The following is a 288,358-nucleotide window of genomic DNA, read 5'->3' on the forward strand; positions in this document are numbered from 1 at the left end:
GTCGTAAAAAGTATGTCCCCCCCCCCTCTATTTTTATAACTACGGGGTATAAAATTCTAAAAAAAATAGAGGTGATGCATGCTAATTAACTCTTTCAACGATTTTTGGTTTGATCAAAGTATCTCTTATAGTTTTTGAGATAGGTTGATTTAACTGTAATTTTGGCAGGTGTATAAATTGACATAATAAGTTTATTATATTTGCTGCTACGGAACCCTTTGTGCGCGAGCCCGACTCGCACTTGGCCGGTTTTCTATTTATAAGGCAAGACCGTCATATGTCCCGTAAATGAGGTTGATAATGATAACCTTCTTTTTCATGTCCAGACAAAAGCAAAGCCAAAACTTATAATTAAAATTAACCTACAACACCCGTTTAAACTAGACTTATTTCCCATAAAGCCAAAAAGGTCATATATGCGTCTTTCCTACTAGGCACAATTTCGAAGTTACATATTTCAGAACATAAAACAATAACACACAAGTTCTCGCGCTTTGTACACATATTTAAAGTCACATACAGCCACATACAGTCACATACAACCTGGCCGAAACGTTGGGAAAAAAGGTAAAATAATGTTAATTAATCGCGTTCGACCTGTATGTGACTTTAAATATAAAACAATAAATTGAACGCGTATTAAGAGCATTAATTGGACAGTCAGCCAAAAAAGTGGTTTACCACTTTTCGACCTTATCTGTTTAAAAATAGAGTCAAAAAGTGGTAAACCACTTTCTTGGCCGACAGTACTAGACAGGATAAGAACGATTATTAAATTATTACGTTACATACATAATGCACAAATATTCCAACTGCTTCTATTTTATTTTAATTTTTTGCGTAACCTTGTTGAACTGATGTTGACATGATGGTCGAGTTCGAAACACGAATCAAGTTTTTTGTTAACTAGTGTTCGTCCTGGGGATATCTATTTAAGACCAATGGATTAAGGATGAAAAACTGGTATACCTTCGGAGGTGTAAGAAGTGATAAATATATAAATACAAAAGTTATATTCAGTGGACGGTCTTTCTGGGTAGACGGTTTTCCCGACACTTACCTTAATTACGATAAAGTGTTAAAGTTTTTTGACGATCGGTCTGGCCTAGCGCGTAGTGACCCTGCCTGCTAAGCCGCGGTCCTAGGTTCGAATCCCAGTAAGCGCATTTATTTGTGTGATGAATACAGATATTTATTTGTTCCTGAGAATTTGTATATTAATATTATGTCATTTATGTATGTATATCGTTGTCTGAGTACCCACAACACAAGCCTTCTTGAGCTTCCCGTGGAACTCGGTCAATCTGTGTAAGAATGTCCTATAATATTTATTTATTTTCCAATTGGCTACGTAACGTAATAACTTAATAAGGCAGCACGCAACTCACGCAAGCAACATTTTTTATTACAATCTTTTACGACCGTAACTACAAGTACAAACGAAATATTATATGATTATTTTTTCTAGCAATAGAATAGAAAGAGCTCGTGATACAACGTTAGATACGACAACAAAATATCCTCATAATGTAACGCTGGACGGACGTCAATAGGCTACTAGGTTCATATCGAATTTTGCCCAATAAATGATTGTCTTCTGTAGTATTTGACATATAAGAATAATTTTTATAGATTTTGGGTATTAAAAGCGTATGATGACTACGTATTTTCGATTAAAACTGAGTGTAATTTTTTATTTATTTTGGCCAAAACGCTGTCAGCGATATAGTGACGTCATCGAATTCGAACCTTACTTGTCAAAACAATCACTGACATATTAAACTTTATGCCTTCATACTCAAAAAGTCAGAAAATGTTGTTTTCGAATCGAATGACCTGATACACAGATAATCTTAAGATTAACAGGACTGTGTTGTTTTCGCCTGATTAAGTAAAAGTATACTTTAAAAATATTTTTTGCTGTTTTTAAGTCATAATAAAATACGATAATATTTTATTTCGGTTGATTGGACAACTTACTTAATCATATAAGACAGACTTTAAAAAAGGGTGAAGTAGCCTATTACACTTATATTGACCGGGATATGATTACTTTTTTATTTTTGCCGAGCTTCCGATATTTCGACGCAGTTGCGTCATTAGGGTTGCAAAAAAACAGATTTTTATCTGGCTTGAAAAAAAAACAGATTTTTTTTCTGGAGTATGTTTTTTTCTAAAGTACGAAATCTCAAAATTTACAAAGCAGTTAATACTTTTATACGATTTTTTAGACTTTATGTTAACTATTAAACGAATTTCATGAAATAACTTAGTTTCTGCTCTTATAAAAGTAACATTTTACGAAATCTGTAATTGGTAGTTATCGCTATTTTGTCACTATTTTAAAAAAAACTTATATCTTCGTCTGTCAATGAAAAGAAAATTTTAGTAAGTATGTATGGAATGCATATAGACTTACTGCGTTTTAACTTTGAGGAGATACGAGATTTTTTAAAAGTAGTGACGATTTACTATTGGCAACACCACCGCCTCTCCACGCTGCACGCTGCATTGGGGATTCCCCAATAAACGTTTGTGTACTGAATGTTAATCGAATTAAAATTTTATGTTGTTGTTGTTGTTATGGGGAGTGTGCTCAAGAGCTACACGAGCTTATTCCACCGTCCCCATTCTACCATCGGACTCTTAGACGCACGGCCGGTCTCCATCCTTACTTGGTGGATATTCCACGAATCCGCACGAAGCGCTTTGCTTCTTCTTTTCTTATGCGCACTGCCAAGGAGTGGAATTCCTTGCCGGCGGCTATATTTCCGAGCTCATATAACCCGGCAACCTTCAAATCAAGAGTGAACAGGCATCTTCTGGGCGAGCTCACTCCATCGTAGGCCACGTCTTTGCCTTTGGCTAGTCTGTGGTCAAGAGTAAGCCCATTTATAATTAAAAAAAAAAAATGTTATTGTTAGTTGAAAAAAAAAAACAGTTGGGTTCGTTTTTTTTCTATTTGCTATTTTATCATGATCACATTGACCACGAAAAACTGAGGATGCGCGCTAGCGCTTTTCCAAGCCAGATTGCATTTCATAATTTACTAGTACAATCGTAAACCTAACAGTATTTGTTGGAGTGAGTTAGCCAAACCAAGATTGTTAAAATCGTGCTTATAAGGTACTAGTTAAAAAAATGTGCAATAAGGTAGAAAGATATATTATATTGTTATTACTTAGATACTTAATAATTGTCCGTACTGCATTAACTAATTATTTATAAAATAAATACCTACCTATTCGTAATTGTTTTAATAATATATTTCACATGAAAACTAGGAAGAATTTTAACAGTAACAACACGCGATGTTATCTCTAAAAGTAAAAAGCCGTGTCTTCTATACAACCAATTGCAATAAGGGAGGAAGGTACCTACAAATTGTTATTAATATAATGTTTTCACCACCCTTGCAATAATTTTAATTAGCAATACATATAAAGAAAATATATTGACCTATCATGTTTTTAGTTCTGATTGCGAATATTGTAAAAGGCATGCATCGGTAAAGTACAGATGTAATGCGACAAGATTTGCCTTCGTTTTGTTACGGAAACATACGAACATGTCATGCTATTTCAGTCAGTCTCAGTACAAGATGTACTGACATTGACTGAACTAGCACGACAAATACGAACATTACCGGAGCAATACGAAGGAAACCCTTTTCGCACTACATCTGTACCTACTTGTATGCCGTGTTATTAGATAAAAAAAATTGACACAATCTTATTTCTAAGAGATTTAAAACGCAACAGGAGGGGTCAATTCTCCATACAAACGCTCTCGACTATTTCCTCCCTGTTTTTTTCTTCTTCAATTCTCACTACTGGATCGTGGTATACCTACATATGTAAACGTTATTAGAATAAGTATATTTCTTTATTACTAGACGAACTCCGCTGCATAGCGGGTAGTACCTTTACCTCACCTCATCGAATAATGCAAGCTGACCCGTACATTAAAATTTTCATTATTTTTTATATCGCGTTTCGTAATATATTTATATAACAAATTATATATTTTATAAACTGCATAAATGTGGCTTTTCATTGATATTATTGCTTCTAGATATATATTGTGTAGAAAGAACAAAATAGGATAATGTTATAAAAAAAGTTATCACATTTTTAATAATGTATTTTTATTTTATGTACATTAATCACTAAAATAGCCATAAACTACAATGATTACGGCTTTCGTGTGTTAAAAATAGTGATTATATCTAAAATCATTGACAAAACTTATTGAAACATGCACTCAAATCACCCTATCGGGCGATTTAAATTATTTTTTATCACTTGTCCTATAATATATTTCTGTAACAAATTATACATTCTCTAAAACTAGATAAATGTAGCTATTAAATAATATTTTTTATTTTAAAATAACAATTACAGTTTTTATAAAATACTTAATAGTTTTTGTAAAAAAAAATCTCGTTAAGATTTTCCCATTTTATTTTGTATTTTTGTTCTAAGTTCTAAAGTACATTTTTTTGTTCCAAAAATGAATTCTTCGTCCTTAATTTATCCGAAAATGATGTATCGCATGCCCTATTTTGTATAGTTTTAGAGAAATATGGTTTCAAAGGAAGCGCGGCGGCGCTAGCCTTCCCCCCCTCCTCCCTCCTAAATCAAGGGGGACTCTCGATGCCTCCCGGTCTTTATCTACTCAGGGCCGCCCAAGGAACAACTGTGCCAAGTCTCAGTGCTTAATCATAAAATGCAGGGTTCCCATACTAACATAGCAATAGCCTCCCCTGTATTCAGTTTTGAAGGAGGGAACAATCGAGAGCAGAACCTCGATTTTAAAGATTTTTTTGCAATATTTTATTTTAACTGAGTTGTTCTTAATGGACAATTTTTTTTTGATAAATGTATTTTAGAACACTGGTATATTTAATTAAAATTCCCAAATTGAAAGGGGGCTTCTTTCCATTTTAGCATTTTCGCTCCTGTTGCGTCTTAAGTGCTTGTCAGATATTTATGCAGCTTTCTTTTTGCTGGCGACTGTACTTGCTATGTGACGTTGGCTAGAAATTATTCAGCAAGTACAGATACAGTGTGTTAACATGGAGAAAAGTGTCACACATAGAGAAGATTTAAAATTATTTTTTGTTATTAAATTTGTGTTTAACTAGTAAAAGAGCAGCCAGCAGTGCAACTCAGGCTTTTCTTGCATTTTACCAAATACCTGAGTGCTCGAAAAGATACTGAACCAACTTAGATCGAAAAACATTAGACTGTGATAGTATGTGATTTTTGATACTTACTTTATTACCAATGTAGTTTAGAAAATTAGACATATTTATTTTTACCAGAATTGAATTTGACTGTATCATAATAAATTATATTCTCTATTTTTTTTTTACTATGTTTAGCGTAGAGCGCACGAACCGCTGTTCAAGTATGATGTAACAAACTCTATACAAGTACTTATAAGTACTTTTATAAGTATGGTGTTAGTGTTCGTGTGAAAAATGTAACAGTTACCTATTCATATATTTTAGTAGTTGGTTGCGCTGTTTAAGTATTTACTTTTTATTTGTATTAGGTTATTTAGTTTAATTAACATAATAGATACATTTGTTTTATCGCCGTTGATGGGTACTTGGATTAAGAAATATAGCTATTATTTAAAATTGTATTTTTTTTACTGCCTATGAATGGTGTCTATTAGGTACATACTCGTAATGTTAATGAGTGAAAAACGATTCTGCCCCACTTTGCACATCATAAGTAGGTTTATTATGCACTTAGAATAGGTATAGTTATGTTATTTGCACGACGCCTTGTTAGCGCCTGCACAGCGTTTTTGTCCTGACTAGGTAGCGCGCCGCCACACTGAATTAAAATTTTATCGCCGTTTTTGTAAGAAAAGCGGCACAACTAGTCAAGGAACTTTGATAACTTCTTCAAAGCATGCATTTTTGGGTGCACTATACGTTATTATTGTTAAGTATTATATACCTATAAACCATATAGGTATCAAGTTTGAATCCCGAAAGCCGAGCTGGGCATCTAGAAAAGACCGTCAGTTAGAAAACCGTCGTTTAAAATTAGATATCTTAGAATAAATTATTCTGATGGGCATTTGGGCAATTGTTTTTCATAACTAACATTTTTTGCGAATATTGGTATCATAGCATTCATCTAAGTAGTCTACATCTACAAGTAGAGCAAAAGATAGTGTCCAAAAATGACCCCAATGGTCCAAAATATGCCCATTTTACAAAAACTACATATCTACATTGCGGATGTGAGGATTAAAATAAAGCCACTAGTTAACGAAGATAAAGTCTCTCATATAATACAAAACATAATTTCTATAGAAACTTGTTTTATTTTCTTACACTAAAAGGACATAATTAACAAAATTTTACAAAAAACAGCTACGTGACGAACTTATTTTGCAATTTTCTTCCAAAAATATTGGTCTTTAAATGTGTAATCGTATATTTCGGAACGATTGGCCTCTCAATACAATCACCTATACAATGTTTATCTCCAATAACTAAAACATATATAAGAAGACATGTAGTTTTTTTCGTTTCCTGTAAATTCATATCTAGTGTAGTAATGTTGCATTTGTAATTGTGTGTTATTGCAAAATTCAAATATAGTTATTTGTTATACAAGGGGGCAAAGTTGTATTTTAACGCCGAGTGTGGAATTGAAAAACGAGCAAGCGAAAGGATTCTATAGTTGAACCACGAGCGAAGCGAGTGGTTCGAGAATAGAATCCTGAACTTGCGAGTTTTTTAACACACGAGAAGTAAAATACATTTGCACCCGAGTGTAACACAAAACTTTTCCCCTCACTATAGCGAGGAAACTACAACACAAAAAATGCGTTTATCACTGCTTCCAGTAGTTCCACAGGTGGTAAATCATCTTTATTACTAGATTCACCTACTTTTATCAATTTAAAAGCAGTTAATTTGACTTTATTTAAGGTCAAATTACTTTACCCACTAGTGGATAAAATGCGTTTTTACCCGCTGATATTAAAGGACAAAACACGTGTTTCCGAACTAGTGAGGGGAAAAAGCTTTTATCTATCTATCTAATGTTGTTTTTGTAAACATGTCTTCAATTTGTAGGTAGTCTAAATAAAACTAAACCTAAATTCTCAGAAAATATATTTGCATTTACATAATATCAAAAACATTTCATTTGATATACAAATTTATAATTTTATTATAGGAATGTTTTAAATATGGAAGGAACAAGATTTTAAATTACTTCACTTCATTAAAATACCTACTATGGATCGCTTTACTCACAACCTGGCAGGTGCCAAATAAAACTCTAGTATGTATATTAATACTAAAACTCAACATTAGTGCTAATGACAAAATCTGTCATCTTATTAAACAGACAAACCACATCATATTCTAAATAATAAAAGTTGACATTTCACATTCCTATCCTTACAAATGAGGATATAGAGATGCATAATTACATATTGCCTAAAACCAATTCTAGCATAGTATTGGGAATTCATGCAGTAAGAAATCTACAGACATCCCCATGCCTCACCAGGTTCATAATTTATACTTTTTGACAATAATAAATCAAAATATGTTTATTGAGACATCTGTTACACATAAGTAGGTAATTGGCAAAATGTGATACATGATTAATTATTAACTTGAATATTAAACATGTAAAATCGGGTAACTCACGTAAAATTGTCGAAGGTCGCTCGACATGTTTTGCTCCGTAACGAGGAGCATTTTCATTGAGCACGCGCGATGCCAATGTTACCTGATTTTACATGTTTAATATGTCAGTGTTTCACGGTAGTTTTATTATTAAAACATCAATATTCATAGTATATAAATGCAGTGGTAATCATGCATGTTTTAGTTATTGAGAAATTGGATCATAAAATAGTAACAATTGCAACTTATTAATATTAGGCATACTGCATGGATGCAGGCCTGGTTTTGAAGTAAACATATGTACAGATTAAAATGAAGATTATCGCAAATGTAGGCAAAACAACTGTGTTCAACTGTTGTCTTGTTTTGGCGAAATCCTGCTTCCTCTCGCGTTTTTGTTTGGCTGTCTCTTTTACTGCACCTTTCAGCTTCCTCATGTTAAATCTGATAATAAATAGAATTGTAAAGTTTAACTACCATTTCACAATTAAATAGGGAACATTCACCATAAGATTTGACTGTTTCTAGAAATGATAAATAATACAATGTATTGCGCTTTCAATGCTGTGTCGATTATGAGGTGCACCTTAGCTGAAGTTAGAAAATTTGCCAATAAATATACCTTCTTCAAAGAGCAAATCCAGAAATTTGATTGAGTAAATTATTACTTTTAAAAGTTCTCCTTCGTTTGTAATGAATGTAAAGAATTAGCCACGTAGATGCTGTGTGTACATTTTTGTTATGACTTATGACATTGACAGCTGCCTAAGCTGACTGACAGGAAAGTGAGCGACCCGAATACCAAAGACTCAAGCTAGGAACATACTACGCGGACGTCCGTCGTAAAACGACCGCGACCGCGATCTATCAGTGTGCACGGAACAAAACATCCAGAGAGCCAGATTTCGATCGGACGTCCGTGCGCTCAAGGCCACGTCCGCGTCCGTCGACCGATAGTTTGCACGGCTATGTGTATTTCCATTGTCCAGATTCCCGTCCGCGGTCGATTCACGACGGACGTCCGCGTAGTGTGTTCCTAGCTTAAAGCTCGGAACACACTACGCGGACGTCCGTCGTAAAACGACCGCGACCGCGACCTATCAGTGTGCACGGAACAAAACATCCAGAGAGCCAGATTTCGATCGGACGTCCGTGCGCTCAAGGCCACGTCCGCGTCCGTCGACCGATAGTTTGCACGGTTGTGTGTATTTCCATTGTCCAGATTGCCGTCCGCGGTCGATTCACGACGGACGTCCGCGTAGTGTGTTCCTAGCTTAAAGACGAGAGCCTGATCAAGAGCAGGTATAGCCTGAAGCTGGGAACCAACTGGGAACATACTACGCGGACGTCCGTCGGCTAGGAACAATAGGAACATACTACGCGGACGTCTGTCGCGAATCGACCGCGGACGGGAATTTGGACAATGGAAATACACATAGCCGTGCAAACTATCGGTCGACGGACGTGGACGTGGCCTTGAGCGCATGGACGTCCGATCGAAATCTGGCTCGCTGGATGTTTTGTTCCGTGCACACTGATAGGTCGCGGTCGCGGTCGTTTTACGACGGACGTCCGCGTAGTATGTTCCTAGCTTTACGACGGACGTCCGCGTAGTATGTTCTTAGCTTCAGAATTGGTGTGAAAAATTCAGAAACTGAAATAAAAAACTGTAAAGCGTCCTCCACACTTGCGCGTGTATATTAAAATAATAGCGTTAAAATAAATATCCCAAATACTATTTAAAAAAAAATCATGACGTCTGACAGCCACTGATCGACGATTCATTTTATTTATACAAATTTTCAGTCCGAGTACAGAATTTGCTTTCGGTTCTTTTCTTCTAGACCGTAGGTATTTAATACCAAAGAAGCTATCTCACTGTGCGTTGCTTTATAGTATATTAACTAAACAACTACTGAGGTTTGCAGACTTAAGTAGTGTGACAAATTGCACCACATTTTACTCAGATCCTTGATAATGCTATGTTAAACTAATACACATCATCTTTCAACCCCATTGTTTGCTTAGGTGTTTTTAATAGCGAAGGTTTGCCGTTCATTTTGCGTCATCAACATGGTAAGATAATTATTTTCACCGCTACATACAAAATGTATTGGGTAATAGATGACTCATTCCAGCGAAAACGACACTATAGTTGAAAAAATCGTTAACTGTGTTATTATGGTCAAGAAATTTAAAGTCGAAATCGATTTTTATTAGTTCATTTTATTCATTTTTGCATGTCTCTATAAAAGTAGCATTGATTATGCCATCACGAGATGCAGTACCATTTTTTATTATTTTTTCCATACAAGCTTTGCATAAATTGAGCATCTAATTCGGACAATCTCAAAACAGCTTATCATTCAAAGATTTTAGTATCTTTGAAGGTTTCAGAGGTGCTAGTGAGTGAAAACCATACATTTCTAAAAATTATCAAAATTTCAAAGGTCATCATTATACTGAATACAAGTATTGCATTTGTTATTAAAGCTCTATTGAAGAGGGGGGGGGGCAGGCCCCTTTGGTGACAAGACGGGAAATAAGAGGGGGATTACAAATCAAAATAAAACCTACATAACTATGTAAATACAGTGTTTTTAATCAATTTTTTAGCTGGGAGTGACAGAAGAAAAACGTCAAGTACCAAAGATGTTGCAAAAATTTTTGCAGTATGATATTCAGATCACTAAAAAGTTTGTAGATGGTGCACTACAAAATACAGCTTTAAGATCACTACGCAACCATGCCAAATTTCTTGAGGTAATACAAATAACATAGCAAATTCTTATTTTTTCCAATCTATAATGGTCTTAACATATTAATAAAGTAACATGTTTTATTGATATTTATTGTTTAATCGTCTTGTAAAAAGTCACACTCAATTTTTAATTTTGCTATACATTGATTTCATTTCTTGCTTTTTTAATTGGCAATATCAAAAACACACGTTTTCTTATGAGGTCCGAGTCCTTTAACTAGGTTAAAAAGAAATAAAGTGTGTTAAAACTTGCTTATTCAAGCATCTGAAATAACTTAGTCACAGCAGCAATTTCTGCCTAACAAAATACGTGCATACAGGTCAAACGGAGAACTACCTTTATTGAAGTTGGTTAGAAACACAAACTGGTTTTGGGAAGTTGCATATACAAGAAGGCTATCTTTTAAATAATTATAATAATCTATGTTTTATTTACAGGTCTCCTGCCATGGCATAGTGTGGCTTGCTGGCTGGCTTAGTTTTATATGGTTATTTAATAATAAAGACCTGTATCAACTGCAAGTGAATATGTTAATAGGTAATCAAAAATCTAATGTTGTGTAGGTAAATTACATATTTAATGATATTGAGATTCATATTATCTTTTTCTTCTATGACAATTTGATATGTTTTCTCTGAAGAAGAACGACGTATTATTAAGCAATAATATAATTTATTGAAATTGATTTCCATAGAGTACCTAGTCTGTTCATATTCTTTGATGAATACTTTTGCATGTTAAATTGTATGTTGTTATTTAATGCATGTTAATTATAAGATGTAATGTTTTGAAAAGAAGTTGCCCGCCGAGTTTCTTGCCGGTCCCATAGTGGATACCCCCCTCCCAACTGAGGGGGGACTGAAATCTTCTCGAGGCTGAGGCGTAGGGTTAGAGCCGGCGTAGCTTTATTTGACGTTCATATGCGCATTGTAATATGCCTACTTGAAAAATAGATATTTCATTTTCATTTCATTTAATATACCTACCCAGAAATTATTTTCTTACATTCCATCAACCTGAACCAGAGAAGTCCTAGTAAGAGAGATAATACAAAATAAATCTTTAATTAAAGACTGTATTGTTAAGTTTAAACACAACTTTGAGTAGCCATATTTTTTTTCTATTATATTTTTTTCTTATAACAAGACATGGGCTTAATAATTCACATAATAAGGTGCGCATTTTGTCCTAGAAACTCGACGTAAAGCATGTGGTTTAGACAGTATTGACTTAATCTTCCCGAGTACCAATTACGATTTCGGACAAATGCTACCAGAAAATTCACAAACTGCGTACAAGACGATACCATTGCGAAAAAAAATTGTACGGTGCGAACCTCAACTACACATGATCCACAAAGCAGAATATCTGGACATAGTCTAGCCACTGTTATATAAAAAAAATAAAGTTTCGGATCTGTGTATGGCGCCATTTAGAGAATGTGGCATGGCGCTTACGCTAACTTCGACTTTGATGTCGAATTTATCTATCATACAGTGTTTATGTCGATCTGTAGGCCTAGCACATGATGGCCGCGGGAGTATGTCGCCGCGAGATAGACTACCCGTCCTTATGTCATTAATACAGTTAGAAGAAGACGTGGCATCTATCTCGCGGCGACATACTCCCGCGGCCATCATGTGCTAGGCCTACTGGTTTAGGGACTGTTCAAACACCATGAATGTCTAGTAGACTTTCTGACTTTGGCCTATGGCTAATTTTTTTATTTGTTTCTCTTATCCTGCTTGCATCAAAAATTGACGGCAATCCGAAACGTTGCTCAAAATGCGTTTTTTTTTTTAATTATATAAATTCACCGCATTTATTCTGCAAGTGTCCTATTGAACAACCATGAAGAGGACTCTTAAAGAATATGTTTTGGCAGCATATTAACCTTTGTTGAAATCGTACTAATGAGTCATTGGAATATTCTCAAATTATGCCAGATAAGGGTTGTCCGAAATGTATTTGCTAGACCTTAATGAAAGTACCATAAACACCCTAAAATAAAATCAATATCAGACCTTCTTATATCAAATAGTGCTTACCAATACCTTCAGATCATACTCTCGGGACATAATAATACAAAATTATGCACATGTCAACATTTAGACCAGGTTTTTTTTTGTCCTTATACTTAACGATACAGTCTTTAAAAACCCAGATATACTGTATATGCTGATTCACTGTAAGGAGGTTTAAAAAAGTACATAGTTTGGTAGCTTCAAAAAACCATGTGTATTTTTCATGAAGTTGTGATTTTAGCATACTGTGTTTGAATTTGGACACAATTAACATCAGTATTATTTGTTTCAGCTCTTATATTGGATATTGTTATAATAGCAGTTGTAAAAGCTTTTGTCCGAAGGCGAAGACCGGTGCCTATGAACAAGCTATCTGCTCTCGGGCCTGACAAGTACTCGTTCCCGTCGGGACACGCCAGCAGGTCCGTGCTAGTTGCCTTCACCCTCATGTACTTGAGCCCCGTGTCCATCATATTCTACCCCCCTCTCCTCGCTTGGGTGACGTCGGTGTGTCTCTCGAGGGTCCTGGCTGAGAGACATTACTTCCTGGATGTGTTTGCCGGCTGTGGCCTTGGAGTTCTAGAAGGGTTGTTAATGGCCTTGGTTTGGTTATCTCAGAGCACCTCTGCAAGCATTTTGTCTTCCCTGTCAGATGAAAAACTTGATGGAGGAGAATATCATGTTTAAAACTTTAAAATGCATTTTACCAAAGCATCACTTATGAAGGCTTCTTACTCGTGTCTTTGAACCCATTGTGGTTGGAAAGTGTTTTTAACCTGTTGATTTTAGTATTCATACATAGAACGAATAAATAAATAACATAACATTAACTTTAACTACTACTTAGATTGTAAAAACCGTTGTGTTACCAAATCGTAACGTAATTTTTTACAGATTATTTGTGTTATACCTACTGTGTTAAATGTTGAAAAACTTAGGTGTAAGTACCTAATACTTAGTAATAAAAATATATAATATTTTCAACATCGATAATTGTATTATTTACAGTGACTACCCACTCATTACCAAAGGTTGCTAATTATTGTAGTCCTTACGCAACGTAAAAAACTATATAGAGCAGGCTCCAAGGGGATGTTCGTTTGCAAAAATAGCGCACCTCATTCTAACTTCAGATATATATTTTATAGATCCCGGACACCATATAAACACATGTTGCCAACCAGTTTTGTGGTCCCCTTCCCCGCACCCCGGCAATCAAAAATCGCATACAAAGAAAAAATTGTCATCAAACCATGCCGTGTGGGGTATCAAATAAAAGGGCTTACTGAGTAGTTCACGAATATATAGCATACTATAACATTTATTACACTTCCTCTAAGAATTTTTTTGAGAGTTTACTAAAATGCTCGATTTTCGAGTTAACTTAAACCACTATTGCTTGAGAAGTTATGAATCTATTTTAATCATTATTATTTTAAATAACTAACAATAGTCCATTGTATACAAAATAATAGTTAATACAGTCAAAAAGTTGCATGGGGGAGCGAGGGGAGCAATCAAAGATAGCGAGTTTCGATATTTCTCTCGTGGCCAAACGTTGTGTATAACTGTCGTTGTCTAAAATAATTAGATATTTTTTCTACTCCTGCTTTCCTCCTCCCACTTTAATCTGTCAATTATATTGTCCCGCAATCAAATTCCACTCAGAAACCGAATTTTAAGAACCATATTGAAACATCGAAACTCGCCATTTTTGATTGCTCCCCCGCCCTCCATGCAACTTTTTCACTGTACGAACTATTGGTTCGCAAACAATAGACTATTGTTAGTTATTTAAAATAATAATGATTAAAATATATTCATAACTTCTCAAGCAATAGTGGTTTAAAGTTAACTGGAAAATCGAGCATTTTAGTAAACTTTCATAAAAATTCTTAGAGGAAGTGTAAGAAATATTATAGTATGCCATATATTCGTAAACTACTCAGTAAGCACTTTCATTCGATACCCCCACACGGCATGGTTTGATGAAAATTTGTTTTTTCTTTGTATGCGATTTTTGATTGCCAGGGTGCGGGAAAGGGAACCACAAAACTAGTTGGCAACATGTGTTTATATGGTGTCCGGGATCTATAAAATATATATCTGAAGTCAGAATGAGGTGCGCTATTTTTGCAAACGAACATCCCCTTGGAGCCTGCTCTAATAAGTTTTGAATGATTCACGGTTATTTTCATTAGACTTAATTACTCGCGAAACAAATTTTTTTGCGCTTTTCAAAGTTAATTTTGGCAAGCGCTTAAAGAGTTACCCTTTTTAACTTGAATTAAGAAAACCGGCCAAGAGCGTGTCGGGCCACGCTCAGTGTAGGGTTCCGTAGTTTTCCGTATTTTTCTTAGAAACTACTAAAAGTACTAAACCTATCAAGTTGAAAGTCTTTATAAAGTTCTACTTTTGTGATTTTTTTCATATTTTTTAAACATATGCTTCAAAAGTTAGAGGGGGGGACACACTTTTTTTTCTTTTAAAAGCGATTATTTCTGAAAATATTAATATTATCAAAAAACGATTTTAGTAAACTCTTATTCAATTTTAAATACCTATCCAACAATATATCACACGTTGGGGTTGGAATATGTAAAAAAAAAATCAGTCACCACTTTACATGTAGGATCGACTTTTTATTTTTGCACTTTGTCGGCGTGATTGATATACATATCTATTGGTACCAAATTTCAGCTTTCTAGTGCTAACGGTCACTGAGATTATCCGCGGATGGACAGACAGACATGAAACTATAAGGGTTCCTAGTTGACTACGGAACCCTAAAAAGTGGAAATCCTAAGGCCTATATTTTTACTGTAATGTGAAAAAGAGTTATTCTTTGGTTCGTTTCAGTATTAATTTTACAAATCCGTGGACTCCAGTAGGTACTCAAAAATATGATATGTAGTCAATTTTTAGCGTCCGGAAAAGAAAAGGTAGCAACTTCCCAATATTTCATACTTACATTTTAAACACCTATAGTTTTCACAAAATAGACTGTATATCTTTTAAAAATCAATAAAACAAAGCTTTGGTTGCGTTGCTATCAAAGGCTGATCAAATTTAAATAAGTTGTCAATAGTTTCCAATATTTGAATAAACATGAATAGGTATTCCTGCAAATGGCCCTTATTTTCTTTTGAGTACCTAGTGATACTTTTTGGTTGGGATATAAAGGTTACGCATTTCGGTGTCAATGTCAAAAGCAATTGGCAAGGCCTATCATTTCGCTTGGCAAACGAGAGTTATTTGTTTACGTTATGATATCTTTCTAGTCAGTTTTATCAAATGCATAGAATTTAGGTTTTTATACGAAACTTTACTATGGAATTTTTTGGATTAACCTTGTATGGTCCACAAAACTATATAGCGGATCTTATAAAGGAAGGATATAAAGAACCAGTGTGTAAAGAACAAGTTGAGCCTCTTATGCAAAGTATAATAAGTAATTCTACTTGCCCTGAGAAGGTAAGTACCTCTATCTAGCTATACAAATATTATACTCAAATTAGTAGGTATCAAGCTCTAACTAAAGTGTGTACGGTAGGTTAAGCTCTGTCTCTGTTAACTATAATATAATAATTGAGCCTATAATTATACGTCCCGCTGCTGGCTACAGCACAGACCTCATGCCTGAGAGGGCTCGGGTCGGGCTAAACGGAAAACACTGACCAAAAAGTAGAAGATTTAGTTTGTTAGCAATTGCAACACCACCTACGGCTTCCCGTTGTAAATCTTATTCGCAAAAGAATGATTTTTACACTCACAAAATTATGATGAGTGTGGGCAGTGTGGCAGATGGCGCTGTAATCGAACAGGAACAGGACCTAATAAGTATATTATATAATGAATATACATACTCTTGGGATTAGTTGTCAAAGCAGACCCCAGGCTCCCATGAGCCGCGGCGAATCCGGGGATAACGCAAGGAGGATGATGATGATAATACATACTCGTATATTACAATTTAAATGGAAGCGTACCTACAATTTTTTAATAGGCAATATAAGAGATTGTGTACCTACAGATGTGGTGCGAAAAGGGTGTCCTTCGTATTTGTCACGCTAGTTCAGTCAATGTCAGTACATCTTGTACTGAGACTGACTGAACTAGCATGACACGTTCGTACGTCTCCGTAACAATACGAAGGCAACTCTTTTCGCACTACATCTGTATAGTATGAATTTTCTGAGATGAACTTTTCGCTTTAGCCGTAATCTGTTAAACAAAGGCCTTTTCCCCTCACTAGCTCTGAAACACGTGTTTTGTCCTTTAATAACAGCGGGTAAAAACGCATTTTATCCACTAGTGGGTAAAGTAATTTGACCTTGAATAAAATCAAATTAACTGCTTTAAAATAGATAAAAGTAGGTGAATCTAGGTAATAAAGATGATTTACCACCTGGAACTACTGGAAGCAGTGATATACGCATTTTTTGCGTTGTAGTTTCCTCGTTATAGTGAGGGGAAAAGTTTTGTGTTACACTCGGGTGCAAATGTTTTTTACTTCTCGTGTGTTAAAACACTCGCAAGTTCAGGATTCTATTCTCGAACCACTCGCTTCGCTCGTGGTTCAACTATAGAATCCTTTCGCTTGCTCGTTTTTCAATTCCACACTCAGCGTTAAAATACAACTTTGCCCCCTTGTATAACAAATAACTATTGTTTCTATTATTCCCGGCGGCTAATTCCCGTTTCCACAGCACGTGCTAAAGTCTCAGTGTAGTTAAAAAGCAACTATCATGATAGCAATAAGGTTCAAATTTATTAAACAGTTTGCAGTATGCAGGTAACTTTATTTGAAGATGACAAACGTGTTATCTCCGAAAGGTCTTTTTATGGATTTGAACCTTATTACTATCATGATAGTTGCTTTTTAACTACACTGAGACTATAGCACGTGCCATTTAAACGGGAGCTAGCCGCCGTGAATAATAGAAACAAAGGCCTTTGTTTAACAGATTACGGCTAAAGCGAAAAGTTCATCTCAGAAAATTCACACTATACCTACTTGTTACTCATTCGCGTACATAACCTTATTAAGCTAGGAACATACTATACGCGGACGTCCGCAGTCGCGCGACCGCGGACTCGGATCTAGACAATTAATATACACTTAACCGTGCAAACTATCGGTCGTGGACGTGGCCTTTAGCGCACGGACGTCCGATCGAAATTTAGCTCGCTGGATGTTTTGGTCAGCCGAAGCCACGTCCCGAAGACCGTGCACACTGATCGGTCGCGGTCGCGGTCGCGCGACAAAAAACAAAAAAATAGGTTTAAATCCAAGCTGTGTTTACAGATTCAGAGACCTGATGTATCCGTCATCAGATTAATCGATTGTTATATTGGCCGAGTCAACGGCTTCGCATACGGTTCTATACAGAGGTTCAATAAAATGAAGCGTAAGGGAGTCATTAAACCAGCGGGTCCAGCGGATATTTACCGACTCCCACCGACGACATCTGTAGAAGTAAGTTTTAAATGTTTTCGGCCGTCAGCAAGATAAGATTAATTAGAATATTGGAGAAACCAGTAATCAAAGCCGTTGAGTCCTTGGAGTACCATACTGGTCAATGGTCAACTCCTTTGCTAGAAACTGAACGTGGCCATAGTGTAGTAGTCCATAGCCTAGGCCACTGTAGAACCTTTTCACAGTAAACGCCGAAGAAGTGACTTCTATGAAAAAAAATCAACACGTTAATAAGACAGGGTTCAAAGTGGCCCAGGATTAAAAAAAATCAAATTGGTTGGCCGTAGGTACATTGTCTAATGTCTTGTTAATGTGTCAAACTGGGAGTTTCTGTTTTGGGTGCATATAAAATATAAGTATTACTGGCCTGGTTGAGTTGAAAATCAAAATCTGAAAGTGCTCAGTGCCTAGTTTTCAACGATTGCGACTAGCGACTCCTGAGTTTAGAAGCACCACTAAATTATAGCTATTTAAAAACTTCGGTGGAAACAGCGCCGTTGTACGATTATCATCTGCCCTCACAACTCACAAGAATGCAAGGCGCTTCCCTGAGTATTTACATATCTCCATGGTTCTTCGAACCGAACCTAGGGCCTAATACTATCGATTGCTCTATTGGACTAAGAGCCCAGGCCCCGTAGCCGAATGACATTTCTGTTACACCAAACGCCGCAGAAATGTAGTCTGGCTCTGTCGCGCCAATATCTACGCGATAGAGATAGATTAGCTACGAAAGAGATATTATCGTGAACGTTTGCGCGCGTGCGCATGAAAAACTCTCTAACTTACCCTAATTTCTCAAGCTACGGCCGCTAACAGTATTTTCTAACACATATATAAAATCAGACTTGAGAATTTAAGGAAAGTTTGTGTTTTTTTTTAAAAACCTTATAGCAAAAAAATGGCCTACGGGCCGAACAAGGTCATATGCAGACATTAAGCTAGGAACATACTACGCGGACGTCCATCGTCGATCGACCGCGGACGGAGATCTGGATCTGGACAATGAATTTATACACTAAAGCTAGGAACATACTACGCGGACGTCCGTCGTAAATCGACCGCGACCGCGACCGATCAGTGTGCACGGAACAAAACATCCAGCAAGCCAGATTTCGATCGGACGTCCATGCGCTCAAGTCCACGTCCGTCGACCGATAGTTTGCACGGTTAAATGTATATTCATTGTCCAGAATCCAGATCCCCGTCCGCGGTCGATTTACGACGGACGTCCGTCGTAAATCGACCGCGGACGGGAATCTGGACAATGAAATACACATAACCGTGCAAACTATCGGTCGACGGACGTGGACGTGACCTTGAGCGCATGGACGTCCGATCTAAATCTGGCTCGCTGGATGTTTTGTGACCGTGCACACTGATCGGTCGCGGTCGATTTACGACGGACGACCGCGTAGTAAATCGACCGCGGACGGGAATCTGGACAATGGAAATACACATAACCGTGCAAACTATCGGTCGACGGACGTGGACGTGGCCTTGAGCGCATGGACGTCCGATCGAAATCAGGATCGCTGGATGTTTTGTTCCGTGCACACTGATCGGTCGCGGTCGCGGTCGGTCGTTTTACGACGGACGTCCGCGTAGTATGTTCCTAGCTTCAAACGTCGATACGAACTCTACATTACCAGAAAATGAGGAAGGTCTTGCGGCAGTGGGCTCAGTCCATATTCTGTGACGTTCTACGTGGTCGCCGGTCACGTTATGTAGGAAAGATTGTCAATTTACATACGGACGCTGCCATACTAATAACAGTAATAACATACCATCAGGAAAGTCAGGAAACCGTCGCGCGTGTCGCCTGCCTTACACTTCCACAAGCTACGTTTCCAGTCACGTGTAAAACATGCAAATTGTATTTGTACATATATAAAAAAACCGGCCAAGAGCGTGTCGGGCCACGCTCAGTGTAGGGTTCCGTAGTTTTCCGTATTTTTCTCAAAAACTACTGAACCTATTAAGTTCAAAACAATTTTCCTAGAAAGTTTTTATAAAGTTCTACTATTGTGATTTTTTTCATATTTTTTGAACATAGGGTTCAAAAGTTAGAGAGGGGGGGACGCACTTTTTTTTCCTTTAGAGGCGATTATTTCCGAAACTATTTATATTATCAAAAAATGATCTTAGTAAACCCTTTTTCATTTTTAAATACCTATCCAACAATATATCACACGTTGGGGTTGAAATGAAAAAAAATATCAGCCCCCACTTTACATGTAGGGGGGGTACCCTAATAAAACATTTTTTTCCATTTATTATTTTTGCACTTTGTTGGCGTGATTGATATACATATTGGTACCAAATTTCAGCTTTCTAGTGCTTACGGTTATGGAGATTATCCGCGGACGGACGGACGGACGGACGGACGGACAGACAGACATGGCGAAACTATAAGGGTTCCTAGTTGACTACGGAACCCTAAAAATGAATTACGACAGTTGCAAATAAAAAGCAAGATGTAATATTTACTTTTAAGAATTGTAGTTTTTAGGTAGGCCTTCTTTAGAAAGCGGCTTAAAAAAATAGAAACAATGATTTACCTATATAAAATAGTATTGTATGATGTTCACAGATCGGTTGGTTTCAATGCGATCCAGCTTTAGCAAATGAAACGTGGTACGAAACTAATCCAAGATTCCCCGCACCGGTATCTCCTACTTCTTTGATCTTCGACGTAGTACGGAAAAATGATAAATATGCAAGACTGTTTTGAGTGAACAATATTGGATTCGAGGAATTATTGACTGCTAAATACTTTAACGATTTATCTTATGTATGATTACATAACTTCATAAATCACTTAAGACGGTAAAGTGACGCTTTAAAGAATATCAGTTCATTAGGTACTATTCCGTCACCGAGGATTACCCGTTTTGCGACTGTAAAAATAAATAGTATCCTGTAACGAACTAAGCCGATGATTGTGCTAGGATACGAAATATCTGATAATTGACGTGGTAGGGCCAATCAAATTAAAGAAGGTTTTTTAAAACACTTTTTTTATTTTAGTCCAAGATACTTGAAACAACCTTAGTTAAATAAACCTTAGCCTTAACCTCCTGAGTCCTGGAAGCATTTGTTTCGTTTTTGAATTTGAAACCCACAGACCAACCCCTATAGACATCTATTACAAGACGACTCGCGGTGGCCAGCCTTCCTAGTATTTGCACTGATATAAGCGCGGGCGCTCGCCGTGCCCGATCAGTATCGACCAAGTAACAGACCCGAAAGCAGCGCGTGTTTTTCGCACAAAAAAATTGGAAAAGGGTATTTTGATGCCTTAAAGATGTCCACCTGTAGTGTGGAAAGGTAAGTGGAAGCTCAAATTTAAAAACAGACGGCATTACATTCCACAAATAAGTCATATTTATAATTTATTCAGAGCCGGCATAGGTCAACTTACATTGGCCACTTACGCGTCAGTAGAGGGACAGTCATACTTCTGTCCCTTTTCATCTGGCGCGACTGCCCGCCGTCCTTGAAACGGCCAATCACAGCGCGCTTAACACATTCCCCGCCCGCTCCTCGCACCCCAAACACTGGTGACTCGTATCGCGAACCAAATATACAAGACTGCCACTCTATAGGAGGTTCTCTGTGTTGAAACCTTTTGTATTCCAATAAAAGTTCATTCAAGTTCGTTCGTTCGTTCAAGTATTGTACATATTCCAAAATAAATTTTGGAATATGTACAATAATCTGTACATATGGACTCAGGAGGCTACTAAGGGACTGTATCAATGTATAAGAAGTCCATTTTATTTTTATAAATATATATAAATAATAAGTAAAATATATTACACAAGAAAAAAAGTCATAATTAAGAAACATAAATCATATATAAACAGTCGCACCATAAGGGTTCCTGTTGTACCTTTTTGGTACGGAACCCTAAAAAGAAGCCGAAGATCACGTAGCTTTAGCCACGAATGCGATGATGATATTGAGAACCCGATCGACCGTTAATTCTTAATTACCTATTATGTTATCGAAAAAGCTAGTGCCGCTAGTGGAGAGTTTTCCGACCTTAAGACGATACAGGAGGGGTCAATTCTCCATACAAACGCTCTCGACTATTTCCTCCTTGGTTTTTAAAGATAGAGCAATGTTTTTTTCAACACAGATTACTTTTTTTTATTTGTGTCGGTCCGTTTTGATATATTTTTTTATATTCTTATTTTTAAAGACGCTAGAGCCCATCAAAAATTTCCAAAAACGGCGTTATTGATTATGGCGTAAAAAAAAGGTGTGGTATTCAAAATTGGTGACAATTAGCCAAAAATACTAAACGGTCCGACACAGATTATTTCATTGTTATTCAGATTCTCAAGTTTCGTTACGATTGATTAAGTAATAAAACTGCCGTGAGACACTGACATAAAACATATAAAATCGGGTAACTCAAATCAGAATCAAAACAATCGGGTATCAAGACGATTTTCCGTCCTTACATAAAACTGGACTGTTACTGCGCTCGCCGAAAGATAAGGAGCCCTTAAGCAATGCAGATGCAGGTGTATAAGATAGGTACCTCGTTCCTGTGGGAAAAGGTACCTACATAGGAGAGACGGGTCGAAACATTGGCACTAGATTATCGGCGCACATTCGTAGAATGAAGAACCGAGATTGCTGGGGCTCAGCGGTGACGAAACACATACTGGATTCGGATTCGACACACTAAAACGTAACCGTACTTGCAAAAGAAAAATTCGTGGTTCAGCGAAAAGTACGGGAGGCCATTGTAATTAGTCGTCATCCGGATTTTAATCGTGATTGTGGTTGGTTAGTCCCCCCTACACTGAGAGAAAATACAACCAGTTTTCATGTTCGTTCAACAAGTTTTTTGGTTAAAATAGCGCCTACGTGCTCTTTGGTTCAAACAACAAGCTACTTGTCATTTGAATCGGCAATATATTTGAATCAACAAGTCGATTTTTTAAAAACAACCTGACACATATTGTTTTAAACATACGTTTGGCTGATTCAAACGGATAAACCGCAACCAGTCGAACTTGTTAAATTCACAATGCAAATTTCTCTCAGTGTAGCTGGAAGACGGTCTTACGTACTACGCCGGTAATGACGTAGTGAAGTGTAGTGTGCAACCCAACCAACAAATGACAATTGTGCCGAAAGTGAGGGCGGTTTTGCACGACCCCCGCGCCGAGTCAACGGTCGTAGCGAGCTGCGGCCCGCAGTTTGCGTCAGGAGTCAGGATACCATTGGCATCGCGCGTGCTCAGTTACGGAGTTACGGAGCGAAACATGTCGAACGATCTTCGACAATTTTACGTGAGTTACTCGATTTTAGATGTTTAAGAGGATTGATTAAGTTTTGAAGGAGGAAACAGTCGAGAGCGGAACGCAGAACCTCGATTTTAAAGATTTTTTCGCAATATCTTTATACTGAGTTGTTCTTAATGGACATTTTTTTTTCGATAAATCTAGTAATAACACTAGTATATTAAACTAGAATTCCCAAATTGAAAGGGAAGCCTTTCCGTTTTAGCATTTTCGCTCCTGTAGCGTCTTAAAATTAGACTGTACTCCCCATATATCAATTTATATGTAAAAATTTCATGATCACAGGCATAATAATTGCGTATGGCAGTGACAATTACCTAATAATTATACATTATATACAGTATGTAAACCAACGAAAACCATTTACTGTAGGCCTAGCACATGATGGCCGCGGGAGTATGTCGCCGCGAGATAGATCACACGTCTTTGTCTAATTGTATTAATGACATAAGGACAGGTAGTCTATCTCGCGGCGACATACTCCCGCGGCCATCATGTGCTAGGCCTGCTGAAGCCTGTTAATATTTAAGTTACACAGAGCAACTTTTACTATGGGACCAACACCCAAAACGCGAAATAAAAATTTACTCTCCCATAGGAAATACTTACTATAAAATAAAACTACCTATGAAACTGTCAGAAGATATTTTCGTGATTTCGGGGTTGATCCCATAGTAAAAGTTTCTCAGTATCACCTGGACATTTACGGGTTACAGTAAATGGTTTTCGTTAGTTTACATACTGTATTATTATTTAATGAATATAAAAGGTAACACCAAGGTCATATAAAAAAAATTAGTCAGCTAAATCACATTGTTCAAAATACCTGGCGACTATGCAAATAAAGAGGTTTGTGGGTGCTGCCTTCATATACGCATCTTCTTCTTCTTGATCAATATTCGACCTGAAAATAGTTATTTGTTTTACAAGGGGGCAAAGTTGTTGTTTAACCGCACGTGTCAATATTGATACCCGAGCAAGCGAAAGATTCCAATATTGAACCGCAAGCGTAGCGAGTGGTTTAAAAAAGTGGAATCTTGAGCGTTGCGAGGGTTTCAAGGCACGAAGGTTAAACAAACTTTGCCACCAAGTGGAACTCAACATTTTTTACCACAACAACATGAACAAAATACTGACTATAAAACATGAAACTAAATCATATCCATCAACTTATTCAATATTAATGATTCAAAATCATCATTTATATCTAAAATCTACCAGCCCGCTTAAGACTTCAAATTCAAATTTGTATGAAATTACTTTGCACTCTTGTGTATAAAATGCAAATTTGCTATCTGTTTTTGAATAGCAAAGAGAGCCCTTACCAGTTGGTGTGATGAAAAAACATAACAACACATACAACATTAAATAAATTATGCAATTACATTCCATTAATAAAATATCATTATATTAGTCCAGAGGGTGCTACTAAATAATAATCTATGCCCTATGGTAATACCCAATAAAGAATTAAGATTAGCCCACACAACCTAGTGGGTGTGGATGGGAATGGGTTAAATGATACAGAATGGTCTAAATCGCGCCCCCTATCATAAAATAGCTGAAATAAACGATGTATTTAGTCATTACTTTCAAAAATCATACATTAATCTCACCCAACAACAACACACAACCCAAAACTAAAGCAGAACTAAATACATAGTTATATTCAACTTTTTGAGGATGCTTTTATTTTCGCTTAAAAATAAAACAAGCATACATGATTAAAAACTATTTATTTATTTCTTGCACTATTGTCTTTATTGAAAATATGAAGTTATCTACTGAGTTTATTGAACAATCAAGATTTCAATGTGAAGAATGCGATTTTGTTAATTTATTTATATCTGGTTGAATTTTCGTTAAAAATAGCCGAAGGTCACCACGTTCAGTAATTTGCAGTTTGCTTCTTTTTTTTTGTAAGCAATGTGAGAACGGCACTAAAACCTCGCTCAGCTAAATACGAAGATGGAAACGCGATTAGAAACTTCTGTGCTATTTCCCATAATCCAGGGTACAGTTGAGGTATTGATTTTTGGAGCCAGAACTCCTGGTATCCCATTTTAAATTTCACTTTAAGTTCTTCATTTGTTGTCAGTTCAATTAGTTCTTCTTCTAAGTTAGGTGACTCTGCTGTATTCAACTGCGAGAATGGATTTAAAAGCCAATCCGGTATGTTCATTTCAAGAATATCTTAGAACCGCTCATTGAAGTCAGCATGAAGAATTTGTAAATGCTGACAATATATTCGCCTCTACCTAAATTACGCTTGAACAGAAGGATTTTTCCCATAAAAGCAGCAATAACACTTTTGGTTTTAATTAAATTCAAGTGATCACCCTGTAATTGAAGATTAACATCCGATAGAGGCGATGCAGGTAGGCACCAATATCTGCACCTGGTTTATGCATCACAGTATTTATAACTTCTTTGACTGCCGGTAAAATCAATTCTTCGCCAATTGTATGTGGTTTACCTGTTTTTGCAATTAACAGCGAAATATTGTAAGAAGCTCTCAGTCCGTCATCATCTTGTTTTAAAGACGACGCGAAGAGGTTCGAAATGGTAGGCCGCGTATGAATTTTTTTTTCTAGCCCTTAAAAATACGACAAATCTTTGTCTTTTTTGTCAGCATGCATTTTAGTCAAATGCTCTTGTAACCGAGAGGGCTTCATTGCCTCATTTGAGAATACTTTCTGGCAGATCACGCACATGGGTAAAGTTTGGTTGGTGGGAGATGAAATAAAGCCATATTTCAAATAGGTATTCAACACTATACTGGCGACATTTTTTCTTAGCCTCCGACATTGTCGCAGCAAATCAAGTCCAACAATATAATTATGTATTCACATTTAACACCAACAAAAGTCGTTATTCGAGTTCACTTGTAATCACAAAAACATTATTCAAAATGTTCAGTCGCTTTGTGGCAAAACTGGACAGTTAAACTTATTACTATAACCACCATTAACACTCCCGATAAATAACTTTATGCGCAGTAAAATTAATCTAGGATCCCCAACGATGAGCTCAACTAGAAAGACGTGGATTTAGGTACTGATTGCAAATAAAGCTGTGCACTACGCGGTCCATGTGTAACGGTCACCCAGATGGCTTCGAGTTCTCGCGCCGATAAGGAGAATAAGGACCCGACAAAAGATATTAGACAAAACAAAAACAAACCTAAGGTAGTAATGTTTGCTAACGGCGGGCGCGGCTTATTGCATAATAATACAAATGCGCCGAGACAAACTACCAGATGGTGTTTAACAATAGGCTTTACAGTTACTATTTTAAGTTTTTTTTCCTCACATATGGGACCGCCCCCCTGTGAGGGACGAACGCCCCCCAATTGCTTTCGAGCCCTCTACCGCCCCCCTGGAACTCCTCAGCGCCCACTGGGGGGCGGTATGGACCACTTTGGGAACCACTGGTCTAAATGGTGACAAAATACAGCCACCTTTGTTACAATTTTATAAATTAAATTGCTCCACCACCCAATTGACAATTCAAGTAACTGAAAGAATATCGATCTAACCTTATTTCAGCACAAGTTCTCGCAAGGTCTCTCAAAAGACTAACAGTTTCTGAGAGTGGCGGATGCCTTAAACAAGCCAAAAATGCATAGATCCATTGACCTGCAAATTAGTAGAATACAAAATAAGGTTTTAGGCATATGAAATGATAGCACAAAAATGGTGAAGGAGGTAACTGATTGCTGGCCCGGATCTAGTGGGGAGCGAGCCGGAGCACTTGCCCCGGGCGCCAAGTCCAAAAGGGGCTCCAGATTCGAACTTTGTTAAGTCCAAGGGGAGCCAAATTTGATTTTTTGTAAGTAGTTTCGGGTACTGACTAATTGTAATGAATAATATAAATAGTTCATCAATTTTAATGTTATTTGTATGTGTGTAGGTGTTTCTATGTATATGTTATCAAATACTATATACTATAATACGTGCAGCTTCTGACGTTTCCCATACAATTGAGCGGCAACAATTTTACTAGCGCCATCTAGCGGTTCGAGTTGATCAAAGTAGTTGTTCAGACTTTTATTTGAGTAAATTAAAATAGAAAATGCTATTACTTGATCTACTTTAACATTTTTAGACGGAATAAAACAAAAAAATAAGAATTTTGTAATTTTTTTTAATTTTATGCTGTATGAAACTAAACTATTTTGATCAACTCATGCCGCTAGGAGCGCTAGTGTGCCTGTTGCCAACTTTGGCACCGAGCTGCACGTATTAACTCGTAGAGTTTACATAGTATTTGATGTTATGGACCAAGTGATAAATCGGGCACTATACATAATGCCCGGGCATTATGAATAATGCCCATTGTGAGTGGGCAGTTTGATAATAACTATTCAAATAATTAAATTGCCCGGGCATTATACACATAGCTGGGCACCGTTAATCAAATAGTTAACTTCGTTAATCGCTAATCCGTTACTAAAAAAGTTAACTTCGTTAATCGTTAAAGCGATACATTTCGACAAATTTAACGTAAGTTAAAGTTAATCGTTAATCCGTTAACACGTGAAGAAAAATGAACTTTTCTTTAAATATTTAGTTGCATCAGTATCCACTATAACGTATTATATTTCTGTAAAAGGCCGAAGTACAGCTAGCCTATTGAACTCTAGGCTGCACATGGAAGGCAGTGATCGCCTGAGCTACTGCCAAGAGCTGTGTCAGGAGAGATGCTGGCAGTGACGGGACTGTTGTGGCACTTTGGGCGGTAGAGGCTAGGGAAGCGAATGTGGTCGTAAATAGGGCTCGAATTTGCTGCCCTATCACTACAACAGTCGCCATGGTAAAGCTTAGGATTCATCGAATCAAAGTTAGTAAAAGCAAATCCACGTGAAGAATACTTTTTAGGTAATATTTCGGACTTTTAGCAATCGACATCGGTAAAACCTAGGATTTACCGGCAAATCATAAGATTTGCCGTACTTCGGGCTTTTATAGTAGCGTTCAGAACGTGTTTTTCGCAGCGCAGATGGCGCCTAGATTAACGATTAACGGACTCGGAGAAATTTAACGGAAGTTAACGAGTCCGTTACATTTTTTCAAGTTAACTTAAAAGTTAATCCGTTAATCGAAATGTTAACTTCGTTAATTAACGATTAACGGATTAACGAGTTAATGCCCAGCTATGATTATACATAATGCCCATCCTCTGTTGGGCAAAGTAATAATAGCACATCGAATTGCTGAATTTTGCCCGGGCATTATACATAATGCCCATCCTCTGTTGGGCAAAGTGATAATAACATATTGAATAGCTGAATTTTGCCCGGGCATTATACATAATGCCCATCCTCTGTTGGGCAAAGTAATAATACCATACTGAATAGCTGAGTTTTGCCCGGGCATTATACATAATGCCCATCCTCTGTTGGGCAAAGTGATAATAACATACCGAATAGCTGAATTTTGCCCGGGCATTATACATAGTGCCCTTCCTCTGTTGGGCAAAGTAATAATAACACACCAAATAACTGAATTTTGCCCAAGAATAGAGATTTTTTATTTTATTTACACAAAGAAAATTACACAGTCTTCTGAGAATCCATACTAATATTGTAAATGGGAAAGTGTCATAACGTCGGCGGCCTGCTGAACGGATCACTGGAATCTGGCTACCGCAGTCTCGTCTCGCCTCTCGACAACCTTTCAGCCACTCTTTAAATGTTGCTCTGTTGTCGCACCGTGTGTGCGGCCGTTTTGCAGGGCCCACTCAATGAGTTGGCAAGTCACTTATTGTCAGGTGCCCGCTAGTTTCCTCCCATAGCCCTCTATCCAGTTCATCCAACTTATAAAACAATAACCCATGACTTTAGCTCCCATAGTAGCACAAAAGTGCTGCACTGCAATAGTCTTTGCACCTGGCGGGGTCCATCTACGGTTGTATCATATCATATTGTGCGCTCGGGGTGGTATCCGCCACGTGTATCCCTTGCCTTTAGATTAAAATGTCTTAAAATGCCTCTGTGCTGTTGGTTTTGGCCCCACGCATGCCTCCCAAAGGTCCACGCATGTCCACGATCCAGAGATATGCAAAAGACACGCCAAATAGCTCAATTTCGCCCGGGAATTATACATAATGCCCGTCCTCTGTTGGGCAGAGTAATAATAAAACATGTAGCAAAGCTAATAGATGGATTGGCGCAGCTTCAGCAGACTTTCGTGCCGATCTGTTCAAGAAACTGTATGCAGTTTCATATCAAACTACAAAAGACACCGTCGCGAGCCGCCTGCAGTGCCGTAGGACCTCTCGATGTCAAGGAAGGCTAAGATAGGACTTATAATCAATGATTTAGAGTTAAACGACAAGTCCGACATATGCCTCAGATCAGAGCTCGCTTTGAGCCTTAGTGAGACATAGATGATGTCGGGGGAGGGCGAGAGCCATAAGGCAGAGCTACCAGTAAGCGCTATCATAAAAGTGTACTTTCACGCATGGCAAAGATGGTGAAACGCCTAGTTTGTTTAGTAGGTATGACCAAGTGTCCCTTTCTCGCTAGAAGAGGGATAAAATAGCACTTTAGGTGTCAAAAAGCAATTGTTAATAAACTTAGATGATGAACTAGCTCTGCAGAATGCGTACGTAAATGCATGCTGTTCCTTTAAAAACATAAAGATCACTATATGTATGCCTTTCAGATTTGAGGAGTTCCCTCGATTTCTCCAGGATCCATCATCAGAACTGGGTTCTGATAAAAATGAGACCAATCTGTATGCATATACATTCAATTAAAAAAAATATTCTAAATCGGTCCAGTAACGGCGGAGATATCGTGGAACAAACATAAAAAAAATACAGACCTTCCTTGAGATTTAAGGGCGGCGGTTAAAAAGTATGCTTATTCAAGAAAGCGCAATTTACATTTCATTATTTGTTAAGAAACACCCAGTATACTTATTAAACTTATTATCAAATTGCCCAACAATCACGTAGCAGTATCATAATGCCCGGGCAATGTGATAAAAAATGGCGTTCAGAAAAACCTGTTAAACTTATTAACAAATTGCCCAACGATTACGTTGCAGTATCATAATGACCGGGCAATGTGATAAAAATGGCGTTCATGCAAACTTGTTAAACTTATTATCAATTTGCCCAACGATCACGTAGCATTATCATAATGACCGGGCAATGTGATAAAAAATGGCGTCTAGACAATGATTAATCACTTTGCCCAATACAGCTAGGCATTATTCATAATGCCCGGGCATTATACATAATGCCCTTATTAATCACTTGGTCCATAACATATATAAGTATTTATATATTATATATATCGTTGTCTGAGTACCCACAACACAAGCCTTCTTGAGCTTACCGTGGGCCTCAGTAAATCTGTGTAAGAATGTCCTATAATATGTATTTATTTATTTATTCTGTAAGTAGGCCTCATGGGCTTTTTTACGGAAACCATTACCTATTAGTCTGTAATTAGGTCTCCAAAACTGCCAAGACACAGCAGCACAGGCTATCTAAATCATGGTAATAACACCATCAAAAATAACCCACCTTTTGCGTTGCCATAATCAGGTAATAACTCTGATCTTATTGTGTATTACTTTGGGTATTGCACCCAAACTTTGCATTGCACATATGCATGTGAAGTATTAAATGTATAGTTTGGCTGCAATATACAGTACTGCAATGAGGCAGATGTAAGTCATTCAGATATTTGAGGCCCCATAGCCGAATGGCACAAACGCTCACGAAACTAACCACTCGTAGATATCTATCTATCTCTATTGCTCTAGCGTTCGGGCGCGACAGAGCCAGACTACCTTTCGCAGCGTTTCGTTTTCGTTTCGCGTCGCAGAAATGCCATTCCGCTACGGGGCCTGATGTGTTATAAACAGAGGGCCTGTAACATAACTTCTAGCAGTTTGGAGCCCCAATAACAAGCATAACAATATAGATCCTGAGGATATAACAGAACAGTTTGGCATTGCAATAAGTTTTTTAAACCCTTAAGTTTTTTTAAGACTAAGACAACATCAATTCACTACCACAAAGCTAATGAACATAACATTAAGGGCCAGTTGCATCAACCACATTTGACAGACACATCATCGTCACACTGCAGATGTCTATGGAACTCCCCATACAATAAAATTTTACGAACGCTTTAATGGTGACAGATGGTTTGGTGCAACCGACCCTAAGTCTGAGATTAACAGAAAATATTTACCTGTTTTATGCTCTATAGTATCTCCAGGTGGGACTTCCTTCAATATTTCTGTAAGCATCTCTAAACCCGTGTGTAGCTGTTCAGGAGTAAAGCCCAGCATACATGTAACGGTTGAATCATGTTCTTGAAAAAATATTTTCCAGCCTTCAAGTGATTGATCATGAATTACTATTGGTTTCACTCTTTTTTTACCAATTCCTTTCTCCAAAAGGTTATTTTTTATCTTAGCCATAGATGTCCGTACCTCTGCAAAGTCTGACATTTGTATTTTTTGCCATTCTATAGTAGTTCTGAGTTTATCTGGTGCAACTTTCGCTCCGGGTGGCTGTAATTTGTTTGAGTGTTATAAAGATAGATGCTGTAGTTGTTTTTGTCCACCTATAGAAGTGTTTCGGTTGATATAAAATAATCATAGGAAGATTTAAAAATATGTAGAAAATAAAGAGAATAATTTCAACATAAGCATAATTTAAGCATAATACATAAATCGAAATGAAAGCTAAAATTGACCTTACCTAATAAAGTGATTGGTAAAATGACCTTACCTCTTTTACAAATAGTGATTGGTTTTTAGCGAACTGTGTAATGTCTTTATCACACACAGTAACTGCAGCTACGTTAGCACGCTCTGTCATAACTTTTAGAAGATATTCTGCACCTGTTATGGGAATTTCTTTCATTTCGACATCGGAACTAATTTCAAAACACTTTGTTATTAAATCGTCATGAACATTTTTTTTCTTTTCATTAGCTTTATAAATTATACTGCTGTTCTCAGTACCCATTTCTGAGAAGATTCAAGTTTATTTACAATTTTTATTTTTGTTATTAAAGATCGTTTTGGATCGTTTAGCCCACGTTTAGCCTTGTACTTCTGATACCACTCTGACACTGACAGTTCTGACATTTCTAACTTCATTCTCCAGTACATCAGTGGCATGTGGTGGCATCAGTATATTTATTGTAAAGCTCCTCATTCACGGTACAATATAACTGTACGATCCGTCGCAACAGATTAATCAGTGAAGCTAGGAACATACTACGCGGACGTCCGTCGTAAAACGACCGCGACCGCGACCTATCAGTGTGCACGGAACAAAACATCCAGAGAGCCAGATTTCGATCGGACGTCCGTGCGCTCAAGGCCACGTCCGCGTCCGTCGACCGATAGTTTGCACGGTTAAGCTAGGAACATACTACGCGGACGTCCGTCGTAAAGCTAGGAACACACTACACGGACGTCCGTCGTGAATCGACCGCGGACGGGAATCTGGACAATGGAAATACACATAACCGTGCAAACTATCGGTCGACGGACGCGGACGTGGCCTTGAGCCCACGGACGTCCGTTCGAAATCTGGCTCGCTGGATGTTTTGTTACGTGCACACTGTTCGGTCGCGGCCGCGGTCGATTTACGACGGACGTCCGCGTAGTGTGTTCCTAGCTTCAGTGTATGTCAAGATCGTTAAAGATTTTTTCTACTCCCATTCGTGAGTTACAAGGTCATGCATAGAACTTAAAAACCCTACATAAGGCTCCCCACAGACAGTCTTAAAAATTCATAATCTTAAAAAAAACTTGTATGCAATCTGACAGTTCAAACTGACACTGACAGATCTGAACTGTCAGATTGCATACAAGTTTTTTTTAAGATTATGAATTTTTAAGACTGTCTGTGGGGAGCCTAAAAGATGTCAGGACAAGTCTATCTAGTCTATACCCTGAAAACATTTAGGCTCCGCGCACACGGGCGACAAAGTTGCTCGGCGACTTTTTTGTCTCTGTCGTCACCCCTTGCGACAGTCTCCGAGGTGCGCACACGGGAACGACAGCGACGTAACCACAGACTACTAAAAAGCTATTACCATAGACTAATTCTATTATCTTTGGATATTTCGGATGCAACTTTTTCTTTTTTGATGAAATCGAGAGCCTATCTAAAATAATTTTTTGGTACTTCAGAATGAGTGTTTAAAAATTTTGATGATTTTACAACCCGGCATCGTTTTTTCTTAATATTGTCGGAATATTCTTTTAAATTCTTGTCATATAAAATCAGTCTTTCCTCTACTTCTTCAATTAAAAGACAGATATCAATGTCGTCTTCAACAATCAATGACAGTGATGACGTGTGGATCACGTCACTGAATAATGTTGACATTGTCAGCAAGTGCGAGAGGGACACCAGCCCAAACAATTACCTCTCATGTGGACACACTTTTTGACCTAACTAAACAATCTAGTTTAATAATTCTAAATCTATTGGGCTAGTATGAAGCTGCGCACACGAGGCGACGCAACTTTTCATACAAATACGAAAGTTGCCGAGCAACTTTGTCGCCCGTGTGCGCGGAGCCTAACGGTGGCGGGGGGGGATCGTTTGCGATCTATCGCACATGTGTACAGCGGCCTTATGGAATGGAAGATGTGAACGAGATGTCGATAGCTCTCTCGCTTGCACATTCACAGGTAAAAAATGACACTTGTGACAGAACATTTTGTTGCTGAGGTTATAAAGTGAAGCATCTTACTTTTAAATCACATTAAATTTTAAAATAAACAATTTGGGTGGAGTTGTATAATATATAAAAACATGAATTTAAATATTTCAAGTCTTGCAAATTTTGTTTGGAAATCACAAGCAGTTGCAGGATGTAATGTAAGTATACATTTAATGTCCATTTCAAATCCTGTACCGAGCACTTGTAATAGGTAAATCTAATTTATGTATCTGTGTTTATATTCAGTATCAACAAGTCAGGAACAAATGGGCGAATTGGCTTATGATAAGAGATGTGAAGCGGCGTCGCCTGAACGCTGAGCATTACCTCGAGAGGACCAGGATCAACGCTCTGAGGAAGAACGACGTGCTGCCTGTGGAGATACGGGAGATGGCTGATAAAGAAATTAACAAATTTGAGCTCAACTCCACACCTCTAAGGATCAACAACAGATGTGTTATTACATCTAGGTAATGTAGATGTTTATTATCAAGTTTCATGAATATTCCTTTATTACCCCCCTCCCCCTGCCGCCATTGCAGTACATGCTAAAATTACAACTGTTCTGGTTGTTAGTACTATACAGTTGTGATGTCCCTATTTAATTTTATTAGCATAAGCAGGGTAGGCGACCCACAAGGCCAGAACAGTTATCTAATAATATTAAAAATGTATCCATGTTTACTTTAATTTGTTTTAATTTTTAGGGTTCCGTACCTCTAAAAGGAAAAACGGAACCCTTAACCGAACCGAACCGTCGTCACAGCCAATTTTCTCCGAAACTACCGAACCCATTAATAATACTTGAAATTTGGCACACATATGTAAACCTGTGACCCAAAGATGGACATGTAATTTAAATTAAAAAAATTCAATTATAGGGGCCACTTTTGGGGGGTAAAAGTGAAAATTTAAAATTAAAGTTTCTAGAACTATATTGTGTTACATATCAAATGAAAGAAAAGTAATTTAAGAAAATAGGCAAAAAGTGACCATCCTCCCCCCCCTTATCTCCGAAACTACTAAGTGTAAAATTAAAAAAAAAAATACACGAGATAGTTTTCAATCTATAGATTACAGGAAAACCTATTAAAAATCTACAGTAAAGCGTAAGTCACTCACTGCCGCTGCAAGGAGTTACCAATTCTCTTGAAATTGTGTGAGCGCGTTTCAATATTACATATAAACTCATTTCTGTTTCGTCTTGTTCAAAATATCGATTATTCGCAAAAATGACTTAAGTTCCTACTAAAAAGGAGGCTCTTAAGTCCTTGTTGTATTGTACGGAACCTTTGCAACGCGAGTACAACTCGCACTTGGCCGGTTTTTATTTTGTATGTTTCGACTAGTTAAGATGATAAATATCTCAGAATTATTTTAGGATTTCTTCTAATTCCGTGAAATAGCCTAGTGGTCAACAATAAAATTGTTTTAATGTTTCCAGGCCCCGTGGAATTGTGAAGGAATGGCGCATGAGTCGTATTGTGTGGAGACACCTTGCAGACTACAATAAGCTTTCTGGAGTACAGAGAGCCATGTGGGGCTAAATTATACATAGTTTGTTCTTTAGTAATCATAGTGTTAGAAATATATGTTATTTAAAATATGAATTGTCTTTTTTTGTAACTTTTTGTCAATATTCCCATTTCTCGTTACAGTCATCCTACAGTATATATGCTGAAGCTCCAACTATTAGGTCTCTACTGATGTCCCATAATCCTTTACCATCATACATTTTCACAGAAACATACTACTTCAATCAATATCATCTTATATTTTAGTTCTTAAATTTGTTCCATATTCAGAGGTCATATTTTTTGTTCGTTTTTTTCTTATTCCAGCACATTCTTCATTATTTTCTTTAGACATGTTCACTGTTTTCCTAGTCTTAGTTCCATAGGAAGGAACTATAAGAGCAAAGATAATGAATGAGCTGGATTAAGAAAAAGACCAAACAACAAATAGATGAAGGACACTGACGAAAGTGATGAATGGAGAATGAGTAGGTAACCAAAGCAAAATATTACGAATTTAATTTAGAAATTCTACATGAAACATTTCAAATAATTAAGGAATACTTAAATGTGATTTTGAATAGCTCTCCATACTGAGCCACGCCTCTCTCTCTTCTCTCTTTAGCCTGTTTCTACCCTTCGGGTGTAGGCCTCCTTCAACATGCGCCACTCGTCACGGTGTTGTGCGATCTGGAGCCACTTTTTCCCAGCTGTCCTTTTGATATCGTCCGCCCAGCGCATTTGCGGTCTTTTTAGGGTTCCGTAGTCAACTAGGAACCCTTATAGTTTCGCCATGTCTGTCTGTCCGTCCGTCCGTCCGTCCGTCCGTCCGTCCGCGGATAATCTCAGTAACCGTTAGCACTAGAAAGCTGAAATTTGGTACCAATATGTATATCAATCACGCCGACAAAGTGCAAAAATAAAAAATGGAAAAATATGTTTTATTAGGGTACCCCCCGTACATGTAAAGTGGAGGCTGATATTTTTTTTCATTCCAACCCCAACGTGTGATATATTGTTGGATAGGTATTTAAAAATGAATACGGGTTTGCAAAGATCGTTTTTTGATAATATTAATATTTTCGGAAATAATCGCTCCTAAAGGAAAAAAACGTGCGTCCCCCCCCTCTAACTTTTGAACCATATGTTTAAAAAATATGAAAAAAATCACAAAAGTAGAACTTTATAAGGACTTTCTAGGAAAATTATTTTGAACTTGATAGGTTCAGTAGTTTTTGAGAAAAATACGGAAAACTACGGAACCCTACACTGAGCGTGGCCCGACACGCTCTTGGCCGGTTTTTAACGACGCTCTTCTCCCACGCCACGGGCCATTAAATATACGATGGAGATATACATCATTATGCATTGGAGGGTTAAACAGGAGATCCAGGCATTGTCCTGCTTATTGATTGGAGTGGCCATTTGACCATATCATGGACAATAAATCATACGGGTCGGTCTTCGTCCAGCTCAAACAAGACAAGTTGAAGTGAGGTGAGTTAAACAAGTTGAAGGTATATTCTATCTGAATAAGAATCGTTTATTGTTTACCGTGTTAAACAAGATGTTAAAAGATACATAATTATGAACAACGGCCACCCTTTTCGGGTATACAATACAATGTTACACATTTACAATTTCGCATTATATACAAGTCACTTAAATTTATTATAAATTATAAATACATAATACATTACTAAAATAAAATTACACTGTCTTAAATAAAAAATATTCATTTAAATTGTAAAATGCATGATCTAGTAGCCAGTGCTTTAGCTGCCGTTTAAATGGTTGACCACTTAACATTTTAATGCTACTGGGCAAATGATTAAAAACTTTGATGGCTGAGATAAATGTACTTTTGCAGGAAGTTGTGTTATTGACCCTGGAGAGCAATATATTATACTGATATTGTGGTCGTAAATTTTCACGACGTGCTGACCAAAAGTTGAAGTAATGTTTATTTGACGAAACAAATGAACATAGTTCAAGAATGTAAATGCCAGTTAAGGTAAGGAACTTGTTAAGTTTAAAAATATGTCATAGATTCCTTGTTATAAAGGCGGTATATGATGCGTATATACACTTTTTTTGTAACTCAAAAGTCGTTTCAACATTGACTGAATTACCCCAATAAATAACACCATAATTTAGGAGAGGGTAAACATTTCCATAATAGGTTTTTTTTACTACGTCTTCTGAGCAAGTACTGGATAAAATAGAGAGAGCGTAACATTCGCTAGAAATCCAATCCTTTTATTTAGCTTTTAAATATGGGATTTCCAGTTTAGGTGTGAGGTGTGAGTCTACAGATACGCCCAAGAAATTTGCACTATCTATGTTTTCTATAATAGTACCCCCGTGTTCTATCATTTAGAGGTATCTGGTTTGTTTTATAGTTTCTAAATTGCAAAATTTTAGTTTTAGTAACATTTACTTTTAAGTTTAAAGCATGTAGCCAATCTAACCACTGTTTTCATAGTGCTATTGATTTTTATTTGAAAGTTCAAATCTAAATTTTCACCTGAGAATAATATGGTCGCATCATCAGCGAACATAACACACACCTCATTTATGATTTTTGGCAACTCATTTACATAGACTAGAAATAATAGGGGTCCAAGAATTCTTCCCTGAGGAACTCCAACCTTAATGGGTTGAAATCTGTTATCCCATCCTCGTCGCCACTGTAATGTATTCAGAGAAGGACTAGGTATACTATCGGTGAGCGACAATAATAGGCACTTTCTAATAGGTCTGAAGTGACACATGTCAATAGGTATTTCTATATCTACCTACATAAGTACATCACACACAGTAGCTTGTTTTCGGTCACTTAAGTAACTTTCAAATAGTTGTAAAGCATTTCCTCGAATACCTACATTGTTAAGTTGGCATAGTAAAATTTCTGGAACTACGCAATCAAACGCCTGCGACATATCTATAAAGAGTGCAACGCATGGTTTTTTTTCATTAATTTCATCCCAAATATTTTTAAATAATTTAAATATAGCGAGTGACGTTGATTTGCCCTTTTGAAAACCGAATTGGTTTTGATCTATGATGTTATTTGAATCGAAAAATTTCACAACTCTGTTATATATGCACCTCTCCACTATTTTTTAGAAGCTCGGTAATAGTGCAATGGGACGATAATTTGATATTTCTGTATACCTATTATTGGGATTCTATAATATAATCCAGAGTATCCAGACCCTAGGGAGGGATTTAAGTAGTAACGCTCGAGAAGGAAACTAGTTGTTTAGTTGGATACCATGTCACGCATGTGACACATTGCACATAGTGCATTTCACATCACCTAGATTCCAGTGGATGCTATGTAAGGTACATGGGGACAATTACGACTGGTGGGTAAATTTCAACTAATTGAAATTGTTTCCATGGTTTACAATGCTGATATTATTAATATTGGAATACTTCTCTGCTTTGGTATCGATTTAGTAGCTCAATATCTTTAAGCTACTTTAAAAATGGCGATGTAAATGTTTAGAAGCTGCATCATGTAGGCAAGGACTAGCTGCGCCACGTCTTTACCCTACTTGCAGGATATTTCATTTTCACCATACAAACTGGTAAAGGTTCTCTTGATACTACAAAATTTTATGATAAAGTTCCATTTTATTCACAAGAGTGCAAAGTCATTTCACACAAATTTTAACGTCACGCCCAAAGGTAGCTAGTTGAATTGACGTTTAAATTGATGAATTTGATTATTTCGATGTTTTACAGTTAATATTTTCCTCGTGTAGGACGGGTGAAAATTTTGTTTAACCTACGTACCTTGAAACCCTAGCGACGATCAAGATTCTACGCTCTGAACCACTCGCTTCGCTCTAAATTGGAATTTTTCGCGTAGGTATCAATATTGGCACGTGCGATTGAAAAACTTTGCCCCACAGAATGGCAAATAATTATAACAAAATAAACTATGGCCAGTGTTGCTTTCCCATTTATTTAAATAGTGAGTCTACCAGTACTACTAAATAAAAAAATAAGATATTTTACTATCCTCCTAAGGCCCAAGGTCCTTCCTATAGTAATAATTAAGTTGGCCATTCAGACCCAGCTTCTTCAACAACTGTATAGTCATAGCGTACCACGGTCCTAGCAGTAGGACTTATTATAAAAGCCTTAATTTTGGTTTAAAATTTCGTGCCAATCTAAACTGACGTATACGATTTTCTAGAGGGGTATTTGAGTTTGAATGTGAACACACTCATAAGCTTGAAAAATAAAAACAAAGTGTCAAACTGACAAGTTACAGACGGCGACATGGGTATTCCGTGAAGGAGAGGTTAGTAAATCCAATTTTATTCATGTAATCTTGAGTAATTTTTTACTAATTTTTAAATTATCTTCTTTTTTATTAGTTATTTTACGGAGTTAAGTAATAATGTCTTTGATTTTGCTATATTTTACGAAATACGGGATGTAAAAATATTAAGTCCTATGAGTAGTACCTCGGGTTTATACAAATACATAATTTAATAATAATGTTTGTGATGGTTGCAAAAACTGACACATATTGCTTTTATTGTTGTAGGATTAAATGACAGAGAAACATAATTCACTCTTATACTGGGGACGCTATTGCTATGTCTTGTATGGGAACCCTGCATTTTATGATTAAGCACTGAGACTTGGCACAGTTGTTCATTGGGTGGCCCTGAGTAGATAAAGATCGGGAGGCATAGAGAGCCCCCCTTAATTTAGGAGGGAGGAGGGGGGGAAGGCTGGCGCCTCCGCGCTTCCTTTGAAACCATATTTCTCTAAAACTATACAAAATAGGGCATGCGATATATCATTTTCGGATAAATGAAGGACGAGGAATTCATTTTTGGAACAAAAAAAAATGTATTTTAGAACAAAAACACAAAATAAAATGGGAAAATCTGAAGACGAGATTTTTTTTTATACATATTATTGCACATTTTATGAAAACTGTAATGGTTTTTTCTAAATAAAAAATATTATTTAATAGCTACATTTATCTAGTTTTAGAAAATGTATAATTTGTTATAGAAATATATTATAGGACGAGTGATAAAAAATAATTTACATCGCCCGATGGGGTGATTTGAATGCTCATTTCAATCAATTTTGTCAATGATTTCAGGTATGATCACTATTTTTAACACACGAAAGCCGTAACCATTGTATTTTATGGCTATTTTAGTGATTAATGTACTTAAAATAAAAAAAATACAAAAATTAAAAAAATTAAATGTGATAACTTTTTTATAACATTATCCTATTTTGTTCTTTCTATACAATATATATCTAAAAGCAATAAATATGAATGAAAAGCCACATTTATGTAGTTTATAAAAATATATAGTTTGTTCTATAAATATATTACGAAACGCGAGATAAAAAATAATGAAAGTGATCTTGATGTACGGTACGGGTCAGCTTGTATGATTCGATGAGGTGAGGTAAAGGTACTCAAAGCTCTCAAAAAATGTAGTTATTTAGAGTACTTCAAATTAAACAACATACTCCTATATAGTCTGAATTTAACTATTTATATTACATGAAATGATCGATTGATATGATAGGTCAGATATATACATCTGATCCTAATACATCTTGTGAAATAGTAGTTATCTATATGATTTGCATAATTTATGGATAATTCTTACTTGACATTTTTATTATTCCAGATCTGCGTCCTGTACTTTGGTTAACGAGTGCCGAAAATAGTTATTAACCAAAAAAGACCGCCAAATTTCACCACCGCATTTGCATTTCACCGACAAAAGCTGCCTTGCACCATTTTTGTAAGGGTTATAGGTATATCAAGGTGTCCATTTATGGGGTCAACTAAACCCAATTCAAAATTTGCCATTATTTGCTACTTGTGGCTGGACGAAAGTCTGTAACAATTGGGATTTGGGAGCCTACTTGCCCGCAACGTTGCCTGTTGCTGCAGAAACATGCCTCGAAATTGTCGGATGCAGGTGTAATAAAAAACAGTGGCGCGTAAGGTGCAACCGTAAAAAAAGACTTTTTAAATTAAATGTTCGGAGCTGATGTGCTTATGCAGTAGATGTTGTGATATATACATAATTAAATTCAGACTATTCAGGTTGTTTTATTTGAAGAACTCAAAATAGCTACACTTTTTGAGAGCCTTGAGTAGGTACTAGCCCCGATACACATGTTTTCGTCTAGTCAGACCATTTTTTGAGGTTCTCCTTTGTACAAAAGCAAGCTAGTTTATTTTTTATGGCACTATTGCGCAATAACTAACTATCATTGATACTGAAAGGAAGAATATGACGATTTTTATTTTATCTTTTATGGATTGGTAAAACCGATTTAAGGGGGCCCAAAGGAAGTAACTAAATTCTGCTAGTAAACTAAAAAATCTTCAAGCCTATGCATGCAGAACTGCTTTAGGAGAGGAGAACGTGATTAAGACATTTTTTTTGCAATATAAGTCACATGCAATTTTACTTTACAATCAAAATAAACTATATTATAGGACTTTTACAATTTTCTGTACTGGGTCGTGATATACCTACGTTTAAACGTTATTAGAATAAGTATATTTCTGTATTACTAGACGAACTCCACTGCATAGCGGGTAGTACCTTTACCTCACCTCATCGAATAATGCAAGCTGACCCGTACATTAAAATTTTTATTTTCATTATTTTTTATCTCGCGTTTCGTAATATATTTATATAACAAACTATATATTTTTATAAACTGTATAAATGTGGCTTTTTATTGATATTTATTGCTTTTAGATATATATTGTGTAGAAAGAACAAAATAGGATAATGTTAAAAAAAATTATCACATTTTTAATATTTTTTAAAATTTTTGTATTTTTTTTTATTTTAAGTACATTAATCACTAAAATAGCCATAAACTACAATGGTTACGGCTTTCGTGTGTTAAAAATAGTGATTATACCTGAAATCATTGACAAAACTTATTGAAATGAGCATTCAAATCACCCTATCGGGCGATGTAAATTATTTTTTATCACTCGTCCTATAATATATTTCTATAACAAATTATACATTTTCTTAAACTACATAAATGTAGCTATTAAATAATATTTTTTATTTAGAAAAAACCATTACAGTTTTCATAAAATGTGCAATAATATGTATAAAAAAAAATCTTGTTTTCAGATTTTCCCATTTTATTTTGTATTTTTGTTCTAAAATACATTTTTTTTGTTCCAAAAATGAATTCCTCGTCCTTCATTTATCCGAAAATGATATATCGCATGCCCTATTTTGTATAGTTTTAGAGAAATATGGTTTCAAAGGAAGCGCGGCGGCGCCAGCCTTCCCCCCCTCTTCCCTCCTAAATTAAGGGGGGCTCTCGATGCCTCCCGATCTTTATCTACTCAGGGCCACCCAAGGAACAACCTGTGCCAAGTCTCAGTGCTTAATCATAAAATGCAGGGTGTTGTGCAATAGCGTCCCCAGTATTAGGGAATCAGAAATAGAAACTGAAGATGAAGAAACAGACTTTTGCGACATAAAACTCATAGAAACAAATTTTGTACAAAAAAGATCCCGGTATGATTCCTCTAGTTCCTATATAGATATTTCTCTGTCAGAACTAATTTCAAAGCCTGACCACGGCAGAACCCGATATTTTGCCGTGCAGCTTCTGGACGTCGTCGAGGAGCGCCTACAAGAGGACTATCTCAGGCTCGCAGTGGAGTAACGTTCGTCCAAGAAGAGCGTAAAATCTTAATTTTTGGGTCTAGTAAACCACTAAAGACTGATTAAAAGTGATTAGTGCATTATATTATTTAAATAAGACTATTATTTTATTGTATTCATTCAATAAAACTAAAAAAGAAACAAATCTTTAAGTGAATTTTTTTATTTTCTTAATATAAATTACGTTTTTTTATAGGCCCATGGTCCTTCCTGTAGGACTTTTTTAATTAAAATCAAATTATCCGAAAAGGCATCATAAACTGATAATAAATATGCCCCAAAGCTGTTGGTGGCATACAAGTACAATAACATTTAAAAATGTGTTCCTAATGTTTGGGCCTCAACGAGTATAAAACAATAGTACTACTGGTAGTACCGTGGTTCGCAATGACTAGGGGCCGAATTTCGCCTTGGGCCTTAGGAGGCTATAACAGGAAGGGGTAATGTAAAAAAAACCAGCCAAGTGCGAGTCGGACTCGCCCACCGAGGGTTCCGTATCGGTACAAACTTTCATCAGTTAAAATAATCTCATGTTTCTTAATATAACTTTAAAAGACGTGACTAGGAAGTATAGGTATAGAGAATAGAATAGAATTCATTTATTTAACGTCACAACATAGTACACACAAAAAACAAATCTGTCGAATTGAGAACCTCCTCCTTTGGGTCCCCCCACATCTAGCGTCTCGCGAACGTCGTCGCCTCTCCAACGCCCGCGCGGCGTCGACGCCGCGCTCCCGCAGCGCCAACGCGGCGTTGCAGCGCCTCTCGAACGTCGACGTCGCAGTGGCGTCCGCGCGGCGTCGACGCCGCGCCAACGCCGCGCCCGCGCAGCGCCTCCGCGATGCCAGCGGCGACCAACGTCCAGCTTAGGGCTTCCAATACCGGGATCCCAGTATCTCGGGATTTTTGGGATAGATTTCAAAACCGGTATTTAATTTAGTAATACCGGAATCTCGGTATTTTTAGTAACTAACAAATTATGCGTATAAACGTAAACTACTCATCAAAAACCTTTAATTTCTGCATCATGACGGTCGCTAGACGCGTAAATATTGATTTTTATTTATTTATTTAAACTTTATTGCACAAAATATACAAAAATGTACAAATGGCGGACTTAATGCCAAAAGGCATTCTCTACCAGTCAACCATAGGGCCAAACAGAGATTCAATACAAATGGTGCAGAGAGAAAACAAAAAGGTGATTTACTAAGAAGAAAAGCAAACTATATATTTTTGCTCTCGTTTCTTCGACACATTCTCTGTTTAGTGTTTTTACAATATTTCTATGAAATGATAGTATTTCCGATGATTACCTAGATAAAGTTACGTGTCAAGAGCATTCATTGAGGAGGGCCTGCCGTGAACCTTTTGACACATTTGTCGCACTTGGGAATCGTAAGTGTGACAGGGAAGCAATACGTCAAACGTAGTTGACACAACACAGGCCACAGACCCTCTGTAAACAAGTCGCCTTGATGCACCTACATTATAGAAATAACTTTTCAAAAAATTGGTTAAGGCATACGATCTAACGTAGGTATAAGCTACTTTTGGTTTACTGCCACTGACGTCGAGGAGGCGCGGCGCTAACGCGTCGTCGACGCCGCGCGGACGTCACTGCGACGTCGACGTTCGAGAGGCGCCGCAACGTCGCGTCGGCGCTGCGGGAGCGCGGCGTCGACGCCGCGCGGGCGTTGGAGAGGCGACGACGTTCGCGAGACGCTAGATGTGGGGGGACCCTTTTTTGAAATCTGTTAAGAACATAGCGCCATCTCTCGGTGAATTTACTAATTTGCGCGACCTGTATGGTAAGTTGGGTTTTCCTTACTCATCATCATCCTCTTTGCGTTATCCCGGCATTTGCCGCGGCTCATGGGAGCCTGGGGTCCGCTTTGACAACTAATCCCAAGATTTGGCGCAGGCACTAGTTTTACGAAAGCAATTGCCATCTGACCTTTCATTCAACCCAAAGGGTAACTAGGCCTTACTGGAATTAGTAATTAGGGATAAACCATACTAATATTATAAATGAGAAAGTGTGTGTCTGTTTAACTATTGAAGTAGAATAGTCTTGATTTTCTTTGGACGTGGTCTAACAATAACATTGTATATTAAAATTTCAAATATTAGATGTTATGTGGGAAATTGAGTCTTGAGGGATTAATCAGATATATAACACATATTTTGTGTGATACTATACAGCACGACCACGGATGATTTTATTAATTCTGATGCGGTACAAATTCACGAAAAAAAATGTACTTTTTTGTACTGACGTTTAAAAAAAAAATGTACCCTTATGATTTTGGAGTTTCGACATAGTCACATAACCATACACCACCTACACTCCTTTCCTTTTAGATCAATGGGTAATAATAGACTGGAGCAGGCAATACATGTGTCCGTCAGGGTCAAAGGTCCAGAACACCATTGATCCACAATGAAAAGCACCATTAGAAAGATTTTGCTAGTTGAAATACCAACAAGGAGGTAGGCAGTAAACTGAATTTGATTGGAAAGTCAAACAACTAACCCCTGGCACGACTTTAAATTTAAACACACTATATTTAATGAGATTTTAAATTTCTGTTGCAGTACAAATTCACGAAAAAAAATGTACTTTTTTGTACTGACGTTTAAAAAAAATGTACCCTTATGATTTTGGAGTTTCGACATATGGCCCGGGGTCGTGCTAGGTAGGTACTCCCTGGCACGACCACACTATATTTAATGAGATTTTAAATTTCTGTTGCAGTACAAATTCACGAAAAAAAATGTACTTTTTTGTACTTACCTTTTAAAAAAAATACCCTCATGGTTTCGGAGTTTTGACATGGGGTGTGGTCGTGCTAGATAGGTGGTACTTCCTGGCACGACCACACTATATTTATGTTTAATTTGATGGTCAAATAAATACTAAACAAGTGTTTTGAAATTGTACTATGTAAATTACTTCAAAAACTTAGTGCGGTCGTGCCAGGGAGTACCTATCTAGCACGACCACAACCCATGTCGAAACTCCGAAACCATGAGGGTACTTTTTATAAAAAGGTAAGTACAGAAAAGTACATTTTTTTTCGTGAATTTGTACCACTACAGAAATTAAAAAATCATTAAATATAGTGTGGTCGTGCCAGGAAGTACCACCTATCTAGCACGACCACACCCCATGTCAAAACTCCGAAACCATGAGGGTATTTTTTTTAAAAAGGTAAGTACAAAAAAGTACATTTTTTTTCGTGAATTTGTACTGCAACAGAAATTTAAAATCTCATTAAATATAGTGTGGTCGTGCCAGGGAGTACCTACCTAGCACGACCACGGGCCCTATGTCGAAACTCTAAAATCATAAGGGTACATTTTTTTTAAACGTCAGTACAAAAAAGTACATTTTTTTTCGTGAATTTGTACTGCATCAGAATTAATAAAATCATCCGTGGTCGTGCTGTATAGTATCACACCATATTTTGATGATTCAACAATTGAAAGTTTGTACGGAACCCTCGGTGGGAGAGGCCGACTCGTACTTGGCTGGTTTTTTTCTACACCAGTGGCCCATTTCTCCAAGTCTCGTTCCATGTCGCTTAACTGCAAACTTGGGTAAATCCATTTAAGGTTGATTATCTTTCAGATTATATTATATTAAAGCAGAATTGATTTACCAAAGTTAAACTAAGCAACACAATTGTAACTTGTAGCTTTGGGAAATGGGTCACAGATTGTACCAGATGAGGCTCACTGTACACCTGGATAATGGAATACAAGAAATAAAAATCATAAGTTTGTTTGAGGTTTTTATGTTATCATTTTGCCTTACAACTATACAAGCTTAGTAAAGCTCTTGATGGAATAAAAAAACTTCACTGTGAAGCTTCTTAGTCGAAGAGACCTGAAACAAAATTAACCAATATTAATGTCACATAACCATACACCACCTACACTCCTTTCCTTTTAGATCAATGAGATTTTAATAATAGACTGGAGCAGGCAATACATGTGTCCGTCAGGTGTCAAAGGTCCAGAACACCATTGATCCACAATGAAAAGCACCATTAGAAAGATTTTATGGGTTGCCTAATATACTATGATTGAAATTTTGGAGGAAAGACCACTTTCTAGCTAGTTGAAATACCAACAAGGAGAAACTAATAAAAATGCTTCACTAAAACTGCTAGAAAACAATGCAGTAAACTGAATTTGATTGGAAAGTCAAACAATCTAACCCTCTTGGCATATCTATTGAAATGTTTAACTTTAAATTTAAACAATTTGTTTTTATATGTCTTGACTGATAGGTTGGTTCCATGCACACATTTGTCTCTTACACATACACATCTTGACGACCGGTCTGGCGCAGTCGGTAGTGACCCTGCCAGCTGCGCCACGGTCCCGGGTTCGAATCCCGGTAAGGGCATTTATTTGTGTGATGAGCACAGATATTTGTTCCTGAGTCATGGATGTTTTCTATGTATATAAGTATTTATATATTATATATATCGTTGTCTGAGTACCCACAACACAAGCCTTATTGAGCTTACCGTGGGCCTCAGTCAATCTGTGTAAGAATGTCCTTACAATATTTATTTATTTATTTATCTGTATCAGTTTTCCTGACAGGGGGATGCATTATGCAACGTGACAGAGAGAAGGCCATGTGCTTCCATGTCTATGTTTTGACATAAAATCAATCAAGGAATAATTATTTAGCTCCGAGGGTTAATGTGTTAAACCACATGGTGCATGTTATTGTAGTCAAGATTATGCTACTATGATGAACTACCAATACTAATCATATAGGAAATACAAATTGGTATCAAAATCATGCAACCATTAATTAACAAAATCGTTATAGCCAAATACTAAGCCTAGGCTGCACTGTTCAAGTTGTAATGAAATGGAATGGCAGACACTTATCACAATGCTAATAACATACATACAAAAAAATAATAAAAAAAAAAAACATTCAGTCGAATTGAGAACCTCCTCCTTTTTTGAAGTCGGTTAAAAATTAAATGTAAAAGTAAGTAACCTATCCATAGTTGAATCTGTACAGTGTACAGTAAATTCTAAATGATATAATCATGATACATCTACAAGGCAAACATGAGGTTGAATTTCTCTACAAAATAAACTCACCGAAGCCCATATCGTCGTCAGACTCTTCAGGCTCCTCCTCCTTCTTCTCTTCCTTGGCGGCCTCAGCGGGCGCCGCGGCACCAGCGGCGGCGGCGGCGGGCGCGCCGGCGGCGGGGGCGGCCCCCACGCCGGAGCCGATGTTGGTGATCAGCTCGCGCACGTTAACGCCTTCCAGGGCCTTGGCGAACAGGCCCGGCCAGTAGGGCTCCACATCCACGCCAGCGGCCTTCAGGATCGTGGAGATCTTCTCGCCCTATAATAATTACACATCATTAATGTAACCACTGATCAAAAGATTCGCACATGGGAAATTAAGACACAAAATAAAGAAATATTAATATTTTGGTACTGTTTGACACGCCAAGCAACAGTTCTAAATAGAATAATTATTAAATTCGCCGCTGATTAACAGATTAAAATGGATAAATGATACGCACATAACCTAACACACCGTGACTTATTTCATAAAAATATATTATTGGTAAACTTACAGTGACAGCGACATCATCATCAACCAAGATGAGAGCGGAGTAAACACAAGCTAATTCAGCCTTTGATGCCATTTTATTTAATTATTTGTGCAAGTCGCCTTATGGCCTTAGCTCGGAGAGAACAAGCACGTTTGACTTCTCGATACAAAGAGAAAAAGAAGGAAGAAAGTTTGCGGCACTATGGCATTGACATTTACTTCAATGTTGCCAGGTTAAAGTCACCCCCACCACACTGTGACACGGTCTTGCGGACCAACAGAGGATCTCTAACATACTACACCGTTAAGAGCTTCATACACGTTTCATAATTATATCAAATATGCTTTCCAATATTCCTTTTGTCGGATAAAAGTCAAGTTAGAGGGTACGCCCAAGGGCGACTTTTCGAAGCGCCGGCAACAGTTGCCCGTGTGCGCGCTCTCTTACCCTGGGCGCACACGAAGGTGACAGCTAGGAACATACTACGCGGACGTCCGTCGTAAAACGACCGCGACCTATCAGTGTGCACGGAACAAAACATCCAGAGAGCCAGATTTCGATCGGACGTCCGTGCGCTCAAGGCCACGTCCGCGTCCGTCGACCGATAGTTTGCACGGTTATGTGTATTTCCATTGTCCAGATTCCCGTCCGCGGTCGATTTACGACGGACGTCCGCGTAGTGTGTTCCTAGCTTACGTGAATCAACCGCGGACGGGAATCTGGGCAATGAAATTACACATAACCGTGCAAACTATCGGTCGACGGACGTGGACGTGGCCTTGAGCGCATGGACGTCCGTTCGAAATCTGGCTCGCTGGATGTTTTGTTCCGTGAAATGAAAATGAAATATTTATTTTTCAAGTAGGCATATTACAATGCGCATATGAACGTCAAATAAAGCTACGCCGGCTCTAACCCTACGCCTCAGCCTCGAGAAGATTTCAGTCCCCCCTCAGTTGGGTGGGGGGTATCCACTATGGGACCGGCAAGAAACTCGGCGGGCAACTTCTTTTCAAAACATTACATCTTATAATTAACATGCATTAAATAACAAGATACAATTTAACATGCAAAAGTATTCATCAAAGAATATGAACAGACTAGGTACTCTATGGAAATTAATTTCAATAAATTATATTATTGCTTAATAATACGTCGTTCTTCTTCAGAGAAAACATATCAAATTGTCACAGAAGAAAAAGATAATATGAATCTCAATATCATTAAATATGTAATTTACCTACACAACATAAAATATAAAATATTTGATGTGCTTTCTTATCTGAACTGTGTCCTCTATACATAATACAATTATTTTAATTGCTATTCGTTTTTTGTAGTTTCTGGTTCGGGCCATGCATGTTTGTCTGTCAAATAGTCCTCGACTCTGTAATAAGCCTTTAACATCAATGTTTTTTTTAAGTAGTTCTTAAGAGCTGGGAGGGGTAATCTCAAAGCAGTGTCAGGTAACTTATTATAAAAATGAATGCATTGCCCAACAAATGACTTCTGTACTTTACGGACACGAAACTTCTTTATGGCAAGCTTATTTTTGTTTCTAGTGTTATAATTATGGATATCAGAATTCTTAGTGAAACAGTCTAAATTCTTAACAACATAAATTATACTATCATAAATGTATTGGGAAGCTACAGTTAAGATATTAATTTCTTTGAAGAGTTCTCTTACTGATTCACGTGTTCCTAAGTTGTAAATAGAACGAATGGCTCTCTTTTGTAATACAAAGATAGTCTGTATGTCAGCTGCTTTGCCCCAAACCAGAATACCGTATGACATTACACTGTGAAAATAACTATGATACACTAGGCGAGCTGTCTCAACATTAGTCAGTTGCCTGATTCTCCTAACGGCGTATGCGGCTGAACTTAATTTGCTTGCTAGTTTCTTTATATGAGGACTCCATTGTAGATTTTTGTCCAATGTTAAACCAAGGAACAGTGTTGTATCTACCATCTCTAAGCATTCATCATTCAAAAGTATTTTTGTATCGATTGGTTTAACATTCGGCAGAGAAAATCGAATACATTTGGTTTTCTTAGAATTAAGAAGTAAATTGTTGACAGTAAACCACTGCAGTACATCAGCTAACGTGCTATTAATTACATTGTAATCCGTAGATTTTCGGTCAACATTAAAAAGCAGTGATGTATCATCAGCAAAAAGTACTATTTCACAAAAGTTTTTTACTATGTGCACACTGTTCGGTCGCGGTCGCGGTCGTTTTACGACGGACGTCCGCGTAGTATGTTCCTAGCTTAAAGCTAGGAACACACTACGCGGACGTCCGTCGTAAATCGACCGCGGACGGGAATCTGGACAATGGAAATACACATAACCGTGCTATCGGTCGACGGACGCGGAGCCTGAGCGCACGGACGTCCGACGAAATCTGGCTCTCTGGATGTTTTGTTCCGTGCACACTGATACGACGGACGTCCGTCTAGCTTCAAGCTAGGAACATATACGCGACGTCCGTCGTAAATCGACCGCGGACGGGAATCTGGACAATGGAAATACACATAGGAACATACTACGCGGACGTCCGTCGTAAATCGACCGCGGACGGGAATCTGGACAATGGAAATACACATAACCGTGCAAACTATCGGTCGACGGACGTGGACGTGGCCTTGAGCGCATGGACGTCCGACCGAAATCTGGCTCGCTGGATGTTTTGTTCCGTGCACACTGATCGGTCGCGGTCGCGGTCGATTTACGACGGACGTCCGCATAGTATGTTCCTAGCTTTAATGGTACGAGTGTCTATAGATCTTTTATTTTTATTTCGCGACGTGTGGACTTCCGATGTAAAATTAGTTGTTGGCCGGGTGGATATGATTGGCGACGTGTGACAGTTCAGACTTCCGATGTAAAAGTAGTTGTTAATCTTAAAAAAAAATTGTATGGTGGTTCAAATATGATTGTCAATTTGCATACAAATTTTTTTTAAGATTATGAATTTTTTATGTAAGCTAATGCAATTATTATGCAATGCTGTCTGCAAAAAAGGCGCGAAACTTCGTTTTTTTAACCGTCGCCTCATATCTCAAGAAGGACGGTTATCAAGTCGTCTGTATGTTTTTTTTTTATTTTTTATGTTTGTTCCTCGATATCTCCGTCGTTACTGGACCGATTTTGAAAATTTTTTTTTGATTGAATGTATATGCATACAGATTGGTCCCATTTTTCTCAGAACCCTGTTCTGATGATGGGATCTTGGAGAAATCGAGGGAACTCCTCAAATCTGAAAGGCATACATATGGTGATTTTTGTGTTTTTAAAGGAACAGCATGCATTTAGGTACGGAACAGTGACATTTGGTGCAGTGGAACTGCTGATGATGGCCAGAACGGAACTCTTCAAATCTGAACGGCACGCTTATAGTGACTTTGGTATTTTTATACGAACAGCATGCACTTTCGTCCAGAACAGTGACATTTGGTGCAGTGGAATTTCTGATGATGGTCAGAACCGAACTCCTCAAATCTGAACGGCACGCTTATAGTGACTTTGGTATTTTTATAAGAACAGCATGCACTTTCGTCCAGAACAGTGACATTTGGTGCAGTGGAACTGCTGATGATGGCCAGAACCAAACTCCTCAAATCTGAACGGCACGCTTATAGTGACTTTGCCATTTTTATAAGAACAGCATGCACTTACGTCTAGAACAGTGACATTTGGTACAGTGGAACTGCTGATGATAGTCAGAACCAAACTCCTCAAACCTGAACGGCACACTCGTAGTGACTTTGGTATTTTTGTAAGAAAAGCATGCATTTAAGTTCAGAACAGTGACATTTATTTAGTTATGTTTGTTAAGCATATTGAGTTTTGAAGTCAAAGTTTGTCAAGCTTCGATTTCTTATAATATAATCGGATTCATGAGGAATTGAGGAAACTCCTCAAACCTTAACGTTATACGTATATTCATTTGTGTTGCCATCTAATAATTAAAGCATTAAAAGCAGTTTTAAAAAATACTTACACATTTCTACATAATCCAACATTCGCAAGTAGCTTTCACCAGAACGAAAGGCCGTTTTTTTTCTTAAATAGCGACGGATTTCCGGCCAAGTTTTTTCGGATAGGGATACGAGGCCGGGAATCCGTTTTCACGCCGAATGTATATTTTTTCAAACATACAATGAAATAAAAAAAATAAAGGACAATATTTTATAAAAAAAAGTTACTTTGCAGGCCTAGGCCTAAAAAATAATATGAAATTTTACAGTCCTCTCGAGTTGTTGCGCCCAAAAAGCGATACTTCCCAGCCCATTTTAAGGAACGTAAAGACAATATTTCATTGCATGTTTGAGAAAAATTATTTTACATGGCATTGATCGGTCCTTTTTTGTCCTTTAACATGCCATTAAGGGTGCGCGCTCACGGGCGACCAAGTTGCTCGATGACTTACGTATTTGCAAAACGTAGTGATTCAATGATCTTTGCGTATTTGTATGAAAAGTTGCATCGCTTCATGAGCTCACTTTCATACTAGCCCATGGTCGCGACAAAAAATTCGCCCGTGGACGCACCCTCTAACAAAGCTGGCTTGCCACTCAGCCTTGGCCAAACATAGGACGTTTTGATAACGTAGCGGAATGTGCGCTGAATGCGAGCATATTCAAAGCTCTGAATACGCTTGCGCGGTCACACATAAGAGGGTGCGCCCACGGGCGACTTGAGCTAGTATTTATGAAAGTGCGCACACGAAGCGACGCAACTTTTCATACAAATACGTAAGTCGCCGAGCAACTTTGTTGCCCGTGGGCTCGCACCCGTTGCAGTGGGCAGCGCGCGTTGTGAAGGGACTTGTCTGAATATGGATTACGTGTTAACCATTTAGCTAATTGTATTACTCCAAAGTTACCATGTGCAGAACATGTGCAGAATGCGCCGCCGATCCGCTTTGAATAGGTACGCTCGCATTCGTTGAGGAAATTTTACCTTTATAACATTGACATAATGTGCCCATGTGGAACACTAGTGCGGCGTCGATTACTAGTACGTTTACCTTAGTACCAACATGTAAAACGCTTTACGATTCGTGAAGCGTTTGTGCATTCGGCTACGCACACTGCTGTTTTCCTTTGTCATGAACTAGTTCATAAGGTACGAAGGTGGATCTACACCATGATGGTGAGACCTATAATCTATAATCCTGTACGGAAGCCTGGCCTGGTGGCCAAGGACATTATTGAGCACATGCAGCGATGTCCTCATGAAGGTACAAAGCACAGCATGCATGGCTATAACGGGCGCGTTTAGAACGACGCTAACAGCAGCATTTTGGAGGTACTATTGGATCTCCCGCCGCTACATCTAGTGTTACAGTCTGAGGCACTGAAATCGCTACACCGGCTGACACACAAGCATGGAATACAACAATTCTGGGAAGGCTGATGAGTATGGGCTGCGACAAAATGCAACCCAAATTAATCTTCCACAAAAACTTCAAAACCAAAGTCCATACCAGAGCCGAATGGAATGAGGGTCTAGAGGCACCCACCGTGACCCACCCCCGATGACAATACCATCATCTGCATATGCAAATTACCACAGGGGTAGTATCAGCATGGGCAATTATGCCACTGTCTTCCAAGCCGAGACATATGCAATAATTGCCTGTGTACATGAGAATTTTTAGACAAACCCAAGGGAAGAATATCTACAAATATACTCAGCGACAGTCAGGCGGCACTCAAAGCCTTTACATCGGCCAGAGTTGAGTATTAAACGGCATCCAAGCTCTTAACAAGCTTGGAAGGCAAAACAAGGTGCAACTGGTATGGATACCGGGGCACGAAGGCTTCATTGGCAATAAAAATGCTGGTGAACTCGCCAAGGCCGGATCGGAAGACAACTTCATAGGTCCGGAACCTTTTGTGGGCCTTTCACAAGGAACCATTAAAACGGCTATGAAAGACCAAACAAAGGCTAATCACCAAAAAGAGTGGGATGCCCTGGTAGGTCTGAAGCATTCAAAGCTCTTTATGCGGAGGGTAGACTCTGGATGGAGCAAAAAGCTAAGAAAGCTAGGCAAAAGACAACTCGAAATTATAACGGGGGTGTTCACAGGCCATTACGGGGTCAACGTAATTTTGGCCAAGAAGGGACGCGCTGACAACACTGATTAAAAGCACGATTAACTGAAAGATCTTACTATAATGTGTCAGACTATTTGAAGGACAAACTTGTTTGGGTGAAAGAGACCGAATCAGACATCTAGTAATAATGTAGTAGTTATTAGTTATTATAAGTAACAGTTGTTTTAGTTGTATGGAAAAACGACGGACATAAGTCGCTTGCAAATAAATAAATATATAAAAAATAATTGTCGCTTTGGCGAAGAGGAAGAGACCGTCAGACATCTGATGTCTGAATGTCACGCCTTCGCCAGACAAATAATGGACTTTTGGAGCAGGCTACCTAGTACCAAAGGACTTCAGAGAGCTACCCATGGTCGAGAAGCTCCTGAATAACTGAAGGATCTTAGGATCGAAGGGGGTAATTGCACAAAAGATCCCGATGGGTCGAAGTGTATCCGGAAGGGACCCCGCAGATGATAAGATAACTAGTTCATAATAATCATAATCTAAATTTACATTCCTCCAAGTAGGTAATTGGCTGCACTCGCTGCGTTTTTTAAATCTTCCACTGTGCAATGGTACTTTGTCAGTGGGCACTCAAGGACAATAAATATGCCGAACAGTTTGCTTTGGGTATCCGCATTCGCAACATTCCCGATCGCTCCATCCCCAATTTTGCGGAGGTAGGCGCTATGTGCGATTAGGTAAATAGGTAATAAAAGGAATAAATCAGTGCGCATAATAATTTATTCTTAATTTGCTTTAAAACTATTACATGATAAGTAGATAACAATTGAACATCTTATACTATTAAACGAGCAATTCTTGTATATTTATTTATTTATTTATTTATATATACCGACGATCTCGGAAACCGCTCTAACGATTTCGCTGAAATTTGTTTTGTGGGGGTTTTCGGGGGTGAAAAATCGATCTAGCGTAGCCTTAGATCCCGGAAAACGCGAATTTTCGAGTTTTCTTGAGTTTTTCTTTCGCATTTGTAAACGTAAAATATGGTCCTTAATTTCGCCGCGCGCGCATCGATTCCGCGTAGCTCAGTCGCACGAGGTCGGTCTAATGTACGCAGATAGATCGTAGGTGTCAGGGTTTCGAATCCCGGCCAGAAATTAAGTTTTTGTTTTTTGTCTTTTTTTTTGTTTTTGTATTTATAAGAGTTTTTTTTTATCTAAAGACGTGATATATTAAAATAGAACCGAGCGAAGCTCGGTCGCCCAGATATTAAGTATATAAGTACCTAATCTCCTATAGATCAATTTATTCTTTACTCATAAAATACCTTCGTCCTTTTACTTTGTGTGGTAGGGCACAGTACAGCAGAAATAATTACCGACAAAGCGCAAAGCCCAGAGAAAAGTACCTCTATCTTACAGAAAACCGCACCCAATAGGGAATATGCACAGCACATGCACGTAACTCGAAAATGGCCAAAATAATTTTATTTGTAATCTTTATTGCTAAAAACATAACTTTACACAAAACTTTTTTTTTATGGGATAGGAGGCAAACGAGCAGACAGGTCGCCTGATGGTAAGTGATCACCGCCGTCCATGGACACCCGAAATACCAGAGGTGTTGGAGGTGCGTTGCCGGCCTTTAAGATGGGTGTACGCTCTTTTCTTGAAGATTTGAAGGTCGATCGGTCCGGAAATACCGCAGGCGACAATTCATTCCACAGTTTAACTTTTGAAATTTATCGTAAATTAAATAATGAAAATAATATTTTCTAAAAGCGTTTTTTTCAATTTTCCGCACAAATTATCAAAAGGCAACGTGACGTCACGTTACACTTGACGTCTGTAAGTGGGAACGAAAAAGAGTTATTCTTTTCTCGCTCCCACTCGAGTGTACGGGCGTACGTGTGACGTCAGATTACACTCGATCGAGCTCGCCAAAATGGCCGCGTTTAAATTGCTTGTCAACTAGGAACTCTTATAGTTTCGCCATGTCTGTCTGTCCGTCCGCAGATAATCTCAGTAACCGTTAGCACTAGAAAGCTGAAATTTGGTACCAATATGTATATCAATCACGCCAACAAAGTGCAAAAATAAAAAATGGAAATAAATGTTTTATTAGGGTACCCCCCCTACATGTAAAGTGGGGGCTGATATTTTTTTTCATTCCAACCACAACGTGTGATATATTGTTGGATAGGTATTTAAAAATCAATAAGGGTTTACGTTTTTTGATATTAATATTTTCGGAAATAATCGCTCCTAAAGGAAAAAAAAGTGCGTCCCGCCCTCTAACTTATGAACCATATGTTTAATAAAAAATATGAAAAAAATTACAAAAATCATAAAGACTTTCTAGGAAAATTGTTTTGAACTTGATAGGTTCAGTAGTTTTTGAGAAAAATACGGAAAACTAGGGAACCCTACACTGAGCGTGGCCAGACACGCTCTTGGCCGGTTTTTTTTTTACTTTCTCAGTTTATATTTTGGATGTGTTATATTTATTTTTAGTAATGTAATAAGTAGTAGAAGCGTATAAAATAATTTAAAATCATGCATATACCAATTTAGATGCGCCTAAACTACGCCGTCTGAAAAGGCATCATCCAGGGGCCCATTTCTCAAAGCTACAAGTTACAATTTACAAGCGGTTGTCAATGTCTAATATGACAAGTTGGAAAGAGACTTCCGCTTGTAACTTGTAACTTTCAGTTTTGAGAAATGGGCCCCTGGGCAACTTTCAGTGAACCCCGCCCGCATATCTCGCTGCCCCCGCGCCTATTTTTGGGACCACTCATGTAACGCCTCTATAGTTGCAGGTTGCAGGCGTCTAGATAGACGAAGACCGCTTTCCATCTGGCGGCTCTGATGCTTTTTTTAAATCAATAATTATAGTATAATATAATTATTGATGCTACAGGCCATGTCGGAAACTTCCCGGTGTTTTTGAGTGATCTTCCTTGAACGCGCCGTATCATTTTGGTCTACTTAACGGCATTTGTCGCAGTTTTAAATACTCACAAAAGATGGATTTCTAGCATGTTACACTACCAGCTTTCGTTATTTACATATGGACAGTTGTTTTTGTAGGGTTCATTTAAGGCTGCTTTCAAAAAAAACGTCAAAATAATGTAAAATTGATAGTTTTAGTCGGTTAAATACTACACTTTCCGTTATCCAATAGATTTATTTAATTCAAATTTCCGTTAGAGCATCTTATTATCTTAATTTTTATAAGACTGGATTTTTGAAAACCAAGTCACTAAATTAATTATGAATTTTTCTCTAAAGCACGTTTAGAAAAACTCACGTATAGAGCTGAATTAGTCGATCTTATTTGTAAAATTTGGACAATTTTGATTACTAAAACAGGTAAATTTATAATTCGTATACCCTGTACTACAAACTTCTCAGACTACATTTTTATTATAAGGTTTTAAAAAAGAGTAAACGAGGCTAAGACGAAATCAATTTTTTTCAGAAATTACCTAAAATTAAGTGACAATTTCTTTGAAAATCTACATCACATCGAAATAATTTTTATATTTAATGAATCTGCAACGTTTACTTAAATTTCTGTTATGCCTTAGTGATTATAAATTGCTATTATTTATTTTTGGCAATTTTTTGAAAACGAGCCTTCACCGGTACAATTATTACCACTTTTGGACATTTTCTCATATTTTGTTAGACCAAGTAGAAAAAGTCCTTTATTGTGATATATATTTGCAAACTACTCACAAAGCCCTTTAATTTGATACCACACACGGTATGATCAAGCGCTCGGTTGCGATTTCAATGTTTTTCACACGAAAGCCCTCTTAACATCTATGCTCAAGTGATTAAAAGATAATAAGATAATATATTTTATAATAACAATAACTTATGTATATAAAATTAAATTTGCTTAGGTATCTAATGCTTCAAATATAAATTATTAAATAGTTATTCATAATTAGAGATCCCATGAAAACAAGTGGTGCTTGACTAACATGTCTCGAACACCTTCTTTTAATGGCTGATTTTGTGTGTCCTTTTTTAGTGGCAACTCCCAATCTGGATTTAAGTTAAAACCAAATTGTGATAAAATTCGAAGTTCGCACTTTATCTGTACCCAACCAGGTGAATTTATGAAAGACCAAGGATGGTACCACTTCTGAACAATATCAACACATGAGCATAGAACTTCAAGCCATAAATGCAATGCTTCCTCATTTAAACCCATACAAATCAATGTACGTAATTTGACATCCATCTGAGCATGAGCATTATCATGAGATAAATTGATGGCCTGAACACATCTATACAATAATTCTTCCGGAGTTAAAACTTTGCCATCTTCATCCAGCCGATATGTTTTACACAAGACTAGCCTACTGTAAACAGAATTAAAATCTTTTTCTACCTCTCGAGATGAGGCTTCCTCAATAAATAACCAGGGATGGCAGGGACCATCTAGAAAACTTGGTCTTTTTATGCCATGTAAAAGAACTCTTTTAAAAGCAGGAGCTAGAACTCCTCGTACCAAGTGTGCTGCCTTTTCAGTAACAGAATCATCTCCTGCTCTACTATACTTCACCCCTTTTTCATCCAGCAGCTTAACAAATCTTGCTGGGAACCACCCTCGCAGGCCATTTAATTCACCAATCCAACAATGCTCATCTCTTGAGCTGATGACTTCAATAACATCATTCTTTCTGAACCCCAACTCGTCTCCATCTCTTCTTTCAAAATCTAAAAGAGCCTTAGCTCTTCTCCTTTTACTTCTAGATACATTAACATATCTTTCCCTGTCTGCTGCATGACTTTGCATGGTATAATCTGCTGTTAGCTGTATTTCAGATGCAAGTTGTGGTTCCAAGGCTAAAAAATGACGAGCAACTTGTAAGATTGCTTCACGAAGGTCCACTAATATTTCAGTTTGCTTCACATTTTTAGAAACTGCATCCTCATTATTGCTGTCATCTCCAAACAAAATGGTTTGTATAACAGATTTGCTCTTTTTAATTTGCCTTCTATGCAGCTGTTGCTTAGGCAGGTTAGGAACTGCACTGGGATTTCCCACTAATGCTCCTTGGTCGGCCATCAAATATGCCAAGTGTCTTCTGCGATGAGTCTCTATCAATGCAGAGCTCAACGTGTCACCACATACTTCATCTATTGTTTTAATGAGCATTTCTACATCATCAATCTCCCCTGGTATATCTGATAGGGCATTAAATATCTGTGCAGAATTTGATATTTCAGTGAATCTATTTTCTTTTATTTTTAACATGGCCAAAGTAACTTTGAAGAGTATTATTGAGCCATCAAGAAAAAACAAATCCCAGATTCTTAATAAAATTCTCATATTCACAACATTAGCATACAATGTTAAAAACCAATGCATAGTAATCAATGAAAGTTCTATGTCATGGGCATTCAAAACCTGGTCAATTCCTGGTAAGTATGTTGAAATAAGACTTCTTAAGACCTTTTGATCTGCCTGTATGCCAATCAATGTTGAAGAATAATATGATGCTGGCAAGAGGTCCTCCACAGTGGTACACATGATCCAAAAAGCATCCTCTTCTTCCATTAGTAGTAGAAGTGAAGCAGCAATCATACCCGTACCCTGACAATATCCAATATCAGGATAAAGCCAAGCCAGAGCTCTCAGTATCCTGCGCAATCTGGGCACTCCAGTACTTGTTGGGTGGGAGAAACAAACATTATTAGGAAGGATTTGAACCAAATCTTTTTCGATTTGTTTACTTGTAACTAATCCATCATCACTTGACGCTCTTACAATTTCATGGTAAGTAATTTCAGTAGAAGACCTTTTTTTATTAGCCCCACATAAGTTCATCCACACCTGTGGCCGGAGGGAGTGAGGGACTCCATCTTTGACCATTCTCTGTAATTTATCTGTCTTTTCCAGTTTTCCACCTTCTGCAAAACTAATTTCTTTGCTGTAGAATTCCCACTGTAGGTGATGTTGATCATCTTCAGCCAAAGTGTTAGGTTGCGCTTTGTTGGAGTTTTGTTCGGTTTCTTCTTCCTCGTCGACACAAAAGCCAAATTCATCAAATCTGTAGTTAGGTAGGCCATGTCCGTGGCCTTCCGACTCCGGTTGGGCTAACTTAGCCATTATATCTTGGGGTACCATACTAGGTGTAAGAGCAGAAAATGCACCTCCTGGTATAGGGAACAACTCTTCAGCGACATTTAAGTCATGGATTGCATTGATAATATCTTCTGGGTCGTCATCTGCTAGGGCCGAACTGATTTTTCTTTCGTGGTCTTCACGACCGACGTAGCCATCATGGTCACGAGAACTGAACAGAGATTTTGCGAGATCCATACTTTAGAATAAGCTGTGAAACCTTTAGTTGACTTCAAATATTGTTAACTTTCTCTTCATCGACGTCAAAGTAAATAAAGGTCATTAGCTCAGCCAACCGACACAATACATTTGTTTCGCAGTCGCACAAGTCACACCAACATTGTGTGCAGCAAACGTCAAAGTTTTAGAGAAGGACGACTTAAAATCGATTTTTATGTGACGTGGTTTAATTCAAGTTTAATCAGATTTAAATAGTAAGGGTGATATTACACTTGCGTAATTTTAATATCAAATTGTATTAGCATCTCACATTTTGCTTGTTGAGAGAGTGAATAAACTAGTTAGGTATGATAAAACCACGATAAAACCAAAAACCATTAACGCTACGTAGGTCTACTTGAACCAGACCATAAGCCTGGCAACATTAGCTTTACTGTCAGAAACGAAAAATGGCGCACCAATTCTTTGTTTAGATGCGTGAAATGGCGTGATAACCACTAATTTTAATCTCGTTTATACAAATAAGAAATGCCGTTTCTCATTAATTAGGTAAGTTGCTAATCTTCACAATTTAGTGCATTGTTTAAAAATAGAGTACACTCATATGTGTCTCTACTATGTATTATTTCCGATTGTGGTGCAATCACTGTTTCGGGATCAAATGCCGCCCGTAGATATTTTGTAATCACATGTCACTGGAAGCGAGTTCATTCAGCATATTGCTACTAATCATCTTGTAATTTACATTTATTCTACTATAACACATACTTTTTATAAATATAAGCATTATCAGAAATTCTATGAGCTACAAATTAAATAGTTAATTACTCGCGCTTAGAGCTAAATTTTACCTATGTGAGTAACTATACCGTTTAAAAATACATACATAGGATCTAATGAGTATATTTTATTTATTTCTCAAGCTGTATGCTAAAGGTGCTGAGCAAGCTTTGCGAATTTCAACAATTTGTCGCCGTCCTGATTTGATCTAAATTTAAATATATTCCTTTAGTTTGATGTTGTAACATACAGGGATGAAAGTTTTAATGTATAAATTAATTTGTATTCAGTGACAACTGGTATTGCCGGTATTGGTAGAAGATTCCATTATTTTGTGTATATATGTGTATTAAGGCTGCTTTCAAAAAAAACGTCAAAAGAATGTAAAATTGATAGTTTTAGTCGGTGAAATACTACACTTTCCGTTATCCAATAGATTTATTTAATTCAAGTTCCAGTTAGAGCATCTTATTATTTTTGAAAACTAACTCACTAAATTAAAAATGAATTTTTCTCTAATGGACGTTTAGAAAAACGCACGTATAGAGCTGAATCAGTCGATCTTATTTGTAAAATTTGGACAATTTTGAATATTAAAACGGGTAAATTTATAATTTGTATATCCTGTACCACAATCATTTCAGACTAGATTTTTATTTTAAGTTTTTGAAAAAGAGTAAACTAGCCTAAGGCGAATTCAATTTTTTTCAGAAATTACCTAAAATTAAGTGACAATTTCTTTGAAAATCTACATCACATCGAAGTAAGTTTTATACTAAATTAATCTGCAACGTTTACTTAAATTGCTGTTATGCCTTAGTGATTATAAATTGCTATTATTGATTTTTGCCAATTTTTTGAAAACGAGCCTTCACCGGTACAATTATTACCACTTTTGGACATTTTCTCATATTTTGTTAGACCAAGTAGAAAAAGTCCTATAATGTGATATATATTTATAAACTACTCGCAAAGCCCTTTAATTTGATACCACACACGGTATGATCGAGCGCTCGGCTGCGATTTCACTATTTTTAACACGAAAGTTCTTTTTCAATTATTGCTACTTTAGGGTGATTCTAAGTTAAGAGGTACTTTCGAAAGCACTGACAATAAAATATATTTTTTCAAGATAAAACTTCATAATAACATATTTATTTTATAAAACTAAATGTTTTCTACATGGACACTCAAAATTATTACAGAAATTTATGTAAATTAGTCACAATGAGCTCTAATGTAGGAAAAATGTCTCTCCCCTGGCCTGTCCCCCAACCGAATTTATTTGTAAACAAGTAATTTTGAACGTTTTCAAAGTTGTGAAGTTGTTCGAATATAGTTCTGAACCAGGTAAACCTTTTAGAAACTCGGGGTTATTTGATGTCCATTTGCGCAAATGAAGTTGCGCAGACGATAATATTTCCACCAACTGTTGGCGTAGCACTAACGCATCCTCAACAGAGTCTGCACCTGAGACAATGTCATCGACATATGCATCCCTAGCCAATACTGCAGCACCTTGGGGAGAGCGAGACGAAAACTCCTTTGCTAGCTTGGATATACACCAAAGCGCCTGATAGGGAGCACAGGACACGCCATAGGTCACTGTGAGCAAACGATAATCTTTCACAGGCTCATCAGATGATGGACGCCATAAAATGCGTTGATAGTCGCAGTCCTGTAAAGCGACAAGAAACTGCCGGTACATCTGCTTGATGTCCCCGGTGAACACTACTGCATGCCATCGAAAACGAACCAGCAAATCAAATATGTTATTTTGCAATTTTGGGCCTGGCAGCAGCGCACTATTCAAGGACTGCCCCGAAGAGTCTTGGGCGCTAGCGTCAAAAACGCAACGCAGAGGCGTAGTGACGGAGTCTGGCCGCAAAATTCCATGGTGAGGTATGTAATAGAACTGACCCTCAGACGCCACTGCGTTGCGTTTTTGACGCTAGCGCCCAAGATTTTTGTTAAAATTCACTTATTATTTTAATAGCCTTAATTTTACAAACATAAATAACTAGGGAACAGTATTTTATGAGTGAAATTTCTTATATTTCTGTATTTTACAACAAATATGAACTCCAAACTTTGTCCTCCTCGTTTCGTGTCTCGTCCCCTGGCTTTTTAGTTTTCCTTCAAAAGTCGGTTTAATTTGTTAATCTGTGGAGGTTTTGTCCTCTAATAAACAGGGTGTTATGTGAAGTTACCGTCAAGAGGCGCGTAAGGCAACTATGCACCCGTTTTGTTGGTTGTTTCGGCCACAGCACTCGCTGGGTACAGAAATGTTGAGTGAATGCAGTCTTTCCTCTGGTCACTTTTATTTCACAATCATTTGTTCAAATACTAATATATATAACAATATCCACTGTAAATGTTGAATATATTGTTAAACTCAGTTCAACCATACTTGTCCAATCATGTAAACAAATACTGCCGGAAAACATTATCTCACTTTTCTCTGGAATTGCACATTAACCATCACTAAAAATGTTATTATACACTTAAATAAACTCACAAAGTATTGAAATCAATCAAAAAACCACTGAAAAATATAATTTCTAAAACGATTTTCATCAATAATTGTAATTACGAACGGATGACATCAAAAACTCCTGACATTACGAAGTCTAGATTGTCTATGACTCGTAATGTTGAGATGACAACTTATCGTTATAAACGATCAATATTAACGTTTGGAAAAAATGCGTTGATATTAAGTAATTACAATAATTTATCAGATTTATTAACCAAATTCTTTACGTTTCATTTCCTACCTCTTTATAATAAATATTTTACTATCAGTATATTTTTTGTTGTATTAATGTTAATGTTAGGTACTAAATATAAAATGAATACTGTACTAGCCTTTTCCATAGGATTGTTGCAAATGCGACGAAACCTAATTAAATTTTGGTTTTTACCTAGATATTGTGTGACGTAAAATTGAAAATCCTGTGATGACGTTAGCAACGTTTATTTACAAATTATCGTTAATACATCCTTTTATCGACATTTCCAATCACTAGTAATTCTCTTTGATCATATTTGACGTTTCGTTTGTTTACATGATAGGACAAGTAAAGATGAACCGACTGTACGTTTGTTTATGAACAAGCTTTCGACAAAGTCTGGCATGATGGACTGCTATATAAACTGAAAATGCTATTGCCATACTCATTTTACATGGTATTAAGGTCATACCTACTAGATAGAAAATTTCAGGTTAAATACAGTGATGAAGTATCCAAGTTGTACAACATCAAAGCCTCCGTCCCACAAGGCTCGGTACTTGGCCCAGTCCTATACTCAATATTTACAGCGGACCTACCATGTAGTGAAGAAGTGGTAACGGCAACATATGCAGATGATACAGCCTGTCTTGCTAGTCACACAAACCCAACAATAGCAACTACAAAATTACAAAGTCACTTGTGCAAGGTAGATGAATGGCTGGAAAGGTGGAGAATAAAGCCAAATGTAGGTAAATCCGTACAAATAACATTCACACTGCGAAGAGGAGATTGTCCCGCAGTGAACCTGCGAGGGGAACAATTACCGCAGGAAACCTGTATAAGATACCTTGGTCTACACATGGATAGAAGACTAACATGGGCTAACCACATCAAAACAAAAAGAAAAGAAGCAGACCTTCATTATAAGCGCCTTTACTGGTTAATAGGCAGACAATCAGCTCTTACACTAACAAATAAAATGCTAATCTATAAATGCATTATAAAACCGATATGGACATACGGCATAGAACTCTGGGGAACGGCCAGTAACTCAAACCTCGAAATCCTACAAAGGTTTCAGAACAATGTCCTGAGGGCTGTGACATGTGCACCGTGGTTTGCAAAGAATACAGAAATACATGAGTACATAAAAATGCCAACTATAAAAGAGGAGGTCAACAGATATTGTATCAAGTACAAAGAACGTCTGAAAAAACATACAAACCAACTTGCGAGGGACCTGGTGAACACTAACGACAACCCGAGCAGGCTTAAAAGATGGGAGATACTGCGTCTGGACCAGAGGCACTAGAAGATAAAATTCTAGGAACATCATGAGAGAGTGTTTAATGGAATACCTCTCCAACTTATAATATATACACAAAAAATCTGATTATGGCTAAGCATAGCCGATGGCAGATAAAAAAAGAAAAAAAAAAAGTTTATGAATTGCGTACGAGAAACACTTTTACAGCTATTTTTGATTTTCATCGAAAATGTATCTCCCCTGACGTATTTCCCCTGGCTTTTTTGATGCCAGGGGAGATACTTCTGTCCAGAGGAGATACTTTTGTACTAGTTTTGATTATTTTTATTTCCGTTATCTCTTAACCTTTGTTTAGCGTTGTACCTATTTTTATTTTAACTTTACGATAGAAGGTTTTCTTTCCAGAAAAATGCAACTATTAAGAAAAAAAGAGGGCACATTCACATTCAACTTCATATGAAATTTTCATGAAGCTGTTTAATAAAAAGGTTTAATGCTGATATTAAAAGGATAGGTTTTTGTTTAATTGTTGCCTATTGATTGTACATTCAAATTATTTTTGTTTAAATGGATAATATGGAGAAGTGAAAAATAAGACAACTCATTAAGGAATTATCACTTTTCTTGCTGTAAGAATGTTATGAAATGTAAAGTTTGAGTATAAATAATCAATACATACATACATACATACAATCACGCCTGTGTCCCATGAAGGGGTAGGCAGAGCACATGAAACTACTCAGGTTTCAGTGCCACTCTTGGCAAATAAGGGGTTGAAAGAAAACGAAACTGTGACATGAAATAATCAATAATTATAATAAAAACGATAAATAAAATTAATTCTTAAAAAATTAAACTAAATTTTTCATACAACTGTCTCTTCCCTGGTCACAAAGTATCCTCCCCTGTGCAACAGTATCTCCCCTGGACTGAGTATTTCCCCTGGTCACTTATAAAACATGATAAAACAAATAATTTACTGGTCCTCTTTGTAAACACTTCAAATTGGCAGTTTTAACTAATACAAATACTAATACAAATAAACAAATAGGTAAAAAACAAAAAAAAAGTCCGCGCCGTCACTCCATACAATGTATTACCTCTTAACTTAGAATCACCCTTTAACAAAGTAAATATTGATTTAGAGTGAATATGTTAAAGAAAAAATAGTTTTAGCGAATTGTTAATATAATTTAAGCGCTAATTTGTACTTATTTACGAATGTATATGATGGTATGTAATTATTATTGAATAAATATGATTTATTATTATTTATTACTTGATCACCAACATAAGTTTCAAAAACACTTATCAATTATTTTGCTTACTTCTTCCCCAGCTAAGAAAAATCTAGTTAAGTTCTATTTTTTATCTACTTTTTAATGACACAAAAGAAAGTTTAAACTATGTCATAATTACTTTTATTGGATTTGGATAATATAATTGCATATAAAATTATGGTCACCAATGGATGACCAATGGGGGTTAATGAATTATTTAGATTTAAATTTAAAATGTTGCGCTACAGATATTTAATAATAAATATGTGTTTCAGATCAAATAATAACTTTGAGGATGTCTGATAAGCAAGTAGTAGAAACAAAGAGGTTAGATGGAAGTAAGGAATCAGAAGTGGAAAATGTTGACGCAATAAAAAGATATATTGAAGAGCAAGAAGTTTTCTTGAGGTGTTCATCTGATAATGAAATAGTAAACAAAAAAATAAAAGATACATATAAAGGAGAAAATCAAAACAACTCAAATTTAGAACTACAACTAACATTTTCCAATAATTGTGATATTGCTTCTAAGGATTGTGAGATGAAACAACAGATGTACAAGACTGGTTCTGAATCTGTTTACAGTGACGAATCAACAATGTCAGCGTCTCCAAACGCACTGTCAAATGATTCCTTGTTAGATCTAGAGAATGAAGAAACTCTTGCTAATCAAGCAGCTGCCAATTTACTGTCTTTAGGTCAAAACTGTCTAAAGATGCAAATAAATATAAAACAACAAAACCGTTCAGATGAAGACATACAATCCAATGCTCATGAATTTACTTTGAAGTCAAATGTAAATATTCAAAATAAAGAGGAATGTCACAGTTTAGAACTGCATCAAGAGAGATGTGAACTAAATGACAAAAGTGAAATTGAGTTAAATAGTACAAATAAAACTTCTAAGACAACTGAAGATGATTTACATCCAAGCAAAGAAGAACTTCAAAAAAACCAAGACTGCAGTAACGAAATCTCTGAACCAGTAAACAAGAATAGTTTTTCTAAAAGTGAGAACTTTCAACCATCCACTTTGCTGCATAAATTACTAACTGCCTCTAACAAGTCAAGTAGTGAAATAAACAATTCAATTTTTTTGGATAAAGACACCAAAACATTACAAGACAGTAGAGAAAATGGTGATGAATCTTTGTCCATAGCAACAAGTGTAATGGACATGATACTTAATGATGCTGAAGTGGCTATAAGTAAGAAAACTGCTGGTGCTTTATCTAAACAATGTTTCAGCCCTGAAAAAGGTTTGTCGTCATGTGTTTGTTTAAGTACGCCATTCATAATTTTTCTATGAACTTAATACCTAATCATAAAATTTATAATCCAATCATTTTGATAGACAATTTGTAACACCATTGACATTGAACACCAGTAACAAGTCACAAAACTCTAATTTTGCATGTCTCACTAGCTAGTAATGGTGTTCAGTGAATGCCTCCATTTTATTGTGAGATATAAAATGTTTGCACTTATTCATTAATTCCACTCTGTTTCACTCTTGTGATTCAATCTGTGTTGTGTTGTGTGTTCTCAGTAATTTGTTCTCTAATAGCATGTGCTCTTAGAGAACAAATCATGATTAGTAAGTACATACATGTCTATATTATACAGTATATTACAATTATATGTAGTTGCATTTATACTTATTAAACATAAGAAATCTTATTTATTTCTTTTTTTTAGACCATTTTACTCTTATATATTTTGCAATTTATTGATGTTTCGTATTTTATAATATAAGGCTAGTGTGACTTATACACAGAAACTGATACATACATTATTATTACAGCCAACTCCAGCGTTTCTCTAGCAATTGGATCTAAAGTAGAGGCCAAAGATTTCTGTGAGCTGTGGCACCCTGCTCAGATAGTTGAAGTGGACTGTGAAGAAATGGAGGTCCTGGTACAATATGACAAGCAACCAAAAATGTCAGTATTTATCCAAACAGTTTCTTATCACACGAAACAACAATAACCCCCTTATTCATAAACATACTCTAAAGTTGTTAAGCCGTAAAGTTTGTTTGTCTCTTTCCGACATATTGGTGTGATAGAAAAGGACAAATAATCTTTATTGGCTTGATAACTTTAGAGTTTGTTTATGAATAAGAGGGTAAGAGTTTAATTTTATTATTTGTACATTATTTGTTTTATATAATTTTTGTAAATATTAATCCCATGCTGATTTAGCTCCTGTTATTGGTTTTGGCTAGCCTGTTGCAAAATTAGTGTAAGTTAATTATTAAAGGCTTATGACTGCTACTTTTTAAGAATGGTCCTAATGTTTACATCATGATTAAATGTTTGATTGTTTACGTCATTAAATTGTTATGTCAGACTATTTTGAATTTAAATTAACTTCTTAATTCTTACTAATAAACACAAATAGTTAGGTTTTAGTATAAAATGCTGATTATTTTATGGAAACAGGTAAATCATTTGACTACAATCTCCTGATTATTTTGCAGGCACAATGAATGGATAAGTATAAGTAGTCCAAGATTACGACCTATAAGCAGTATGGAGACAAAGCCAGCATCACCCTCTTCTGTACCTGTCACAGAAGTGGTCACAGAACCTAAAGCAGAAGACAAACAGAAAGTGACTTTTGCTGTAGGAGAACGATGTTTGGCTCGATGGAGGGACAACCGCCGGTTCATTGCAACAGTTCAAAATGATCTAGAAAATGGTATGTCTATGATGAATTCTATGCTTTTTTTATTATTTTTACCTAAATCGTATTATTTGCTGATTGTCCAAAATATCAAAAATATTAAAATAATTTATTCAGCAAATAGGCCACAGGGGCACTTTTACACGTCACATGTACATTGGTATTTAAAAAATATTTAAAATTGAGTTGAAATTACAATTGATACTATTATATACTAATTCTAAGTTCTAACTAAAGTTAACTCTATACAATTAATTAGAGATGTAGAAGGTCTCTAAATGTCGAATTAAAACCAAGAACTACTAAATTTTAATATAAAAAGTACAAATACAAAAAAAAAGTCTAACATTACTTTCCATTCCCATTGGAAGATTCAAAATTATAGTTACACACAAGCACATGCTATAAGAGAATATTTATTTTGTTAAATGATTAATGTTTGATATTGTTCTATTTTGGAAATTTGGGGTTTAACCTTAGTGCACATTATAAAAGTTGTCCCATAAACAGCCTTTAGCCAAAATTACCAATTTTATTTATTGTTATTTTTGTTATGGAACATAAATATCACATACCTTTTTTTTTTTTTTCTTTTTTTTAACAGGCCAATATGAAGTTATGTTTGATGATGGGTTTCAATGGAAGTGCCCTGTTTCGAGAATGTACAAACTGAAGGAAAATGGGCATCAGGATTACCCTCGGTTCGGAGCGACGGGCGCGGCGCCGGCCGCCGCCGCGCCCCCGCGGCCCCCGCGCCCCCGCGCCCGCCGCGCCCGCCGCGGCCCCGCGCCTGCCGCGCCTGCTCCCCTCCCCTTGTACCACACGCACCTGTTTGACCCCACCCGTGATTACCTAGGTTCCAAAAGCGAAAGGCGTGAGATGAAGCGAAAACTAAACATCAAAGAAATATTTAATATTGGACAGAAACGAAAAAAACTACCTGCTCCAGAAAAAGAATACAAAAGTACTGTTCCTGTGAAAGAAGAAATTAAAACTGAAATAAAATCTGACCCAGACATTTTACCACAAGAAACTGCTCCACTGGCAGAACCTCCCTTAAAGGAAACCATTTCTAAGTTACAAGTAAAAAAAGTCATACCAAAGAAACCATCAGTCAAGAAGAAATCTCTTGGAAAGAAAAAAAATAAATTAAAAAACATTGATGGAAAAGCAGTAGTTTCTTCATCAAATGACATCAAGAAAGAAAAAATACCAGGTATGTCTTTAATTAATGCTGTACTAGTATCTCCTCACCAGGTTACTAATTTTCTCATGATTTCAATATAGGTAATAGGTATAAATGTATACAATGCTAGCTAAACCCATGACCATTTTTTTGATAGTCAAAAACCTTTATAATATACACGAGTTATAATATAGGAAACTTTCCATCACCTAGAGCAGAAATACTTGGTAAAGAATTGAAAATAGTAATCATTGAATTTTTGTCGTATACAGAAGCGGTTGCCTCTATTATTGGTACAATGTGTAATTTGGAGCCTGAAATCGAAGTCAAAAACGAGCCGTCTGAAGAAGCTATGGATTCGAATGCAAATGAAATACACCCTGGAGACCTATCAAATGAATCGGACTTATCTCATTCAGTAAATAAACAGGACCTTGATATTGTAAGTTTAATTATTACTTTTTTGTTGTATTAGTTCTTGGTTTTTTTTTCTTATAGTAAGTAAATACTACATATATTGTACCACAAAAATACAGACAAATAATAGGTATAAAAAAAAGAAGAAGAACTTAAATAAATTAAACTTAATACTATTACACAGTACATATTAAGATAATTATTCGACTGGAGTATTTTTAAACTTAATTTTTTTGCTTTTTATAATAAGGTAATGGAAGAGGAAATAAAGCCATTTGAAGTTCAGGACGGAGTCGAGCACGAGGAAGTCATCGGTAAAATTAAGGAAGTGATCACAAAGTTAGAGGACGGCATTAACCAAGTGGAAAAGAAGGAGATAAAAACTGAAGAAGTTAAAGTGGAAGTACCCGTGGAAGACGCCCCGCCGGCCGCTAAACCGGTCGAAACCAATGATAAAGAGAAGCAAAAGAAGTCGAAAGGTTCATCGAAAGTGAAAAAAGGGAAGAAACTGAGGTTGATGCAAGAGAAAAAGGTTAAAAAGCAAGTGGAGAAGGTGAAGTGTCAGTTGGAGGAGATGAAGAAGCAGGTGGAGGCGATGCGGCAGGAGATAATGCTGAAGACGGAGGAGCTGGCGAGCTCGCGGCGCGGCGAGTGCGCGGCGCCCGAGGCCGCGCTGCTGCCGGGCGAGTGGTGCGCGCGCTGGCTCGACGGCCAGCCCGAGGGCGCCGTCAGCGAGGCGCCCGCCGCCGGCGACTCGCCGCTCCCCAGGCGCAGCGTTCTGGTACCACTCTAACCACATTCTTGATCATCTCATCTCCAACCAGATACAGATCATTTCAGAAAAATATGGATATACTATACCATTATACCTACATGTATGTATGTGCAATAAGGTCGTGTATACATTAACTAGGCACTGTGCTCGTATGGCCTTTAGAAGTTTAGACGTGACAGTACAACAATAATTAGTTTCCAATGATTCACTGTTAGTTTCGTTAGACTTATGTTTTCCGTTATCATGATGCATGTGATTGGAAGCTCAACAAAAATAAAAAAAGTAATCGTGATCCGTATCTCGGTATATGTACATATAAGCCTAATGTAAAACAATTATTATTAGCTGTGAATGATTCCCCCGTGTGGTGACCGGTTTAGAATTTCAACACCCCCTTTCTTCCCATGGGTGTCGTAGAAGTCGACTGTGGGATATGGGTTAAATTGTGGCGTAGGCGAGAGGCTGACAACCTGTCATTGCAATGTCACAATTTAGATTTCTTTCAACCCCTTTTTGACAAGAGTGGCACTGAAACTTGAGTAGTTCATGTGCTCTGCCTACCCCTTTATGGGATATAGGCGTGATTATATGTTTGTTTCTGTCTATATGTTTCTAAAAGGTAGGGCATAGCGAATGATATTCCACTTTGTGGTAGGGCACAGCTCAGCGGATATCATCTCGCTCGAATCTAGAGCAGAGCCCAACTGGGGAAGTACATCCGCCTTACAGAAGACCGCAGCCAAATAGCACTAGACCCTACTCATAGTGTTGTGTTCCTGCCGGTGAGTAAGGTTGCCAGAGCTCAACGAGGGTGCGGTGTGCTGGTGACGGAAGGATCTACGGAACTAATTTATTCCGTCTATTGTCCTTTGAGTCGTCGGCAACCCGAACCCTCCTTGGAACTTGTACACGCTTCTAATGGGTTGGCAACGCACATATGACACTCCTTGAGTTGCAGGCGTTCATAGGTTACGGTGACCGCTTTCTATCAGGCGGACCGTATGAATGTTTGCCACCGACGAAGTATAAAAAAAAAATGATTAGGAACGTCGTGTTTGTGTGTATGTTTGTTAGTTGCGATGGCCGACTGTTGCAGGTGGAGGATAAGCGGCTGCCGCCGGGCTGGACCAAGCACATGGTGCGCCGGAGCCTGGGCAGCTCGGCTGGCAAGTGGGATGTAGTGTTAGTAAGGTCAGTATCTATTAGAGACACAGTTATTATATACTTTTATTCACTTCCAATATTAGTTTAATAATTAATTACAGAGTTAATTCCATTATTTTTGCTCAAACTGTCATGAAACTATTATACTGCTCGTTCTCTTTCGATGCATGGGCATTGCGCGACGGCCATTTGTTGGGGCAAGGCGGCGATGAGACCTCCTCTTATAATATAGAAGTGCGGACAAATAACTTCTAAAGTGGTGACCCGACGTGAATCAGTGGACGATCAGTGAATAATAAAAACAGTTAAAGTGATTAAAAATGAGTCCGGATCCCAATAAATTAACTTCGGGCAGTGAGACTCAACCGGGCGCGGACAATGTACCAGCAGCAGAAACGACCGATGTGGTAGCCATTTCAGTGTCGAGCCGGATACCAGATTTCTGGGTGGACCAGCCCAGAGTTTGGTTCATCCGGACAGAAGCAGTATTAACACCACAGCGGATAGGGGACGACGCCAAATTCGACATGGTGGTGTCGAAGCTGCCAAAGGACGTAATACTGCGGCTGGCGGATTTTCTAACAAACCCGCCCGCCACCAACCGATATCAGGAGCTTAAGGCGAAGCTCTTGAAGATGTTGGAAGATTCCAAAAACAGGCAAGTAGAGAAGGTCCTCGGGGAAATGGACCTGGGCGATCAAAAACCATCCCAGCTATTGGCCAAGATGCGCAACCTGGCTAAGGACAGCTTCCCCGATGCCACACTGAGAATAATGTGGCAGAATCACCTACCTACGGCAGTGCGCGCAGTTTTGGTAGCATCCAGGGAGAGCGATCTTGACACACTGGCCAACATCGCCGATGACGTATCGGAAGCCACTAGAATCCCTAACGTGGCAGCAGCGGCAGTACCACAGAGTCAGGCGCACAGAGCCGCAGCGAACACCTCAGGAACCGCAGATACAGCAGTGATACTCGCTGAGATTGCCAAGTTAAGCGTCAGAATGATGGACTTGGAACGGGCAAGGCCAAGAGGTCGCAGTTACGGAAGGAGAGGACGCGGAGGTCGTTCAGCGTCCAGACCAAGGAGTACGTCACGCCACCGGAACCAAGCCGAGAGGAGACCAGATTGGCTTTGTTACTACCATTTCCGATTCGGTCCCGCCGCCACCAAATGTCGCCAACCCTGCGCATGGGTACTCAACCAACAGGAAAACTAGCGGAGATAGTACAGAGTGCGACTAGGACGGAGATCTGTACTATCAAACCAAGCCGTCGTTTATGCGTAACAGACTTAAACACTGGACTGCATTTTTAGTGGACACAGGTGCTGACATTTCCTTATTACCAGTGCAGAACAAACAACGTGCGGGTGAGTGCTCTGATCTAAAACTGTTTGCAGCAAATGGCTCAGAAATCAAAACATACGGTGTTAAAGTTTTAACGTTAGATTTAAGGTTACGTAGACCGTACAAATGGGAATTTGTTATAGCCGACGTTAAACAGCCAATACTGGGAGCCGATTTTTTGAGTCATCACAAGCTAGTAGTAAATTTAACCGATCGCAAATTGCATGATCTGGTGACTTTTCTTAATATAACCGCACCGACCGTATGTAGCAACCAACCAACTATTAATACTGTCAATGGTAACCACCCGTATCATGATTTGTTATTGCAGTTTCTTAGCATAACAAAGCCACCGACATACAAGGAAACACCCACACACAATGTGGTACACCATATCGAAACGACGGGTGCACCAACATTCGCGCGGGCTAGACCATTACCACCTGACAGGTATAAAAAAGTTAAGGAGGAATTTCGTCGTATGCAGGAGTTAGGCATTTGTAGGCCTAGCAAAAGTCAATGGGCCAGTCCTTTAACGGTTGTAACAAAAAAGAACGGCGAAATTCGCCCTTGCGGTGATTATCGTGCCTTAAATGCACAAACTAAGCCTGATAGATACCCAATACCGAGATTACATGATTTTACGTTCATATTGGCAGGTAAAAAGATATTTTCCAAGTTAGACATAAATAGGGCGTATCATTGCATTCCAGTAGCTAAACAGGATGTTGAAAAAACCGCCATAATTACCCCTTTTGGGTTATTTGAATTTCCAGTAATGTCATTTGGGCTTCGATGTGCTGCTCAAACGTTTCAGCGTTTCATGAACAGTTCAGTTCTGGAAGGTCTCGACTTCTTGTTCAATTACTTAGATGATGTTCTTATCGCGAGCGATAATGAGGCGCAGCATAGGGACCATCTTAGACTGGTTTTCGAGCGTTTCGACAAGTACGGCATAACGATCAATTTAGCCAAGTGTAGCTTTGGACAATCGAAGCTGGAGTTCCTAGGACACGAGGTAACTACCACGGGCATTAGGCCGTTAGAGGAGAAAGTGCAAGCCATAGTCGACTACCCAAAACCACAGAACGTAGAACAATTACGTAGATTTTTAGGAATGCTAAACTTTTATCGCTCTCACGTCCCTGGAGCAGCGAACATGCAGGCTAAACTCGACCGATATTTAGTTAACGCGAAAAAGCGAGACAAGACCCCTATAATTTGGACGAGCGAGACCGAAGAGGCGTTCGAGCAATGTAAAATGGGCCTTAAAAAAGCCGTTACGTTGTCCCACCCTCGGTCCGACGCAGTCTTAGCCTTAATGTCTGACGCGTCAACTACGTCAGTAGGATCAGCTTTGAATCAATTGGTTGACGGGAAATTTTTGCGACTTAAGTTTGATCGCTGACTTTTTGTTACTTATTGCGCAAACACATAGACGAAGTATAATAGCATAAATGAAATATAACAAGATCATACCATTCCATACATTAAAATGCGACCGCCTAAGACCGTGCTTACACATAGATGGCGCCACAAAAAAATGTCTTGTAGCTTTCGATTATACTTGTATGTAGATGGCGTTAAGTGTCACTTTTGACATAGATTTACGGCTCGGAATTGACACTTAATGCCAATCTACCAAGCCTCCCTAATAACAAAACTTGTGAAATGCATATACTCATCCTTGACTTCTTTATGAATTAGATAATGTATTGAAAAGGGATGGATATATGCTAGTTATTTCTCTTTTTGGTAGGTGGTCAGTAGGTTCTTGTTTTTCTAGGGATGTTACTTTGTCGATTTGATTATCGATAAAATACACACTTACTTATGTTTTCACCTTAAAAATAATATAAACTTGATACATATAAAAGTAACGAAATCATACAATACCTATCTATTATAAATATTTCATTAGGAATATTATGGCTTTTTGACCATGAAAGTCACATATTCATACTGTATTCTTGGCTAACCAATCTAACCATACCTACGGATTGCAAATAAATGGTTTGTTTATGTACTTAATACATACATAACCGCTCATTATTCTTCTCTTACTAAGGCCCATATCACATTATAATACATATTTCATCATAGATGTGTATGTCTCCCTTCTTCTTTAACGCGAAGAAAAAGGACGGCATGTTGTCTGTGATCATGTGATTTTTATGATTGTGCAATATCGGCCTAAATAGTATGTGTAAAAAATACGAGTATATGAGAAATCAATACATTCTTCTCTTCTCTTTATGCAAAGACCTAAGTAAAATACTTTTATTTAGCATCTATCTCATGTGAAGTCCACCACTCAGAATCTATACTTACCTCAATAATATCTTCTCTACCACATGGAAAATAAAACAAACGGCAGTGTAGGTGACATAATTTATTATTTCAATAGTTTCAACTATTTTCAGTTTATACAATACAATACAATACAAATCCACTTTATTGCACAACCTCAGAAATGTACATAGGAACACACACATTACAATAAATTTTATTACAGAGGTAAACAACAGGCGGCCTTATCGCTAAAGAGCGATCTCTTCCAGGCAACCTTTGGGTAGTGGAAAAATGGTATTCATAACTTTAACTAATTAGGAGGTGCAAAAAAACTAAATTAAAAGTAATTAATTGTAGCTAAAAAGCATATACCTACATAATACATATAATACCTACACATACATATACATACATACTACTTACATATTATATACCTACATACATATATTATAATACATACAATATTTCGTGCCAAACGTGTAAGTGGAGAATTTACAGAGACACTAATGAAGGGACAAATAATAGTCTTTCAGATGGGATTTAAAAGTAGCAAGGGATTGAGCGCGTCTCAATTCGACAGGAAGAGAGTTCCAGAGCCGTACAGCCCGAAAAGTGAAAGAAGAATTGTAGAATTTGGAAGAGGAAGGAGGAACAGAGAGAAGCAAGTTTTGTGAGGATCTAGTGGAGTTTAAATAACTGAAACGTTCTTTTAGGTAACGAGGTGTGGTGGGATTAAAAAGTATATTATATAAGAGACAAAGAATATGAAAATTTCGTCGAAAGCGGATTGGGAGCCACTTGAGTTGCGCGCGGAAATGAGAGACGTGGTCAAATTTACGCAATCCAAATATAAACCGGATGCAGAGATTTTGTATTCGCTCTAGCTTGCTCAGTTGCTCCTCTGTGAGATCAAGATAGGAGATGTCAGCATAATCGAGTATCGGCAGAAGAAGAGACTGTGCAAGCGCAACTCTGGTGGCGATTGGCAGGAAGTTACGTAATCGCCTAAGAGAGCCAACAGCAGCAAACATTTTCCTACTAACCTCGCCTACTTGAGGCGCCCAAGATAAGGAGCGGTCCATAACAACACCCAGATTTTTCACTTGATGTGATAAAGGAATCTGGACACCGTCGAAGTATATGGGAGGAAGATTCGCAAAGTCTACTCTGGGAATGAGTTTGCTACTGCCAACAATGATGACTTGGGTCTTCTCAGGGTTCACTTTCAGACCATGACTGGTACTCCATTTTAGAATACGCGACAAGTCATCATTGGTACTCTCTATAACAGAAGGAAGATCACCTATTACTCCCTGTCTGTATATCTGGAGATCGTCGGCATAGAGGTGAAATTTGGAAGAAAGATTATGAGTAATAGAATTAATAAACATGGAAAATAATAAAGGCGACAGTACACCGCCCTGCGGAACGCCGGCCGATGTACTGCACCATGACGAACGGAAGTCTTCTACTTTTATTCTTTGCCGACGCCCAACCAAATAACTATGAAACCAGTCAAGTGCTGAGGGAGATACATTAAGAGATCGCAAAACAGCTAGTAAGATGTCAAAATCAACATTATTGAAAGCGTTGCTGAAATCCAGTAGAGTCAAGACTGTTAGCATTCTGTTGTTCATACCCATACGAATGTCATCTGTGATTTTAACTAATGCTGTAGTAGTACTGTGACCCGAACGGAAACCAGATTGGAACGGGTTCAACAATTCATTTCTGTTCAGGTACGAGGTTAGCTGTTGATGTATTAACCGCTCGAAGACCTTAGATAAAAATGGGAGAATGGAAATAGGACGATAATCGGAAAAAGAACAGGGATTGGACTTTTTAGGCAGAGGGATAATATCGGCATCTTTCCATTGGACAGGGAAAACACTAGTAGAAATAGAAGAATTTAGGATGTCAGTAATTACAGGAGCAAGGATATCTAGAAGAGGAAGAATCATGTTGCGGCTTATACAATCAACTCCGACAGCATTAGAAGTGATGCTCATTACATTTTTCCTAACATCATCCTCAGTAAAGCGACGAAAAGAGAATTGAGAAAAGTTCTTGCTGGTAGCACAGGAAAGACAATTAATTGTGTCCTCTTTTATGGAACCACCAAAAGCTGTAGATGCAAGTTTATTTTAATCATCTATGAGAATATCTGGAAAAACTAAAAAATATTAATGGTTGAGTTCGCTAGACCTATTACATTACCAGGTCCGTGATGCCTACCAATAAACATTCATGTCCTTTTTATTGAATGAATGTCGATAGGGTTATTATCCCTGACGTCGATAAAAATTACACAATTTACACATCACTATGATATAAACATAACCTAAAAGTAGTTTGAAAAAATATCGAAAAAACATGAATAAAACTATGCAGAATTTAATACGGCATTAGTTATATATAAACTATCAATGTCGTTTTTTATGTTCCGTTTAGATCCTACAAATAATATTATCGTTAATTGAACGAAATTCACTAATGAAAGGTTACATGTTCTTGGCAGTTTTCTTTTCACCGTGTACGTGAATTACAGCCCTTAATCACACAGGCCACAGTCACATAAGGAACTTGAACACATCACAAATAGTATCATAGCAGGTTAATTAACTATCTATTAGGAATAAACACAATATAATTAAAAATCGGCCAGCTGACCGCCGAGATATTTGACTTAATATAATACGACTATGTACAGTTGTCAAAGGTGGACACTGACTGTGAAAGCTAAACACATATTTAATTTAGCCGTATTGTAACTACTAAAAGGCAACCAAAAGGCAACCACTTGGCAATCGTTTAGTGACCACCTTCGGGAAAACGAAAGAAGTTCCGGATTTTTGTCGCATTCGCTCATAAACAAAACGTAATAATGTGTTGTGAGTAAGATTCATGTCACCATGCTCTTATTTTAGGATGGCTTCCACGCTTTAGTTATACTTCCGTGCAATCTACAAATAATCGGTGGCAACAAGGCATTTTTCGTGGCGCCATCTATGTGTGGTGGAGTGTAAGCGCGTTCGTAGGCGGTCGCATTTTAATGTATGGGATGGTATGATCATGTTATATTTAATTCATGATAATAGTAAGTAAATATGAATATTTCAGCCCAGAAAATCGCAGACTCCACACAAAGAGCGACATGCGGATGTACCTGGAGAACAACCCGCAGCCGGCGCTGAAGCCGTTCGAGGCCGCGCTGATGGACTTCGGCATCCACCTGAAGCTGTCCCGGCGGCTGGGCTGGGTGCGCACGTCGGCCGCCGGCGCGCCGCCGCCGCCGCCGCCCAGCCGCCACCTGCCCGCCTCCTCGCCGCTGCTCAAGCGCTCCAAGCTGTCTCTGCACGGCACCCACAAGCTGCTGCGACACAAGAAACCCAAGCTCAAGATCAAACCTCTGCGCCCGCCACCGGTTCGTTAACAACTCATTTAATATACTCTGTCCAACAAGTCTGTCAGTAAATAAGAACAAAGAAAACTATATGCATCTTTTTCTTTAGGGTGCTAGAGAAAAGGATACCTATAGTTTTCTTTGTTCTTTACTGACAGACTTGTTTGACAGAGTATATATAATACTATCTAACTTCTTAACTCCACATTTTCGTCTGCAATATTTAGCTTACGCCCCATGTTGTACAAATACCTACCTACTATTAAATTGAGTGTTCCATAGGTTTAGAAAATATTGTCATGGCCGCGTACACATGGGGCTAACGGTTGGGCCAACCCTTGGAGCGCCCCTTGGCTAAGATAGGAGTAGCTGTTTACACATTGGTGAACCAATCACTTGGCATTGGCTCTTCATAAATGATGGACGTACAATGGAAAAGGCTAGGTAATTCTAGGTCATTTACGTTATTAGCAAATTTAATTAATAAATAATAACCTTGTAATAAAATGTTATTATCTGAAATATTAACAATTTTTTTAATATTCTGATTAGAACATTTATCTTTTTTAGGCAATACATGAAACATTTGCAGGGGTATTTTATTTCCAAAAATTAACACTATTATTGGCATAGATAAACTTATTCGTAAATCTTTCACTACTGTCCTCTCTGATGGCTGATGACAAACTGAATGAGGCGCCAACGTGTGAACGCAGTTGGCCATGTGCGCCAAGATCCTTTGATGTGTGGACAAAAAACCGACACTAGTCGGTTGGCCGGCCAGCGCTAGCGCCAACTGCCAACATACGGCCAAGTAGGCCTCTACACGCTTGGCCAAGGAGGTGCTCCTAGGGTTGGCCCAACCCTTCAGGCTAATGTTGTGTGGAGAACGAGCCTAATAATTAGATGGGATCTAATCTTTTTATTTCTTAGGGTTCATCGGTGGCCGGCGTGCAGCAGAGCTCTAAAGAAAGCAGTGTGTGTACGGAGCCGACTGTAGCAGAGGAAGCGGTTCTGGATGGCGCCAGTATTAAAGATGGTTTTGGTAAGTAACAATTACAGACTATTGAAATGTATGAGTAAACTGTCCGTACCTATATGGAACCAACAAATGACGTGTTGTATTGGATTCGACGTCTATGATAAAGCTTATTGTTTTAATTTCAGTTGATGTCGGTTCGTTACGGGTTCAAGTTATTTCTACTCTGCTGCGATGTCCCGCCGAAGGGTGTTTTAAAAATTTCCGGAATACTACGCTTTTAAAAATGCATATCAAACATTACCACCGGGAGCTCCGAAAGTCAATGGGCAACACCCCCAAAGTTCTAGATCTAGCTTACGCCAGGACCAGGCCGAGCGAGGCGGAAATGAAACTGATGAAACGTGAAGCGCAACAGAGGGTGATTAAAGTGAAGCTGCCGCGGTTGCACAAGCGAGTGGATGCGCCGGCGCCCGCGCCGGACTCGCCCGCTCCCGCTCCTGCTGTCGCGCCCGCGCCCGCGCCCGCGCCCGCTCCGCCGCCCGCCGAGCCCGCCGCCGACGCGCCGCCGCGCTCCCTCGACTCGCCCAAGCTGCGGGACGCGCTCGCCGTCAAGCCGGCCAAGCGGCCGCGCGTGCTGCTGCCCGTGCGCACGAAAGACCCGGACCCGCCGCTCGACCCCGAGCCAGCCGCCGCCGACACGCCCCCGCCGCTCATCAAACAAGAAAACCTCGACGACGATTTGCTCGAACCGAAACAGGAGATACCCGATTGTGGCACCTTGGACTTTGAAACCGCGATATGCTCGCACACTGTGACGAAAATGATGAACGGCGAAAGGATGAAAAGCGAGAAGAGGCGTAAGACTTTCGCTTGTTTAGGGAAACTGGCCAGCGAGGACGAGGAGTGGGCGGGCGCGTCCTCGGACACGCGCTCCAGCTACCCGAGCTGCGGCACGCCCGACTCGGCGCGCGCCGACGCCGACGACCCCGTGGGGCCCGCCGACGCGCTCGCCGCCGCCGCCGCCGCCGCCGCGCACCACTACATGTACACCGAGAGTGAGTATCGAATTATACTTCTCAATATATCCCATTACCCATACCATACGCTATGATCATCCACGATCCATAAATAATATGAATAAAGTTGTTACGCTTCTCCTTGAAATAATGTATCACGTTTTATACAGACGGTGAGCGCATCAAGCTGGTGCGCATGAAGCGTGAGGAGATCATCAACTGCCACTGCGGGTTCCGCGAGGAGGACGGGCTCATGGTGCAGTGCGAGCTGTGCCTGTGCTGGCAGCACGCGCTGTGCCACAACATACAGCGGGAGGCGGAGGTCAGTGCGGGCGATCACCCACTAGATGCAGACAAACACCGAGGACTTCTCTTGTTAGTTTGTCTAATGGCCGCTGTACACATGTGGCCAACGGTTCCACCAACTTGGCCAAGCGTGTAGTGGGCAACTTGGCCGTATGTTGGCAGTTGGCGCTAGCGCTGGCCGGCCAACCGATTGGTGTCGGTTTTTTGCCCACACATCAAAGGATCTTGGCGCCAATGGCCAACTGCGTTTACACGTTGGCGCTTCATTCAGTTTGTCGTCAGCCGTCAGAGAGGACAGTAGTGAAATATTTACGAAAATAATAAGTTTTTCTTTGCCAATAATAGCAGGGGCGGCTCACTCCGCGATCCTATCGCCGCGCTACAAGTATATCCTGGCGGCCGCGGGTTCGCGGCCTACTCAGGGGTGGCGCGCATTCTCACGGAATGCACGTTCGCATTTTCTATTGTTACTTTACGTCGCGAGGTTTTTTTAAGCGATGTCCGCGGGTGGAATTTCTAATAATATTTAGTTAAATAGACATATTGAATAAAATAAATACCAAAAGACATTCTTATACAGATCTACTACTGATTAAGTCCCACGGAAAAGTTCAATAAGGCTTGTGATGTTGGAACCTTGAACAAAAATATATAAATATAGCGTATATACCTAGAAAGTACTCAAGACTTGAATATAATAGTATAACATTTAATGAGAGTATTAAATCGTTTGGATCCATTGGTAACCCTATCACCGGACGCCGCGCACGTGCGGCTCGTTTCTTTGTAAGAATGTTGTAGGTATTTAAAAAGGCGGCATTTCGGAAACATCAAAGCAGTGGGCCTTCTGTACTTGTACTATTATATATTCTGTGATAATAGTGTTGATTTTAGAAAATAAAATAACCCTGCAAATGTTTAATGTATTGCCTAAAAAAGATAAATGTGCTTATCAGAATATTCAAAAAATTGTTAATATTTCAAATAATTTAATTTTACTACGAGGTTATTATTTTTTAATCAAATTTTGCTGACAACGTAAATGACCTAGAATTTCCTAGCCTTTTCCATTCCACGTCCATCTTTCATGAAGAGCCAATGCCAAGTGATTGATTCGCCAATGTGTAAACAGCGGCTCTTATCTTGGCCAAGGGCTTCCACCAAGGGTTGGTGGAACCGTTGGCCACATGTGTACAGCGGCCATTAGACAGCGGGACAAGGGGCGGTTTATTCCGCACTTGTTTCGTACATCCGGCGGCCGCGCCGGCACGGTCCATACAGTTTGATGACCTTCACGCTGCGCTTTAGAACTCAATGCTGGCTGCTCGCGTGCGGTCCGTTGATAGTGAGCCTTCTGTACTTGTACTATTATATTATTCTGTGCCTAAGAGACGCTGGTCAGCATGTCTTACTAGCAACAAATCGTATGTGTCACTGTCAGTCTTCTTCACTTTGACTTTAAGAACATACCTCACAAGCTTAACAAAATATTGATAAATAGCCGGCTCCACACAGAGCGAGACAAACGTGCTATGTAGACCTGCCTCGGGCGAGGCAGTGCACGCGTTTTGCTCGGCCGAGCAACTTACCTCAGCTGAGGCACTTCTCAATTGGACGTTTGCCACGTGAGCAGATTGTTATAGTTGGCGTTGACATTTGTAGGTGCCGGAGAAGTACACGTGCAGCATCTGCCTGAACCCGCGTCGCGGGCGGCGGCGGCAGCGGTTCATGCACGACCAGGACCGGCTGTACGAGGGCTTGCTGCCGGGCCCGGGCGGCGGGCGCGCCTGCGACGCGCTGCGCCGCTCGCACGAGCTCTCCGGCAACCTGCTGCGCATCGAGGACGCGCTGCACGCCGTGCGAGTTAACACGCGCGTAGCACAGTATGTACACTCACCTTTATTCATTTAACCTTCAATCACTTATAACCGTCATCGGGGTTTTGGAAGCGCCGCTACTTGAAATAGTATCATTTAAAATATCATTTGAAGACCGTTTCGCCTTTGAAACCGCTAGAAAACAATAGGGAACTTGCTTGTTCGATGAGTCCGTACTAATATTATAAATGGGAAAGTGTGTGTGTCTGTTTGTTTGTCCGTCTTTCACGGCAAAACGGAGCAATGAACTGATGTGATTTTTTAAGTGGAGCTAGTTGAAGGGATGGAGAGTGACATAGGCTACTTTTTGTCTCTTTCTAACCCCCCCACTTCCCTAAAATGGGGATGGAAGTTTGTGTGGAGCATTCCGCAATTATCAAAATTAACGCGAACGAAGCCGCGGGCAAAAGCTAGTTATTTATAAATTCAATTTCTAGGTATATAATAAGTGGGATAAAAACTTATTTATAAAGTAAACGAGTTGATCGTGACGCCACTAAACTCGATTTCATATTAATTCCATATTAGCAAACCATTCAAGTTCGATTTTACAGTTTTTTTTTATATACTACGTCGGTGGCAAGCAAGCATCGTTCCGCCTGATGGAAACGTAACCTATGGACGCCTGCAACTCAAGGAGTGTCACGTGCGCATTGCCAACCTAGTTACTAAAAACACAGTTATTAAAAAGAAGCTAATTTGACTAAAAACAGTAGACATTTCTATTTGAGTGTGGGTAATATTCTTATATAATGTAATAAACTATTATATAATAAAATGTAGGTAGGCAATTCTGCCCGAGTTGCAACCAAAACCCCGATGTCTGCTTATGATATGTCATGTAGAATATTATATGTGGTGATTCATACCTAAAACGTCCTTCTGCAGTAAGCATAAGGGCTTTTTTGCTATGGAAAAGCACATAAGTTCAAATTTGAACTTTAACAGCTGTCAGACTAGGATTTAAAAAGGCCTTAATATGGTACAATATGCTATAATATAATGGAATACTTGAACTCTCGCGTTTTGTGCATAATATTAAATGTCACTTACGTAACGTGGTAAAATAATGTGATTTTATCTCCATAGGGTCACGGGAAGTCTTATGACAAAGACGTAAATTTTTAATGCTAAGCAGGCACAGCGAATGGGTTAAGTGTGAGTGGTTGCCTGGCCCCGTAGCCGAATGGCATTTCTCCGACGCCAAACGAAAGCGATACGCCGCTGGCTCTGTCGCGCCAATACGCAAGCGCGATAGAGATAGATATCTACTAGCGCTTCGTTTCGTGAGCGTTTCGTGAGCGATTGTGCCATTCGGCTAGCCACCCAGGACGCTGGACGACATTCGAAAAACTGCGCACATAGGATTAGGTGTATTTCACTAAAAAATCTGGCCAAAATTATTTATACATATACATATCTATATGTAGTTCTATTGTGTCAATCCAAATACCTATGCTATTTTAATTTGCCGATTGATGTACCTAGTGTTGTATCGCTTATGTACCGGTCAATTGTGGAACAAAACATTCTTCAAGTTATGATTCATGATTATTTGATAAACAGCTACTATCTGATCAATCAGACGACCCTTCATCACTGTCATCTCCTGAACCTGATGACAAATCATCTGACTATGTTTGGGCCAAGCATCATATCAGCAGGGCTAAGTGGTTTCGCTGATTTTAGAGGCTTAGGCTACTCAAAAACGGATCTGACGTAAGTAGCAGCCGATTTAAGACGTCTATATTGCACTGTTTCCTCGAGAATTTCCGTGAAAAGCTCCTCCTAAATTCTCGAAGTGCTTATTTCTAGCCGCGGATGCCTCTTCAGACAAATTTCCTATAGGAAGAAGAAGGGCATGTTTTTATTACAACAAGACCATGCATTAAAATTTTGTGCACGGTTGGGGTCATTGGCTTCCAAGGATACAATTGGACATAGAGCTTTGCCGTGTCGTCGCAATTCGTCCCAAATTTATTTAAATATATATTTTTGGCCACTCGATATTACTTCGAATATTGTTGCAAACTTCTGTATCAAGTTAAGATCGATCTCTGTGATGTTGGGAAAATTCCTTTCTGGACGACCAGCAACAGTGTTACGAGCGACCGGTATTTCCAAAATTAACCATTATTTATTGTTCATCAAGAACTTATTTTTTCTTCTCTTTTAGACCTTTGCCACCTAGTCTTAAACTCCCAGGTCACATTCGCAAATTTGAGGAGAAACTTATCTTTCTGGCCTTGTGGGAATGTGGCAGAATTCGTAATTTTAGTCATTACTGTATCAAGTTTTTGTAGAAAATCGGGTTCGTCACAGTCTTTGATCATACAAAAAATATATTCTCTGGTCACTACCCAGAAGGACCTGCGATGATAATAAATCATAAAATATTAATGAACTAAAACTATGGAAACACAAATTGTTATATAGCGTATAATCCGTTTCCATAGTTTTATTTCATGAGTAACTATCTCGGTAACTGAACACAATATTCAGATTTTTTTTTCCGGCCGCAAAACCCCGATGAATGGGTAATACGGCAGTATCGCTTTGTTTGGTAATATGGCTTAGCAAATTAATGGGCACTTCTGGGCACTCTAATTTTATATAAAATTGCTAGAGAATTAAATGTCCTATTGAATAAGAAGAAGAACAACTTTCGGCCTTTTGACTTCCAGTCAAATTCGTAAATTAATAGTGCAAGAGAGTACGAGTAATTACTGAAACTTGATATTAAATGTATATAAGCCATAATAAGAAAATAATATTTAAACTAAATTTAATATACCTGCCATACCTGGTGAATCCTTTTCCTGAACAGACATTTTAAAATATCAACTTATTTGTTGTCTAAACAACGCATTATAATAGGTACTTGTTATCGAATTCTGCTTTCGTAGATGTGTTTAGCAAGAGCGGTTAAATGACACCGATTTAACAAGTACCCACCGCACGCAGCGATAAAAAATATTGTTCTAGTATCTATGAAGTATATGACTAACGAGTTCAGCTACTCTTTTCCTGGGTTCTACGTGTTGATACATTCGACTAATGGCCAGCTTTTTAGTGAAATACCCCTATGTGCTGCGGGGCACCTCTGGGTGAGACTAGCTCAGGACTGGGATAAGTGGCGTACATGAAGGGAGGCCTATGTTCAGCAGTGGGCGGTTAACGGCTAAATGATGATAATGATGAACATAAAATAAAGAAAATACAAATGATTAAAAAGTGAATGTAAGGGTTAAGGGGGAAATACATTACTCATACTACCCAGGGATAATTATGTGGGACTCCCTATCCTGATGAGACCAGTGGTTTACTCGCTAAAACCCCTATGTCGATATATGCTTGCTGTAGGGCGAAGTCCGAGGAATGTCCAAAGTGCTCTACCACTACCTCGCCAGATCAACCTATTGGCTACGTGCACGGCAAGTACGCCATCTACCATGTGAACTTCGAGTGGCAGTTGTCAAAAAATGACATGTAAACAAATATATATTTTAACGATTTTTCGTTAATTTTAAATAAATCGAATAACAAGAGCTACTATTTCAAGTGTAATAGATATATGTAATGGATAGATAGATTATAAAGACATGGATATAATAATAAAAATCAGTTTTCATAGCATTACTCACGGTATAAACTTCCAACCCCAGACCACAGAAAGAGGCAATAAATTGGTGCTGGCAGGGCATATAAGGAATCTTGAAGAACATAGGAGTAATGGTAGAAGTTCTACGAGTGTGTGATATATTCGCTAAACCTCCGTCCCGTTAATGCCATATACAACAAGTCTAAACGTAAGTACCTACTACCTAGTCATGTCCGCGGCCGCAGAAATTTTTGACACGGGCCTATTCCCAGGACAGGCCTGAATCTTTAAGCATAATCTTTTACGGCAGGAAAAATACTAACAGCGTATGAAGCTTAAATATAATTTATTATAATGTTTTGTTTTGACATATCACTTTCGTTTTCTTTTCACGGCAGCTATCCATTTATTTCTTTAATCCAATTTCCAGTGTGCTCTAGGAAACGCATAGAACGTGCAACGACTATTTATGCCATTCTTTTTACAATTAACATCGAAACAACATTGGTGCCCCATTTCAAACATTACACATAGTATTATATTGTTATGAGTTTTGATAGATGACAAGCCATTTTTAGTGTCGATTTTGACGGCGATCGCTTTGCTTACCCCCTCCATGCACTTCGCACGAAGCCAATGATAATTTTAGTTAGGTATATGTATTTGCAGTGCCTCTTCAGGGTTCAAGTTGTGCTATACTGATTACCTAGGCGAGGCCCGCGCGGCATAATATGCTCATAACACATTTAACGTCGTTTTTTAGGTACTGGATATCACTCGTTAGGAAAAAATATACTAACAATAACATTGTGTCATAAATAATAGTTATTTGTTTTACAAGGGGGCAAAGTTGTTGTTTAACTGCGACGCGAAACGCCGCAGAAATGTAGTCTGGCTCCGTCGCGCCAATATGCAAGAGCGATAGAGATAGATAGCCACGAAAGAGATACTATCGTGAGCGTTTGTGTAACCGGCTACGCACACTCTTGTTGTTGTTATATCATATCTGCAAAGGCCGCTGTGTAGCTGTACACATTAGCCCAAGATTGTGGGGCGTGGGCCAGCCCCCTGGGCCAAGATAACGAATCCAAAGTGTCGCTGTTTACACATTGGTGAACCAATCATTTTGCATTGGCTCTTCATAAAAGATGGACGTGGAATGGAATAGCTTAGGTAATTTTCGTTGCCAATAATAAACTCGTATAACTAATAAAATCAAGTCATCTGAAAAATTATGAATTTTCGAAACATATTTAATTAATTACCTAAAAAACACTAACGTGCATAAGTATCACAAAGTATTTGAAAGGATACTTATTTTTTTTTAATCAACCCTATAATTTGCATAGAATAACGTATTATTTTCATAAATCTTTCAATCTTACATTATCTGGCGAATCATGACAAACTAAACAAAGCGCCAACGTGTGAACACAGTTGGTCATGTGCGCCAAGATCCTTTAATGTGTGGAGTGGTGTCCACACATCAAAGAATCTTGGTTTATAAACCGTCACCATTCGGTTGGCCAGCCAAAGTTGGCGCCAACTGTCAACATACGGCCAAGTAGCCTTCTGTAAGTTGGTGTATTAAGGCAAGAAAATAAAAAGCAACTTTTACAATTCATAAATATTTACACGAATAACCAATTATGTACATAAACATTACATAAAAAATACTGGTGCAGGAGCACCATCGTGCTGGTAATACATTTGACGTACAAACTGCAAGGGAACGTCTTCAAGTAAGTCATTGAGGGTGATCGTCAGAAAATCCAGGTAAATTTCTCCGTTCAGACTTCAGACGGGGCAAAAATACCGGACCGAGAATGTATGGCCCTATTATTCCTGCCCATACGTAGAAAATCGGTGTTGGAATGAGTCTTCTTCGGCAAGATGAGGATTTTCGTGTGCCCACATGTGCCTGTTATGCTGGTTAAAAAGGCCTTGCCTCGTGAAGGTACACTCATCGGTCCACAGGATGTTTCTGTTGCAGTCTTCGAGGAACCACTCGCAAAATTCAACACGGGGCGCATAATCTTGGGGGTTTAACTCTTGACACAGACGATAGTGAAAAGGATGTTGATAGTCGTCTCTCAAAATTTTCCAAATAGCCTTGTGACTGCAGTGAAACCGACGACCAGCTTGTCGTGTGCTAGCCGTCGGATTAACGCGAAAATGCTCTAAAACGGCCTCCTCGAAAGCAGGGTCCACTTCAGCTTGTCTTTCTCTGGCATAGGTGGTCGAAAAGAACCGTAGTCTCGAAGCTGTTGAGTAGCTGCGGCCATGGTGGCATTCGACACGGCGACGCCAAACTCCTCATGATAACGCCTTACCGCTAAGTTGTTAGCGTTAAGTGCTAGCGTTCTCACCATTTCACAATATTGCACATTTGTGTATCTAATTGCCATGATAATTGAATTAATTATAAACGCAATGAACAAACTTCAAATGAGTTGAACTGACAAACAACGTCAAGCTTGTAGCGGAAAAAATAATCATCCAAGTAACCAGTCATTATTACCAAAATACTTCTCAATACTGAAAAAGGTATACAACCTCTAGCAATGTGAAATGCACAAAGTTGTATTAAGAATTTGTAGACTGGGCATGCAAAAAATAACTAAAAATGCAAATATAAAAAAAAAATATTACCCCCATCAAGATATAGCTCAATCGATTCTACTCTCGATTCTGAACAAACGATTTTCAGGTTTTTAGTGTTAAGTGAAACACGGTGTATATTCGACATATATAACATTTTTTTTTAATAAAATGTAAAAAGTTTTCTTTAAATACCTGTTAAATGTATTCTCATTTTTTTGTTATCACCCGTTAAAAAACGAATGTTAATGCTAATGAATTCAAAGTGTGTACCACCGTTTTCAACACAAAGATGGATCCTTAAACGGATTTTATTATTTAAGTTTAAAAAATTGTTCTTTATTTCTTCGGAAGCTGTTCGAATTCTTAGTAACAATTAGCACCTTATCTTTTAGAGTTCTCCAAAGAAAATAATCAAGCGGGGTCAAGTCGGGTGACCGACCGGACCAAGCTAGAACGTTGCTTCCGCGGCCAATCCATCATCCAGGGTAGCTTTCATCCAGCCAATCACGAACTCTGAGGCCGAAGTGGGCTGTGCTGAAATCACATATTTCTTCGGGTTTCCAAATCCACGTTTTCTAGCAAGTCATTTAATTCATTCTTCTTCAACCTAGCGTTTTCCCGGCCTAGCGCCAGTCATTTAATTCATTATTAAGAAATAATTAATAATTTTTTGAATTTAGTTTATTTGGAAATATGACGGGACCTATCAATTTATTCCCAATAATCCCAGCCCACAAGTTCATTGAAAATTTGTGTTGGTAGGAATTTTCCCCCTTTGCATGGGGATTTTCTTCTAGCCACTTTCCATGTTGATTATGGGTATTAAAAACTCCGTCCCGCGTAAACAGCGACTCATCTGACATAATATTTTGTTCAAAAATCCTGGGTCTTCTATTAGTTTTTGATTTACTCTCTGGCAAAATGCAACTCTTGCTAGCCCGACATTGTCGGTAAGTTGTGCGGTAAGGATGCAGCCCGTACCGTTTCCACACTTTTAATACAAGCCTGTAGTAAAATTAACATTTACTATTCTCGCCACTGCTCTTGCCGATAAAGTGGGGTCTTCTGTAATCAAATTGATAAATCGATTCTCTATTTCTCGATTCTCATAAATATTTAAAACTCTTTCCTTATGAGCCTTTTCAAGTCCTTTTTCCCGAAGCTGTCGGTGGGTGTCTGTTGTCTGAGAAAGTTTCATGGTGTGGTACGCGACGATTCGGGTATATTCTTTTTCTATACCAGCACTTAAATCTGTCAATTAGATTATTGTCAGCGGTATCCAAATTAACTTCATTTGAGTAATAATAAGAAAGTCTATTTGTCTATAGGTTCATATGATAACTGCTGAGCAGTAATAATAATAATACATGTTTATAATTGCTTAAATATCTAAATTACATTGAATAAATAACTAAAATTTGTTCAACATGTTACTATTGGGTTGGTAAGAAAGTAATGAGCGAATCATAACCAATATTGTAATTTTTATTTAATTTATTATTTTAATCATTTATCAAAAATATAACGGCCTTCGTTATCTACTACTTGTCTCCATCGTTCTGGTAAAGAATGAATAGCATCGGCGAAGAAGTTCTTAGGTTTAGATTCAAAAAACTCAGCTATGTACTGTCGTAGATGGGCTTGATCATCGAACTTTTTTTCATTCAAGGCATTGCTTAGCGATCTGAACAATGCGTAATCCGTAGGTGCCAAGTCTGGAGAGTACGGTGGATGAGGTATCACTTTCCAACCTAGCTCCAATAGCTTTAGCCGAGTCACTTTTGCAATGTGTGGGCGAGCATTGTCGTGTAAGAAAAAAACTTTAGCATGCTGTGGACGATTCTGACAGATTTTTTGGTTTAAATTTTCAAGCTGATTACAGTATACTGATGCGGTAACAGTCATTCCACTTGGTAGGAGTTCCCAGTGAATAATACCATAAATATCCCACCAAACGGACAGCATAACTTTTTTCGGGTGAGGCTCTGTTTTTGGTGCCTCTATTCCTTTTTCGTTTGGAGCTAGCCACTGACGTTTGCGTGTGTGATTTATATATAAGACCCATTTTTCATCTCCAGTGATAAGATGGTCCAACCAGTTAAATGTGCGGCGAAAAGACAGAAGTTGTATGCAGATATCGGCACGGCGGTTTAGTTGATCTCTATCAAGTTCGTGCCGTATCCAAACACTGTATTTGTAGTTTTTTCCCAACTCGTGTAAATGTGTTTCTATGGTGACATGAGAGCAGCCTAACTCGGTAGCAAGAGTACGACTCGTTAGCCTCGGATCTCCTTCAATTAAGGTTTTTAATTTGGCTACATCAATCTTCACCGGTCGACCAGACTTAGGTTGACCTGATAATGAAAAGTCGCCACTACGAAACCGCTGGAACCATCGTTTCGCCGTGGCCTCAGACACAACTTCAGGAGCAACACGCTGACATATATTACGCACTGCTTCGGCGGCTGAATGGCCAGACTGAAATTCATATAGTAAGCAATGCCTTACATGCACTTTTAATTCGTCCATTTTCTTCCTTATATTAGCTCGGCGACAGCTAGTGAATGACTGACGAGAAACTGTGCGACTCGCCCTTTATATACTTTCGACCATAGAAGATTCTAGAACTCTCTCAAAAATTTTATGTGGAATTCAATCGATCGCTCATTACTTTCTTACCAACCAAATACTTTTGACTTGAACTACTTGAATGACAATTCTAGATAGTCATATCTAGAGTGCATTTGATTATTTGGATTAAAATAATATACACTTTGCGTAATGTATTTTTATGACATAATTTGACGTATATTGTTTTAAAAATATATAGTTGATCCGAAAAGGCTTTGTACCGTAGAGGTGTAATCCTAAGAAGTTAAGTATTTATTTTGTACTTAAGAACAAAGTGAATTTTTAAATGTATTTGTTTTTTTTTTGCCAACCGTACCATTTGCCACGAAAAGTGCACCTTGATATAGGTAATTCCACGGAGGTTGAAGTGAATGATAACACACACAGCTAAATGAAGATTAGTACTGATTGCAAAAAAATGAATGAATGAAATGAGTGAGTGAATGTAAAAAAACCAATTAATATATTTTTGAAAAACATTATTATTTATTGATATACTTATCATTAATGGTATTAAAAGCAGTAATGGTATTATCCGGTGAACTTTATAGCTCATTATGAAATTTCACTTCCAAATAAGTATTCAGCTATCGATATATTTTATATCGGAAGGATGTCCCTATGTTATAGGTAATTCCACGGAGGTTGAAGTGAATGATAACACACACAGCTAAATGAAGATTAGTACTGATTGCAAAAAAATGAATGAATGAAATGAGTGAGTGAATGTAAAAAAACCAATTAATATATTTTTGAAAAACATTATTATTTATTGATATACTTATCATTAATGGTATTAAAAGCAGTAATGGTATTATCCGGTGAACTTTATAGCTCATTATGAAATTTCACTTCCAAATAAGTATTCAGCTATCGATATATTTTATATCGGAAGGATGTCCCTATGTTAATTGACGTTATTGCTACCGCGACTTCTATGTCTGCTAATAAGTAATGAAAAAATAGGTAAACACCATTTTAACAGCTACGATGATAAAATAAGGCAATCTATTACATATTATCTTTGATTTCTACGATTAATGTTACAATCATAATCTGACAATTAATTAATCACATACGAGATATTTTATTTTCTGTTTTGTTTGAAAATTGTTCTATAGACGTAATTCTTAACAAAATAGTTAATAGAAACTTTTTGGTATTTCTTGCAATTCACTGTTGAATCTGCAGTCGGTACACGGTAAGAACACTAATTTCAAAATCTCGTTGTCTTTACATGACAGTGTTATAGTGTGCGTGGCCTCAACTGAGTTGAAACTACCTATAATTGACGTTATTGCTACCGCGACTTCTATGTCTGTTAATAAGTAATGAAAAAATAGGTAAACACCATTTTAACAGCTACGATGATAAAATAAGGCAATCTATTACATATTATCTTTGATTTCTACGATTAATGTTACAATCATTGAGGTATATGTACTACGTACTAGAGGCGACGTTGCCAAGCAAAAACACTGCACATGCTGACAAATGCGCGGGGTGCGGGGAGCGGTTATTTACGCGTAGAGTAGGTCTACCACCAGATGTGACACATTATTATATTCTGCCTAACGGGAATTTTACATTATAGTTAAATACGGATATTCTAGTCAAACTTATTTATTTATTTACAACTTAAACAATAAATTAATACAAAATAAATGTGCTGTATTTATCTTCTTCTTTAAAATACACAATGAACATATATATGTGTGGTCAGTTGGTAACCAAGTTTCCTCAGCACGATTTTTTTGGACAAAGCGTATAAATTGTTCCATTTTTTCATGACCAGGCCGAAGAAAACTGCAAAAAGTGAGCGTGCTAAAAATACAATTTTACTCAAAAACTATTAACTATATATATTAAAAAAATATATTTTTTTTAATATTTTAGTAACATAATTATTGAAATAGTAAGTAGTTACTTATTAATTTTCCAAATAGAAATATTTATATTTCGCAACTCTATTAGAGATGAAACACATTACATATGTAGTAGGAACAGTGTAAATGGCACATCTGCGCGGTTAACTTTTTATAGTCTATGATTGCGTCACCAAAATGGCGGCAGTGTCGCGCCCGCTCGCGAGTTTGTAGAATATTCAATCTTAAAATATTATAGACGAGTTTTTTGTTTAATTTACCGATGAAATGTCACACCTTGGCTTTTATTTGATTTCCTCGAGTGATTAGTACAATTTTTAAACACACAAGAAGGCATTATTCACGTGGAAAGTAAATGCATCACGGCACGTCACTGCACCGCAAGGACCCGGTAAGGACTGACAACGTTGCGGTCCAGTGGACCGCAGTGCGTTGTGTAAAAATTCTCTTAGCAACGTCGCCTCTAGTACGTAGTACATATACCTCAATGGTTACAATCATAATCTGACAATTAATTAATCACATACGAGATATTTTATTTTCTGTTTTGTTTGAAAATTGTTCTATAGACGTAATTCTTAACAAAATAGTTAATAGAAACTTTTTGGTCTTTCTTGCAATTCACTGTTGAATCTGCAGTCGGTACACGGTAAGAACACTAATTTCAAAATCTCGTTGTCTTTACATGACAGTGTTATAGTGTGCGTGGCCTCAACTGAGTTGAAACTACCTATAACGATCTTTAGTTATTACAAACAATTGGTTGCTAGGAAATTCGATGTTGATACAACGGTGAACGACGCTATTAACATTAATTTTAAGTTGAATGATGATATTGTTCGTAACTTCGTACATTGATGATGAAGATGATGACTCATAGAAAAAGTATTGTATACTAGGGATATAATTAAGTTTTTCACTCTCGTACCGTACTATTATTTAGGCTACTCAGCAAGCTCCGTGGCCTAAACATGGTACTTGACTGAAAAGCTCTGTATCTATTCATGATTGTTTTAAAATACTATTATACAATTTTATAACTGACTCTACTTTTTCCGTATGTATCAAATAAATATACCAGGGGTACCAAATTTCTCTAACGAGCCTGATTAAAGCCTTAATTTTATTTTCCGAATACATTGTCGGATCCGCTCCATTCTATACCAAATTACAGAACCGGAGAGTGGTTACAATAAAGCCTCCGCCACACATAAAGCGTTTTGATAGCGTAGTGCAATGACAGCGGTGCGCCGTTGGAACGCTGGCGTTCCGCTCGCAATCCGCGCGCATTCCGCTCGCAATCCGCGCTCGTTAGTTCCCGCCGGCGTCCGATGGGCGCAACGCCAGCGTTCGTCCGGGGCACCGCTATCGTTGCGCTCCGCTGACGCTCCGCTACCGCTCCGGCTACGCTATTAAAACGCGCATGTGTGGCCGAGCTTACACGGTTTACAAGGTTTGGATAATAATAACATGAATAATATGTACAGTCATCAACTCGCCACACGGGAAATCGGGAATGTTAGACGGAGAAGCGTGGGTGAGATTACTGTAAGTCACATCAGCATAATCCAAGATGGGTAAAACGAGGGCTATTCGTAGTTTTTTTTCTCTTGAATATTGTAATTTCTACATGGTACATTTTCAGAAACATGAAAATGAATAATTTTATTGGGTTATAAAATTAAACATTTATGTCACTTGAAATATGGAAAATGAAGACGTAAAAATAACACTAAAATTCTTATAAAAATAGTTTAAATTAAATACAAATAAAGCTTATTAGTGGCAAAAAATATATTACTTTTCGACTAACAAGGGGCCTCTACGTGTTGGCTTCGGCCCCACGCACGCCTTCCAAATGCCCGGGACCCCATGGTCCCGAGAATTTGTAACAGACATACAAATAATACTTTGTTTAATGCAGTGTAAAAATTGTAATATTTCGGTATATCCGCTTCATGTTTTATACTCTTATTTGTGTGGCTTAACTTCAAACTTGGGTAAATCCATTCTGCTATAAGGTTTATTATCTTTTAGATCAATATTATATTTTTTATATACCTATTCAACCTTAAAGCAGAATGGATTTACCCATGTTTGAAATTAAGCGACACATTTATACTCGTAGTGCTTTTCAACAATTCCTCGAAATATGCCAATAATATGTTTTCAGATAATGTTGTTGTGTTTATTTATAGTTGCTTTCCAGTCCATGATATTTTTACACCTTCTCATATTGTGTTCGTTATTTTTTGTGGCAGCAAATTATTGGTCTCGATCCTTGCGGAGTCCTGGATCTCTGGCGGTGTATTATTGCACATTTCGATATCACTGTTGTCGTCATTGGTCATTTTTTCATCTGAAATTTTACATAAATAAACTTAAGGTGGCTCGCTTTCCATACAAAAAACATCTACCATTTATTTAGTCACCGCACACTACAACTAAATAAAAATATGCGCATACATCTACTATACATTATCCGTCGTCGCGGTAGTGAATGAAATACATTGTTTCATACAGAAATCATGGACAAATCCTTGTGAATTTTTTATTAATTTTACGTAAATGTGCGTGCCAAATTTTGTGTACAGACACAGAGCCGTCATATTTCGCGCATTTTTAGTTGACATTGTCATCAGTGACATTTGGCTCTTGACAAGTAATTATTTAAAGATATTGGCTTAGTTAACTCAAGCAGACTCAGAAATAATGACGCATTTTGTCAACAAAGATACATATCGTGTATTTCGACACTGCTAATGTAAATCGAAATGGCATCTCGGTCAAACGACTGACTATGATGCAGAGGATCGTGGGTTCGAATCCGAAGTTTTTTTTAATCATTTGAACTTTTATGGATTTATTAAGTATTTTTTATTTTTTTAATGGAATATTTGACTATTACTATATTGCTTTCCTATTTTTTATTTTCATACAAAAATACAATACAATCCTTTATTATGCCTTTGTTGATAAAATAAAATATTACACGTCTGGTATAATACATTATACATAGGTCATAGTGTGGGCATAATATTAGTAAAGTATTGCATTTACTGAGCTGGTTGACCTATGTTATTGTTGTGTGAATGTTTTTCTTCAACAACTAAATGGTTATATACAAGAATATGGGTAGCTTTTGCACATTGTAATTTTTCCTCAGTCACCCGTTGACCACGAACGCTGTAAAGTGTTTGAAACATTGGGATGAATTTTAAACTCATTATACGCGATTCAATCCGTTTTCATAGTTTTTATTTCATGAGTAACTATCGCGGTAACTGAAGACAATATTAACTAAATGGTTACAAATAATAATTATCATCAATATAATCTGGTCCAGGCAGGCAATTATGGTCGCGCGATAAATGATAAAACATCTGGCCGTCCCTATAATCGCACTTACTAATAGTGCGACAGGGACGGCCTGATATTTTATCGTCTATCGCGCGACCATGCTACCCGTGCTGTACTAGCTTTTGCCCGCGGCTTCGCTTGCGTTAGAAAGAGACAAAAGTAGCATATGTCACTCTCCATCCCTTCAACTATCTCCACTTAAAAAACATGTCAATCCGTCGCTCCGTTTGGCCGTGAAAGACGGACAAACAAACAAACACACATTATCTTTGGTGAAACAACGAATTCTTCCACTTCAGATTATAGAGTAACCAGCTTTATACCGCTTTATACAGCTTTATACCGCTTTTGATAAACTAGCTTTTGACCGCGGCTTCGCTCACGTAAGAAAGAGACAAAAAGTAGCCTATGTCACTCTCCATCCCTTCAACTAAATCCCCTTAAATAATCACGTCAATTCGTCGCTCCGGTTTTGCCGTGAAAGACGGACAAACAAACAGACACACACCATTTCCCATTTGTAATATTAGTATGGATTTGACATTATTATTTATATTTAATTAATTAATATATGTATAGCCCAATTTCGTCGGGAACAGCGTGTTATGTAATGGCGTCGTTGGTGTACAGTCGTCTGTCACGCCGTGAAGGTGCGTTCGATTCCCAGGATTCTATTAACTTTTTGTATTTTTTTGGATATAAATTTCGTATTTTTTATTGACCGAGCAAGAATGGAGAGCCGAAGGTATCAATTTTATCTTAGAGAACCTATTGATATTTTTATTGTCATTTTGATTTTCTATTTATTAAGTTGAGATATAAAACACAACTTTTAATACCCTCGCTAAATATAATATTTTATCGAAATGACTCCTTAGATAAAAAAAGTCCACTTGAGTTTTTAAAGCATTACGTTACTCAGTTAAGAGCGTTATAACATTTCGGCGTCGGGCGAAATTAGGTATTTTACCCGCCGCGCGAGCCCAATATGCCGACCCTTTCTAGCACGTCTTATCACTCGCTCGCACTACAATAATGGACAAAACAATCTTGATCCTTTCTATGGAATTTTGATAACAACCACAATCTACTATCTCGATATAAACTTTTGGTTTCTAATAAACATTATTTTGTACGAAAATACGAGAATATAGCGCGAAATAATATCAATTATGTTAAAATTTATTTAAAAAATTAAAGTAATAATTATAAAAGTAGATCCCATCCCAAATATTTGCTTTTGTTATATGATAAGTATTAGAGTAAAGTACTCGTATATATTAATATGATGATAAAATAAGACAAATACAATTCTAATTACTTCAAGATGGTGCTCAGGGTCTGATGATGGAGCCAGATGGTGGTCACCAATACCAATGAACAATATGACTATACAACTTCGTGGTTTACATGTCATTCTAGCATTTTCACTTTCACATTTCAAGTGCATATACCACGAGTATAGGTTTTCGGGTGTGCTGATTTAAAAATTAATGACCGATTTGGAATCTGACATTGCTGACTGTCACTTTGACACAAAAGTCATCATGGGTGTCGTAAAATAGGTTTTAGGGGGTGCTGATTCCAGAATTAATGACCAATGTGGAATCTGACATTGCTGACTGTCACTTTGACACAAAAGTCGTCATGGGTGTCGTCAAATAGGTTTGCGGGGGTACTGATTCCAAAATTAATGAACAATATGGAATCTGACATTGCTGACTGTCACTTTGACACAAAAGTCGTCATGGGTGTCGTAAAATTGGTTTTAGGGGGTGCTGATTCCAAAAATAATGACCAATGTGGAATCTAACATTGCTGACTGCCACTTTGACACAAAAGTCATCATGGGTGTCGTAAAATAGGTTTTAGGGGGTGCTGATTCCAAAAATAATGACCAATGTGGAATCTAACATTGCTGACTGTCACTTTGACACAAAAGTCATCATGGGTGTCGTCAAATAGGTTTCCGGAGGTGCTGATTTGAAAATTAATGACCGATTTGGAATCTTGACATTGCTGACTGTCACTTTGACACAAAAGTCGTCATGGGTGTCGTCAAAAAGGTTTCCGGGGTGCTGATTCCAAAATTAACGACTATTTTGGAATCTCACAGTGCTAATTGTCATTTTGACACAAAAGGAATCATGGGTGTAGTCAAATAGTTTTTAGGGGGTACTGATTCCAAAATTAATGAAATGATTTAAAAAGTAATGACCGATTTGGAACCTGACATTGCACAGTACCCCTGGAAACCTATTTGACGACACCCATAACGACTTTTATGTCAAAGTGACAGTCAGCAATGTCAGATTCCAAATTGATCATTAATATTGAGATCAGTACCCATGAAAACCTATTTGAAGACACCCATGATCACTTTTGTGTCAAAGTGACAGTCAACAGTGTCAGATTCCAAATTGGTCATTAGTTTTCAAACACCTCCGGATACCTATTTGACGACACCCATGACGACTTTTGTGTCAAAGTGACAGTCAGCAATGTCAGATTGAACATTGGTCATTAATTTTGGAATCAGCACCTCCTAAAACCTATTTTACGACACCCATGACGACTTTTGTGTCAAAGTGACAGTCAGCAATGTCAGATTCCACATTGGTCATTAATTTTGGAATCAGCACCCCCTAAAACCTATTTTACGACACCCGTGACGACTTTTGTGTCAAAGTGACAGCAATGTCAGATTCCAAATTGGTCATTCATTTTGTAATCAGCACCCCCTAAAACCTATTTTACGACACCCATGACGACTTTTGTGTCAGAGTGACAGTCAGCAATGTTAGATTGAACATTGGTCATTAATTTTGGAATCAGCACCCCCTAAAACCTATTTTACGACACCCATGACGACTTTTGTGTCAAAGTGACAGTCAGCAATGTCAGATTCCACATTGGTCATAGCAACACTTAATCGTTCTCATATAAAAGTATCAAAAATATCAAAATAGTTGCCACATGCAAAACGATTTACATAGACGGAGGCGCCCCTAATTTTGGAATTGGTCATTAATTTTGGAATCAGCACCCCCTAAAACCTATTTTACGACACCCATGATGACTTTTGTGTCAAAGTGACAGTCATCTGAGGTACTACATATTCGTAATCTGAAAGTAATCAAGTCAATAATTTCAGTTATTTTGAATCGACTATGATTCCGAATTATTGGTAATAGTAATGATTGTATAGATGATTAGTGATTCCTTTACATGTAATGGTAATTTACCGTTTCACTTGATTACATTACAAGTAATCTGACACCCAGTAGTGTCAGATTACAAAGTAAAATCAAGTAATCGTGTAATCCGGAATCGATTACGATTTCCCCATCTCTGGGTTTAGTTATATGGTTCATTGGTACTGGTTACCACCATCTGGCTCCATCATCAGACCCTGAGTACCACCTCTTGTCAAAGGTCTTGTTGAGACGAACCCAACGAGCCTAAACACGAAGTCGTTTACTTACATGGTTCACTGGTACTGGTGACCACCTTCTGGCTCCATCATCAGATCCCGAGTACCATCTTGACGTGTCTTATCATCTTGACCGTATTGTAATTTTCACATTTTTATCATCACAACGTTGTAATACTTTAACATTCAAACATAACAAAGTATTACAAAAGCAAATATTTACGGGTCTAGGATCAAATTCGTTGGTCGCTGTTTACACACACACAATGCGAGGATAGCCCGTGTAGAAACAAGGCGTCCGACCCACACAACAATAAATATTCTCGACGTTTGCGATGAAAACTCGGAGACCAAAGCGACATACGTCTTACCTGCTCGAGCTCCGGCGCGGCACTGAAATCGCAGGCGTCCGTCGCCGGTAAAATAGCGACAGGAAGGCTAGTTTTCAAAAAATTGGCAAAAAATCATGATAAAATATTATAACGACAAATGGATAACAGCAGTTTAAGCACATTGTGCAGATTATTTATATACTAAAATAACTTCGATAACATGTAGATTTTCGGAGAAATGATCACTTGTTTCGATGTATTTTCAAGACAAAATTGAGTTCGTTTTACTTTCAATTTCTCAATTTCAAAGGATTAAATGATAAATATTGTTTAATGGGCCTTAAGTACAAGATATTTGGAACTTAAATTTACCTCATTTATGAGAGTGATCTTATCAAATTGTACATAATAAGAGCTCCGAATTCTGTGCTTCACGCGGTTTTTCCTAAACGAGCATCAGAAAAACAATCATTACTAATTGAAAAAGCTTTTTTTTTTTCATATGTTTTTTATTTAACCGACAGTTAATAAGATGTTCTAACTGAAACAAGTACTTTCACTGTCTTTTAGTATGAGTAAAGTGTACAATTTTGTCGATAAATATTGTGCATTTTACAATATATCGCCTTTTTTTGTCATAGCGCTCATTGCATTTTCATTTACTAATTTAAGATTTCAAAAGCGATTTGAATACCCTTGCTCCATCGAAAATAAACAATTAGAAAAAAAAAATCATTCGAATCGTAGTTTAGAAACTAAAATTTATCTATACTTTTTTGGAATTTTTAAAAATATCAGATTAGGATAATTATGTTAGAAATTCTGAGTTCGACGAACCCAAAAATTATTACCATGTAAGAGAATAGGTTTTTAATTTTTTTTGTGGTTAACGCTCAGTAACTACTGTACGAGTACATATACATTTATGTATAATAATAAAACAAAAAATAGTGTCTCATAGTGTTGTGTTCCTGCCGGTGAGTAAGGCTGCCAGAGCTCAACGAGGGTGTGGGGTGCTGACGACGGGAGGACTTACGGAACTAATTTGTTCCGTCTATTGTCCTTTGAGTCGTCGGCAACCCAAACCCTCCTTTGAACTTGTACACTCCTTTTTGCTGTGCACACGCAGCAAAGGGGAGTGTACAAGTTTCTAATGAGGCGGCAACGCGCATGCGACACTCTTTGAGTTGCAGGCGTCCATAGGTTACGGTGACCGCTTTCCATTAGGCGGACCGTATGCTTATTTGCCACCGACGTAGTATTAAAAAAAAAAAAAGAGAAAAAGTCCTGGATTCGAACCCAGTACTTCCATGCAAATCATGCGATGGCACGTATTTACCGCAAGGCTATTTAAACAAGCTGTCGCCGCGTGAAATTATCGACTAGAAGGAATACAAAAACACTGTTTGTATGTGTGAGTGGTACTTAGAAATATTGTAAAATAGTAAATTTATCTACATTAAGGGGATTAATGTTACAATGAGAAGTTGAATGTTTGTTGTAATACGTCAATTTTAATATTAAATGTTCGCGAAGCATAACTGAAAGTATATAAATGCCTGTACGACTCCACAAAAAAAATAAGACTGGTAATTTGAAGATTAACGCCATCTAACGCAGCCTGAGCTTCGGGTAACCTAAGCGAGCCACCTTAAATTTTTTGTTATCCCTTTTATTTCGAAAGAGTTTGACTTTTGAAGTGAATAAAAAAATTTAGGTACACAATCTAGACTCTTGTCGACATCGATTCTCAATCGCATGTTTATTCGAGTTTAATAAAAATGTACGGAATACGAATAAAATTACAAATCCTTGAATTCGATTATCGCGATATACCTCTAGGTACTGGTCCCACCGCGAGCTAGTAAGCTATGAGCTATCGGCTATAAAAACGAACAAAAGATAGTCGCTCCCGTGCAAATAAAAGAGACACGGCGATGTTTATAGTTACTCGCCCAGCGGTGAGCTATCAAAATCGCCGTGTCTAAATATATATTTTTTATCTTTTTACCAGAATATTCTAAATTTGAATGTAATTAAATTAAGGTATCGCTTGGATCTTCTAACAGATACAGATTTTTTACATAGGCCATTTGATCACCGCTACTATGCATATTATAAAAACTTATGAATTATGATATGGGTGTAGATAAATAATAATTATGCTTATGCTCGTCTACTATTTCAAGTAATTGCTTTACTGTCATAAAAAAATTTAATGGAATTCTGTTACATACTAACCACTCTTGGCTTGCGGCCTTTTTTGTCTTTGTGTTTGGAGCTTTGTAGGCTTTGTGTAAGTGGTAGGGCGCATTATCTAATACAATCACCGAATTCTATTTACTTTTAATCATCAAATCATCAAGATCTAGATAGACTTTCCTGCGTGGTCTACCCAGCTTAATATTGTTTGTGTTGGTGTTTTTATTCTTTCTATATTCTTCTTCCTGGTTCAAAAACTTTTTTATCGTAGGTCTGGATATGCCAGTTGCTTTCGCAATTCACTGTTGAACTTTGTCGAAATACTTAGTTATTGCTATTTTCCGATATATGAAGTACGGATAAATATTAAATCCTGGACCTGGTTTTTTTAGAACTACTTTTGAGGTTTCGTCATGGCAACACAACCTTTTTTCAAAACTGAAACTTATTAAAACTATAGTGAATATTTGAATTGCGTATTACCCATTCAATATATGTATAGATATATTGGTTTGCTGATGCGATTTACCCCTCCCTACGACTGTAAGGTGGAATGAGTAGAAGTAGGCTGTCTTCGCTGTGTGTTTTGCAATAAAGAAACGTCACATTGAAAGATAGACTTGTCATTTGATTGTTGGTAAAACTTTTGTTTCCGGTTCACTTGAACCTAAACTCAAATTACCCTATTGCACAGTACAACATAAGGTCAAAAATACATATACTCGTAAACACCTAAATTCAATATAAACTAACACCAAAACACCTTAGTCCCAAAACACCCTAAAAACAAAACGAACTTATCTTGATTATGTACTACTCCCACATCACCTAAATGTCATAAGAGTTAAAACTCGGATCAAACGAATCCCATAATAGACTAATTCTAAAATACACCATTCTCTAAAATAAAACAGTCTTAAAATACGCTAGTATCAAAATTGGCAGGGTGCAAAGCGGGCGGAGGGGGTAGCTAAAACGATCACAGCGCTCACTATGGCCAAAATTGACATCTTAGTCGCTAACTTACGCTGTCAAATTCATATTGCTGTAAACATTTTCATATCGTTTTTGAGATAAATTTAATATGGGCCTAGTAAAATTTGTTATGGTGAATTGGAATAACTCCAAGAAAAATATCGACTAAATTTTAGCTATTTCCAAGACCGTGGTGGAAACGAAACCACCGTTTAAGTGAATAGTTGCCGTAAGAAGAAAAGTGTCGTCCAACCTCTGAAGTTTTACTTAAAAGTGCGTAATCTTTTGATACAAGTATTGAATTGAATTTACGGTGAATTTATAGTGCAAATTTTATTGGAGGTAGAAAAGCCGATGTGGAAGCCAATCCCAGTTATGTTCCAAAATCATTTTATTTGTTTCCTTAAGTGTGCTCATGTGTACAAATCGAAACGGATTGACGAAAATGCGTAAATATCGACGTTTCAATCGGACGAAGGAGCACGAGAACAAGAAAAGCAAAGTAGTCCATCCGCTGAAGGCTTATCACATTTTAAATAAAATTCCTGAGAACTTATTTCATCGCATTGATGATTACATATTTGATGTGATATCTGCTAAACCTCCAATATTTTCAAGTAAATGAAACAAGTTTTTGTAATGTATATTATAATAAAAGTTATTATAGCTAGTTTGTTTTTATTTTACAATAAACTCTGTACCCTGTAAATGATATTTATAATACCTATAGTTAGCCTATGAAAATGACATAGCATAGCAGTGAACTGATCAACAATTTCAAAAACCAATGATTTATTTTATACTTTATTGCACATAGGTACAAATTGTGGAAAAAAGTCTTCAATCTATAGAAAATACCCAGCTAGCACCAATTTCTTGTCTTTATTCATCGTCTTAGGTTGGAAAATGATTTCGTGAGCGATGGCACGAAACCCCGTTTTAGTCACCAGTTTGTTAATTTCTCACTGAAAACAACAATTTTAATGTTATTGGCGATAATGTTGTAACCACCATCGTCCAAAATTGTCTAATATAGTAAAATAACACAAGATTTCATTAATTTTTTCACAATTTTTACTTAGTTCTCGCTTAACAGCGGCGACAATATTGTCCATAATGGTCACCTGTCACGTGGCGTGTCGTCGCGCACGGTCCCAATACCCTAAATTTTTAAAGCTCATTCCTAATTCTAGAACACTTAGTACAGTCAGTAGCTGAAGTTGACACAACCTTGTTATATATTTACAATAAAGTCGAGTCTAGATAGTTTTCAATATTAGGATATTTTAGGGTATTTTGGGACTAGGTTGTTTTGAAACTATTGTATTTTGAAAATAGTGTAAAACATGAATCGTGTATTACGGGAATAGCTCGTTTGGGCCTTCTGCTTTTATGACAGTAGGCGATCGTGATAATAGTATATAGTAGAGATAAGTTCGTTTTGATTTTAGACTTTTAGGGTGTTTTGGGACTCGGGTATTTCGGGTTTTAGGCTATTTTGAATTTATGTTTATATGAGAATATGTGTTTTTGACTTTATGTCGTACTGTGCAATAGGGTAATTTGAGTTTAGGTTCAAACGAACCGGAAACAAACTTTTTTTGAACAAGTAATAAACAGTAATGTGACAGCAGTGTAATTGAAGAAACATAATGGCATAAAACGGTGTTATTTATTTACATTGTGAATTGAAGGTAATTTGACTGCAGCTTTTATTTATTGCCCGATTTTAACAAGAGCATAACGAAAATTTATGTATCAATCAACGTAACGATTGTTAATTAATGGGCTTTCGTTTACCTGTCTTAAAAGTTTGTCAAAGTCAAATAGTGGGTAAACGTAAAATTGGTGGATTCTGCGTTCGTTTTTGTACTCAGAATACCTTATGCTCATTGGTAAGAACAGTACTTTATTAAATCACATTATTTTAAATCTAAAACACGGACTTACATATTCCAATTTATCAAAATGCCGACAGTGGAATAGTACATTACGAAACAACGGCCTAAAGGAAGTTCGAAACGAGTGGCGATAAATTAAAACACGACCCAAGGGAGTGTTTTAAATCGACACGAGTTTCGCACGACCTTTTCGCACGTTTTTCAGTACAGATCGACCTCCAAAGTTTCGACCTGACATATAATGAACCACTTCTCGTAAAAAAACACCATCTGTACTGAAAATTGTATTTTTACGTAAGTATATGTAAGATTGGAAGTGTTTTCTGATTTCTAATACACATTGTATGTACAGCCATACTTCAAGTTTATAATTATCATGAAAGACTTTTGTTTGTTTTAAAGGTTTTCGAAGTAATTGCCATTCAATTAGAAATATTTTTTTGCTGTATTTCAATAGCATAATAATAGTATGTGTAGCAAATAAAATAAAATAAATAATTTTGTGCCACTTGAAAGAAACAATTTATTTCACAAATTACTTTATATTATACAAAGAAGATCCTCGAAAATTGGAGAAACCGTGAAATCAGATTTACCATCTCAGAAATCAAAAGTTACGAAATGGAATCAAATCAGATTTTAGATCCGTAGGAATCAAAATTTTTAAACTATAAAGAACAGAAATTTTACATGAAACTAATTAAAAAAAAACACTCGTTTCAAAAAAAGACGTCGAAAGTAGGCACAAATAAAAAGATAAGGTCACTTCCGCAGGCCAGAGACAGCGGCGGTGCATGCAACTTCTTTACTTTAATGTAGGTAAGGAGTCAGCCAGCAAAATTGGCCCGTGCTCTCTTTGGACTGATGGCGCGGCTCCGGCGTATCAACCGTTAGCGTTAGTAGATATTATCCGCTTTCCATGTGCTTGGCCAGGACCACAGTCGTCTTTATACTTAATTCCCGAAGGGAAAAACTGAAGACGAGGAAAATTTCCAATGTATACTTTTGATTTTGCATGAAAGAAAAATGTAATTTAGTTAACAAAGAAAACTATTCATATTAGGCAATAGCTTACCCGTGACAAAAAGCGGTTTCTCCGAACAATATTAGTAGAATTCTCCTTTTCACACTCACTTAAAATAACAATGCAAAAACCAAAATGCAAAACCATGGAAATGATTTTCTGTTTTTTTGACATCTGTCTGTGTCACACCTTTTATTTTATTTTCTTCATTTCCTCTCTGTCAACTTAAATAGTCATTGAAGTCGGAAGCATTAAAAAAAACCGGCCAAGAGCGTGTCGGGCCACGCTCAGTGTAGGGTTCCGTAGTTTTCCGTATTTTTCTCAAAAACTACTAAACCTATCAAGTTCAAAACAATTTTCCTAGAAAGTCTTTATAAAGTTCTACTTGTGATTTTTTTCATATTTTTTAAACATATGGTTCAAAAGTTAGAGGGGGGGGGGACGCACTTTTTTTCCTTTAGGAGCGATTATTTCCAAAAATATTAATATTATCAAAAAACGATCTTAGTAAACCCTTATTCATTTTTAAATACCTATCCAACAATATATCACACGTTGGGGTAGGAATGAAAAAAAAATCAGCCCCCACTTTACATGTAGGGGGGGTACCCTAATAAAACATTTTTTTCCATTTTTTATTATTGCACTTTGTTGGCGTGATTGATATACATATTTGTGCCAAATTTCAGCTTTCTAGTGCTTACGGTTACTGAGATTATCCGCGGACGGACGGACGGACGGACGGACGGACGGACGGACGGACGGACGGACGGACGGACGGACGGACAGACGGACATGGCGAAACTATAAGGGTTCCTAGTTGACTACGGAACCCTAAAAAGGTTTCTTACTAAGCATTATGCTGCAAATATCCTCCAACATACGCAAAAAATATGTTATGAAAAGTATCCCGACATATCAAATTAACAAATTGATAGACGTGAATGCCTACAGATATAGGAAACTAACTTCATAAGTAACGGGAACAACTCCAAAGACTAATAAAAAGATGTTGCCTGTAGGCAATAATGAAAACAATACAAATGCTTTCTTGATGCTATAAAACACACAACAGGAATCATGGTACGCAATATAACATACCTAAATTAAAACAAAACACTTGTAAAAGCTATTTTAAGATGTCTTTTACGTGATATAAACCAACATGTGGTGAACCAACGTCTGCCAGTTCATAAACTTGTGGCGAAATACGCGTTACTATTCGACAAGAAATAAACCGCGGAGCGAATTTTTCACCAGTTCCATCACCAACGGGACAACGCTGGAAATTCCTTCGCCATACTATTTCTCCAGGCTGTAAAACAACAGCTTTCCTTCTTTCATTAAAAGTTCTCGCATTCCGTTCGAATGCCATAAACAACGAATCTGCAGCTTTTGCATAAATGTCTTGAAGCGCTATAAGACTCACGGCACGATCACTCCGACTCTGAGCTAACCCTGGACCCGGAGTCTGAGTACGAGCACGTTGTCGCGAAATCTCAATCTCACGCCCATACATTAAAAAATTAGGAGTATACGATGTTGCGAGGCTCACACATGAATTTAAATATAATGCTGCTTTTGGTAAATTCCTTCCCCAAGTGCGACTGTCATTTCCTATCAAAATATTGAGTTGTGATTACGGTTTGGTTATACCGCTCTGCGACGTTCGCCTGAGGCGAATGATAGGGTGTGTAGCATGGACCTGGAATGTCGTATGCCATCTTACGCATGGACTCTGATCAATAGACTAAGACGTGATGGCAAATTGAAACATTTTTTTGATTTGGGTTAAAGTTATCCCCTAGGGCTAATGTAGCCCGCTGTTACGGTACCTATCTAAGTAAGTACGCCTAACTAGTTACACGCGAATTTATTAGAATTAAACCTACATACCACTAAGACATATTACGTTTATTCGAGGTAAAGTAGAGAAATATAAAAAAGGTAGTAATTAAATATTAAGATTATATTATTTTTTAAAAGGAGACAAGCTTGATATCGTCAGAAAAGTTACGAGTTACGCGATAGAAAGAGAGCGCACTTTCTTTTCTTTCAGTCGTCTTCTAACAGTCCATCGGCTGACACAGACATTGGGGGTCTCTCAAAGCTTTTGCTGGACCTGAACAGCGTTCAGTCGACGATTTTTTAGAGAGGTATCAACGATAAATTGGTCATCTATCTCTGAAGTACAGCAAGTTCTGCCTGTTTCGGGTCTTCTGTAGAGCGTATGGCCTGGTTGAAATCTCGTGAACACACGTTGAACTGTTTTCAGTTGGCAAATCCATCGTTCACACTCCTCATTATCTTTTTCACAAAATTGCGAAGTTCTAAAAAAATGATCAACTTGGAAAGGCTCAATCTCGTAAACTGTTGGGTCTACAGTGGCAATTTTAGTATCATATTGTAGCAAATTTAGTCTTCTTTAAAAACGTCCTAAAGGATTTTCAAAAATTAGTCCTTTAGGGTTATAATCGCCAAAATTTGAAAAAGAAACGATTTTTTCGCGGTTTTTCCTATTTTTGACAAACTTGCGTTCGGCGCTCGAGGTCACAAATTTGGATTATTCTTTAGGCTAACATCATAAACAAGTCTGCAAAAAATCAGAACTACCGGATTTGACGCATACTACTGATGTATAAAGTTACTGGATCAGTTAGCAATATCTGATAAGAGAGTTTGATATTTTTTTTATTCTAGGGAGTTTATGCCAAAACATGTTCTAAGTGGTTGTCCTCTTCATGGTTGTTCATTTGAGCACTTGCAGAATAAAAGCGGTGAATTTATATAATTTAAAAAAAAAACGCATTTTTGAGCAACGTTTTGGATTGCCGTCAATTTTTGATGCAACCAGGATGAGAAAAACAGAAAGTCTAATAGACATTCATGATGTTTGATTGGATTATCCTTACAAACAATACTTAAAAGTTTGATAGTCCCATGATCGGTAGATTCATCAACAATAATAAAGAAATGTTGAGTTCTTCCTTTTCAGTTGTTCCCAGTACAGTTTTTACTATTTTTGTAGCTTTAGTGCGACCAAGAGTAATGCCTTTTAGTATTTAAAATCAGGACATGTAACCCTAATCAAATTGGGGAGGTGTTCTGCAGCTAAAATGTCAAGTTATGTTCTGCAATGCAATGTATGAAGAAAGCCTTAATTCTGCTTCTTTTATTTATGTTTCAAAGTTTTTATTGAAGGTTAATAATACTTTATTACAAATCTGTTATACATGTGTTTGTAAAACATAAAATTATCTTACAATAAAACTAAACTATTAAATCTAAAATTAAACTTAAAATAAAATTAAAATTAAATTAAACTAAATAAATCTAAAATTAAACTAAAGTAAATCTAAAAACGGCCCCTGTGGCATAGTACCGAAGACGCTGGCAGCATTTCCTCGCTGGATTGTCAAGCTAATACGCTGAGCGAGGAAGCTGCCAGCTCTTCGGTCGCCGGTGGCGTCTCTTAGTCTCTTCGATAAGTCCTTGAAGAGACTCAGAGCGCCAGGGCCCCACGGACCAAGGGTCTCGACGCCGAATGGAATAAAAATATATTCGGCGCCGAGACCGCTGTATTTTCCTACCTTTATTTTCTCGGCCGCCTCTGCTGCTGCCGCTGCCCTCACAGAGGTTCGGTGGAGATGAGACGGGGCCAGTGTGTCAACGCAAGTTGCGTCCCAAACCAGCACCCGTCCCATATTCCACGGAACCAACGACATCCCATCCGGTCTCTTACCGTCCGTCCTAGATATGCCGGTCGGCTCTAAAAGGGCCGGCACATTGACTGACGCAAGAGACCGGCGGATCACGTCGTTGAGGGCAGCATGCCTCGAGAAGCGGCCAGCGCTTCGTTGGCAGGAAAGCCCGTGGTGCCCAAGTCGGTCAACCTCATGGCCACAGGGGCAGCGATGGGGGCGCAGACCGGGACCCCAAGACGAAGAGAAACTGAAATACGAAGAGTATCGGGGTTAAAAATGTGCCCAAATTTGGTGAAGGGTGTGCATGGAGCCAGAACCCTGCTTCGCTGGTTCCAGCTGCTAGGAGTCTGGCTCGTCCCTCAGTGTCGGATTGGGCTAGGAGGGAACTAACGGTCAATTTACATATAATGTCGTCCCAGCTCCTTTGAGAATTTGGATATTCGGGAAAATTTTGACCGGGGCAAGCAATTGACCAAGCATTTTTGGCGTCAGCCAAGCCCGCAGCCTCACAGTTTGTTCGTAGGATTTTTCCTATGAGACTGGACGAGCTATGAGCTGACGACAAAAAAGCTGGTAATGCCACACTGGAAATTTTGCGGATCCCTAACCCACCGTGCCGGATGGGAAGGGATCCCTGGGTCCAAGACTGCTCGCTGAGTTTTATATTTAGGACGGATTCTAGGTTAATTTTAATTATAATATCTATTTGTGAAAGAAGATTTTGATTTTTCCAAAGGGTGCAGCAGCGAAGCACATAAGTTAATTTCGGGACGAATAGGCAAAACCTTATAACAGTCAAAGCGTAGTGAGGGCTAATTTGGAGCAAACGATGAGAGTGTTCTTCGAATTTGGAAACGCAATTTTGAACATAACTAGGAAAATTTTCTTCGAAGATGGGGGATCCTAGGAGGCAAAGGTTACTCTTGTCGAGTAACTTTATATTAGGCGCGAGAGAGTTGAATTTTTGAACAACGTCATCTTTGTTAATACAGGAATTTTGAATTGTATTGTATATAAGAATCAGGTTACATTGCAGGTCGAAATACATACATATTATACAATTACACTTTTTTCAGTTACACTGAGACTTTACCTTTTCAGGCATATATACATTTATAGTTAAACTTAAATCTTTGACTCTTTTGATGTGGATGGCAATGTTTGTCATATATCTCTTTGATTTTTAATGCTTTAACTTTTTTTTGTATGTTTATCTGCCAGTAGATGTTTAATCACATCAGCTTTTCCGCTAATTGCCCCTTTAAGCCACAAGTTTTACAAAATACATACATTCACTGCTGTTACTCTTAGTGTTTTTAAATTATTCTTCTTCTAACCACTCGTGTTTAAATTTCTGGTCGCATTCCAGTTTTTTAGCAGCACTCATTATTTTGTTTCTTATTTTTTTGTTGTTAGCCTGTAACAAAAAAAACCTAAGTTGTACATGCAAGTGAGGGGTTTTAGAAAAGAGTCATATAATTAGATCAGTAGATTTTTTCAAAAGCAGGTAGATCTACTGCTAAATCAGTACATATGACAAAGCTGTCATCCCCTAACATCTAATCGATATGTCCATAAAACAGCTTGGTGAATCCCTCTGACAGTTGGATTTTTGCTATGAAAAATTCCGGTCCTTGAATAAGTTTCATAATAGAAAGCACGTTGCAAGCAAACGTTGTTAATTACGGGTTGCGGAGATAATGGCACATTGGGAAACGTCTCTTTAAATATAGCCTCGATCGTTGTGACGATTTGAGAAATATCTTTTTGACGTTTGAAACCAAAATGTTAACTTCGTCATACTTAGATTTCATTTCTTATGAAACCCGTTGGAGTGCGTGCTGTGCGTGTGCTAAACACGTCATAAATTTCATATTGTAAAATTTTCTTTTTAATTTGTATTTGCACTATCCGTGCAAAATATCAAAAACGTATTAATGTTCTGTGTATAGGTAGTCGTTTTGCTATAAAAAAAAAGAATTATCTTCTACTAATTTAGCAGTGGAGAATCCATTCACCTTTTTTCTTTTTCTTCTATTATCTTACACTGTTACCAGTCTGGATGGAAGCTCTTGTAATGATTTTACAATTACATTAACGGCACAGTTTCCAGCAACATCCAAAGTTTTATCTACAGAAAGCAACAGGTAGGTACGAATTCTTATTTTTTCCATGACTGGGGTCTAAATTTTTTTTCAATATACCTAGTTAATGTTTTCTTTTAAGATTTTTTTCTGCAAATATACTTTTCCATAAATTTACCAAAGTTAGGATTATTCAGTCTATCTATTCCAAGGGATGTTACACTTGATTAGAAATAAACAAATGTCTATATAGAAGTTAAGCAATCCCAGTTTTTTTATGCTTTTTTTTTGCACCAGCTCGTACAACAGAATCCTTTGAACAAAATTGTTTCTTTCACGCCATCTCTATAAAGAATGACAAATGATAGAATAAAATTATCTTTTCAGTACAGATGGTGCTTTTTTTTACGCACTACTGCGAGAAGTGGTTCATTTCTTGTCAGGTTGAAACTTCGGAGTCAGATCTGTACTGAAAAACGTCGTCCAGATCTGTACTACACGTGCGAAAAGAAAAATCGTAACTCATGTCGATTTAAAACACTCGCTTCGGTCGTGTTTTAATTTATCGCCACTCATTTCGACCTTCCTCTTTTGCGTACTTGTATCGTAATGTATTTTAAATTAAAATGTTCCAAATTAAAAATTAGAAACACTGAAAGCAAGCTCCGGCCACGTTCTTATTTCATATGTAACTTTTTATTTCGTCTCAAAAGTTATGAACACACGACGTAGTTGTTGTTGTTGTTGTTGTTGTTGTTCCGATGGCGCTACAACCCTTTGTGGGTCTTGGCCTCCTCCACTATCTTCCTTCAGTTGTCGCGATCTCTGGCGTTCCTCCAGTTGGTATATTTCCTTATTCTCCTCAGGTCCTCTTCCACACAGTCAAGCCACCTTTTCCGAGGTTTAGCCCTGGGCCTTTTTTGTTGCGGTGTCCACCTGGTCATAATTTTAGGAGCCCTCATGTCTGCCATTCTTTCAAGGTAACCAGCCCATCTCAGCCGCTGAGATTTGCAGAACCGAACAATAGTCTCTTGCTTGACTAGAGCTTCCAATTCATGGTTCATGCGCTGCCGGTAGCTACCGTCAGGCTCCTTTAACGGACCATAAATTCTTCGCAGCACTTTCCTCTCGAATACCTCAAGCTTTACTTCATCAAGCTAGGTGGTGGTCCAGGTTTCACAGGCGTAAGTGACAACGGGTCTAATGATGGTCCGATATATGGCGATCTTTGATTTTACGCTAAGCAGCTTTGAAGAGCAAGTAATTTACCACAAGAGTAGAAGCACTTGTGTCCGATAGCGATCCGTGCCCTTATTTCCTCACCCGTTCTGTTTTGAGAGGTGAGTGTGGATCCTAAATACTTGAAACTTATCACGCCATTAATAGTTTGGTTCCCTACACATATATTCTGAGGGCTTTCAGGCAGTCTTGTAGTTGCAAGATATTCAGTTTTTGACGCGTTCACCTGTGTTTGCCGCAGGAGGTGAATCTGGTCTATTGTTGATCGGTTAGGTCTAAAGCCGCATTGGTACTCTCCTAAGATCTCTTCAGCATAAACAACTAGGCGGTGGTATACAGGTAGCACCGATATACCCCTGTAGTTACCACATACACTCTTTCCTTTTTTGTGTATAGGTACGATAATGCCTAAGTTCCACTCCTCTGGCATTCTCTCTTTATCCCATATCATAGCTACCAGTCTGTGTATTCGGTCTTGCAGAGCAGGTCCTCCTTTTTTTATTAGCTCTGATGTAATAGATGTAATAGTTGTATTGTTGTCCTCTATTTGTTTTACTGTTTTGTTAAAATTCTGAAATAAGTGGCTTACAAAATTTAAATATACTTTTATTTTAATATTCCCTTTTAGCAATAAAATCTTTTCTATATATACCTACAGGATTCTTCTTCCAGATTTTTAAAGTAGTTAAATAAGGCATCCCCGTTCTTAAGAATATTCACTCTATTAACACAACAAAAAAAAAACAGAAATTAGCCTGGGAGACAGTAGTTCGTAGACTTCGTAGTATACATGCCCGGAACTAGGAGGGAAGTGAGCCGGGGCGCCTAGTTTTTGCCCCCCCCCCCTTCCCTCCTCCCTCGAAAAAAGGCTAGATCCGGTCGAATATTACTTACACATGTTTTAATTTACTCGCTGCCTTTTTGGGCAAGACGGCACTAATTGGTCTTCTTTGTTTGAAACCGTTTCTTCTATGTCACCTGGATCAGATGTGACAACTGTATCTTCGACAATATCCTCCCCGCCGTCATCATCAGTGTCTTCCTCTATCCTGGGGGTGCCGTTTAGGTAACTTCCGTTGAAATCGTGGCAAATGGTAGAGCACAGCAACAAATGCTTTAAAAGTTCCTCTCCTGCAAGCGGACGATGAGAAATGGCTGTAAATTTTGTAACACAATATTCTCAACATCACAATTTGAAAAGCCATTAAGCATGCTCAACCTTGTCATGTCATGAACTATGTGAGCATGACAGTTGCCTTTAAGTAAATGAGGGGACAAATTTTCGATGTTTGTGATAAAGGAATGGCGGATTGCAAAATTATGCTTAAGTTGGACTTTTTAATCACCTCAAACATCCCATCTGCTGATTCATTGGGATTCTCATAAAATCTATAAGTTTGTTTACTCCATTTACTGTGTCAAAATATTGAACCACTAAGGGAACCAGTTTTGTTTTGTTGCTAGTATCTGTTTGTACATAATAAAATATATCTGGTGAATTAAGACATTCTAAAATTGATTCTAAGGCATATTATGGTGCCAACACTTCGTTAATAAGGGCTTCCTTTAGTCTGGTCCAATTTAATCTTCAATGTTGATTTGGAATCTACATGGATCACTTTGTTTGCCTTTGCAAGTACCCCAAAATATTGTATTTTTGCGTACTATAATTATATTCCTTATAGGTATACATATTATAATATATGTATGATACGCTGGGCCAAAATACACAGTGTTTTTTTAAGTGGGGTCAGTATGGGGAAATCGGAAACTATAGAAGATACAGGGAAACTGTGTAAGGAAATATTAGGTTTTTTTGCGAGTACAATTTTGTCGGAGTCAAAATTTTGGTCAAGTGTGAGTTGTCCCTAAAAAATGCATAATTTTGATGATTTTTATAAACGTAGGTTTTAAACGACGTCATTTCATACGTAGATCATTTTCTTGTATCGGGTAAAAAAATCTGAATAGCAGTAGTTAAGTCAAATTCAGGAAAATAATTTTTCATATTACGTCCACAGTAAAGTGCCTAACTTCGATAACAGTAACCGCTTACATATACTTAATGGATATTTTAAACGAATATCAGCAAGATTTTGTGTACGTGGGTATGTATTAGTTTGTACTTACGTAAGAATTGGGAACGATTCTACGGTGTTGCCACTTTTTAATTTCTACCTTCTCAGTATCTACAGGTACTTAAAACTTACCCCGTCTGGGCTATCAAATTGCTGCCAACTTATCTTTGTCTCTGCTAATACCTCTTAAGCGCCCTCCATCCACACTCGCGCGCGCATCGCGGCGCAATGCCGCGAAGGCGAGTGTGGATCGCAAAATAGGCACAATGTTTGTCGACTTGTGGAAAAATGTCCATTAACAAACAAAATAGTACTTATTAGGTTGTTTCACTTTAGTATGGCGAAAATAGCTGTGATATTTTTCTTGATTTCAACATTTTCAACCAACCAATAGGCTACTAGACTCATATCAAACTTTGCACAATAAATGATTGTCTTCTAATTTGACTTATAAAACCAATATTTATAGGTTTGAGGTATTAAAAGCAGTAGTAGGTAAGTGAGTTATTACACCGGACTATAAGATGCTATGTGACATATTTTTTAGTACGATGTGTACACCCATATTTTTACACTTGACTTATACACATGATGACTACGTGTTTAGGACTTTAAATGATTATGATTTTTTAAAATTTTGGACCGAAAACGCTGTCGGCCATGTAGTGACGTCATAGTATTCCAACATATCATGTCGATATGTCGAATCATAAATTACATTTGTGCCTCATATTTAAATGAACATTAAAAATATGTGTTCGGCACATATGGTTACACATATGTGCCCAACACATTTTTCCCCCCTATTTTTTGAGGTGACAACCTCATTCTCCTACTTATTTTAATGAGTAGTGGCGTGTTTTCAGCACAGCTATGGACAGGACATATATGCGTTAATGATATACGGTGCTCGTGAGCATTGCGAGAGATTTAAACCACGCACTTCTGAGGCCAAAAGAAAGAAAAAAAATTAAATACATACATACAATCACGCCTGTTTCCCAGAGGGGTAGGCAGAGATCACGGATTTCCATTTACTACGATCCTGACAAACCACTTTCGCTTCACACAGTTTCATAACATAATTGCTTATACACGCTCGTCGGTTTCGAGTACTTCTGACCTGGCCTTTTTTCAATATTTCCCCGATTTGGTCGAGAAAAGTTTGCCTAGGTCTTCCACTTCCAACTGACCCTTCCACTCTTTTTTCATATACTTTCTTCGTTAATCTCCTCTCATTCATCCTCTCTACATGCCCGAACCACCTAACAATACAATAAAGACGAGGAAATTTTGTAAAAAAACAATTTTTTATTTTTTTAAATGTATTTTCACATAAAAAGTAAATGTTCTTCATAAAACTGGCACTTAAAATGAGTTTAAACGTTTTTTTCTAAAAACTACATTTAATAAATGTTTTCTTCTCACCTTTTGACATTTATCAATGAGGTTATGGAGAATAGTGAGACTATTCTCCATAACGGCATCAACGCCGTTTAAAATACTTTTGTACTGAGTAACAATATATTTTTTTTTCAATTGTTAATAACTCTGAAACTAGGCGAAATCCAGAAAAGTATATATGACATTTTAGTCTTAAAATGGGATCCAGGAATATGCTGTTAATATCTCTCGCAATGCTCTTGAGCACCGTGTATAAGAGAGATTTAAAAAAAGGGTCAAGTAGCCTATTGGTGCTCCACTATAATGTATCAATTTACATTAATCGAGGTAAAGTTCTAAGTAAAAGTATATATCCACAACTAGAATATAATTTATTTAATATAGACAAATATAAACGTTCCCATACATTAGTACAGTCAAGGTATTAAGTATAGATACGAACAAAGTGCCGAAAAACTTTATTGCTCATACATTGATATACAGTCGTGGTCCACTAATTAAGAACCAACGAAGTAAGTTAAGAACAGTCACTGTATAACATAAATATGGCATAACACGCCTACATTCATCATTTATGTGCATTGTCATTTATGAGCATATGAGTTATTATTTAACTTGATTATTTTAAAAATAAATTTAAACAAGTATTAGCTGCAAAAACTTTATATATAATTAAATAAAAATGATTGAACTTAACATGTCTCTAGACGTACAAAAATAATCTGGCACACTAATTAAGAACACAACCTAAAAGTACAGAATTCAATTATAAAATTCTTCGGTTACATTAATATTTGGTAGGAAACCCAAGGTTCTGTTCCACCGCATGACATCTGTTTGTCATAGACTCCACTAAAACTCTGCATTCCAGGCTTCGAGTGATGCCTCATAAAGTTCGTTCAAATTTTTTATATTTTTATTGGCGAGACTTTTTTTCATTCGTTCCAGAGTTTTTGATTGCAGGAGGGCCAAGTCATTACAGAAACATGATTAAAACGAAACCATTCTTTTACAGATTTTGCCGTAAGCTTGGGGTCGTTGTCTTGTTGAAATGTCCATACAACTGGTAAATTTTCTTCGGCATATGGCAACATCTTTTTTTCAAGAATATTTCTGTACACATACTGGTTCATAATTCCATCAATCCGGACCAATGGCCCCACACCATACCACGAAAAACAACCCCATAGTTTAATGTTCCCGCCGCCATGTTTTACGGTTACGGTCGTGTACTTGGGGTCGAACGCGGTATTTGCTCGTCGACGAACGTAGACTTGAAACGGTATTCTATTAATTTTAGTGTCATCAGACCCTAACACGTGCTTCCACTGCGATAAAGTTCAATTTTTGTGATTTTTCACAAACTCAATTCGTGCGTCTCTGTTCTTCTTGCTCACTAAAGGCTCATTGCGAGCTATTCTGCCGAATAAATTGGCTTCGTTCAGTCGTTTTCTAATAGTACGAGCCGCCAGACCGGATTGTTCTCCAAAAATTTTACGTTTAATCTCAACGGAAGAAAGTTTAGGATTCTTTTTCGCCATCCTTACGATAAGAGCGTCCGTTCGGGGGGTCGTCTTTCGTGGCCGTTTCTGTCGTTGGCTCTTCTGACATGTTTTATGAGCCTTAAAATATTTTATGGCGTTGAATACTCTAATTTTAGAACATTTAAGGTGGTCAGCGACTTTTTGATAGCTCCATTTCTGCTCTAAAACCAACGAGGTTATGATTTCTCTGATAGTGCCATCAGAACTCCGGTGTTTACCCATTTTCACAAAAACTATAAGCACGTTTTATTGACAGAAAACACAGGAGCTGAAAATACGTCAAAGTGTGGGCTTTATTCAATTGTTTTGGAAGATACGAGGATTTGCAGACAACACAGTGTCCCTAATTAGAGTGCCAGTATTAATTATACTAGATAAAATCACAAGTTTGTATTCGTATCAATTATTTATGTTTGCGGACTAAAGTGCCTGTGTATAGTCAATTAATGGTCTCTACATTCATGATAAATTATTTGTTAAAGGCGGTTTCCCTATTATTTCTATATTCTGCTAATAATAGCTGACTTTTCTCTGTATAGTAGTAAATAATCTATTTGTTCTTAACTAGTGGGCCACGACGGTACATATATCATATATTCAATAATATTCATTACATATCCATAACCAAATCCAAAGGGGTAACGCCATAAAGGTTGAACACACCAAAAGTGGGGCACACATAAATGTTTATTATAAAAAATGTATAATAAATAAATAAAAGACGTTTGATTTAACTATGAGCAAATTTAATGTATTTTAAATGCAAATCATAATTAGTCAAGGTTTCTTGACGAATAAGCCATGGACCGTACTTTTCGTCGAACACGACTCATGAGTCTGCACCATCACGCCAGGATACCTCTTTGTCGCCAGGTCCACATTTTTCGCAGCTCCGCCACGGAATTAACCTCCCCGCCTCTCATTTTAAGAAACCCTTTCATTATACTCCAATACTCCTTGATGGGCCGGAGTTCTAGATAATTTAGTGTATATTTAGCTATATTTCTGTACCACGGCTACTCCCATTTGCTTTGTACCACTCCATGATAGGTTTCGCGTAGTAATACCTGGCAAGGTCTGGCCAAAATAAAGGTCGGGAGTGGTGTTTCTTAAAAAACGGAAGCAACCGCTCTTGTAAGCACTCTTTTTGATAGATGCTGCCGTTTATTGTTCCGGTAGTGACAAAAGAGCTGCATCTTTTCCCGCAACTGCAAATTGCCTGCTAAACTAGGTTTTTTTTTGGAAACTTATATCTTTTTTTATTTATTAGGCTTTGGGAGCCTCTGTGCTATTTTTGCTAGTATAAAACTCTTGGCCAAGGATTTGTTAGAATTCGGATTTTATGTAAGTTTCGCCGTCCATCAGAACGCAGTCAAATTTTGTTAGTAAATTTTCGTATATTTTCTCGATCGAGTTTTTGCTATTGAATTCTGTCTTGCATTCCGATCTGGTGCCGTTTTGTGCTTTAAAATTTCTTAGGCCTGCTCTACGTTTCACCTTTTGAACATACCACTGGGACATCTTCACTTTTTAGCCACGTCACGAGGTGATACGAGGGTAGTCCCAGAAGTGACCGACCTGACAAAGAAAACAAAAGAAAATCTAAATTTTTATTTTTTTATTTTTATACATAATCTCCTTTTAGTTCTATGCACTTAGCCCATCGATGTTCGATAGCTTCAACACCTTGTCTGTAGTGAGATTTGTCGAGCTCGTCAAAATACCCGTCAACCGCAGCCTCCACTTGATCATTGCTGGCAAATCTTTTACCACGAAGCCATTTTTTTAAATTTGGAAACAAGAAATAATCGGAAGGGGCCAAATCGGGCGAATAGGGTGCATGAGGAAGTAATTCGAACTTTAACTCGCGGATTTTGGTCATGGCCTTGGTACACGTGTGTACTGGTGCATTGTCCTGGTGAAACAATTTTTTTTTTCGCAAGATGCGGTCGTTTTTCACAGATTTTTTCACTCAATTGATACAAAAGGTTAGCATAGAACTCGCCATTGATAGTCTTTCCTTTCTGAAAATAATCTATGAAGATTATCCCACGGCAATCCCAGAAAACGGAGGCCATGACCTTTCCTGCAGATGGAACGGTTTTTGCCTTCTTTGGGGCCGGTTCTCCTCTTTGAGTCCATTGCTTGGACTGCTCTTTCGTATCGGGTGTGAAATAATGCACCCACGTTTCATCCATAGTGATAAAACGCCGCAAAAACTCCGCTTTATTATTGTGAAATTTTGCCAAACACTCGGTCGAAATATCCTGGCGTCGTCGTTTTTGTTCGTCTGTGAGCAGTCGCGGCACCCACCTTGCGCACATCTTTTTCATATTGAAATTTTCAGTTAATATGCGATGTACAGCACTTTTAGAAATCCCTGCCATGTCTGCTAGCTCGCGTACTTTTAATCGACGGTCATCTAATACCATTTTGTGGGTTTTTTTTTACAATTTCAGGCGTAGTCACTTCATTTGGCCGACCACATCGCTGTTCATCTTCGCAACTAGAACGCCCTCGTTTAAACTCTGCTACCCAATATTTCACTGTTGTAAACGATGGAGCAGACTCCCTCAAAGTAGAATCTAGCTCCGCTTTAATACTAGTTGGACTAAAACCTTTCAAATGAAAGTATTGTATCACATAACGATGGCCAATTATCTCAATCCGGCGTATCATGCTGCCAATTTTATCACTTATCCACGTGGATAAAGCATCCGTCACGCTTTAGCAACCCAAGAACAATTTCTGGTCCTATAGTGGTCGAGAGCACCAAATTAAATCACATTAAATAGTCCTATAAATAGTCTACATATATTGGTACTGTAGAGCCGATTTGGCGCAATTATGCAGCCATTTAGTGATATAATAGGGCTATAGCAGTATCATCCGTGACGTTTAAGGTCTATAATGGTGATGTGATGATGACTATTGTGCTAATTTGTTGACATAGATGACACAGTAACGCTATTATAGTATCAATTTATGCTATAGTAGCATTTGAGATTCCGTTATACAGGTTTTTTGTTCTGTAATAGCAGTTGCCGTCCCTTTTAATGCGAATGAATGAAATTTCTAAAATAATTTAATGTGTGTAATATTTAACAAACGAGGAACTTTATGAAAAGTGGCTTGTGAACTTGTGAAGTTTAGTGTCAGTCAAAATAATTTGGATTTCGTATAATTCCATCATTACTGCAAAAAGGCATGCGATGGAAATTTTACCGTTAAAAGAATATTAGTTTAATGGAGTATTTTAAGTGCGCCCTCGATTTATACCTGTTTTGAATAAAATAAATAAATATAATTTAATACAATAAAATTATTGGCACCATAGTTTCTACTATGGATCCAAGAAGTAAAACATACGCTTTTATAGTTCGACTATGTCACTTATCATACGCATTCACTGCCATAAGCCCGCCATTGTGGATTCAATTAGGATTGCATGAGACTTTAACTATGATCCAGTTTAACTTATAAGTTCTTTATATAGAAAACAATACTTGTTTTCAATGTTTTACTATAGAAAGATCTTCTAAACAATTTTTTTTATAAAACATATAGTAAACTCAGCTATAACGCTATTGTGTTTTAAAAGAGATACCGAAACCATTATTCCACAGTTCTGTGATATAAAAGAGTAATTGTGACGTATACGGCGATGAGATATAAAAGGCATTAGAAAACGACTATTAACGCTTTTCAAAGCTATATAAACGTATCCTGAAAACTTCATTATACAGCAAAATAGCTCTATAATGGTATTCATATCACTACTACAGTGTTAAATACTGTAGCAGTGTTTTCCAAAGCCACTATATCCCAAAATAGTGGTATAGTTAGGCTTTAATTTCTGTTAAAATACGACTACTAAAAATACTATAAGCGGCTTGTTGGGAACCTTAATAGCGCAAATTGATAGCATAACAGTGATTCCTAACACTATTATACAATAATATTGTTCTTTAGTAGGTTATTTGATCCTGTTATAGACCAGGCCTATAGCGGCTGTATAAAATGGTGATATAAACGTTTACATCACTTCCTAATAACACCTTTTAGCTGTATAACACAACAACTATAGCGGCTTGTCGGGAACCTTAATAGCGTAAATTGATTGCATAACAGTGATTTCTAACACCATTATATAATTATATTGTTCTATAGTAGTCATATTTGATCCTGTTATACATCAGGCCTATAGCGGCTCTATAAAATGGTGATATAAACGTTTACATCACTTCCTAATAACACCTTTTAGCTGTATAACGCAACAACTATAGCGGCTTCTCGGGAACCTTAATAGTGCAAATTGATTGCATAACAGTGATTTCTAACACCATTATATAATAATATTGTTATATAGTAGTCATATTTGATCCTGTTATAGACCAGGCCTATAGCGGCTCTATAAAATGGTGATATAAACGTTTACATCACTTCCTAATAACACCTTTTAGCTGTATAACGCAACAACTATAGCGGCTTGTCGGGAACCTTAATAGCGCAAATTGATTGCATAACAGTGATTTCTAACACCATTATATAATAATATTGTTCTATAGTAGTCATATTTGATCCTGTTATAGACCAGGCCTATAGCGGCTCTATAAAATGGTGATATAAACGTTTACATCACTTCCTAATAACACCTTTTAGCTGTATAACGCAACAACTATAGCAGCTTGTCGGGAACCTTAATAGCGCAAATTGATTGCATAGCAGTGATTCCTAACACTATTATACAATAATATAGATCTATAGTAGTCATATTTGATCCTGTTATAGACCAGGCCTATAGCGGCTCTATAAAATGGTGATATAAACGTTTACATCACTTCCTAATAACACCTTTTAGCGGTATAAGCTTATAGAGCTAAAAGGTGTTACTGGAGGCTTTTATACGACAAGCGGTCACGCCGAAAACCTATATATGACATCTATAGTAGCTTTTGGCGTCGAAAACCAAAATTATAGCACTAAAATGTTACTTGGGAAGTATGTCAGTGTGAGAGTGACAGATGTCTTATCCACGTGGATAAGTGATAAAATTGGCAGCATGATACGCCCGCATATTTGAAAATGTGTTCACAGCGTCCACTATTGATGGCTACTAAACAAAAGACAAACTACGCTCAGTGTTCGAATACCAAATTTAAACTTTATAAAGACCATTATTTTTATGAAAAGTATTTACTCAAAATAAAAACCTCTTTAAGTGTGTCAGGTCCACAGAACACCCCACTAGAAGCCTAATGCAAGCGATATTGTTCGAGACTCAAATCACCAATCCTTGCGGGGTGAGGCGGGCGCGCACGGTGCTGCCATTGGTCGTTTCAAATATTGGCGCGCCTTTACGATTAGCAGTAGGGATGGGAATGGGACATGTCTATTATAGACAATGGTACCGGTACCAGTACTGTGGTGAATTTGTTTTGCAACAAATTATAATATTATAATTAAATTATAATAAGGCCTAGTTACCCTTCGGGTTGGAAGGTCAGATGGCAGTCGCTTTCATAAAACTAGTGCCTACGCCAATGAAATGAAAATGAAAATGAAATATTTATTTTTCAAGTAGGCATATTACAATGCGCATATGAACGTCAAATAAAGCTACGCCGGCCAAATCTTGGGATTAGTTTCCAAAGCGGACCCCAGGCTCTCATGAGCCGTGACGAATGCCGATGCCGGGATAACGCAAGGAGGATGATGATTGTGATAGCACCTCAATAAAAATCATTCTAGTAACTAATAACTAAATTGTGCATTTTTACTTACGTTTACTAAGTTAAATTACCAATTAAATATTCTAAACTAATCAATCAACTAAATAACACTACAGACTCTACAGATTCTAGATAATTATTCACAATTACAAATCTGCTTTCTTTTATATTTCATAAAATGGTAGCACATGGTACGAACTAGGGCTTCCAAATACCGGACCTTATCCAATACCGGTATTCATTCCGGTATTGGCGATTTCAATACCGGGATCCCGGGATCCCGGTATTGAAATCGGGAAAATATAAAAACCAAGTAATTTGCTTATTCAAAATTTCGTTGGTTACTTTTCATGCGTGTTATATTACAGCGGAATCTTGCCAATCCGACTTATAAATGGGTCAAATCGATTAAATTTCCAACTTTAAAAGTTTCGATTTCAACCTAAAACGGTTCGTAAACTTATGTGGCCAAGTCGGATCAATTTTTATTGTTTTTAAGTATACATAATAGTTCAAAAGGCTATGGCACAGGGCATCTTTATTTTTGTTATGAGTGGGACTGAGGACGCAGTATAAAAGCAAGCGGGAAAGAGCGCCAGATCTACTCAGGTGATTCTGTAAGTTAGATATCGCCGCCAGATCGGACATTTTGCAAGAAGACGCGGCCATAGCAAACCATGTTTTCTGCCAAATCCATCTTTTTAAGCTCGTGCGGAATAGAACCTTTTACATTTTAATAATAACAGGCCTTTGCATCTATAACAGACGATTCAAGCAGCATCCTAGCGTCACTTACATTCGTGGCTGTATAGCCCAATTCGAGAGAGGATCCCTCGTCCGCACACACGGCAGGTATATGCTCCCCCAGATGGGCGGGGGTTAGAGGCCTGCTCATGACGCCTCATGCGTTTATCATTTCAAGGAGGAGAACCAGGCATTGGCGTGCTTAGATTGACCGTCATGGACAACACGGCGCCACGTGGGTCGGTCTCTGGCCAGTCGCTGCCACTGGTTGCATGGAATATCAAATGTGACCATGTCACGCTTCACGCAATCTTTAAAGCGCAGCATTGGCCGTCCGACCGGTATCTTTGCATCTGCAACCTCTCCCAGCAGGATTTAACGTGGCAAATGAGTCCGCTTCATTCGATACACATGCCCGAGCCACCTCAGTCGCCTCTTCTTTAGTATGGTTGTGATACTAGGAAGCTGTGTCTCATTCATTCTGTGTTACATTTTATAGTTAATGTTAATGGTGTAATTGTACTGTAGATTTAACTTTAATATCACTTTATTAAATAACAATAATTAAGAGCATTTCTCTATTACACACACTCTATAGTTTCAGTGGTATTTTTGTTTTTCGTAGCGCTAGAGGCGCTAAAGCAGTAATAAAATAAATCCGCCAAATCATTGAACAATTAGCCAAGAAAGCTAAATTGTCCGACATAGATTATTAAAAATCACATTAAGAAATAATCTATGGAATCACAAATCTTGCGGAAATCCATGATAATCAAAATCAAAAAGGAACACTTAATTTACGGATAAGAAAAGTAATTTTCATCATTTTGATAGTTGAGTAGTGAGTTCCCAATTTCGTTACTATAGGAAATGTTACGGCAAAATTTTGAGCTAGAGTTCAACACACTAACGCACACGTACAGTAAAAATAGAGTAGCTACGGTATACGTTAGTTCATATGCATTAACCAATTTTTTGAAAAGTTATATTTATGATATAAATGCATCAAGGCGATTTGTTTACAGAGGATCTGTGGCCTGTTGCAACTACGTTTGACGTGTTGCTTCTCTGTCACACTTACGTGCAAATTCACAAGTGCGACAAATGTGTCAAAAAATGTTCGCGGCAGACCCTCCTCAATGAATGCTTTTGACACGTATCTTTAATTCTTTATCTAGGTAATCATCGAAAAAAACTATCATTTTCTTACAAATATTGCAAAAACACCAAACAGAGAATTACTAGAATTACCAAACAGAGAATTACAAAGAGAAGAAGCAAGATTTACGCGTGTAGTGACTATCGTGATGCAGAAATTTAACGTTTTTGATGAGTAATTTTCGTTCAATTGGCATAATTTGTTAGTTTCTAAAAATACCGGGATCCCGGTATTGGTAAATTAAATACCGGTATTGAAAAGTGCCCAAAAAAAGGCGGGATCCCGGGATCCCGAGATACCGGGATCCCGGTATTGGAAGACCTAGTACGAACGGTAGTACGAAGTTCCCGCAACAGACATAAACTAGCATGGCCCCATCCCTAGTCGTTTAAGTGAAAGGGATAGCATATCGCATTGTTAACTAGGCAAAAAGGGATGGACGCGCCTCGGCGCCGCTCAGTACAACCATATTGACCAGTATAAATGAACTCCGCGGATAATAAACAATATTCAACAAAATAATTAATTTGACTTAACTGTGGAATGTTATTCCATCTTTTTTATATGTAGAAGTGTTAGAAGACTTGCCACACCACTTTATGCTGCAAGAGACCAGAGTTTGCAACCAAATTTGATTATTTAAGATTTTTTCCCGAGCGGACACGAACACTGTTAGCGGGTCGTATACTTGGGCGCTACTGATCGGTGTCGCACGCGTTCAAACTTTTATAAACCTGATTTGTCGTATGCTTGGTGACCGCGAGTCGCCCTGTAAGGGCCGTCTTGTTGTATTGGTCTGTGGTCAGGTCGGACACTTCTGGGACTGCCCTGAAGCAAATATCCTTAAGATGCGTTCCTCCTTTTTTATCCTTTATACCCTGCAATCCGCCACTTCCTGGCTTTCGTTCTAAAGTTAAGCGTTCCCAAAACCTCTTCAATACGGAACTTACGAATTAGATAATGTATTAAAAAGGGACGGATATATGCTAGTTATTTCTCTTTTATGTAGGGTGGAGGTTTCCACAGATAAGATACGAATGACACGAACCCACCGAATTTCAAAACTAGTGTTGCTAGCCCACGATTTTTCAAATTTGCCTCCTTTTTTTAGTGACAAGATTGGGTTGACGGTCTATATTTAACTCCCCCGAATGCGGGCCCTGTGGCACGCGTTATGGCGCAATTTCATTAGTCGATAACTCGTTCGGTATACAGCATACGGGGAGTCCCTGCAGGCGAGATAACAACCAATGAAACTGGTGCAATTGGTCGTTATGCAGCATAGGGGAACTCCCCGCAGGCGAGATAACCAATGAAAGTTACAATTACCATTTAATTTCCCCGAATGCGGGCCCTGTGGCACGCGTTACAGAATTCTCTCGTACCCCGAATGCGGACCCTATCGACTAATGAAAATTAAATTGCGCCATAACCTGTCACAACGACTTTATGGGCTTTATGGCAAGCTACAGAGTGGGCGTTTTGCTGGCGGCGGACATAAATGATTTCTAATTCATTTACAATTATTTTTCTCCTTCAGGACAAAGAACCATCCGAAATTGTACCTGTGGGCCAGAGATTGGGAAACTGTCGAATTATCCTTCGCTCAAGAAAAACTTAACTCTGAATATTCAGACCTGAACGTGATCATCAATAATTTAGGAAAGGAGAACCTGCCTATGAAAGTGGAGGATTTAAAAGAAATTGCCTTAGATATGAAGACTCCTTCTGATGAACCCGAAGAAAAACAAAACTCATTGGAGAAAGAGAACCAAATGGGATCTCAAGGTTTACTCAGCGGCTTGTTGTCGAGCCCCGGCGCGGCGTCGCTGGACCTGCCCATCAGCGAGTCTGAACTAGAAAAGCTGGCTAAATCTGTGCATGGTAAAGGTCGATACTCTTCTCGTAACGTATAACTCGCAGTGCGAGTTTGCTTGCAAATGTCTAGATATATTACATTTTGTAAAACTTAGTAAATACAGGGTGGCCCAAAAATACGTTGACAATTTTTCTGTACTTACACGAGTGATTGTCCTACAAATTAAAATGTGAAACCATAATAATTTTTGACCAAATAAATCGAATCGTCTTCATAATATCCTCCTTTGGCTTTGATGTACATACGCAAATATTAGAACAAAAAAAATAACGATATGCCGCTGCACCTCTAGTATGACTTTCGTCTTACTTGTTGCACGCATAGCTTGTAAAATATCCTAATTTTTGTAATCAATAAACGGGCTAGGGTTTTAAGATAGATTACAAACTATAATTTATAGTTTTAAGTAAGGTGAATTTACTCAAGTAGCCTGAAACGTATCGAGCTTATGAATCTGGAAAAAATGTCTTTTCACAATTGGTCTACATTGCAAACCTTGCAAAATGGACATGAATGCTGTTGAAATATCCATGGTGAATGTAGAAATATACATATATAATAGGCCCAAAAAATATTTTCGGTAACTTCGATATTTTGGTTTATGTCAACATTTCCCTATTCTTTGTCAACGTAATTTTGGGCCACACTGTATAAATATTCATAGTAAATATTTATAGCGGCGCTACAATACCGATGCGTTTTCAAGAAATCTAATCTCCAACCGCCATAAGATACCTGCAGGTTTAGCACATGATTGCCGCGAGAGTATGTCGCCGCGAGATAGACTACCCGTCCTTATGTCATTAATACAGTTAGAAGAAGACGTGTCATCTATATCGCGGCGACATACTCCCGCGGCAATCATGTGCTAGGCCTACTGTAACCGTCGAATTTCACATTTGCCCTTCAGCATAGCTGCATGATCTTTTTCGAGCAAGCGAGTGTAATGAAAGTAGTTTTTTTGCAATGAGAATACGTACTACAAAATATCCTAATAAATATGTAATAATAAAATATGATGTATGTAACAAAAGGAGTTGAGGTATATGTGGAGGTTGTGTGTTTAGAGCACGAGAGCCGGGCGCGGGTGCGCGCGCCGCAGCCCGAGGCGGCCATCGAGAACAGCGCGTGCCGCGCGCGCCTGCTGCGCCACATCCAGCGCTGCCACGCGCTGCTCGACCAGCGGCTCGACTCCATCGAGGCCCAAGTCGCAGGTACTCGCGAACCCCGTCGCCGCGCCGTTCTTCTCCTATCACACCCATACACTCACAGCCATTTTGATCCTTCCGTAGCTTACATTTGCAACGGCGAGTCTCACTAAAGAGTTTTTTTTATGAATACTTTTGCTTATTAAGGGCCAGTTGCATCAACTACATTTGACAGACACATCATCGTCACGCAGCAGACGCCTATGGAACTTCCCATACAATAAAATTTAACGAACGCTTTAACGGTGACAGACGGTTTGGTGCAACCGACCCTAAATAGGCTACTTGCCTCCTAGTCAAATCAGCTTCTTTTTAAGAACTGTCAAAACGAATTTTAACGACTTGTTAATATAGAATTTATATGAAGTCGAATTGAGTGACGTCACGGTCAACTCAATTACTTTATATATTTCTACCTGACTTATTAAATAGAAATTGGATTTGAAATAACTGGCCATATTTTTCTTATAATTATCTGATGCTTTATTTCGTGCATGGTATAAAATATTTTAACTACAGTCAAGTTCCCTATTGTATCTTGTTTTTTACTGCATGTTAATTATAAGATCTAATGTTTTGAAAAGAAGTGGCCCGCCGAGTTTCTTGCCGGTTCCATAGTGGATACCCCACCCCCCTCCAACTGAGGGGGGACTGAAATTTTCTCGAGGCTGAGGCGTAGCTTTATTTGACGTTCATATGCGCATTGTAATATACCTACTTGGAAAATAAATATTTCATTTCATTTCAGTTGCCAACTTAGCTTTTACAACTCATCTTCGCTTGGATTTATAAAAATAAAAATTAAAACTATTTTAAAATAACTGTTTCGTTTCTAGCTTATGATTCTGAAGTTAATTTTAAATACATAAAAATTAAAATTAAAAAAAAACCGACAGTGGACCGATTTTCATGAAAGATGGCTAAGAACACTCCCGACTAATTCAGCTTTCAAATAAAAAAAAACTAAATCTAAATGGGTTCATCCGTTCGGGAGCTACGATGCCACAGACAGACAGACAGACACGTCAAACTTATAACACCCCATCGTTTTTGCGTCGGGGGTTAAAACAATAAAAAAATGAAGGTTAAAATCTGTAAATTTTCAGTATTTAACATTGAATCGCTTGTATGCTTCAACACCACGGATCCGCTAGGAATTGATATAAAAGAAATAATTTATTGGTCAGCTCTGCCTAACACATGTATTGTTGAATGTCTGTTAATAGTTTATTATATAACGTCGTATATTATATATCTCGTACCTTACTTAGGCCACTCGGCAAGCCTCGTGACCTATCCGCGGTACTCAACTTTTATAGCCTTCATAATGTTACGATTGTATACTATACTTTTTCTACGACAGCCAAATACATACCTATTCGAGAATAATTAAATGGGTTACTAACCTACTTCATATAATGAAATTTGTGTGGATCTTAGCATTGAGTATTCTGTCCACAATGTTGATGGCGAGAACTTGTTGCACAATTCTTCAAAATGTGCCAACAACGCGGTTTCAGAGAAAGTTGAAACATTTTTTTGCAATTTTCGTAATCATAACATTTTTGGTACGCTTTATCTGACTTTTCAGCATAGCTGGCCACCGTTAATCAAATAGTAACTTCGTTAATCGCTAATCCGTTACTAAAAAAGTTAACTTCGTTAATCGTTAAAGCGATACATTTCGACAAATTTAACGTAAGTTAAAGTTAATCGTTAATCCGTTAACGCGTGAAGAAAAATGAACTTTTCTTTAAATATTTAGTTGCATCAGTATCCACTATAACGTATTATATTTCTGTAAAAGGCTGAAGTACAGCTAGCCTATTGAACTCTAGGCTGCACGTGGAAGGCAGTGATCGCCTGAGCTACTGCCAAGAGCTTGTCAGGAGAGATGCTGGCGGTGACGGGACTGTTGTGGCACTCGTAGAGGCTAGGGAAGCGAATGTGATCGTAAAAAGGGCTCGAATTTGCTGCCCCATCACTACAACAGTCGCCATGGTAAAGCTTAGGATTCACCGAACGAATCAAAGTTAGTAAAAGCAAATCCACGTGAAGAATACTTTTTTATAGAGATGGGCCGAATATGGACTTTGCCGAATATGAATATTCGGCCGAACATTCGGTTCAGCTCTTACCGAACCGAACATTCGGCCGAATATTAATAACTAACTAGACTGAATTATAACTAGACTGAAATTGTAATAATCTTAATTTAATTGCTGTTAAATAATTTTATTGATGAGATGAACGTGTAATATTTATAATATTATTAATAAAATGTCTATGTCTATGTCTATTCGGTTACGCCATATTTAGAAAGCGGATGTTAAGAGCGCTATGACAAAAAAAGGCGATATATTGTAAAATGTACAATATTTATCGGCAAAATTGTACACTTTACTCATAATACTAAAAGACAGTAAAAGTACTTGTTTCTGTTAGAAAATCTAATTTACTGTCGGTTCATTAAAAAACATATGGAAGAAAAAGCTTTTTCAATTAGTAATGATTTTTTTTCTGATGCTCGTTTAGGAAAAACCGCGCGAAGCACAGATTTTTAGGCCCATTAAACAATATTTATCATTTAATCCTTTGAAATTGAGAAATTGAAAGTAAAACGAACTCAATTTCGTCTTGAAAATACATCGAAACAAGTGATCATTTCTCCGAAAATCTACATGTTATCGAAGTTATTTTAGTATGTAAATAATCTGCACAATGTGTTTAAATTGCTGTTATCCATTTGTCGTTATAATATTTTATCATGATTTTTTGCCAATTTTTTGAAAACTAGCCTTCCTGTCGCTATTTTACCGGCGACGGACACTTGCGATTTCAGTGCCGCGCCGGAGCTCGAGGAGGTGAGACGTATGTCGCTTCGCTCTCCGAGTTTTCATCGCAAACGTCGAGAATATTTATCGTTGTGTGGGTCGAACGCCTTGTTTATACACGGGCTATCCTCGCATTGTGTGTGTGTAAACAGCGACCAACGAGTTTGATCCTAGATCCGTAAATATTTGCTTTTGTAATATTTTGTTATGTTTGAATGTTAAAGTATTACAACGTTATGATGATAAATATGTGGAAATTACAATACGGTCAAGATGATAAGACACATCAAGATGGTACTCGGGATCTGATGATGGAGCCAGAAGGTGGTCACCAGTACCAGTGAACCATGTAAGTAAACGACTTCGTGTTTAGGCTCGTTGGGTTCGTCTCAACAAGACCTTTGACAAGAGGTGGTACTCAGGGTCTGATGATGGAGCCAGATGGTGGTCACCAGTACCAATGAACCATATGACTAAACCACTTCGTATTTAGGCTCAATGGGATCGTCTCAATAAGACCTTTGACAAGAGGTGGTACTCGGGATCTGATGATGGAGCCAGAAGGTGGTCACCAGTACCAGTGAACCATGTAAGTAAACGACTTCGTGTTTAGGCTCGTTGGGTTCGTCTCAACAAGACCTTTGACAAGAGGTGGTACTCAGGGTCTGATGATGGAGACAGATGGTTGTCACCAGTACCAATGAACCATATGACTAAACCACTTTGTGTTTAGCCTTATTGGGTTCATCTCAATAAGACCTTTAACAAGAGGTGGTACTCAGGGTCTGATGATGGGGCCAGATGGTGGTCACCAGTACCAATGAACCATGGAACTAAACCACTTCGTATGTAGGCTCATTGAAATCGTCTCAACAAGACCTTCGACAAGAGGTGGTACGCAGGGTCTGATGATGGACCCAGATGGTGGTTACCAGTACCAATGAACCATATGACTAAACCACATCGTCTTTAGGCTCATTGGATCGTCTCAATAAGACCTTTGACGAGAGGTGGTACTCAGGGTCTGATGATGGAGCCAGATGGTGGTCACCAGTACCAGTGATCCATGTAACTAAACCATTTAGTAATCAGGCTCATTGGGTTCTTACTTCTTCTTAATAAGACCTTTGACAAGAGGTGGTACTGAGGGTCTGATGTTGGAGCCAGATGGTGGTCACCGGTACCAATAAACCCATGTAAATGAACCACTTCGTTTTTTTATGTTATTCAAATATGCGAGTTGATTTTTGGTGACCACAATCTCTCCATCATCAGACCCTGAGTAACACCTCTTGTCAAAGATCTTGTCGAGACACCCAATGAGCCTAAACACGAAGTGGTTTAGTCATATGGTTCATTGGTACTGGTGACCACCATCTGTCTCCATCATCAGACCCTGAGTACCACTTCTTGTCAAAGGTCTTGTTGAGACGATTTCAATGAGCCTACACACGAAGTGGTTTAGTTCCATGGTTCATCGGTACTGGTGACCACCATCTGGCTCCATCATCAGACCCTGAGTACCAGCTCTTGTCAAAGGTCTTATTGAGACAATCCCATTGAGCCTAAACACGAAGTGTTTTAGTCATATGGTTCATTGGTACTGGTGATCACCATCTGGCTCCATCATCAGACCCTGAGTACCACCTCTTGTCAAAGGTCTTGTTGAGCCGAACCCAATGAGCCCAAATACGAAGTGGTTTAGTCATATGGTTCATTGGTACTGGTGACCACCATCTGGCTCCATCATCAGACCCTGAGTACCGCCTCTTGTCAAAGGTCTTGTTGAGACGAACCCAATGAGCCCAAATACGAAGTGGTTTAGTCATATGGTTCATTGGTACTGGTGACCACCATCTGGCTCCATCATCAGACCCTAAGTACCACCTCTTGTCAAAGGTCTTGTTGAGATGAACCCAACGAGCCTAAACACGAAGTGGTTTAGTTACATGGTTCATTGGTACAGGTGACCACCATCTGGCTTCATCATCAGACCCTGAGTACCACCTTGAAGTAATTAGAATTATATTTGACTTATTTTATCATCATATTAATATATACTTTACTCTTATACTTATCATATAACAAAAGCAAACATTTGGGATGGGATCTACTTAAATATGATCACAGTTTATAATTATTACTTTAAATTTTTAAATAAATTTTAACGTAATTAATATTATTTTGCGCTATATTCTAGTCTTTTCGTACAAAATAATGTTTATTAGAAATCAAAAGTTTATATCGAGATAGTAGATTGTGGTTGTTATCAAAATTCCATAGCTTAGGATCAAGATTGTTTTGTCCATTATTGTAGTGCGAGCGAGTGATAAGACGTGCTAGAAAGGGTCGGCATATTGGGCTCGCGCGGCAGGTAAAATACCTAATTTCGCCCGACGCCGAAATGTTATAACGCTCTTAAGATTAAAACTATTAAATTACTGATAATGGTTTACATAACTACATATGTTCTTACGATTTGGTGGATTTAACTAAAACTTAGTTAAAACAACTCTGAACTCTTCTCAACTCTTAAACTACGTTTTTTCAACTTTGTATTTATATTTTGACGCATAGGCAATTATCTCTTTTTAGTAGTTCCTTAGAAAGCTACTACTAAATAGGAGCTTATTATCCAATGGAATACGTAATATCTTCATTAGTTATGTACTTTATTTATTCGGTAAATATTCGGCAATACAACCGAACTATTCGGCCGAATACGAACACTGAAAAACTTGCCGAATATGCCGAATACCGAATATTCGGACCATCTCTACTTTTTTAGGTAATATTTCGGACTTTAAGCAATCGACATCGGTAAAACCTAGGATTTACCGGCAAATCATAGGATTTGCCGTACTTCGGGCTTTTATAGTAGCGTTCAGAACAAGCCCCCCTAATAAAAATTCGTGTAAAATGCATATACTCATCCTTGACTTCCTTATGACTTAGAAAATGTATTGAAAAAGGATGGATATATGCTAGTTATTTCTCTTTTTGGTAGGTGGTCCCTGGTTTTGTGTTAGCTAGGGATGTTACTTTGTCGATTCAATTATCGATAAAATATGCACTTACTTACGTTCTCACCTTAAAAATAATATAAACGTTATATATATATAAAAGTAACGAAAACATACAATATTGATATAAACATTTCATTTGGATTATTATGTGGCTTTTTGGCTATGAAAGTCATATATTCATACATTCTTGCCTTCTTGGCTAACCGTACCTACTGATTGCAAATAAATGGTTTGTTTATGTACTTACCTACATAAACGGTCACTTCTCTTCTCTTACCAAGTCCTAATATTACATTATCATACCTATATCTCTGATCATAGGTCTGTATGCCTCCCTTTTTCTGTAACGTGAATAAAAAGGACGGCATGTTGTCTATGACTATATTTCTATGATAGTGTAATATCGGCCTAAATAGTTTGTAAAAAATAGAAGATGGGAGATACGAGTATAAAACAAATAAATACATTCTTCTCTTCTCCTTACGCAAAGACCTAAGTAATTTAATTCGTGTAGCATCCCTCTATTAATTTCTAGTCCACCACTCAAGAATCTACTTATACTTACCTCAATAATATTTTCTCTATCAAATAGAAAATAAAACAAAACGGCAGTGTAGGTACCAAAATTTATTATTTCAATAGTTTCACCTATTTTTAGTTTCTTTTTAATAATGTTTGAGAATTTCTGGAAAACTAAAAATACTATAAGTATTCACTAGAAATGTTACATTACCATTTACCCAGTCTGTGATACCTGATCATCATTAATCATTTTTATGTCCTTTTCAATGCAAGAATGTCAATAGAGTTAATGTCGGGACGTCGATAAAAATGACACATCACTAGTACAAAAACATAACCTAAAAACAGTTTGGAGAAACTTCAGAACAGAATTTAACATGGTAGTAGTTATTATATAAACTATGAAAAGATCGTATTTTATGCTTTGTTTAGATCCTACAAATAATAGTATCAATAACTGACCGAAATTCACTAAAGAAACACAGCAGGTTCTTGGGAGTTTTCTTTTCTCCATGTACGTGAATTACAGTCCTTAATCACACAAGCCATAATCACACAAGGAACTTGAACACATCACAAATAAGAATTTAGCAGGATCATCAACTATCTAGGCGTCATCCATATATTACGTCACAGTGTAAGGGGGGGGGGGGGGGGGGGGGGTCATCTAAATGTGATAATCCCTGTTAAAGGGATACAAAAAAGCGTGAAGGGGTCCAAAAACCTGAAATTTGGTGTGACGTAATATGTGGATGATCCCACTATCAGGAATAAACACAATTAAATTAAAAATCGGCCAGACGACGTAATATAATACGATTATGTACAATTGTCAAAGGTAGACACCTGGGGAGACATCTGGGGGCCTGCTCCATTTCAGCTTCTTGGCCTTCTTTTTGGTGGAGTCTTGGGAGTAAAGGAACCGCGAGCATCGCACCTTGAACTTCGTGTTTCCGGTCTTCTTCTTCGGAAATCTAAGAAATATATAAAGTTGAATTTGTAAAATAGCTAAATAACAAGAGAATCATAACAAAGAACAATAATCATTGATGGCGTTTTTAAGGTATGAATATTGATAGGTTATTATTGCAAGGTCGATAAAACACATCACATCACTATGCTAAAAAACATAACCTTTCCGAGTTTGAGAAAACTTCCAAAAAATATGCAAAAATCTATACAGAATTGAATAAGATTTGAATTGTATAAACTACTAATATGTACATTTATATTTCTGCCAGGTCGTATCAATAAATATTATCAAAAACTCAAGAAACTTACCGATGAAATGATATAACCTCTTGCGTGTTTTGTTTTCTTCCTGAATGTGATTTGCAACACTTGATCACACAAGCCATAGTCAGAAATGAAACTTGGAACTATCACAAATATACACTGAGCTATTTTTTCCACGATCTATCAGAAATCCTCACAAAATAAATAAATATCGTCAAGACGACCATTGAAGTCGCGCTAAAAACTCGAACCAATATAATACGACTATGTACAGTTGTCAAAGATGGAGACCGAGTGTGAAATGACAAACGTATATTTAATTTTGCCGTATAATAAATGGACCCCAGGTCCGTTTTGACATCAGCATTTAGGGACAACCTTCGAGAAAACGAAAGAAGTTGTGGAATATTGTCTCATTCGCTCATATAAAAAAGGTAATATTGTGGTGTGAGTAAGATACATGTCACCGAGCTCTTATTTTAGCATGGCTTCCATGCTTTAGTTATACTTCCGTGGTTCAGAACGTGTTCTTCGTAGCGCAGATGGCGCCTGTGCCCTACTAGATTAACGATTAACGGACTCGGAGAAATTTAATGGAAGTTAACGAGTCCGTTAACATTTTTTCAAGTTAACTTAAAAGTTAATCCGTTAATCGAAATGTTAACTTCGTTAATTAACGATTAACGGATTAACGAGTTAATGCCTAACTATGCTTTTCAGGTAACAAATTGTCAGTCACTTTGAGCGCCATAGCATTGATTTGTTCGGAAGTACATTGTTCACCAGAATCACTCACAATTACTTAAGTTTTTGCACAATAACGTCGAATTAAAACAAACTACACAACACTGAAAATTGTTCAAATAGTTTCGTCAAAAGTTTACAAATGTCAAACATACCATAGACAAGAGAAATAGAAAATAAGCCGGTTTTCAATTACGAAAAATGTGGTTGCGTTCAAGAATATTTAAATGTCGAATGTAAAATTATTGTATAAACTTATGATTTTTACCTTTGTTTTGCAATATCTAATATGTAAAACGCATTTCAGTTTATTTTTTCATCTTGATTTAAATTATGAACCTAAATATTATATTATTTATTAAAAGTTACTTATTACTGCAAATGAAAACATACCTGATAAATGGAAGTTGTGCTTTAAAAAAAAATTAACAGAACTCCTATATTCATATGATTACTGCTAGCACTATGAACCTATAGACAAATAGAATAGACTTTCTTATCGTTACTCAAATGAACTTAATTTGGATACCGCTGACAATAATCTAATTGACAAATTTAAGTGCTGGAGTAGAAAAAGTAAATTGTGTTCTGGTTCCAGAGCTGGAGTCGCAAGACGCGTCGCTGGAGGACGACGAGTCGCCGGAGTTCTGCCCGCGCGCCAAGCAGGCGCTGGTGATGATCGCGCGCGACCTGGACGCCATGGAGGAGCTCGGCGTCGTCACCTAACACGCGCCGCCCGCGTGGCGCGCGCCGCCCGAGCCGCCCGCGCCCGACGCCGCTCCCCGCGCGGGCTAGGCGCGCCCGCACCGCTGCTTCGCCTTTTGCCATCTCATTATAGGACAATATCTACTTTGTATCGTTTCAATTTAAGCCAGCATTATATTGGGTTAGTCAGTGAAGCGCATACCGATTGGAACGTTTAACGTTATGTGAACCTCAATATTAGACTATGAGTTGAAGTCACGCTGCAACGATGATGATACAGATGTTTAACATACAAGGAGTGTACAGTGAAAGAGAGCGTTAACTCTGTAGAATGGACCGTCATCGTCAACGCCACAACAGTGCAAGAGGATACGGCGGTGGACCTGCGGAGCCAAAGCCGAACAGTCTTTGACCGGCTATACGAGTATTATATATAGATCAGTCAGTGTAAAATAATTAGCCATTAAATAAAATGTAATATAGAACATTTAAACTATGCTCATCACTTTATGGTATCTTCGTATTTGTAAGAGTTAGAAAGTATCGGTAGGGATAAATCCTGTGCATCAAATGCAAAGCGAAGTGTTTACTCTTTAGTGGCCTGCTGAGTTGTCGGCACTTAATATGTGATTTAGTAAGTCTGTAACAGGCGCTAAATTAACCAATAGACATTAGTAGACACAACAAAAAGGTTACCCGTGAATGTTAATAATTTAATAAAGATAGATTCTGTATCATAAACGTTTTCACCCAATGGATAAGTGGTTGCTGCTTATTTTTGTAAAGGCCATAGTCGTATTAGAATAGTTAGTGGTCGTGCCCTATCCTAATGAAATTTCAGTCTGTAGATTATTAGGGATAATGATTCTTCATACCAACTGCAACGTATGAGGTGCAAATTTCTGGTAGATGCCTTACGTTTTGAAAAAATGTTAAAATTCCTGGTCCTCTCCTTTAGTTGAAATAACGTAGGTATTCGTGCACGAATATTATCCCGTCTTAGGCAATAGTAAACTAAATGGGGTTTTACACCAGTTACGAATGAGTTAATATAGGAATTTAAAAGTACAAGTACATTTTGTTTTTATTTTGTTTTGGTATCTTTCTGATTTGTATTTATGAAGCTATGAAAAGATAATTTTGATTTGTATTTATTTAGTTATGAGATAAGTGACATTTAACTGAATATTTAAACATACACCAAAAAATATTACCTACGTTTAACTATACATGTTCTAGCAGATTTTGAATGTGCCCGAAATTTACTTTGGGTTTAATTTCTTTATATTTTGTACGGGAAAAATGAAGTTAAATCAATTTGTTAAAACTCTTTCGTAGTGTTACAAAATGTCATATAATATGCAATTGCTGTCATATAGGATTTTAATTTAAATACATGATATACATATATACAGTTCATGTATTAAGAAAAAATACTATGCGGAGTACTAAAAATTATTCTGCCATATTATGCAATATTAATGTGAAACAACTGATGTGAACACCGAGTCTCCTGATAAGTGGTAAGAAACTAAAAAAAAACATTTATACTTCTTGGGCTATGAGGTAATTTTCTTCAACGACAACTCGTGGTTTCACAGCAGTCCCCAATTAATCTGCCAAAAGTGACCGTGTGACTGACTATATTCCTAAATGGTCCTAGCCGTGAGTACCGAGTAATTTAACGCAAGCCAGCAGGGCTCACAATTGTGAATGCCGCTATCCGATAAGGAGCTTCTAAACGGGCCATATTTTCACTGCGATTTGTGGCCGGGAACTATTGGTGTTTATCTCTAACACGTGAGTAAGGTAAGGACACCAGTTATTCTTAATGGCAAACGGGATACTGGGGACGCTATTGCTATGTCTTGTATGGGAACCCTGCATTTTATGATTAAGCACTCAGACTTGGCACAGTTGTTCATTGGGTGGCCCTGAGTAGATAAAGATCGGGAGGCATCGAGAGCTCCCCTTAATTTAGGAGGGAGGAGGGGGGGAAGGCTGGCGCCTCCGCGCTTCCTTTGAAACCATATTTCTCTAAAACTTTACAAAATAGGGCATGCGATATATCATTTTCGGATAAATGAAGGACGAGGAATTCATTTTTGGAACAAAAAAAATGTATTATAGAACAAAAATACAAAATAAAATGGGAAAATCTGAAAACGAGATTTTTTTTTATACATATTATTGCACATTTTATGAAAACTGTAATGGTTTTTTCTAAATAAAAAATATTATTTAATAGCCACATTTATCTAGTTTTAGAAAATATATAATTTGTTATAGAAATATATTATACGATGAGTGATAAAAAATAATTTACATCGCCCGATAGGGTGATTTGAATGCTCATTTCAATAAGTTTTGTCAATGATTTCGGGTATAATCACTATTTTTAACACACGAAAGCCGTAATCATTGTATTTTATGGCTATTTTAGTAATTAATGTACTTAAAATAAAAAAAATACAAAAATTAAAAAAAAAATTAAATGTGATAACTTTTTTATAACATTATCCTATTTTGTTCTTTCTATACAATATATATCTAGAAGCAATAAATATGAATGAAAAGCCACATTTATGTAGTTTATAAAAATATATAGTTAGTTACATAAATATATTACGAAACGCGAGATAAAAAATAATGAAAGTGAAAGTGGCAGGGCGATCTTGATGTACGGTACGGGTCAGCTAAGTCAGCTTGTATGATTCGTTGAGGTGAGGTAAAGGTACTCAAAGCTCTCAAAAAGTATAGTTATTTAGAGTACTGAATTTAACTATTTATATTACATGAAATGATCGATTGATATGATAGGTCAGATATATACACCTGATCCTAATACATCTTGTGAAATAGTAGTTATCTATATGATTTGCATAATTTATGGATCATTCTTACTTGACATATTTATTATTCCAGATCTGCGTCCTGTACTTTGGTTAACGAGTGCCAAAAATAGTTATTAACCAAAAAAGACCGCCAAATTAACAGCATTTCACCGACAAAAGCTGTCTTGCACCATTTTTGTAAGGTGTCCATGTATGGGGTCAACTAAACCCAATTCAAAATTTGCCATTATTTGTTACTTGTGGCTGGACGAAAGTCTGTAACGATTGGGATTTGGGAGCCTACTTGCCCGCAACGTTGCCTGTTGCTGCAGAAACATGCCTCGAAATTGTCGGATGCAGGTGTAAAAAACAGTGCCGCGTAAGGTGCAATCGTAAAAAAAGACTTTTTAAATTAAATGTTCGGAGCTGATGTGCTTATGCAGTGGATGTTGTGATTATATACATAATTAAATTCAGACTATTCATGTTGTTTTATTTGAATAACTCAAAATAGCTACACTTTTTGAGAGCCTTGAGTACTAGCCCCGATACACATGTTTTCGTCTAGTCAGACCATTTTTTGAGGTTCTCCTTTCTACAAAAGCAATGCCTTAGTTCGAAAATCATTAATGTTTAATGCTAATATGAATCTAGTTTATTTTTTATGGCACTATTGTGCAATAACTAACTATCATTGATACTGAAAGGAAGAATATGACGATTTTATGGATTTATCTTTTATGGATGGGTAAAACCGATTTAAGGGGGCCCAAAGGAAGTAACTAAATTCTGCTAGTAAACTAAAAAATCTTCAAGCCTATGCATGTAGAACTGCTTTAGGAGAGGAGAACGTGATTAAGACATTTTTTTTGCAATATAAGTCACATGCAGTTTTATTTTACAATCAAAATAAATTATATTATATGACTTTTACAATTTCTTCTGTACTGGGTCGTGATATACCTACATGTGTAAACGTTATTAGAATAAGTATAGTTCTGTATTACTAGACGAATTCCACTGCATAGCGGGTAGTGCCTTTACCTCACCTCATCGAATAATGCAAGCTGACCTGTACATTAAAATTTTCATTTTCATTATTTTTTATCTCGCGTTTCGTAATATATTTATATAACAAACTATATATTTTTATAAACTGCATAAATGTGGCTTTTTATTGATATTTATTGCTTTTAGATATATATTGTGTAGAAAGAACAAAATAGGATAATGTTAAAAAAAATTATCACATTTTTAATATTTTTTAAAATTTTTGTATTTTTTTTTATTTTAAGTACATTAATCACTAAAATAGCCATAAAATACAATGATTACGGCTTTCGTGTGTTAAAAATAGTGATTATACCTGAAATCATTGACAAAACTTATTGAAATGAGCATTCAAATCACCCTATCGGGCGATGTAAATTATTTTTTATCACTCGTCCTATAATATATTTCTATAAGAAATTATACATTTTCTAAAACTAGATAAATGTAGCTATTAAATAATATTTTTTATTTTAAAATAACTATTACGGTTTTTATAAAAAGTGCAATAATATGTATAAAAAAAAATCTCGTTTTAAGATTTTCCCATTTTTTTTTGGTATTTTTGTTCTAAAGTACATTTTTTTTGTTCCAAAAATGAATTTCTTGTCCTTCATTTATCCGGAAAAGATATATCGCATGCCCTATTTTGTATAGTTTTAGAGAAATATGGTTTCAAAAGAAGCGCGACGGCACCAGCCTTCCCCCCCTCTTCCCTCCTAAATTAAGGGGGGCTCTCAATGCCTCCCGATCTTTATCTACTCAGGGCCACCCAAGGAACAACCTGTGCCAAGTCTCAGTGCTTAATCATAAAATGCAGGGTGTTGTGCAATAGCGTCCCCAGTAGGACTCCAATCGCGTACCTAAAACTAATCAGAGTCTGCTCTGAGACCACGGGGACAATGCGGACAATGAAATGTCGGAGGTTAGTTTTGAAAATAGTTTACCTACGCGATTAAATCCTGTTTACAATTTTATTCTTAAGTACGTGTGGTAAATATCGTGAAAGTTTAAATCAGTGTGACCTTTGGTTGCCGGCCACGTATTACAATGAAAATATGGCCAGTTTAGATAGGTATTCCGCTGCGAACACGATATCACGGCCCCAGCGCTGAACATAGTGAACATGTTTTATATGCGGACATTCAATGTAACTCTACTTACTTCATTTTGTAAACCATCCCTCTTAGTGTAAGTTTAAATATGTTTGTGTTAATACAATAATAATATCATTAAACTATTTTCATAAACAATTTGAGTTTTTTAGGGTTCCGTACCTCAAAGAGGAAAAACGGAACCCTTATAGGATCACTCGTGTGTCTGTCTGTCCCTCTGTTACAGCCGATTTCTCCGAAACTACTGGACCGATTTACTTGAAATTTGGTACACATATGTAAACCTGTGGCCCAAAGATGGACATGTAATTTAATTAAATTAAATTTAATCATAGGGGTCACTTTTGGGGGGTAAACTTGAAAATTAAAAATTAAAGCTATTAAAACTATATTGTGTTATATATCAAATGAAAGAGCATTTTATGAGCATTTGAAATATATATTTTTTTTAATTTTTAATTTTGGCACTTTAGAAGTAATTTAAGAAAATAGACAAAAAATGACCATTCCCCCCCCCCTTATCTCCGAAACTACTTAGCGTAAAATTTTCAAAAAAATACACGAGATAGCCCTCTACCTGTAGATTACAGGAAAACCTATTAGAAATCTACAGTCAAGCGTAAGTCGGACTTACGAGAAAAAACTCAAATTAAGATTTTCACTCACTGACGCTGCAAGCAGTTACTAAACGTCTTAAAATTTTGTAAGCGTGATGGACAGGTAGAAAGAAATTCATTTCTGTCTTTTTCTTTTTAGAAATTGTTCAATTTTTTTTTTCATTTGCCAAAATGACTTAAGTTCCTACTAAAAAGGAGGCGCTTAAGACCGTTTGTAAGTGGACTGAGCAAAATTTTGTTCAAATCGGTCCAAAAAAAGGTCTCTGTTGACGAAAACATAGAATTTGTGCCAACGACAGCCCAAATCTGAAGTCCATTTTGCTCTATCTCTTATCGTTTCCGAGATATATACGTAAAGTCTTGAAAGTGCGAAAAGTTAACTTTGCCATCACAGTCGTTCAGGCGCTCATGAGTTCTTTGTATGGAAAAGTCGAAAACCGACTCGCACTTGACCAATGTTCATAGAACGTGTTGTGGTTTTTTACGCGGGTCCGCGACTGACGACGTTCGAATGTTTTGTTCGGAAATGTTTGAGGGTGGTTTCTTTGAAACGTCGCCGGCGGCGGGTGGTTCGACGGGCGAAGGTCACACGTCGCACGCGACGGTCTGTATTCGTTTTGTACAATAGCAACGGACGGCGGGTGGCGTCTTGATATGGAAAATGACTGACTTCACTAAAGATAATGATGAACTCATTGAGGTAATACTAGAGAAGACACTGCGAGCAAAACGTTTGCGCTACAAACATAAGTCCATTGGACTTATGTTTCTGCCTGCACACAAATAAAATGTAAAAATGCCTTCCTGCGCAACAAGATGCTGTTTAAGCCATACGAGAAAATCGAATAAAACTGACGTGTCACATTTCATCGGTTAGTATACACGCTATGTTAATCGATCTTTATTTAAGTAATTATTTCAATGAAGGGACGCGCTCCTCAAACGCGAAGCTATCGCTGCCATACTGTTGAACGAAATCATAGATTAATCGCATCATAATCGCACGGACTTGACATGTAGGTAATGAAGTATAGTAATTGTGATTATATTCTGTTTGTAATATATAAAAGAGAAATGTTAAATTTATTTCACGTTATACTTATGAATACTACACAGTTCTAATACGAGTTGTAATCGATATTTTCATACAATAATAACCTATGATTTTCTTCAAGGGCAATTAAAGTAGGTATATGAAAAAAATCAATAATGTATTTTTGTTTCACTTAGTAGAACTTAAACATAGCACAATGTATGATAGTGCTAAAATTAAACTACTTACCCCCTTATTCATAAACGTTCACTAAAGTTATCAAGCCGATAAAGTTCGTTTGTCCCTTTCTATCACACCAATACGCCGAATTTAGTGTGCGTTTATGAATAAGGGGGTTAGTATTTTACAAAAAGTATAAAAAAGGTCTACACTAAGAGTGTCGCGTCTAGGTGGTCATTGGTCAAGTCTTACTCTATGACACGGTACCTCCCCACGCATGCGCCGCGCGCTGCCGGCCGGAGCACAGACTTTGTTTGGGGTGTAATTTCTAGTATGTTAGTACATAGTAATTCAATGGATGAATTGTACTTCTGTGAACTGTTTTCGATATACTTAATCGAATATATGATGTAAATTTTTCTTTACTACAATGAAAGTGTTTGAGTACCAAGTTAAAAATTTCACTTTTTTTTTGCCGGTTTCATACAAAAATATCGTTTGACTGTCTCTTTTTTTGGGTAATATCAATATTTATATGGAAACGGATTAAGTCGCGTATAATCTTCTTCCTCTAAGAATTACAATGTAAGTATTTTTGCATTCATTTTGATCAGAGCACAACACAACAGTTCAAAAATCAGTCTACCAGAGCTTCTGAGTTCCGTCGCCGACGACGGGTGACCAAGGGTCAGAAAACCCACGCACCCGCGACCGACAGCGTGTGGCACAGCGGCACATGCGGCTCACATCCAAACGCCGCCGGGCGCGTGTGACGGGCCAGAGAATCCAGGGCCTTAGGGCTAGGTGATTATCGCCGCGCCGCAGAGGACGCGCTGAGGGGGGGCGGTGCCTACAGCAGTTGTAGTTGTATGCATACCTAGCTCACGCACACAGACGCGTCCGCTGGCGCCGCCAGGGGCGGCTCACTCCGCTATCCTATCGCCGCGCTACAAGTATATCCTGGCGGCCGCGAGCTGTGGCCGCGAGTTCGAGGCCTACTCAGGGGTGGCGCACATTCTCACGGAATGCACGTTCGCACTTTCTATTGTTACTTTACGTCGCGAGGTTTTTTAAGCGATGTCCGCGGGTGGAATGGCTAATAACACTTAATTAAATAGACATATTGAATAAAATAAATACCAAAAGATATTCTTATACAGATCTACTACTGATTAAGTCCCACGGAAAAGTTCAATAAGGCTTGTGATGTTGGAACCTTGAACAAAAATATATAAATACAGCGTATATAGGTACCTAGAAAGTACTCAAGACTTGAATATAATAATATAACATTTAATGTGAGTATTAATTCGTTTGGATCCATTGGTAACCCTATCACCGGACGCCGCGCACGTGCGGCTCGTTTCTTTGTAAGAATGTTGTAGGTATTTAAAAAGGCGGCATTTCGGAAACATCAAAGCAGTGGGCCTTCTTTACTTGTGCTATTATATATTCTGTGGCGCCGCGCCGGTGTCCACGTGCGCTCTCTGCAGTGTGCGCTGCACGTGCGCTCTCTGCAGTGTGCGGAAATGCTGCCGCTGCCACGAAACGTTACCTACTCCGTGTAATACTGATAAAAAAGAAAGTATTGACATGAATTCACTTATGTGAGTAACGTAAAAGTACCTAATAGTTTTGTAGGTACGGAACCCTCGGTGGGCGAGTCCGACTCGCACTTGGCCGGTTTTTTTTACTTTGTCCCATGATAGGTAATACGAGTGTGTTTTAGTAAAACGTTCCACTTTGTCGCTTACCATTAAGACTAGATTTGCTTGTATCTTTATATGACTAAACTAACAAAGCGGCTTTATAGTAATCGACAAAGTGGGACATTTTACTAAACACACTCACATTTATTCCTCATTGATAGTTTTTTCAAAAACATTTATTTTTTTTATATTTCAGATTCGTCATAGGGTCGCTTTATTCCCCGACCCCGTGATATCAGAATATTAGTTGGGACTACTTAATTTAGTGCGCGCATAGTTACCACTGCGAGTTATCCAAAGGTGGGATAAATGCGACTTTAATATCTTCAAAGTCGCATTTATCCCACCAGACGCAAATAGTCTACAGACTAATCGGTCATTCAAGCTCCCACTAGTTGGTCAAATCAATAGTCGGAATATCATTCAGTAGTATGTATATACTGGCAGCACTAAAGATTTCCAAAGAGCATTGAATCACTACGTTTTGAAGATTTCTAGATAAATAGTTCATCACAGTCATCACACACGGGACGAACTATTTGGCCGCATTGAATGCTACAATATACATATTTGCCGCTGACTGTACTTCCAACCTGAACCGTCTAGTAAACATTCTCCAAGCCTGAAGTGTAATTACATTTTAACGAAGAAACCTTTAAAATAAGGCTGACCTCACAAGAAGTTTTGAGGTCTGAGAGAACTTTACTTCAAAAATTCTCCACTTTAAATAAATGTAGTTAAGTATACTGCTGTCTGAGTACACAGCACGATCTTTCTTGAGCTTACCGTGGGACTTGTGTCGCTATAATATTTATTTGCATTGCAATTCATTACCTAAATCAGGCCTAAGTCACTCGCTCGCCGCTTGCAGTTGCCTCGAGGTAACAAGTGGCAGAGAGGCGCCACGCGCCCGCCGTGTAGTCGCGTGGCACACCTACAGTAGTATTAGTATAGTAACTATTCTTCTTAGTTTTACGTGCGTAGTACATTAGAGGCCCACTTGCACCAACCACTTAACTCTGGGTTAGTGGGCTGTCATCTGCCAAATTCTATGTAATAATGTATGTATGTAGCCCTCCATTTTCGTTGGTGCAAGTGACCCTTAAATAAAGCGTAAGTATTTATCGTTTTGCGGGCAAATGAAGGATCTGTTACGTTCGTAACTTATTAATAATCTGTGCCTAAGTTGAAAGCGTCCATGGTCGGTATGCGCTGCGGCGGGCTGTTTAGCACAGACGCGATATTAAAAAAAACCGGCCAAGTGCGAGTCGGACTCGCCCACCGAGGGTTCCGTACAAACTTTCTTTCAAACTACCTAGTAAAAATAATCTCATATTTTCATATAACTCTAATGACGTGACTAGAAGACAAAAGTATAGGCACTAATGAGTATTTTTATTGCTAGACTAGAACTACTAGTTCACCTTTTCCTATCTTACTTATTACAATTAGAACAGCCAACAATTAAATTTTGGTATGATACTTACATGAGTGCACCTATGTCCACATCTCCAAATATAGCTTTAGTATGCTCTTTATCCATGAACAGATTGATCTCATGTTTATCCAAATCAATGGCTCTTCTAAACTTTTTACCACCAGGTTCAACGTGGAAATCGAAGAAAATCGACATTATCACTCCTGCCTTTGACAACTGAACTAGCAGGCTATGGACATCAAATGAAACACTTGTTTGTTTAAACTAAGACAATATATTACAAATTTAAAGCTACTTAAGGCCCGGATAGTCTGCCGGTAATTTTCGACACAGCTAAGCATGGCTTTCGGCAGATATATTGCATCGGCCTTAACAACAACCTTTAATAATGTCCTATACACATTGAATACTGAATAATATTAAGTACGCTACAACCATAACGTATAAGAAGCAACACCCTTAACTAAAAGCTGCTCTTACTGTAACGAGACTTCAAACTAACGACCAATTCCAGTTGATCGTTACTGATCATAATGGCATAAACATATTGAAATAATTGAACATGATATCCAATAATAATTATATAATCCGAAATACAAAGTCAAAAGTAAAATGAATGACACAAAATTAAACATTATAACTAAAGGTATAAAATTATCACCAGTCTACAACATTTTATCGCTATAATAATATACAAGGCATTAACATAACTATGATGTGCACACGCCATTTCCATAGTTAAATTCAGTACAAAATTAGGTTATAAGTGTAGTCTCACTGCCATCTTTTTTAACCGACTTCAAAAAAGGAGGAGGTTCTCAATTCGACTGAATGTTTTTTTTTTTTTTTTTTTTTTTTTTTTTTTTTTTTTTTTTTTTTTTTTTTGTATGTTACTCGATATCTCCGAGAATCGTAGACCGATTTTCAAAATTTTTTTTTTGATAGAACAGGTATAACCCCGAGATGGTCCCATTGGCACCAAGTCGTGGTCTGATGATGGGATCTTGGAGAAATCGAGGGAACTCTTCAAATGTTATAGGCACATGTAATGTTTTTTGTGTATTTTTCAAAGGTGCACCAGTATTTGCGCCTGATGGTAATAATTTTATGTGGCTGAGCTGATGATGGAAGGTCAACTCCTCAATGGTTAGGAGTTAAAGGACAATTCTTTCACTACTGTACATATATTCGGACTGATACATATAATATCACTAGGAACCACTAAAAATCAACAAATAAATTAACTTTTTAACAAAAAATAAAACCGCCTTCAAAAAAAAAGCGTGTTACAAAACACGGAGAAACTAAAAAGCCAAAAATAATAAACCTTCGAATTCAGATTTCTTATCGGATTGCAATAATCTAAACATGCAAATTATAAACAAATCAATTATTTTTGGAGTCGGGACCAGCCTGCGTATGGTTGGGTAGGGCAAATAGGAAATAGCAAGGCGACAAACAGGTCTGGTACCGACTACAAAAATAATTGATTTGTTTATAATTTGGATGTTTAGATTATTGCAATCCGATAAGAAATCTGAATTCGAAGGTTTATTATTTTTGGCTTTTTAGTTTCTCCGTGTTTTGTAACACGCTTTTTTTTTTCAATAAATACACTGCTACTTCGTAAGTGTTTTATCTAAAGGATGGTATATTAAACAAAAGGCGATTGTAACAAGACCTGTTTGTGTTTTGGATCGTAGTCTTTAGTCTTAGGTGTTAGATGTACGGCGTGCTGTCTATTTTCCTTGCCGGTTTTCGGGGTCATGGCCGCCGATTTGGTTGGGCTTTTTTTTTGATAGGGGGAGTTGTGCTCCTCGATGGCGTCGCACACGATCATGGGGATGCTGTCCGGGGGCTTCGGGACCCCGGAGCTACGGCTTATTTTCTTCTCGTCGATGCCTTCCTAAAAAAAGAAATAAAATTTAAAATATTCCGGTTCAATCGATTATAATATACGCCACACTAATGATATGATTTCATAGAAACCGGTGTTCATGAAAGTTGGACCGAATGGAACGAAGGAATTAATGGAAATACAGTTAATGTAATAAACCTAATTTTGTTATTTATTTTATACGTCAGATTCACTCATTCCATTAGTGCCAGATTTCTTGAAGTGACCTATAATAAAGGTCATTTCCATGATTATTTACATATTGGCTGGTAGAACGAAGATTATATTTCATATGATAATTAAAATAATATCCCATGAAGCCTGCCCGCAAAATTTAGAGCTCCCGAATTTAACACCTTTGAATGAGAAGTAACCACTTAATAAATTGACCCATTAGCAAAATGAATGTTTGGCCATTTTTTCATGATTCTTATTTGATATGTTACCTTGAAATAATAAATTGACCCATTAGCAAAATGAATGTTTGGCCATTTTTTCATGATTCTTATTTGATATGTTACCTTGAAATAATAAATTGACCCATTAGCAAAATGAATGTTTGGCCATTTTTTCATGATTCTTATTTGATATGTTACCTTGAAATCAGTGTATGTAGTGAGCTGTGTGGTCTCCATGAGCGGGTTCTTGGTGGCCTCTGAAGACGCCGCGGTGCGGCCGGCGGAGCGGTGGCCGGCGCTGCGCCGCGCGCCGACGGACTGTGCGAGACAACCCCGTTAGATATTATACTTCACAGTTCACAACCCGACACCGGGGGGGTGAGTTCAGGAGGTGCGAAAGACCATGCGTGATGCGAAATAGTGATAGAAATGGCTTATCTGGGAGCCCGTACCTAATTGTATAGAGGCCGTACACGTTGTGGCCTGAATCGAGATCAACTTATCACACCATGGCAAGTGCTGCCCTTTACTATGCACATATGCTTTCTTGTGTGTAGGATAGAAATCTACAGGTACTGACGTTTTCTAAGAAAAATGTGTCATCTAAAATCGAAAAGTTAGACATGTCTTTAGTAAGTAAAAGCTATTGTTCCGATACCTTTCAAAATAAAAACGGAGGCAGTAATAGTAACTACATACTACTGACTACAATCCTTACTTTTATAGTCGACGTCAAATATCCATACTAATATTATAAATAGGAAAGTGTGTGTGTCTGTTTGTCTGTCCGTCTTTCACGGCAAAATTGAGTAACGTCATAAATAATGCATAATGTGCAAACACTCAAAAAAGGCATGCACTTGACGCATCGCAAAACACATCAATTATATTTTCAGTAAATAACACAATTAGTGGTTAATTTGTAAAACGTCAAGGCCACACCAACACACACCAGGAATTTTTGTTTAGTTATTGTAATAATCTGTTAGATACAGGTTGGAAAACGTAAAAGGCGTTATTAAAACATGCGCGAGTTAACGGGCGAAGCATAAATTTTGCAGGCAGGTTACACACGTAACTTATGCGGAATGAAATCTGGACAAAATTCAATGTCTTATAAAATTAATATAACATAGTTTATTTTTGATATCTTTCGTGATTTGTGAGGCTTCTAACAGAACTTGTGATACTTTATGTCCATCGGTGTCGACAAAACCAATGTTAGCATTTTTTAAGGTCCAAATTTATCTTCCATGTGATAACTTTTTAAAGAAGCTTCGTATGCTTGACATTTTTCACATTCTTGTCCGTAGGATCATTAGTGTTCTCAAAATAATAGTTTTCTTGTCGTGAAATTCCATTTACTCGACATATTATTAGTCATTCATAAACCCAGAAATGCAAAAACAGCTGTTTTTTACATTTTTTGACTTAACGGCGTAGCAGCATTTTCAAAGTTGTTTATTTTATTTTTGAAGACTATAGGCCTAACTTTTTTTAATGTGTATCGATACTCATGTCTTCAAGATAATTTTTATCACTTTCGCTGCCCCATTCGAATGCTGTCTCGAGCTCTCTGTGAGATTTTGTGCCTTAGGGGGCCGACATTTCTTTTAATCAAATCTCTCCCAGAAAACTTGCCAATGCTGTAATGTTTTCTTGGACCACGCTTTGTTGCGGTAGTTTTTTGTAAAGAAAAAGGACGCAAAAATATTATAAAATGACTGTTAGCTTCTAACCCTTACTACAAAATTTTCCTCGGGCTTTGCATTCTGTCACAGAAAATTGGTATGTAGAAATTACAAACGGTTTCGCTAGGTCGTCCTTCTCGATTGACCATCATTTCGAGAAAAGGAATCCAATACTCATGAAACTTACCAGTTTAAATGACAGATATGTAAACTTTAATCTGGCATTTATACATTATTTTAGTTTATTTATTTACTTACTCTGTACAATATCAAAACTTTGTCCAGATTTCATTCCGCATACGTTATTACGTTAATGTCAACAATAGATCTACATTGACGGCATGGTTGACAAAATACTTAGGGGCCGTCCATAAATTACGTCATCGATTTTTTCAGATTTTAGACCCCCCCCCCCCCCTATAATCATCCTATCGTCATATCTTAATGACCCCCCCCCCTTCTCCCAAAATTGACGTCATTACCAGTTTGACAAAATAAAACATTGCAGATTTGAGAAAAATAGGGTATTATATGATTAAAACACTTGGTTATAGAATCATCCTTTATTATTTTTACTTTGGCAATAATCATTGATATAATATAACTACTTATTTTTTACTTTTCTTTGGATAACTCCCACGGAGTTTTCACCCATTCTTTTAAATTCTGGATCACGGGTAATATCTCCGTATCCTCCCGATATTCGTTTTGGCTCGATTCATCCACGTCTTCAACCCACTCAACGTCAAGTGCCTGTCCCGTTACGCCGTCATGCAACTGTTGAAGGTCCCTATGTATGCTTAGATCTTTAAAACTACGCAACGGATTTTGATGCGGTTTTTTTAAATAGATAGACTGATTCTTAAAGAAGGTTTATATGTATAATACATTTAAGTACATATGTAATATTATTGTTAGAGTATTTTATCTGTAGTTATTACTGTATTTGTGTACATCTATGTTGCATTACTTATGTATGTTTATTATGAGTTATTTTAGTATTGTATGCGCCTTAGCCGCCTCTCACATTTGCAGTCTCACTTACTAGGTGTGCTGGAAGAAATTTCTTTTTCGAAATAATCTTTTTGTACGTGAAAAATAAACTATAAATAAATAAATAAGAATGACGTCAATTTCGAAACACCCCCCCCCCATCTATCATTTACCGTCATCCGCAGACCAAACCCCCCCCCCCTAATTTAGAATGACGTAATTTATGGACGGCCCCTTAAATTATTATTGTATTTTTAAACAAATGAATCGTGACTGGTTTTTGCATCATAAAACATGAACAGTGTCAATAGTAGGTAGTCAATGTAGGCCTATGTTAAACCAACACCATTATTAAAACACAAACTGTAGAAGTGTAATCGTAGTTTTTTCATAAATGCGATGTCTTCTTACAAAAGGTGCCAGATTGCAGTCAGACCAAGATAAATAAAACTGATAGGACAGAATTGCAGTAATTGTCATAGTTTGATAGAAGCCTGACGTTATTACAATATCTCTCATGCAATATCTGTATCAAAATCTTTGTCAAATTGGTCTAACTCTAACGAGACTCTATTGCTTTTGTTAGAATACGTCACAAATAAAATGTTCAATCTTAAAGCAGGATTTTCACATACCGATCGCTTATGCTTGAGGATGCTGCCGTTCGCTTTGGGCATCTTCGGGGCGTCCGCTCTGTAGTCCAGCTTCCTCTTTATGGTGGCGCCGTGGTTCTCCGCCTTCGCAACGATGGCTTTCGTGGCTAGTCGGCCGCTGACTCGCCTGTAATAATACAACCAAGGGTAAATGTAGCCACATGAAAAAAAAAACAGACGAATTGAGAACCCCTTCCCTTGAGATTTAGGCGGCGGTTAAAAAATACTGATAACTTATTGGTTCTCTAACCGCGAAAGACAACTGTCACGTGCGGCTACAGCTTAATATAAACAAACGTGCATTGCGACAAGGCTCAACGCGAGGCTGCGACGCGAAACACATGATACTCGTAGCCACGACGTTTAAAGAAGATCAGCGTATGTTGAAGGGTAGTTTGGTAGTCAAAATCTTAGACAACCAAGGGCGCAGCGAAGTCTTAATTGTCATAAGCTATTAAATACAATTAGGCTGTCTCATTCATTTTAGTTGGTCAGATGTGATGTCTCTAAAGCACTCGGCGTTAGTCTAATTAATATGATATAAACATTTTGATGGCAGTTCATCGGAAATCATTATGGCGTATTTCATACGCACATTCTAGTGAAGCTAATAAAACGGATTCATTAGCAATCTAATAGACAGTTACTATTTTGATGCCAATAAAAATGAAATAGGTATTTAGCAACTACTAACAGTATTACTCATTCCTTTTACGGTATTACAAAAGCAATGAAACTACTGACGTAACTACTAGTTTAGTGTAAGAGCGTTTTCACATTATCTGATCCAATATTGGATGTAGGACCGATATCTTATAAATTAAAGACGCCATCTTTGTTTTTTGCCTTTAACATCCTTCTTACATCCGATATCGGATCGGATAATGTAAAAACGCTCTAAGACTTGCCTCGCGTAGCTTCGTGAGTGCGTTTATTGGCCGTTAGCGAACTGAAATTGGCAACAAGGAATGAGAAATACTACAAAACAATATACAAAATTATTCACTTTACTATGGAGGCATTTGGGGTTTTGGAGCATATTAATGAATATATGTGCCCGCGGTCGGCAAAACGTCCCACTTCATCGTTTGGTCTAAAATTCAAAATTTCGTTCTTATGGTAAGTTTTGCCGATCTCGGCCACAAATAAAAGACGCGCGATTACCCTACAGGTATTCTTGTAGGGTGCGTATCGATCGATATAACTTTTTTTGATATATTTTTAGTCGTTATAACGATCATTTGATATAATTATTGTATTATATAACAACAAATAATATACTAACAAATTGTATAATTCTTATTTAATATAATGATCATTTTTTCTAATAACATTATTATAACATACTTTAGAGTATAATGCTTATTTCCGATAATAAATAAATTGTATAACACAAATTCTTTCTAAAGCACAGTTAGAATAAAAAACAATTGTACAATAAATTAGATCCATCATTTACCAGAAAAGTAGATTAGGTTAGAACTGTGACCCCTACACACAACGCGCTGCTACCAGAAAAATAGGTTAGGTTAAGTTAGAACTGTGACCCTCAAACATATGTACTGCTATCAGAAAAGTAGGTTAGGTTAGGTTAGAACTGTGATCCCTTCAAAAAAGAATAAAATTAATTCATGAAATGTTTTATACTGTTTGCTGGTTATATTATACTAGTCGTATATCAATAGAGTGTTATACGAAATAATGATTATACAAAATAAAAGTATATATTTTGTGGTTATACCAAATGTTAATTATGTCAAACGAGTGATTATATCCTTTAAATATATACGAAATGTTGTTATATCAAATGTTATTATACCAAAAAAAGTTATACCAATCATTACACACCCATTCTTGTACAGATAAGCTCTACATAATTAAGTGTTACATACAACCATGTAATATCGTTAATATCGTTAACTGTCTATGTGACTTCTGTAAGCAACCTCTCTGATAAGCGTAGCTAACAAATGTTTGCCCAAGTGTGTAGGTACATATGTACAATACCTATTTATTCCACTAATAAAATTCACATTGACCGGAAATATAAGACAAATAAAACTTGTACGTTACCTTTTAACAGTAGAAATGGCGGACCTCTTCAACGCAGACAGGTTGTGTGTGAGCGCCGACACAGCTTTGGTGTCGCTGCCCGTGATGAGTTGGCGCTTCGACGGCGGCCTACGGGGTGAGAGAACTGTTTGTAGTCAGATGGTCTATTCGGTTCTATTATACGATATTTAGGTCTAATGAGGATTTGACAAATAATTATATTATTTTTCGTAAAACAGTAACAGATTACTGGAGCATAAAATATGAATTAATATGTTTAGAATAGGTAAGTCGTAACTGTCGTAAGTCATGTAAATATTGTACGACTATTTATGGGCAGTCTAGATATTTATTTGCGCTCTCAATATGAGGATTAGTTATTGGATTAGAGACAACGTTAGTATTGAAACTTTCAAGTTCAAACGACGCATTCGTTATATCAAATTGGCCACTACCGCAGTCTGGAGGTAATGGGACCTAGACAAGTACAGTGTGGGTAGAAACGGGTCACCCGAATTCTTCTTTCCATCAGTACGGTATATGTCCCTCATCGCCCGTGGTACGAGGGAGTTCAGCGCTTAAATATGTCGAGCCTTAGGGCCCAGCCACGACATTGGTGCGCGACAGCGGTGAGCGGCAGCCATACGTGCGAATGAAAAGTCCTATCGCTGTGTCTCGCTCCAATGTATGGCCGCCGCTCACCGCTGTCGCGCTTAGACCAATGTCGTGGCTGAGCCGTTTGTTTTCTCAGAGAAACTTAGTAATATTTGAATGGTGGTGTTCCAGTTACCTGTTCTTCTCAGCGGTAAGGGCGAGCTGCGCAGCGGTGCGGTTGCGTTTGCCGCGCGGGGACGTCGCGGGCGAGCGGAACAGCGCGTTGCTGTTGGTGGGCGTTAGTGCCTGTTTGCGTGCTGACGGTTTGTTGTGGCGCTCCTGTAGATTATAACAAATTTTCTTATTAAGAATCCATTATTACAAAGTTATGTTCACGAGTTTTTGTTAACGCATCCCATATTCTACTTTGACAACTTTCCTAATGTATAGGTCCTAGATCCGACATCGGAACGGATAATGTGAAAACGCACTAAGGCAACGTTTTGTTCATCTGAGCTGCCTGCCACAACTGATAATGAATAAAGAACCTCCTAAAGATCCATGTTCGAATTTATAACTTTTGTTTTATTAAAAATTAAAATCTTCGATTAAACTTCTCTTGCAAGTACGCAAAAACTTACAAGGTAAGTACCATTCAAGGTAAATATGATTGATATTATTCAAATATTTATGTTACTTACAGCTTTTCTCGACTCCTTTTCGTCCTCGATGAGCTGTAGAAGAGGTACACCGTCCACGGTGAATATGCTGCCAGTCCTTGCCTCGTACTCTGTTACTGTTTCACGAATTTGGGCCTCAATTTTCGGGAGCTGAAATGAAAAATATAGGTCATCGACATTTAATTTTAAAGACTTGTGAGCTGTGCACCTATGAAGACTCGCGATAACCATTTGCCAAAAAAACGTGGGAATGGAACAGAAACTGCATGATTGGCGTGTTAAACTTAACTTAAACTGGCGAGTATGTATGAGAAATCTTATGAACGTAGAAGAAACGAAAGTGGAATGTCAGGCCCCGTGCCACCACCGCAACGCCACCGAAAGTCCGCAGAAATGTAGTCTGGCTCTGTCGCGCCAATACGCAAGAGCGATAGAGATAGATAGTACGAAAGATATATATCGTGAGCGTTTGTGCATTCTGCTACGCACATTGGATTGTAGCAAGTGGAAATCCGTGGTATCTGCCGAACCCTTCGGAAAACTGGCGTGACTGTGGGATAGGCGATTACTTACTAAGGAAAATTATTGAGAATGACTAGACTTTAAAAATAAATATTATAGGACATTCTTACACAAATTGACTAAGCCCACTAGCTGACGCGGATTATCCAGCGCGTGTGACGGATTTCACATATTGGCGGAACCCGTGAGGGTGATGATAGATAGATATAACCTTTATTTGAATGTAGGTGCATACGCGGCGGTCGTCCGCGCCAGCTATCGGAGGCCCTAAGCTCTATAGAGTATAAGGATGTACGGCCCAGCCACGTCATTGGTCTAAGCGCGACAGCGGTGAGCGGCAACCATATGTGCGAATGAAAAGTCCCATCGCTGTGTCTCGCTTCAATGTATGGCCGCCGCTCGCCGCTGTCGCGCTTAGACCAATGTCGTGGCTGAGCCGGTATTGTTACTTACATTCTGTTCAATAGCTTTTCTCTCCTTTTCCTCCCTCAGCAGATTCCCCCCTCGGTTGTGGTAGCGGCCGGGATCGGAGGCGCGCGCGTCCAGCTCGGCTTGCTTCAACCAGAGGTTCTTGCGAGTCACCACCAGCTCGAAAATGTGCCTATTCACAAAATAGATTATGAATGGTTTGAACTAGAAAACCAAAGGCATTTTACAGAAATTATATCCACCTGCCATAACCGGCATAGACTTTATGATCATACTGAACTACTTCTATTATGGATATCTGCCGAAGTTGCGCAGTGCCGAAGTTGTGCGAAGTATAATTTGGGTGTTTTATTGGCTTATAATAAATAAATAAATAAATATTGGGGACACCTTACACAGATCAACTTAGCCCCAAACTAAGCAAAGCTTGTACTATGGGTGCTAAGCGACGATATACAATACTTAAATAGATAAATATATACTTATATACATAGAAAACATCCATGACTCAGGAACAAATATCTGTGCTCATCACACAAATAAATGCCCTTACCGGGATTTGAACCCAGGACCGCGGCTTAGCAGGCAGGGTCACTACCGACTGAGCCAGACCGGTCGTCGTAATTTGAGTGAGAGGTGATTTTTATGCGGCAGCCTGTTTGTAACTGCATTGGTAGGGACGAAAATAAATTTACCGAAGTATGACGGCAATGGGGCGGGCTGCGTCAGTGAGTTGAATCATGGATACATTAAAATTATAAATACCTTCATACTGTTTAAGTGAACTTTTCTTCCTGCGGGTGTACAGTCAACCAATTGGAACCCTAGGCCACTGTATAACTATGTCATAGTGACCTTATAAATCAGATTGTAAGTAATATCTTACTGCTTGTCATTTTGACATGGTTGTAGAGTGGCCTAGGGTTGCATTTGGTTGACTGTACAGTGAGCAAAACTATTTACTTTGCGTTTCTACATACAACATGATGTTCTCCCAAATTAAATTCTCCGTCTTAACACAGTAATAGTAATACTTACTTGTGTTCATTGTAGTATTTAGTAATTTTATCCAGATACATCTCATGCAGTGTGAGGGTGTCTTCAGTGAAGATGTCCTGGAAGTAGTGGACGAACTCGTCTCGCTGCCGACTCGAGTACATGATGTTATCCCACATTAGCTTGATCTTTGTACGCATGTTGGCTACAAACACCTGTGTAAGAAATTTGTATGAATAAATTGCCTGAGAGTTATGTTTTCTCTTGATTACACTCGAAATTTTAGAATATTGCAGCTTTTCGTATCCAGTAAAAATATGGTTTTCATTTTGATAGTGGGTGAGTGAGGAAAGCTACCAGATTCCGTGCTGCTAGCTGCACTCTTCTTTTCTGTTCGGGGCTATGTAAGGCTTCGCAGCACCAGTATCACTGCAACAATTCCTGATCTATTGTGATCAACTGACCCGCTTCCAAAATACACCCCGCTTATTTTCGAGCCACATAAGATTTTAAGGAGGTCAACTTCTGTTTACCTATATTAATTTTTTCTTTTTTTCGAAGTTGTTTATAGGTTCATAAAATGGTGAAATCTACAAAATAAAACTCGACCCATATGACATCATTGGACATACCTGAATGTTCTGCCTCTTGATCTGCTCGCATCGTTTGATCTCCTCCTTGATGGCAGCTTCGGTGGCAGGATGGCAGCCGGGGTGCGCTTGCAGGAAGTTGTCTCTGTATATCTGGTCCTCGTCCAGGCACTCCCATAGTTTGGACAGACGCTCGCGTAGCTCTAATACCTACAGGATTGTAAGAAAATAAATAAGTCCTCCACAAATAGCCTTCCTTGAAATCTATAATAAACAAAACTTTCTGATAGTCCCTTTGCTACTTTTGCTAGCTCAACTTTTTATGTAATAAATAATTAAAAATCTAGTGACCGAGTCTGAGAGGATATCTCATAATGTTTTTTGTGTGCTATGCAAATCTATGTAAGATAAGGTAATAAGATAAGATGGGTGAAGATTGAAGGAGTTTTATTTAGGGGTAAGAGAGAAAGCCGCCCTTAGTACTTTGTTATTTGAATGATTTTCCATCTTACCCCTCATTAAAAGCCCTACAATCTTCTCCAACCTTACTTTACTGCTACTACAGATATACACTGCATAGAATTAGTTGCAAGGGAGTCAAATATCTCTGCAGCTGGAGTCATCAGCAAGTTTCTTAAAAACTCCAAATAAGTACTTACCCGGTTGTTGGTCTGGTCGTACTTTTCCTGCAAGTCCTGCCGCAGTTTGGCCAGGCGGTCCATGTTCAGATCTGTCACCTTGAAGTCCACAGACGGGGAGCTGACCACCACATGCTCGAACTTGCTCTGTGGTCTGATTTGGAGTTTCTCTGTAAATATGTATAATAAAATGTAAAATTAAGATGTCTCAAAAATCCGGCTATTCATCCATGATATTTAGTAATCCAAGTTTTATTCACTCACATTGGATTAACTAAAACTAACTAAAGAATATTCAGAAGGAAGTATTGTTTAAAAACTGTCTTACAATGTCTGGTCTTGGTCAGATAATATACATCCCTGGCTGCCCAAGACCAGAGGAAATCGAGAAAAAAGATTCAAGGCCTACCCCTCAGCAGAGGGTAACAGGATTTAAAGATTTTGGTTTAACAAATGTCAGTCAAAAGTAATACCTCTGCCACACTGTGCTCCTCGCGCTGCTCCTCGTGCTGCCGCGATGTTGCCCTCTTCAGCCACACACTGCCCTATTCGCGCGATTATCACACTAGGTTGTTGCCGGCCCTTTGAATCGCGCCAAAAAACCGACAAAATAGGGAGCGGTGGGCATGACGAGGAGCATGACGAGCGGCATGATGAGTAGCGCGGCCGCACTATGCCTCTGCCTACTTCCCACGCCGCTCGAGTGTGTGGCAGAGGTATAAAGCTCAAACATTGACATCAAAAGCCTGTCAAAGCAAGGTAACGCCGTGTCTTGCGTGGGCGACGGTCGCGCGACCGTCGCCGTCGCGTCTCATACTTCCATATCGACGAGGTTTGATTTCGTATGCGTCGCATCGCCGTCGCGCGACCATCGCGCGACCGTTGCCCACGCAAGCCACGGCGTAAGTAGGTAATTATATTTGGACTACAATACTCATTAAATGTAATAAAAAATCATACCCATGATATCCTTAATTTCAATCTGCGTGTGTAGGAATATCTCAGCTCGCTTGTCTCTCTCTGACTGCAGCACTTCAAGATGGTTCCTCAACTTGTCCAACTCGTCTTGGGGCGGAAGCGGGATGTCTTGCAGCTCATGGAAGGTGACTCCGAGTTTCTCGGTGAGATCGTGCTGCCATTCCAGCAGCCGGTTGATTTCTGTGCGCCTCTGCTCCATTTGTTCTCTGTATCTGTGATAACATTTTAGTTAGTATGGTCTGTCAAGTAGCCATCTATGAGTATTGTCATTTCAAGTTACTCCAAAAAGTGCAAGTTTTAAATTAGTTCCAAATCAGTACAAAATTGGATAAAAAAAATTGTTTTTCTCTACCTTTGTATTTAATTTATATGGCTATTTCAAACATAGCTCCAATCCAGAAAACAAACTTTGAGAACAGAGGACATCTGCACTTTCAAGTTTAAATCATCATTGGCCTTAACATCTATTGCAGACGATTTAAGGCCCGTGTAATATTTGAGAAGCACCTTTTCTAATGACTCTTAGACTGATGCGAGACCATCATCTACCACAAGACTGACAAGAAAAGTTAGCGGACTTTCATGTTTACTTACCCTGTAATCTGGTCTTCCAACTCTTTCTTATACTCAAACAGCATCATGTCCTCTTTGTACTCTAAAATACTGATGTCTACAGACAGGTACTGGCTCAACTTCTTGGTCTCTTCTTTTAATTCTATGAAACATAAATAATTAACATTATATATTTTATTGTCTTCGATTACCGTGATAGTTACTCATGAAATAAAACTATGGAAACGGATTATATCACGTATAATAAATAAATAAATTCAAATAATTATTGTAAATTCATTTTACATGCTATAATCCGTTTCCATAGTTTTATTTCATTATATATTTTGTTGACCTGTGTGGTGACGGGTTAAGAATTTCACCACCCCCTTTCTTCCTGTGGGTGTCGTAGAAGGTGACTATGGAATATGGGTTAAATTGTGGCGTAGGCGAGAGGCTGGCAACCTGTCACTGCAATGTCACAGTTTCGTTTTCTTTCAACCCCTTATTTGCCAAGAGTGGCACTGAAGCTTTAGTAGTTTCATGTGTTCTGCCTACCCCTTTATGGGATACAGGCGTGATTGTATGTATGTATGTATATTTTGTTTAGTCTCATCAAACTTGAAACTCAGCGCATCAAACTTGATAGCTTCAGGAAAACTTTATAAAGGTGCCTACAGACCACCAGACAATACCTACACACCTAACTGAAAGACTGATATCATCCAAGAAACTGTTGAGCATATTCACTTGTTGTATAATCTTCCAAAACATGGAATTGGTGCACATAGATGCTTAACTTACTAGCTGCTCATACAAATTTAATCGTAAAACCACGAAGGTTTAAAACTACAATGATATGTACCTTCAACTTGCTGTTGCATGGTCTTAAGTTGCTGTTTAGTTTCATCCAACACATCACTGTGAAGGTCAAGCTCAATCTGCACCAGCTTGTATATGTTGTTGACCTTCACGTCGTACTCCACACCGACGTGGGACCAGTTTAGCCATAACTGCTGCATCAGGTGACGGATGTTCTGGGATACTTCCTCTGTGACGCCATCGCTGGATAAAAGTTTTAGATGACAAACTGTGTTTGGGCGGGGTTAGAGAAAATAACAAAGTAGCTAATAGGTGCACTGTGACAAGTTATATTAATAAGTTATGTTGTTTTAATAGCGTAACATGTTGCTTTATGTAATTTGCAGAAAAATACTTACAATAATCTGTATACGTCGTCCGTTAATGCACTCATTCTGAAGATTTATATCAATAATAAAACTATCATCCGTCGTCACATACAACACCACAACACAAATTTTATGGATTACAGCAAATAAAATTGTATATATTTATTTTACCACAATTATTGTCTGATGTCTTTTTAAATTAACACGCACAAAATAATACACAAGATTTACCAAAGCGCGAATGAAATGACGAAGTGATTATTTGAAATACAAACGTTACAAAATGAAACCGTTTGATCGGTGCTGTGATTGGTTGGCGTTCAAGCGATTCGTTCGGAAACGCATCAAACCATAGACTATAAATGTGACGTAACGCCAATAAACTCTGGCACATCCAATTTGTCAGTAGAATACCATGGACTTTCAATAGGGACTGAGCTCACACTTTTTTTGCCATACTAAATTGAACTTTATCACCGGTGCAGAAAGGCGTTCTTATCAGACTAGTAAAAGTGTGTCCACATGAGAGGGTCAAAGTTGGGGCTGGTGTCCCTCTCGCACGTGTGACCAGTGTTAAAGAGATTACTATAGTAGTAGTATTTTTACCTGTATGATAACTAAGTTTATAAACTTCTTAAATTATTTTTGTATTATATCGAGGCAAGGATATTAATACCTTGTAACGAATTGGTAAGTCATTATTATGAAGACATAAAACCAAAGATTTGCGCAATTAAAAAAAACCTTTAATTCGGTATTAGTAGATTTGGTAGTAACTTTGAATGTTAACTGGTATCCCCAAACAATGACAGTGATGACGTCATTCAAATAATTTTGACAGTGGCAATAAGTGCGAGAGGGACACCAGCCCCAACTTTACCCTCTCATGTGGACACACTTTTTCGCCTAACAACTCAATCTAGCTTAATAATATATAAATCTATGTAGAATACCTTCCTATACAATCGGACAGGTTTCAGGGTCACGGCTGATACGTCCATCTGTTATTATGATTTACGTAAAACTAAAATTATAGCAAAAATACTTCTGCCGAATGTCATTTGAATGTTGACTAAAAAAATCAAAATGGAGATTTTATTTTCAATGTAACGGCGCGAAGTTGTGATTCTGATATTAGAATCCTTAGTTGTTTCGGTGTTTTTTTGGTTATTATTTATGTGTTTTGTTGTTGCTTGATTAAATATGAATTAGGTTCGGATTAATAACAACTTATAATTTACTTTTGTCTTTTCGGATTTCGGACGTTCTTTGTGCGAATTCGTGTTAGTGAATTTATTTACTAGGTACGTGAGATCCTGGTAAATTCGTGTACTTCAACTTCAAATATTCGTGTGTCCCGGCAACATTTTATGGCCGCTGTACACATATGGCCAACGGTTCCACCAGCCCTTTGTGAAACCCCTTGGCCAAGATAAGAGCCGCTGTTTACACACTGGCGAACCAATCACTTGGCATTGGCTCTTCATGAAAGATGGACGTGGAATGGAAAAGTCTAGGAAATTGTGTGATACTATACAGCACGACCACGGATGATTTTATTAATTCTGATGCGGTACAAATTCACGAAAAAAAATGTACTTTTTTGTACTGACGTTTAAAAAAAATGTACCCTTATGATTTTGGAGTTTCGACATAGGGCCCGGGGTCGTGCTAGGTAGGTACTCCCTGGCACGACCACACTATATTTAATGAAATTTTAAATTTCTGTTGCAGTACAAATTCACGAAAAAAAATGTACTTTTTTGTACTTACCTTTAAAAAAAAATACCCTCATGGTTTCGGAGTTTTGACATGGGGTGTGGTCGTGCTAGATAGGTGGTACTTCCTGGCACGACCACACTATACTTATGTTTAATTTGATGGTCAAATGAATACTAAACAAGTGTTTTGAAATTGTACTATGTAAATTACTTCAAAAACTTAGTGCGGTCGTGCCAGGGAGTACCTATCGAGCACGACCACAACCCATGTCGAAACTCCGAAACCATGAGGGTAATTTTTATAAAAAGGTAAGTACAGAAAAGTACATTTTTTTTCGTGAATTTGTACCACTACAGAAATTAAAAAAATCATTAAATATAGTGTGGTCGTGCCAGGAAGTACCACCTATCTAGCACGACCACACCCCATGTCAAAACTCTGAAACCATGAGGGTATTTTTTTTTAAAAGGTAAGTACAAAAAAGTACATTTTTTTTCGTGAATTTGTACTGCAACAGAAATTTAAAATCTCATTAAATATAGTGTGGTCGTGCCAGGGAGTACCTACCTAGCACGACCACGGGCCCTATGTCGAAACTCCAAAATCATAAGGGTACATTTTTTTTAAACGTCAGTACAAAAAAGTACTTTTTTTTCGTGAATTTGTACCGCATCAGAATTAATAAAATCATCCGTGGTCGTGCTGTATAGTATCACACAGGAAATTCTAGGTCATAGACGTTGTCAGAAAAAATTGATTAAAAAATAATAACCCCGTAGTAAAATTAAATTATTTGAAATATTAACAATTTTTTGAATATTCTGATAAGAACATTTATCTTTTTTAGGAAATACATTAAATATTTGCAAGGTTATTTTATTTCCTAAAATCTACACTATTATTGGCATAGATAAACTTATTATTTTCGTAAATATTTCACTACTGTCCTCTCTGACGGCTGACGGCCAACTGAATGGTGTGATACTATACAGCACGACCACGGATGATTTTATTAATTCTGATGCAGTACAAATTCACGAAAAAAAATGTACTTTTTTGTACTGACGTTTAAAAAAAATGTACCCTTATGATTTTAGAGTTTCGACATAGGGCCCGTGGTCGTGCTAGGTAGGTACTCCCTGGCACGACCACACTATATTTAATGAGATTTAAAATTTCTGTTGCAGTACAAATTCACGAAAAAAAATGTACTTTTTTGTACTTACCTTTTTAAAAAAAATACCCTCATGGTTTCGGAGTTTTGACATGGGGTGTGGTCGTGCTAGATAGTGTTAGAACCTACGTAAGTTTATTAACTATGAAGTTCGTATGTGTACCATTATAAACTCTACTGGTTGAATAGAATCGTCTTCTAGACAATGTCACATTATGTAAACATGTCAGTTTGGTTCAGTTCGTTTGCCTGTGCGGTCGGCACAAATATACATTGGAAAACTATCTAGTATTTTATTTACTGTGTCCACGGATATTTCCAACTTGGTAGCAGATCATGCAGTAAATTTTCTACGATAGTAATAATTTTCCGAAGTGTTCGCGTGAAATTTCATCAAATTATTTTTCAAAAATTTTCGCAACAAAAACAAAAGATGGCATCTGCCAGTCAGAATGTTTTCATCGAAAAACTGTCTGGAATACAGAATTATTCATCTTGGAAGTTTATGATGCGGATGGTGCTTATCCACGATGATCTTTGGGAATGTATAAGCACGCCTGAAAATAAAAATGAAGACGCGAAGAAGCAGGAGAAGGCGCTCGCGAAAATCGCCTTAAACGTAGAGCCTTGTGTGTTTCCACAAATTAGAAATGCCAAGACGGCTCGCGAAGCGTGGAGCAACCTGCAAAAGGCATACGAGGACCGAGGCTTGTCACGACGGCTCGGACTGCTACGCACACTGTTCGCCATCAAACTGAGCGAATGTGGTAGCATGGAGGTTTACGTCAACAAGGTCATGGATATATCGCAACAGCTGAGCGACATCGGGAAGGCATTGGAAGATGACTTCGTGGCCGTGATTTTACTCAGTGGCTTGACAAGCGATTACGACCCGTTGATAATGGCTCTAGAAAATTCGAACACGTCACTGTCAAGCGAAAATGTCAAAGCCAAATTGCTTCTAGAAAATTCAAGACGCAATGAGAAAAGTGAAGATGCTACGGCTTTTGCAACTCGGAAAGCACGCAACCCAATTAAATGCTTCAGATGCAAAAAGAGTGGACATACCAAGAAGGATTGTCCAGAAAACTCTGACGGCAAGAAGTGTGGCAAGAAAAGCCAGACGATGCTTACTGCATTGGCCGCAGGAGCCAACCGTGACGTTTGGTACGTCGACAGTGGTGCGGCACAGCATTTCTGCAACGATCGCAGTTTTTTATCAGATTTTACTACTGATAAACCAAAGAAGGTATACATCGCGAATGGTGAAGCCTTATTGACAGCTGGGAAAGGAACTGCTCAAGCTTTGTTAAAGGACAATAGTGTGAGATCTATAAGTAATGTATACTTAGTACCTAAATTGTCTGCAAATTTATTATCTGTTAGTGCTATGGATAGGAAAGGTTACGAAATTGTGTTTCGTTCTGGCGTGTGTAAAGTTTATGACAAAGGGCAGGTTTTAGCTACAGCTACCCTAAGAGATGGTATTTATCAACTCGATGCCATCGAAACTCTTTCTGCTGTGTGTAGCGAGCCATCTTCGCAGGCTATGTCTTTGTCTTTAGGTACAGGTGACAGCGTAGCGGTGCCGGCACGTTCTGTTGCTGAGAGCGTGAAGCAAGCGCCACAGTTCCCTGCTACTGGAAGCCAGTCAACGCAACAAGTTTGGCATCGACGTCTATCTCATCTGAACGCCCGCAGTATGGAGTTACTGAGAAAAGGTATGGTTACTGGTATTTCTTATGACAACAATAATTTTGAGTCGTGTGTTTCCTGTATTTTAGGTAAACAGACTAAGTTGCCATTTCCGAAGAAATCTGAGACCAGGGCTAAGGAAATCCTTGGGTTAGTTCATAGTGACGTCATGGGACCACTACCGTGTCCGTCCATAGGTGGGAAAAGATATTTCCTGTTGTTCATTGATGACTTGTCAAGAAAAACATTTGTTTATTTTCTTAGGCGGAAGGATGAGGTTTTTGAGATGTTTAAAGAATTCAAAGCTCTCGTGGAAAACCAAACCAATAAGAAAATAAAAGTTCTTCGTAGTGACAATGGTGGTGAATATGTCAATTCTAAATTTCAGAAGTTCCTGAAGGCGCATGGAATTCGACATCAGACCACGGTTCCAAGGTCATCAGCTCAGAACGGAGTCGCGGAGCGCGCGATAAGAAACAAAAGACAGTCGCTCTTTCAAGCACGGAGAGTGAGTACATGTGTCTGTCAGATGCTTGTAAAGAGGCTCTCTTTCTACGCAAGTTTCTGTTCGAAATTTACGGGGTACAGTATAGGATTACTTTGTTTAATGACAATCAGTCTGCACTGAAATTGTGTGCTAATTCTATGTACCATGCCAGAACGAAGCACATCGATGTACGGCATCACTTCATCAGGGAAATCGTTGAGGAAGGTACTGTCGTTTTAAAATACCTGTCAACTGATGAAATGGTGGCCGATGTTTTAACGAAACCGTTAGCAAAAGAAAAACATGATAAGTTTGTTAGTCATTTATTTGTATCATTAAATAAGTGACTTGGCTCTAAGCAATATACTATATACTTGTGAAGGTATAGTTTGTTTTAGATCCGTTTCATGTATGTTTTGACTATTTGTAGTTTTATATGTTACGGATACTTTACGAAATTTACTGATACCTTTGCTATGCCTATTTTTGTGTTGTAGGTAATGTTTTGTTTTTAGACAGCGGATGTGTCTAATGTATTTGCTTAGATTACTATGTGTTTAATGTATGTGATGTACATGAGTTTATATTGGTTCAAGGGCCAATGTTAGAACCTACGTAAGTTTATTAACTATGAAGTTCGTATGTGTACCATTATAAACTCTACTGGTTGAATAGAATCGTCTTCTAGACAATGTCACATTATGTAAACATGTCAGTTTGGTTCAGTTCGTTTGCCTGTGCGGTCGGCACAAATATACATTGGAAAACTATCTAGTATTTTATTTACTGTGTCCACGGATATTTCCAACTGATAGGTGGTACTTCCTGGCACGACCACACTATATTTAATGATTTTTTAAATTTCTGTAGTGGTACAAATTCACGAAAAAAATGTACTTTTCTGTACTTACCTTTTTATAAAAAGTACCCTCATGGTTTCGGAGTTTCGACATGGGTTGTGGTCGTGCTAGATAGGTACTCCCTGGCACGACCGCACTAAGTTTTTGAAGTAATTTACATAGTACAATTTCAAAACACTTGTTTAGTATTTCTTTTACCATCAAATTAAACATAAATATAGTGTGGTCGTGCCAGGAAGTACCACCTATCTAGCACGACCACACCCCATGTCAAAACTCCGAAACCATGAGGGTACTTTTTTTTGATTTTAAAAGGTAAGTACAAAAAAGTACATGATTTTTTTTTTCGTGAATTTGTACTGCAACAGAAATTTAAAATCTCATTAAATATAGTGTGGTCGTGCCAGTGTTTTGGAGTACCACCTATCTAGCACGAAACCATGAGGGTAATTTTTATAAAAAGGTAAGTACAGAAAAGTACATTTTTTTTCGTGAATTTGTACCACTACAGAAATTAAAAAAATCATCTAGCACGACCACACCCCCCATGTCAAAACTCCGAAACCATGAGGGTACCTACCTAGCACGACCACGGGCCCTTTTTTTCTACCTAGCACGACCACGGGCCCTATGTCGAAACTCCAAAATCATAAGGGTACATTTTTTTTAAACGTCAGTACAAAAAAGTACTTTTTTTTTCGTGAATTTGTACCGCATCAGAATTAATAAAATCATCCGTGGTCGTGCTGTATAGTATCACACAGACAACACTACTAATTGATATCTTAGTCAATATTTGGTACCTGTCAATATATTTTTTTAAATTTTTTTTGGCGTATCAGAAAAGAGTTATGATGGAATTTAATGTTGTGAGCCCAGCCGTGGCGTTGCAGTATGTAGCGCATGTCCAAAGAATAGAGGCAAATCCGCCTGCCCTCCTGCGCGTCAACTTAAATAGGAATTTATTTTTAGGCACTCGCACATCATCTCTACTGACTAGTGGCATTAATATAGTCGAAATATAAAAGTAACAAAACAGTGTCAAAACAGGCGCTATATACTTCAACGGCACGGCTGGGCTCACAACTTTAAATTCCGTCATAACTTTTTTCTGGTATGCCAAAAAAAATTGAAAAAAATATATTGACAGGTACCAAATAGGTAGTAAATATTGACTAAGATATCAATTAGTAGTGTTGTCTAGAACTATGTAAACCAAAAATGGTCCAGACATCCTGACGCCAGAATGTCTGGCCACTTTATTCGCTCGATTTTTCGATATCAGTGGAGGTACCAAATAGGTACTAAATTTTAGTATGTACTAAACATCAAATATCTGTAGTGGTCCAGGGGTCCTGACGCTCACAAAATAGCTTATTTACGTTCAATTTGAGCTCTTTCCAACGATACCCCACTTGACCTAGTAACTTGAAATTTACAGTTTGCCCCCCTTTCATTTTGGCCATTTTCTACAATTAAAATTAATATATTTAAAAAAATTATACTTTGTACGCATCGGCGTTCTCACCCCTTACTCGGCCCCTCAGGGGATGTCCACTGCAAGTCCAAAGGCTAACCGAGTATGAACTTATGGGCGGTCCGGGTAGCCGGTCTCGACCCGTGCTCATTTGGTGGTTAACCTTGGGGATAGCAGAGGCCGTCTCCCAAGCTAGACCGCTAGCTAGAGAATGACTGATCGGCGGCCGCGCGGCGCCTTTTATTACGGTTTCCCCGCCGCCTGCGCTGCCTGCGCCGCTCGGAGTACTTCGCGCGCGCTCGGGCCGGTCGATCCGCTGATCGTGACAGGTAGTGATGTGCGAGCGAGAAAGTATTCGGATCCGCGCGCTCGCGCGTGATGTTATTTTGTCTCGCTACATTCTCCCCCTCTGGTACTCTTTGACGTCCCGTGAGAGTACCAGGAATAACAGGATCTGTGTTGTCTCTCCCTCTGGTACGTATGCAGACGAGAGAGTATCAAAACGTGTGTAGATCGGTTTATACTCCAGTTCCATGGAGTTGACAAAACACTGTACTGCTCTGCTTGTGAGAACCCTCCCCCTGGAGTGAAGCTGGTCCAGTAGTGTTCAACAGCATTGATAACTAAACAACTTCCTTTGCACATGATACGTTGCTTGCATCCTTATTTCTATTCCAGAAAATATTGTAGGGTAGGTGCAACTTCTTCTTTGACATTGAGGGTAGTTGTCATTCATGGGCCCCACTTGGGCGCAACTTAAGATCGGGGGCGGTACGCATCGGCATTCTCATCCCCTTGCTCTGTCCACTCACGGCTAACCGAGTATGAACTTATGGGCGGTCCGTGTAGACGGTCTCGACCCGTGCTCATTTGGTGGTTAACCTTGGGGATAGCAGAGGCCGTCTCTCAAGCTTCACCGCTAACGAGTGAATGACTGATCGGCGGCCGCGCGGCGCCTTTTATTACGGTTTCCCCGCCGCCTGCGCTGCCTGCGCCGCTCGGAGTACTTCGCGCGCGCTCGGGCCGGTCGATCCGCTGATCGTGACAGGTAGTGATGTGCGAGCGAGAAAGTATTCGGATCCGCGCGCTCGCGCGTGATGTTATTTTGTCTCGCTACAACTTTCTATTTGTAGAGGTTTACAATGTTCACAACTATTCCAAATTTCAAGTTGATAGCATTAGTAGTTCTCGAGATATTTAGGAATGTGACAGACGGACAGACAGACGGACAGAGTCGCACCATAAGGGTTCCTGTTGTACCTTTTTGGTACGGAACCCTAAAAAGGTATTATATATAAAGGTAAATATTCCTACTTGTCTATTCTTTTCATGCAAGTCTTCGCGCTGTGTAAATCAAACATGAATATTTGAGCATAGGAAGATGCTAGGAAAAAAAACAATATCTAGACATTCATTTTTGCAAGTTTATTGAGAAAAAAAAAAGAAGACGTTTAGCCTTCATAGAACTTGGGTAGTTGATCTCCAAGGATAACCGACCGCTTGACGCCGGTTTCCGTGATGACGCCGAGGCGCACGACGCCGCCCGAGGAGCCGTCGCGCAGCATGGCCAGCGCCAGCGTGTTGGTCACGAACTTCACCGCCTCCTCCTCCTTCATGTTGGGCTTGAAGTTCGCATCCACGTAACCGTACACATAAGTAGAACCAGATCCACCGATAGACACAGCTTGTCGTTGCATCATGCCGCCAATTGGTACACTGTAGATTTGACCTGAAAGGATTAACCATGTTCAGTATTCAACGGAAATAGGGAACTTGACTGTAGTTAAAATAAAATGCACGAAATAAAGCATTAGATAATTATAAAAAAAACAGGGACAGAAGTTATTTTTAAATCCAATTTCTATTTAATAAGTCAGGTAGAAATATATAAAGTAACTGAGTTGACCGTGACGTTATTCAATTCAATTTCATATAAGTTCCATATTAGCAAGTCATTCAAATTCGTTTTGACAGTTCTTAATAAAAAGAAGCTGATTTGACTAGGAGGCAAGTAGCCTATTGTGCCGACCCATGCCGAAATTGTGTTCTAAAATGACATATTAAGTCATATAACATTGTGTGACAGGGAAAGCGTAATGAAACACGATCAATAATATCACATTATCTTTGTCACATGATGTTTTACAAAATTTATTGTCTACCAACATGGGAGCATCATAAAGTCCTTACAACACCCCTTATCAATGGAAAGCTTCAATTATACCCTCACTTTAAGATCTATGGGAAATACTTTCCACAATATGGAGACTTCTAAGTAAAACTACTATGCAACAATAGTTATTTGTTTTACAAGGGGGCAAAGTTGTTGTTTAACCGCACGTGCCAAGCAAGCGAACGTGTGGGTGTGGATTGAGTGAGCACCTTCTGAAAATAAAAAAAAATATGCTGATCATTTAGTAAAAGTTCTAAAAAAATTGTAAAACGAATCTCTGAATTTGTAAAAAGATAAATCAAAAGATACAGTCATTAACATGTGCTCACTCAGTTCTCACAAACTACCAACGAAAACAGTGAATGTATTCATTTAACATTTAATATTTATATACTAACATTTAGTAAAAAATATGCCAACCTACCTCTATAAATTTTAGATCACCTAGTTACGTATTTAATTTTTTACAAATAGTTTCTTATGCTCACTCAATCCTCACACTTTTGAAAAGCTGAATTTTGATGAAAAACATAAGATTTTGACCGCTATTATATGTGTATAGTTTAGTAAAAGTGAAATGGGAATTTGTAAAATACAAAACGAACCACTAACATGTCAGGTTTTTTTTTATAATAAATTTTTGTAAGTGCTCACTCAGTCCACACGTTTTGAGAAAGTTAAAAATGTAAATATCTAAAGATTTGTAGCACCACAGACACTCGAAAGTACTTCAACATTTAGTAAAAATTTTTACTCGGCTCGGCTCCCGATACCCTTCAGCAAGGTACGCTCAATGCTATTATCATATACAGGGAAACTACACACGCCACACTAGCTAAACCAGACTGGATGCAGACAGGCGAAACTAGCCATCAATGGAAAACTCACAAGGAGGCTTCTTCAACTAGGGAAGGTCCGTCTGAGAATGGTAACCAGTGTCATAACAGGTCATGGACTATTTATTAACAAACATCTTTTCATAACAGGTGCTATGGACAGTCCCCTGTGCCGAGGGTGCATGGAGACAGAGGAAACAGCTGCTAATGTGGTGCTGGAGTGCAGCGGGGTGGCTCCATACAGAGCAAAATATCTCGGATCTCTGAGAGACCTCCCCGAGGTCCTACTCAACATTAAGGGTCTGGTAGGATTTTTCGAGGAGTTAGTAGGAGTAGCCAGCCCTCCCATATAACGCAAAATAGGCGCAACACGTCGAGTTGCGGCAAATCGCCTGTACTACAATACAATACAACTATTTGTTAATTAGTTTTATTCGATATTTGTGCTGTATTTTAACTTATTGGACATGGTGTAAGTGAAACACAACTTTTCACCACACCAACACAATGAAAATAGATACCCCATTATAAAATATTAAACTAAATGAATGTTGTATATTGCCCAGGCTTACTTAAATATCACTTTTAGGGTTCCATACCAAAAACCGGAACCATTATGGTGCAACTCTATCTGTCTGTCTGTCTTTCTGACACATTACTAAATATCTCAGAGCTCAGAGCATTACAATTTATATGTTAATGTAATAGAAATGGGAAAAAATATATGTATCATACAATGACTTTGCACTACCAATAAGGTACAAAACTTCAATTATCAACAATGGCCTCATATAAAACACTAGCTAACAACCATGGCTTCACACAGGGACTAAAGCATAAAAATGCGTATAGGAAGTCTTCCTTAAGAGATAAGCATATGCCATCAAAGACAGTTTTGTAGGCCTATGAAAAAGAGGCAATTCATCATACATAGTCTTGTTATATGTATATGAAACGATTAGGGTAGCATTTTTGATTAAAGCTCTTAGCCAGTATGATTTTTCCGGGCTTAACTACTGAATATTGTCATATTTTAATGAAATCACACATCATATTAGCAAATTATACACCTAAACCATCCTCGAGAATCACTCTATTCATTGAAGAAACTGCATGAGATTCCATCCAGCACTTTTTGAGTTTATTGTTAACATACAAACAGGCAGACAAATTAGAGGAGTCAAGTTTTCATATTCATATTCATATTCATATTTTTTATTGGTAAAAGTAAATTACATGTCAGTGGTTACATTACATTTCATTGTGTCAAATATCAATTTTATAAGGCATTAGTGAGTTCTGTCTTTTTTTGTATACAATTCACATCCAGAATGGTGTGATATTAAAACAAATTTGTATATTATTATATAAACTAGACATGAAATAATGTGTGAACATTTGTATTACCTCCCTGTCTTTTGTCCCAGCCGGCGACCAGGATTCCAGCGACAAGTGAATCACGATAATTGTAACAAAGCTCTCTGAAAATAGATGCTGCAGTTTCCACTAGCGGAGCATCACCCAGCTCCATCTTATGGAAGTCTGTGGGCAAAACAGAATAATGCATTACTTGATATGTTTGCTGACTCGGGCTGGATAGGTTAGATTTTAATCATCACTTCCTTGCTTTATTCATCTCCATAATGATCATTTTTCTAGTTAATAATTAAGTTTTGCATTGATACAAACATATTATTCATAATGACTTAACAAGTTATCAAGATATAAGTACTTACTAAGGTGGTATGAAACAATGTCAGCAATGGCTTGAGTGTCGGCCGCGGAACCCGAGCGGCAGCAGTAGATGTGGTCCGTGATCTTGGTGAGCTTGTCTGTGACTCTGTTGGCGATGTAGGCACCGGTGGTTGTGCGCGAGTCCGCGCCTATCACGACGCCGCCGTCAAACTCACAAGCCATGATTGAGGTGCCCGTGCTGTGAGGGGCGCTCATCCATTCGGGCATGCTGGGGCCGGCATAAGTGTTGATCACGGAAGTCGCCATTATGCTTAAATAATCAATCAAATACGTTTAGTAAATCTGTCTCAATGGGCTATTCTACTTTTATAACTAATGATCTAACCAAAACTACAATAATTAAAAGTCACAATTATACAAGAAGTTATTCGCTATCGAAAACATTAACATTTTGTAACTTACTTTAACTGTATTCTAAGTCTGTCTCACGAATTCTTTTTTGAAAGTCACGGTTTCGATGACTGAGTACTTTAGTATTACGCTCGATGCTTTTTGTCATATTGTCAATGTCATTCGCACATCGCACATCGCGTTGCTTCACGAGTCTGTGGTCGGAAAAAGGGCAGTCTAGACGGGATGACCAAATTTACCGAATTTATGGTAAAGGAAATTGGCGTTAATCTCGCGAAAAGAAAATGAGGAGGCACACTGACATTTTATCCCGCCATAACCTTTGAGTGTGCCTCCATGGTGCCTCCTCAGTCCTCATTAGGACGATAGGTTTTTTCTTTTGACGTGATAACGTCTAATAACTCGTTACTACGGGCTGCATGCACGAAAAAGATGACGTCATTGTCCCGTTCCTCAAGGCCACCAAGCAAGAGCAAGTGGTTTGTGTATGGACGGTTGGGGTATAAGCAAAAGGGGCCCGATTTTAGGACTTAGAAAATTTTTGTTAAAAATTTTCATTTATTATTTTTGAGTGTTTGTAATTTAAAAACATGAAAGAATGCATTAAAATAAGCATCTTTTATAGAATGAAGTTGCTTGAAAAACCTACTTATTTAGGAGTTAGAGCAGTACGAAGTTGCGAATTTTCCCATAGTATTTACTAAGGCGCCAGAGACTTAGAAAATTTACGATGATTTTTTTTACCAATATAACCTATGTTAATAGTGATAAATCATATAGAACACGTTTAAATAAGGATGTTTTGTTATATAAACTAGAGACGGGCCGAATATTCGGTAAATATTCGGTATTCGGCATATTCGGCAAGATTTTCAATGTTCGTATTCGGCCGAATAGTTCGGTTACATTGCCGAATATTTACCGAATAAACAAAGTAAATAACTAATGAAGATCTTACGTATTCCATTGCATAATAAGCTCCTATTTTATTAGCTTTCAAAGGAACTACTAAAAATGCGTCAAAATATAAACACAATTTGTTTTGTAGAAAAGTTAAAAAAACCGTAGTTTAAGAGTTGAGAAGAGTTCAGAGTTGTTTTAACTATGTTTTAGTTATGCACTAAATCATAAGAACATAGTTGTAATATGTATAACAATTATCAATCATTTCATAGTTTTAATCTTAACTTAACATTCGCTTTAAAAATATGGCGTAACCGAATATTCGGCTGAATGTTCGGTTCGGTAAGAGCTGAACCGAATGTTCGGCCGAATATTCGTATTCGGCAAAGTCCATATTCGGACCATCTTTAATATAAACTTTTTCTTTTCCATTAATATTTACTGAGATATTAGGGTTCTAAGATTAGTAAATGGCACTAGCACTTTAATAAAATTAACGCGTGTCTCGCAAACGGTCTAGGATACAAAATGACGACTTTTATATAGGTATAGGTTAGGTTCGTTAGGTATCTTCAAACGGCCGAAGGCCAAACTGCACAGAATAGGAGCCCCGCATAAGCGGGGATCCGTCGATATCGCTTTCTGTCTCTGGCGCCTTAGTAATGCTACGGGAAAATTTTGCAACTTTGCACCACCTCCTAAATTAGTAGGTTTTTAAAAAAACTTTAATTTATAAAAGATGCTTAATTTAATGCATTCTTTCAAATAAGAACAAAAAAACGTGAAAAAAGTCCCAGAATCGGGCCCCTTTTGCTATACTCCGACCGCCCCTGTCTATACTACTGTAATGTTTGACGTTATCACGTTAAACTACCGTCCGTAAATCGACTTTACAGACAACCAATTTTTTTCTTCTACTTGGTATAGTTAATTTAGTAAATTAGTACACAGTGCCGCTCCCGGTGATCTCGTTCTCGGCCGAAAATACGAGAGAATTTGACGTTGCGTTTACACCAGTATTATAATATTATTTGATTACACCGTTATAGTACATTGCTCCTGGAAAGTGATGTATGAAAATCTTGGCATAATTAAAGGAAGATTTTTTTTATTGGGTTACCCCATCCCTCCCCCTCTGCGTCACCCCTCTTCCCCCCCTTAAATAGCCGAAAATGCGGTTTTTCTCGATTTCTGACAAAACCGTTGAAAATACAGAAAAAGTGTGTAGCAACAAAGAGATCCTTAATAAATTTACTACAAATCTGTCTTTGACACTTTAGTGCTAGCACTTATAGTTTTCGCGCGATCTGTCACGGAAGTTGCTCCTTTCTGGAATTTTCTTTAGTGAATGTTAAGTTTTCTCCCAAAATGCTTACGAAATCGTCGAAATTTGTTTGATATTACTAAAATATTATAAACTGAAAATTAATTTCAGGGGGAAAACTCACTACTATGGGTGGGACTTGAACTCACGGCTTCTAGATTGATACTCCAGGGCTCTACAAACAGCTACCAAAAGCTCATCCCCAGTCAGCGATATACTATATGAATCAATTGTACTCCCAGCGACTACTACCGTGAAAATATTACGTCTTAAATAGTTACTGGAGTTCCAAGACATATTGGAAATTCCACCCATGGTAGTGATTTTTCCCCCTTAATTTTATTTTAGTCATGAGTTTACAATATTTTAGTCATATCAAACAAATTTCGACGATTTCGTAAGCATTTTGGGCGAAAACTTACTTAACATTAATTAAAGAAAATTGCAGCAAAGGACCAACTTTCGTGATGGATTACGCGAAAACTATAAATGCTAGAACTAAAGTGTCAATGAAAGATTTGTAGTAAATTTATTAAGGATTACTTCGTTCCTACGCGCTTTTTCTGTATCTTCAACAGTTTTGTCAGAAATCGAGAAAAACTGCATTTTCGGCACTTTAAGGGAGGGTAGAGGGGTGACGCAGAGGGGGGAGGAGTGGGGAGGGTTGATGAAAAATAACTTCGGTCTAAGTATAACGTACATATTCCAATTAAAAAAAATCTTCCATTAATTATGCCCTAATTTTAGCTAATTTCCCCGTACTAGCATTTTAGGCGCCCTTCACACTCGCGCGCGTATCAAGGCGCGATGCCGCGAACGAGTGTGGATTCTTTCTGCTTATCGAATATACACTCACTCGCGTTCGAGGCGCTTAAAATATAGTGCAATGCTTTTTGGTATAATTTATATACAAACCCCCTTATTCATAAACGTTTACTAAAGTTATCAAGCCGATAAAGTTCGTTTGTCCCTTTGTATCAAACCGATACGTCGGAAAGGGACAAACGAATAAGTTTAGTGTAATGTATGAATAAGGGGGTTATTATCTAGTGACCGATATGACCGATATTTAATAGCAGATGAGGTGACAATACCTTTGCACGTGCTGAGTTGTAAGCACGTTGTAAGAAATTATAGACCGTCAACCAAATCTTGTCACTAGAAAAAGGCGGCAAATTTGAAAAATCGCGGGCTAGCAACACTAGTTTTGAAAATCGGTGGATATTCGCACGATATTCGCGTGTCATTTGTATCTTATCTGTGGAAACCTCCACCCTACGAAAAAGAGAAATATAATAACTACCATATATCCGTCCTTTTTTAATACATTATCTAATTCGTAAGGAAGTAAAGGATGAGTATACGCGTTCCATATGCTTTTTTTATTAGGGAGGCATTCCAATGCTGCAGGCCCAATGAGCCCCTTGAAAAAAAATATCTGTGGCTGTTCAACGTACATTGCTGGTTTTTGTTCGTTTTATAGGGATACCATACTTTAGTTCGATGTACATTGCTACTGCCAAACTTTGGTTGACATTGCTATAGAAAACAAATACCACGACTTACCACGATGACAGCCAAATGACAGCTATGAGACACTGACAGTTGACATGGCTTGTTTTGTTTTTCTAATTTCATACATTCAGCACGCGGGAATGTGGAAAAGCGGCTGTCACTGGCGGAACGTCAATACCGTTATTTTTCAATATCAAAATTGAAATTGAAATTTCGAAAATCGTGATATCCAGGCTCGCAAGTTAAGGCATAATATTAATTCTAACACGAAGAATAAAATTTTTGCAGGATCAGGAATTGGAAAAACAAAGAATAGATCTCGCTCAAATTCCCGATCCCGCAGTTCTCAAAATACCGAATCGGATTCTAGAGAAGTAGGCAGTGGAATCACTGAAGGTATTTATTTCTTTTCCGGGTCTTCCTCTTGGTCAAGACTCCTCCCAATAGTCCGAATTAGCCTTCGGCCAAAAGTCCAACTCGCAAGTTGGCCCATCGCAGGTAACTTCTCCTGCTTATCTACAAACTTCCCCTCCACCATCGGCTGTGACAACTCCTAATATATCTGCCTCGATTACGACTCAGGAAAGAGACAGGTATGAACAGAGTGACCCAGGACCCTTCACCATCCACGTTCAATCCGACAACATATCCCCCGGTGCATCGCTTCACCCTGTCTCTTTCGGACAATTTATACATCTCCATCAGAGACAGTTCCCTAACGTCATTGATGGCTCTATCAAAGGATTGGGACGCTACAGAGTGTCGTTGAGCTTCCACACTTATCAGGACGCAAATGATTTCCTGACATCCCCCACTTTGGGAATCAAAAAATTAAAGGCATTTATCCCTTCATCAATCGTAACCGGAGTGGGCTTGGTGAAAGGTATCCCAACTGACTGGTGTACTGAAGATATCATTAATTTCGTAAAGGTTCCGGAGGGATGCGGTCGAGTGTTGAAATCTCGTAGACTAAACTACAAAAAAACGAACTTTCAAGAAGGTACTTTTAATTGGGTCCCCTCTGAAACAGTAGTTATCACCTTTGATTGTAAAATTCTTCCCCCCAGAATATTTGTTTGTGGAGTTCTATACATTTCCCACCACCCAGTGTTTCCGATGCTGCAGGTTTGGTCATACTACAGAAAAATGTGGGTGTAAAGGAGAAGCTAATCACCTTGCTTCACGTAAATCTTGCCCGGAATACGTAAGGCAATGCAATATTAAAAAAATGATGGCGGAGACAAACATTTCTTATTTAGAAGCTGACAAACTTCATCCTATGAAAGGCAAATATTATGCCAGCGTCCTAGCTTCTCCTATCAACAATTCTTCCTATAAAAAAACGATTTTTTTCAGAGCTCGCTCTCCTCCCCCTCATAGAAGTGGTTATGATCAGAAAGCCCATAGGCTATGGTGAATGATAACCCGTTATCAGCTTCTAATGGAACAGCTCTTCACAATCCTCTTTCCTCTTCAGAGGGAGAAAAAGTGCTTGCTGCTATTCTAAAACTGCTATCTGTTTTAACGAAATTATTTTCAGCCCCCAATAATAATAGTATGATGTCCCACGTTGCCTCTCTCTTTTCTTCTTTTGTTTCTTCCCCAGATTGTGGACCAAACTATTCTCCATTGGAATAGTAGGAGTATTAAAAATAAGAAGTCGAAGTTAATTTATCTAATCAATAACTATAATCTTAGCATTCTTGCAATTTCGGAAATATGGTTATAACCAGAACATCATTTCAGAGTTCCCGGATTTTCAAGTTTTCGGGATGACGGACCTGATGGTTACGCTGGTTGTGCTCTACTAATTAGGAACTCTCTTTTACCAAATAAAATTGATGTTACCTCTCCTGCTGATTTTGATGTGGTGGCTGCTCGTGTTGCTAACTGTACTGCTGAGCCGCGGTCCTAGGTTCGAATCCCGGTAAGGGCATTTATTTGTGTGATGAGCACAGATATTTGTTCCTGAGTCATGGATGTTTTATATGTATATAAGTATGTATTTATCTATTTAAGTATGTATATCGTCGCTTACATAGCTGGGCATTAACTCGTTAATCCGTTAATCGTTAATTAACGAAGTTAACATTTCGATTAACGGATTAACTTTTAAGTTAACTTTAAAAAATGTTAACGGATTCGTTAACTTCCGTTAAATTTCATCGAGTCCGTTAATCGTTAATCCAGCACCCCAAGCGGCTTGCTGCGCCGCGAAAACCACGTTCTTACTGCAGCTGTAAAAGCCCATAGTACGGCAAAACCTAGGTTTTATCGGTAAAGGCAGATCCGTCGGTTATGAACAGTCTAAAGACCAATTGGCGACTTTGGATCACTTACCTATTCGAGACCTCCTAAATCTTATTAGGCATGCTAGATCGATCACTAACCTGGGAATAGAGTGCAATCATCAGGCATGACAGACAAATCGCGCAACCGACGCATCGAGTTAGAGTCCGGCGCGGGCCTTAGATTACTCTACCAAGTTATCGTGGCCCACAGCATCGAGTTGTTATCTCAATCCGAAGAACCGACGCACCACAATCGCGACCGCATGAATAACCCAATAATTACCAATCCGAAGTAAAACCTAGGATTTAGCCAACCAGCGGCGGTAAAAGCCCGAAGAGACCGTATTTAATTGTTACATTTCGGTTTTTTGCCGATTGGCGTCACAGGTTTTAATAGTTTTTGGTGGATACTTAGTAAATAGAAATACATAATACCTACAGTGGAGTCCTATTTTTATGACGTGTTAACGGATTATCGATTAACTTTAACTTCCGTTAAATCTACCGAAATGTATCGCTTTAACGATTAACGAAGTTAACTTTTTAAGTAACGGATTAACGATTATCGAAGTTAACTATTTGATTAACGGTGCCCAGCTATGGTCGCTTAGCACCCATAGTACAAGCTTTGCTTAGTTTGGGGCTAAGTTGATCTGTGTAACGTGTCCCCCAATATTCATTTATTTATTTATGTATCGGTTTATTTAGCTAATCCTTCCATAACAATTCTTTCCCATTTATCCTCCATGTTAAAATCCCTTCCTCCCCCCTTATAGTTCTAGGAGACTTTAACTGCCATCATCAAGTTTGGGGTAGTAGCAAGTCTGACTCATTTTTAAATACCTATCCAACAATATATCACACGTTGGGGTTGGAATAAAAAAAAAATCTGTCGCCACTTTACACGTAGGGGGGTACCCTAACAAAGCATTTTTTCCACTTTTTATTTGACCACTTTGTCGGCGTGATTGATATACATATTACTTAGTACAAAATTTCAGCTTTCTAGTGCTAACGGTCACTGAGATTATCCGCGGACGGACGGACGGACGGACAGACAGACATGGCGAAACTATAAGGGTTCCTAGTTGACTACGGAACCCTAAAAAGGAAGAAATGCGAATTAGAATATCGTAACAACATTTGCATGGCTAAATACATAGAACTAGACAACTCAATACCCCAAGGCAGTGTATTAGGTTGTATACCTATTGTTTCTGATCTACATAAATGACCTCCCTAAAATCACAACTCACAAAATAATAATGTTTGCCGATGATATATCTCTCTTATTCCAATGTCCAGACAATAGCTACGACTCTCATATAGAACAAACATTTAACTCAGTAACCCAATGGCTTCAGGATCACAACCTTTTAACTAATAATGACAAATCAAAAATAATACAATTCGGACCTTTGCAAAAACAACCCCTTAACCTAAATAATTTGTCAACAAACCTAGATATCTCAGAGGTTTCTGATTGTACCTTACTTGGCATCACCCTAGATAATCACTTAAATTGGAAGGGACAAGTAGAAAAAAATTTATCAAGATTCACTTTTGCTCTGAGTATATTGAAAAGCAGCACTAGTCTAGAGTGCACCCTAGCAGCATATCATTCACAAGCAGTTGCCTGGCTGCGCTACGGTATCCTGTTATGGGGCCATAGCACCGATATTCAGCAACTCTTTGTGATGCAGAAAAAATGTATAAGGATCTTGGCCAATACCCACCCACCCCATAGCTGTAGGTAAACCATATTTTAAAAATCTAAAACTTTTAACCCTCCCCTCCCTTTACATTTTAGAAGTAGCCATATTCGTCCACAAAAACTTACATTTATTCAAATTTTGCCAGAACGCCAGACGCCATCAGTTTTTAGAACTTCCGGAACCAAAACTAGAAATATACAAAAACGGTCCCTATTATAGAGCCATTAACATTTACAATAAAATTCCTGTTTATTTAAAAAAATCTGAAACACACAATAAATTCACAACCAATTTAAGAAATATGCTGGTCGAAAAATGTTATTACACTATATCGGAATTTATGGAGGATATTTTGTAAGTAAAAACCGTGTTCTTCACCTAAGTTATGTATAACTACTACTAGCTTAGTATGTATAACGTTAAGTTCTTATTTTAAGTATTATTATACTGTAACCTAGTTTTAAGTTTGAAACTGTTTTTGCAATACCCTACTAGGGTCCATGTTACCATAATAATTGTTATTCTGTGTACTTGGAAGCAAAATAAATATCTCTATCTATCTCTAACTTAACAAATGCATTGCGGAAACAAAACTCCTTCTTCGATCAAAGAAACGAGAGGGTTGGAAGTCCTTCTGCTCACCGTTATCTCCCTCCACTCCAGCTCGCTTTTTATGGAATAACATAAGGAAATTTAGAGGCTGTCAACCATCCCGTTCCCACCCATCGTCTCTAGAATGGGCAGAAGCGTTTATGGATTTCCTTGCTCCGCAATATGCTCCAAACAGTTTCGAAATTAGGGCGGATTACTGTAAATCCTCTCATGCGTCTTTAGTTTTTTTTTTCAGAAACCAAACAGTCACATAAACACATTATATATTGGCAATACAAAAATGTACTGCAAAAAAGAAAATAGCTACAAAAGACCTGGAGGTTCATAATTGTACATTCTAAATAATGTTTAAGTACTTAATGAAAATATGAAAACAACATAACGTAACGTAATACAAGAAAATTAAACTGCATACAACATAACATAACCTAACGTAATTATGTTTTTAAAACAACTTACGTTTAACAATATTTTTTAGAATAGCCAACGAATTTTGGAAATAATCAACATCAAAAAGGTGAAGGTGAAAGGTGAGTTTAGATGAGTTATTTTCTCCGGTGGAACTAAAAATGGTCCTAAACCGAGTCAAGGATTCATCTCCAGGACGTGACAGTATCCCCCACTCATTCATTAAGAACGCTCCCTCAAAATTGACTTCATATTTTCTGGACCTCATCAATTCTATTTTTACTCACGGCGTAATCCCTCGACTCTGGAAACAACAGCTAATAATCCCCATCCTTAAACCAAACGAAGACCCTCTCGACCCTTGTTCTTGTCGCCCTATCGCCCTGTCTTGGAAACGATCCTTCTATTGCCCCTTCAAGATCCATATGGAAAGGACTACCTCAAGGGTCAGTACTTAGCCCATTGCTGTTCAACATCTATTCGGCTGACCTTCATTCCGCCTGCAATCAAGCAAACGTCCTTCCAATATGCTGATGATATTTTATTATACTCTCTCAATAAGTCGATCCCTTGTGCTACTGAACTTCTCTCTCGCTCCCTAGAATCCCTTAATAAATGGATAGAACTCCACGGTTTCGAACTTTTTCCTTCCAAAAGTAACATTGTTATTTTTTCCAGAAAACTGTCCGTCCCTGCTATACAACTTTCCCTTAAACATCAGAGCGTTCCTGTTAAACCGCATATTAAATTCCTTGGCTTGGTGCTTGATTCCTGACTCACAGGACATTGTGACTAAGTATATTGCCACAAAATGTGAGCGTAACATCGGCGCTCTAAGATGTCTTGCCGGTGTTTGGTGGGGTGCCCATCCTTTTGCATTAAAGTTGTTATACAATCAGAAATCAGAAATCAGAAATATTTATTGTTTAAACTGTGTAGGTACAGGAAGTAACACAAGGTACATTTTTCAGTGAGAGTATCAACAGTTTTACCCTTATACACGTTAAACTTCCGTGAGACATATTCAAATAATTAATTGAAATACGGTTGTACTCACGTTATTATATCGCTATTGCTGCGACATGTTTCGGGCCAATTCGGAGGCCCCTTTTCAGGCGTATAGGAGTTCACGCGACGGCTAGACTGGCCCGAAACATGTCGCAGCAATAGCGATATAATAACGTGAGTACAACCGTATTTCAATTAATTAGTTTTACCCTTTTCGGGCATACAATGTATTTGACTTAAACTAAATTTTTAACTTATATCCTATACTAAATTTTAATTTAGGTTTACATAATTATAAAATTCTTTTAAATTATAGAAAACTTTCTCTAATAAAAAGTTTTTTAAAGATCTTTTAAAAATATTTCCTTCGAGACTTTTTATATCATTACAATGCCATAATCAGAATCCTATCGTCGTTGAGATTGCCAATTCCGTTATGTGCATTTTTTCGATTTTTCGTTTTTTGCAGATTTGCCTTTAAAATTGTATTCCACGTCTAATGCAAAAACCAGCATACGCAAATTCTACTTGGATCATGTTTTAACTAAACACATTTGTGATTTTAGCCCCAAAAATAAATACACATGTACTTCCAAGCACATATAGGTTTTGGTAACCAAGTAAAATAAACGAAATTGATAATTACTACTGCACATGTGTGGATTTAGTATGGATTGTTGCTTAGTGTGCTTATGTGTTTCGGTCATATATCTTTATTTTTCAATTTATTTTTTCAAAGCTAAATATTTTAACCGTAAAGCTGTTATGCTTATTATGTTTAATATTGTGAAGTACCTTTTTGTCGCCGATTATTCGGCAGGTTTTTCACATTTATCGCAAAACATTTTCTAACACAGTAAGAGGGTAGCAATTATACTTCATTCTAACGTTCTTGATACTGATAAATTATGATAACTTCGTATCTGACTTATTTTACAGCTATTCCCGTTAAGTTTGTACATTAAGATCACGTCTCCGATTTGGATAAAAATTGGTAGGCTGATAGAGTCCATGATGCTGAGCAAGATCCACTAGGTTACCCAAAATGTCCTAGGTTGATTGTATGAAACTTTCCTTTTTTGTTACCGAAAATGTATAGAAATTTGGTAACAAAAAAGGAAGGTTCATACAAACTATATAGGACATTTTGGGAAACCTAGTGGATATTGCTCAGCATCATGGACTCTACCAGCCTACCAATCTTTATCAAAATCGGAGACGTGATCCAAATGTACAAAGTTAACGAGAACTGCTCTTTAACACTATTTTAAAAGTAATTGTTTATTGGTGTAGTTAGGTAGCATCTACTGTGTAGTATATCCGTCGTAAGAGTAGCACCAACCCTGGTAGAAGAACGAGGGTGTTGTAAAAGGCAACTAAGTTCACAAACGAAGCAGCTAATAGCTAAAGGGGAGATGAGCCTCTTCTCTTCGAGAAGGAAAACTACTAACTCAAGCCCGGGATGGAATCCCCGTTAGGCGCGAGTAAGGTCTAAGCTTCTAAGCTGAAATATGTGGTAAACTCCTCAACCTCCAACGGCCAGTTTCCAAGAGGGTAGCACAGGTGCGGGGAATCACAGCGATTTCCTTCATTCCTCAGTCCCTGGTGGTGTGTCTGCCGAGGTGTGCGACAGGACTGCGTTTTGGCTCCTACCGTGTAACGTGTGTGTCTTTGCTGCTTTGGTATTCATCTGCATACAAGAATCTATAGAAAGTTCAAAGTTGTACACATCACTCCTCAAATCACAGAAGAAACGCGAGGAACTTTTAATTGGCAGCCTTTATGCCAATACTTTATGCCGATGACGCAGCCTTTGTTGCTACCTCTGTGAGCTTCAGCTAATGATGGGTCCAATCTCCAAGGCAGAAATTCCACTCGATGGCACGCAGTTGGAGACCACTTTACGACAATAACCGACCATCTTTCGCTCTAGGCAGAGGTTGACATTTACATCGGCAAGGCAGCTACCACTTTTGGGAAGCTTAGTGCTCGAGTATGGCATAACAGACTCCTGACTACTAAGACCAAGGTGTTAGTCTTTCAGGCTTGTGTATAGACCATACTCTTGTACGAATCCGAGACGTATGCCAAAGTCAAACGCCGTGGCATCTCCTTCTATAAGCGATGCCTGTGTAAGATGTTGGGCATATCATCACAGGTCGTCAAACCAGAGAGTTCTAGAAATCGCTACCCAGTCTGACCATGCTTCTCAAACAGAGGCGACTTCGTTGATGGGGTATATGCACAGGATGGAACCCTCTCGTTTACCACGCCGTGTTCTTCTGGGCACAGTAGCGAATGCCAAGAAAGATGTTGAGAGGTCATTGCTTCGCTTCAAAGACTGCGCCAAGAGGTACTATCAGCTGCAAAAGTGCATGGAGAAGTTAGGAATGAATTCATTGATAAATTCGCCATGCACTTTTGCAGCTGATAGGACATGGCTGCCTTTTAGATCGACTACCGAAACTAGGAGAGGCTTGCTAAGAAACGGAGGGAGTGGCGTAAGTGCATCGAAGATGGTCGCAAGTTCGTCCATGGACCTGGTTTGCGGCACTTGCAGACAATAGGGAAACAAGGTACCGTAGCAAACCGTCTCAATTGGTTGCAAGCTTCCCTTGTCAGCTATGTGGCAAAGTATGTAGCTATCGCATAGGTTGTCGTTATAATTACTTACGTTGAATTTAGTCAGAACGAGTTTTAAGTTCTTTTTTTATTATAAATGTATATTTCGTTTTCTTTCAACCCCTTTTTGTCAAAAGTGGCACTGAAACTTGAGTAGTTCATGTGCTCTGCCTACCCCTTTATGGGATACAGGCGTGATTGTATGAATGTATGTACGTAAATATATATTATTAGTAATTGACAAGGAAGGTCTTTAGTTTTGTCAGATACTGACATTTTCCTTTGGATAATATACAAGTGATCATGTTGTTTTGTTTTTATTACCCTAAACGCACATAACTTACTCTGATAAACCTCAAATGAACAGTATTTATGATTCCTATGTGCATGACTTACACATATGTATTTAGTAAGCTCAAAACCAATACCCATATGTGCACAAAATTAAGAAAAACCGGCCAAGAGCGTGTCGGGCCACGCTCAGTGTAGGGTTCCGTAGTTTTCCGTATTTTTCTCAAAAACTACTGAACCTATCAAGTTCAAAACAATTTTCCTAGAAAGTCTTTATAAAGTTCTACTTTTGTGATTTTTTTCATATTTTTTAAACTTATGGTTCAAAAGTTAGAGGGGGGGGACCGCACTTTTTTTTCCTTTAGGAGCGATTATTTCCGAAAATATTAATATTATCAAAAAACGATCTTAGTAAACCCATATTCATTTTTAATTACCTATCCAACAATATATCACACGTTGGGGTTGGAATGAAAAAAAATATCAGCCCCCACTTTACATGTAGGGGGGGTACCCTAATAAAACATTTTTTTCCATTTTTTATTTTTGCACTTTGTTGGCGTGATTGATATACATATTGGTACCAAATTTCAACTGTCTAGTGCGAACGGTTACTGAGATTATCCGCGGACGGACGGACGGACGGACGGACGGACAGACAGACATGGCGAAACTATAAGGGTTCCTAGTTGACTACGGAACCCTAAAAACGAGTATATCTTAATTTGTGACTTATTATTTCCCATTTTTTTTCACACAACATATTTCTTGCTATTTTTGACACATTTTGGATATAAATTGAAATGATGTTTGTACCTAATTCTCTAGTAAATCGATTTTTTGTCTCTCCTGAAAAGTAGCTAAAGTGCACATAGCGGAATTGGCAATCTCACCGACGCTATTAGACTATGGTACATTTCTCCTGGAACCTGCTAATGAGTCTTCACTGCACACTCTCAACCGCATACAGGCAAAAGCCCTTCGTATTATTACAGGTGCGATGAAATCTAGTTCCACCATTGCCCTTCAAGTGGAATGTGTTGATCCTCCTTTTGAACTTTGGTTCTTCCAAAGGAGACATTTACGCAAGAAATCATTTTCAATTTACCTTAGGAGAAAACTGGAAAGGATGGCACACTTTGTTTTCTGACGCTTCCAGATTGTCTCCTGTTGGCTGTATCGGAGTCGGTATTATTATTATTATTATTCTATATTCCCAATATAGAATTGTTCAGAAGGCGAAGTGTCCTCCGGAAAGCTCAGTTTTCTCCGGAGAATGCATGGGCATTCTGAAATGCCTCGAATACTGTCGTGTAGCTAATCTCAATCGTTCTCTTATTTTTTCAGATTCTAAAAGCGCCCTCTAATCACTTCTTTCGGATCCCTTTTCTTCTAAATTACACAATCCCTTAATCTTTAAAATTCTTTCTCATTAAACAGGAGATTGCTAACGCTTACTCTTGAAATTCGAATATTGTGCTCGCATGGATGCCCAGTCATTCTGGTATTCCAGGAAATGAGATGGCTGATCAAACGGCTAAAGAGGCTGTCTCATGCGGGGACAAAATCCCATTTAAAAACTGTGCCTTTGACATTTTGGTTATCCCAAACAAAATTCTTCGCAGCTCATGGAATGCTCGCTGGCACATTCGCAGCAGAAATCAGGCAAAATTCTTTGCATCGTTACAGCCCGACATTGGACAAAAACCTTGGTTTTCTTTTTATGGGATAGGAGGCAAACGAGCAGACAGGTCGCCTGATGGTACCAGAGGTGTTGGAGGTGCGTGGCCAGCCTTTAAGATGGGTGTACGCTCTTTTCTTGAAGGTCGTATCGGTCCGGAAATACCGCCGGCGATAATTCATTCCACAGTTTAGCTGTGCGGGGCAGGAAGTTTCTGGAGAAACGCACAGTTGAGGACTGCCAGCCATCTAAATGATGACGATGGAAATGTTGTCGCGTAGGGCGATGGCGGAAAGAAGCGGTAGGGATTAATCCGAACAATTCCTCGGAGCACTCCCCGTTATACATGCGATAGAAAACGCAGAGCGAGGCCACATCTTTACGCAGCGCCAAGGGGTCTAGCCGATCGGAAATATGCTGGCAGTTGACAATTCGAGTCGCTTGTCGTTGGATGCGGTCCAGAGGGAGAAGCTGGTACTGAGGCGCCCCTGCCCATAGATGAGAACAGTACTCCATGTGTGGGCGAACCTGCGCCTTATAGAGCTGAAGGCGGTGGGCTGGAGTGAAATACTGTCTCGATCTATTGAGCACACCTAATGATGTGCCTACGGAAACTTTCCTATGTTGCGAAATGTTGCTGCACACCCAGCTTTTTTGAGGCCAGTTTGGCCTTACCTTCTAAATGACCGCGAAACTGGACTGCACTCGAAATGTCAACGCCTAGAATTCCTATACTGGCTGTGGCAGTGAGGGGAGTGCTCTCAAAAAAGGGTGATGCGGGATGGTTACATAAAATTCCCTTGAGTAAGAGGACTACCTCATCTATAATCCGGATGCGTCTCAACCACTGCCTCTCTCTAGTTCGATTGCATAAACTCCATCTCCGGGACTCATCCTTATGTGAGTGTGGCCTGGATGATGGAACTCTCAATCACATTTTTCTTAACTGCCCTCGTTTAAATCATGTCAATCTTTACTCTGGCCTTATTTTTCAAAAAATCCCCCTTCCGACCCATATAGTCAGGGACCAAACGACCTCTTTTACAAAAAGTCGTCGACATCTCTTCTAAATACCTAAAATACTAGAAAAAATGCGTCTAACTCAATAAACAATAACTTTACCACAATTGATGTTATTATAAAATTTTCGCGTCTATTCATGCTCTTTTTAAAAATATAAGTTTCATTGGTATATGATAATATATAACCATGTAATTACGAATTTGGTTTAGCAGGAGTCACTCTGCCCGGTCGCAGAAATGGGCGCTGACCGTAGTAAAGTATTCAATATTTTTGAGGTCCTATTTTACGGATCCATATGCGAGAGGTATCGTTTCAAAGCTAATTAAACCTACTATATTTTTTTATAAATAACTATAATCATAAAGGTAGCTGTTTAGAAAATATTTGAAAATATGTGTTTTATAGACCATGAGTCGCACAAGTACCTACTGGTAAAAAATGCTTCTTAATCAATAAACAACAACTTTTCCGGAATTGATGTTAGTATAAGATTTACGCGGAATTTCGTGCGCTTTCTAATAACATAAGTTTTATTGGTGTATGATATTATATAACCAAGTAATTACAAATATGGTTAAGTAGGGGCCACAGCGCCCGGCCACGTATGGATGCTGACCGTCGCCAAATTTTCTATATTTTTCAGATCCTATTTTATTTAACAGGAATCTTTTGAAAGCATATTATGCGTACTATCATTAGTTCTCAATAATTTTAGTTGTAACTGTCGTAGCTAACAAAATATTTGAAAATATGCATTGGAACCGATGTGAGTAAAACATGCTTCTAGCTCAATGAATTATATTTTTTCCGCAATTGATATAATAACAAAATAAACGGCGAAATGTATGACCTTTTCAAATAATAAGTTTTGTCAGTATTGCATAAACAATTAATGTTAATTTATCCGTCATACTCACTGCGCACCGTCATATACATGGATGACCATTTTCGTTGCCGTGTTCATAATTTTTAAGATTGTATCTTGGTGCATGACCAATAAACAATAACTTTACCGCAAATAATGTTATGATAAGATTTACAGGACATTTCATATGCTTTCTAAAAATATAAGTTTTATTGATGTATGATATTATACACCCCCGTGACGTAAATAAGTGCTAACCGTCGCCTAATTTTACGTATTTCTCAGATCCTATTTTAGCGATCAATTTGTGAGAGGTATCATTTGAAAGCATATTATGCGTACTATCGTTACTTTTTAATAATTTTAGTCGTAATTGTAGAAGTTAACAAAATATTTGACAATATGTGTATTTTTACTGTATATGAATAGCATTCGCACTGATACGAGTGAAACATGCTTCTAGCTCAATAAATTATATTTTTCTGCAATTGATATAATAACGAAATGAACCGCAAAATGTATGGCCTTTACAAAAAATTAGTTTTGTTAGTTTTGCCTAAACAATTAATGTTAATTTGTCCACCATACCCACTGCGCACGGTCAATCGTCATATAAACGGATGTCCACCGCCGTTGCCTTAATTTTTTCATCATTTTACAGATTTTATTTTACTGATCAATTAAGTATATAAGTAAATTCGATACGTGATAGATTATATTTATTATGAATATACGATTAGTGAAATAAAATCTGAAAAAGGCAACGACGGTGGACATCCATTTATATGATGGTGCGCAGTAGGTGAGCTGAACAAATTCAAATTAATTGTTTATGCAATACAAACCAAACTTATTTTTTGTGTAAGTCATACATTTTCCGTTTATTTTGTTATTATTTCAATTGCGGAAAACTATAATTTATTGAGCTAGAAGCGTGTCTTATCAATGCCAATGCTATTCATGCACAGTAAAATACACATATTACTAATCAAATATTTTGTAAACTTCTACAGTTTCGACTTGAAATATTAGAAATAAAGATAGTACGCATAATATGCTTTCAAATGATACCTCTCACAAATTTATCAGTAAAATAGGATCTGAGTAACGTAGAAAATTTGGCGACGGTCAGTCAGCACCCAATATCGTGACAGGGCGCAGTGACCCCTGCTAAACCAAATTCGTAATTACTTGGTCATATATTATCATACACCAATAAAACTTATATTTTTAGAAAGCGCATGAAATTTCGCGTAAATTTTATAATAACATTAATTGCGGTAAAGTTATGGTTTATTAAGTTAGAAGCATTTTTTATCTGTATATGTGCAACTCGTGCTCGAAAAAAAAGTCATGTTTTCAAATATTTTGTAACCAGCTACCTTTATAACTATAGTTATTCAAAAATAATTACAGCAGGTTTAATTTGCTTTCAAATGATACCTCTTACATATGGATCCGTAAAATAAGAACTTAAAAATATTGAATACTTTACTACGGTCAGCGCTCATTTTTATGCGACCGGCGGAATGACCACTACGAAACAAAATTCGTAATTTAATGGTTATATTATCACTTACCAATAAAACTTATATTTTTAGAAAGCTCATGAATAGTGGCGTAAATTTTATAATTACATCAATTGCGGTAACGTTATTGTTTATTGACTTAGAAGCATTTTTTACCAGTACTTGTGCGATTCATGCTCGATAAAAAACACATATTTTCAAATATTATGTAAACAGCTACCTTTAATATTATAGTTAAGTGTAAACAATTATAGTAGGTTTAATTATCTTTCAAACGATACCTCTCCTATATGGATCCGTAAAATAAGACCTCAAAAATATTGAATACTTTACTACGGTCAGCGCCCGTTTATGCGACCTGGAGGATAACCCCTGCCAAACAAAATTCTTAATTACATGGTTATATATTATCATATACCAATGAAACTTATATTTTTAGAAAGAGCATGAATAGACGCAAAAATTTTATAATAACATCAATTGCGGTAAAGTTATTGTTTATTGAGTTAGACGCATTTTTTACTAGTACTTGTGCAATTCATGCGCGATAAAAAAACAAATATTTTCAAATATTTCCTAAACGGTTACTTTTATGAGCATAGTTATTTGAAAACAATTAAAGTAGGTTTAATAAGCTTTCAAATGACACCTCGCACGAACAGATTGGTGCCATAGGACTCGAGATGTGAATAAATATCTATGATGGTCGGTCGCCATCTTTCCCCCCCTTTTTCTCGACCCGTCCCCCCCTCCTTAAACTAAAACAGGTCAATTCGTAATCTGGAGAGGACGAGGAACATATCCATACCTGTTTTAGGTATTTAGAAGAGATGTCGACGAAAATCGTGAAGGAGACGACTTGTGGCCAAATTGGCTCTAGACTAATATGCCTTCACTTTTAATCCCTAACCCGCCTATATTTCTACTTCTTTCCAATTTCATAACACTTAATCACCTTAAATTATGACTGCTCATTAATATTTCGACTTTAACTTTCTTCAACTACTTTTCCTAAATCATTGACGTGATGCTGGCAAATGCCTTCGTGGCGATAGCAAAAAAAGAAAAAAAAAATCAGCACGCGCAAAATTGCCACCTCATCTGCTATTAAATAGACTAGACTCATATACACTGATCAAAAAGAGAAATAAAAAAACAAAGTGTGATGTAAAGCTGCATTTTTGGTATGTTATTTGGGGTCCATGGGGGAATGTAGGACTATATTTTGCAAGCAAAAAAATGGTGTGCTAACTTCGTAATTTAAAAAAAAAAGTAAAAAAATCAGACTTTTTTTGGTTTTTGCCGTTTTATTAAAAAACTATGCATTTTTGGTCAAAAGTTGCTGTGTAATGTTGAAAGCGCATTAAATTCCAAACAGTTTGACATATTTTTTATCAATGTCCGTCAAATATTTTTTTAGATATGAAGCGTCAAAAAAGAGCATTTTTCCCCTTTCTATGAAAATATTCGGTTTGCTAATATTTTGAGACAGATATCAGCAAAACAACTTATTACATAAATTGTAAAATAAAAATGTAGAAAATTTCACTAGCTTTCATTTAAAACCAAAAGAGTGCCAGTTATTTAAAAAAATAGGATTATATCATAAGTCTAGTATAACTGGATCAGAAATAATCGGTGGATGGTAATGGCCAAATGAGATAGTTTACATATATATACAGGAGGCGTAGCGGAGAACGAATTATTATTATTTGGGGGCTGTTCAAGTATTACTCAGGCACATATTTGCGTATATCAAATCTACATTTATTTAGTAAGTTAAGTTTACGGTCAGAAAAACCTCAGGATCGCCGCTTGGCGGAAAAAAATATTTACTAGTAGAAAACTCTCATTAATTGAATCAGATTGTTCCGAAATTGTTCTTGTACGGACTGGTTTTTAAAGCATATCACTGAGGGTCAATAACATCGATGCAATCTCACGAGCGTTGTCGTGGACGTGCCCGAATCATAGTATTCTCCGTTTAACGAAATATCAGTACATAGTATGTGTTGTATTGCACGCGCAGGTCTCTCACCGCCGCGCAGGTCTAGTCGGACCATAACTCGACAGTATACACGCTTGTACAAAAACTGAGGAACAGCTGTCTTTTTACGCTGTCACTACATTGGGCGAATCTTCTAGCCAACATGTTTGCCCTTACTGCGGTGGCTCGCCTCTGCCTTTCTATGTCCTCCTGGTCTTTTAAACTGGACAACAAGATGTGGCCAAGATATTTGACTTCGTGTACTCTCCGCAATTGAACTCCATCAAGCAAAAGAGGTGGTACATGTGTGGGCATATGTGCTGCCTCCATGAGCATAAATTCAGACTTGTCCGGATTGTATCTCATGTTATGCTGGCTGGCGTATCTCTCGCATTTTGCAAGTAACTTACGCATAGCTCCCACAGATGGTGCTAGTAGGACCATATCGTCTGCATATGCGATGTGATTTATCATTTGCCCATTGATGGAGCAGCCAACCTCGGTACTGGTCAAAGCCTGCGACAGCCCATCCATGTACACGCTGAAGAGAGCCGGAGACATACTGCCTCCTTGTCTCACGCCACAGTTTAGCCCGCTGGCTGTGGACAGAGTTGACTTCCATCTTACTACGTTCTTCTGCTGGGAATACCACTTCTCTAGTATCTTAATATTTGGCGTGGGCGCTTTCCGTTCCCGTAGTTTATTCCACAGCAATTGGTGGTCAAATACAGAACCAGGACCCTCAAAAAGGAAAAAGTAAAATGTAACTAATTATGTTTTATTTTTCTAATTTACTAAACTTCAAAATTTTACTGTATTTTATTTCTTCATTATAGTAATAGTCAAATCGATGCAACGTTAGCTTAGACCATTTTTCAGATAAACGGATACCAAAGAAAGTAAGATCGAATAGATAGCACTTTCAATCTAAAACTTTTAGCGTAAATTATTTTACCTTAACCAATCTGCCAGACTCTTGGCTTCTCTATTTATAGATTTCTTTTTGTTTACCAAAGTAACTATTCGTCTTACTGACCTTTATTTGCACTAAAACTACAGCAAAATAAATTTTATACAATGTCATATTGCAATATATATCATATCATGAAGTATTTTGCAGATATTTGTCTAAAAATATTGGCTAAACGCTACATTGTATAAATGCGTCAAAAATTAACCTTTTTTTGACGCTTCATTTCTCGAAAACTATTTGACAGACATTAATAAAAAGATGTCAAACTGTTTGAAATTTAATGCGCTTTCAACATTACAAAGCAACTTTTGACCAAAAACGCATAGTTTTTTAATAAAAAAATAAAAACCAAAAAAAGTCCGATTTTTTTACTTTTTTTTTTAAATTACGAAGTTAGCACACTTTTTTTTTTTGCTTGCAAAATATAGTCTTACATTCCCCCAAAGACTCCAAATAACATACCAAAAATTCAGCTTTACATCACACTTTGTTTTTTTAGCCGATTTTCATGTAAGATTTGACCGGTGTAATATTTGGCCCAATAAATCAGTGTTCAAAACGAATAATTTTCTCAAATTTTATTAAATTAAATTATTGAACAGTTTAAAACCTGGTATAGGTATTTGTGTGTGTGTGGATTGAGTGAGCACCTTCCGAAAATAAAAAAAAATATGCTGATCATTTAGTAAAAGTTCTAAAACAATTGTAAAACGAATCTCTGAATTTGTAAAAAGATAAATCAAAAGATACAGCCATTAACATGTGCTCACTCAGTTCTCACAAACTACCAACGAAAACAGTGAATATATTCATTTAACATATAATATTTATATACTAACATTTAGTAAAAAATAGGCCAACCTACCTCTATAAATATTAGATCACCTAGTGACGTATTTAATTTTTTACAAATAGTTTCTTATGCTCACTCAATCCACACACTTTTGAAAAGCCGAATTTTGATGAAAAACATAAGATTTAGACCGCTATTATATGTGTATAGTTTAGTAAAAGTGAAATGGGAATTTGTAAAATACAAAACGAACCACTAACGTGTCAGGTTTTTTTATAATAAATTTTTGTAAGTGCTCACTCAGTCCACACGTTTTGAGAAAGTTAAAAATGTAAATATCTTACGATTTGTAGCACCTAAGACACTCGAAAGTACTTCAACATTTAGTAAAAATTTTTACTAAATATCCACCATCTAATATTTTATATTCGTTGTCTGGTTTTACAGATATTCAGACATAACTTTTCTCATACAAATGTATCAAGTAGGGTGACCACACTATGTCGGCTCCTGATTTTCCCCACCTTCCCATTGTCATATTGAGATTGGGGAGTTTCGTTCAATTTTGATAATAGTTTATATTAAACTAATACCATATTAATTCTCCATCTGCAAACTGTTTTTAGGTTATGTTCTTGGCTTAGTGATGATGTGTATTGTGTAATTTTTATCGACGACAGGATAATAACCATATCGACATTCTTGCATTAAAAAGGACATGAATGATAATTGGTAAGAAACAAAGAATATAATACTTCACTAGTAAGAAACCAGAACCTGGTAATCTAATCGTGCTAACAGATGAGCGTACCGGATTTGTAAGTGGGAGCGAGAAAATAATAACTATTTCTCGCTCCCATTTACAAGCTAGCAAGCATCCATATGGATGACCTTGGTGCGGTACGGTGCTCGTACGGTCATGTGTTAGCAGCTTTACAGCGTGCGTAGCCGAATGGCATTACTCCGACGCCAAAAGAAAACGAAACGCCGTGCCAGTTAGTCTGGCGCGACAGAGCCACTTACAAATCCGGTACGCTCATCTGTTAGCACGATTAGATTACCAGGTTCTGGTTTCTTACTAGTGAAGTATTATATTCTTTGTTTCTTACCAATTATCATTCATGTCCTTTTTAATGCAAGAATGTCGATATGGTTATTATCCTGTCGTCGATAAAAATTACACAATACACATCATCACTAAGCCAAGAACATAACCTAAAAACAGTTTGCAGATGGAGAATTAATATGGTATTAGTTTAATATAAACTATTATCAAAATTGAACGAAACTCCCCAATCTCAATATGACAATGGGAAGGTGGGGAAAATCAGGAGCCGACATAGTGTGGTCACCCTACTTGATACATTTGTATGAGAAAAGTTATGTCTGAATATCTTTAAAACCAGACAACGAATATAAAATATTAGATGGTGGATATTTAGTAAAAATTTTTACTAAATGTTGAAGTACTTTCGAGTGTCTTAGGTGCTACAAATCGTAAGATATTTACATTTTTAACTTTCTCAAAACGTGTGGACTGAGTGAGCACTTACAAAAATTTATTATAAAAAAACCTGACACGTTAGTGGTTCGTTTTGTATTTTACAAATTCCCATTTCACTTTTACTAAACTATACACATATAATAGCGGTCTAAATCTTATGTTTTTCATCAAAATTCGGCTTTTCAAAAGTGTGTGGATTGAGTGAGCATAAGAAACTATTTGTAAAAAATTAAATACGTCACTAGGTGATCTAATATTTATAGAGGTAGGTTGGCCTATTTTTTACTAAATAGTATATAAATATTATATGTTAAATGAATATATTCACTGTTTTCGTTGGTAGTTTGTGAGAACTGAGTGAGCACATGTTAATGGCTGTATCTTTTGATTTATCTTTTTACAAATTCAGAGATTCGTTTTACAATTGTTTTAGAACTTTTACTAAATGATCAGCATATTTTTTTTTATTTTCGGAAGGTGCTCACTCAATCCACACACACACAGGTATTTTACAGTCCCTAAAATTTAATAAAGGGGGGGGTCCATTGACGTACTGGAGGGACACCAACTCCTACAATCCAGAGCCCACCTTCTCCCGCTGCATTTATATTACTGTTCGCAATGAGCTTGATATCGAGCCTAAGACTAAATTCCGCATTCCCATTAGCGATCTTAAGATGAGAGTGATGTAAGCTCTCGTCCTCATCTCTCTCAGGATGGTACAAGTGGCAGTGGCAGATTGACTCCCAGGAATCACAGGATTCACAGCTGATTTGCCTCTTGGCCAATCTCTGAAATTGAAAGACGAATTAGATAGTAACCTTGCCAATTAACCCAGCTCAGAAAGACAAAAATCAATTCAACAATTAGTCTCAAAGTGAAAAAGATGCTACAGGGACACGAAGAAAACTGCCGATGGACTCGGACGATGATACCGATTACTACAGAAGTGAAGATGAAGAGCATTTGATGGAAGTGTCCAGGCAATCTACTAAAATACAAAGGGAAGAGGAAAACGGGAGTGCAGATGAAGATCGAGGTTGGAATTTAGTAGAAAGAAAAAGGAAAAAAGAAAGAAAGATCCCAACATATAATGACTCAGCTTGCCTTCAAGTACATGTCTCTAGTAAGGACATATTGCCGAAGCAGTTTGCCATGGCCCGTCTACTTAAAGAATGTAACATTTCAGGTAACTGTGGCGTAAATTACTACGTTAACCCTTATAAAGTTCTGATAGAATTTGACAAAAAAGAAAACATGGATAAATTATTTAATTGCGACAAAATTATTAAAAACCGGTTGGAATGTACACAATTTAATGGAGTCTGGATTGAGTTAGGGCAGCGGTTCTCAAACTTCTTTTCCCATGGAACCCTTTTAGAAAGTAAAATATCTGACGGAACCCTTAATTTTTTTTTAATTGCAATCTTTGTTTTAATAAGTAATCATGATAGTAAATTCTAATCACTAGATTCTAATGTGAGGTATTACATGAAACAGTTTTTTTATTTTTTAACAATTGGTGAATATTTGGTTTTATGGAAGAGAGTTGAAGTTGCATATCAGGTAGCCAAAATTCACACGGAGCCCCCAGAGAGGCTTTGCGGAGCCCTAGGGGTCCGCGGAGTACACTTTGAGAATGGCTGAGTTAGGGTATTATTTGAAATGTAGATCTTGATGTTACGGATGAAGATTTATATTAAAACTAGTGTGTTGTAGTGAAAAGGTAATTACTGCCAAAAGATTAAACCAAAGGGATAAAAACGATGGGCACTGGTGTCTTTCTTTTAAATGTACAAAGTTGCCCCCCTTCATGCATGTAGATGGTCTGCGGATCAAAGTTGAGACTTACGTGCATCCTGTGATTCGTTGCTATAAATGCTGGAATTTTGGGCATAGTATGAGAACTGCGCATCTAAGACGTTTATCTGTCCGAAATGCGGAGGAGATCACCCAAACTGTACCATAACCTGTTTTGAATGCGTAAACTGCCGTGGTAATCACTTTTCGATGGCTAAGATCTGCCCATCAGTGTACCAAAAGGAACAAAGCTTCGAGAGTTAATGTCCGAACATAGTTATTCTTATAGAAAGGCATTAGCCATTTATACTGCTCTTATTGACAACCCTTGTCCTACAGAGAATCGAAACGTAAGCTCAAGTAATCACTCGACCACACCTTTCCTTCAACCTGTCCCTGATAAATCAACTCCAGCCACATCATTAATACAGTAATGCTGTTGCAGAAGGTAAAGTTCTTCGCAATCATAAAGTTCCTGACCCAGTACCTGGTACTAGTGGCATTTCTAATCTTGGATCATTAAAACAAAAAGTGAAATCACAAAACACTAGCGAAAAAGTGAAGAAATCTGCTGCCGTGCCACCCAAGACGGAGTTAAACCACGGTAATAACGATCAAGGCCATAGTCAGGACAATGAATGTAAGTTTGATAACAGTCAGAATGATAACGGTAATAACCGTAAGACTACAATTGGCGAGCTGTTGAGAAGGGTAAAGATTATTTTTATTATTTATAAATAGCATCAGTATTCAGGACAAAATCCAAGGCGTTATTAAATTATAAAAGTCCACGGAGTTTAGCCGCCGCGTGAACACCTATATGCCTGAAGAGGGGCCTCCAAATTGGCCCGAAACATGTCGCGGCAATAGCGATATAATAACGTGAGTACAACCGTAGATTTATTAATTACGTTATTAAATTGTTTGTAGAATGGCTAGTTATTCAGGTGGCGGGCTTTTTCTCAGATTCAAGCGTAATAAAAGGTTTCTTACAATTTATTAATTATGGCTAGCTGTCTGCTCGTTTGCCTCCTATACTATAAATTTTTTTTTGCAGTGGAATGCCTAAAGTCTTAGATCATGGAAAAAAATCACATCGCTGCGGTGTGCGAAATTTGGCTAGAACCCAGTAGCTATTTAAATATAAGTAATATTTATTTGTTATACAAGGGGGCAAAGTTGTATTTTAACGCCGAGTGTGGAAGAATCCTGAACTTGCGAGTTTTTTAACACACGAGAAGTAAAATACATTTGCACCCGAGTGTAACACAAAACTTTTCCCCTCACTATAGCGAGGAAACTAAAACGCAAAAAAATGCGTTTATCACTGCTTCCAGTAGTTCCACAGGTGGTAAATCATCTTTATTACTAGTTTCACCTACTTTTATCAATTTCAAAGCAGTTAATTTGACTTTATTCAAGGCCAAATTACTTTACCCACTAGTGGATAAAATGCGTTTTTACCCGCTGGTATTAAAGGACAAAACACGTGTTTCCAAGCTAGTGAGGGGAAAAAATATTAAAGTGCTTGTACAACAGGTGCCTTCTCTACGGGTTCGTTCCGTTACAGTGGCGTGATATTTTCATTATACCGATCCCTAAACCGGGGTGAGACCCAAATTTAAAAATAGTTGACACTGTTAATAGGTCTCTGGCTTGATCGTTCCTTGCGGTGGGGCAAGCATATAAATGAGATGTGCGATAAATTAACTAAGCATATAAATTTAATTAAAGTACTAGCAGGCGCGGGATGGGGGGTACACCAAAAACATCTTAGACGATTGTATATACAAATCTTTAATAAAGTACTAGCACTAGCAGGCGCGGGATGGTACACCAAAAACATCTTAGACGATTGTATATCTTATTTTCTTATCCTTATAACTTTAAACGACAAATTTTTGTATATTTATCTATTTATATATACCCGCGATCTTGGAAACCGCTCTAATAATTTCGCTGAAATTTGTTATGTGGGGGTTTTCGGGGGTGAAAAATCGATCTAGCTTAGTCTTAGGTTCCGAAAAAGGTTAATTTTCGAGTTTTTATGCGTTTTTCTTTCGCATAAATTAACACAAAATACTGCCGCCAATTTCGTCGTCAGAGCATGAGCGACGTTTAGCTGCATCGTAAGAGCATCGGTCTAATAATCGCAGGAGTCGGGGTTCGAATCCCTGCCAGGCACAGACCAACCCAACAAGACGGCCCTTACAGGGCGACTCGCGGTCACCAAGCATACGAAAAATCAGGTGTAAGGTAAAATACCCCATAATGGACGGTGATGCCATTATGGACAAAAAAACACAAATCCTTAAAAATAAGTATCTAAAATAAGTTTCTAAAAACTGACGGCTATGTACCATAAACTAGAGTTGTAGAGCTGTTTCATTTTGAAGTTTCAATTAATTCGGTTATTTCTGAAGGATTTGGCGACAAGATAAAATTCACCAGTTTACTGAAAAAAATATCAAGACGAATTTTTAGTAATGTTGCTAAGAGAGTTGAGTTCATGTATAAAAAAATTAAAAAATTACGCACGGTGTAATCTTGAATGCGTTTTACTTACTGCATTAAGCATGAGATAAGGTATAAAACATACTAGTTTGTTGCTCCAAAGATATAAAGAAATGACGTTATTTTACGAGTGTCCATTACTGGACCCGAAAAACTGCGTACCTCCTATAATGGACAAGGAACAATTTACAAAACCAAAATTTACAAGAAACAATCCTATGTTAAAATAACCCAAACTAATTGTATTTATGGTGTATAAAATTGACTCATTGCGTATCAGTTGGCTTTAAAAGTAAAATTTTAAACTAATTTCACTGTCCATAATGAACGAACGCGCGACACCGATCAGTAGCGCAATACGCTTGAAATGTAAAAGAAGGATAGACATTCAAGATTTACGAGCCGTAGAATTTTTACATTTATCGAAATATCAAAAACAGGCGAACAGTGTTCGTGTCCGCTCCAAGTATACGGCTAACAAAAATCTTAAATAATTAAATTTGGTTGCAAACAATGGTCTCTTGCAGCATAAAGTGGTGTGGCAAGTCTTCTAACACTTCCACATATAAAAAAGATGGAATAACATTCCACAGTTAAGTCAAATTAATTATTTTGTTGAATATTGTTTATTATCCGCGGAGTTCATTTATACTGGTCAATATGGTTGTACTGAGCGGCGCCGAGGCGCGTCCATCCCTTTTTGCTTAGTTAACAATGCGATATGCTATCCCTTTCACGTAAACGACTAGGGATGGGGCCATGTTAGTTTATGTCTGTTGCGGAAACTTCGTACTACCGTTCGTACCATGTGCTACCATTTTATGAAATATAAAAGAAAGCAGATTTGTAATTGTGAATAATTATCTAGAATCTGTAGAGTCTGTAGTGTTATTTAGTTGATTGATTAGTTTAGAATATTTAGTTGGTAATTTAACTTAGTAAACGTAAGTAAAAATGCACAGTTTAGTTATTAGTTAGTAGAATGATTTTTATTGAGGTGCTATCACAATCATCATCCTCCTTGCGTTATCCCGGCATCGGCATTCGCCACGGCTCATGGGAGCCTAGGGTCCGCTTTGGCAACTAATCCCAAGATTTGGCGTAGGCACTAGTTTTACGAAAGCGACTGCCATCTGACCTTCCAACCCGAAGCGTAACTAGGCCTTATTGGAATTGAGGTCAACATTATAATCAGATATGAAATTTAATCTATGGCCACGTTTCTGGTCTATCAGCAGATCAGCTGCATGATACCATAATATTGCATCGTCACGTGATTTACACAATTATGTGTGCAAAATTTCAGCTCAGTCGGTTAAAAATATCTGCTTTAAAAGTCGCAACTCGCATGATTTCACCCGAATATAAAAGCTTGCAAAAACGCCTAACTTGCGCATTTCTTACCATTACTTGTAGAAATAATACTTTATAACTAAAGAAATATAAATAAGTTAGAAAAACTGTTTTAATATTATAATTTGTTGCAAAACAAATTCACCACAGTACTGGTACCGTTACCATTGTCTATAATAGACATGTCCCATTCCCATCCCTACGGCTAAGCGTAAAGGCGCGCCATTATTTGAAACGACCAATGGCAGCACCGTGCGCTCCCGCCTCACCCCGCAAGGATTGGTGATTTGCGTCTCGAACAATATCGCTTGCATTAGGCTTCTAGTGGGGTGTTCTGTGCTGCCAGGAAATAGTACATTTCGTTATAATTGCGAGAAGAATGACATTCTCGCACGTGTGTTCAGGCACAGACTTTTATTTTGTATAATTTATTTATTATCTTTTTTTAAGTGACCGATATGACAACTGTGAAATAGGCTTTTGATTGACCTTTTTTTAGTCTGTCTTATATGAAAGGCCCACTTGCACCAACCACTTAACTCAGGGTTAGTGAGTTGTCATCTGTCAAATTCCATATAAAATGGTGGGTTAACCCTCCCCCTCCATTTTCGTTGGTGCAAGTGGCCCTAGGTACTGTCCAATTAACCGAAATAAAATATTACCATATTTTATTATGACTTAAAAACAGCATTTTTTTTAAATCCAGTAACTTTGTCGTTTGAAAGTATGGGCCCGTATGCGTCAAATCCGGTAGTTCTGATTTTTTGCAAACTTGTTTATGAAGTTGGCCTAATGAATAATCCAAGTTTGTGACCTCGAGCGCTGAACGCAACTTTGTCAAAAATCGAAAAAAACCGCAGAAAAATCGTTAATTTTTCAAATTTTGGCGATTATAACCCTAAAGGACAAATTTTTGAAAAACATTGCTCAGGACGTTTTCAAAGCAGACTAAATTTGCTACAATATGATACTAAAATTGTCTCTGTAGACCCAACCGTTTATGAGATTAAGCTTTCCAAAGTTTGTCATTTTTTTCGAACTTCTCAAATGTTTGCAATATTTTAGACGTCACTCGAACTATGGACTTCAGGTTGGCCATCCCATGATGTCGATGCCGACCTCTTTAAGGTACTCCTTAGTGATTCGGGCTGTATGCAGCCGAGCGTTATCTTGCATAAACAAGAAGTCATCGCCTTCACGAAGGTCTGGACAGCGGTTTTTTTCAATTCTGCATCGAGGAACATGTTGCTGTGGTGGCGGATCTATAATGGCCTGGGCTGGGATTACTTTGGAAGCGAAGACAGACATCGTGTTCATCACAGGGCCAGGGAGCAGGCCGAATGCGCGCGGTATGGCTGCCGGCCGATACATAGAGGAGGTCCTGATTGTCAATCATGTGGTCCCATTTGAGGGTTATATCGGCGATGACTTCTTGTTTATGCAAGATAACGCTTGCGTTCGGCGCTCGAGGTCACAAACTTGGATTATTCATTAGGCCAACTTCATAAACAAGTCTGCAAAAAATCAGAACTACCGGATTTGACGCATACGGGCCCATACTTTCAAACGACAAAGTTACTGGATTAAAAAAAAAAATGCTTTTTTTAAGTCATAATAAAATATGGTAATATTTTATTTCGGTTAATTGGACAGTACCTAGGGCCACTTGCACCAACGAAAATGGAGGGGGAGGGTTAACCCACCATTTTATATGGAATTTGACAGATGACAACTCACTAACCCTGAGTTAAGTGGTTGGTGCAAGTGGGCCTTTCATATAAGACAGACTAAAAAAAGGTCAATCAAAAGCCTATTTCACAGTTGTCATATCGGTCACTTAAAAAAAGATAATAAATAAATTATACAAAATAAAAGTCTGTGCCTGAACCGGATATCTGGAACGTGAGAGAGACTTGAGCTAGGTACTTAGGCCGGTAACAGACAGTCTTAAAATTCATAATCTCAAAAATCATAGTTCCATATAATTTATTAACACACACTCTTATTATGAATTTTCACATTGATCTGACCGTCCGTCCGCGGATAATCTCAGTAACCGTTAGCACTAGAAAGCTGAAATTTGGTACCAATATGTATAATCAATCACGCCAAAAAAGTGCAAAAATGTTCTAAATGTTCTATTAGGGTACCCCCCCCCTACATGTAAGTGGGGGCTGATATTTTTTTTCATTCCAACCCCAACGTGTGATATATTGTTGGATAGGTATTTAAAAATGAATAAGGGTTTACTAGGATCGTTTTTTGATAATATTAATATTTTCGGAAATAATCGCTCCTAAAGGAAAAAAAAGTGCGTCCCCCCCTCTAACTTTTAAACCATATGTTTAAAAAATATGAAAAAAATCACAAAAGTAGATCTTTATAAAGACTTTCTAGGAAAATTGTTTAGTAGTTTTCGAGAAAAATACGGAAAACTACGGAACCCTACACTGAGCGTGGCCCGACACGCTCTTGGCCGGTTTTTATTAAGACTATGGATTTTAAGACCGTCTGTTGCCGGCCTAATAAAGTGCTTTCACATCTGAAAGAATTTCTTGCCAATGGTGCCAACTGAAAGCGCGGGAAACGTGAAACTTGTCGGTCTCATTTTTAGTTTCTCGTGAATATAATTTTAATTTAAATAGTGTAGATCAGGAAATTGTACATAATTATTCTCTTCATTTGTATATATCTTGTATTTGTATATTGCGTTAGTTATATTGCGTCGTAGTTGGTAAGTTTTTCTTACATTAAATGGGGGATAACGATCCTCCCGATCCTGGAGGTGGAAACCTCCAGGTCGGGAGTAATGTAACTATTGATTCCGCAATGGATACGGACACTTCTGTAAGTAGCAGGAGTGAAAGAAAAAGAAGCAAAGCACACACGCAAAAAAGGTGTAAAACATGCAATAAAACAAGAGCGTGTCGGGCCACGCTCAGTGTAGGGTTCCGTAGTTTTCCGTATTTTTCTCAAAAACTACTGAACCTATCAAGTTCAAAACAATTTTCCTAGAAAGTTTTTATAAAGTTCTACTATTGTGATTTTTTTCATATTTTTTGAACATAGGGTTCAAAAGTTAGAGGGGGGGGGACGCACTTTTTTTTCCTTTAGAAGCGATTATTTCCGAAACTATTAATATTATCACTTAGTAAACCCTTCTTCATTTTTAAATACCTATCCAACAATATATCACACGTTGGAGTTGGAATGAAAAAAAATATCAGCCCCCACTTTACATGTAGGGGGGGTACCCTAATAAAACATTTTTTCCATTTTTTATTTTTGCACTTTGTTGGCGTGATTGATATACATATTGGTACCAAATTTCAGCTTTCTAGTGCTTACGGTTACTGAGATTATCCGCGGACGGACGGACGGACGGACGGACGGACGGACGGACGGACGGACGGACGGACGGACGGACGGACGGACGGACGGACGGACGGACGGACGGACGGACGGACGGACAGACAGACATGGCGAAACTATAAGGGTTCCTAGTTGACTACGGAACCCTAAAAAGGAGGAAAAATAATGGCGGGGAATATTCCTGCGATTGTGAAAATATACGTGACACCCAAGCTCCTTCAAACACATTAACCAAGGACATTCACTATTCAGCCCACCACAAATACTTCAGACAAAATAAATTCCAATAGTAGCACTAGCACAACAGGCACCAAGGTTGGCAGAAATTTATTTTCTTCTTCTTCTGCCCCCTTTACTGTGCATATTCAAATTAAACAAACAGATGCAAACTTCTCTGCACCGTGTCGTTTGGTAAATTTTTATTTAAAAATTTAAGGCTTCAAAAACATAATATGTAAATGGAAGCGTTAAGCGCATTGATAGGACTGGTATAGCAATGTCGTTTTCTAATCACGTTGATGCGAACATGTTTGTGACTGATCCGTGTCTCGATTCAGAAAATCTTACCGCATATATTCCGTCGTTTTCAGTGACCCGTATGGGCTTGGTTCGCGGTATTCCTACAGAATGGTCGCAGGAGGAAATAGTTTTCAACATTTCCGTTCCCATAGGGTGCGGAAAAGTTCTCAAAGTGCGACGTTTAAATCACAGAGTTATGGTGAATGGTGCTGTTTCCTGACAACCCACAGAGACAGTTCTTTTGATATTTGACGGTCAAGTTTTGCCCAAACGCCCCTGGGTGTGGTGACAAACACACCCACTAACTCGGCCCCTGGGGGGTAGAGTCATCTTCTCTATCTCCCACTTGGGTAATTCTCGTCCGGCGCGTCCCAGTCGCGGGGGTGGGCACCCCTCACCTCAGTAGGCCGGGGTGAATGGGTGGCGGAGTTCGGGCGAGGACCCAGTGCTATGGGGTATAACATAGCCCCCTGCCCAGGGTCACGGGTGAAGACCTCAACGGCTGCGAAGGCGGAGATTATAGGCATCGGTACGGCGGAGCAGGCGGAAGAGGCAAAAGCCCAGCGGCAGGCTGCCCTCGCATCTTGAGGTACCAGGCTGCACTGGAGCTACAATGCCAGGCAAGGCTTTGTAGTAGGGATGGCGGCGGATGAGATCTCGATCCAACGGCGGCGCCCTAGCTTTCCTGGAAAGTTACTGCCTTGGCGTCAGGCGGCAGCCGGCCGTAAAAACCTTAGCCGCAAAAATTCCTCCTCACATGAAAGTAAAGTAAATGGAAATGGGCAATAATACTAGGGCGTACCCCTTAAGCGACGCAAATGCGAAAGATACGAAGAAGAAAAATGCTAGGGCGTCCCCCCCAAGCGACGAATCTTTGGACAAGAACCAAAATTCGCATTTGCGCTTAGAAAGAATAAGACTTGCAACATGGAACCTAGGGTCTCTCACAGGGAGGAGCCAAGAGCTTAGTAAAATATTACACAAAAGGCGTATAAGTATCTGTTGCCTACAAGAATCTAAATGGAAAGGCTCCAAATCCAAAGACATAGAAAATGACTATCAGGTTTTATATCACGGAGTGGACAATAAGAGAAATGGAGTGGCTGTAGTTTTGGACAGGAACTTTAAGACCCGTATAATCAATGTAGAACGGAAGAGCGATCGTCTAATTGCGGTAAAACTAGCCCTGGACAACCAGCAAATCACCAACATCATATCAGCATATGCCCCACAAGTAGGATGCACAGAAGGGGAAAAGACCAAATTCTGGGAGGATTTTGATGAGCTATTGCAGAGTATACCATGTAATGAATATAAGATCATAGGTGGAGATCTAAATGGTCATGTTGGAACTACAAACCAGGCCTATAGCACAGCGCACGGGGGGTTTGGGATAGGAGAAATTAACAAACAAGGAGGAAGCATATTGGACTTCGCAACGAGGCATTCATTAACTTTAATAAACACTAACTTCCAAAAAAAACCCGAACACCTAATTACATACAAGTCTGCGGGTAAGACGTCGCAAATAGAATTCGTTTATAGATTATAAAAAATATAACTTATCCACCTTCACAAACGTTAAGTTCCACAAAAAAATTACTTTAAGACGCGCGGCGTCGGGACGCCGCGAGCGTAATTTTAAAATACCTCTATTTTAAAAACTCTATTAAATTAATAACAAAGAATTTATTTTTGGTACTACAATTATAATTTAATGGTAAATAAATAAATAAAAAATATTCATCTATGATTTGCAAATTCAAGTCAACAAAAATGTCAACTGTTTGCTTTTTCTTTAAATAAAAAATATGATGTAAAAGCCTATGCGTATGTCACCAAACACCCAGACAAGTTTGGTGAAAACTTCCTTCACGAACTGCTTGGTGTCTGATGACCATGGTCCAAATGTTTCAAATGCAATTGCCGCAAATATGTAGTTGTTTTTTAAAAATGCATATTTGCGCGTTTAAACTGGGCGTTTTGCAGCAGCAGTCCCTGGTTTCTGGGCCGAACGTTAGACGTTGGACGGAGCCAAGGTATCCACACAGGTCACGCGCCAAGGGTCGTCCCAGAAACTAAGGCAAAAGCGAGCAACCATCAGGCCGCTTTCCGTCTGCTGCTGATAAGCCGACAGGTTCGAGGGTTGTCGGTATGTTCGCTGTGCCGAGAGCCTTGCGGATTAAATCGTTAAGTGCAGCGTGTCACAAAATTCGGCCAGCACTAGACTGGCAGTGGAGTCCGTGGTGTCCTAATGCGTCGGCAGCAAGGGTGTGGTTGGCATGTCTTTAGCCCCAGTCTTAGACAAATGGCAGTATATGATGAAGTAAGGCAGCCTCGGAAGGAGGTATGTTCTCCAAGTGTCGATCTTTTCTAGTAAAGAGGTTCTTCCTTCACTCATTCACTGCTGCGTAAGGACCCTTGATCTGAAACAATATGTGCATTGTCATTTTATTTAAACAGATTCTGCAACTATCAAATTACAACATTTTGGTGGATCACCTTCACTATTACACACTTACCTATCATACAAAATAATTACAAACTTTAGTAGAATCAGATTAGCCTATCTATGATATTGCTCCATCTCGTAATAGTTTGAAGCCTTAGGTGGCCATGTTTCTCCCTTGTTGATCGTTTCAAGCTGCGTTTATCGTACCTATCCCATACTATGTCTAATCTAGAAACGTTTTCTTTTGGCTTTGAAGCTTAGCCAGGCCACCCAAGGTGTCAAACTATTACAAGATGGAGCAATATCAGAGGCGAATCAGATTCTACTAAAGTTTGTAATAATTTTGTATGATACGTAACGTAAGTGGGTAATACTGAAGGTTACGTGATCCACCAAAAAGTTGTAAATTGATAGTTGTAGACTCTAAAATGATAATGCACATATTGTTTCAGATTCAGACCAAGTCGTTGCGTAACGGTGAATGAGTGGTCGAAGTACCTACCTCTTTAGGTACCAAAAAAGATCGACAATTGGAGCAAATACCTCCTTCAGAGGCTGCCTTGCATCAGCATATACTGCGCACAGTGTACCAGGGGCCCATTTCTCGAAGCTACAAGTTACAATTTTCAACTGGTTGTCAATGTCTAATATGACAAGTTGCAAAGAGACTTCCGCTTGTAACTTGTAACTTTCAGTTTTGAGAAATGGGACTCAGGGCGTTCTTGTTTGGAGTCAGGCGTTGGTGCCACACCAAAATTTGCCAAGTCCATCTTCTTGGGGATGGAAGGAAGAAGGAGACGAATGGGTAGTGTGGTACCCATTCGTCTCCTTCTTCCTTCCATCCCAGTCAGGCAATACTGAAGTGGCCAGTATATGCTTAGAAGTTAAAAGATGTAAATGTAAATCAGGTTGCAAACACCGATGCAACTGCATAAAGTGGGTAGAGCCTTCTTTATGCAGTTCCATATGTACCCAGCTATGTCTCTGTGAAGGGAATGTATAGTATGAGTATGAGTATGAGTAATCTGTCAATTAGGACACCACAGACTAAACTATAAGTGCTAACTTTTCAGTGTTGGATACTCTATGGCAGTTCCGACTCAATTATAATAAGCTCATTATAATTGACTTTAGTTAACTATAATAATTTCAAAAATAGAACTTCATACAATTTCTATACTAATTTGCGATATCTGGCAAATTTTCCTGCATCTGAAACACATTTTTTTTATCTGTCGCGGTATCGGCCAATCAGAGACGGTTATTACAAACAATTGGTTGCTAGGTAATTCGATGTTGATACAACAGTGAACGACTCTATTGACATTAATTTTAACTTGCATGAATGGTGATATTTCCGTCCATTGATGATGAAGATGATGACACGTAGAAGAAGTATTGTATACAATAGTGATATAATTAAGCTTTTCACTCTAGTACCGTACTACACATGGTACTCGACTGAAAAGTTTTGTATTATATCACGATTGTATAAAATACTATTATATAAATTTCTTACAGGATTCACTACAATGAATAAATAACAGGTACAGTCGGTCTTTAGATCGTGTGGTCCGACCCGAGTGTTGCCGTTGTCGACACCGGAGTCAATAATAATGAATCTTTTTCTATTTATGCATTAACACACCTCTGACACTGGCGATCAAATATATGAAAGAGGCGCGTTCCCCGCACACAGTCTAAGCTCGCGTAGGTGAACGCGTACTATCCTTTGTGAATAGGCTTTAATATCATATTTTTATATTTATAGAAAAAGCAAACCGTTTGACATTTATGGTGACTTGAATTTGCAACTCACAGAATTTTTTTTTTTTTTATTTCATTTAACATTAAATGGTCATTTTAGTACCAAAACTAAATTCTACGTTATTTATTTACTCGAAAACGATACTAAACATGACCTAATAGCTAAACGGGTTCTAATAGAGTTTTTTAAAATAAAGGCATTTTAAAATTACGCTCGCGGCGTCCCGACGCCGCGCGTCTTAAAGTAATTTTTTTGTGGAACTTAACGTTAGTAAAGGTGGATAAAAGTTATATTTTTTATAATCTATATTAAATAGGCTATCATGTCTTATTTTTTATTTATAGAAAAAGCAAACAGTTTGTTATTTATGATGAACTGAATTTGTAAATCATGGATGAAAATTTCAATTTTTTTATTTTTTTTTATTTTATTTACCATTAAATTATAATTTTAGTACTAAAAACGAATTCTACGTTATTGATTTACTCGAAAACGATACCAAACATGACCTATGAACTAAACGGGGTATGTTAGAATTTTTCAAAGCAAGCCGGGTGAAGCGGTACTTTGACCCCCCCTTCCCGAGCCCCAGGGGGGAGGCTCCCGAAGGCTCCCGATCTTAATCGGCTTATTTTGATATAAGGAACAACTGTGCCAAGTTTCATGCTTTGGTCAAGAAAAAAAAGGTTTGGCCTCTTTTTGTCGATAAACTTCCCCACTAATTTTATCATCTCAGACATAGCGGCAAAGCAAAAGTTCAAGGACTGCAAGGTCATTCCTGGAGAAGCTCTGACATCCCAACATCGCATTCTGGTTGCAGTATATGATCTCCCAAGACCTATAAGGGTAGTGGTAGATAAAACGCCAAGAATAAAGTGGAAAGAGCTTGAGGGTCCTAAAGGAGAACAGTTGATAACCGTGATAAAGGAATACCTTGAGGCTGATATTGGAGTAATTTACGCTCACGCTGAAGATATTTGGTCCAAGTTTGAAGAGCACTGTAGAACTAATGCAGTAGGTAATATTAGGAGTATCCAAAGGACCTCTTGGTTCCGGAAAGGATCCTAAATGGTGGAACGACAAGATAAAAGAGGCTTTGGCTTTTAAGAAAACTCAATTTAAGAAGTGGCAAAGTTCACTGGCAGAAGAAGACAAGGATACATATAAAGAGGCGAAGAAGCAAGCAAAAGTATGCATAGCTGCATAGGAAATTCAGATCAAGCCTTTTATGAAAGATTAAATAATGCTACATCCGAAAACGAAGTCTTGAAAATTGCTAAACACAGACACAGAGCAACTACAGATATTAAAGTAAACAAGTACATAAAAGGTAAAGACGAAATTCTGTTGACAAATAACTCGCAGATTAGTGATAGATGGGGCGAATATTACGAACAACTACTAAACGAAGAATTTCCGCATGAAAATCCTGTCCCTATTGAACCCACCCATGGACCGATACGCGAAATAGACTCTGTTGAGGTTAAATGGGCAGTGGCCAAAATGAAAAATCGTAAGGCGCCTGGGCCAGACGAAGTACCAGCCGACCTGTGGAAGCGCCTAGGCCCCATAGCAGTGACCTGGCTGACCAAACTGCTCAATACGATCTTAACCACCAAGAGGATGCCGGAGTCGTGGCGCCAAAGCTATTTGCTTCCATTCTACAAAAACAAGGGGGACGTGGCTCGATGCGAAAATTATAGAGGCATAAAATTAACCTCGCATGCTTTAAAAATTTGGGAACGAATCATAAATAAACGGCTCATTCCTCTCACTGAAATTTCTCCAAATCAGTTCGGGTTCACAACGTCCAGATAAACAACAGACGCCATACAAGCAATTAGAATCATGATGGAAAAACACAGAACAAACAAGCGCGACTTGCATCTTGCGTTCATTGATTTGGAAAAGGCGTTCGACCGAGTGCCCCGGAAACTTGTGTGGCAGGCTCTTAGAGCACAGAATGTTCCAGAGTACTACATACAGCTAATAGAGGACATGTACAACAATGTCACTACACAAGTGAAAAGTTTGGCGGGCCTGAGTAGAGCGTTCCAGGTCAGGGTAGGTGTCCATCAGGGTTCCGCTTTGAGCCCCTTCTTGTTCAACTTAGTGATGGACTACCTCACAAAGCACATACCGGCGCCATTGCCATGGACCATGCTCTATGCCGACGATATAGTACTGGCGGCTAATACTGCACAAGATCTGCAAGAACTCCTGAATACGTGGACATACTCTCTAGAAAAACATGGGCTGCGGGTGAGCAGAAGCAAAACAGAATACATGAAATGCCCCTTCAGTGGAAATTCTGACTCTCAGACGATTTGTATTGGGACAATACCTATCCCCACTGTCGATAAATTCAAATATCTGGGCTCTATGCTCACTGCTGATGCCAATATAGACGCCGACGTTAGTCATCGAGTGCAGGTCGCTTGGCAAAAATGGCGGTCTTTGACAGGAGTGCTCTGCGATCCGCGTGTGCCCATAAGGACCAAGGGCAAGGTATACAAGACGGCTGTACGCCCAGCACTACTGTATGGGTCCGAATGCTGGACAGTGGACAAGACACATGAGCAAAAGGTCCATGTAAATGAAATGAAAATGTTGCGCTGGGCGGGAGGAGTGACCAGATTGGATCGAGTGCGTAACGAACACATAAGAGGCAGCTTCAAGATTGCACCAATCACAGAAAAAATGTCGGAACACCGCCTTAGATGGTATGGACATGTAAAAAGACGAAGCGAAAACCACGTGGTAAAAGTTGCACTAGCCATGCCAGAACGAAAGAAAGGTAGAGGCCGCCCGCCTGCAACCTGGTGGTCAAATATAAAGAGAGACCCTAGGAAAGCTCAATTGCCAGAACCGACAACCCAGGACAGACTATCCTGGCGCCTTAGAGTGAGGAGACCCGACCCCAAATAACAGGACCAGGGTTGGACAAAGAAGAAGAAGAAGTTTTGCCCAAACGGGTGTTTTCATGCTACAATTCTCTCACTGTAGATCTGTACATTTTCCCTACGATCCAGTGCTTTTTATGCTGTAAATTTGGACATATTAAAAATAACTGCCGTTCAAAACCCAAATGCTTCAAGTGCGGAGAATTGCATGCTGGAAACACTTGTGTTGTGGAGGAAGAAGACGCCGTATGTTGTTTATGCAATGGCTTTCATTTTGCCACAAACAGGTCATGCCCTGAACACCTCAGGCAAAAATAAATTAAAGTGAGTATGGCTAATAATTGCATTTCATACGGAGAAGCCGTCAAACTTCACCCAGCTGTGTCAAAATCATTTGCAGATATTGTTAAGAGTAAGACACTTCCTCATACGCAATCACTTCAGTCAGACTTACCTCGCAGTGTACAAAATTCAGTTACAGGCTCAAATTTAAATAGGCATCCTGCTAATCAAAGTAGTAGAAAGACTGTGTTTATGAAACCTCGCCCTGCAGTTAGACGGACTACCCAGAGCTATGACGTGGCTGCACATCAGGCCATTATTAATGAATACGCCATTCCCACTTCTAATGGTTGCGCCCTGCGTACAGAAACAGAACAAGAACAAGCCGAGGCTATCCAGGCTTTAATTACTCTTTTGTCTAGACCAAACCTTCCTTTACCGTCCCGCGTTGTCCCTATGATTGAATCTCTTACATCTGCAATTAACAATGGACAAAATATTACAATGGATTGCAGAAGTATAATCAATAAAAAACATGATTTATTTCACTTGCAAAATAAATTTAACCCATGTGTTGTTGCCCTGTCTGAGACATGGCTTAAGCCGGGGGCTCTCCTTAGAGCTACTGGCTATTCATGCCTCCGAGAGCCTAGCTCTACTTGTCAGGAATTCTGAATCATTTTCATGTGTTCATCTTCCATCTCATAGCAATGATTTTTCAGTTGTTGTCAGTAGTTAGTCATTAGGCCAACATAATAAACAAGTCTGCGTTAAATCAGAACTACTGGATTTCACGCATACTACCCCATACATTCAGGGACAAAGTTACCATAGGTAAAAATTCATTCAATAAATGCTCGTAGACGGAATTATTCCAAACTAGCTTTTGCCTGCGGCTTCACTCGCGTTAGAAAGAGACAAAAAGTAGCCTATGTCACTTTCCATCCCTTCAACTATCTCCACCTAAAAATCACGTCAATTCGTCGCTCCGTTTTTTATAATATTAATATGGATGACGGATTAACCACATTGATCTTACCTATATATACCTGATCTGGTACCTTCTTTTAAAACTAAAATCTCTAAATTGAAAGTCAGTACCTATTTAATCTAAAACCTAAAAGCCCCCACATCATAATGTTCTATACTAATACTGCATGTCACCTTAACGTGGGTGTCCTCTCAGTTCTCATTAGCAACTCTTGTTCAATGAAACCGTAAAAAATATTACCTATCCGCTACACACAATTTTGCAAAATACGAATGTTTATTTAAAACTTATAAAGGACTATACCCAGCTATCGGCCATGGACGAATGAATGGACGTTTTTGATAAATCGTCTTTTTATTCGACATTTTTATTCAAAAGGAATATCGAATTTATATTTATTCATGAACTTTGCGATTCGCTATCGTTGTTCAAATGGATAGATCAGACGGGGACCCGTCTTACGAGCATAAAATGCTTTTTACTTAGCAAGTCTTGGTACTTGCTGCTTCACTTCATCTAAGTTACTATTAATTTCTCTATTAAAAAATAACACTGACATTAGGTCTAAAACGCACTCTGCGTTTTAGACCTAATGTCAGTGTTATTTTTTCTATCGCGCAAAGACTAAAACTTAGCATTTGATCGAACGGCCTGGCTCCAGGAAGGCCCCAAGAATCCAAGATATATCATACTGAATCCATATCATGTTGTGATTGGGTGTATGTGGTAAATGTTGGACTTATGATCATTTGGATAGACTCGCTGACAGGCGTAAAAGTTGGACTAATTATTGGGAATGGCTCGCTACCAGGGGTATAATTATGTTGGACTCTCTATGGCCGACTGATTTAATATGGGTCGAAGCGGTTGCATTTGGTGTTCTACGTTTATAATTAACGATGTTAACGAAAATACGTTTAAGTCGTTGGACAGCTTCATTGTTGCAAGGTATAAAAAATTGCGTCGCAAACTCTATGTAATTCGTCTAAATTATTAAAACGCATGCAACAAGCAGCACCATTTACGGAGGCAGCAGCACCCTTGGGTACACAGGTATGGGAGTCGAACAACCAGTACGATGTTACATTATCAGGGGAGACTCTACGGTGCACTTTTTTTTTGGAGTGGGGATGCAGTTACGCACGATGTGTGGTACTCGCCATTTCTTTGCCCTCCCCTAGCGAGAGGGGGGAAACTTGACCCTACCCACTAAACCCACTCCGGCGTTTTATCCTCTTTGCCGTTCGATGTATGTCATTCACCACGGCGCCCTCCGGACTCTACGGTGTGCACTGCTACTGACATTCCGTTTGCTTTGAGTAGGTATGACATATGATTTTATGTAAAGAAACTTCTTATGTAAAGAAACTATGCAGTCTTCCAATCATATATATATATATATAAGTAGTTAGATTTTTCGAGTACTGTGATCTCCACATTTTTTCTATTCTAATATCCACATTTTCACTAAGTATTTTTTTTTAATATCGGTTACGGCAAGGTTTACTTGGCCAGACGCAGGATTGTCTCTAACAGCGATGCAGTCAATGTAGTACTTATCACCTATCAACGCTTTATTTAATATTTGCATGAACACGACAAATTCTTTGGAACACTCAACGTTGCCAAAATGTTCTACAACCAAAATTGGAGCAAAAGCTTGTTGTGGGGTCAGTGGTAGTTGTTCAGCTATTTCAGCTACATCTTTTGCAAATGACCTGTCCCTTGCACCAATTTGGCTGAAATGGTTATTATGTTTTAAAGCATATATGCCCCTAAGGTCGTTTTCGACCCACTGCTGAAGACACGCTACTACTCATTAAAATAAGTAGAAGAATGAGGTTGTCACCTCAAAAAATAGGGAAAAAAGTACTTATATGTGTTGGGCACATATGGGTTAAGATCTTTAAAAATAGTACAATTCAACATAAAAACCTTTCCTCAACGCTCGCCAAATGGGCTAATTCAGGTGGTATATCTGCAGGCAACATATTATTCCAAAACACAGTTGCAGGAACTTTTCTTTTTTTCGGGTTACGCGAATTTTTCGGGTACTATACATGTCTTCTGAATCAGACATATTAAATAAATTGATGGATTTGATTTAGTTTGATGTTTTATACTCAGTATTTTGATCGTGTTGGTGCTGGTGACTCGCTAGGCTCGCGGTTCAATGTTGGAATCTTTCGCTTGCTCGGGTATGAATCTTGGCACGTGCGGTTAAAGAACAATTTTGACCCCTTGAAAAACAAATAACTATTTCCCTAGAGAAAACAGTGTTTGAGCTATAAAGTTTACCTTTTCTGTTACGTAAATATTAAATTAAGTAATTAAGTATATTGATTGTGATGTCAAACGACACATAAATATAAATCCGGGTGGTTTGTATTACTGCAAGTATCAAGATGGATAGACGTTCGTCCTCGGAGCGGAGGTTGCTCAGCGGTAATAAGTAGGCGTATTATTGAGCCCGCGCGCACGGCGCGCCGCCGCCGGCCCGCCGCAGCCGGGCCGGCACGGGAGACCCATGGAAGTGGCTGTCAATCGCACTTGAATAATGACGCGTGCGGTGGCGACATTTTGTTATTTATTTATTTTATAGCGACTCCCCCGCGACCCCTAGACAATGGCCAGATGTTGATATTTTTTCTGAATTACAATGTATTTTAAGTTTCGACAGTCCTGTGCTAACCTTTGTGATCGACTAGTGCAGTTTCCGTTGGGTGAACAATTAAACGATCTCTGACAATTTAGACAGGCAGAATCGATGAATAACTACAGCTACAGCTTCTGTGAAACCATCACTTGTCTGCAGTTTTTTTACATTATTTTTTTGTAAAACTAATAGAACTACATAATTAGGCTGGGGAAATAGTATGTACTTACAATACGATACCAGTACGAAAAAGATTCCGTTTGGTTGTTTTAATTAATCGCCACTCGTTATGAACTTCTTCTTCGCATGTGTATATAGTACGACTTTATTCATTACATACGGTCATTTAAAGTTTAGACTTAGGCACATAATGAACCATTTCTCGCACTAGTGCTATAAAGTACCACTATGTGTATAGATGCTTTTTTTATCGCACTAGTGCGAGAAATGGGTAAATTTTTGTTAGGTCATAACTTGAAAAAGTTATACGAAACACGGGTTCAAGTCAAATGGGCCACGTGTATCAAAAATGCAAAAATGTTTTCATGTAAATAAGACAATTTGGGGATAAATATGTAATATTAGAGCAAAAGCCCGGAGCCGCCGGACCCTCCTCATCCTCTCAACGAAACCCTGGGACAATGTAGAGCTCGCATCGACATTCATCGTCTGCACATTTGCCAGTCCGGCCCGATGGGTACCTCCCCGGCAGGCCGGCACCAAGTGCTGAAGGCAAAAAAAAGATGCCAACCTTCCCCAAACATCCAAGTCTGATCCCCATGCATAATTATGTAAGACCACACTGCTACAAACTGACAATCTTCAACATCAGACCGTTTCCGCCGGCCGCCACGTTCACCAGACGCGTCGAAGTGGTTAAAAACACAAACCGCCGCATATAGAACGGAATGGAAATCCATGAAAGAGGCATAGAGTCATGTTTAGCAGTGGTCGCAAATATGTTGAGAAAAAGAAGAAAAACACAATATTTCCCCATTCTCTCAAGCCCGACTCCCAGGGAACCACAACATCAAAACATCCTGCAAGCAGCCAGACCAATCGGATGGACTCCCAGGGAACCACAACATCAAAACATCCTGCAAGCAGCCAGACCAATCGGATGGGTTCCACTACCTGCCAGACCGACACAAAGTCTCGCTACTCTCGCTATGAACATCAGCAGAATCGCGATTACGGACAGTTAGCCGAAATTACAAAAGCCGGAATTCGAATCCCGCACATCAGCCCACCCCTGCACCGCATATCAGACGCCTGAAGCGACTCTGCAAAATCGACTTTATGTTCTTTTCATTATCTTTTCACCAAGTTTCAAATTTATAACTCAAAAAATTATTTATAACCATTATTTTTAACTGCTTTAAGGAACGAGAATAAAAAAAAACGCCGAATTCATTTTGTTTTGAGATAAAAGAAAAGCATTTTCTTTTATATAAATTTATTTTATTACCCTTTCGCCAAACTTTAAGTTCTTAGCCCAAAATACAATTTGATTCCCATACAAATTGCCATCCCCTTTTTAACCCCCTTTTTTAGGGGTAGATTGTTTCAGCATCGCTTTCAACGTCCAATCAACATTACAAAGGCAAACTGATGTGCAAAATTCAATTGCAGCTTCGGCTATCCACAATTAGGTACGATAACTACGATACGACTCCACGATGCTCACAACGAATTTCCTGAATATCAGATATAAAAATCAGGCTCGAGAAAACAAGGAAAGTCAGAGTGATTTTTCTTTGACCACTATATGTTGGGCCGGCGGAAACGGCCTGGCACCGATGACCATCAACTTGCAACAACGCGGTCCAAAATGTCCCTCCGCCATCAACACCCGGCACCGGAAAAATGTCCGTCGGCCGAACCAGGAACTATACAGACACTAAACGTGGATACGAACCCGACACCATCCTAAACTCTCATCCCCGAGAAAATGAGCATGGTCTGGCGGGTCGGGGATATTTCTGTCAGCGTCGCATAAGGGGGGGGGGGTGAACCCCTCTTATATACGTCCCTGAGATGACCTGTTAAAAATCAATAAAAAGTTTCTTGACTTTTTCCAGTTGCCAAAACAGTGTGAATCTTAAGAATAAATCTTGCATTTTATTTCACAAATATTGACGTCCGGTCTGGCCTAGCGCGTAGTGAATAGTGATCCTGCCTGCCAAACCGCGGTCCCTGGTTCGAATCCCGGTAAGGGCATTTATTTGTGTGATGAACACAGATATTTGTTCCCGAGTCATGGATGTTTTCTATGTGTTTATCTATTAACTAAGTAAGTATAAGAAACAACATACAAGCTTTGCTTAGTTTGGGTGGGGCTAGGTTGATCTAAGGTGTCCCTCAACATTTCATATTTATTTATATGTATTCATTTAAAGGTCAATTCTACCAGCCAGCTGTCCCACTGAAATACCTACCTAATACATTTGTATGAAATTACTAATAATTATGATTTTTTGTACTAACTATAACAAAGTGTATCACACAGAAACAATAAAAAAATACACATGATATGTTCCTGACCCCCCCCCACCCCCCATGGTGATATTTGGCGATTTTTCTATGACCCCTCCCCCCCCCCTATACAGTATGACGTGATTAATGGACGCCTCCTTATGGCTAAACTATGTTTTTGTAGAATGCAGCTAGGACAGACAAGACGGTAACAAAGACGCTAGGTTCGGCTTTTATTTGTTCTACTTATTATATTTATTATTTCAGGTAATAAAAATCGTCTTCGTTGCATGATTTATAATTTTACAATCAAAATAAACTAAGATATTATAGTACTTTTACAATTCTCACTACTGGGTCGTGAATTCGTGATATACCTACATGTGTAAACGTTATTATTAGAATAAACAAAATATTTCCGTATTACTAGACGAACTCCATTGCATCGGGGCTAGTAAGTATATGGTTTATATAAGTTTTAGTTCGGTTTGATTGTCCCACTTATGACCTAACTTTGGATAGCAAAGGTAATTTTTTTATAGGTGATTGTATTAATTCGACGTTTTCAATATACACGTCGATATTGCCCCGCTGTACCTGACAAGCTTGCTTGTTTATATCTAGGTAACCTGTACAAGATGTTCGTAATTTTTTTGTTTTCATAGAATGATAATGAACATATTATGAGAAGACTGTGTAATACTTATTTTTGCCATGAAGAGACGAGCTTACTGAAGTACATAAATGACAGAAAATTATTAAAATAAATTGTTTATATAGAAACAGAAGCCATCAATCTCTAATCTACGGCAATTTCCGGATCTATCAATAGTTACCTATACTTATATTTAATAGTATTTTTTTCCCATACAACAAAGCTACTTCCCACTGCGAGTATTGTAAGCACGCGCCGGAGCGGGCCGCGCCGCGGATAACATTTTTATATGATATTTTTTATAAGGTATTTGTGTGATCGTGTGCGAGCCGGGACGCGGAGGCGGTGGGCCGGGGCAGTGTGCAGTGGCAGGGGACCGCAGGGGGACGCCCGGCCCCTAAAAAGTTATGTATTTTTTCTCCTCTCGTTTACCGATAGACGTGATGAAAGAGCGAACGATATTGATCTGCAGAGTATTGAAAGCTGTAGCATAGCAATACCTACAATATTATTCTTAAAGAAGCTGTGTATGGTTTCAAAATTACCTACGTAGTAGGTTTATGAAAATTCTTTGATATGAGCCGGGTTTTCATCAAATATAAATAATTATATTCTAATAAGTGCTTCCGGAAGCGTTTTTGGTCTAAAGGTGGAAACCCATTACACCATATCATGCTATGACCGTGCTATGAACGTATCAGGCACGGAATGTAACGCGACACGGATGGCTATGCCCACTACAACGTGTCCACATCATTTCATATCCGGGCATAACGAGTTAAGTGACCGTAGTGTCCGCGTATCATCCCCGTAGCATAGGCGAGTATAGTGACTGTAGTGTCCGCGTATCATCACCGTAGCATAAGCGTTCATACCCAGCGTTACAGATCTATGTAGTTTCATGTGTGTTTTCGTGCGATCGAGACTATCTGGAAATTTTAGCGGTTTACAGCTTATTAGCCAAAAATAATATATCACATTTTACTTTATAAACAAAAAAAAATTCTAAACAAAGCTAATAAAAAAATAATATAACTTTTTTCCTGAGACTAGTAGTCTTCAGTATCAACATTCCAGTCAGGATTGTTCGATAGGCTAGTCGGCTCATTCCAGTACGGACCTGTTGGCATAGGCGTATCAGTACTTGTCGGTAATGACATAACCGAACTTGGGGACGGATTGGAGGAGTATTGAGAAGAGCTAGGTGGAGCAAGGTGTTGCAGTTCCATTTCAGACACTAACGAAAATATTTTATTTTTCGCTAGTGCTCGGACGTATGGTGAGAACTTTTTCACAGTTTGAGAAATAGCTAAAAAAAATGATCTATTTCGTCGTGCTCCCGGGATGGCTCTGATTTATTTTGTTGATCCAGTAATTTTGCCATTAATACAGCGGATGCCGATAGCTGTGACCGGACAGCTCTTCTCTTTACCGCTTTTGGGATTTTGACACATTTTTGTTGCTTTGATTCATTAAGAATGCCCTGTTCGTCACTCGTCACTCACATTAGCAGGACAGTCGTCGATATCTATACCGATATTTTCGGAAGCAGTGAATTCTACGGTATTGTAAAGTGAATGTAAATACTTAGCAGATAAGTATATAAGTAGGTACTTAAATAAACTAATCATAATTGTATTATATTTCAAAACGTATGAATGAACAATTAAATAATATATGCTTACCAGACTGTTTTAATTCCTCCCCAATTTCATGCCAGGCTAGATCTTTCTTCACACTATCCATAATTATATTTAGGATGTTTTAAATTATAAATAAATTCATATTTTCGAACAGCCTCAATCAATTTCTCGTCATCCATTATAATGTTATATAAGTATTGCAAATTTAATGAGCGTCTTCTGACTGCCGGTATCGGACTGGTAAAAGCGGGTAGAAATATGACAACGCGTGTATAACGTGCTTCAAACGGTCACCATACGCGGTTATACCCCGTTTGACCGCCTGCACGCACCGTTCTATCACCGTTGCGTGCCATTCACGGAGCGTTTCGACACCGGCAAAATATCCTCGCCGACAATATTTGACGGTCCGTGCATGGCACGCTACGGGTATGATCGGTGACGGAACGGGCTAGTATGCATAGCCTCATACTTTGTAATACAAAGAATATTTTTTTGTCTGACACGTTCATAGCACGGTCATAGCATGATATGGTGTAATGGGTTTCCACCTTAAGGGTGACATCGAAGATCGCGAGTTAAAATCGGAGTTTTAACTAGTACGAAATATTTATTTTTCGTTTCCACTAACTTTTGTTTTTGAGGGCCTAGTTTACCTTTTGGTTTGTAAGGTAGGCCTTGTGCCTACGCGACGCCGATTCCTGTGATTAGTAGTCAACCTGTAAAAAAAAAAGATTGTAGGTACTTACGTAAGTACCTGCATACTTACTGCTACACCTATAAAAATACGTTTACATTTCAAAGGCATTTTAGTAATTTTGGTAAGTTGTCTGAAATTAGATCTAGGCCAGTTGCAATGTTGGTTCGGCACATTTTTTACGTTCTCATATTGCAGCGAGCAGGTGTGTACTTATATAGGCAAGGCAACTCTCCGAGCGACGGCGGACGCGCGTCCATCCCTTTAGGACAAGCTGTGCGAGTGCGCTTGCCCGGCCAGCCATCGCGCACATTGCACCCCAACCTACAGCATGTTCCATTTCGGATATATTTTATATTTTCTTAATGCATACTTTTTAATACGGCTAATACTTGGGTCCCGAAATTGGCAGTTTATATTGGTTGTGGGAGCGTGGTAAACTTACGGAACCACTGCCGCTTGCTTAAGTAAATATAACTACCTTGTATAAGCCAATACTTTTTAAACGATTTTCCTTTAAATAAAATTTCATATAACAGATGATAAGCTGGTACTCTTCAAACTGCTCGAACGATTTCTATCAGTTGACCGTTTACCTATAGCAAATAAAATGAGCTTTCACATAAAAAAAATCATCGAGTTCGGTCCATCCGATAGAGAGCTACTGACGACTACATGACGACATATATACCTACAGACAGACAAATATTCTATTATATATATTACATATACCTATCTAACTTTTATGTCTGGGAATCCTGAACCCTCATTATACTATGCTGTTGACTGCTACAACAACCCCCAACCCCGACTGCCATACTTATAAAAATGGTGGAGTAAATAACTACTACTTGTAACGCCTCGTTTTAATATCCAAACAATCTCCTGTTTTGTTTCTCAATATTTAATACTGCGTACGTCATTAAAGTACAATGGTAACTCAAATTACACTTGTGACAACAAAGTGTTATTCTGAAACACTTTTTTGTAACACTACCGGAATGTATTCATATAAATGAAAAAACAAAGAATATCAATTATAAAAATAATATTAGATACCCGCTCGTATAAAAGACGTGCCCTTATCTTATCGATAGGAAACTTATTGTGTGTATATATTTTATTCGTTATACGAGTAAGTAAAATGATGGTGGAACTTAGCACAAAGCACTAAGGTACGTTGTTAAAATTTAATTTTCGTGAGCAAACTATAAACTGACTTATAAACAAAAGTGCTTATCCAAATTGTGCTAGTTCTATCAAGCATATATTTATAATTAACACTAAGTACAATTTACATGTCGTTGTTAACTTGGGAATTTATTATTGATTAATACTTTTTTTTTGTAAAAATACTTTCCGAACATATTTTTTCAAAAACATCCAGCAATTTAAAGAATCACCTAAATATATCTAATCACCTAAATATATATAGATACAAGTGAATAAGTAGCATGCTGTATAAATGTGCAGAATAGTTTGGACAAATACACGATTAGGTTTTTTTTCGATACACCGCTGCCGTTTTGTCCGATCCAATGGGCGGCATTCACGGAGCACAATCCCGAGCACTCTTTGGGGTCACTTTTTGAAGATTATTACACATTGTGGGCCGAAGTCGAAAAACCGAACAAAGGGCTAAAATCCTTGTTGACTGACCGTAGAGCTTTAGATTTTTTGTGCAACGGATAAAGTAACGGTGGGTCAGTCAAAAGCTGCGTAGGTTCCTACTTCAGCAGATCGGTTACATTATATCTTGATTTAAAATTTAAGGTGAGATACGGATCTGTAGAGTAATCAAGATATCACGCGGTTAAAAGCTGTAAAATTGGCTTGCACACTCGATTGCAGGAGAATTAGCGCGTGAGAGGCCTACTTTGATTGTTTCGTTTTAAATCTGTAGGTAAGTAACCAAATACTTTTAATTCCTTTACATTTATGATTAGGCAATATTAGATGAACATGTATGTAACTAGGTACTACTTAAGTCGTATTTAAACATCAATTACTAAAAGCTTTCGAATTTACATATGAATCATATGATATTGTTTAAAGTCAGCTCTTAACAAAAGTGATCCACATGCATTGATGATATGATAAGTTTACCAGTGAAATGTTTTGTATACTAGTGTAATTCCAAACTTAACAGCAATTTTATTTTAACAGGCACACGCAACGGTGAAAATATGACGAAACCAACTTCGATGAAATTATAACATTTAGGGTCACATGCACCACCGAAAATGGTGGGTTAACTCGAGGTTAACCCACCATTTTATATGGAATTTGATAGTTGACAGCCCATTTACCTTGAGTTAAGCGGGTGGCGCAAGAGGCCCTTAGGTACTTAACCTTTGTACTGGCCTGTCCTATAGAAATCATTACCAACTTGGCTAAGTTGAACTCTAGGATATACAGTGAAATCGTGTCTGAGTATGTTGTACCTACTCGTTCTGCATAGGAAAATCCGTCTATCCATCAAAAATAGACACCCGAATAAATATTTTTAAATTAAAAACGGATTTCTGAAAAACTCAAAACAGATTTAAATTCATTCAACTTTTTTACGAATAAGGGGGTTAGAGAAAATCTTTTCTAGAGCACTACCTAATTAGACGCTGTTTTCTATATAAGTTTAGTTCCAGTTCTAGATCCAAGGTCAGACCAAGACACACTATGTCAAACCAAGAATTTTCATAATCCGTCTAAAATGACGGAGATATGATGTAACAAATATTAAATAAAAGAAATAACAACCGAAATAATAAGCTGCTCGTTTTGAGATCTTGAAGTGGGTTGATAATAGGGCCACTTACCTACTGTTCCTTCAACTGTACCCATCTCTCTATATAATATGTGAAAGCCATATTTATGTCATGACGCTCCTCCTATTTTGAGAGGTGTAGGCACATATCAGTCAATAAACAGTAATTCAAGCATCATAAAAACGTAACTCTATAAAAAGTTCTCGGTAAAAAAACGCTCCCTCGATTTTTATCACTAGCGGGGTAATTGGAAGTTTTTTTATGAATATAGGGGACTTTTTTATACGAGCTGTTGGAAACAATTTAAAAGCAAAGTGGGCAAGTGCCGATTCAATCTCTATTTCCGACTGATTAAGTTATATATATTCAGTGTCTGTTCTTTAACATGAATGAACATTTCAGATATAAACATTGTGGCGCCATTTAATTTCAGTGGTTGACGATGTGACTACCGTTGAAGAAGGAAAGGTCGTTTTTCTCCGATGTCACCAAAGCTACCCAAAGGAAACTAGATTTTGGAAACCGGAATTTAGTTTCATTTCGCACATAATAATTATATGCACTTTATTGTTATGACGTTGCTTAGCCCGTTACATATTCAATCAATACATACATATATCTAAAGTATCAATAATTATTTGGTTATACATAGATAATAATAAAGAAAAGATCATATAGTATTACTTCCCCAAATTATTGGTAACTATAGAAGAGAGAGCAGTATTTATTTTTTAAATTATCCAATTACACGCTTCTTTTTTAAAACCACAAAAAACGTAAAGGGCACGGCACGCGCTGTTGCTTCCCCTTATGAAGGGGCATTAAAAAGATAAAAATAAATAATTTGCGTTTTTTGGCGTTCGCGTGTGGTGCCGGGCCCGGGGCCGGGCGGGCAAATGTCAAGCGAGCACGCTTCCGGTATTGTGCGCAACCCTCCTTAAGATTTTACCCTCGGTATTTTTTTAAATTTATAATTGTGTTCAGAAAATTCTTACTTCCAGTCCTTAATAGGGCTTACTTGCAAACGAAATTTTAGATGTACATATTTGAAATTAATATCTATTCTCTAATAGCTTAAGGGTTAACAAATTAGGTATTAATAGGTTGTAACAAATCTACGAACGCTAATTATAATTAATAATAGCTTATTAATATGTAAGGTGACACATACATCTAGCGAAAATACTTAACACCTATTTATAAATACTTACATTAAAATGAATAATCATTCCTTAGTTAAAGCATACCCCTATTAGGTACAAATGAAAAAAATATCAATCATTAAATACTTATTTAAATATTGGTTGAAGATACAAAGGTATAGCAAAACAACAAAGTGATACCAATATTTGAGTAACCAGTATCAGTGGAAACTTTAGCTACTTATTTACACAATTTTTAAACAAACACAACAACCTACTTTAATATACGATACATATATTTTTAAATGGAAAAATTCACACCTCCAGCAGGACTCGAACCTGCGACCTACTGCCAAGCCGGAGCAATCGTCTATTTTGACTCGAAGGCCTCCTGGATGCGTGCGAATCTTTCCATGCCTTCCCTCAATTCCTAAACGTCTTAGGGTTGCATATAGCGTGTCCACCGATTTAAGTACCTAGGTCATGTGCTAACTGACGACCTAAAAGACGATGATGATATAGAACGGGAGCGGAGAGCGTTGTCAGTTCGAGCCAACATGATAGCCCGCAGGTTTGCTCGTTGCTCTTTCAATGTAAAAATAACACTGTTCCGTGCATACTGTACTACTTCTTACACGAGCAGCCTGTGGGTTAAATACACACAGAAGGCATACAACGCTCTCCGTGTTCAATATAATAATGCTCTAAGGGCGCTGCTGCACTTGCCCCGGTTTTGTAGCGCCTCTGGTATGTTCGCGGAGGCGCGTGTGGATTGTTTTTACGCCACCATGCGCAAGAGAGCGACCTCCGCAGTGCGCCGCGTGCGCGCCAGCAGCAACGCCCTGCTGGCAGTCATCGCTGAGAGGATTGACGGTCCATTTATGGGACACTGGTTGTCAGTACATGCACCGGTCTCCCATATATGGGCCAAATAGCATAAAGTTTTCATTTTTCTACTAATTTAATTTAATTTCAAATCTAATTTAATTTAATTTTAGTAGTTTAATTTGTGTTATGTGTTGTATTTTAATATGGGCTCAAGGTCTGAAATAAATGATATTTTATTTTTTTATTTTTTATAGCGACATCTACATAGGAATGCATCTTAATAGGCAATGAAGTCTCAATTTAAATTGCTATGTTTCTCATAGCCACTGCTCCGGCAAAGCAGTAGGTGGCAGGTTAGAGTTCTGCTAGAGGTGTGATTTTTTCCATTTTTCGTTTAATTTAAAAATACCTACCTACCTCCCTATCGCTCGCAGACGTTTATGCATAATAAATAACAATTTTGAAAAAACCCCGACATAGTGGACCGATGTTCATGAAACATGGCTAAGAACACTCCCGACTAATTCAGCTTTCAAAAAAAAACTAAATCTAAATCGGTTCACAGACAGACACACACACAGACAAACACGTCAAACTTATAACACACCGTCGTTTTTGCGTCGGGGGTTAAAAATATATAAGTTTACGATACATACATATATGTATATTCTGTTTTCTTTAATACTTGTTAGAATGAATACCATTTACAAAACAAATAGAGTACTTACTTTAGAATCATGATGGTCTAGTTTAAACATGATTTTATATCACTTGCTATCTATGGACGACTAATGAGTAAATATGACGGTACGTAATTAGTGTCTCATAATTTAATGTTTAATAGTAAACATACATGTATTGCGATAATAGACTTGGAATTAGTAAAACTTAAAAAATATCAATTATAAAACCTACATCTTAATCTAAAAGTAAATATGTAGGTATAACTAAACTTATAAAATATTGAACACTGGACACCTACCTTTTTACGGTATCTTGAGCATAATTCCTGCGCTCATAAAAAAAAACTATAATTAATTGTAACAAACAGATCTAAGTCAGTTTGTTTAAAAGAGTACCTAATCATAAAATTATATTTGCTTAAAACAAAAAAATTATAATTTTTATATCTCGTAGCGAATACTCTCGCGGCAATCATGTGCTAACCCTGCTGGAGCATATAGCCCCAAAGACAATACTCTGACCGTCCAGAGGGACGGCCAGTCAAGGCAAGCCAGAGGTAGTCCTAATAACTAAGTACATATTATACTCTGAATTTAATACCACGCTTTGTCGGCTAATTTAAGTTATTCGGCCCAACGTCATTTTACGTTATTCTCTTATTATGTAAACGAAGGCAAACTAGAGTACACAATGCACCGAATCTTAATGCCATTGTCTATTAATCAAGTTAAAGGGATTTGGCTAGCAAAAACCAGCCGCCTTTGACAGTCGGTGACGGGCAACCCTTTTTTAATGCGGCCGCATGGAAGTGCCGTTAGCCGGTAATATTTGGAACAATCTATTAGTCGATTTTCTAAGCTTTTTATGGCCGCCAGCACAGTCGGACGCCGCGCATTGTTCTCGCTGAACACAGATAGATATTTGCATATACAATGTAAACTTTGGCATTATTGCCATCGGCGGGTACTTTTTATGTAAGTACCAACAGCGACAGTTAATATTGTTCCTAAAAAGGGGCAAGTATAAAATGTAAATTAAAAGAAAATACGTCCACATGACAATAGTGCCGCTGTTTTTGTGTGGATTTTATTTTATTACTAGCGATTTAAATACAAATGTACGTTACTGGTTGTCTAAAGTTAAAAAAACATGTTTTATGCATTGATTTTCACAGATCATTATATAAATATTATTGGTTTTGTTGAACTCGAAATTACTGACAGATTCATCTCATCTCAGACGATAAAAAAATCAGCCAAAATATGCAGCTTACGTAACGCGTAAGTACTTATTTAAATAACGTTTCGTAACTGAAACATGACTTCTCTATTAAATATAAATACTTTAATTTAAACTGTTCTTATGTGAAAACCTCGAAGGCTCATAACTCATAAGACATGTATGTACAAAAGGGTGAGAGTATGATTTGGGCCCATTTTTTATTAAAATCCATTTCAATAAATAACTGAACAAAGAGTTTGCAATTGTTATTATTGTAACGTTTTTGCTTAAAGATGCATAACTCGCCAAAGGTATTTTTTTGACAAGGCAGTATCTGGGGTAACATTTGAAAAAGGAATGTGCATGTGGCTGTAAAGGGACAGTGCAGGTACCCACTTGCGTTTTTGCATTTCCTTTCCAAATTTTTTACAATAAAAACTTTCTTTTAAATAAATAATCCTGACATTTGCTTGACAGGGATTCATCTTAAAATAATAATTGCAAATGTAGCAGAAGTTGGATCTTTTTAAAGGCACATGACTATACATACATACCCTACCCTGAACTGCTTTAGTTTTCATAGACTCAATGGAAATATTAAATATGTTCTTTTCTGTGTAACTACCAGTAATACTTCATGGTCCTATTGAACCTAAAACTTATGTACCTACAATATTATTACAGCGACACATTAAAAATTAATGGAAGGCTGAATATTCAAGCTGGATAAGCAACATCATATATATTAATAAATCGCGGCTGTGTAAACAACTAATACCTACCGAATTCAACGTTACCGATCCCGCTTGCCTGAGCTACATACTTGCCAATGACAAAAAGTTAATGGGGGTAAGCATTTTTTTTATGGGATAGGAGCCAAACGAGCAGACAGGTCGCCTGATGGTAAGCGATCATCGCCGCCCATGGACACCCAAACACGATTTTTATTGACCTTCTATCTTATTACAATATTATCAGGGAAACTAAAATATTAAAGAGAAATTATCATTAGGCATAGGTATATAAATATAATAACTCATTACGATGCACCTGGTGCTGATCTAGATTAAATTACTTTTTTTTAAATTTCGTTTATTTTCGTGACTTCGAAATTGTGAGCTAAGAAAATTCTGTAGGTATGAAGTGCGAAATTAGATTAGTAGTAAGTAAGTGTAAGCCTCAAGCCTATTTTAGACATTAGCTAGCTTTTAAGTTTAGTCTTAGTTTCTTATAATATATAATTATTCATAAAATGTTCATGTAAATAAAGAATATATTTATTTAGTGTATGTAAGCTTCACAACAATAGGCGAGCGAGGCCGGATAGGGATACGAGGCCGGGAATCCGTTTTCACGCCGAGGCATGTATAGTGCTTTTCTCAAACATACAATGAAATAAAAAAAAATGCTCTAAAGGACAATATTTTATAAAAAATAGTTACTTTGCAGGCCTAGGCCTAAAAAATAATATGAAATCCCTTTACAGTCCTCTCGAGTTGTTGCGCCCAAAAAGCGATACTTCCCAGCCCATTTTAAGGAACGTAAAGACAATATTTCATTGCATGTTTGAGAAAATTATAATTTTCTGCACCTCTAGCACGACTTGCCGCGACAGCCGCGAGAAGTGACAGATCGTCGAGACTTCATGCCTTGTCGCGGGTTTGCAGCACAACTTACACGTGAGAGCCGCGACAATGTCGCGGTCAAACATCACTGTCAATAAATGACAACCGATCGCGACTTTGAACTAGAATTCGTAGCATAACTGCCTAAATTTGATACAAAATGTTCTCGCGGCTTACGTCAAACGGCGAGACGAAGTCTATGCGACTTGAAGACCGCGACTTATGCAAATGAGAATAAATTATCGTAAAATAATAGCGCAATATTGGGAAAAAGTAAGTTAAAAATTGTTACATTTATATAAATAATATTTATTTACAACTAATATTTAAAAATAAACCAAAAAATGTTTAAGAACTTTAGGTAAGTATATATTTTCAGAATGGCTTTGTTTTTCATCCTCAATGAAGAAAGGCGGGCAAGGAAAATACAAAGAACTCGTTTGAGGGATTTAGCCAACCCCTTCGAGCTCCGGCACAAGAGTTCTTTCATAATTACCGTATGAACAAGCCCATGGCTTTGTACTTGTGCCGGGAGTTGGAAGGTGCGTTGGCTCCCCGACAGTCGCATGGACTCCCTGTCCACATAAAGGTATGTTTGGTATACTTGCTTTTAATATAGCTACAAGACTGTTACTACGTTAAAGTACGAGTATATAATTCTACCACCACTTTTCTACCACCGTAGGTGCTGGTAGCTGTCAAATTTATGGCCGGTGGGAGCTACCAGCGAGAGGTCGGTCAAGATCATAGGGTAGACCGGGGACAATAGAAACACGTTACGGTTGAAACAAGTCAAATTTCTCGAAAACTACAATACCTACGTGGAATACGCAATACTCACGATACGAAGTCGACCATTTTGCAAGTTTGAACCAATAACGATCGGGCACGCGAGTGACGTGGCAGTGACAGGGAGCCGATGAAAATTTTCGACCAAAAAAGTAACTATTGGTGCTTTCGTATATTTTTGTCTAATTTTGTGTACCCGTGTAGTATGAAAATTTTAATTCGCTAAGTGATATGAGTGTGGATTCTATAATATTTTAAGTGCCATGAAACAGTGATGGAGTGTCATTAATTGGTAAATAATTGACTTTGAAATCAAACATGTGTTGTGGTGACAATAGAAACAACGTCCTTGTGGACGATTGAAACGTTTCAAATGTCCCTGTGTTTTAATCGTCCCCACAAGTAACCAACTATCAATGCAATCGGGTTCTGTTTTTTGTAAGTATAACAGCGTGCAAATTCCACGAATGAAAGTAGCAATATCTACGTTTCACTCTGGCCTGAAAACAGAAGAATGTGACCAACAGATCTTCAAAAATGTCTACATACACTGCACACCGTTGTTCTACGGACTGGTTATGATTGAAACAAGGTTATAATTGAAACACCCACTTTTGTATGAAACACATTAATATTTTTTTATGACTATTCCATAGAATTATATCTTACTGTTTCATAATAACCAAAATGTTAAATTTATATGTAAGAAGTTACCGAAACAAAGAAGATTAAACGTCAAGTATTTATTTTTTTACATACGTTTCTTATGTCAAGATATTGAAAGAATTTTCAGGCGCTGATATTTATTGTATAGTGTCTTCTACAAAAGTGATCTTTTGGTGGTCTGTTTTTGTAACACGGCAGTCATTAATAAAGATATGAATAAAAACATTTCTTTATTTTTCCCAAATTTATAAGGGGTGTTTCAAATGACCTCGCATAGTGTTTCAATTGACAACCATATGGGGTCAATTGAACCACTCTCCCGCTTCCTCTTTAATTTCATAATACAAGATAACCATGGGCAATATACCTTCAAAACTAATTTTGTTTAAAAGCCAAATAAATTTCCTTCTTAAAAATAACTTTCTTATCTTCCTAACTATTCAAATTAAAATGCTACAAGCGATTAAGTATAAATTGTTTCATTTGTCCCCGGTCTACCCTACGCTGTGCGTGGCACAAAGAACGGCGTCTAAATATTTGACCCAAGTGATCGTTGCCATAAATAGAAGGTATGACAAAACATTTAAATATAAAATTTCCGAGTCCCCATTATCTCTTTAAGCAAAATTAATAATTGAAATCTTGTATAGGTGTAAATACGAATTTAAAAAAATTGCATATGCTTAATTGAAACCAATTTGTTTTCAGCCTAAAACCGAAATGGATTACTTTCCCGGGTAACGAGAGGGAAAGAAGAGACGTCGCGGCAGCATTTGAAGCCAAATATGGCTTACCAGATCTTCTGGGAACGCTGGACTGCACGCACGTCTCCATCTTTCCCCCTCCGCGGCCGCACGGCCTGCAGTACATCAACCGCAAAGGGAAGCACACAATCAATGTGCAGAGTTTACAAGATAAAAATAACCAACAAGATAAAAATGTCTAGTATTCGACGTACGCGTACAATGTGCATTATATTTTCATCACACTTGCTCAGCTATTGCACGCAGGCATAGCGGGTGTTATAACTCCTACAGAAAAAGCTTTTTTATTACTCCGACTTGTTAAGGTTCTCTTGATACTTTAATAACGAATGAGAAAGTAGAATTTTATCCACAAGACAGTAAAGTAATTTCATACAAATTTTAACTTGGTGTTCTAAGCTCGCTAATTCACAACCATAAATATTTTGTCGAGTTGGTGTGCTAAAAAATATGTATTTCACTTGGTAACAAAATTTGAAACTCTTGCAACTTTAAGATTCTATTGCAAGTGTGATGAAAAACATTGTGTGTCACTCGAGCCGTAACATTTTCAATATTTATGAGCCATAAACATTACTATTAGGTACAGTAAGTTATAATTTTATACATATCGTCACAAGCTTTTACATTTTAGATTGCAGATGTAAACTGCAGGTTGCTGCACGTAAATGCCCAGTACCCGGGGAAGGTCCATGATCAATTTTTTTTTAACCATTCCGTGGTTAAGAATGAAATGCGCCGATTATATGACCTCAGAATCGGGTCTTATTACCTGCTGGGTAAGTTTATTATATGGACTATTGGGACTATTGGAGAGACTTGACATCTCCAAATCTTATTCGGTTTAGTATTATGACATCGGGGGCCTTTTACATTCCTAATTCTATTTTTGTTATAAACTACAGAGACAATAGGTACATCTCTATTTTTTTATTTGAAGATTATTATAAATGTAAAGTTTACCGGTATTGGCTGCAGTATTTATATCAGAATATTTTTCATGTAATGTAAACGTATGTATATTTCATGTATTGTGCCTTGTTTGTATGTAGTATTTATGTGTTAAAATTATATAAAAGTATGCTGTATTGTATTGTATTTATGTGTTAAAATTATATAAAAGTGCATAGCGATCCAACGGGGTAATGCCGCAAGCATTATGGGCACTTTTGCACCGGAGGCGGTGCGGAGCGGTATTGACTAATTACTGTTTGTAATTATTTTTAGTTAAGGCTTTTTTTTTTACATGTATTTCAAATAACTATAAATTGTTAATAATGTATATCGAAATAAATATAAAATAAAATAAAATACTTCAAAGTATGCTTATTCAGTAAGTACCTAGTTGAAATGATTGCATAATTTCAGGAGATTCAGGTTATGGATTGGAGCCATGGCTTATGACTCCAATACTCCACGCTGAGCCGGGGTCTGCGGAGGAGCGCTACACGACATGGCACTGCAGTGTCCGCAACACCATCGAGCGGACCAACGGCTATTTAAAAGGGACACTACGATGCCTTGGCTTGGACCGCTCCCTCCACTATAGCCCTGAAAAATCGTGCCGGCTTATTTATGCCTGCTGCACGATCTACAATATTATGAAACACTTTAGGTAATACATAGAAATTTTGCGAACCATATTTTATATGAGGCTGCCTGGGTGATGGGTGCATGCTTTGCTGTCTCTTCGACTCTGTTGAATGGCCATTGCTCGATAGCGGTTTCCTATAGGAATCGCAGTGACCCAATATGTAGATGGAAAGCAGCGGTGTATTTGTAGGAGTGATAGATGTAGAAACACAGCAACCAATAGGCAAATTTCAAATTTTAAGAAAACTTACAAAAATAAAGAGAAAGTTCTCTTGCATTCATTGTATCAATTTACAGTCACCTTAAATTTATTATTTCTAGGGTGGAAATGGGCGAAGTCGATGCAAAGTTACCCGTCGACCACCACAGGCCGGAGCCTATACCTCAGGCGGCCTTATATCAGGCTGCCGTGGCAAAACGGGGACAAATCGTTAATACTTACTTTAATTGACATTTCGAATTATATTTTTTATTTATTTTTAATTATTGTTTCAATTCATAATTACTGACTTAGTGCTTGACGTACCTACTACTAATGCTATATTTGAATAAAACTTTCCAAAGGTTTTTTTATTACACCAATTTATTAATTAATAAAATATAATAAATCAAAATTTAAGGTGGTGTAAAGGGCCCATAGTGCGACGTCTCTGTCGCCTCGAGGCGGAGCGTAATTCACTTGCTATCTCCTGCAAAAAGAAAAATATTTGTAAAGGAGGCTAGATTGAAATCTATTATTGTGCTTTCGTGGTTACATTTATGGATAGGATATATACAGAATATAATTATGTAGGTCATCATCCTCCTTGCGTTATCCGGGCATCTGCCACGGCTTACAGCATATATGTAGTATTGCTATGTATTAGTTGTTATTTCGGTCTCTTTTGTTGTATATTGGAAACATAATTTTGCACCAACCATTAGTCGTACATTAGTGGCCCTTTGGGCAGCAACAAATGCCGCAGAATGCTGTTGCTGTTCAGGGCGTTTAGTGCGCCGCTGGGCAGTCGGTATGGGCGCGGGGTTTGGACGTGGAGCGCGGACCGGAAGTCTCGCTGGAAGCAGGGGGGCCACAACAACAGCTTCAGCGTCAGCTTGTTCTTGCGAACCTCTTGCCTCCAATTCTCCAGTATGAATCTAATTAACACGGGAAAATGATTATTAACTTACATAGTACTTATATTTTTGATAAATTATAAAGTAAGTAAATGTAAAGTCGCAGCCAAATTAGTGCTTCAAATTGGAATACGAATAAAAACGATCTGTTTACTTCCGTACATCATGTTGCTAACTTGAATATCGAAGTATCTATCTATGAGTTTAAAAATGTAAAAATGTTGTGGCCAACAAATTGAATCATTAATTACCTATGCCGCTGTACAGTGTACTTAACAGCATCACTCGCTGTAGAAATTAAAGGCAGTATTGATACTACTACCGATTTCACATTATTAAGTGCCTATAAAGTCAAATCTATTCGATGCAAATATTTCAAATTAATCATAATTAATAATTTTGGTACTTATTCTTGCCGTGCCAATCCCCGTCTCGTGCTCCACGCCAATGCCCGTGGCGCACTCCGACCCAATTGCGCCGAGTATTTTCTGAGTGGTCGTTCTGAGTCCGGGGACGACCTCCACGTTCCCCGTTCTTTGGAACGAGAGGCGGAGGCGCCCCCCATCAGCACGAGCCTTTTTTTTTAAATCACGCCACGTCTGAATAATATTATTAGGTAAATTTTATGTTCAAAATTAACTTTTAAATGTTGTGAAAAAAAGCTTAGGCAGGTAATAAACGACGGACTTGCGTATAACTTATGCACAAAGGTTCGTTCGATACACATATTTGTTTATTGTTGGCGTTTGCTTCTTTCAAGTCATACCCATAGCAATGCAATCTAAAAGACATACTTACGTGCTTCCATTGGTCCACGGACTTGTCCGGGCCAAAATCCGCAAGCATAGATTTTAATTGAGCCCACTCGGCCGCATTTTGTTGCGGTCCGAGTGGGCCCCGAAACTCCCCCGCTGCAAATAGAGGGTTGGTGGCCATGTAGTCCACAAACTTCTCCATCTGCTGCGGAGTACTCCGTAATCTAAAAAGATATGTAACATTAATTAATATGTAACACTAATAGTATTTTGTCGATGTAGGTACATCTAAAATTATCAAACTAAGCTGTAAAGTGCTTTAACTAGGATTATTGGAGTAATTTACTTACAATTGGCGCTTCGGCGGCATATTTAAATAATGTCTTTATTTTTCTTTGACACAATTTTGACGTTTCTAAACCAATTCCATAACGAATATTTTGTTTTTTTTTTTTAAATTAAAGACCGAATGAAATAGTACAACACTGTTTCCGATTCAGGGATGTCACATGTAAATTGCATAAATTTTTAGACTTTGAATTCATTGGGTAACACTGTGGAGTCGCGCTGCGACTTTGAGTTGTCTACGCAATCTTCGCTGTCGCGGGTGCAAGTTATGCTGCCAAAAAGGACAGATTTGACAGCCGCGAGAATGTTGACTCGAGTCGCGGTCTAAGTCGCGGTTGTAAGATGTGCTAGAGGTGCTGCTTAAATAGGCTAAATTTGTTATATTTTGGGCTCTGAATTGATATAAGTAGGTGCCGAGAAATATTTTTATAACATATGCATAATTATCTACATATTATGAAAAGTGGGATTACAGGCTCAATTATTTATTTTTACATATTTCACCAATTTCATCATCAATAAAATCAGTAATATCTATAGCTGAAATGGAAAACAAGTTTATAAAGGATTCTTAATCGTGTAGTGTTTTTATTATGAATAATAAGTGAAACAATACAAACTAGGCCGAATGAGCGAGAACAGTCATTCACAATTTACCCCCCGTTTGCAGTAAATATAAACAGACACCTTATCATGCCTAATCAACTAGTTATGATGAACTTGACGAAGCGCAAAATTTTCGATGTGACTATTATGTTCAAGCAAGACGGAAACGTTTGAACAGACTACAGAGGTTTATCTATCGCTACCAAAATCAAATGGGGTGATGCCTCAAAATTTAAATCAGATTAAGAAATGTTGTGTGCTAAAGTTTAACCTGCAGGTTGTGGTGTCGATTGCGTTGCTGATATTGTCACACCCGGAACGTGCTCACATGTTCACTTTTAGACTAAGTATTTCATGACTATTTTTACATGACTGTCCAAAAAACTGAGTGAAACGGTTTTCATTGGAATATTGATATTTTAATTTGCAATTTTTATTGGATTTATTTATTTCATTATGTGTTCACAGGCAGGATTAGGATAAAACAGAAGATCTTAATAGTACCTATGTGTGAAGGTAAGTACTTACAAAATAAAATTTACAATTAAATTAAATACCTAATATTTACATTAAGTATTAAATAATGAATAATTTGTCGTCGATAGAAGGTTTTATCCTCCTCTACGAGAAGCTGATACCACTGGTAACAGGTGAAATTGTTTTAAATGCAGGTACTATTGCAAACAAGACAACTGATACAATATGAAATTAACTTTCACTAATAACATTGCCTATCCCAACCTAACTTTATTTACATCTTCAAAACGGACTTAAGTACTCGCGTACCTACGTTCGTAAGTACTTATGTTTGCAACTTAAACGAATAATTGGCCATCTGCTACTATGTGGCTTAAAATCTTTTCTACCGTGGTTTCGTTTAACAACGCGACCAAATAGTGAAATGAAAAAACCGAACACTATGAGTGGTCATCAAACAACAGCTGTCCTGGTCGAGAAAAAAAGAGCTGGTTCAAAAAAATACGTGTACTGGGAGCGTGCCGCCAGAGTTGAACCCCGCCTCTTATCAAGTTTGGGTTTAATTTGTGCAGAGATCTGCGGGCTACGGGCGCCTGCTGGCCGCGCGCTCGGCCCACGCTGCAATTACCTTCTTAAATATCCTTTATTGGTAGCCCTGCTATATCTAATCAAGTAATCATAAATATGTTTTTTACAATATTCCTTTATGTTTACACTAGCTTTTGCCCGCGGCTTCGCTCGCGTTAGAAAGAGACAAAATGTAGCCTAAGTCACTTTCCATTGCATCCCTTCAACTACCTCCACTTAAAAAATCACGTCAATTCGTCGGTCCGTTTTGCCGTGAAAGACAAAAAACAGACAGACACACTTTCAAATTTATAATATTTAAGTATGGATAATTGGATATACTCAATTATTCATAGCAGAATGTAATGTACCTAGTCGGAACATAATTAAATGTTGGTAATGCACATAGTATAATTAATTATAAATGTACCTCTCTATGCACTAAGATAGAACCAATAGGTACTACGTACATGTATTGTTTAAAATGATTATAAAAATGGTCATTCATATAATTCAATATCAATTACTCAAAATCTTTTAACTGTGAAGAGTATGAAGTGAAGCATATTTATAATGTTGTACCACCATTTAATTTTTATATCATTCTTAATAGCTGGGAGTGTGTGAAAAATCAAAAATTAACCATTGATTGTTGATGGATGTTTAAAAAACTTCTAGGCGCCAAAATTAATAACTTAAAAAGGTTTCACGGAATTTATTAATTGATGTTCTTCTATTTTAGGGAATTCTTCGCAGTAATTTAACCGTATCGACGTTAATAGTTCGAAAATGGATAGTATTAACACATTTTATTATAGCATTCATTAGCTAAATTGTAAAGCTTCAATATTATAACCAGTTTGGTTCGTTAATTCCATGTTCTTTATTTATTTTCACCATGTAATACCTTTACATGGTGAAATTAAATAAAGAACATTATAACAAAATAACCTATGTAAGTAAATTATCCTTTACTGTTTCAATAATTGATAATCGGTACAAATATATTTAGATATCACTTAAATGCAATGTAGCTACATAAGATTTACTCAAAATATTATGTGTCTGGTTAACTTTATAGTTTTTGTGCGGGTAAAATCGCATTTTACGCAGGTCCCCGAGTTTTTTGCGCACCCAGTAACCACCTGCGCGCGCACGATCCCGACAAAAAAGTGTGCATTATTCGATGAGGTACCGATTCATACGTTGAAGACGCGTTTGAAATGTATTCATCTAAGCGCAGTAGTGTTTGGACTATAATTTTTGGTTTCTTTGAAAGATATGACGACCGGTCTGGGTCAATCGGTAGTGACCCTGCCTGCTATGAAGCGGTCCCGGGTTCAAATCCCGGTAAGAGCATTTATTTCTGTGATGAGCACAGAGATTTGTTCTTGAGTCATGTATGTATTTATCTATTTCTGCAGTATACCATCGCTTAGCACCCACAGGCAAGCTTTTTTTTTTTTTTTTTTTTTTTATTATTATAAATGGGCTTACTCTTGACCACAGACTAGCCAAAGGCAAAGACGTGGCCTACGATGGAGTGAGCTCGCCCAGAAGCTTTGCTTAGTTTGGGGCTAAGTTGATCTGTGTAAGGTGTTCCCAATATTTATTTATTTATTTTTGATTTTATAAAAATTAAAGTGATTTTTAGCGGTCTCTTTTCTCAATCTTCTATTTAAATACGAAATCTACGATTCATTAAGTCATAATTTCACGAATTACCTATAATAAAAAAACACTACTACGAAATTTATTAAATTATTTTGTTCGTGTTGGTGTGGTGAAACATTTTGTGTTTCACTCGGTGGCAAAGTTTGTTTAACCTTCGTGCCTTGCAACCCTCGCAACGCTCAATATTCCACTTTTAGAACCACTCGCTACGCTCGCGGTTCAATATTGGAATCTTACGCTTGCTCGGGTATCAATATTGGCACGTGCGGTTAAACAACTACTTTGCCCCCTTGTAAAACAAATAACTATTTCTTCCAGCCGGCTTACGGGACCAAGTCAAATATTTGCATAAATTTACTTTGCACCCTTGTGAGTAAAATGCAACCATGTCATTCGTTTTTAAAGTATCAAGGGAGCTTTTTCCAGTTGGACTAAACGGTGAAAAAGTAAATATGTGGTCAAAACTGTTATAATTTGTAAGATATCAATTATAATAATAAACATTTATTTACATTCATGTACAACTATATGTTAATATGCATGTTAAACATGAACCCTGTATATAATAAAACTATTAATAGAATTAAAAATACAATATCCACCTCTCTTCGGATGTCGCTGTTCCACAAGCTTTTTAAATTCAAAGTTACTTCGAATTCTTTTGATACGTTTTTTATTCGCCATCTATTTACGTGAAAACTGCAACATCCGCTGGATTTGGGTCAGGCGTCAATTGCTTATGTTATCCGTTTAGTCAGTGCTCTGTGCAAACGAGAATACGATGTGACTAGTTTTGACATCATCCACTCGTTTATTAAATAAATTACCTTTTACGTATTTAAATTATTGTACCTACATCAATTTTACTTGTTTTTAAAATAAATATACAGTTATTTTTTAATGTTCTTGTAGATACGAACTGAAAGTGTTATAAGTGAATAAGTGTACTACAAAATGAATAATACTATGTTTTCTGGAGTTTTCGCTTTTACTTACACATTGAACTGCGCGCTCATAATTTTGCATACCTACTAAGGCCTGATTTAGACGGCGTGCGAGCTCGCATGCGATTTTAGTTACATTGCGGGCTGTTGAGGTTACATACAATTTTGCTCAGCCATCAAATACTGCAATGTAATAAAACTCGTATGCGAGTTCTCGTACCGTCTAAATGGGCCCTAAATCGGCCACATGACACCCACCCACACTACGACACATTGTCTCCTGTGACGTTTCTTTATTCTTTGAAAGAAAAAGCGAGCGAAAGTAGGTAGGTTGTCGTTAAGGCTGTCGTAAAGCATGCAGATTAAAGAGTTGCGTGGTAGATCCAAAGAGATTTAGAGAAATCATATTATGAATTTAACTCGTCGATTGCGCTCAACATTTAGAAGCCCGACTACTACTAGTTTTAACAGCTGCCTGGGAATGCTATCATTTTTATTTCTTATTTATTTTGAGAATACCTTCACTGATTTAAAAACTGGGTTACGTTGGAAGGTCACTTTCGTAAAAAACTTTTTACACTATAAAACTAAAGCAGCCGAGCACGTGAATGCGCCGTGTGCTCTCTGCCCCACACCTCAGCGAGACAGGCGCTGTCCTGTCTCAGTTTAGGGTTCCTTGCCGAAATGGCAAAAACTGAAAATCTAGATAAAAATGCAACACTTTCTACTAAAACTACTTTAAATAAATAATCTGTTGAACCAATAATTTGTGTTTTTTTTTAAATCCGAACGTGACTTACCTATCTTAGTCAAAACGACAAGATCAGATGGCGTATGTGTCGCGAAGATACGTTCTTTCTCTTATAATTTTTTTTGTATTGTATGAAGGCACGGAATACACGACACGCACTTGGCCAATGTTTTACACGCTTCGCTTGTAGCAAGTTAATTCAGCTACAATTCTTAGAACCTATAGTATCATCTTCTAAAAAACGTGTTAACTGCATGAAAGTCTTAATTAGATTCGATGGGGGTTTATAATATACCTGTTAAGTTACCAATTAAGAGAGGGCTCATCAATAAAACATACTTATTAAAATGTCAAAAAGGTGTGGTGTACCTAGTATTAACTGCTAGATACTTACCTACCGTAAAAGCGACTCGAGATCTCCAGCGCGTCGCGCGTGTATTTTGAAACACCATTTAGCTCAACGCAGGTTTCATGAATATTCATATGAAGTTTTTACCCGTAACGGTGACATAAAATTGTATTGTTTGTTAAAAAATAGCCACTTCATAAATAACAATCATGTATTGAAACAAAAGAATAAGTTATTTTTAGAAAATGAAAATAGCTACTCGCAGTATTCTATTGTTATATCTTTCTACTCGAAAACTAAGGCTATTCGCACTTGAGTATGTGACAGGCAAGCGAAATGTCGTATAAGCAAAGGATACATTTTAGGTCAAGTAGAGGTTTCAAATAGGCCCAATCGGTGGTGTGTTTTACTCACCTAGGTACCATTAGTCAAATTATGTAGGTACATAACTAAATATACTCTATAGTTACAAAGGGTGTAAGTATAGCCATTTTTGCTTCTTATCTCATCTACTTCATCTATAATTGGATAAATAATATATGTTCTAACAACAATTGCACTTAACTAATTAGTTTAATAATATGGGTGCGTGCTAAATTGAATCATATACCTAAACGTTACTGATTAAGTTACAAACATTCACATTTAGTAGAGGTAACACGTTATCAAAGCGATTTTACTATTATATGTATGTGTAAGTTAGGCTTGTGCCGTTTCGTTCGTTGATCGGAGCGCTCCGATCTCGTTCAATCGCTCCCACGAACTAGTTCGCTCTTTTAGGTCTTTTGCTCATTTAGTTCAGCCAGACCAGCGACCACTGCGGTCGGAAAGATCCGAACGAATGGGACCGAATAGTGTCAAAATGATACGAATAGTCCACAGATAGTAACATTCCGGGCCCAAAGGTTGTAAGTAACCGAAGTTTAATATGAAAACTTGACGTTTTTTTGTTGCTCTGCTAATTAGCTCTCGCTCTCGGTCGGCGCAGTCTCACACTCGTTCTCGATCCAAACCGCTCGCGCTCACCGATCCTATACTGAACTAAATGAGCAAAGACCGAATCTCTGAGCCTGGAATGATTCAGTTCATTTCGGTCATTGATGGGATTTTATTCCTAACAGTTCATAGTTCGTGAACGACACAAGCCTAGTGTAAGTGGCACAAGATAAATAGTTACCATTCATAAAGTCACTTGGAAATAAAATAAAACATTTTATTAAAATTGTCTGAGTAAACAGCAGTTCTCAAAATCATTTTTTACTAATAGAACAAATAACCTCAAATTCAGCATTAGGTACACATTAAAACATTAAGTCGCCAAAGGCCCTATTTAAAAATGAATATTAACATAATTATTATCTAATACACCGTGCAGTGAATTCGCGCGCGCGTATAGTGCGTTGCCTTTCAACCTTAAATATGCACACTCAAAAGACATGTAGTTTATTCTATCTAAAGCAATTATTAGCAAAAGCAATAAACAGCATACACTATGTTTAAAAAATAACAAGTAGATGTGCCCTAGTGACATAACGGATCTGCCTATAAACTAGAGGCTAAAAAATAAATTAATGATACACACAGATCATCGACAAAACATTTTTATTTTATTAATACATATTTTCGGCACACAAACAAAAGTTCCCATGCAACACAAAACAAATAAATTCGTGTCAAATATACAAAAAATGCATGAATCGCATAGGTATTATTATATAGGATTGTAAGCGGATCATCCGCGCCCGCTGTCGCTCCATCATGAGCAGGTATGCACTTCTCATCGCCATAATTATATCATTATGTCATTAATGATTCTAAAGCGAAAGCTGTCCTAAATATGTAATACAATGAATATAATGCAAAACACTGTCATACAATGTAAAACAGGACATCATACAGCTACCGTCATTTTAACTACATTTTACACGAGATAAACTTAATGAGGATAAATAAATTAAATAAACTCTTTTTAGGTTAATATAAATAGGTACAATAATTTGTCACAGTAATTTCCGTACACATGAAACTTTAATTTAAGTTATTAATATTAAATTAGGTAGGTACTTGGGTAAACAATTAACCCTCATGTATTTCAGAGCATCACTAATAAAATAACGCAAAGTCTAATAGGTAACTCTACCGCGAATGTACATTTATACACGTCTAAATGTAAGTTAAAGTAAATTCCTAAATCGTGCACGTTGAAAATAATGCTATTTCGTTTTGTACTTAACCAAGATTACAGTCTTGTTTACAAATTGGTCACTCTAGACTACTTGAAAGTCTATAATATACCCTACCTAAACTAAATATTTTAACACAGGGTTTTACGCAACTTTACAGCTCTATGCTCTGATCGTTTAGGTACTTATATAATACTTACTGTCACAACTTGCATTTTGCCTAATACCTACCTTAGCTATCTTTGCATGCGCATTAATATGAGTACTTAAGACTTTACGGTACATTTTTAGGCTAATGACAAGAGTTGTACAAGGATTAGGTACAGCTGTTCTGTTTTTTACAGTCGTACTAACTTTTAAACCTACATGACTTATTTTAAATCCGTTCGTATATACTTATCTTTGGTTTTATATCTATACAAATTTCCTAATGATTTACAACCCATAATACCTTTAGTATAACACTAAGAATAATTTATATATAATTTGAAATACATCGCTACAAGTGTTATATGAAATCGAGGACTAGGAGGAGACAATACAATCTATTTCTTAGGCGTGTTGAGCACGTCCTAAGTGTATAAAAAATGCCACACGATCGGAGCTGCGTTCGCCACATTTGTTGCACATGAAGGGATCGTTGTAGCCATGGAAACCCATGTGGATAGTGTGCATCGTGAGGTCCCCGAAGGTGATGTCGCAGTAGTGGCAGCTGTAGGCTGCCGCGCGGGCTGTCGCAGACGCGGGCGTGGGCGCGGGCGCCGCGTCGATGGAGGCGTCCGATTCGGAGTCAGATGGAGGCGCGACGCGGCGCTCGTCCTCGTGCTGCAGCCGCAGTGCCGCAGGTTGCAGTTTGAAAGCGCGCCCTTTTCGTCTGTTTTTTAAAGCCGTGGTAGGAGTTACGGGCGTCGGCTGTTCAGTTGGCGGCGGCGATTCACTTTCGGTTGTTTTTGCATTTGTGAGATCGAGTGCGTCGTTACTTTGACATGTGGACGCGGGTTGGTCTATTGTGGGTGTTTGCGGTAAACCATCCGGAGACCTGGCAGGGGGGCTTGTCATTCGAGTATCCATATTCGACTCTCCGTAAGACAGGCGTTGATGCAAGATTGAAGGAAGTGGTGACAGCGGCTGCTTTTCAGTAGGTGAGATGCCTGCTGATTTCGGCGACGTTCTTGTTTCATAGTTGTTATTCGGTGGAAATAAGAAAGAATGAGGTAGAAGAGGAGGTAAATAAGGCAGGTTGACAGGGAAATGAGCGGCTCCGAATAAAGAATGTGACTGAGGAGCACAGGGAGGCTGATTGTTGTTGTTTATAGTAGGTTGTTGATCAAACATTTTCGACATCGGTTTTTGCTTAGGTCCCCGACGAGTTCCGTACACATCAATTATTGGCAATGGATTTGGTGTACCATCCATGTTTAAAACCATAGCCGGGTTATGTTGATACTTGCGCAAGTGTAGTTTTAAAGAATGACAGTATTTGGTAGCATAATTGCAGTCAGCGCATCTGTACTGGTACACATTCGAGTGTGACTTCAGGTGAGAGTTGAGCATGGACTTATTAACACATGAGTATGAACATTGACTGCATTGGAATGGCTTCGAACCGAGGTGGTTTCTCATGTGGTATTCTAGATGATGCTTATATTCTGTCACAAAAGGACATTTTCTGCAACATAACATTTTTTCTGGTTTGATATGCTCTTTACTGTGTTCCCAGAAACTGAGTTTGGTCACAGCAACAAACTCACATTGCTTGCATTTGAATGTCTTAACTTTTCCGTGAGAATTTACAGCGGGCACTCGAAGTCCAGGCTCTTCATCAAAATCTTCTTCTAATCCTGAGCCCTCTCGGCCATCTTCGCCATCATGCTTTAAACCTTGTGGCGCACCGTCAAACCCGGAGTCATGGAAACGTTCGAATGATTTATGCTCCTGTTCTCTGTCGGGCGAAGATGGGGTTTCGGGCGGAGATTTTGGCGGCGTGGCATCGGGGCGCATCAGAGGCGTCGACACGTGCGTCGGTGGCACGAGACTTCTTGGCGAATATCGAGACGAATATCCCGGCGAAACATCGCGTCCTTCAGCATTTCGGGTTTCGAAACCGGGAGGCGTAAGCAAGCTGTAGGGAACTCCGTTACGATAGGATTCTAAATGCATACCGAGATTGGCTTTCGCTTTCAGAGGCATGTTATCATAAAACGGCAAAGTTTCGCCGCCGCTGCCAACACTGCGAGGAGAGTGCCCGTTTGAATCTTTACTTGAAGAGGAAGGGGACGCACTGTGGAAACCGTCAGAGTAGAAACCGCTCGTCTGTTCTTTCGAGAAACTACCCTCCTCCATAGGTTCAGATTTCTGTAACAAACAGTATTTTTGTGGATACAGTAATAATGTATACTCTACTACCTACGCGAAGTTATGTTTTCTAGTTTGAGTATATTCATTTAAATTGAAGTACATACCACGATAGAAGGCGGTTGCAGCAGTGCTGCCCACGGTTGCGCGTGCGGCGCGTGGGCGGGCGGCATGCCGGCGGGCGGCGCGCAGCTCAGCATGCCTGCAATGACACGGTCTGTACTGTTACTATCCTAGCACTCAGGCCGTGCAGCCCTGCTTCTTACTCTTGCAATACCTATTCCAATAATAAATAAAAATCTTTCTTGATAATAATGGAAGTATAAATTTTAGTGCTAGCTTTTTATTTTACTAAACGAAACAACAAGAAAATATAATAGGGTAGGTATTTAATTTTTAACACACTAGGTTCGTTTCTTGACGAATTTATACTTAAACTAAAAAAAATGTTTCGCGTATATTGAACCATTTTATATAAAATATGTATACTGATATTATTTATAATCTAAAGACAAAGAAAGTCCAATGTATCATATTTAAATATATTTAAAAAACACCTTGAAAATTCAATGCAAGTTCATTTCGAAAGGTAGTCATTTAGAAATCTGATTTTTTAAATACAGTCGGTAGGTATATTTATTTCAGTACAATATACATGCATTATAAGTATATACATGTAGATATTTAAATACAAACAGGCAGCAACCATACTACATGCTCGTATAATCGGCAGGGTATAGCACATACGAGATGATAATTAGAGTATTTTCGCGTGAGAATATATTTTCTCTGGAGCGTTATGTTTTATATAGCGTAAGCTTGAATGCGTTTCGCTGATGAGGCATCCTTGCTCATTATAATGAATACAACTGCAGTGCTGCAAACACAATTGTGAGTCTAATATTTGTGAGGCTCATTAGATAATAATAACTGTGTGATAAATAGGACGCTCTTATTTGGCTTCAAATGTTAACGATAACATTTAAATAATGAGGTCCGCGTTTTATTCGAGGAAGGTACCTACCTATTGACGTACCTACGGTCACCTCACCTATAAAAATTCCAATACTCGTAATATGTATATGAATGTGCACATAATCTTAAACATATTTAGTTGCAGTGTGTAACAATTTATTGAATCTAAATTAGAACTGACCATTATTTAATATGTTTATTGTAGGTATATGTAACACAGGTAAAAGGTATATTGAAGGACAAAACCTAAAATAATTATAACAATCGGACTACATATATGTAAATAACATAGGGTATCCTACTTATGACTGTGTATCAATTTTAATTTGATTGATTTATTATTTAAAAAACATTAGATTAAAAATGTATTATGTAGGTAGATTAATGTAAAAAGAAAAATTTATTGAATTTCTAGAACATACATTCCATATGCGTATATAAAAAAAACATACTTGTTAATAGAAACTATGTACAAAACTATAGTAAAAAAATATTTAAAATGTTATATATACCTGTCTTGAAGCCTCAGAATTCGTCAAAAACACAAGGCACTATAAAAACTTGTAAACATTGGATTCACTATGATGTGTTAATGTCGCGTATTAAAACGGTAAAGAAGGACTGAATGAAGAATAACACTTTTTGGGACAACCCTTCGTTGCGGTGGCCGGGAGCGGTGTGACCGCTTCTCCGTGCTCCTTGCAATACACTGAACAAAAAAACTGTCAATTTTTATGCCCCAAACATCGATATTGTATTCTACATTCGTAGGCGACGAGTTTTCTTGAGTAAAAGAGACAGATGTATGAGCGGATATGTGTGTTTCTTTCCTACACCCTCAGCCTATTTTATTTGAGCCAATGCGATGCGGTCGGAGTTGGCACGGGGAGGGGATTAAGTTATTAAGTTATTGTTTATACGATATTTATTATAAAAAATAACCGCCACTCGATTAATCCACAGATAACGATATTATTGCGTCAACTATTATTGCTTATTATGAGTAGGTAAGTATACGAAGTGGAATCTGAAAATTAAATAAAAATTGCGAGTTTTGGTATTGGTTGGACCTCAGAAATATTATATGTCTTTAACACCCACATATCCCCAACAAAAAAAAAAATATTATGGAACCCGTGTAATATTTTTTCGTTCTGATTTCCAACAAAAACAAATTAAATACGGTCTCGGAATAGTCGGAATACGCACAGATCAGAGCGTATGGATTGATTGATACATTGATCTATTAGGTATCCAAGGGAACTTACCTACGCTTAAATCAATAAATACTGGTAATCAAGTTTTGTCAGTAACAGTAAAATAAAATAAGTATTTATAAACTCATTCGGCTCATTCCTCATTTTGACGTAAGGAAAACAGAATGATTCATTCTGTCTATGTTGTACCTACTGATACGATTTATATATACGAGTATGTACATATAAATGTTATTCATAATTAAGGAGAATTGTTTAATACTACTGATATTGAGACGCCAAAACATATATTTTTTGTGCCTTAACCTTATTAACGACTAGAGTAAGTACCCACATATACCTATCTAATTTAGAATTTGAAAGACATGATGTGTTTTTATTATATGGAGATAGTGACGGTTATATATATCACGGAACAGACAAAGCCCATACAAAAAAGCGCACCCCTGAAATGTATGGGCCTTTTAGACTTAAAACTAGATGGCGCTGTTCCGCAGCCTGGAAGTGGCCAAAATCGTATTTTCCCCAAATATTTTTACGCGTTTTTATTTTTTATAAGAACAAATGACATGCTTCTTTATTTTAATATGATGATATCACGTCAATAACCATTTAAAAAAAAATTGTAGGCATCAATGATAGTATTTAATAGGCTAAAAAATCTAAAGTTTAAATCCTATATAAATTATCCTTGGTACCTGTAAAAAATTGAGGATGTTTTATTAAATTGGTTATAAGATTTTAAACTTTTAATTAGCTTGACCGTAAATATATACTTACCTGATAACGATTGTTCGTTTGGGATAGTTGTTGGATTTTTAATTCCGGTCATAATATTAATAACCCCCTTATTCATAAACGCACTCTAAAGTTATCAATCCGATAAAGTTCGTTTGTCCTTTTCTATCACACCAGTACGTCGGAAAGGGACAAACGAACTTTATCGGCTTGATAACTTTAAAGCACGTTTATGAATATGGGGGTTAAAGTTTACATAATTAAGACGATACGATACAGGTCAATTCTCCATACAAACGCTCTCTACTACTTATTTCCTCCCTGGTTTTTGAAGATATATCTTCAAGAGCAATGATTTTTTCAACACAGATTAGGTAATATTATTTTTATCCGTGTCGGACCGTTTTGATTTTTTTTGCTATTTTTATTTTAAAAGACGCTAGATCCAATTCAAAATTTCTAAAAACGGCCTTTTTCAATATGGCTCAAAAAAAGGTGTGATACTCAAGGTCGGTAACAATCAGCCAGAAAATCTAAACGGTCCGACACAGATTATTTCATTGTTATTCAGATTCTCAAATTTCGTTCCGTTTAAATAAGTTTTGAAGGAGGAAACATTCGAGAGCGGAACCTCGATTTTAAATATTTTTCCGCAATATCTTTTAACTGAGTTGTTCTTAAGAGACATTTTTTTTCGATAAATCTAGTTAATAACACTAAGTAGTATATTTAACTGAAATTCCTAAATTGAAAGGGGGACTCCTTTCCATTTTAGCATTTTCGCTCCCGTAGCATCTTAAGAAGTGAGAGCCACCTAGCCTTTGCTGAGAAATATGTATAATTTTGTTACCATTTTCACCTAACCCAAAGGATCGCTTCAGCGGTTACCGGTTAGTTCCTCATACAAATTTCCACTTGCCTTTTAATAAATAAGGTAGGTATATTATTTGGGCTGAAAGCTTATTTCCTCTCTTTTTGACCGGGTCCCGAAACTTTACTGTTTGTATCAAAATTTTATCTTGTATCGGTTTAGGGGTTATTTATTGGTACCTCATACCAACTTTAAAAAGCTACTTTCTCATAATCATAGGTAATTAAGTACATATGATTTAGACTGTACGGTAATACCTATTCATGACTGAGAAGTGTGTACTGTGTATGTAAATATCAAATTAATATATTATGCCGGAACGTAACTTAATTATTAATTTTGTTTTTTTTTTAAAGTTTAGTTTAGTTTAGCTTGTCAACTTTTAGTTTAGAATAGTTTTAATTTGTTTTATTTGTTATTTAGAAGTACATTTACTTTACCCCTGTTTTATCAAATTAATAATTGTCTATTAGATATTTTGGTGATGTGTCTAAATTTTGAGGCATACAAGGCAAGGGCGTTTCGAAGCGTAGAGGGGCGCGCGTTGAGCTTTTTACGTCGGCCCACCAACCAATCGCAGAGCGCCGTTAAAAAGGGAATGTGCTTTAAGTTTTTTATAGTCATTCGCTACGTCACACATGCTCAGATTATATGACATATTAAAAAAATGCTTGTTTGTAATAAGTAGAGTATAGTACCTATAGTATAGGTCATCAGTTGTATTCGCCTGGTTTTTTTTTTTTTTTTTTTTTTTTTATGGAATAGGAGGCAAACGAGCAGACAGGTCGCCTGATGGTAAGCGATCACCGCCGCCCATGGACACCCGAAACACCAGAGGTGTTGGAGGTGCGTTGCCGGCCTTTAAGATGGGTGTACGCTCTTTTCTTGCAAATATTATGCATTTATTACTTTTTTAACTTAAATTTATTACTAGTAATGTAAGTATAAAAAATAGTGGATATGTTGTTCTAATCGGGATAAAGAAAAGACCAGTTTTTCTGCCATGTTTCTTTTTCTATGCGATAGGTCTTCCATGTTTGGCCAGAACGCATTCAATTTCTATTTTTTCCTAAGTAAGCTTTTCGGAAACACCACCCATACTGAACTGCCTTTATAGGATGCCCGTAATTTTTCTTACACCTTGCATACGCGTTTTTATTCACCATCGGCGGCCAACAGCTTACATCGAGTATTGATGGTATGGTATATTTCAAATGTCGTTGTTTTACAACGATGCTGAATCATAGTTCTAAAGCGAAAAGGACCTACCAAGATCGGCAGAATATTTCCTAAAAAGGTTTTTTTCTTGGTAGGTCCTTTTCGCTTTAGAACTATGATTCAGCATCGTTGTAAAACAACGACATTTGAAATTTCTGAAATAACCATTTCAGATTATAACGTGGATCGCTTCTTAAACTTGAACGAAAAGTACTATTTTAAGCTAAAAAGGTTATTAAGTTAATAATATTAACCATTTAAATATAAGTAGTATGAATAAGACAGCACTGCATTAGAACGAAAATCAAACGGTCGGGCATAGCTCTGATAATATAAAATTGCGTAAAATGTTGTCGATAATGTCAGTTTCCTGTGAGTAAAATGAAGAGTTGAAGACTAGGTTTGTATTTAGAATCAATCGGTCCTATGAGTCCTATCGATCATATGCTAATCTTGGCGCTTTTCGAGATTCTCGATCGTAAGTAGGTAATTACATACGTACGAATATCATTTTGGTGTATTGAAAGTATTTGAATTACCCTCGTGGCGGTGCAGTGACGTAAGGCTCGGAGCGGGTTTACTTGGTGTAATTACACGAATACTTAACGGTACTAACTCGATGACTTCAAATATCAATTTCAATTAATCGCGGCGCCATGTACCAACATGCGTAGTGTTTTTTAATTAGAATAATTTTCTGTGTGTCTGGTATTAATGTTCTTTTAATACTCCAGTGATTAATGTTCAAGGAATTTGGAACTATGTAACGGTACATTATTAAATCTGATATTTAAGGTATATATGTATATTGGAGATTAAAACCGGTGTTTGTGTATAATGAATTGATGATATCAAATATGTAGCTAAGTATATTCTTCGAGACATAATAGGTACATTACATGCTCATTGATTTTTGTAAGTATAAATATAATTTGACAAACCGCGTGACGTTATGGATACATACCTGTATAGATAAAGTCGGTTACTGTAATAATAATTTTGACGAGTTTTCGAATTAGATACCGCCGATATTCCTAAGGCCAGGGGTTAAATTGTCTAATTACTGATTTTAATTACCAAGATCTCAATTTCGATTGATAGCAGATTTTGGTTGTTTTTGAATAAATCTACCATGGCAAAGACATCACAAGCGTCCATATCAGGAGGATGTCCATTTATGCAGTGCATTGACATTGGGCGTTTGTCAACAACATGTACATACAATCACGCCAGTATTCCATAAAGGGGTAGGCAGAGCACATGAAACTAACTGAAGTTTTAGTGCAACTCCTGGCAATTAGGGACTGAAAGAAAACCATATTGTGACATTGCAGTAACGGGTTACCAGCCTCTCGCCTATGCCACAATTTAACCAATATACCACTTCTACGACACCCACGAGAAGAAAGGAGGTGGTAAAATTCTGAACCCGTCACTACACGGTCACGGGTTTTGTCAATAATCCTTCTATTGAAACACCAAACCTACTTTACTGGCATCAAAAGCTATAGGTATATATATGTATACTGGTCTAAGAGAAGGTACACAGATATTGCAGACCAGTGCCGCAAACGCAAATCTTATTGAGTTTTTAAAAAGATTCTCCCATTAAATTTACCTAAGAAGATATTGAGGTTATAATGCATTCTAACATTAAATAAAATGATTAAATCGAATTAATATGCTCATTACGGCCTGCAAAGAATATTACTCATCAAGTAAACTCCCAAATAGCTTTTTGTAATGAGGTGTGACCCTGTGAAATAATAATTGTATCAAATGGGTCACTTAATGAAAATCGGTTTTATATCCGTAATCTTTCTCAGAAATCGTCACTACTTTGAAAAAATCTCGTTTCTCACGCTGCTCCTCAAAGTTAAAACGCAGTAAGTCTATATGTATTCCATACATACACTGAGAGAAAATACAACCAGTTTTCATGTTCGTTCAATAAGTTTTTTGGTTAAAATAGCGCCTACGTGCTCTTTGGTTCAAACAACAAGCTACTTGTCATTTGAATCGGCAATATATTTAAATCAACGAGTCGATTTTATAAAAACAACCTGACACATATTGTTTTAAACATACGTTTGGCTGATTCAAACGGATAAACCGCAACAAGTCGAACTTGTTAAATTCGCAATGCAAATTTCTCTCAGTGTACTTGCTATAATTTTCTTTTCATTGACAGACAAAGATACAAGTTTTTTTTTAAAGTAGTGACGAAATATCTCTTCTGAAATAGGAATTAGATATTCAGATACTTATATTTTTTATGCATTGAGATAAAATATCCAAACGTTTACAGTACTGAATGCTGGTGTGGTGCCTTGAAGTCGCGGGTTCTTAGGGACGTCACAGACGGTCTGCACTAGTCTGCAGCGTCTGCTATCCAATTGTAACTTGTATCAGCAATCCTACTCTACGTCAGTAAGTTGCAATCCGTGCGGTAGCCGCAGCCAACACGTAGATGGCCTTCTGACAGAATGAAATGAACTAAGAGGAAAACTTCCTGTATCATGGGACGCACACATACAAGTTAAATTAGAGGTATATTGTACCAACATTGCTATGCTCATTCAAAACGAATACCAACATGACATAATGAACTACACAAGATTATTACGAATCATAACACATAATCGCTTTGTGTGGCAGGGCACAGCACAGCCCACGTTATTCCAAATCAAATGCAGGAAACAACTGAAGAATCTTCATCTTGCAGAAGACTGGATGCTGCTTACCATCAGGCGAAATGTATGCTTCTTTGCCACCAACGTAATATGAAAAAATTAAGTCGAGAGACGAATTCTTTAACGCCCTTTTAATTGTCAACTATTTGGCATATATTAGATATTAATGACATGGACTTTCCTAATTAGAAAGTACCTGATCAGATAAAGTTCACTACCTATTGTTAAATGTTGACAATGGGTAATTAATGTAATGTTAACTATGTGAGTATTAAGACTTGTTCTTTTTAGGGTTCCGTACCTCAAAAGGAAAAAACGGAACCCTTATAGGATCACTTTGTTGTCCGTCTGTCCGTCCGTCCGTCTGTCAAGACCCTTTTTCTCAGGAACGCGTGGAGGTATGAAGCTGAAATTTATATCAATTACTCAGGTCTACTGTCCCTTGAAGCTGTGAAAAAATCAAACTTCTAAGCCAACGCAATCAAAAGATACAGCCGTTTATGCCGCAAATTTTCGACACTTGCAAGGGAATCAAAACCTACAGGGTGCTTCCCGTGAACTCAGAATCTTGAAATTTGGTACGAAGCAACGTCTTATAGCATAGATAAAGGAAAAATTACGAAAACCATAAATTTTTAGTTACATCACATAATATATTTTTTTTTAATAATTTTAACCTTACTACCCATTTCCTCATAAACGCGTAGAGGTATTAAATTGAAATTCATACCAAATACTCAGGTCTATAATACCTTTAAGCTGTAACAAAATCAAACTTCTATGTCAACGCAATCAAAAGAAACAGCAATTTAAGCTGCATATTTTGAAACTCGCAAGTACTCGCAAGGGAATCAAAACCTAAAGGGTACTTCCAGTCGACCTAGAATCTTGAAATTTGGCATGAAGCAACGTTTTATAGCACACATAAAGGAAAAATTCCGAAAACCTTAAATTTTTAGTTACATTACAAAATATATATTTTTTAATAAATATAAACTTATTACTTTTTTCCTCATGAACGCGTAGAGCTATCAAGTTGAAATTCATATCAAATGCAGGTTTGTACGGAACCCTCGGTGCGCGAGTCCGACTCGCACTTGGCCGGTTTTTTAATAAGTAATTATGCCTTTCTAAGTATTTATTCATTTTCTTTTTAATAACTGAAACCATTGTTTTTATTGAGTTATTACAAAGTCTACAAATACTTATTTTTCAAATTTTAAATAGTTTTCGGTAGTCGTTTTTATACATGGTTCAATTTTTTTTTCGGGACAACTAGTTCTAAAAATCAGCAGCGATAGTAATTTATCTAAATAGGTTTTAAATGTGAGACCATCAAGAGCATATTCCAAGATAGGGTCTACCAGCGCGAAAGTACAAACATTTTAATGTACCTACCGAGAGGTACTTTATAGCTAAAATGGTAAAATTTACATAAATAATATTTTTAATTATTTATTATTGTTTAATAAGTCAAATAAAATACAACATTTTAATAAAAGGTAACTTAAAATAAATATTTACAAATAAACTAACTATTAAACCCCGCTCCGTATCGTTTCTGGTGCAAAAGTACCCATAATACTTATGGCGTTACCCCTTTGGATGGTTATGGATAACTTTTGCACCAAAAACGATTCAGAGCGGGGGCCCTCTCCTTTTTGCCGTAATCTACGGCCTATGTCGCGCACAAACTCTTTTGCGTCGGCACCCCAGCAGCCCGCCGTCTCCACTGCAAACGGTACGAATATGTACCCGCCCAAAGGAGTATACTTCTGGCGCTTTAGCGCCGCTTGAGCCTCTGCTGCCGCTCCACCCGCGCGTACCGTGCGACTGATATGGGACGCCACGTGCGTAAGTACCTACGCGGCCTCCCATATCAAGTAACGACCTCTCTCCCAGGGCACTAACGTTAATCCATCGGGTCGCTCGATCAGGCCGGTTAAGGTGGCTTTACACCCAACTTCATCCCACGCGCGTTGGAGTTTGGGGTTAACCAGGACGGACTCACTCGGGTTCATTGCCAACCGCTGCCTTATAGCGTCATCCACATTAAGGTATAGTTACTCGGTCGCCATTTAAAGATAAAATCTTAGCCACCAAGTCAACAACACCATGGGCCGACGCTAAGAAGGCCGGCAGGCATACATCCCTGACACGTCGCACCCCAATGCCCCCATGACGGATTGGTAAACCGGCTTGAGCCCACTGGATATTATTCAGGGACACATTGACCAGCGATTCAATCGTCGACCGTAATACTTAAATCAAAGGTCTCAATGTCCCCAGGGAATAACCAGACAGGGGCTGTGCGTAGCATGTAAGTGATCTTCGGGACCGCGAAACATTTTTGCATTAAAACTAGCGCTACGTGTGGACTCAGGCCCTTAAGACGTTCACCGGCAAGGAGAAGAAGGTTCTTGCGAATTTTGAGAGCCTCGGGAACTGCGGAAGGAAAGATCGGAGCTCCAAGTAGACCAAAAGAGTCAGTGTTCAGTTCTTTGAGGCCAGGAAGTAAACCCGAGAAACGAGAAAAAAAAGAAGAAGATTGCGGTCCACAGGGGAAAAACACACTTGAAGGTATTCACTTCCAAACCCATATCCTTCAGTCGAGGCAACAAGGCAAGCAAGTCTTGTTCCACCTCCTCTGGTTTGCCGCCAATGGTGCCATCATCTAAGTACCAAATATTAAGAGGAGACTTTGGCTCGGTAATAACCTTCTGGATTGCGAGGCTGAAAGTGAGAGGGCCAAGTGGATCCCCTTGTTGTGCGCCAACTTGTGACAGAATAATGTCCGCCCCGTAAAAGAGGTTGAAGGGTGAATGATAGACCTGGTGAAGAAAAGGAAAGAGCGTAGGAACTTTCTCTTTAACCTCAGTCAGCAGTACATCCCTCTCCACTGTGTTAAAGGCGTTTTTAAGGTCGAGTTTTATAATGAAGCTGCCAGCATTCTCCGGTTCCAAAGCAAAAGTGCGCACAGCATGTATTGCTGCTTCGCATCCTAATTGCGTTCCAAAACCCACTTGGTGTGGTTTTTTTTTATGTGATAGGAGGCAAACGAGCAGACAGGTCGCCTGATGGTAAGCGATCACCGCCGCCCATGGACACCCGAAACACCAGAGGTGTTGGAGGTGCATTGCCGGCCTTTAAGATGGGTGTACGCTCTTTTCTTGAAGATTTGAAGGTCGTTGAAGATATAACCGCCCAACAACCAAGTTTGGCCACAAGCCGACGGAAAGTGCTTCCCACTGCTATCGGTCGAAGTCCCCCCTCCTTCTTCTTTAGTGCACTAAGCTTAATTACCACAAATATAATCAACAAATATAATCTTTATGATGAGACCAAGAAAATTTAGTATCTATTTTCAGTCCTAGGTAGGTTACACAGTCTACTTTGTCTAAGGCATTACATTGGCAGTTGGTTATGCAAACATTGATAACTATGGGCAACAAGGTGAATTCTAAGATCTGGCATACTTAGGGCCTTATCACACTTGCGATTTGCGGGCGATTTGAAAGCGAAGCGAACGCGCAGCGAGTTCGCCGCGAGTGCGCAGCGAATTTGCCGCGAGTGCGCAGCGAGTTCGCCGCGAGTGCGCAGCGAGTTCGCCGCGTCTAGAGTCGAGACCTCATGCTGTATTCATCAGCAAAATGAATTTCTATCTACTTTAGTTTAAGTCGATATTTGTAGTAGTTTATTATCTACGAATGTGGACAGATGGACAACCAACAATATTGGCACCGTCGGAAGATTCAAATACTGTTGCAATAGATATCGCGACGAACACGCTGCGCACTCGCGGCGAACTCGCTTCGCTTACAAATCGTCCGCAAATTGCAAGTGTGATAAGGCCCTTATGTATGGTGAATGTGTTACAAGAAGTTTAGTTTTTTCTGCGTTTAATAAAATATCGTTATCATGGGACTATTGTACTATTGCATCTATCATCATCATTCCCTTGCCATTTTCCCTTTATTTGGGGCCGGCGCAGCAGATCATCTTCCTTCATTCCTCTCTGCCGTCATTTCCATACTAATAATACCTTTCACTCTCATATCATTGTTCACACATTCCATCCATCTTTTCTTAGGCCTTCCACTACCTTTGTATCCATCCACCTTCATATTTACCACTAGTTTTATAACATTGCTTTCATCCCTCCGCATTACATGCCCATACCATGCTAATCTACTTCCTATCAATTTCTCTGTCACTGGCGCTACTTTCAGGCTTCCTCTTATATACTCATTCCTATCCAGTCTTGTCACACCACACATCCATCGCAACATTCTCATTTCATTCACATGCAGTCTTCTCTCATCATTCGTCTTGGTGGCCCAGCACTCACTTCCATACAGGACGACAGGTCGGATAACTGATTTATAAATTTTACCCTTCAGCCTGAGAGGCATTCGGGGATCGCACTTTGTGCCTGGTAACCTGTCACCATTTCATCCATCCTGCGTTAACTACTATGGCATCTATGCCTTATTGAATATTTCGGCTCATGTCATTGAGGTCGGTTTCAGCATTTACAGATCATCGGCAAACATGTAGGGTGTACCGTGACGGACTACTCCTCGTATGCTGTTGACATGCATCAGTCAGGTAGCAGACCGGGCCACAGCCCGAGCCTTGAGGGATCCCTCAGTCCACCGCCACCTCGTCGCTGAGCACGTCGCCAACCTCCACTCGATAGTTCCGCGACGTGAGATAGTCGCCGAACCAACCGTTAAGCGGCTGTTTGATGCCACATTCGTCCATTGTATTTAAAAGAGTTTCCGTATCGAGAGTGTCATTTTTATAGTCGTAAAATATTGCTATAACTATATGCCACCGGGCTGGGTGGCGCTAGATGCGGCAGGCTGGGCTGATGTGGTCGCGTTCAATGTAATGTAGTTGATAATGTTTTATTAAAATTTGTGTTCTGTTATGTTTCCTTTTTTTCCCGTTTTTTGTGATTTATGTGTATTCTTGGTTTTTTTATGTAGATAGTTTTATTTTTTCTGTCTCTTTTCTTCATTTTCTTTTTCTTTTTATTGTTGTGTGTTTGTTATCTGTCGTGGCATCACCGAATGGGCCCTACGGAAGACCAGCGCTGGCTTCCAGCTAGCATTATGCTGAGTTGGGTCCATTTCGTGATGCGCACTTACTTAATGTTCTGTTCTCTGTTTTTTGTCCTATTCTTGTGTGTACATGTACGTACGTGTTTGTGAGCGTCATGAATAAATGTCTTTTATCTTATCTTTATCTATAACAATTGTTTGTGTTTCTAAATGTGTATTTATTTAATCGGTGAATTTAGTTAATAGAGTACCTACCTTTTTGAAACCCGTGCTGATAGTTATAAAGAATTGAACTGCATAGATTGCACATAATTTCCTACTTGACTAATTATATACCTAGCTTTCCATATTTTTTTCTATACTTGACAAGATTGATATTGGCCTGTAGTTTGAGCACTCTGAACGGTCACCCTTTTTATGAATCAGACGAATAATGGCTTCTTTCAATTTGTTGGAGTATATGATCAACTGATAAATTAACTTATTTAGCTATAATAGAACTTACTTTATCCACAAGTAATTTAAGATCAGACATGCGCACAAGGTCACTGCCCGGAGCATTTGTAGTGTTCATATTATTAATTTTTTTTTTGACTTTTGGCTGGTCACCTGCTGCCATCTCATGCTCATGTCTGGATTCCTTTACAAAGATGCTCCTGTCTACCCACTTATCCGTATATGTATATTTGATAACTCACGCCATTAAAGAAGTTTCTCGCGAACTTGTCACATATAATACCTACATATGTATGTATTTTATATCACCTTGCTTGCCCATGTTATTAATTAAGTATTATTATCATCTATTGAATTTTGATTTTTTTGTTAATTATTTTCCCAGATTTTTTTAATGTTCTTGTTACACTTTAAAATGCATTTTCTATCGTATTCATTTTTACATTTGGTGATAGCAGAGCTTTCTATTTTCAAATCTAGTACCTATAATTAAGTTTTTATGAGACCGCCTGTTGTTTACCTTTGTTCGTGTTGTTTCTATATTTTGCATTGATGTTTTTTTATCAAGGTGTGCAATAAAGAGTAGGTATTTGTATTGTCTTTGGGTCATTGCACAATATCGTATACATTCTAGCTTTCTGCATTTCTTGAATAAAGGTTTTAAGACTACACAAAGATCCTGATGATATCTTTCGTGGCACACAACTAAACCTAATCATAAACTCATGTAGGACAACCTAATAGTCATTTGTTTCATTGAACCGCGAACGTAGTTCGAATGATGCGTTGCGCATGTTTCAAGGCACAAAAGGTTAAACTAAATTTGTTACCGAGTGAAACACAAAATATTCATAATTTAAGTGTCAATTTGTCTCTGAGCCAGATTTGGGCATTTAGTTAAAATTTGTATGAAATTACTTTGCACTCTTGTGGATAAAATGCAACCATTGCATCAGTTTTTGAACAACCAAGACATCAAGAGAGCCTGTTCCTTAACCAGTGTTTTCAGTAACTACGCCATGTGCATTCAAGAGGAAATAATAAATCTAAGTAGGTACATGACCTATTGGAAGATTGGAACCGGATAACGTTTTTACCTTATTGTACTCAGTAAGTACATGTAACTTTTCTCGCAATGTAAATCAGCCTGTAGGTGGTGGAAGCGCGCGGCGCGGGGCTAAAATGCCTTCTCGTTCATCGCACACTGAAAGTGCCCTCATGGAAAGCATCGAGTAAAAAGTAATGCCCTCAGCTTTTATGGCTGTTGCGAGTCACGGTCTTTATAGCAGAGGGGCTGAGGTCCAAATGAATGACTACAATTTATATATCTTAGTAAGTATAAATAAACAATGCATTAGGAGTAGAGCTACCTGAAAATTTGTATATTTAAAAGACATTCAAGACCGTAAAAATATAAAGAAATTGATAAAAAGCTTATTAATTACCTACCTGGAAAAAATTAGATACGTGATCACTTTACTCTTGCGTCTTGTCTTACCTAGTCGCGCTTTAACCATCTATTCATAATGATGCCCCTATCCTAAATAGGCACCAGAATTGCCCAGATATACTTAATGTACAGACTAAGGCACAATATATAGTCGAATTTGGCAGTTGTTCGTCCAGAAGACCGTTGCCCCCTCGCATAAAAAATGATTGTACCTTCAAATCTATCCCGAGGCAGGGTCGCTCCCTCGCAGCCTCCCGCCACCCTCCGGCCGCCTCCTCCGTAATGTGTTACTCCCCCGCGTCCGTTACGTATATGAATAGCTCTGCCTTGTGAAAATAATTATTTCGAGTGAGTCTTTGGTGATTACGCTGACGTGCTGATTAGACATTTATTTATAAAAACCGGGCGCGTCATCAAAAACTTTAAGCATAAAAATTGTTTAGCTCGTTATCGTATACAAAGCGGCAAAGGCCTTCCCCAAAGCCAGGAGCTTTGGGGAAGGCCTTTGCCACTTTGTATTTACTTTGGAGCTTTCTAAAGAAGCCCGCACGGAATGTTCGGAAAAATCCGTTCGGTCGATTTGGCTGAAAATTGGTAAAAATATAGCCTCTAATACTCTGATTAACTGTGTGAAGTTGCACGTTTAATTAATGACTAGTTTTTGTGTTAAGTGATTTTTAGTAACCTACATGTATGTAGCTCTGATTAGTTAACTAACACAGCAGAAGTAGTTTAATGGCTACATTTGTATTAAATATTTCTTAAATAAAATGTAGGCTCTCATTAGTAAGTTATTAGCAAGGAATACAGTAGGTACCATGAGATTTTCAAATGAGATTCGATACTGAGAACGTTACGGAAAATGTTGAATTCTGTCCAAGCATGAGCGTGGAGAAGTAACTAACTCGTAGGTTACATTACGATGCTAATCATTTAATGCGTTAAATGGTATTAAACGTTTTCAATAATGGATACTTTACATTTTCTTCATATCGGGTAAAACCTAAAAACTGCTGCAACGTGTATGCGAAGAGAGCATTGAACCCTTGGTATCTAAGTCCACTTTTACACCTCTCTTCGCCTCTCTCATTATTATGTTCTTCATCAAATGCAATCCATACATAATAAAACGTTGCATTTAGGAATCTTGACGTAAGTAACCCAGTAAGTTTCTATTCGTTATACCTTGATGCATTTCACTAACTACCTCGACATTAGGGTCCTCCCACATCTAGCGTCTGGCGAGCCGACGCTACCGTCGGGCCAACTGCATGGAAAAAGACGCGCCGACGAAGCGTCAGGCTTTGCCATACAGTTGCCCGACGCTACGCTCGCGAGACTCTAGATGTGGGGGACCCTAATGTCGAGGTAGTTAATACCGTTGTTTCAATAGTAAAACCTGGTGTAGTTGTACTGAGGGGTCACGTCTGAACTTATCAAGTGATATTATTTCCAGGATATATTCCAGATATTACATTGCGTCATCCGCGGAAATAAGACGAAGAAGTTCTCGAAATAGATGCAAACTTGAATGAGCCAGGGTTTATTTAGAATAAGGGCTATGTGAAAGTATCGAAACGCAACGTTTTTTTTTATGTATAGGCACAGAATATATAAATAGTACAGTATAGGCGAAGATCCTGTCTTAGGTCGTGCAATAGTGGAGCAAGAAAGATACGGTCACTTTGCAGCATTCTTATGGTTTAGGTTTTTTCCGATACGAAGAGAGAGTGGTATCCATTATTGATAATGCTTAATACCATACTTAACGCCTTGAATGATTATCATCCTAATGTCACCTACGCGTATCACGCGTTCTCACTATCGAATCTGATTTGACAATCTCATGGTGGAGGGACAGGTTGCTACTGTATTCCTTGCTGACAAGTTACTAATGAGAGCCTATATTGTAATTAAGAATTATTTAATACAAATGTAGCCATTAAACTACTTCTGCTGTGTTAGTTAACTAATCAGAGCTACATACATGTAGGTTACTAAAAATCACTTAACACAAAAACTAGTCATTAATTAAACGTGCAACTTCACACAGTTAATCAGAGTATTAGAGGCTATATTTTTACCAATTTTCAGCCAAATCGACCGAACGGATTTTTCCGAACATTCCGTGCGGGGTTAGGTTAACATTCCAAACTAATTTTTAACAACATGTATATTTTTTTTATATAACGTTTTGTAAATCATTTTTACAAATTTAAAAAATCCATTTTAATATATCTCTTCGTGGAGCACCTACGTGCTAATGTTTAACTACCTATATTTTCCAGTTTTTGCTTATTTACTTGACAATGTGCTTAACTTCTTACCTGATATTGATATCAGAGTTGCCAAGTAGGTATACGATTTTTTTTCAAAATATTCAAATGTTATCATACGTTGATTGTTACGAAATATGTAGGTAAGTATGACGACAACAACAAAAGTGTCGCTTAACTTCAAACTTGGGTAAATCCATTTTGCTAAAAGGTATATCTATCTTCCAGATCATAATATATTTTTTTATATAATAAACCTTATTGTAGATAGAATGGATTAACCCAAGTTTGAAGTTTAGCTACACAAAAGACAAGAACGGTATTGTACATAGTAAATAATTATACATATGTAGAAAGATAGAGTTAACGGTAATAAACCCTTTTTAAAGTTTAAAAAAGTGTTTTTTTTTAATGTCTAGTGGTATACGGTCATCTCGCTCGAATCTAGAGCAGAGCCCAACTGGGGAAGTACCTCCGCCTTACTGACCGCAGCCAAATAGCACTAAACCCTACTCATAGTGTTGTGTTCCTGCCGGTGAGTAAGGCTGCCAGAGCTCAACGAGGGTGCGGTGTGCTGGTGACGGAAGGACCTAAGGAACTAGGTAACTTGTTCCGTCTATTGTCCTTTGAGTCATCGCCAACCCGAACCCTCCTTAGAACTTGTACATGTACACTCCTTTTTTGCTGTGTACTTAACAAAGCAAAGTACAAGTTTCTGATGGGTTGGCAACGCCGCGCGCATGTGACACTCCTTGAGTTGCAGGCGTCCATAGGTTACGGTGACCGCTTTCCATCAGGCGGACCGTATGCTTGTTTGCCACCGACGTAGAATAAAAAAATTAGGGCGTTGTGTTTATTAACCGCCCATGTGTACTTACTGTACATTATATTTTAAATAGCTATGACGGTTCTCTTCACGATCGAACAATCCCCAGCTGCCAAGGTTTTGTAAGCATTTTTTTCAGCCTATTGCTTTGCCTAATTAAATTTATTGCGCATAATAATGACTCTGCATAATAGAAATATGCATAACATTATTAACTATAACTTCAATTGTCCTGAAAATAATTACCCATTTTTCGGATCTCCTTATTTCTAACGGGTTACATTCTAGTGGCCTATAAACTATTGTCATATTTTCAATTGTCAGAGCATTATTTACACGTAAATATTAAAGGTCGACACTTCGACGTAAGTAGGTAGATAAATCGTCGGTAATATTTAAGCCTTATATTGAAATTGTTTGGGTTACTTGTTACTTTTATATATTTTATTTAGGTATATGAAATGACGTTTAAAAACGTTATTAAAATGAATTAAGACACTGAAAGAAAACATTTTTATTCTGTATAACCTATAAGATCGATTTCAATTGTATGCTATTATAAGTTATAACACAACATGTAGGTACAACCTCCTGCATATTATGAACAATTGTTCATGTAAGTAAAAATATTCTAAATTTACTCCAACTTTTTGTTCATCACGTACTCACAGACGTTGCAGCTGAACTAACTCAATACGTTACCATATACACGCACGATAGACAGAAATAAAAAATATGTAATAAGCAAACATATGACGGAATAAGACTGTTAAGCAAAAATATAACGAAGTATTTATACAAGGACAATTCAGTTGAATAAACATTTCCGCTTCGCAATTGAACTTGTATTAAAAATGTAGGTACCCATAGGTACGAGCGAATACTGTGCGTAACTATGTACCAGAAGGTACCTACCTGTACAATGGTTACGTATAATGTTACTATTTGAATGTGTACTTCCAACATATTTTACTGTTACATATAAGTATACCAATTTTGTAGGTTGTGTTATATATTTGAAATCTTGTTGCGCCTTAAAATGAAAAGTTATACCTAGTACACTGTGCAATATGCGGCGTAATTTAAATATTGAAAACGAGAGTCGTGACAGCTTGGCTTGCTGAAGCGATTTAAAGACTCGAAAGTTGTGTGAAGAAGCAAAATGCTTTTTTTGTCAGACAATGACAGACAGACAGACAGACGTACAGAGTCGCACCATAAGGCACATATAGAACCCTAAAAAGATAAAAAAAGGTAATTTTAAACAAGAAATTTCATAACTTCCTCGGGACAACGTAACAACGTTTTTCCATAACTCCCGTTACATTACACCTGCGTACTTCCTTACTTATTACTCCACTCACCTCCTGAACGAGTGTGATAAAAAGTTTATTACGCCAATGTCGCACCAGTTACAGGTTACAGGCCTTCTAGAAATGTTGAGAGAACAAAATTACCTACTCTCTGCGTATTTTTTATAGCGCCCAAATTACAGAAACCTACGTTAGAAGTTAGAAATCATATTATGATAAATAATTTTTAATAAAAAAAAACCGCCGCCTTTGGGGTTCTGATGAAAGCTATATACTTGCGAATGTTGGATTATGTAGAAATGCTTTTAATACTTTAATTATTTGTTGGCAACACATTTGTCATTTGATATTTGCCAGTCGCTTTTCGATGAAGGATAACATCGTGAGGAAACCGGACTAATCCTAATAAGATCTAGTTACCCTCCGGGTTGGAAGGTCAGATGGTAGTCGCTTTCGTAAAACTAGTGCCTACGCCAAATCTTGGGATTAGTTGGCAAAGCAGACCCCAGGCTCCCATGAGCCGTGGCAAATGCCGGGATAACGCAAGGAAGATGATGATGATATACCATAAAGGTTTGAGGTGTTTCCTCAATTCCTCATGAATCCGATTATAAAAAATCGAAGCTTGACAAAATTTGACTTGAAAACTCAATATTCTTAACAAACATAACTAAATAAATGTCACTGTTCTGCATACATGCACTTAAATGCATGCTATTCTTATAAAAATACCAAAGTCACTGTAAGTGTGCCGTTCAGATTTAAGGAGTTCCGTTCTGATCTTCATCAGCAGTTCCACTGCACCAAATGTGTGTTCTGGACGTAAGTGCATGCTGTTCTTATAAAAATGCCAAAGTCACTATAAGTGTGCCGTTAAGATTTGAGGAGTTCGGTTCTGACCATCATCAGCAGTTCCACGGCACCAAATGTCACTGTTCTGGACGTAAGTGCATGCTGTTCTTATAAAAATACCAAAGTCTTTATAAGTGTGCCGTTCAAATTTGAAGAGTTCGGTTCTGACCATCATCAACAGTTCCACTGCACCAAATATAACTGTTCTAGACGTAAGTGCATGCTGTTCTTATAATAAAAATACCAAAGTCACTATAAGCGTGCCGTTCAGATTTGAAGAGTTCCGTTCTGACCATCATCAGCAGTTCCACTTCACCAAATGTCACTGTTCCGTACGTAAATGCATGCTGTTCCTTAAAAAACACAAAAATCACCATGTGTCTCTTTCAGATTTGAGGAGTTCCTTCGATTTCTCCAGGATCCCATTATCAGAACTGGTTTCTGTATATGTACATGCAATCAAAAAATTTTTTTTCTAAATCGGTCCAGTAGCGACGGAGATATCGTGGAACAAACATTTAAAAAAATAAAAATAAAAACATACAGACGAATTGAGAACCTTCCTTCTTTGAGAGATTTGAGGCGCCGGTTAAAAATCACGTGATATGTTCCTTAAACCCTCCTCCCACATGGTGATAGTTGGTGATTTTTTATGACCCCTCCCCCCTATTTGACGTGATTATATACCACTAAATGTAATATTACTGAAGTAACAATTTAATATTTATTTGTAGTTTTCCTATTTTGTCATCTAGTCAATATCCTTTGAATGGATACATCTAGGCTCCGGACATTTTTGTTTCCTCCTAGTCGCGATTCTAGACAATATTTATTCCACGCAGCTGAAGTTTACCACATGCGATATTCTTCACAGTCATTATTTCTACACGATCTTGACTCTACCTAGTCGCGATTTCACACAATATTGTTTCCGCACAACTGAAGTTTACCACATTCGCTATTCATCACAGTCATTACTTCTACACGATCTGGACTCTACCTAATCGCGGTTTCACACAATATTTATTCCACGCAGCTGAAATTTACCACATGCGTTATTTTTCACAGTCATTATTTCTACACAATCGTGACTCTACCTAGTCGCGATTCTACACAATATTGTTTCCACACAACTGAAGATTACCACATTCCTTATTCATCACAGTCATTACTTCTACACGATCTTGACTCTACCTAGTCGCGACTCTACGCAATATTGTTTCCGCACAACTGAAGATTACCACATTCGTTATTCATCACAGTCATTACTTCTACACGATCTTGACTCTACCTAGTCGCGATTTCACACAATATTTATTCCACGCAACTGAAGTTTACCACATTCGTTATTCTTCACACAATTATATTACTATACAATTGTCGCAACCCTATTAATGTACAACATCGGTCACATCTCTGATAGAAAGGCACCCATATGTGAGTACAAAGATAATAGAATTTCACTAGATATAGTTTACGGTGAAGGTTTATGGCCCCGAGTTTCCATGACGTTGATTTGTTGTTACGTACTCTTTCTCTTCGAATAATGCATAATGTTTTCGTTCACTTGTGTTGATTTATAAGTACTCAATAAAGACAATTATTTGTATATGTCGCAGGGAAATGGCCAAAACGGAGATTTGATCAAATCTCTAAGGGATATGATCAAATCACGCATGATGTCAAAATGGCGAATCCATTTCATCATTTCTCTAGAAAATTTCAGTCATTTGACTAAATCCCTGACTCTGTTTAAATCACAAAATCGCCCAATAGATACGCCGCGTTTCGTCATTTCACTAGATTTGTTTAGCGATTTGATAAAATCCCTGAACCACGACAGTAAGTTGACGAAACGGGTTTATAAAGTCAACTAGTTTTATCATTTCTCTAAACAAGTTCAGTGAAAAGACAAAATGTTTTAATAAATAATATAATAATTTAAAATAAAATATTTTTAGTTTTGCTTCTTCACTTATTCTATTTTTTTCTTATTTATTGAAAAAAAAAACTCTTAAAACGGATTCAATTGAGTATAATGTCTTCATGGGTCAGATCAGATAGCGAGCTAAAATGAGTGCAGTGAAAATTCGCCCACTGAATTTACCAGTGCAGTCACTCATGTCAATGCAGGGCAGCTTGTGGCGAGCTGTTGAGGAACAGCGACCTCACGTACCCAAGTGCTCCTGGGGAGTTCTGTTATCCATGAGGTGGGTGGATGGGACAGTACACTCTACCCTGTGGCTTGCCTGTACTGGCCGTCCAGAGTCATTAAGTCGTTTGCTCCATGGCCTAAGACGCGAGTTGGCACAGTGGCTTAACAGCTACTGGGTAGAAAGCGGAGTACAGCTCTCGATACCCTTGAGCTCTCACACCGGTATTGCCCTTGCCGGAATATCAATAAAATACGGAGCTCGATTACATGTGTTTATTGTTCAAACGCAACTTACAGACTACTCAATACAAGGATGATACATGACATATATATCTATAGATACACTCATACACCACACTCAATAACCCAGTTCATTTTAGATTCCATTAACTCTCAAATAGTCCTTACACGATGGCGGGTGCTGCCTCTGCGTTCGTCCCATGACATGGGCAAGGGCAGCATCTCCTCGTAATCCCCTTGACATTTCATTAAAGTGTCAAAAGGGACTCTAATCGTTGGCTTCAGCTTCGCGCACGTCGCCCAAAGGTCCAGAAAACCCTATGGTTTCCGTGTTGGGGTAGACATACAAATAATTAAGATTCAGTTTACAAACACCTAATATTTGATTAAAATTTTTAAAAAGAACTTTGATACCTATTTTGACATTTTATTTTACCATGTCACTAATCCAGTAAGAGATTTAATCAAATCAAGTGAAAAAGGCAAGAATCTAATAAATCTAATTGGATATATTAGATTCTTGCCTTCGTCATTTCATGAAACAAGTTCAGAGATTTGTTCAAATCACTTACAAGTTGAGACTTTATCATTTCCCTAATTTTGTTTATCGAAATGTTAAAACGAATTGACTTTGTAAGTTCGTTTCGTCAACTTACTGTCGTGGTTCAGGAATTTTATCAAATCGCTAAACAAATCTAGTGAAATAACGTAACGCGGCGTGTCTATTGGGCGATTTTGTGATTTGACTAAACAGTGTAAGGGATTTAGTCAAATGACTGAAATTTTCTAGAGAAATGATGAAATGGATTCGCCATTTTGACATCATGCGTGATTTGATCATATCCCTTAGAGATTTGATCAAATCTCCGTTTTGGCCATTTCCCTGCGACATATACAAATAATTGTCTTTATTGAGTACTTATAAATCAACACAAGTGAACGAAAACATTATGCATTATTCGAAGAGAAAGAGTACGTAACAACAAATCAACGTCATGGAAACTCGGGGCCATAAACCTTCACCGTAAACTATATCTAGTGAAATTCTATTATCTTTGTACTCACATATGGGTGCCTTTCTATTAGAGATGTGACCTATGTTGTACATTAATAGGGTTGCGACAATTGTATAGAAATATAATTGTGTGAAGAATAACGAATGTGGTAAACTTCAGTTGCGTGGAATAAATATTGTGTGAAATCGCGACTGGGTAGAGTCAAGATCGTGTAGAAGTAATGTCTGTGATGAATAACGAATGTGGTAATCTTCAGTTGTGTGGAAATAATATTGCGTAGAGTCACGACTAGGTAGAGTCAAGATCGTGTAGAAGTAATGACTGTGATGAATAACGAATGTGGTAATCTTCAGTTGTGTGGAAACAATATTGCGTAGAATCGCGACTAGGTAGAGTCAAGATTGTGTAGAAATAATGACTGTGAAAAATAACGCATGTGGTAAACTTCAGCTGCGTGGAATAAATATTGTATGAAACCGCGACTAGGTAGAGTCAAGATCGTGTAGAAGTAATGACTGCGATGAATAGCGAATGTGGTAAACTTCAGTTGTGCGGAAACAATATTGTGTGAAATCGCGACTAGGTAGAGTCAAGATCGTGTACAAATAATGACTGTGAAGAATATCGCATGTGGTAAACTTCAGCTGCGTGGAATAAATATTGTCTAGAATCGCGACTAGGAGGAAACAAAAATGTCCGGAGCCTAGATATATCCATTTGAGACCTAATGTTACACAGATGTCATTGAAAGTAAATGGAGGCAATTCAACAGAAGTTAGGGATTCAATTATTATGTCGAACAAAGCACACGTGGCGCGTTTTCGTTCCAAATCGCAAACCGGAAGCAAAAAACCAGTGGCAAAAAGCGAGAGTGGTCTTAAAAGCGCATTCTGCAAAAATGAGATAATTTATTGCTGAATGCTAAAATGAAGTGAGTCTGATTGTTTCCCCTACGGTTCTTTACTCAACTCAGTTACGTTTTGCGATTGCCACTGAGCTTTTGTCAATTACCGGGTAAACTAGGTAGAAAAGTTTTTGGTTAGCTACAGGACGGTTCAAAACTAATTGCCTACTTTAAATATTATTCATATTTGTATAATATAAATGTAGCGTTAAGTCAGTAGAGAGGTATTAGTAGGTACGAGTAGAAATACCTAGGTTAGTAGCAGTGTGTTTTTTTTCTTTCATTTTCATTTTCCTTCAAACATTTTTTTTTTCTACAACGAAAAAATTATAAAAAATTGTTTTGATATGTACAATTTGAGCTCTTTCTAACGATACCTTACTTGACTTAGTAACTTGACATTTACAGTTTGCCCCCCTTCCATTATGGCCATTTTCTATTATTAATATTAATAAATTAAAAAAAATTATACCTTCAATATGTAGAGGTTAACAATGTTCATAACTAATATAACTATTCACAATTTCAAATCGATAGCATAAGTAGTTCTAAGAATAAGAATTTGGTATTATCATGGACCAGACACTTTCTTGGTTAGCTCATGTTGCCGATGTCAGCAAAATACATTTTGGGTCGCTTCACTCTCTGCGGCGTCTTCAAAACTTTCTTCCGTTTCACACGAAGGTCATCCTAACCGGCTCTCTCTTGCTGCCCCTTCTGGACTATGGGGACATCGTGACTGTATATCTCAATGAGGACCTCCTTTAATAAGATGGAGCGCCTGCAGAATGTCTGCATAAGATATATAATTGGTTTGCGGAAATTTGACCATATTTCATCATTTCGTGATCAGCTCGAGTCGTTACCTATCTGCTGTCGCAGAGACTTGCACACACTATCCCTCCTTTTCAAGGTGCTGTTCTACCCTTCCTCCCCGCCTTACCTCAAGGAATGGTTCCGGTTTTTGGCGGAAAGCAGTGACCACCGGTTGTGATCTAGTGAGGATCTTTCGCTTACGATCCCTTCCGATAGACACCGATCTTACGACAAATCAGTCACAGTAAAATCTGTGAAGCTATGGAAATATGGAATGCGTTGCCAGCTCCGCTGAGACAGTGTCAGTCAGTAGCATGGCTGAAGGCAAAATTAAAGAAGTTATGGCTTTCACATGAAAACCAATAAGAACAATGAAAACTGGGCCGTGTGCGGTTATTATTATTTTGATATATGTTTATTGTATATATAAATATATATTATGTATGTATTTATACGTATTGTATTCATTTTTAGAGTAGAGATGTATATTATGTGTAAAGATATGTTCATAGGTACTTCGTATATATGCCGATGCACTGTTTGTCTACCATCTCCTATTTTCCTCTCTCAGTTATTCTAAGGTTAGCTGGAAGAGATCCCTTAAAGGGATAAGCTCTCCTTTGAAACATAACCATTATAATTAATTATTCACTGTACTTGTAATGTGTTCTGTGCAATAAAGTGTTTACTACTACTACTTACTACTAAGTAGTTCTCGAGATATTTAGTAATGTGACAGACGGACAGAGCAGCGCCTTAGGGGTTCCTTTTAGAGATGGGCCGAATATTCGGTGAATATTCGGTATTCGGCATATTCGGCAAGTTTCTCAATTCTAATAAACTTTTTGGTCACTTTTTCTTTCATATGTGTAATTTATTTCGGTTTTAAGTTTCTCAATGTTCGTATTCGGCCGAATAGTTCGGTTACATTGCCATTCGGAACATCTCTAGTTCCTTTTGTACCTTTTTGGTACGGAGTACGGAACCCTAAAAAGCATGAAAGCATGGAGAGATTGCCAAGAAACCTATGAAAGTGAATGTGCTGGGTTTTTATTAGTAGACATAAGCGCCAAGCACGGCGGGATCGACAGCGCGGCGGCGGCGCGGACTCATCAGCTGCGCCATAAATCACGCGCCGGACAACGCACGCTGTCACTCGCCAGCAGTCAGCAGGCCCGGGCCCGCCCGTGTCGTGTTGTCCCCGCTGCACGAGCTCGGGTGACCGGCAGAGGGACCAGCGCATGATGACCTCGACCACCGTAAGTGCGTTTTCACATTATCCGATCCGATATCGGATGTCGGACCGATATCCTATACATTCAAGGCGCCATCTTTGATTTTTGCTTTTAAAATCCTTCCGACATCCGATATCAGATCGGATAATGTAAAAACGGTCTAATACAGGGCAAAACTACGGAGATCGCGCGTGCGCGGTGCTTCGGTAGCACCTTCGACTCAGATTAATTTGCATCGAGTGATATTAAGTGATATTCTTTATTGTAATAAATAAATTCGGATTCTCACACATAATACCTCTATGTGTACCAGTATTATAGGTATCTATATATTATCATTTATCAATACTTTATCCTTATCAAGTGCATAATCATTCGCATCATTATTTTGGTACTGACTTCGAATTGAAACTTCCACGGTAGAAAAGGGATTGAAAGTGTGTAGATACCGACATTTTGGAGCAGGAAGATCGGTTTTCGTAATTGTTCGAAAAATATGACATGTAAAGCGTGTACTCACAAGACTACATGAATGATAAAACAACAGCAAAAATCGAGAAAAATCGAAAAAAATCGATAGAGAAAAATCGTGAAAAGGTTTTCATAAGCTGTTGCCTTCCTTGGACCACAGTCGCCTTTATTGGACCTCAAAGTCGCCATCAATGGACTTATGAAATTCAGACCAATGGCCCAATCAAGGAAACTTGATTGGACTATTGGTCTGATCAGGTCTTGAAATCGACAAAAAATATTTTTTTAATGAAATACAGTTTATACAAATTGTATAACTAAAAAATATATTGTTTTCATATGTATTAGTTTTTTTTTACGTATTGTCTATTTGCGCACGGGTGAATAATTCTAAAACAAAAGTTGCCATGATTGGACCGGTCCGATGATAGAACCCACAGGTGGTCCATTGATAGCAACTAGGTATCACAACACAAATAAAAATATTAAAAAATAGAGATAACAAATGCCTGGAAACAGTTGTTTTGAATTTGATTATTAATAAATGTTTAAGCATTATACGTCAACAGTGTCAACACACAAATTCAATTGCCAATGTATTTATACTTTCGTGATTTTATTCCTTCGCGTAATTTAACTTCAACAGCGTTCGCAACACACTTGGAAGCGTCACTCACCGGGATGCGAGGCGCGACTGAGGTTACGGGGTCTAGGTGAGGCCTAAGGTCACCATGTACCTTACTGGATTCCATCAAGCACGATTCGATTTTGAAATATTTAAGTGGTCCAATCAAAGCGCTGGTCCAATGATCGTAACCTTCCCCTAATGACGACCAATTTTTTTTTCACTTTTACATTCTCCATGCGTATTTATCGCACAGCGATACTAGAATTTAGATTAGGTTAGGTAATAAATAATTAATCTTATATTAGGTAGATACCTACTTAAATTGGTGAATCCAACTTGTGACTGGCAAAATCTGGCATTAGGCAGCAGTAAAATAAATAATGCCATAGTAATATTAAACGATGGGTACAAGTGGAGAAGGCACACGCCGCACTTGAGGAGTGCGGGTGCAGCTGCCGAGCTTCCTCTTCCGACCGCGCCCGCGCAAAAACACGCATCGCCCGCGCCTGCCGCCGCCGACGACCACGACGCGGTCACCGCCGCGCCGCCGCGTGCTCACTTCTATCAGCCTCACATTTTATCAAAAGTTTGTTTAAACAATGTTAACCTACAACTACGCACCATTATTATAATGAAGACATAAAAAAATCAACGTTTTTTTACGCTACAACGATATTTTGCGACAAACGCGACCTTGGTTAAGCCAGGGAGCTTTGTGTTCAAACAGATTCTCGGAAGGTCTACTTGCCCTAAATATTTGCAACGAAAGGGAAATTTGCAGGTAGTTGATGGTTTTTATTCCAACCATAAAATATTATGGGCACCTACTTGGAGACTAAAATTTATTAGTTCTGGTTTATTAGTTTGATTTTAGAGTATTGTTATATAAAAACAATTATCACAATAAATTTCTCTCAGGTTTATCTGGTTTGTGTTTCGGGCGTTCGTGCTCCCCATATTTTTATAAACCTGCGGATTCATAAAAAATGGGCTCCTTTTTGTTGTTACTTTAGCGGGATAATCGCGGCGCGGAGACACGACGTGTTTGTTATTCAAGTCAGGGTTCCTTAAAAATTAACCATCACTTTGCGCAGATATATTTATTTTGCAATAAAAAACGCACGTTGGCAAGAGTAGAAATTAAAAAGTGAAAACACTATTTAGTGACATCTTTTCATATCAAATTATGTAAGTAAACGGGATGAAATTATAGTGTTGCCACTTTTTCCTAAATATTTTTGGCAGACTTTTCTGTTTACTGTTCGGTATTGTGTGACGGAGTTCTAACCTAACCTTACTCACATTTTCAAGCAATAAATTATAGCTCGCTCTTCTGGATACAAATTGTGTTAATTGAAAGTCACAGTTTTGAACCAAATGGGAAGTGATTTTGAGTTAATAGTTTTTATGAAACTTGTTACGGTATGGTTGATAAAAAGAGGATTATTGGTACTTCTTAAGGGTGTTACCACACCACACCACGGGATCGATAGTTTTGTATTAAGGTAAGGTGTTTTGCGGTAAGGGCATTTATTTGTGTGATGAGCACAGATATTTGTTCCTATCTTGGATGTTTTCTATGTAAGTATAAGTATTTGTATATTATATATATCATTGTCCGAGTATCCACAACACAAGCCTTCTTGAGCTTACCGTAGGACTCAGTCAATCTGTGTAAGAATATTATATTTGCCTTAAAATATTTATTTATTTATTATTTATTTGTATGTTAGGTACATATTTAGAAACTACCTATTAATCGACGTCACTGTTTTATTCCGATTGGTGTGATATGATAACTAACAATAACACCGCAAAATACATACAGCCTCAGGAACACGAATAATACAGAATTTCTTAAATAACCTAATTTTATGTAATTACGTGGGAAAATGAGATATTATGGGTTTTTAGATATTTTTCAAAATATAATTCCAATGAATTGAATTTATCTATAGCTAATAAAACCACTAATTAAAATTATGTACTTATATTGTTTTAGAAAAAATGTATCACAACCAGAAGACGCCTCCGTTGTTTTCGAGCACAAGCGGAACCCACGTCGCCGTATGCGAGCCGAGCCGCCCCGCTCTGCCCTCGGATGCCTCGACACTTATATTTCGACGCGGTCGCGATATCGCGGAGGGGCGTTATTGTGATATCCATCTTTTTCACCTTTTTAGGGTTTTTAAAGCTTTTTTACTGACGACTGGCGTGTGGCTCGACTGATTAGGTCGTGTTAACACGTGTTTTTATAATTTTTAAAGCAGGTACTTTTTAGGGGAGAGCATCAACAGTCGGGTGGCTGTTTTTTTTAAGTTAAGGATGGATATTTAATATCACATTTATAATACTGTAACATTAGGATTCTGTTTTTTTTTCCTTTTTAGGGACGGTATTTTAGTTTACGCGACATCCAAATTTGAAGACTTCTAATTCGCTAAATAGTTTTCATTTTACATAGACTTATTTGCTTTATTTTTTTGATTCGTTAGTCCATTTTCGTCTTAATGGATACCCAGTAGGAATGTTGATTTTATATATAATTTTTGTGATTTTATTATTATTGTACAACGTTAATTAATTAAAGAACTAACTAGAAAAAAAAATTGTGTCCCAAGTTAATCCAGAGAAAGCAAATTGATATTGGCTTTCTTACTTATGTTTACTGAACTCGAAACCTTATCCATTTTTTTCGTTATAATAATTATGGTTATAATAATTATGGTTATCAGTGTTATCACTTATTTTTAACAAACTGTTAGTATACTTTTTGTTTACGAGGTACGTATTATTTGTATCCATAGTATCCATACCATTTATCAGGAGCTCTCGCAAGCGTAACTGTCATTAAAACGCAAATTTATAACAATAAGTTTTGTGCAGGGGTCAATTGTGTAGTTGTCTGTGCAAAATGTATTTTAATTTTTGTAAGGGTCTTTTCAGTATTTATAATTTATGTGCTCTCAATAAGCTTAGTAATTGGAGTTATTATTACGGGTCAAACGCCCTAAGACGCTGCGTCCCTTTGTCAGGGGGTCAACATGGTTAGGGGTCAGCGATTTATTATTGCGCTTCACTAAAGTTACATCCGTGTTATTGTCACAGCGCGAAGATATATTTACCATTGTTCCAACTGTATAGGTAGGCACTAACTGAGTGATAAATATGTATAGGTACTTAGTAATTAAAAAAAAAATTATATATAAATATTATAGGACATTCTTACAAAAATTGACCGTGATTGTTGATGACTCAGGAACAATTTATCTGTGCTCATCACACAAAATGCCCTCTGTATGAGACATGTTTATTTATTAAGCGTACCTTAATATACATATAGTATGTATAAGTGCAGTATGCATAGTGAACGAAGTACCTACTTACATCTTACATATAACACGGTTGCCAGAAATCACAAAAATATACTATGCATATGCAATAAGTACCTATTGAGGTCTTTCTTTTGGGAATGGGGACCCCGAAGTCAATTGAATCGGCTTCAATAAAAAGGAAGAAAGCCTTTTTTATACGGCGAACGAAACGTTTACTTATAGGTGTAATTATTCATCAGAAAAATCCTACAGAATAGTTATTTGTTATACAAGGGAGCAAAGTTGTATTTTAACCGAGTGTGGAATTGCAACACGAACTAGCGAATGGATTCTAGGGTTGAACTACGAGCTAGCGAATGGATTATAGAATCCTGAGCGAAGCGAGTAGTTCAAAAATAGAATCCTGAGCGTAGAGAGTGTTGTAATACACACGAGGTAAAATAACTTTGCATCCCGTGTGTAACACATAACTTTTCACCTCACTAAAGCGAGGAAACACGCAATAAAAACAACTGGAACATAATTGCGCAGAAATAATTCAATTTGCGTTTATTACAATTTCCACGATGCACCGACCGACACCACAAAAGTTTCAAATTAAGAATCAAGAAGAAAAATCTATTTGGGTGCGTTCCGTTTCACGCGTTTTGAGATTGCAATGTTACTTAAGGTGCGTTCTGAATAAGTACAATGGAAGGGTCAAAAATACAATTTCTTCTACGATTTCAAGTGTTTTATGGTAAAATCATGTTATAAAATTGTTTGAATTTTATGTTTTTAGTCGGACACAATTCGATATGAAATTATTTTTACGTTCGCATCACAAGATTTGTTAAGACAATTTAACCACAGGGAGAAAATTGTCCAGTCTGGGACATGCCTTTACAAGAAATTATATTTAAAAAAGTAAATAATGACACGTTCGGATTTCAAATATTCTTTGCACTATTGTGGATAAAATGCGATTTTGCTATCTGTTTTCAAAGAATAAAAAAGTTCTTTCCGAGCTAGTGAGGTGAAAAATCTTTTGTAGGTGATATGTGTCTACGCACCACAGAACTATGTTTAGATAGAAGAAATTAACTATTTGTATAGGGGCCGAGCGTGGCAGATTTTGTACTAATTACTGAAGTTCTTACTTGCCTTTACTTGGAATTATGTCTCAGGCTCTTGAATGTTCATAATTTTTGTGTTGTTGCAATTAAATATCACGTAACGACGAGTTTTTTTTTGTTTTTGGTATATCCAACTTGTAAAAAATGACGTCCGCGAGCGTAGCAAGTGGTGAAGCCACGGTGAAGCTTAAGAATATGTATGTAATCTCGAGTACCTACTTTGCACTCACCTTCACCAGTTGGTGTGGTAAAAAAAAACCGGCCAATTGCGAGTTGGTACTCGCGTTGCAAGGGTTCCGTACACCACAAGAAGGGCTTTTAAGCGCGTCCTTTTTTGAAGGCTCATAAGTCATTTTTCCGAATAATCGATATTTTGAACAATTTAAAAAAAAAACGAAACCGGAAATGAATTTACCTATATGTAATATTCAAACGCGCTCACACAATTTCAAGTGATTTGGTAACTCCTTGCAGCGCAGCGGTAGTGAGTGAAATTCGTACCTAGGTAGATTTCTTATAGGTTTTCCTGTAATCTATAGATTGAAGGCTATCTTGTGTATTTAAGAAAAAAAAATACGCTTAGTAGTTTTGGATATAGGGTGTAAATGGACTATTTTCTTAAATTACTTGACTAAAAATGAGTTGAAAAAATATTTTTGAAATACTTATAAAAATCTCTTTCATTTGATATGTCCTATTGTACTTAACACAGATCATATAGTTCAAAAAAACTTTAATTTTTAATTTTCACTTTTACCCTCCAAAAGTGGGTCAGAGGTTAACATGTGCCAAATTTGAAGTTAAGCGGTTCAGTGGGGTTGGATAAAATTGGCTGTGACAGACGGACAGACAGACCGTACGAGTGATCCTATAAGGGTCCTGTTTTTCCTTTTCGAGATACGGAACCCTAAAAACATTACTATGGTTCACTTTGTTGTCAGATATGACATAAACTTTTTTCTGTGTGAATTTAGGTTGCTTGTTATGTTGGTAGCGATGTCATGTGTTATAATAATATAGTGGTCTCACTATACCTTGTACTTTTGGCACTTGAAAAAAGTGTAAACAAACCTGAGCTGTCAAATTTGAGGGTTGTTTATTAGGTAACGTTTGGTTCCTGATATTTTTTCTCTATTTAAAAATAATTGAACTCACTACTATTTTCTATTTCATTCCACTAATATGTAATTTCGTTTAATTTGACGAAACGTATACACCTTCACGAATACAAACATATCGTCATTACATTTAATGAATATTATTATTTTCTTCAGGGAATCATCAACCAAAAAGTACCTAATATTGCAGAGGTTTAAAACTCATGGTTGCATTTTAATCTGGGTGTAACTCCGGTTTCACATTATCCGATCCGATATCGGATGTCGGAAGGATTTCGATGGAAAAATCCAAGATGGCGCCTGTAATGTATGGGATATCGGTCCTACATCCGATATCGGATCGGATAATGTGAAAACGCACTAACTCTACTAAAATATAAAGGTTCACCTTACGCGATTTTTAATTTTATCTGTCTGACATTTGCCATTGCTTGTTATCAATCATCATCATCATCATCTGTTCCGAGTTCGATATTTGTGTTGACGGTTGTTATATTTATGTTTTTTAGGGTTCCGTACCAAAAAGGTACAAAGGAACTCTTATGGCGACGCTCTGTCCGTCTGTATGTCTGTCACATTTCTAAGTATCTTGAGAACTACTTACGCTATCGATTTGAAATTTGGAACAGTTATGAACATTTTAAACCTCTACAAGCTGAAACTATTAATTATATTAATTATAGAAAATGGCCAAAATGGAAGGGGGGCAAACTGTAAATGTCAAGTTACTAGGTCAAGTGGGGTATCGTTAGAAAGAGCTCAAATTGTACATATCAAAACTATTTTTTATAATTTTATTGTAGTGGAAAATAAAAAGAATTATGAAGGAAAATGTAAAAAATAAAATACCATTCCCCCTTTTCTCCCGAATTTTACCAACGAATAATTATGACTTACGAAATATGGTTTTAAGCTAAATTTTACAGGAAAAGGTTTCTGGCCTTAAAAGGTTCACTATCCCTTGATCTGTCAAATTTGACGGCTCCGGTTTGTTTACACTTTTTTCAAGTGCCAAAAGTACAAGGTATACGTGTATACAAACGCATTTTTTTATTTGGAGATTCAACAGCTATGACATAAGTAGACACCGTAGATATAGGAAGACAATTACAAAAACTCACTGGTAGTAACAATTTATATATAATTTTTAAGAAAAAAACTTTTTTTCGCTGGTGGGGTGTTGAGGTGAAAGGTACTTCCGAATGTTGAATTATGTAGAAATGTGTAGGTATTAAAACTGCTTTTAATGTAAATCTTTGATTATTTGATGGAAACACAAATAAAATATACGTATACCGTTAAGGTTTGAAGAGTTTCCTCAATTCCTCATGAATCCGATATCCGATTATAAGAAATGTAGCTTGACAAAATTTTAAAACTCAATATGTAAGCATAACAAAGAGAACAAATCTCGTAACAAATAAATGTGACTGTTCTGAACTTAAATGCATGCTGTTCCTATAAAAATACGAAAGTCACTATAAGTGTGCCGTTACGTATCAGCTTATACACTAACATAATCTAAACGCGACCATGCTTCCCGTGCAGGAGCATTGAGATATAAAAATTAAAACTATGAAAAAACCCCCGGCCGCGTCATAGTGGACCGATTTTTATGAAACATGGCTAAGAACACTCCCGACTAACTCAGCTTTCAAACTAAATCGAAATCGGTTCATCCGTTCGGGAGCTACGATGCCACAGAGAGACACACACACAGACAGAGAAACAGACAGACAGACAGACACGTCAAACTTATAACACCCCGTCGTTTTTGTGTCGGGGGTTAAAAATAAGATCACAAAAATAAGTTTTCAGTAGGCAGTAGAAAGGCGACGACACGCTCACAGGACACAAAGTATTTCTGCACTAATTTACGCCTCACGCTTGGGATTTTACAGTTGAATCGATATCAAATTCTTTAGATAATTTAATTTAGTTTGCGACTCGTTCGTGGTAAGAAACTATTTTGCCTGTATTTGGAAGATGCATTTTTTATCTGAATGATGATGAGATGGAGGATGATATCTTTTCGAACGAGTGGGGGCATTAATTTTTAGGGGATTTTTTTCACTCGTTTCATCACGCATGTAGCATTGAATCGTACAGTGGGTGTCTTGAAACGGACAATTAACCAATGTCTTACTTTGAGGTACATACATACTCAATGTTTCACAAAGTTACTGCTTTTACATAATGATAAAATATTATTTTAATAAGGCAATTACTTTTGGAGAACCCAAACTGAGGTCATATAATTAACAACTACAAAAACTCCACAGCAGACTCTACTGCAGCTTTTTCTCGACGAATCCTCTTCTTTGGCGGCATCTGATAGTGACAAAAATAAATAAAACCAGTTTAAAAAAACTACAGTAACTAACTATAATATGTGAATCGGACATTGACTGGAGTACATTATTGTACGTCCGTTTCAATGCGACGGTATCTGTCCGATTCATTGCGCATCTAACCTATAACATTTTACGCAAATTCCAAATAATTAAGTATTGATAAGATTATGTCTCACCATGCCGTATTTTCTTGAGAACATATCGTAAGTATTACAACCATTACAATTGTAGTTTAAGATTTAATGTAATTTTAAATCAGTTTGCAAATATGCAACATTTTTTACTAAACTGGCGCGGTTCTACAATGTGTGAAATAGTGAACTAAGTAACGACCGCCGGGATCTGTCATTATTGTGGGCTTACCTATGGTCATCAGCGTTGCCTATAACCATAAAACATGAACATGTTCTCTTCGGTTTTTTAAAGATATCGATAGTGTCCGTTTCATAACCCGTCGTAAGATCAGCAATCAATTTCACCCTAAATATTATTTTCTACCTCATTTATGCGTTAGCACTTTTTACTTCCTTGCCTTCTCAGCTTTGTGCTTAAGTCACGACCCAGTCAGACCGACCGACAGAGTGACCGTTAACCTAAACGCACCTGAAACCCACGACCTATGAACCGTTGTGCAGTTTCGTAATATCTTCGCACAAAACATCAATTGACCCGTAACCTAAACATCGTCCCCTCTAATATAAAAAATAAGCCGTCTCCGCTTCTAACATAAATCTAAAATCGAACATAAGACGTTCGACATTTGAAAATGTGTCAAAATCGAAAGCAACGGTCACTGAACAATAGCGGCCACATATACGGTTACATTTTATTTTATTTTTGACAAAAATGTAACAATGTTCAATTGTTATCAGGGAAAAAGGGTAGGTTTTAGTAATCTTCTTAATGGCGTGTGTGAAAAGATTATAAATTAAGTTTCTGCAACAAATAAAAGTGACCCCTGGCCATTGTCCGGGTGTCAATATGTGTGACCGGCTATTGTGCGTGACCCCTGCAGGCTTAGCGCCAATTGGGAGCGCGTCGGTACAGCGTGATCGCTTCAATGTGCCAAGGATTTTACATCATTTACTATACTTGCATTGTATTTACGATTAACCGATCTTCTGGCTATGTATCCTACTCACTGAACTAATAAGTAACTATCAAAATAATCGTATTATATTTACTTAGGTAGGTATGTGTATTGACATTATAATTGTTTTTTTTTATCTAGCAATCGCTTTTTAGTTATTAACGCTGAAACTTTTCTAAGTCAACAATAGTATGTTAAATAAAGAGTCACATATTATAACGGTACATAGGCCAGTTATATGCACCCTGTACTCCAGCAATAAAATACACTCCGTGAACGCACATTAAAATGGCTAAAGTTGCATTGTAATCTTGACCCCCTCGCAAAAATAATGGCTGGGGCCAGATAAATTAAAAATGGTTCAAAAATACCCCTTGACGGCTGTCGATTTATAGCTGGATATTCAGTGTGCGACTGCCCGATCATGCCGTTTTAAAGGGCGGGAATATTGCTATGTAACCGATTAGTTTGGTAAGTATAGAGTCGTAGAGTTCGTGGAACAACACTTCGACCTTTTTACACCTATCTCTCTACAGAGTTTTGGCAAGTAGCATGGCCTGATAATAATATTCGCTGTCGATGTGACAATTCAACATCAGTGGGAGTTGATCATCATCATCACATCACTTCATCAAATAGCCGAGTTAATTTCAGATTTCATCAACTCTCAAATAGTACTAAACGTCTAGGTACTAAACGTAGGTA

The 288,358-nt window shown here is 37.8% G+C and overlaps 11 protein-coding genes across 20 annotated transcripts; 4 read left to right on the forward strand and 7 right to left on the reverse strand.

Moving 5' to 3' along the window:
- Positions 1 to 7,130: 7,130 nt before the first annotated feature.
- On the reverse strand, positions 7,131 to 8,454 carry LOC125241224 (single-pass membrane and coiled-coil domain-containing protein 4 homolog). The gene is made up of 2 exons (XM_048149590.1): positions 8,295 to 8,454; positions 7,131 to 8,116 (listed from the first exon to the last, which is right to left on the reverse strand). The coding sequence occupies exon 2, from the start codon at positions 8,107 to 8,109 to the stop codon at positions 7,927 to 7,929; it is 183 nt and encodes a 60-aa protein (XP_048005547.1). The 5' UTR covers positions 8,110 to 8,116; positions 8,295 to 8,454; the 3' UTR covers positions 7,131 to 7,926.
- A 977-nt stretch (positions 8,455 to 9,431) lies between these two features.
- LOC125241077 (polyisoprenoid diphosphate/phosphate phosphohydrolase PLPP6) lies at positions 9,432 to 13,446 on the forward strand. Of its 6 annotated transcripts, none has more exons than XM_048149385.1 (5): positions 9,462 to 9,519; positions 9,701 to 9,748; positions 10,289 to 10,435; positions 10,872 to 10,971; positions 12,751 to 13,446. In XM_048149385.1, the coding sequence occupies exons 2-5, from the start codon at positions 9,746 to 9,748 to the stop codon at positions 13,143 to 13,145; spliced, it is 645 nt and encodes a 214-aa protein (XP_048005342.1). In that variant the 5' UTR covers positions 9,462 to 9,519; positions 9,701 to 9,745; the 3' UTR covers positions 13,146 to 13,446. The 6 variants fall into 6 exon arrangements, with proteins under 6 accessions (XP_048005344.1, XP_048005345.1, XP_048005342.1 ...); XM_048149386.1 differs by having other exon boundaries at positions 9,506 to 9,523; XM_048149387.1 differs by lacking the exon at positions 9,701 to 9,748 and having other exon boundaries at positions 9,432 to 9,519.
- A 2,291-nt stretch (positions 13,447 to 15,737) lies between these two features.
- On the forward strand, positions 15,738 to 20,924 carry LOC125241599. The gene is made up of 3 exons (XM_048150155.1): positions 15,738 to 15,932; positions 17,767 to 17,937; positions 20,531 to 20,924. Exons 1-3 carry the CDS (start codon positions 15,789 to 15,791, stop codon positions 20,669 to 20,671), a joined length of 456 nt encoding a protein of 151 aa, XP_048006112.1. The 5' UTR covers positions 15,738 to 15,788; the 3' UTR covers positions 20,672 to 20,924.
- A 2,979-nt stretch (positions 20,925 to 23,903) lies between these two features.
- Positions 23,904 to 32,346, reverse strand: LOC125241346 (gem-associated protein 2). Its single transcript, XM_048149768.1, has 4 exons — positions 32,022 to 32,346; positions 31,477 to 31,801; positions 26,800 to 26,899; positions 23,904 to 24,165 (listed from the first exon to the last, which is right to left on the reverse strand). The coding sequence occupies exons 1-4, from the start codon at positions 32,259 to 32,261 to the stop codon at positions 24,057 to 24,059; spliced, it is 774 nt and encodes a 257-aa protein (XP_048005725.1). The 5' UTR covers positions 32,262 to 32,346; the 3' UTR covers positions 23,904 to 24,056.
- A 1,614-nt stretch (positions 32,347 to 33,960) lies between these two features.
- Positions 33,961 to 35,584, forward strand: LOC125241662 (28S ribosomal protein S14, mitochondrial). The gene is made up of 3 exons (XM_048150239.1): positions 33,961 to 34,136; positions 34,225 to 34,448; positions 35,423 to 35,584. Exons 1-3 carry the CDS (start codon positions 34,071 to 34,073, stop codon positions 35,523 to 35,525), a joined length of 393 nt encoding a protein of 130 aa, XP_048006196.1. The 5' UTR covers positions 33,961 to 34,070; the 3' UTR covers positions 35,526 to 35,584.
- Positions 35,585 to 46,997: 11,413 nt separating this feature from the next.
- Positions 46,998 to 49,004, reverse strand: LOC125241060 (60S acidic ribosomal protein P1). Its single transcript, XM_048149352.1, has 3 exons — positions 48,844 to 49,004; positions 48,353 to 48,605; positions 46,998 to 47,105 (listed from the first exon to the last, which is right to left on the reverse strand). Exons 1-3 carry the CDS (start codon positions 48,913 to 48,915, stop codon positions 47,092 to 47,094), a joined length of 339 nt encoding a protein of 112 aa, XP_048005309.1. The 5' UTR covers positions 48,916 to 49,004; the 3' UTR covers positions 46,998 to 47,091.
- A 9,488-nt stretch (positions 49,005 to 58,492) lies between these two features.
- On the reverse strand, positions 58,493 to 61,396 carry LOC125240914 (small G protein signaling modulator 3 homolog). The gene has a single exon (XM_048149089.1). It carries the CDS (start codon positions 61,248 to 61,250, stop codon positions 58,863 to 58,865), a length of 2,388 nt encoding a protein of 795 aa, XP_048005046.1. The 5' UTR covers positions 61,251 to 61,396; the 3' UTR covers positions 58,493 to 58,862.
- A 259-nt stretch (positions 61,397 to 61,655) lies between these two features.
- LOC125240622 lies at positions 61,656 to 142,501 on the forward strand. 5 transcript variants are annotated; one of them, XM_048148590.1, is made up of 17 exons: positions 61,668 to 61,781; positions 62,724 to 62,775; positions 67,570 to 68,553; positions 69,099 to 69,237; positions 69,777 to 69,997; positions 70,587 to 71,198; positions 71,441 to 71,610; positions 71,836 to 72,366; positions 73,457 to 73,551; positions 80,286 to 80,589; positions 81,502 to 81,613; positions 81,736 to 82,605; positions 82,737 to 82,888; positions 84,535 to 84,755; positions 129,927 to 130,276; positions 131,333 to 131,479; positions 140,434 to 142,501. In XM_048148590.1, exons 3-17 carry the CDS (start codon positions 67,590 to 67,592, stop codon positions 140,559 to 140,561), a joined length of 5,016 nt encoding a protein of 1,671 aa, XP_048004547.1. In that variant the 5' UTR covers positions 61,668 to 61,781; positions 62,724 to 62,775; positions 67,570 to 67,589; the 3' UTR covers positions 140,562 to 142,501. The 5 variants fall into 5 exon arrangements, with proteins under 5 accessions (XP_048004548.1, XP_048004551.1, XP_048004547.1 ...); XM_048148592.1 differs by having other exon boundaries at positions 129,927 to 130,270; XM_048148593.1 differs by having other exon boundaries at positions 70,839 to 71,198.
- Positions 142,502 to 152,018: 9,517 nt separating this feature from the next.
- On the reverse strand, positions 152,019 to 165,765 carry LOC125241808 (protein regulator of cytokinesis 1-like). The gene is made up of 14 exons (XM_048150451.1): positions 165,400 to 165,765; positions 165,045 to 165,244; positions 164,222 to 164,342; positions 163,610 to 163,839; positions 162,671 to 162,819; positions 162,054 to 162,221; positions 161,464 to 161,636; positions 160,450 to 160,597; positions 159,496 to 159,624; positions 158,991 to 159,133; positions 158,222 to 158,329; positions 156,131 to 156,275; positions 153,010 to 153,129; positions 152,019 to 152,422 (listed from the first exon to the last, which is right to left on the reverse strand). Exons 1-14 carry the CDS (start codon positions 165,432 to 165,434, stop codon positions 152,171 to 152,173), a joined length of 2,121 nt encoding a protein of 706 aa, XP_048006408.1. The 5' UTR covers positions 165,435 to 165,765; the 3' UTR covers positions 152,019 to 152,170.
- Positions 165,766 to 174,188: 8,423 nt separating this feature from the next.
- On the reverse strand, positions 174,189 to 178,104 carry LOC125241134 (proteasome subunit beta type-6). The gene is made up of 4 exons (XM_048149466.1): positions 177,951 to 178,104; positions 177,530 to 177,798; positions 177,201 to 177,335; positions 174,189 to 174,513 (listed from the first exon to the last, which is right to left on the reverse strand). Exons 2-4 carry the CDS (start codon positions 177,792 to 177,794, stop codon positions 174,236 to 174,238), a joined length of 678 nt encoding a protein of 225 aa, XP_048005423.1. The 5' UTR covers positions 177,795 to 177,798; positions 177,951 to 178,104; the 3' UTR covers positions 174,189 to 174,235.
- Positions 178,105 to 248,281: 70,177 nt separating this feature from the next.
- Positions 248,282 to 252,875, reverse strand: LOC125241879 (protein hunchback). The gene is made up of 3 exons (XM_048150563.1): positions 252,713 to 252,875; positions 251,333 to 251,427; positions 248,282 to 251,225 (listed from the first exon to the last, which is right to left on the reverse strand). The coding sequence occupies exons 2-3, from the start codon at positions 251,423 to 251,425 to the stop codon at positions 249,423 to 249,425; spliced, it is 1,896 nt and encodes a 631-aa protein (XP_048006520.1). The 5' UTR covers positions 251,426 to 251,427; positions 252,713 to 252,875; the 3' UTR covers positions 248,282 to 249,422.
- Positions 252,876 to 288,358: the final 35,483 nt, after the last annotated feature.

This window comes from Leguminivora glycinivorella, chromosome Z (assembly GCF_023078275.1).
Source record: "Leguminivora glycinivorella isolate SPB_JAAS2020 chromosome Z, LegGlyc_1.1, whole genome shotgun sequence".
NCBI classification, from domain to species: domain Eukaryota; kingdom Metazoa; phylum Arthropoda; class Insecta; order Lepidoptera; family Tortricidae; genus Leguminivora; species Leguminivora glycinivorella.

What these genes read in the sequence shown, in the direction of transcription:
- LOC125241224 (XM_048149590.1), bottom strand. Translation starts at nt 8,109, where the DNA reads ATGAGGAAGCTGAAAGGTGCAGTAAAAGAGACAGCCAAACAAAAACGC.
- LOC125241077 (XM_048149384.1), top strand. An exon ending in ACCATGCCAAATTTCTTGAG is followed by an intron (nt 10,436 to 10,871) that starts GTAATACAAATA and finishes TTTTATTTACAG; the next exon opens with GTCTCCTGCCATGGCATAGT. An exon ending in GCAAGTGAATATGTTAATAG is followed by an intron (nt 10,972 to 12,750) that starts GTAATCAAAAAT and finishes TATTTGTTTCAG; the next exon opens with CTCTTATATTGGATATTGTT.
- LOC125241599 (XM_048150155.1), top strand. Translation starts at nt 15,789, where the DNA reads ATGGAATTTTTTGGATTAACCTTGTATGGTCCACAAAACTATATAGCG. An exon ending in ATTCTACTTGCCCTGAGAAG is followed by an intron (nt 15,933 to 17,766) that starts GTAAGTACCTCT and finishes CTGTGTTTACAG; the next exon opens with ATTCAGAGACCTGATGTATC. An exon ending in CACCGACGACATCTGTAGAA is followed by an intron (nt 17,938 to 20,530) that starts GTAAGTTTTAAA and finishes TGATGTTCACAG; the next exon opens with ATCGGTTGGTTTCAATGCGA.
- LOC125241346 (XM_048149768.1), bottom strand. Translation starts at nt 32,261, where the DNA reads ATGGGTACTGAGAACAGCAGTATAATTTATAAAGCTAATGAAAAGAAA. An exon ending in AATCACTATTTGTAAAAGAG is followed by an intron (nt 31,802 to 32,021) that starts GTAAGGTCATTT and finishes AACAAATTACAG; the next exon opens with CCACCCGGAGCGAAAGTTGC. An exon ending in TACTATAGAGCATAAAACAG is followed by an intron (nt 26,900 to 31,476) that starts GTAAATATTTTC and finishes ACTAATTTGCAG; the next exon opens with GTCAATGGATCTATGCATTT.
- LOC125241662 (XM_048150239.1), top strand. Translation starts at nt 34,071, where the DNA reads ATGAATTTAAATATTTCAAGTCTTGCAAATTTTGTTTGGAAATCACAA. An exon ending in AAGCAGTTGCAGGATGTAAT is followed by an intron (nt 34,137 to 34,224) that starts GTAAGTATACAT and finishes GTTTATATTCAG; the next exon opens with TATCAACAAGTCAGGAACAA. An exon ending in AGATGTGTTATTACATCTAG is followed by an intron (nt 34,449 to 35,422) that starts GTAATGTAGATG and finishes TAATGTTTCCAG; the next exon opens with GCCCCGTGGAATTGTGAAGG.
- LOC125241060 (XM_048149352.1), bottom strand. Translation starts at nt 48,915, where the DNA reads ATGGCATCAAAGGCTGAATTAGCTTGTGTTTACTCCGCTCTCATCTTG. An exon ending in ATGATGATGTCGCTGTCACT is followed by an intron (nt 48,606 to 48,843) that starts GTAAGTTTACCA and finishes TAATTATTATAG; the next exon opens with GGCGAGAAGATCTCCACGAT.
- LOC125240914 (XM_048149089.1), bottom strand. Translation starts at nt 61,250, where the DNA reads ATGGATCTCGCAAAATCTCTGTTCAGTTCTCGTGACCATGATGGCTAC.
- LOC125240622 (XM_048148591.1), top strand. Translation starts at nt 67,590, where the DNA reads ATGTCTGATAAGCAAGTAGTAGAAACAAAGAGGTTAGATGGAAGTAAG. An exon ending in TATGACAAGCAACCAAAAAT is followed by an intron (nt 69,238 to 69,776) that starts GTCAGTATTTAT and finishes ATTATTTTGCAG; the next exon opens with GCACAATGAATGGATAAGTA. An exon ending in CAGTATTAAAGATGGTTTTG is followed by an intron (nt 81,614 to 81,735) that starts GTAAGTAACAAT and finishes TTTTAATTTCAG; the next exon opens with TTGATGTCGGTTCGTTACGG.
- LOC125241808 (XM_048150451.1), bottom strand. Translation starts at nt 165,434, where the DNA reads ATGAGTGCATTAACGGACGACGTATACAGATTATT. An exon ending in GACGACGTATACAGATTATT is followed by an intron (nt 165,245 to 165,399) that starts GTAAGTATTTTT and finishes ACTTTTATCCAG; the next exon opens with CGATGGCGTCACAGAGGAAG. An exon ending in AAAAGGAGTCGAGAAAAGCT is followed by an intron (nt 159,134 to 159,495) that starts GTAAGTAACATA and finishes TATAATCTACAG; the next exon opens with GAGCGCCACAACAAACCGTC.
- LOC125241134 (XM_048149466.1), bottom strand. Translation starts at nt 177,794, where the DNA reads ATGGCGACTTCCGTGATCAACACTTATGCCGGCCCCAGCATGCCCGAA. An exon ending in CATTGTTTCATACCACCTTA is followed by an intron (nt 177,336 to 177,529) that starts GTAAGTACTTAT and finishes TTTTGCCCACAG; the next exon opens with ACTTCCATAAGATGGAGCTG. An exon ending in CTGGGACAAAAGACAGGGAG is followed by an intron (nt 174,514 to 177,200) that starts GTAATACAAATG and finishes TAATCCTTTCAG; the next exon opens with GTCAAATCTACAGTGTACCA.
- LOC125241879 (XM_048150563.1), bottom strand. Translation starts at nt 251,425, where the DNA reads ATGCTGAGCTGCGCGCCGCCCGCCGGCATGCCGCCCGCCCACGCGCCG. An exon ending in TGCAACCGCCTTCTATCGTG is followed by an intron (nt 251,226 to 251,332) that starts GTATGTACTTCA and finishes TGTTTGTTACAG; the next exon opens with AAATCTGAACCTATGGAGGA.